Raw genomic sequence first — 286374 nt, forward strand, 5'->3', positions numbered from 1 at the left:
AAGGATCTCAGGAGGAGGCCACCCTACGTTCAGGGTGGACCCCAAATCCGATGACTGGTGTCCTCCTAAGAGAAAACAGAGAGAGATTTGACACACGGACCCAGCGGGGAGGCCACGTGACGATGGAGGCAGAGATTGCATCTGAAGCCAAGGGACCAAGGACAGCCCGCAGCCCTGGGGAGCTAGAAGAGTGTTATGGGAAGGACCCTCAGAGCCTCCGGAACGGACCCACCTGCTGACACCTTGACTTAGACTCCTGGCCTCCGGCACGGAGAGGATAACTTCCGCTGTTTTAAGCCACCGCGTTTGTGGTGACTGCGGCCCTAGGAAATTAACGTGTGTGTGTACCTATCTGTGTATGTACATATTTTTAAAATTCTTATTGATATATCTCTTCATCAATGTATTTCTTAGCGTAGATAGTGAATCAATACTGTTCTTTTTCCATGTTTTTCCAAAGTAAGGCAAACCTGAGTGCGGATGCACAGGCCTTCGAGGTCTCCTGGTCCCCATCTTTGAGACAGCAGCCCTCCCCAGGCCACTGGTGGCCTGGGACTTGCTGCCGGGAGGGAGGTGCAGGGCACAAAGGAAGGATCCTCTCAATGTGACTGCTTCGATGACAGCAAGTGTCTTCAGCGGCGGCAAGCAGCACAGAAGGCAGCGCGGCTGCATGTGGTTGGGGGATTCAGCTGTGGCTCCTGGGGTCCACTGCAGTTCAAGGTGTCACGATTTAATGATCAGACATTATGCGGCATTAGAAGGCTTCGGCACGTGCTGATAAGTGATCCGTTTTTGATACAGCTGGTTTATTACTGTCTGTGGCAGGTCTTGCACGAATCAGTGTCAGTGAACTAAGCAATGGTGGTAAATTATGCACTAAATTATGCACGAGAAGAGGGTCAATGGTAGGAGTCAGAAGGAAGCGATTACTTTGAGTCATCGAAACCTCCTGGGCTCAGTCTGCGGAAAAATGGAACTCTGGCTTGTTTTCTGTCGGTTTTCTCCAGGCACTTAGGGGCTGAAGGTAGGATTCACTGTGCTGTCTTCCGGATGGTGTATCTGGTGCCACATGAGATAAACACATCTTCCTAGTTAGGTGCGGCATCCTAAATCCTGTCCCTCCGCCAGCCCTCTCCTCCGGGGCCTGCCTTTTCCTGGTAATTTGCTTCTTTAGAGGAAAGAGCCCCGACCGCACCCCCCTGGGCCTTGTTTGCAAGACCTGATACTAACTGGTCCCATCAGTCCCTGGTCTCTGACACCATCTGGGCCCATTCCTTCCATCTCCTCCTGGACGTTCGTTCACTCAGTTCACCTCCTCCCACAGGTGAATCAATTCTCCTCTATCCTCCCCTCTCTGTCTGCTCCTCCCCCAGGCTGCCAGATTATCTGTCCAAAACCCAGATAACTGCGATGGAGTTCGTCCTGGCCGTGGATCCTTCAGGGCCTCCTGCACCAACCTTGGGGTGTGGCTATGTGACATAATAAGAAATATGTACTATATTTGGTTTCTTCCCCAGGTCCTGACACAAAGCTCCTGAATGCTTTGGAATCTCCTGGGTGATAGGTGTGTCTTTTGTTCTAGCGAGGTGACTCTGGTGGCTCCTGGTTGGGGGCTGGTCACCAGAAAGCTTTCAGACCCCCCCCCCAACTGCCCCTCCCCGCTGCGCTTCATGGAGGGGAGGGGATTGGAGATGAGTTAATAATCAATTACGCCTACATGATGAAGCCTCCAGAAAAATCCCTAAACTACAGGGTCTGGAGAGATTCTGGGCTGGTGAGCACACCTGCATGCACCTCATCGGCCGGCTGTTCATCTGTATCACAATAGACTGCTAAACGTCTTTCCCTGAGCTCTGCGAGCCATTTTAGCAAAAGATCAGACCTGAGGAGGGGTCTCGGGAGCCCGATGTGGAGCCACGTCAGACAAGCGTGGGCAACCTGGCACCCAGCACCTGCAACGGCATCTGCAGTGGGGACAGTCTGGCAGGCCTGAGCCCTCCCCCTGTGGGGTCCCCGCTAACCCCGCACGGTTAGTACCAGACTGAATTGAACTGAGGGACGCTGAGTCGCCTGCAGAGAACTGAAGAATTGCTCGGTGCGGATAACACACACATTTGGTATTAGATGTGTGGTGAGCAGAGAAACCGTTTTTCCTTTGAGGCTACAAGACTGTTCCTATTTGGGCCCAACCTTACGCCCCACGGCTCTGCTTTATGCAGGGTGGGGGCACACACAGCTGCTCTGCTTCCGTCATCAGCCGCGGACGAGGAAGCCTCTGAGCCTTTGTGCCCACGGATCCCACTGGCGGGAATACCCTTTGCCCGGTCTCCGCCTGGGGACTCCTCCTGGCCCAGCGTAAAATGCCAGCTGCTCTGGGCACAGACCCCAGACTGAAAACAGGGACTCGAACGGATATTTGCACACACGTGTGCACATCAGCATCATTCACAGCAGCCAAAGGAGGACACAGCTCCAGTGTCCATGGATGGGTGGATGGATAAGCAAAACGTGGTGTATCCATACCAGGGAATACTGTTCAGCCTTAAAAGGGAAGGAAATTTTGATATATGCTACAACTCGGACGGACCCTAGAAACATTCTGCCTCACGAAATAAACCAGACACAGAAGGACAAATACTGTATGATTCCACTTGTAAGAAGCACCTAGAATAGACAAATTCATAGCGACAGAACGAATGGAGTTTGCCAGGGGCTGGGAAGAGGGGAATTATGAGGAGTTAGTGTCTAATGGGAACAGAGTTTTATTGGGGACGATGAAAAAGTTTGGGGTATAGACAGTGGTGATGGTTACACAACATCGTGAATGTATTTAATGCCACCAAATTGTGTCCTTGCAAATGATTAAAATGATAACTATTATGCTATGTACATTTTACCACAGTTTAAGGAAACTCTAAAAAGGAAATGCCATGGCTTTCACATCTGAATTAATTAAAATAAACAAGAAAAGAGTCAAAAAATATCAAATTAAAAAATTTTTAGATTGAAACAAACAACAAGAAAAGAAATGCCAGCTGCTCCGAGCCTCTCGCCTTTATGTTTCCCGGTGCGATTAGTTCCTCTCTTCTCCGTCATGTTTTCGGAGTCATTCTGCGATGCTTGCAGAACCGAATCGTAGGTGTCCGCTCACGAGTCTGTCCCCTGCCAGACGGGGGCAACTGAGGAGGCCCCCCAGCAAAATGTCTGGCACAGAATAGCTCTCAGGAAATGTTTATTGGGTGGAAAATATACAAACACAGCAAACAGGTGGGAATGGACGTCATGCTCATAGACGCCTACTGGACCGTCCGGCCATTTGGCAGCCCATAATGTCACTGCGACAGCCACCGTGGGCAGCTGGAAGCAAAGGGTTTCTAGAGAGGCTTCCTGATCGCTCAGAACTTACATATTCCAGAGTCTCACGGCCTTGTTGTTGGAAGTTCTTTCTGAGATCTAACCTCAATCCACCCCCCTCGTCCTCCTCTTCTTGCCCATAACATAACTTTCAGCCTTTTCAGAAAAGAGTCCATTTAAAGGCCCAAGACCCACCATGCAAGAACCAAGCTCAAATCTTTCCCACACCGGGCCCGAAACGTTGGTTTCCCTTCCCAGGATCTTTGAGCCCTCGACCGGCCGTCCTCTTTGTCACAACGGCTGCGCCCAGCAGGTCGGACGTGCAAAGCCCAGGAGCCCCATCAGCCTCCTGCACCCGCCCCGCCCGGCCCTGACGTCAGGCCTGAAACAAGGACCACCCCGTTCCCAGAGCAGCAGCCCTCACGCTCCACGCGGCCCAGTGTGTCACCACCACCAGCCTTTTGGGGAGAAGTGGCAACAATGATGAAAAGTGCCCGTGTGACGGCTGCGTCCGTAACTGCAGCTTAGGTTTTGCAAATGATAACTACACGGCTGAGCCGGGCCAACCCCAAAGTGCTAGATGCTGCTGTAACCGCGGCCAGCCACACAGGATTTAGAAACGAGAAAGGAATGTTTTCCTCTCTGCAGAGTGGAAACGCTCTTATCCCGCGGCCCATCTTGACAATTTGATCGTTGCTCTTCTCAACCCAGCCTAGATAATTGCGCAATTAATTGTGCGCAGGTAATTCAGCCAGAGGAGGTGGTTATGCGGAGCGGGGAGCCCCCTCCCACTGCCCTGGACGGATGCCAGGTCACCTCGTCCCAGAGCCCACCCGGTCGCCCGCCCAGCGGAGTGCACACATCGCATGACAGGAGCAGCTCGCTGGGAGCCCGGTGGCCCTTGCCGCTGCCGGTTTGCTCTGTTGGGTCAGGTCAGAGGCTGTTCCTGGGCGCTGGGCTCTGCCGAGGCAGGGAGTGAAGAAGCTCCTCACCTCGAGGCTGGGAAGAGACACAGCTTTCCCTTGCGGCTTCAGCCATTCCCTCTTTTGGTTTCCCGAGATGCTTCTGGAAAGTCAGCGTCCAGTTCCTTCCCCGACACCCCTGATTCATAAAGCCGCACATTGGCTCAGGGGACTGAGGTGCCTGTGGCCCGCCGGTTCCGGATCCCCAGGCTTGGTCACAACTCCGGGAACCCTTGCGGCCCCACCCAGCGGGGGTGGGGGGGCGGGCAGTGCTCTCAGCCTTCAGGGAAACAGGCGTTGCTCAAAGGCCTGTCACGGGCCCTGGCACTGCCGGACAAAGTGCTGGGGTCAGGGAATGGTCCCCAAAAGTCAGACTTGATTCTTCAAACTACACCTCCCCGGCACCACCGTCCTCAGCCTCTGTCGCCTCCTCTGCCAGGCTCGGATTCCCACGGGCCCTCTCGCTCCGCCACGCACGGTCCCGCAGGTGCAGCGGCCGCAGGGATGTGGGGAGAGGCCGGCCCAGGGTTGCTGTCTGGCAGGTGGGACAGCTACATCATGCCCTGAACCGGCAGACTTCCATCTTCCTCCCTCTGACTTTCTCTCTCCCTCTGCAGAAAATTCGGGGACAGAGCGCACGGTCTCTGCTTACGGACGGCTCTCTGGCACTTGCCTGCATGCCTGGGAGAACCTCAGCGTGTGGCGCAGCCGTCCCAGCTGCAGGGAAGCGTGGAGCCTCCCGCCATCGCCCCGCACACCCTGCGTGGACACAGTCTGGCCCCGGCCCTGGCTCTGGGAGCACTGGAGAAGAGGGACAGGCAGGAGTGGGAGGTGGTGGAGAGGGGTCAGGGAGCGGGGAAGACAGGGTGCCCCTCGTGGACCTGAAAGGCGGGGAGTGGCAGGGGCACGAGGTCCAGGAACTGGGCCGAGGAAGAAGGGGTCTCCTGGAGAGCGGACCCAGAAGCTATTGGAATGTCACAGAGCAGAAATGGCCATCTAATGCCACTGCTAAAGTCCTCTGTGGGGTAGCGACCAAGTTCCAACATCCTAAATGGGAAATCTAACCAGTTACTAGAGTCAACTGTGACAGTAACGTCAGCCAACAGCTTTGAACCTGACATTTCACTGTCACATGGGACCTCCCTCTCAGCGCCCAGTCCCATGCCCCAGCCACCTTGCCGTGGGTCCTTTAAGGGTGAGTTACTCAAGTCAGTCTGTTGAGTAGCCAGTGACTCCGGCTCACTCCTAGGGAGGGGAAGCCTATTCCGCATTTCTCCACGGCAAAGTCAGGCAGATCTCAGAACTCTTCGGATTCCCGAGAAAGTGTTCTCTTGGACGTCCTCTCTTCTCTGCCCAATCCACTGCTGTGCACGCAGCAGGTGCTTAATTCTTGCTCCGGAGAGCAAAGCCCACCTGCCCCAGTGTGAAGAGTTTGGTTTTGCAAAAGGAAACTATTTCTACGTTGTCTCCCTGGATTAGAGAGGTCCCTGGTTGCAATCGCTTCTCTTGGGCCTTTACTGTTCGGAACTAATAAATCCCTTCCCGAAGCATCGCCCTGGAAACCTGAGCACACGGAACCCGGATCACAGCGGAGAAGTCTCCGGCATCAGGACCGCACGCTAATGGCACTGAGGTCGAGGAAAAGCCGCTCTGGCCTGTGCTGCTGGGGCCTCGCTGCTGAGAGTGTTAGTGCTCTTGGTGAGCGAGGAGGGATCTACTCCGGCATAATCAACCCAGCTGGGATTTAGGAGGACTGGGCACTTTCCACATTCCGGACTTCTTTGGTTCCATGGGGGAAAGAGGGGGCTTTTTCCCCTTTCCGTGCCACAAAAATTTGGCAGCGATTACTAACCTAGGGTAACATGAGAAAGCTCATTAGGTCGGTCTGTGGCTTTCCTGCCAACTCTTCTGTTTACTGTACGACAGTGAGACCAACGCCAGCTCATCAGGGCACGGAGAGCTTCGGCTGATCGCTGCAGCTGGAGGTCAGGCTCGGCTTGGTGGGTTAACCCCTGGGGAGTGGGTACCTCGGGTGTTGGGGGGCACCGTGGGGGTGGGGGTGCGGGTGTGAGAGCTCAGAGATGGGAGCTGTCTAGCGTGCAGCAGAGTCTGTTTCTCACCGAGATTAAAAAGGAAAAGACATTTCCAACTGGACAAGGATGACCTTCTTTAAAGAAACACCAGCAAGGTGGCCTCGCCACCCAAACAGCACCGCAGGATTAATACCATTGCTACCATTTTGCAGAGGACAAACATGAGCCGCAGACATGAAGGGGCTCCTGCAGAGTAGCACACACCCAGGTTTTTCTCGCCCTGGGACCCCCCCTCCCCCCGCAAGACACAAGGCAGAGTCTGCCTTCCGTCTGAGCTCTGGCTAAACTTTGGCACCCTGGAACCCCTCCTTCCTCTCTGCAGACAACACTCAGTTCAACTCGGTGAACATTTATTGTGTGCAAATCCCTGTATACAAATATGCTTGAAATAAAAACAACAGCCCAGTAATCACCCAGCCAACAGGCATGGACAGAGGCCTAGGACGGGCCCCGCCTTGGCAGGAGCACACGAAACGCCTCAGCCAGTGAGGCTGCTCCCGGGATTCTAGGGGGCGAGTCTGGCATGAAATCACCGGGAAAGAGCCCTTTTCCCCGCTACCCCCTGGTAGGACCAAACCCAGTGTCTAGCATTTTTCTCCAACTCTTTCAAGAGCCTCCCGAAGAGTTTTCCTGATCGGTATCAGTTTTCCCATCTGAAAAATGGGCCTAATAATTACTACCTTGTAGGGCTTTTGCAAGAATGAAGCGAGACGCTGACTGTAAAACACGAGCACAGTGCCTGGCCTGGAAGAGGAGTTCAGAAAACATTTGTTCCAGGTCTTCTTTTCCTTCCCTGGGGACTTGTTTTTTGGTTCTCAGTAAATATCACTTCATTCTCCTTTTTTTTTTTTTTTGCATGTCTCCTATCACCCAGGTCAGGGGCCAGCCCCAGAGATACAATGCTGAGTGAGACACGGTGGCTGCCCTTAGGGCGTGGGGTCTGCACACCCAGTAGAAGTCGGTTTCTTTGCCTGTTGCAAACTTACTGAACTAAGTTTTGTTTTCATCACTTTTATTTTCTTAGTTTTCTGTCTATGTACTAAGCTGTTTAAAACAAAACTCATTTCAATGTCACAAGAGAAATAAGTTGTAGAAGCAGGATTCAGTGAAGTTGGTCATAATTTAACTCGATTAACTTTAAAAATATATATTTTTTGGAGACAGGGTCTTGCTCTGTTGACCAGTTAGAGTGCCATGGTGTCATCATAGCTCACAGCAACCTCAAACTCCTGGGGTCAAGCGATCCTCCTGCCTCAGCCTCCCAAGTAGCTGGGACTATAGGTGTGTGCCAACATGCCTGGTTAATTTTTCTGTGGCTAATTTTTCTATTTTTTTGTAGAGACAGGGTCTTGCCATGTTGCTCAGGCTGGTATTGAATTCCTGACCTCAAGCAATCCTCTCACCTTGGCTTCTCAAAGTGCTAGGATTACAGGTGTGAGCCCCAGTGCCTAGCCTTGACTAACTTTAATAAAGCACCACCCTATGCTTTCAGAATCCTAAGAATCAAAGTATCCCTTTTTACTTTGGCTTCTGGGAAGCTCAAATCTAAATTTAATATCCAATTGAGTAATACTCTGACATTTAAATTTAATTTTACCTCCCACTTTGTTTCTGATCTCTATTTTCTGACTCTATATTATTCTAAGGCATATTTTTAAAGGGAAGTCATCTGATACCCTTTTGTAAAGTGAGGCATAAGTTATATTTACTTTTGAAAAAGATAAAGAGGGCATCATAATAGAAATCACCTGATGCAATAGCCCAAAGTGGAAACGACCCAAGTGTCCACTGATGGAGGACTGGATCAACAAAACGTGGTGCTTACAAACGCTGGAATAGTGATTCAGCCTTAAAAAGGAAGGAAATTCTGCCACATGCTACTACGTGGATGAGCCTTGAGGATATTACACTAAGTGACATAAGCCAGTCACAAAAAGGCAAACATTGTACAATTTCACTCACAAGAGGTCCCTAAAGGAGTCAAGTTCGTAGAGGCAGAAAGCAGAAGGCAGCTGCCAGGGGCGTGGGGAAGGGCAGTGGAGAGTTAGTGTTTTAGGGGTGCTGAGTTTCAGTTTGGGAAGATGCAAAAAGTTCTGGAAGTGGATGATGGTGATGGTCGCGCAGCAACGTGAATATACTCAGTGTCCCTGAATTGTACACTTGAAAATGATTAACATGTTAAATTCTGTGTCATGTGTATTTTATCACAATTAAAAAATGGTTAATTAAAGAAACAAATCACCTGAAAATGAACATTGTAAAACTTTTGTGTCACAGAGAGTTGGCTGCTGGGCCAATTCCTGCAATTTCTTTTTCCTAACGGAGGGATGACGGACGTAGCGGCTTCCCCTTTCCGCTTTATCTGCTCTCCGGCCAAGGCCAACCGTGCTGGGGCCTCTCCCAGGAGGCGTCCGGAGCGGACATGCTGACTCCGCGCAGCCGCAGCTGACACAGTCCCGCCGCAGTCTGACGAGTGAGCAAACCCCTGTCCCCAGGCAGAGCCGCGGTTTGGGAAGCAGTGGCCCCGCGGGGCTGGCCGCAGGCCTGGCCGGGAGAAGCACCGCGAATGCAGTGGTGCAGCTGCTGTGGCACCGTTTTATTCTATCTGCGGCCTCCGGGCATTCACAGTGCTCCCCCGTCACTGGTCATGTCACACCACCGTCCACAGTTTTGCCTGTCAACCGCTTGGGGAGGTCCCATTAGACTACAGGGACACTGAAGGGAGGAAAAAGAACACCCTTGTCGGGGAAAGACGGGAGAGTGGCTGCCGCGTGGGGCCGTGTGGTGCTTAGCTGTGGCTGGTGACACATGGGGCATAGGGGAAGGCGTCACGTGCCAGGACCTCGTGGGCACTTGCTGTTGTCCTTCCCTGGGGTTAAGGGGCCCGCGGAGGCAGAAGCAGCACAGTTTTACTAAAAGGCAAACAGAGGCCAGGCTGGTGCCTGACTCGGTGGGTCTGTGGACTGCTTCCCGAGTCAGAGGTGACTGTGGCCAACCTGAGGCAGGGAAGGGACATCGTTTCCTTGGCAACACACCCTAAAAACAGTGATGCACATGTCTAGCCAAAGCACAGTGGTGAGAAGAACTCAGATTGTGGAGCAGAATGGCCTGGATTTGAGTCCTGGCTCTCTTGCTGACAGGCTGTGTGATGTGGGCAAGTTGCTCAACCTCTCTGAGACTGATGGGGGCCACTGACGCTAGCCCCTAGCAGGGCACCTGCTACCTGGTAAGGGGACTAAGCATCACTATGCTCAGTGATGCTCCAGACACCTTCCTGCCTGCTCAGCTGGCCCCTGCACTTCCCTCCGTCGATGCAGACGGCAGCCGCTAAGGGCCGAGGACCACCGTGCTCCTCCCGCGTCCTGCCGAGCCGGAAGGGCTCGTTCCTGCGGGCTGGGCTGGATGTTCTGCCCGTCCAGTCCGTGCCAGACAGCCCGCTGCACCCAAAAATCATCAGCGAGGATAAGGATGCCAACAAAGTATTTTGGAAACGAGAAAGTGATGGTGGTCCAAAATAACTAAAGGCAAGCCTGCGACAGGTAAATGTCGTCACAGGTATACGCAAGGCGCAGTGTCCGGCACACAGCACACAGTAAACGCCGGCTCCCTGGCTTAGTTTCTCCTTTTCTTCTGGACTATGGATGGGTCACTCCCTGTCCGTGAGAAGTGTCAAGTGCAGGGCAAGATGAGGCCAAATCTCCACAGGACCAGCAGGAAAGACGCGATGAGCTGTCTCTGGACTTGGTGCATTGCTCACACTGACGGCGAAGGGACTGCAGGTGCCAGCTCCGCAGGGCCCTTGTGCAGGGCAACCGCAGGAACCACGGGGCGTTCCGCTGCTTAGGAGCCGCCTCTAGCCAAGCTAAGAGGTCTCATAGCCCTAAGCGAGAGCGGGGAGAGGGGGAAGGAGGCAGAAACCCTCCCATCTCCTCTGAATCGGGAGAAACCGGATCTCCGGGGTCTGGTGACAGCCTCCTTGGTAGGTGGGGAAGCAAGTGAGAAGTGGTTTTGCAGCAGCTCCTCACAAGCCTCCACGTTCTCATGGCCCGGGAGGACCCCAAGGCAACCAGCTCAGACTCGGACCCGCTGCGTGTCAAGCCTTGCCCGTGTAACCTAGGTTGCACGCACGCCCCGGCCAGGACAGCGCTGTTCCCCCGCAGGAGGACGAGCAATATTGCTAATGAAATACTCCAGCAGGCTCCTAGAGGTCTTTTTTAATAAGCCACAATAATTTCTTTAAAAGGTGATTTCTGGCCCAGTGTGGTGGCTCACTCCTGTAATCCCAGTGCTTTGGGAGGCCGAGGCAGGAGGATTGCTTGAGCCCAGGAGTTTGAGAAGCTGAGTTAGGAGCACATCACACACTCCAGCCTCGGTGACAGAGGGAGACTCTGTCTCAAAAAAATAAATAAATAAAAGGTGACTTCTCTAGTTGGGTCTTAGCTGCTTTTTCAAGTGAGGTTTAACATTCATACAGGGCGTAAATCTTTTACGCGTACAGCCTAAGGGATGTTTGTATTCATACACCCCTGTGTACTCACAACCCAGACATAGGACACTTCCCACGGCCCTTCTCTGTCAGTGCCCAGCCCCACAGAGCTCCCCTAACTCCGGTCACTGTTTTGCTTACTCTTGAGCTTCATATAAAAACAATTACATAGTATGTATTCTTCAGTGTCTGGCTTCAACATTATGTCTGTGAGATTCACCCACGTCACTGGGTATTTCAGGAGTTCGTTAACAGGAGGGTTTTTCATATACACTTTTTTAAAACAGATTAAGGGAGTTCCTTTATAATGTATTTTTAATTGGCAGAGGGTTTTTATGATGAGTAAGTGTTGAATTTGATCAAATGTTTTTCTGCATCAATGGGCATGATCATACGATTTTTCCTCTTTATTCTGTTATTAGGGCAAATTATACTGATTGATTTTCAAATGTTAAACCAACCTTGTATTTCTGGAATAAACTTTACTTGGTCAGGAGCTTTTATCCATTTACTATATGTCCGGATTTGATTTACTAATGTTCTATTTTGGATTTTTCATCTACATTCATGAGAGATGTAAGCCTGTAAACTTCTGTTATTGTAAGGTTCTTGCCCAGCTGTAATATCAGCGTTTTGCTGGCCTCATAGAACGAGTTGGGAGGTTCTCTCTTTTTCTCTGTGCTCTGTATGAGTTCGCATAAGATTGGTATTATTTCTTAAATGTTTAGAAAATTACCTGTGAATCCGTCTGAGTCTGGACTTTTCTTTGAGACAGGGTTTTTTGTTTGTTTGTTTGTTTGTTTTTGAGACAGAGTCTTGCTTTGTTGGCTGGGTTAGAGTGAGTGCCGTGGCGTCAGCCTAGCTCACAGCAATCTCAAACTCCTGGGCTTAAGCAATCCTACTGCCTCAGCTTCCCGAGTAGCTGGGACTACAGGCATGTGCCACCATGCCGACTAATGTTTTCTATGTATATTTTAGTTGACCAGATAATTTCTTTCTATTTTTTAGTAGAGACAGGGTCTCACTCGTGCTCAGGCTGGTCTCGAACTCCTGACCTGGAGTGATACACCCGCCTCGGCCTCCCAGAGTGCTAGGATTACAGGCGTGAGCCACCGTGCCCGGCCAAGACAGGGTTTTAAATTACAGATTTAATAGTTTTTAACAGTATAGATTCTTTGAATTTTCTATTTAATCTTGTATTAGTTTTCCTGAAGTGTTGTTTTTAAAGAATGTGTTCATTGCACCTGGGTTATCACTTTTATTGGCATAAAGTTGTTTGTAATACCCTTTAGGTACTTTTTTTTGAGACAAGGTCTTGCTCTGTTACTCACAGCAACCTCAAACTCCTGGGCTCAAGAGATCCTCCCACCTCAGCCTCCTGAGTAGCTGAGACTACAGGTGCACACCACCTCGCCCAGCTAATTTTTCTATTTTTAGTAGAGGGTCTCGCTCTTGCTCAGGCTGGTCTTGAACTCCTGACCTCAAGCGATCCTCACGCCTTGGACTCCCAGCATGCTAGGATTACAGGTGTGAGCTACCATGCCTGGCCCACTAGTTATATTTAAAATGTCATTAGGATCTGTAGTGATAAGCCCTTTTTATTTTTGATATTGGGATGAAAAAATGTGGGTTTTTTTGTTCCCCTACCCCTGGTTGGTATTGATGGAATTGTCAATTTTATTAATCTTTTCAAACACCTAATTGGCTTCGTTCATTTTCTCTGTAGCACATCCATTCTCTTGTTCACCGATTTCTACTACTGTCTTGAGTTCATTCTTTCCACTTTCTTCAGGTTTAATTAACTGGGATTTTTTTCCCCCTCTAGTTTTATGAGGCAGGAGCTCAGATCATTGCTTTTCAGTCTTCTTATTTTCTAACACATGCACCTGAAGCTAAAAATTTCCACTTACGCACATCTTTAGCTGCTCCCCACAAGTTTCAATACATTTACTATCACTGTCATTCGGTTCAGAGATTTTCTAATTTCCATTGTGATTTCTTCTCTGACCCACGGGTTATTCAGAAGAGTGTTGCTTAATTTCCAAACACTTGGGGATTTTCCAATGATCTTTCTGTTATTAATTTCTTGTTTAATTGCACTGTGGTCAGAGAACACCTGTGCGATTTCAGCCCTTTGAAATCTGCCAGGACTTGCTCTGGGCCGGCAGATGGTCTAGCTGGTAAACGCTCCACAGCTCCATCACCCTCTTCTGCCCCGGCGCCATTGATACCATGCGTTTTAGCACGCACTCCTTTATTATTGCATTAAGTAGTCGATCTGCTTGTATGTTTACCTAATATTCTCGCTTTTCTCTGTTCTTCGTTGCTTGCTGCCGTCTGGTGCGTCCGCCGGCTCCCTCACCTCCAGCCGGGAGAACTTGCTCCGGGCTTGCTTGGAGTGTGGATCCACCGGTGACGAATTCTCTCCGCTTTTATTTGAAGACATATTTGCTTAGTCTTCATTTCTGAAGAATATCTCTTCCAAAAGGTTGGCAGGGTTTGTTTGGCTTTTTTCTTTCAGCAATTTAAAGATGTTGTTCCATTGTCTCCTGGATTCCAAAAATGTGAAATGCTTCACCAATTTGCATGTCACCCCTGGGGGCCGTGCCGTCTTCCAGGTGTCATTCCAACTGTGGCGTATGTGCTGTCCAAACAAGCACATACCATAGTTTTAAAAACATTTGTACCTGTCCTTTAAAACAACCTTTCCTCCCAGCTTCTCGGTTAGGTTGCTCCCCTAAGTGAGGAGCAGCTAGGGAGAGGCCACGCGCCCTCTGGGTGTTTTCTTGGTGGGGTCTCCAAAGGGGTCCAAGTAAATTATACCCTCCCTCCTCCCCCAGGTTCTGGGCAAGCTAAGAAGAAAAGCAAGGGAGAGACACACGTAGCGCTAGATACGCCCTTTCATTCTGGACATGGGGTCCCAAGTCGAGGGGAGGGGTGGATATTTGGAACAAGGACCTTTCTCACTCAACTCAGAGCCCTGTCCTCTGAGGCAAGTGTCATTAGCGCCACCTGACAGGAGGCCAAAGTTCGTAGCAGGCAGGTCAGGATTCAAATCCAAGCTGGCCTCAAGTAAACAATGTGTTTTGGTGTTTTAGTTATTGTTTTTGTTGTTTAAAGAGACAGGGTCTTGCTATATTGCCCAGGCTAGTCTTGAACTCCCGGGTTCCAGTGATCCTCCCACGTCAGCCTCCAAGTCTCTGGGACTGTGGACAGGTGCCACTGCACCTGGATTCAACTAAATAAGGTATTTAGTTCCTAAAATTGTACTCCCCACATGGCGGGTTTGTTAAACGGAGTAGAACATATCTATTTATTGTAAATGAAATAATAGCATCAAGCCACCCTCCCCCTTGCTCATAATACTTCAGCCATGTCAGCTCTAAATGTTTTAGCTTCTAAAACATTCCAAACTCTTTCCCACCGTGGAGTCCTTCTAGATACTGTTCCCTCCGTTAATATGCTTGTTAGCATATTCCAGCCAACTCCCGCTCCTGCAGGTCTTTGTGGAAATGTTCCTTTTATAGTTGTCCATTTTAACCCCCCAATTTAAATCAGGTCCCCTTTATAACCTTTTATGATTCCTATTCATGTCTTTCTTTCTAGAACTGACTATACTTTGTGATAACAGGAGTCTCGTTATTTACGTGTGTTGCCGCCCTCAGACCGCAAGCTCCTTGAAGGCACGGGCATTTGGACTGTCCCCGGCCATTCTCTCAGCCCCAGCCGGGTACCTGGCCCCGTCTGTATTATCCCCGCCCACCCCGCCTCCTGTCCCTTCTGCACACGTTTCCCTTTCTCCTCCCAGGAGGGGCCGAGTCGGTTGCCGCTCTCCCTCTCTTCCAGCCCGAGTCCAGTGGAGACAAGCCGGGGAATTTTCTGGGAGCTGCACAGGTGAGTGGAGCCGGATGCCTGGCATGACCGTACTGGCTGGGTCATAGCAGCGTGGTAACGTGTTTACCTGAGTCGTCTTTGGCAAAGGCTCCGGGAGGGAACGTGCATGCGAGCAATGCCCGTTCTGCGACACGCCCACCGCTCTCTCAAGCCAGACAGTACAGGTGAAGGGGTCTGGAGGGTCCCAGAGTTGGGGGATTTGTGTGCCAGATATGGGCTGGGTCTCATTTCATTTTTAAGAAGCTTAGACAACCCTGCTCGTGTTAGAATATTTTTGCCACATTCTGTCCTGTTGTGTTTGTACAACTGGTTTCCGCCCTCCCGGTGTAAGGATTCTGTTATCTTTTTCTTATTCCACAAAACACCCAGCCCGATGCTGGGCCCAGCGACTGCTCTGTCGAGCAGGCCCCTTTCGGTGCTGGTGCTGACGGGAGCAACGGAAGCCACTCTGAGACGGGCCTTGCGGACGTCCGCACACATCGGCCCTCGCCCGCGTGGCAGAGCCTGTGTCCATCTGACGAATGAAGACGCTGGGGCCCGGGTTGGCTGTGTTCTCACCTCTGGGTGGAAGAGGTCTGGGCACAGCTCAGGCCTCTTGACTCGGGATGGAAGTATAAACAGGGGAAAAATAAAACAAAACCGAAAGAGCCAACAATCTCTAACGGCGTTGAAAACAATTCCCTAAGACAGTGAACTATAAAGTTGAGGAGTTCTGGTCCCCTCTCTGCGCCCCGGGCTTGCTGGTGGGACAAGGTCAGGCTGTGCTGCGGGGTGTCCTCCGCGCTGGGGCTCCCCTGGCACGACTCTTACCTGCAGCGCGGGCCCCGCGCATTTCGACGCCAGGGAGTGGCACGGAGCTTGGACTGGCAGGTCTCGCCCTGGAATTCCTTCCCCGGGACTGTGTGAGACAAAACAAACAACCCCCCAAACCTCTAACAAGATGGGCTATAACAAATCAATGAAAATACAGCAGAAAGGCATGCTCGCTTCAGTGAAATATCTCCAGAAACCCAGGCACTCCTGATCTACATGATGGGAACGCTGCCACGGGTGCCTGACCCACCCCGCCACGCCAGAGCTAACCTTCAAGTGCCCTGGAACCACTCAAGAAAGATTAGAGGGTAAACTAACTCACTTCAGCAAAACACATCTGTGGCAGTCATCTTGTGGCTGCTTCAAGTTCGGTCATCACGCTTGATGGCAGGAGTAATGCATTTAGCAGAAATAAATAAAAATATCCCGGCGGTTGGCTGGGCAGGTGGCTCACGCCTGTAATCCTAGCACTCTGGGAGGCCGAGGCGGGTGGATCGCTCGAGGTCAGGAGTTTGAGAGCGGCCTGAGCAAAGCGAGACCCCGTCTCTACTAAAAATAGAAAGAAAAATTAGCTGGACAACTAAAAAATATATAGAAAAAATTAGCCGGGCGTGGTGGGGCACGCCCATAGTCCCAGCTACTTGGGAGGCTGAGGCAGGAGGATCGCTTAAACCCAGGAGTTTGAGGTTGCTGTGAGCTAGGCTGACGGCACGGCACTCACTCTAGCCCGGGCAACAGAGCGAGACTCTGTCTCAAAAATAAATAAATAAATAAATAAAAACAGCCCGGCGGGCAGCAGCGCTGTGGATCCAGGGCTGTTCTGCAGCCGCCGGGCCACGCTCAGCACAGCCAGAGGTGGCCTTTGCATCCTTCAAGGAGTCCTTTTTTCCCTTTTTTGTGATGCTAGCATAGCTGTTAGGGGCACACTGAACGCAGTTCACGACATGTGTTTAGGGAGACACAGCATCTGTCGTTTGGAAGTGGCCGCAGGCAGGTAACTCACCAAAGTGGGAACCGGCTTCGGGACGACTCAAACCTGAGCCCAGGCAGCCACTCACTTGACGGCCACGTGGGCTGGGCAGGTCACTTCAACTCCCGGAGTCTGTGTCCTGGTGGCTAAAGCGGCAATAACGCCTGGCACTGTGGCTGCCGTGTGAATGAGAGCTAGCACACGGCGGGACCCAGCCGACACCACGCAGGGCGTCGCGAACGCAAGCGGCTGTCTCTGCATGCGATCACAACCGTCGCTCCAGTTCACCACACGCTCTCTCCATTTCAACCGTGGCTGTGGGTCTGAACCATCGTTTCTGTGAGGGCCTCCTAGATCCTGAGAGGTGACAAAATGACGTCTGGGGGCAACACGGTGGGGGGTGCAGGTACTTGACCAAGGTCCCAAAGCTGGTACGAAGCTGAGCTGGAATTAAAAGACAGAGTTTCCTTTTTCTGCGTTTCCTCCCGTCCTCCTTCCCTTCCTTCCTTCTTGTTTAAATTCCCTCCTAAAGTGTTGAGTTCAGCTTTTTGAAGTATGACCCTTCAGGGAGGCAGCAGTCATTTGAGTAGGTCCTCAATATGTCACTTGAATTGTTACTGTAAGGACCTTCCTTCCCACCGGTCCCCTGCCCCTGCACCCTTCCTGCCTGGAAGTTGGGGGCCAGGCAGATATCGGGGGTGTGCGAGGCCACACGTCACCCGGCCAGCCCAGCCCAGTGAGCTGGCACGCGCACAACTGACCTCCAGTCACTCCCTCATGAATCATCTCCTCTCTGTCCACACTGTTAATCTCATCGCGTGTTCACACTTCCTCTGAGGGGTCTGCGAGGAAAATGCATCCACTTGGGCCACTTACTAACCACGGGGGAAAGCGTGGGACTTGCAGCTCAAAATGGCGCGAGGGTTGCTTATAAGTCACTACCAAGTTTTGTCCTGGCCGGTCCTCACCGGTCAGCCCTCTCCGGCTGTGACCCGAGCTGCAGGGTGTGTGGGCTGTGAGCGCCTGCGTTCACGGGTTCACCCAGCAGAGCGAGTCAGGAGCCCAGGGTTGCGGTGAGGCCATGGCTGGATCCGATACACCTGAGGCTCCCATGTGAAACTGTTTTACGGAGAGGAAGCAGCAGGTGAAGGGGGAGAAAGCGCTGGCGTCCTGGGAGGCAGCGGGAGAAGGGAAGGATGACCCGACGCCAGCGGGAGGTGGAATCAACAAAGCCCAGTGAGTCTCAAATGCCTTTCACACGTCCACTGAGTCCCTCGAGTGCCCCAGCGACCTGCTGGACAATGAGCACAGGTAACAGTCGTGACCATTACTGAGGATTAACAGATACGCGCACCCGAGGTGGCCCAGCCAAGGGCAGTGGGGATGAGAACGGGCTTCACTGTGTCAGAGGAGGGATACACAGCCCGAGTCAGCCACCAAGACCTCAGGGGCAGTTGGGGGGACAGACAAAATGAGCAGGGGAAACTGTAGTATTTGCCTTCTGGGGGCAAGAAATGCCATGTCTCCCTGACAGGGAGGAAGAGAGGAAGGGGGCTGGGGGCTTGGCTCTCCTTGCTCAGCTCTCGTTGCCCTGGCAACGCAGCCTGCCTTGCTTCAGGGAATTAGAATGAAAAAGCCACATGCAAATGAGGTCCATTGCAATTAAGGGAGAACAGCAAAACACTTGGTCTGCCTTGAAGGCCCTTCAAGAAGGAGTCTGGGAGGGATTTGTGTGGCAGTCAAAGACTGAAACCAGGAAGGAAGAACTGGGCATTGTGTAAAAGCCCACGCCGGGCCTGGGGTGCCCGGGGGTCCCATGGGTCCTGGCGGATCCCCCTTCACTTTGGTGGTGGTCAGGCGAGTAGCGCTCGGGCCAGTGCAAGGTCGCTGCCACACAGACCAGAGGGAACAGGGCCAGCCATCGGCACCTGCTAGAATCCTCTCCTTTTTACAGATCAGAAAACAGAGGCTCAGAAAGATTTTGTGACTTACCCAAGCTCACACGCGATACGTGTCGGTTTCCAGATCAGTCAGCCATTCGCTCATGGAGACGCCCAGGTGGTGAGGCATCTGCCCCACACCAAAACCAAAAAATTCTTCTTAAAGATGAACTTTCTGTATTCTGACATTTAGGGAGCTGCTATCCACCTGGTTGCTCCAAACTGGAACCCACCAACACAGCCCTGCCCGCCTGTATCATTAATGACTCGTTATAAATGTTAGAGACAACTTAGGCGTGTCAGACTTTGAGGAAACCCTCTGACATTTAAGATCAAAGTAAATAAACAGGGCCAGGGGTGCCAGTGGCTCATGCCTATAATCCTAGCACTTTTGGGGGCTGAGGATGGCTTAAGGCGAGGAGTTCAAGACCAGCTGGGCAACATAGAGACCCCGTCTCTACAAAAAAATTTTAAAAATTAGCTGAGCATCCTGGTGCATGCCTGTAGTCCCAGCTACTTAGGAGGCTGAGGTAGGAGGATGCTGAAGCCCAGGAGTTAGAGATTACAGTGAGCTATGATCCTGTCACTGCACTCCAGCCTGGGCAACAAAGCAAGACCCTGTCTCTTAAAAAAAAAAAAAAAAAGGCAAACAGAAAAAAGAGTCTTGAAGTAACAGAATTAAGGGAATGGGTGAGAATTTCAAAAACAATAACCACAACCCCAAAAACTTTTAATCAGCATACTTAGAGAGATTAGAGAAGATGCTGCATTTGTAAAACAAGAACAGGTACTCTGAGAAAGGAACAGTCTGAAGGCAGGAGAAAGATAATGCCTACGGTGATTAGCAGAGCAGGAAATAAAGGAATAAGTATACTGTCAAAAGAAGGAGGCAACGGGAGAGATGTGTGGGGAGCGGGAACTCCACGTGGAAGCAGGAGCAGGAGCGGGGTTTCCGGGCCCTGCCTCCAGGTCCCCAGTGACTGGTAACTGTCGGCCCGTCCTGCAGCAGCAGCTCGCCCCCTCCACCACTGGCGGAGTGCCCAATCTGTCCTTTCCCTGTGGGTCAAGAGGCAAGTTGTCTACTTTTCCTCTAGCTCAGCCCCCTTGAGGTGATTCCTACCCCCAGAGCCGCAATGGAAAAAGAGCCGCACTGTGCTCTGGTCCGCAGCCGGCATTCCCGCCCGCAGGGGTGGCGAGGGGCCGGGAGGGGGTGCCGGTGTTTATTTTCCTAGCCGATAGGTAGCCTGGGATTATGACCTAACTTCAAACCACCCAAGCAGGAATGTGCTCCTATTGTTTTGTCTGAAGAAGCGACCTTGGTGTATAGTTCAGGGTCCACCCTGGAAAATACAAGTCATAGAAACCAAGACATGAGGGACTGGGCTGATAAATACCCTGGAGACAGAGGAGCCAGCTAATCACTGCTCCAGAGAGCGACAAGCTCCGATTCACGCAAGCCAGCTGCGTCTCAAGGTGTTACTAGTGTCATTTGTCCTTGGCCAAAAGCATCTCTGGGGAGGCTGGGTATTTGAAGAAGCAGTCAGATTTAAAGTTTTTACGTTTATGTTCGTTGTCCTTCCATAGTAGAGCATTCACTGAGCTGAAAGTGAAAAAATAGTCATGCATGCTTTGAAGTCACAGAGATGTGGGTAAAATTCCTGTTTCTGCCACGTGCCGGCTGTGTGTTCCGGGACAAATCCCTGGGGCTTGGTGAACTTTGGTTTCCTCGTCTGCATATAGGGTAGGATAATCTTTACCCCATAAACCCGAGGTGAGGATTAAGTGGGTCCCCCTGCTCTAGGGGAGTCTGTGTCCTTGAGGGGTCCTTGTTCTTATTGCCTTAACGCCTGCAGGAAGCACTCCTTCAAGACACAACTCAGTCCTCTTAACAACCCACTGCTAATGCCCTTGTGGGGTACGTACCACGGGCAGGAGCACTTCTATGTGCTATAAAGGCAACACTCATTCAATACTGACGCGACCCTCTGGGCTAGGGTTTCTTTTCATCACCTTTTGCCAGTGGGGAAACTGAGGCACAGAGTGGTTGTATAATGGAGCTGAGGTCACATGTCAGTAGCAGCAGCAGAAGAAGAAATTGCCAGCAGGGGACCATGGCCTTCCACGCCTGTGCTCTAGGGCCTGGGAATACTTTAAAAAATATATCTTCTGGCTGGGCACAGTGGCTCACACCTGTAATCCTAGCACGTTGGGAGGCCAAGGTGGGAGGATCATTTGAGATCAGGAGTTTGAGACCAGTCTGAGCAATGGTGAGAACTCATCTCTACAAAAAATAGAAAAATTAGCCGGGTGTGGTGGCGTGAGCCTGCAGTCTCAGCTACTCGGGAGGCTGAGGCAGGAGGATCGCTTGAGGTTGGAGGTTGCAGTGAGCTACAATGATGCCACTGAACTCTAGCTCGGGCGACAGATTGAGACCCTGTCTCAAAATATATATCTCCTCAGGTGGGTTTCCATCAGGGTACTATATTCTAAAACCATCCGCTTTGTTTCCATTGGGCTTTTCCTTTCTTAAAAGTCCATTCAACGTTAGCATAACTGGGTCTTTAAGAAAAAAAGAAAAGCTCCCTGAAGAAAAACACCACAGGTAACTTGTCCTTGGTGACTCTGGGACTCAACTGGGTGCAGGGGCTGAGCCAAGAGCTCCAGCCAGATCCCGCTGCACGCGTGGTTGGGGCTCAGGTAGGTGCTGGTGGAAGCGCCCACGACGATCAGCCCTGAGCGGCCTCTGCTGGGTGAAGAGCGCCAGGGGTCTCCACGCCCGCGTCACTGAGCTACATGTCATAGAATGTTTCAGGTCCCTTCTGTGCGTGAATTTAACCCCGTCAGATGGACAGCGGCAAGGCCAGCACGGTTCCATTTACTCGGGGATTTTAAGCTTTCTACTCTTCTTCCTAAGTCCCTTAGCGTGCGTTCAAATGAACCCGGCACTGGAGTCGTTCAGGGATGACACAGAGACGGGAGGTGAGTCGTGCAGAGTCACATGTAGCTTAGAAACTGCTGCAGGGGTCGCGTCCGGGAGCGGAGGTCGGCGGGTCAGGTGGGCAGAGGGCTGGGCAGGGTTTTCTAAGGAGAAGTGACGGCTGTGCGCTCGCTCCTCCCGTCTCCGGCCAACTGCCATTCCCTGCTTGCTCGCCCGGCACCGGGCTGCGGGGAGGCTGCCCTGTCAGGGGAAAGGTTTTAAAAAGAGCCAGTCAGATTTTTGCTGGAAACCTTGAGGTACAGGAGATAGGACTGGGTGGTCTCAGTTCCCCTATGGACACTCCAGGCAAGCTGGGCTCACAAAAGGGTCAGGTTTAGACAAGCAAGGCCAAGTTTGGTTAAAAACAGTGGAAAATTTTGGTGCTTTCTCGTGGTTTTGGCTCTGGACCAACTCAGTTCTACTCCAGAGAGTCGAATGTTCCCAGCCTAAAACGTCAGATTTACAGTTAGTTTCAGAAAGACAGGACACAGCGAAATGGATCTATCGTAGCATCCCATCGCACCAGACCAGGGACCTCCTGAGGCCAGGGCTGTGTCTTGCCCTGTGGGGACAGCCTCCTGGGAGAATGAAAAGATGTTCACTGATATGAGGGAAACCCTGTCTCACCCCTTCGTTTTCTGCTTGTTGGAAAACATGCTAGCTTCCCTCGGCAAGTGGATTTCCCTTCCCAGGCCTCCTATTTTTTTTATAGGTTTGTCCCCCAAAAGGAAAATGGCAAAATTCTCCTAAAAGAATGTTCTCCGCAGCCGGGGTGGATCAAAGAAAATGTAACTGAGTTGGACGCGAGTCTTAATCTCTGTCCGTTCCGTTCTTGGCCACCTGATTGTCTGTCGGCCCAGATTCCTTCTTAAGAATTTGCGCTGAGGAAACTGGGTTTGCTGCCCTTTGAGCTATTGTGGACAAATGGGCTTTTTAGTTGGCAAATCCAGAAGCTTCCATCCTCATCGGCCAACACTTTGTGAGCTCTTATTGAGTCTACAGCGGGGTCCCATGCATGAGCGAGGAGATTACCAAAGTTTTTAAAGTCAACTCGGAAAATAAATCAACATTTTTGTTTGTCAGTAAGAGCTGATGGCATATATATTTACATATGCGCGTGTGTGCACATACACGTCTGTAAATAAATGACACGCCTTGGTGAAAGCAATGTTATTTGGTTAAGACCGAAGGCATTGTTGGGAAGGAAGGGGGTGGAATTAGATGTTGACACAGAAGGTGTTTCAAATGTCAGATCTCAGTGGTAATGGGAAGGAAAAGAAAAATGGCTCCTTTAGAGCGTATCAATTCATCATTTTCCCGTTCGCAAACACTGGCAAAAGCGAGAGAGGCTGTGTGCCTTTCCTTGAGAGCTGCCCTTTAGTTCCCAGAGCGATGAAGTCTGGGCTGATGTCAAGGTTGCTAAGGAAACAATGTCTGCTTATGAATAGCAAAGCAAATAGACATATAAACCGTGAGTAAATCATTAATTGATTAATATTATTATTGATGGGATCTGGAGAGACTTACATATTCCTTCTTTATTCCAAGTTCTCAAAAGTTTTCTTTCATCACAAAGCAAACACTCGGACGGCCACTTCACGGACAATTATTCCCTCTGTGCCCCACGCTCCGGCGAGGACGAAGGGCTCGCTCTCAGATTTTAATGGATCAAAGAAAATGGTAGACCAGGCAAAAGCAGTGTGCTTCGTGTTTGGAGTTTTTTTTTTAATTGATGGCTGTGGTTTTTGCAGAGAATGGAAAATGCATTAAGGATAGTTTGACTTCAACAGAAAGCACATTTTGGTTTGACAAACAGATTCGAGGAGAGGCTGAGCCACATCTTCTGACCACGATTTTGTCTGTGTCGATGGCTCCTCTTTCAGTGGTCAGATTTCACGGCAGAGGGGCAGGGCCGGAGGCGTGCTGAGCAGTGCCAGCTGCAGGGAGGTGTGGGGTGCAGGGAAGGCCAAAGGTGCAGGCCGCCAGCAGGTCTGCACGCAAAGCTGGGAGGGACTCAGGCCGGCTGGCAAGGCCAGGGCACCACAGGGAGGCTGCTCTTGGGGCAGGAGGGGGTCTCTTGGCTTCCTATTAGCCCAGGCCAGCCGAGTGAGTCAGCGTTTTCTCCTCCGGGCCCACCAGCCCTGGGGGTCACCTCGGAGGTTGGTGAGAGGAGAACTAGCCCGGTTGGGTTTTTCCTTTTTGCCTCTGGCCCCGTCATCGATCCAACCCCCTCCACAGAAACCCTCCCTTCCCCATGGCCTCCCTCTCTCAAGACTGCAGGTCTGCAATGTGGCCATGACCACTGCCACCCAGGGGGTGTGAGGCTGGAGACAGGCCGTCTCCTGCGAGGCCACACCTGTGGTGGCAGAGAGGCCTGGCTCACAGCATGCCACCCATCCTGCAAGCCTCCTGGAGCTGCACCTGCCTGGCTGTGTGACCCGAGACATTTGCTTAACCTCTCTGTGCCCTGATGTCCTCCTCCACATCCTGAGGATGGGCACAGCCCCTACCTGGAAGGGCTGTTGAGAGCATGGCTTTGCAGGCGTCGCCAGTGGTCCCAGGAGGGAAGCGGAGACCAGTGAGACTCGGCTTGGTTGGCCGTGTGCCCACTTCCTGGCCCCTGCTCTAGATACCGCGGGTGCCCTTAGAGCCGCCACAGGACTTTAAACGAGGCAGGGCCTCAGGCCTCACCCATCCATCCTTCCCTTAGACTGAGGAGGACAAACTGTGTCCGGCGTCACCCACACTGCGGCTCCTCTCTGCCGGGGGCTTGCCTGGAGTTTGGGAGACTGAGATGCAGGGATGCCGGGGCAGACGCCCAGCGCGATGCTGACCTGGGAGGGACGTAACGAAAGGTTGTTGACTGAATAAGCTCGGTCCCCGCAGGGAGGTGCTAGCGGGAGGGAAGGCGGGTAGAGCCACAGCCCGCGGAGGCGTGAGCCCGTGGGGCCTGGGCACAGGTAGGCATGAGGCGGGGACAGGGCCTGGGAGAGCCTCCTGGAGGAGGTGGCTTTTGAGGGGGTCTTGAGGAGTGAAAAGAAGCCTGGCGAAGGCTCTGGAAGCCAAAGGGGCAAAGCCGTGGAGGTGTGGGGACTCGGGGCGCCATTTGTCCCGGGACAGCAGCAAGGAGAGTTTCTACTCCTTCCTCCTCCTGGTGAATAACCTCGTGCTCATCCTCCAGGTTCCCAGCAGGTGGGCGGGGGGAAGCTTCATTACCTGAGCCCAGGGCCTCCGCAGGCAGACCCCACCCAGCCTCCTTCCACCCGGAGCTGGTGTGGGGCTTTGGGAGAGTCCCTGTGTCCCAGGAGGAAGGGGCCGTGGAGCTGTGGTTGGCCGGCAGCACCTGGATGACCCTCCTCATCGCCGGGCTCCTGCTCTGAGTCACACACACGCAACAGCCCATTGGAAGGAACAGGTCTTGCAGCTTGCGGGGTCCCAGAATGGCGGGCTACAGGTGGCCTATGGAGTCAGCTGGGCACTTTGTGTTTGTGGCAGCCACACTCAGCTTTGAGGACAGCCAAGTATTCACACCGAGAACTTGGGACTGAATACTGGAATGCCCGTCTACACTCTTCCAGGGCTAAAATGGGAGCATGGGCATTTTAGCAAGAGGAGAGAGGGTCACCGGTCACCTGCACTCTCCCCTTCCACCCCAGAAGAGGCAGAGGGGCACTCCCTTGCCCGAGTTCTGTACATCAGGCAGTCAAGTTTCAGAGAGGTTGCTTGATGTACCTGAAGAAACACAGCTAGGAAGAAGCTGCAGTGGCCCAGCCCAGGATCCTCCAAAGCCCTGTGCATCTCCACCAGGCACAGCGGCCCTGGGGTCCTGGCTCCCACAGTGGGAGCTTTGACGCAGCCTTCCGGGGTGTCCATGGGGTTTATCAGGCTGGCGTTTGAAGAGCATCACAGGCAGGGGCAGAGGGGGCGGACAGTCATATGTGAAACTCCGTGAGCACGTGGCTGGGGCTGGGGGCCATGGGAACGTCCACCCCTAGACAAAGCAGAGGCGTGGAAGGCACAGCTGGGCCTCCCACCACTGCTTGCTCTGTGGCTCTCAAGTCACCCAAGAAGATGCCTCAGACCCTCGGGCTCGTACCCCAGAGACTCTGGGAAGGTCTGGAGTGGGGCCCCAGAAGATGCGTGTTTGGCCAGCGTGGCCGTCATGGGGTTCTGAAGCAGGGGGTCTGCAGACTGCAGGGCTGGTGCTGGTTCCCACGGCAGCCGCACTGTGACCGTCGCTGGGCCCGGGGAGGACGGGGCCGAAGGGGCTGGTTTTGGGTGTGGAAGCCTCCCGCCTGGGCAACGAGGGAGCACGGGTGTTTGCAGCAGTGGGCCTCGTGGGTGCACACTTCGCTCCCCAAGGTCCCCTTTTGTTTGCTGTCTACCAGGCCCCTCGGTCAACCTACCCGCGAGCACGTTCTCAGAGCTGGAGACATTTCAGAATCGTCGAATAACAGGGTTCAAAATCAAAATCCGCCCCTTCCTCCCATCCCAGAAAGGCCTGTCTGGGCCCAAACGTGGACACAAATGGATGTGCCTTGACCCTCTCCTTTCAATGAAACGCTTTCTCTTTGGCTTATGATTTTAGATTAGACGCTTCCATTATCTGGCTCATAAAAGCAGCAGGCTCCAGTCTGTGTTATGATTCTGCGTACAGAAAACCCCCCTGCATGGAGCCCTGGGTTTTCAGGCTGATCACCCTGCCCGGGGGGCTCCGCAGAAGGCCCCGCACGGGTGACTTAGGGGCAGGCGGGAGACTGAGCAAGTGCCACGAAGCTCTCTGTGCAGGGACCCCACATTCCGCCCTCCGTTCCCACCATCCTCCCCGGTGTTGACAGCTCCATAGCAGATTCCTTCCACGGGGAATCGGCCCTCGCACAACATGAACGGGCTCGTTTTATACCAGAAGCCTGAATTTTAACTGACAAATTGGACAGGTTCCCTAAGGCAAGGGTTACCAAGCTTTGTCATTCTCGCTAAAATGTGATTTATAATATATTCCTATGTGCTAGACACTCCTTTTCCCAGGAATGAAGACCTAGCATGGGAACAGGAGGTCTCCTGATATCTGGACCCCGCATAAAAATACGCTCCTCAAAAGTTTTCATTAGCATATAAACAGAGGTGCAGAAGTCCGTGTGTAGCACGGCCAGCTGGGCTTCCTTTCAGCATGTTTTAATGGTATTTTAAGCAGTCAGACACTTAAAATTCAGGGCAGGGCAAGAATAACCCACAACTTACTTTAGAATTTTATGTTCTGAAGGAAAGACCTAAGGGTTTGATGAAAGAAATTGTATTTCCTAGCACCTCTTCTTCCAGTTTATAAAGTAAAAACAGTATTTGTTGTCCTAAATACTCTGATATTTGTGAATGCAGAACGTCAGATATTCGAGGTCAATCCACGCCTGCAGCCGACCTTCCTCAGAGATCCTTTGTGAAACCACACACAGAAAAGCAGGTGAAGCCGTCTGACTGCTGAGACGGGAGAGTTAAAGTTGCAAACTCATTTCGCCCGAGATAACCGGGAATGCTCCGAGCCGTCCAAGTGGGCAGAAGCAGATTTGATCTCCACGTCTGATTGCTTAGCAGAAGTCAAGCAGCCGATTTTTCAACAATGTCTCCGTATCATGAAACTTCCTAAAAATCTTCAAGGGGGTAACTTGAGCTTGTGAAAAACGATCCCCAATGTCAATAGGACAAAGCTGCCCTTCCAAGATATGATTGGGGGGCTTGAAGCAGGCCTTTCACATCCGACTTGACAGGCAGCTTTTCTCTTTGTTCCGCCCGCTCCGGAGGGCTTGAGTGGGGCTTTGCCATTTCTTTGTTAAGAGGAAAGGTTAAAAAAAAGTATATAAGAGTACTAATTTAGAATTGAATTTATCCATAGGAATGTTCATTTTACCCAGTATTTTTTTGCTTGAAAACAATACTAGTTTTTCTAGGTAATATATGTCTTTTACTTAATTGTATGCATATCTGAGCGTCTCAGTTCTTTGTTCAGAGCACTGGCAAAGGCCATACTGACCGCACGAGCAAAGGACTGTTGAGAGGGCTGATATAATCTTCAGGCTCCCCCAAGCGACACCTGGTGTCTAGAATCCGTGACGTCCAGGCTGTTGAGGGCTGGTCTGGAGTTTCGCGCCACATGGTGACAGAAACACCGACAAATAAAGAGTAGCCCCAGAAGGGACCAGAATCCTGATTATTTTCAACCGAGGACAACTTTGAAAAGCACTGCTGTAAGGAATGAAGGAAATTGGGCTCAAAATGACAATCTTTGGAGGGAATATGAAAGCTGTTTGTAGGCATCACATGAAAAACAAAAATTATTCTGAATTGCTTCAGAAGGCTGAACAAGAACAAATGTGGCAAAATTGCATTTTTTTTTTTTTTTTTTGAGACAGGATCTTGCTCTGTCACCAGGGCTACAGTGCAGTGATGTCATCACAGCTCACTGCAACCTCATCCTCCCGGGTTCAAGCGATCCTCCTGCCTTAGCCTCTCAAGTAGTTGGGACTACAGGCACGTGCCACCAAGCTGGGCTAATTTTTCTATCTTTTATAGAGACGAATCTTGCTCCTGTTCCTGCTCAGGCTGGTCTCAAATTCCTGGCCTCAAGCAATCCTCACACCTGGACCTCCTAAAGTGCTAGAATTACAGGTGTGAGCCACTGCACCCGGCCCCAAGCTGCATTTTGACTGAGGACCAGGGAGACCTTTCTAGAACTACTCAGTTCCCAAGTCCCCAAGGTGTTTATGTTCAGACTAGGCTAGAGTACTGACTCACAAGCCAGTGCTCTTCCCTCCGAGAGGGGAGTGAGGTGAGCTCTGGGAGAGAGGCGCCTGCTCAGGGTCTCCTTGTACCCAGCATCCCCAGCTCTGGGAGCCCACCTGGGCCTGCCTGGTGGTCCTCTCATCGGCCGGAGGCACTTCCCCAAGTGCCCACCAGGTGGCACTCCGTGGTCTCAAATGGCTGCTCGCGGGTGCTGAACAGTGAGCGGCTTTCTTCACTCAGGTGCGTTTTTCTCCTCTCCGCCTCCAGCACAAACATTCCACAATTCTCCGTGGCAGATATTTTTGCTTTCCTGCTAAACGGCCTTCCCTCTTATCTCCCTGCCCCTGTCTCCTTAACACACTTCCCCCCCTTTTATGGCCCCTTTTGCTGGCCATGTCCCACCAATGTCTCATAACACAACGGTGTGACTTCTGGGGCTGAGGACACCCTAGAACTCCATGGGAATGACCCCTGGGAGTGCTCCAGAGAGCAGGCCGGCGGTGGCTCTCGTGTCCTCCTGGGCATCCCCGACCCGGGAATGAGTGTCTCCAGTCCCGGCCCCCTCCCCCCGGCCTGGCGGATCTGACTTCTCAAGGCCCCCGCGTGCCTGGGGACACCTCCCTCCCCTTCCCGACTGTGAGCCCGGGTAGCGCCCACCTGTCTATTCCTTGTGCCATGTCGCGAAGCACACGGTAGAGTGTAGAGTGTTTGGGGTTGTTGTCGCTGATGGGAAAAAGAAAAAGAAACATTTTAAAGGTAGGTCACTGAGACAAGGAAATACATTCAGAAACAGTAATAGCTCTAATCGTGGAAGTAAAGAAAGCAAGAAGGTGTGGTGTCCACACAGAGGATAAATTTGGGCGGAGTGTGGGGTCCTGGCTTGGAGAGGCTCTGGGGACGGCAATATCGACTTGCATTGTGATGGAGGTCTTGGCAGGTCACACGGAGGGGCTGGAGCCGCCCGGTGCAGGGCAAGGTGAGTGCCGTCCTTGGGGGCAGAGAGAGCTCTGGGCTGCAGCAGGGCGGCCGGGAGCGCCTGCGCCCTGTGGGCTGGGAGACCCCTCCAGCCCTGGCTTCCCGACATCGCAGGTCCTGCACAGACGTCTCCTCTCCCGGAAGCCTGGACTTAAAAAATGGCCAAACCGCCAATTACTTAACACTGTTTCCTGGGCGGTACTGTCTGTGGTGGTGGGGTTTGTGTGTGGCATGAGAATAACGGAAATAACAGAAAACAAAGTTGGGAAGCCCGGCCGAGGGAGGCGGGGTCACCCTGGGATGACCGTTCGCCCTTGCGAGTGTACAGTCCAGGCCGTCGAGTTGTGTGACCGTCCAGGGAGAGCAGACGACATACGAGGTCGTGCGTTTTCGGGGTGTGGACACTTCTGGGTAGTGGGTGAGCTCGTAAAAGGTGTGATCACAACAGCGACCAGGTGTGGAGCACTTACCAGGCGCCAGGCACTGCTCTGGGAGCATCCCACGCCCTGTCTGAACGCTCACAGCGACCCAGTGAGATTTCAGATTTGGAAACTGAGTCACACCAAGGTGACATAACATGCCAGGTCACATGGCTGGTGACATTTGAGGCAGGGGTTTGGACACAGGCAGCTGGGCGCTGGCGCTCCTCTCTCAACCACAGGTCTGTGTTGACAAGCACCCACCACGGAGCTTCTGAAAGATATGACTAAACTAGCATTTAAGAAAGCGTATCCTCCTTGGACCCAGACCGAGGGGTCCATGTTGGCAGCAGGTATGCATTCAGAAGCCGGGACCATCCTTCACCAGCTTCCTTGAGGCCAAGACGTTACCATGTGCAAAGTATCCCCATAGACTTCACATACCCACACGGTGGCCCGGAGCCCACAGCTGCCGGCCTACTGAGCTGGGTTATTCCTGCCCTCTCAGGGCGTCTTCCCGGCCTGTGTCCCCTGCATGCCCCCCACTGTGGACGCAGCCCACTTCTCAGATCCGTGACGCCAGTTCCTGGGGAGGATTTTGGCTCTGAAAATTGAAAGTAGGGCACTTAGCTTAGAAATGTTATGGACAAAATAATTCATGAGGATTCATAATAGTCTAGATGAGGGGGGGCCAAACCAGCAAAGGAGAGGAGGAAGTGAATGACATAAAAATTGGGGGCTTGGGAAGACAATGATAGGGTGGTTAAAAAAGGGAAGGATTTGGTATAAAGAAAATAAGTTCTGTTTGAGCAACGTTTAGTGGTGGCGAGAGTCACTCCTGTGGCAGAGCGGCGGAAGTGAGGGTGAGAGGTGAGGGCTGGGGAGCACATCTGTGAGTCATCTGGAGCCGGACAGAGCTCGGGAGCACGCGAGGCCTCCCCACACCTCCCGGCGGCGGTGGCCTTCACCTCGCCCTGCTGCGGCCGCCCACGCCCGGGCCTCGTCCTCACTCGGAGGTTCCAACTGCGCCCGGGATCCCACTCCCTGACCACAGCTTCCGCGGCGCCCGGCCTCTCACGCCTCCGTGCCGCCACACCCTGACCTCGTCCTGATCTCGGCTCCCTGCGCTTCCCCGTGGGCACCGGCCGCCCCGCTCGTCTCCAGGCCTCCTGACCGCACAGGACATCATCTCCGCCACGCAGCGCCATTGCCAGCGCCCTCAGCTCCTTGGCCCCTGCGTCCTTCCGCCCTGCTCATCCGGCAGAGCCAGCCGGGCTTTGCACAGCACCTGTCTCCTCCACCCCTGCACCAGCCTCCGAGCTGGGACGGCAGAAAGCCCACACCAAGGATGTTTGGTGCCTGGAGTCAGCTGCTTGCTCTGCCCCCCACCGGCCGCCTCCTCGTCTCCCCGGCATGTGTGCCAAAGCTGCGGCATCTCCCAGCGGAGGACTCTGCCTTCCCCACAAGGGAAACCAGGAGCACAGGCCCCCAGCCCTGTCCTCCTCTGCCTAGAAGTGCATTTTCCATGCCTCTGCGCTGTGCCAAGTGCTGCATGACCGTGTCATCTTGTTCATCCTCGTGCCATCCTCGTTTTGCAGACAGGGCACCTGAGACTCAGTGAGGTGGGGTGACCTGCCTGAGATCCCACAGCCGGCAAGTGGCGAGAGGAGGCCGCGGGCTTCACACTTGTGCCCCAAGGCCACGGAGTGGGCACTGGGCTGGGAGCCAAGGGTAGAACGGTAACCTAGATAGACGAGGTTCCTCCCCTCAGGAAGCATACGTTTTAGGACCGACAGACAACAAACAAATGAATGACTCCGTTAAACAATTACAGACTGTGTAGCTGCTGGCAAAGGAAGACGAGGAGTTAGTTCAATGATGGAGAAGGCAGGGCGGACCGGCTTAGCTAGGGGCCAGCGGGGAAGGGAAGCTAACAGCCTCCCGTCCCTCCTTGCCGCGCCCCAGTCCCAGAGGAGACACCTCCACGTGTTCAGGGGCCACGCAGCCACCCGTGCGTGTGCAGGATGCAGCGTCAGCAAAGCAGTCACACCCTCACTGTGAGCAGGTGTCTCTGGTACAGACGCTGTGCTTCGGGGACTGAATTAACGAGGCCCAACGGTGGGGAGGTGGTGGGGGTATTGCTGGGATTACTCAGCCATCCAGGAAAGAAATGGGTCCTTTGAGAGGAAGCCAGGGTTTGGACCGTTAGCCTCTGCTGGTTCCTCCGCCGTAGGTAGAAGGACGGCCTTGACCACCACGGAGGCGGGTCAGTTCAAAGCACCTGTCCCAGGCTGGGCTCCCCAGGGAGTGGGGTGGGGATTTGGGTGCAGGAAGGGTACTGGGAAGTGCTCTCGGGATCACTGTGGGGAGTGAAGGACGCAGGGTGGGGCAGAGGGGGAAGTGGAACGTTTGGGGGTGGCCGTGGGGGGCGAGGCTGTAGTGAGGGGCTGTGCGTGCGTTGGGCCCATGCCCGGCCTCAATCCCTGCCGCCGTGGCCAGTCGATTCAGGAGACCGTTGTGTCAGTTCCAGGGGGGCTGGTGACGAAGCTGCTGGCTGAAGTCGCTCTGTCTACTTGGTTGTTTAATGCCTCTTCTGTGTCGGGTACTCTCTGGTGGGTGCTAACAAATGATATAAAGGATCTTTTTTCTCGTTCCCATTCTCTTGGTTCATTGACATCTTCTGCACATCTTGCTCCCAGTGCTTGTCCTTCCAGGCCTCTGACCAAGCTGCTGAGTCCAGATATGCTCCAGCCTTGGGCCACTTCTCTTTCCACGTGAAATAGAGGACCAGGCCCCCCACTCTAAGCTCGCCCGAGATTTCCATTCACTGCAGTCTCTCAAAGCCACCCCTGAAGGAGGCTGCAGTGTGGCCACACTGCACTTTTGGTTGCACCCACAAATCAAATGTGATGGGCAGAATGGTCCCCCAAGGAGGTCCCCATCCTAATCGCTGGATCTATGAATATGTTAAATTACACTGTAGGGGCAGTCAAGATTGCAGATAGAATTACGGTTGCTAATCAGCTGATCACAAGAGGAGATTATCCTAAAGCACCCAGGTGGGCCCAGTGTAATCACAGGGTCCCTGGAAGCAGAAGAGGGAGGGGAGGAGAGTCAGTGTTGGAGTTGGGGGTGACGATGGAAGCAGGGACCAGAGGACGCCAGAGGGAGAAGGAGTCGACCCTTCAACCCGCGGGGCCGGCTTGGAACAGAGGAGGAGGGTCTGTGAAGCCGGGAGAGGCGAGGAAACAGTCTCCCCAGCATCTCCGGAAGGAGCGCGGCCCTGTGGACGCCTTGGTTTTAGCCCAGTGAGGCCCGTTTCAGTCTTCTGACCTCCAGAACCGTAAGATACCAAATTTGTGCTGTTAAATTTGTGATGATTTGTTACAGCAACCATCAGAATCTAATACACCAAGCAAGCCCATCTATGACCCCATCCTGCTCTTCCTCCTCCTTCCTGTGACTGTAGCTGTTCCCGCCTGTGTGGCTGTAGGCAGTGTGAGCTTAGGACATGTCCCAGTGTGACGGACTCGGAGGTGGATGACATGACTTTGGGCCACCAGCTTGTGCTGCTTCATTCTGCCGGCTGGCCTTGCTGGTGCCCAGCGAGATGTGCTGTTTCCGTCTCACGATGAATTGTGGCTGCGCCCTGGAGGGTCTGGTGGAATCCAGCCCCCGGCGGGCAGTACCTGCCACACGGTCAGTTGCCACATGGTCATGATCGGGGCTCGGTATCTACCAGGAGCTTGTTTTCTTTCAAAGTTTGATGACTTTTGGTAAATGTATTCAGGTGTGTGATCAACACAGTACTCTGGTTTAGATCACGTCCATTGCCCTTGTGTTTCCACTGTGGTCCGTTTGCAGCCTGCCTTTTTTTTTTTTTTTTTTTTTTTTTTTTTGAGACAGAGTCTTGCTTTGTTGCCCGGGCTAGAGTGAGTGCCGTGGTGTCAGCCTAGCTCACAGCAACCTCAAACTCCTGGGCTTAAGCGATCCTACTGCCTCAGCCTCCCAAGTAGCTGAGACTACAGGCATGCGCCACCATGCCTGGGTGATTTTTTGTATATATATATTTTAGTTGTCCATATAATTTCTTTCTATTTTTAGTAGAGATGGGGTCTCGCTCTTGCTCAGGCTGGTCTCGAACTCCTGACCTCGAGTGATCCACCCGCCTCGGCCTCCCAGAGTGCTAGGATTACAGGCGTGAGCCACCGCGCCCGGCCTTGCAGCCTGCCTTGTGTCCTTGCAGTCTGTCCCTGTCCCCACCCCAGGCCCAGGCAAACACAGATCTGCCTTCTGTCTATAGTTCTTGCCTTTTCTAGAAATTTCATATAGATGTATTTATATAATACGTAGTCTTTTTTTTTTTTTTGTCTGATTTCTTCCCCTTATCATGACGTTTTTAGGTTTATCCATGTTGTATGTATCTCTCCACTCCGAATGGTCAGAACTCGAACATCTCCCAGTCCCGTGTGAGCTCTGGGGATTGCTAAGGTCAGAGCTCCCTGACAGCCCCGGGGACTCTCCGCCGGGGCACACACAGTTTAATATTTAGTCTGAGACTCGGCCAGATGCCTATCTGATTTCTAGAGTTCATGCTCTGTGAAGCTCCCACCTCCGGAAATTCCAGTCACCTCGGTTTGCAACCTGTGATCTCTGTCCCCTTAACTCAATGAGACCATGTTGCTGTCCTGGACGCCTGCCTTCTGCCCTGTCAGGTAGGAAATGAGTCCGGGCAGAAAGACTGGGGGTCAGAAAGATCACTCCGAATATTTATGTTCTCTCAGGGATCCTAGTCCTATCTTGATGACTATAGTTTTATGGTAAGTCTTGAAATCAAATAGTTTCAACTTTATTCTTCTTTTTCAAAATTGTTTTGGATATTCTGGATCCTTTGCCTTTTCATATAAATTTATAAGCAGCTTTTCAAAATCTTTTACAGAGTCTGTTAAAATTTTAATTGAAATTACATTGAATCACAATAGATCAACTGACATCTTAACCATACTGAGTATTCCAATCCACAGACACGGCATGTCTTTCCATGGACTTAGGTCTCTTTCAACTTCCTTTTGTGATGTTTTGTGGTTTTCATTATACAGGTCTTGCATATCTTTCATTAGATTTATTCCTAGGTATTTTTTGGTATTACAATAAGTGAAGTTGTTTTTTAAATTGAATTTGTAATTGTTCCTTGCTGGTCTATAGGCATACCTATACAATTAATTTTCATATATTAACCCTTTATCCTACAACCTTGCTACTGTGTTGACTTATTAGGTCTAGTATTGTTTTTATAGATTCATTAGAACTGTCTACACACACTTCTACTTTTTTGCTAATTTGTATGTCTTTTATTTCGTTTTCTAGCCTTGGCCAGGACCTTAAAAATACTAATTCATTTGGCTTTCAGCAGTGTGATGTGTCTTGGCATAGGCTTCTTTATACTTATTTTGCTTGGTGTTAGTTTAGCATCTTATATTTGCAAGTTTCTACCTTTCACCAAATACAGAAAAAATTTTGACCATTATTTCTTCAAACACTTTTTAAAAAAGTCCTGTTTTCTCTTGCCTATCCTTCTGGTATTGTAATTAATATTTGGACATATGCTATCCACTAATATCCCTGGGATTCTTTCTGTTCATTGTTTTTCAGTGCTTTCTTTTTTTTTCTCTTATCTTTGGAAATGTTCTATCTATCCATCTATGCAGTAGTTCAGTTTCACTTATTCTTCCTTCTTTCATGTCCTTCTGGCTGAGTCCCGCCAGTGAACTTTTAAGTTCAGAAATTGTATTTTTGAGGTTTACGATTTCTATTTGGTTCTTTTGTATAGTTTCTACGTTTCTGCTGAGATTTATCATTTCTCTCTTGAGTTTTTAATTCATTGAAGTCATTTTTTGCTTTACTTCATTGAGTTTAGTTGTAAAAGTTGCTTTAAAATCTGCCAGCTCTTAACGTCTGGCTCATCTCATGGATGGATTCGATGGATTTTCTTTTTCCTTGAGGATGCGTCCCACTTCCTTGTTTCCCTGTATTTCAGGTAACGTTTGGGTTGTAGCTTGATGCTATGAATAGTAAGCTGTAGAGATTCTGGATTCTGCTTCTTTCCTCTGCTGAGCATTGTTTCTCTTGTTTTCACAGGCGGTTTTCTTGTGTCGGCTTAGGCTGAAAACTCTGCTGCTTCAGGGGTACTTCCAGTCTCGCTTCAGATCTTTCGTCTTTAGTTGTGCGCTTTGGGTCCATCCCACATGTGTGCACTGTAGTGGCAGTCAGAGACACGGATGCAATTAACGTGGGGATTCTCTCTGTCTTACTCTGTTTTCTGTTGCTTATAGCAGAGTACCTGAAACTGGGTGATTTATAAAGAAAAGCAGTTTATCTCTTACAGTCATGGAGGCTGAGAAGTCCAAGGTCAAGGGGCCGCATCTAGTGAGGGCCTTCTTGCTGGCGGGACTCTGCAGAGCAGGGGCAGTGCAGGCGTCACATGGCGAGAGGGCTGAGTGTGCCAGCTCAGGTCTCTCTTCCTCTTCTTATAAAGCCAGCAGTCTCACTCCCAAGATAACCCATTAATCCATTCAACTATTAATCTATTAATCCATGAATGGATCATTCATGAGCACAGAACCCTCATGACCCCATCACCTCTTAAAGGCCCCACCTCTCAACACTGCCACATTGGGGGTTAAATTTCAACACGAGTTCTGGAGGGGACAAATATTCAAACCATAGCACCTTCTCTTTTGGGGTTTGCCCACTCTTTTCAGTGTTCATATTTTCATACACTGACTGTTCCGTTCCCCCAGGCCAGACAGAACATAGGGTTTTGCACATGTGCCCCCCACTGCTGCTGTGCACACCCACACACTACAGTCAATCCGTCCCCGGACAGAGCTACGGAGCTGCGAGCTTACCTGTACTCCCTGTCTCCTCGCTCCAAGTGAACGTGTCTGTCTGCTTCTCTTCGCTCGCAGACACCTTCGGGTGGTTGCGTTTTTGTGGTATGTATAGGTGTTATATTGTTTACTGTGGGGCGTGTGTGTTATGGGTCCTCCAGTAGGGCCTTTGTCCATCTTACCCAGGCGTGGCAAGCTGTCATGAACGGGTCCACAAAGCACTTTGAACAGTGCTGGTCTGAACCATTGTTTCAGTGACCGTCCCATTCAGGATGCCACTTGCAAGTTTCTCTTCTCTTCCACAGTTTTCTGCCAGATGTTTATAATGGAGGTTCCCTGCCAGATAATGTCAATCCTAATAGCGGAATTCCAAGTTCAGGCCAAGAGGGGATGAGGAGTGTTAATAATATCCGAATAGTGTTTGGTACTGATGGACTTGACAAAGCCCATTTCATAAAAAGCAGTTCTGGCTTTTGCAGACGGCTCTCAGTGGATTTCCCTTCTTTTCTGTCAATGGATTTTCTTTCTTTTCTGCCCTTCGACCTTCTGAGGTCTTGGCTGCAGGGAAGTGTGAGGCAGAGGAAGTCCTCAGGCAGGAGCCGCACCTGGGCGGGGCCCTGTGGGAGGCCTGGGGCACTAGCGGGCAGCAGAGGGCAGAAGTCCCCAGGTGGTGTCAGGTTGGTCCGGAGCAGAGCCGTGTCATGAATGTTTTCTTTCTTGTTTATTCTAAACCCCATGAGCCGCGGTTGCTTTATTGCTGTTTTATGCTTTGGGTGTTCCCCGGGGTGAAGCGGATTCTCTCCCAATCCCACTGCCCCTCGTTGCTTCCTGTGTCTCTCATCTTCCACCTGGGACTGTTTTCGTCTCTAACTCACACTCTTTAGTGCTTCGCCAGCGTCGCTCTGTGGCACGTCCTTCAGCCCACCGAACACAGGCTGCCACTGTTTTGGTTTCCAGTGTTTCTGCCGAAAATGCAGCTCACTCCAATTCTCATTCCTTTGAAACTAAACTGTCTTTTTTTCCCGGTGGCTTCTTATCAGATTTTGCCTTTGTCTTTTCTGCAATTCCACTATGATGTGTCTACATACAGATTTCTCTTCATTTATTCTGCTTTGTATTCATCGAACTTTTGGAATCTGTGGTTTGGAATCCTTCATCAGTTTTGGCAAATTCTCAGCTGTCGTCTTAAGTACGGCTTCTGTCCTCTTTCTCTCTCCTTTTGAGACTCCAGTTACATGTGTTAGACTTTCTCAACCTATTCTCTGCGTCTCTTAGCTCTTCTGTATTTTTTATATTTTTATTTCTTCACGCTGGATAATTTCTTCTGATCCATCTTCCAGTTTATTTATTCTCTCTTTAGGTCTCTCTAGCCTGTTGTTAATTCCATCTATTGAGTTCTTAACTATGCTCTTTTCATTTCAGTTTCAGAACTTCCACTTATTCCTTTTACAAATATACTATTTCACTTTTTATATTTCAGTTCTTTGCTTGGACTTTTGAATTGTGTTTTATTTCTTTGACTATAGTAAACATGTTGTTTCATTGCCTATGTCTGATAATTCCAATATCTTAAGTCTTTGTGGGTCAGTTTCTGTTGTACGTTGCTTTTGCTGGTTCTCCTTATAATGTCTTATTTCCTTGTTGACCTGGTTATTTTTGTGTTGTTCGCTATATTTGAGAATGATTTATAGGAATACTTTGATGCCCAGCATGCCACCTTCCTCCAAAGATGATTTTCATTTGCTCCTGCCGTGTGTCCAAGTGTGCCACCATTCTGGGTCTGTCTAAATCCCAGTTTAATTGTTTGGGTTCCTTGGATCAACTGGGTGAAAAAGAGGTTTTTGAAATATTTCACTCAGGTTTTTTTTTTTGTTTTAATTTTTCTCATTCAGGGGATAGCTTTAAATAACCTATCCTGAGATTACCAGAAGACTAGATTCTAATATACTCCATGATACATGCTCAAAAAATGTTCGCTAAATTGAAATATGAAAAATAAAATTTTAAATAGATCGGTGGCAATCATAAGGAATTAGGGTAATAACTTTACAAATTATATAAAAACCATTGATCCCTATGATGCAACTATTACTAGTAACATCAGAATAATTGTGTCAAATACCAGTAAACTATTGTCGGTCACTTACTACCAATTTTATCTTGAGCCTACACCCAATTTCCTACCTATTTCCTGCTGTTTCTAATTTGCCAACCACCTGATGGCTTTCAACCTCCTTGCCCGGCATGCCTCCCACTCACTCACTTTTATACCACGCATGGCCAACGTTCACACTTACTGAGCTAAGCTAGCTAAGACACATCCTGGACTGAAATAAACTATCTCATCAAATCCCCCCAACAACCCAATTAGCAGGTACTATTACTATTCCATTTCTCACACACACACACACACACACACACACACAAAAGTCTTAAAGTGATGGTCGCTTGTCCAAATTCAGGTGATAAGAGATAAAAGTGGGATTCACATCATCCAGGCTTGTCTGGCTCCAGAGCTCATGTCCTCTACGAGGTTGGCAAACCTTTCCTATAAAGGACTAAATAGTTGACCTTTTAGGCTTTGTACGCTATACAGTTTCCATCACAACTGCTCGGTTCTGCCCCTGTCGTGCCAAAGTAGCCACAGACAATATGTAAATGAATGACTGTGACAGTTTCCAATAAAATTTTATTTCTGAAAATAGGTGGCGGGAAAGATTTGGCTCACAGGTTGTAGTTTGCCGATCCTTGCTCTGAACGACAACACTATTCTGTTATTTTTTTCCTCCTTTTTCTCAATCCCCAAAGTTTTCAGGTCAACAAATATTTATAGCATTGTTTTTAAGCGCAGGCCTGGATGGGGAAGACAAAATGCCAGCCTTGAGGGCCCTCAGCTGTGGAAGACGGGTATCTAGCACATGTCTGGCACAGGCTGATGGAAAGTCAGTGCCAAGAGAGGCACACACGGACCAGGGCTTCTCCTGATGGACACACGCGGGCTGGTGGCGTTGGTGGTATATGATACAAATTTTCTACCGAGGGAATCATATGCAGGGATGCTAAGGAGAAAGTTTCAGGTGGAAGAGCCGGCACAGCAAGAATTTTCTTATCTGTCACTCACCTTGCCTTCTCTTCTCCAGTATTCACTTACTTCCTCTTTCTTTTCCTTGCCAAAACCATATGCACTTTGGTCCAAGTCTGGTTTTGCCTGCACCTCACCTCTTTCTCCTCTGATTTTCCATTTTTGCTTCCTTCTTTCCTTCCCTCCTCCTCCCTCCCTTCTTTCTTCCCTCCCTCTCCCTCCCTTCCTTCCTTCCTCCCTTCCCTTTCTTTCTTCCTTTATGTCTTTCTACTTATTTACTTTTATTGACTATTCTCTTGATTACTGAGTCATTGCTGATTCAGTTCTTCTGCAGTGGGCTCGGGTCAAAAATTCATATCAGAAATTTCATCTGAAGTTTTATTCATGTACATTAACATGGTGACATGTTCATCTGGTTCACCCAAGTCAAACAGTTATACAATGTTTAAAAATGTCACTTAGCCCAAGTGAAAAATTAACCTGGTTCTGTCAATTGAGTCAAGGTTGAAATCCTCTATTCCGGGCGGTCAATAACACCTACTGTTTGACCAATTTAGTTTCCTTGTGTTTCTCTTACCTATACTTCTATACTTTTCGTCTGAGCTGTTAATCTCTCTCTTTTAAAATCTTCACCCTTGTACATTTTTCTTCCTCTTTTTCCATCCTCACTCTTTCCTGCACTCTTTGGATTGTTGTACTTCTCCTGGAGGCATGCTATTTCCTTTCTCCTTTCTGAAAATGTATTTAAAATATTCTTTGTTCATTAATTCCATTAATATTTATTGAGCAATTACCACATAGTAGGTCTTTTTCTAGCTGTTGGACTAGAGATACAAAAATAAAAGAGATAAAATCTCTACCCTTGTGGAGCTTACATTCTAGTAGTAGACAAAACAGATAAGTACCAATAAACAAAATAATACAAAAAGTGTTAAGTGCTACGGAGAAAAATTCCTGGGGATCGGGAGTTAGGTAGTATGTTACAATTTTTTTTTTTTTTTTTTTTTTTTTTTTTTTGAGACAGAGTCTCACTCTGTTGCCCAGGCTAGAGTGAGTGCCGTGGCGTCAGCCTAGCTCACAGCAACCTCAAACTCCTGAGCTCAAGCGATCCTCCTGTCTCAGCCTCCCGAGTAGCTGGGACTACAGACATGCGCCACCATGCCCGGCTAATTTTTTCTATATATATTTTTAGCTGTCCATATAGTTTCTTTCTATTTTTAGTAGAGGTGGGGTCTCACTCTTGCTCAGGCTGGTCTCGAACTCCTGAGCTCAAACGATCCGCCCACCTCGGCCTCCCAGAGTGCTAGGATTACAGGCGTGAGCCACCGCGCCCGGCCAGTATGTTACAATTTTAAATAGCTTGATCAGGAAGGTCACTAAGAGATCAGCTGAAGGCAGTAAGGAAGCAGGTCACGTATGTATCTGCCAGGAGTGTTCTGTGCCTGTGCAAAGTCTCGAGGCAGGAAGGTACTTCCCCTGGTGGAGTGGGGGCGGGTGGTGGGGAGGAAGAAGAAAAGAAACTTGTATCTGAGGAACACGAGCCCCTTTAAATTGTCAGACCCAGACAGGCATTGGAATGAAACGGCAGTCACATCACTGCCCTCGCGCTGACGCCAAGCAGCCGTGAAACGCCACACGCTCTGTAGTTCAACAGCACGTGGCTAGTCGCTATGCAGTGGTATCTCTGTTAACCAGTGAGAATTCCTGATGAACAACTGTTACAATCGCCCCTCTCCTTTTTTGTCTTAGTCACCATTTGATTGTGTAGATAGATTCTCAGGTTAGGAACGTGCCAGGACTAGGCCTGGTTGGGAGCCCCTTCCTAAGCGACTTCCACCCTCACAGGAACCCCACACCTGTGGGCCCCACGAGAAAGGGCAGGTTAAAGCCGGTGGCGGCGCTGCGCTGGTGCCCACCCTCCACGCAGGCAACCACGGGCTGCCCAGCACCCCGCTCCCATCCGGCTGACTTCATCTCCCGGCTGCATCTCCACCCTGCCCCACCCCAGGTCCCAGAGCCTGTCTGGGGGGCAGGTCCAGACATGTCCACACAGGAGGGTCTTTGTACTGGGCTTTCCCCAAGCCCCTCACTCTGGCCAGGACTCCAGCAGGACCCCAACATGTTCCTCTGCCACCAACCCCCCAGCTACTTTGGAGGGCACTCCCCCGTCAGTGCTGCCTTGTCCCTCTCCCCTGCCAGGCCCGGGCCCTCCTCACTGCTCTGCTCTTTTGGGCCCAGGCTCAGGGCTCCAGGGGCTTTTCTCCCACCCACACAGTGATGTCCATCACCTGCCTGGCAGCTAGGATTCCCCTGCCACCCCTCCGGGCCAATCTATTGTTTTATTCATGGCTAAAAATGGGCCCAGGATGGGGCAAGGCAGGGGAGTAGAAGGCCTCTTGCCGCAAGGGGGTCCATGCTGCACCCCACTGTGCTGTCTGCTCCTCTGACGGTGCCAGCATTCTCTTTCCTAGCCCTTCTAAACTGGCCTGGGTTCTCCCTTTGCAGAACCAGCTGCTCCCTGTCTGCCCTGTACCCTCGGGACCGGAACTGGTGTCAGTGCCACACAATACATCTTCTGGGAAAGGGGAGAGAGGGCATACTTGATCAAAGAAGGTGAGAACAGAATTTGGAAAGTCATAGCTTGAGGGGTCTTCATGACCCTCTGGTCCAACTATCTCATTGTGTTGAGGGAAGACGGGCTTTGCCCAAGGTTCCGCCGCCAAGCCCAGGGCTGTTCCTCTTCCCTCTAACAGCTCTGTGCACGGGGGATGGAGGATTTTCTCTCTGTTACTGAAGGTTAATTCTGGGCCCCAAGTCAAATAACTTGCTTAGAGTGACACAGTAGCACCGTGACCTGGTTACACCAGGGCAGGAACCCACCAAGGATACTGAAGTTAAGTTCATGGGATGCTGGATGTCCGTCTCGTGCTGGAAACCCACTTTCCGACTCCCAGCACACCACGGGATCTTATCTGTCAGGCAGTGGGTTTCTTTTCACTGTGCCTCAGTTTTCCTTTCAGGAAAATGGACACGAAGACGTGCATCACTCACGGCGGGGGAGACGTTCTGGATGGTGTCCCAAGGCCCAGAAGTTCCAAGGGGGAAAAGAGCAGAGCTGTCCTCAGGAGACGGGATGCCATGGTCACCGAAGCCTTGACAACTGGGCATGGGGATGAGGCTGGGTGCGAAGGTGCCCTCAAGCAGAGTCCCGAGGGAATGAGTGGAGGGAGGACCCAGCGAGGCTCAGCCTCCTCAGCCCTTCTGGCTGTCAAGAGATCCACTCCCCAGTCTATTCATAGAGGGCGGGCCCCAAACCACAGGACCTCCTGGCTCACGCCTGGGGACCTCCCCCCACACACTGGCCTGTTCTACTTCTCTTGCTGAGAACCGCAACTGGCAGATGGGGCACTGGACCCAGGAATGGGTGGTGAGCTCTGGGGAGACACCCACCGTCTAGACTGGGATGAAGTCGGAGATGAAGGGAGAAGCTGGGTGAGGTGGGCAGGAATCACAACACTGAAGGAGCCTGTGCAGGTGGGGCGCTGTCTACTATCCCAGCCACCACCGCTTTGAGCCTGAGGTTGGTGTCGTTCTCCTTGCCCTGCCCTTGCTGCCGGCCTCCTGTTTGGCTGGGAGTCAGAGCCCAATAGAGGCCTTCGCTCCAGCACTTTCTGTCTTTTCATCCTGCCCACATCATTGCTGGAGTTTTGCTCCTCTGTTCTGGGCTCTGCACTGTCAGATGACTGGGACCTGGTCCTCCACAGTTATTCTCTGGGCTTGCCACACTGGCTGGAGGTGCCCTGTGGGCAGCGGAAAACACCTTGTGGGCTGAACTCCCCAGATACCCCGGCTGCAGCTGCGCTGAAATTTCCTCGGTGTTTGTCTGGGGATCTGGGAAGAATGTCCTCTGGATGGAAGGATTAGCCAGCAGGGACTGCGACCAGATCCAGGGCTCAGCCCAGAGCTCACAGGGCCTGGGATCCCTCCCAGGGTCATCTAAGGGGTCCAGAGACGAATGCACCCACAGAAAGGCCGGGCCAGGGGACTGCTGATGTGTGAAGGGCTGGGAGCAGGTCAGGCGAAATCAATCCCATGACTCTCCTGAGGCTGGAGCCAGGAAATCTTCACCTTTAAACATGTGGACCCCTGAGCGGTTCTTTCCCTGCTTTGACTCAGTTAGGGACGTTAACATGGTTGCAGGGAGCAGGGTGACGAGAGGTCTGTCCAAGGACCAGGAAGAACGGCCCACATCAATTTGTAGGAGGAGCACAGCCACAGTTACCCACGTGGATGTAGCCGAAGGGCACTGCCCTCTGTAGTCCACTGCAGTCCACTTTCAGCTGCCCACTCTTGTCCCGAGGGCAGCTGGGCCCAGGTCTCCTCTGATTGCCTGGGTTCAGCAAGTTCTCTAGCGGATACTTAAGACCCTGAGGGGCAAATGAGACCACGTGGCAGATTTTCACAGGAGCCAGGTGGGCCCAGCCGCTGTCCCAAGTAAAAGGCAAAATGCCTTCTCCCAAGATTTCTTCTGTCACCACTTTGTGGCACTGCCTGTTTTGGTCCTGTCAGCTTCCAGAAGAGAAAGAGTCCTCACATTACTCTGGGACCATGGACCTGGAAGAGCCACCATTGCTTCAGACTGTGGACCACAAACCCATTCTCCTGCCAGTCTTGATCCTTTTTTTTTTTTTTTTAAACAAACAAACAAACAAACACAAAAAAAAGAAACAAAATAAACTTGAGCCTCTCTTTTGTTCTCCAGAGCACTCTCTAAGGCAACTTGGAAGTGTGTCCCAGGCCTCAACCTGGGCCCAAATAAACTCTCTATATTAATTGTGCCTCAGCTTCCTTGTGGGCCAACAGAGTACAAGGAAGCCAGTGTGGTGGGAGCACAATGGGGAGGAGGTGACTAGTACAGAATCAAAGCCGGGTGGGGGGAGGAGGCAGACCATTAGGGTCTTTTCCATGGAAGAACTGTGGCTTTTACTCTGAGTGAAATGGAAATCCACTAGAGGGTTTTGGGCAAAGTGAAATGTTGACTTATATTTGTAAAGGCTCTAGAATGTAGGGAAGTAAAAGCATAGGCCAGAGAGACAATTAAAATATTGTCTCTCGCAAAATATTGCAATAGGAGTATATTGCAATATTACAGGCAAGAAATTTGAATATTATGGGGAATGTTTTCTGGAAGATTCAGAGTAATTACTTTTGTTTTACAACTGAGGATAAGAAAACTATATTTTACCACCCCCTGCTCCAGAAAAAACTTGGGATATTTTGCCTTGCTAGCGTAAAGATTGTTAAACTTTTTGAACTGTCTGGAGCATCGCTAGGTGATCTAATGCCTGGCACATAGTCAGCACACAGAAAGTTTGTGGAATGAATATGTAGTCAATTACATGGGTAAAATGAATGACAACATCAAGTAACTTGCTTGTGCAGCGTTCATTTCTCCTGCGTACTTTGGAGGTGCTTATTGTATCTTTAAATATTAGTTAGCAAAAAATGTCAAAAGTGCCACATTATAAACACACTCCTACTTTTCAATAGGAATGTAGAGGGTGCGTGTGCAAGCACATATTTTAAGTGGTACCAAGGCAATTTGTACAGTCCTCTATCACAGCAGTTAACAACTGTACTCAACTGTTTGCCTCTCTCTTTCCCTTTCTGTAGTCTTAGAGTTCCTTCAGGTGTGGAGGAACCTTATTGATCTATCTCCAGCACCTAGCACGAGGCTTGGCCACAATTCTTGGTGAAAGGCATATACAAGATAATAAAGGGCGGTGGAAAGAAAATATGTGAGTTATTAACACCAGCCACAGAAGCCTTGTCTGATTCATTTCTTTTAGGAAAAAACACTTTTTACCCTATTGCTGTAGAATTTAGCTTCTCCGAATTGTATTCTCACCCTAAGCTGAGCGCCTGGTAAGTGATCCGGTACTGATCAGTGCACGACCAGTAGGGTCTGCGGACTGAGCTCGCAGGGTCTGAGACTCCGGCTGCCCGTGGTCCGGGGGTGGGCGCTGATCAACCCACTTGAACCGGCCCGTCCCCTCCGCGGGTGTCCCCTCCGCGGGTGTCCCCTCCGCGGGTGTCCCCTCCGCGGGTGTCCCCTCCGCGGGTGTCCCCTCCGCGGGTAACTCCTTCGGCGGCGGAAGGGAAGTGTCCCTCCGCCCGGCACGTCCTGGGGCGGAGACCCTCTGTCCGCGAGCCCCTTCCCATAAGGGACCCCTTCTCAGTTGAACCCCGTTTCCCCTCCCAAAACGAAGACCCTGTTTGTTGCGCCCCCCACCCCCCACGCCCGGCAACCTCTCCCCTCGGAGGGGAGCCCCGGTCCCCGACGCCTCTCGCACACCCCCCTCACACACCCCCAGCATCTCCCCTCCCGTCCCCTGCACACAGAACTTCCGCCCGGCGCCCCCTCCTCTCAGGCGGGACTTCCGCTGGCGCCCCCTCCTCCGCGGCGCCGTCCCCTCCTCCCGCCTGAGGCGAGCCCGGGCTCTGCCTAGCGCTCTCGGCCCGGCCGCGGCGCAGCCTCGGGGCAGTGCGGGCGGCGGCGGCGGCAGTCGGGGCGGTGCGGAGCGCGCTCTCCTCCTGCTTTTCCTCGTCTTCCTCCTCTTCCCTCCGCCTCCGCCTCCTCCTCCTCGCCCGGCTCGGCGGCGCTGCGAGCGGCAAGATGGCGGCGCCCAGGCCGCCTCCCACCCGGCTGTCGGGCGTCATGGTGCCGGCGCCCATCCAGGACCTGGAGGCCCTCCGCGCGCTCACGGCGCTCTTCAAAGAGCAGCGGAATCGGTAATGGGCCCGAGCGGGGGGCTTCCCCGGGCGGGGGAGGGAGGCCCGGACCCCCACACTGGCGCCCGGCCCGGGCCCAATTGCGCCGCCCCCTCTCGCTGGACGCGCGGAGGCCGAGGCCTGAGTTGGCGTCCCGAGTGCCACCCGGGCGGCGCGCCCTCCAGGCCCCGCCTCGTCCCTGCGGGGACGCTTGCTCCCCACCCGCCCTTCCAGGTGCGAAGCCGTGACCCGGGGAGCCCTTTGCCACGCGTGCCGGTTTTGTTAACTCGGCACACGCTCGAGCCCCTGTCGTGTGCGGTGCTGTTGCAGGCCCCGGCTGGGAGCGGCACCGACGTGGAGCCTGGCGGGAGGCGCACGTTACGGGCGTGGGAGTTGGGAGGGTGCCGGCATAGCAGTTCCCAGGCACGGGGCTGGGTTGGCACTCCACTCTGCCTGGCCGGGGAGCCCAGGCTTCGCCGCCCCCCACGGCGCAGCGTTGTGTGCAGTGTGGAAGAGCACTGTCGGGAGAGGCCAGATTCTGAGCCTGCCACTGAGGGGCAAGGTAGCCGGGTAAAAGAGAAGGTGCCCAGAACTCTTGACAGACCTGGATTTGGTTCCTGGACTTAAAAGCTGCATGTTATTGTGCACTGTATCGACGCCTTAGATTTCCTGCCCAAAATGGGAATGTAAAACATAACTTCATTGCTGGGTTGTACAGAGGAATAAATGAAATAAAACATGTGAGAATGTAAAATACGTGAAGCCCTCACTCAATGCTTGTTTGATTTTGTTCTCTTCTCTGGGCCTCAGTTTGCTCATCTGTTTAATGCAGATAATGTTGAATATTCATAGTACGTCCTTGGTGACACTGTTATGAGGATTAAATGAGATAATGCATCTAGATCCTTAGGGCATACCTGATACATAGTAAATAAATATTAGCTGATACTGCTATCACTTTACACATTGATTGGTGGTCCCTCATGTATTGGGTGTTGTGCTAGGTGATGAGGTAGGAAAATGAAAGGTCCTTGCTCTGTCCTGTACTAGGGACCCCAGGTAACATAAATCATGGGGTTATGTAGAAAGAGTAGAGGGAGCATAGAAAAAAGGAACACCTAGATTTGGGTTGGTCCAGATGATCACCAGAGGCCATCTTTTTAAACTAGACACCTGGTCTGAGCACGCCCTGCACCTCAAATCATGGTAGGAAGTGTGGAGCTGCTGAAAGGATGCTAAAAGCCCCAGGCACTTGGGCCTTTGGGGAAATATATTGTTTAATTTAATGCTTAGGCATATTTGTACCATAATGGACCCTCCTTATAGTGAGTATCCAGTCATCAACCATTTATTGAGCACCTACTATGAAACAGGTTCTTGGTTCTTTGCTAGAGGCTGAGGGTACAAAGATGAATGGCGTGATCCTTTTTATCAAGCATGGCAGGGAATTTGCTGTGTAAACACATACTAATGGAGGTCTATACAAGAAGAAGTGTCGGCCCAGAGGGAACACATGGATCTGTTGGATGGATTGGTGACCCAAGAAAGGCTTTGAGATTGCTTCAGGTGCTTGGGTTTCAGAAGAGAGGACTAACTAGAAAGAATAGCATCTGCAAAGGGGCTATATGTTGATTTTGCCGAGCAACTGAGAGGATTAAATGAAATAGGTAAAGTTTCTGGTACCTTTCTGTTATAACATGTAGGAGAAAATCCAAGACCCTGAGCTAGTTTACGAGGCCCTTCTTGGTCTCTTGTGAGAGGAGTTATGGGGAGCCATTGAAAGTTTTTATCAAGGAAGTGGCATGATAAGATCTGCATATTAGAAAGATCTCTCTGGCTGCCATTGTGGGGAATAAATGAGAGAAGGTGAAGCTAGAGGCAGGGGAACCTCAAGGAGCTGTTGCAGAAGCTCAAGTGAAAGAGAAACATGCCTGAATTAGGACGTTGTCCATGGGGATGAGTAGAATAAATACTGAGAGACTTACAAGGTTGAATGGAAAGGACTTGGGGACCAGTTGGATTGTTGCGGGAGAATGAGGATGAGGTTGTTTCCTAGGTTTGGTCTGAGCTCTTTTGGGGCAGTGTCCTTGTTCCAGGCAGTTTGGAGACCAGGAAGATGAACTAATGTGCAGGTCCTGCGATGATGAGACACACAATTGTGTGGTGGTGCAGAGAGCTCTCGATGAGGGTTTATATGGACAGACCTCTGGTCTTGGTTCTGTCACTGCTTCTCCGTGTCTTTGGGCAAATCACTAGGGATCTTGTGAGGTTTGGTCCAGACTCCAGCTGCTCTGGGAGGATTCCTCCAGCTCTGACACTCAGGGATCCAGTGTTTGTCCTGGGGAAGGAGGGCATCTCCTCTTAAGAGAGGGCCTAGTGCGGTTGTCTGGCATGAAGGGGAATGCACATGGACCTGGGGGAGGATGGGCTGACGTGCTAGGAGGTGGATGAGACATAAAGCAGAATAAAATGAGTCCTCAGAGTAGCAGATAGAAAACACCAAAGCAAAAACAGAGTGAGGAAAGTGGAACATTCCCCCAAAAGATAAGAAGAATGTTAGAAATAATCTATTTTGTAATTCTTCTGAGATCTTCAATGCTATAAAACAAACTTCTGGCTGTGGTAGCCTGAGTAATAGGAGCGTCATGCAGTGGAACGGGAACATGGGACCTGGGTATGAATCCTGCTTAGTCTCTGTGGACTTCTTGTCTCTCATCTTGAAAATGGGATTGATAATAGCTACTTTGTGGGATTGCTGGGAGGTTCTGTAATTTTATATGTATAGTGCAGTGCTGTATGCATAGTAGATGCCATTTATTTAGGACCTGCTATTAAAAAATAACTGGGCTGTAAGTGACTGAGAACCATTTATGTTTAATGTCCTGCCTTGTGGAAGACATTGGAAGCTATTTCAAGAAGACAATGATTTATTCTAATTTGGGGGTTTCCAGAGAAAGGGATCCCAGGATTTCATTACAATTTTTAGCAACCCCCAGGTGAGAGGAAATTCTTACATCCCATGGTAGTGATTTTAGATATGCCTACAAATTCTTTGGTACTCTGTCCTTTAAGAGGAGGAGGTTAATTCTTTCCTACTTGACTGTGGGCTGAACTTAGTGACTTATTTCTGAAGACAAGAATATGGCAGAAGTGATAGTGTGTAACTTTTCAGATTAGGTCTGAGCGGCAGTTTCCTCTTTGCGCTCTCTCGTGGCTCACTCATTCTGACAAAGCCAGCTGCCATGTCATGAGGACACTCAAGCATCCATATGCAGAGAGCTGTGTGGTGAGGAACTGAGGCCTCCTGCCGACCACGTGAAGAACCACCTTGGGAGCAGATTCCCTGGGTCCCAGTGTGTGCAACCTCAGCCGTGTGTACAGCCACGAGACCCTGAGCCACTCAGATTTCTCATCTTCAGACCTGTGTGAGGTCATAAATGTTACTGTTTTAGATGCCAAAGTTTGAGGTAATTTGCTATATAGCAATAAATCGTTAATACACCAAAATTCTCTATGCTCTGTATTAAACATATTCTGTAAACCACTTGAACAGTCTCTTAGTCGCTAAAATTCTTTAGACAATTGCTTATGGTCATAAAATGTCAGTATTAAAATACTCCTCACTATTTCTTCTCTGTGGAAGGTAATTCTTTTTTCTCACTTATTTTACATTTGTTTTATACCTTTGTTTGATATAGATATCTATATATTTCATGTTTGTTTAACAATGATTTATGTTGCTGTTAGTCTTTGCAAGTCATGTTAAATTCTTTCTGGAACAAAGTAAGATACAAAGACATTAAAAATTCTATTTTGGTCTTCTGGAGGTTTCATTTTCCAACCCATTAGTTACCTTCATGAAGTATCCCTAAGCCTATCCAGGCCCCACAAGTAAAGTGGAGAGCCAAGTGAGATGAGTTGTCATACTCTATACCTGTGCTGTTCATTAAGTAGCTACCAGTCAAATGTGGCTACTTAAATTTAAATTAATTGAAAATAAGTAAAATTAACAAATCAGTTCCTTAGTTGGATTAGCCATATTTTTAGTGCTTAGTGGCCACATGTGATTGTGACAGCACAGATACAGAACATTTCCATCAGGCAGAAAGTTCTGTTGGGTAGTGCTGCTCCGGAATTTATTGTTTTCTATAGGGAGGATTGTGTTCTGCCTCTTGAATATTCTTAAAATAATGTAACATCTGGATACTACCTTCTATAAATTCATCTCAAACTGATAGCTCATTGCTCCTCCATCTGATAAGCTTCTTGCATAAAGTGAGCATATCACATTCACTGGATCCCTAGCATCTATCATAGAGTTGAAAATAGTAGACACTTTCTTGTAGAATTGCTGCTGTTTGTATGGCTTATTATTCATTGTATTTGCTTGGTCTTTTTCTTACTCATATAGACAGTAACTTTTTATTTTTTTAGCTTTTCTCAGTATGGCTTATTTTTCCTCTTTAATCTGTGTGTAGTCAAAATTGGTTTTTTTTTGTTTACCTCAAGTTTTTGTACATCTTGTGTAATAGTGCAGTACACACTTCCCTCCATACCTCCAAACTCCTTTACTTTATAAGCTCTATTTTCGTTTTTTTATAAGGTATTTGTTATATTCTAACATACTGTATAATTTATTTATAGTGGTTTTTAGTTTATTCTCACTCTCCTGGAATGGAAGTCCTATGAGAACAGATATGTTTGGCTTTTTTGTAATTATCCTGTTTGGATAATGCTTCTTGAATTTGACGTTTTTGAGCAGTTTGAGAAATTGTCAGCTTCTGTTTCTTCAAATATTGCTTCTCTCCATTCTCTCCTTTCATTCTGGGACTCCAATTACACGTATGTTAAACCTTTCCCTATATTCATTGTCTCATAGACACTTTTCTGTATTTTCCATCCTTTTTTCTCTCCAAGCTTCTGGTTGAAAATTTTCTACTACCCTGCCTTCCAGTTTGCTATTCCCTCCTCTTCTTTGTCTAATCTGCTGTCATCTGTTGTGTTCTTAGTTTCAGGTATTTGCTTTTTGAGTTATTGTATTATAGAATTTCTGTTTGATTTTTTTTAGAAATAGATTTCCGTATCCTGTCGAAATTCATATTATCTTCTATGGTGAGCATATTAATTATAGTTATTTTGAAGAATGTACCTAATAACTCTTTCGTTAGTCAATTTTTGTCTTTTTATGTTTTGTCATTTGATCCTATCTTTTTTACTGAATGCTGAATATTGTGCATGGAAAATTGAGGCCATTGCCAGATATCTTCCCCTTGCAAAGTATTTACAAACTCAAAACCAAAATCAACCTAAAAAATTTATTTCTTTCAACAAATGGTGATGGAATAACTACATATTTAATTGGAGTAAGATGAACCTTGAGCCACACCTCACATGTATTTCCACATGGATTATAGACCTAAACGTAAAAGCTAAAATTATAAAGTGCTGAGAAGAAAACATGAGAGAATATCTTTGTGACCTTGGGTGTAGGCAAACGCTTGTTATCTAGAACACAGACAACACTAACCATGTAAGGAAAATAGTGACTTTATAAAATTAGACCATCAAAATGAAACACTTCTCATCAAAAGACACCATTAAGAAAATGAAATGGCAAGCCTCAGGCTTAGAGAAAGTATTTGCAATGAATGTATATATCTGACAAAGGTCTTGTTTCAGTATATATAAAGTACTCCTACAACTCAATTGAAAAATTGGGCAAAAAACTTCTGTGTTTCATAAAGAAAGATATATAAAGACCAATAAACATATGATAAAGTGCTCAGCATCATTAGTCACTAAGGAAATGCAGTTAAAACCACAATGAGATACTTTAGGAGGCGATTATCAAAAAAATGGAAAGAACAAGTACTGGCGGGGATGTGGACAAAGTGGAACCCCCATCCATTGCTGCTGGGAATGTAAAATGCTGTGGTCATTAGAGAGGTTTGGTGGTTCCTCCAAGAGCTAACAGAATATGCCCAAGGAATTACACTCTTAGGTATATACCCAAAGGAAACGAAAAAGGACAAATATTGTATGATTCCACTTTTATGAAGTACCTAGAGTAGACAAATTCATAGAGATGGAAAGTAGATTAGAGATTACTAGGGTTTGGGGAAAGGGGAGATGAGGAATTACTGCTTGATGGTTACGGAGTTTCTATTTCGGTATTTAAAAAGTTTTGGAAATAGTGGTGATAGTTGTACAACATTGTGGATGTAATTAAAGCCACTGAATTGTATACTTCACAGTGGTTAAAATGGCATGTTTTATGTTATATATACTTTCTGACAAAATAATGTAATATGTGAAAATCCATTTAGTTGTATACTTTAAATGGATGAACGGTATGCTATGGGACTGCCGTTACACTAATAACTCAAAAACCTATATGTCAATAGAGCTGTTATAAACAAAGCCATATAAGATACTTCAGCATACCCGTTAGAATGGCTAAAATTAAAATGACTGCGCCAAATTTTGGTGAGGTTGTGAAGCATACATTTATAATTAACCCCCCCCCCATATTATTGCTTTGTTTGGAATGGAGGAGAGGTGTTTAAAGTGTGAACTTTCTTCCCTAACTGCTCTTTTCATTTCATAATGAAATATCCTTTTATATGTCTTTTAACATACTTGATAGTTCTGTCTTGAGGGCAGGGGCTGTCTTCTCTATGGTGTCTTCTTAGCAGGGTGCCTGGCCCGTTTTGGGTACTTGGTGAATGTTGAACTGAATAGAGCAGTGAGGAACCAGTGGCTCCAATGAGGTCGTCACTTCTTTGTGCTGACAGAGAGCCACTCAATAATAGTTGTTACTCAGATTACGGAAAACCTATTAATTCAGTTTACCATGCTATTTGTTCATTTCATCACTCCACATATGATATGTGCCAAGCTCTGTGTTTAGTGTTGCACCTATAGCATATAGTTGATACAGTAAAATGAACTATATTTAGCTTACTTTGAACTGGTAACAGGACTAGCTCAAATGCTGTAATATTAAATTTGGAAATATAAATGTCTTATGCCTTCATACATATACTCCTGATTTTCCCTCAAGATCTAATTACAATTTCGCCTCCTATTAAAAGCCATTTCTGACCTCTCGGTGCCTCTGCCCCATGTTCCCTTGGCACTGTGTGCGCATCTCTTTCAAAGAATTTCACACAAAGTATTGCCTTCATTACCTGCCAGCCCACTAGCAGGAGAGCTTATTTATATGTGTGTTCCCAGTATCTGCTTTCAGACTAGCACATAATGAACACTCCATAGTGTTTTTATTTCCTTGAATATTTAATTTTCTTGAGTCATTAGCTATAAAGTGAGAGCATAGAAGAAAGACTAGGAGGGTATAGGAAACATCAAAAGACAGATGACTGATTTCAAAGGGTAAAAAAAAGACTTGGTATTGTTAATTGCTTGTATAAATATGTTGACTAACTTTCTTAAAGAAAGTGAATAGATTAAGCGCTTTAGAGGTCAACATACCGCAGAAGTAAAAAAATAAACCTATCCATCTGTGTATACACACACATGAGTTTTCCCCAAACATTACTGAGCCTCCAGCCAGCAAGCATCTTTGCACCAACAACACACCCAAAAACCCCAAAAACAAAAAACCCCACACGAGTCATCAGCTTAGCTAAGGATGCCATATGGTGTTTTGACTCAACCATGATTCAGCTCAACTTTGTTGAGAGAGAACATCAATTAAGTTACACTATAAAAAGAACTTTTTAGAGTGTGTTGGCAATTTCCTTTATTTTTACCTATGCCATGAGCTGGAATGCCACATGGAACCGTTTGGTAAGGTGTTCTGACTCAACTTCAAAATACAGAAGTGGTCAGTGTGAGCCACCTCTCACATTCAATTATCTTAAGTGCGTGAAGTAGACAGGAAAGAGTTTGAGCCAGCCAGTCAAAATAAATAAGGCTGGGATCGTGACCACCAGTATCCTCAGAGCAGAGTTTCTCAGCTCTTTCATTCTTCCAGTCTTTTGTAGTGGTCACTTGACCTGAGGGCTTGCACTGGACTGTGGGCAAGGACTCTCAAAAGCAAAGGAACCCTGGGACTATCACCAAGCTGAGCTGGGCTCTCTGGTGGCCACAAGCTTAGAGCGGTTATATTAGAATTAAAACGATGATTTGCAAGTGAGTGATACTCTCATTATAGCCATTAAAGAGTTTGTAGTGCTTAGAACAGTACCTGGCATATAACGGGCACAGTTTCAGTGTTAGCTGCAATCATTGTTATCATCATCATTGTCATCATATTATAAAGCCTTATTAAAAAACATGTAAGAAGACCTAAATGGTAAGATATACTATTACATTATAGGAAACCTCAATAACAGAGATATCAGTTCTTCCCAACTTGACCTGTGGATTCAATGCCGTTCAAAACAAAATCTCAACAGGGTTTTTGCTAGAAGTTCACGAGCTCATTTTCTGATTTATATGGGAAGCTCCTAGGTTTTCTCTTGTTCCCTGGACTCTCATTCTCCCAAGTCTTTACACGAATCCTTTCCTGATTCCCCAGCTCTTAAAACCTTCCCGTGTGCCTTCAGCAAAATTCCCTGGATTCTCGACTTCCCTGAACATTCCTTTCATCTTCCTAATCTAAGCGAATGTGGCTCACTTCTGAGGACATGCCTTTCCGGAAGTTCTTAGAAGTGGGGGGCTGTTTTCTCTCCTGCATTGTGTGTACTGCTGGCTCAGAGTGAAAGATGTTTTCCTGGATTGTCGTTGCCCTCCCAGACCTTTCCCCTCCATACACCCCTCCAGCTTTCACACTCGTGCCATCAGAGTGCCACCCATTTAATCACTTTTGCAGTTAAAAGAGATCTGTGGGTCATTCTACTACATTCTTTGAAGAGTTTAGCCCTAGTTCACTGTTAACTCTGTTACTTTTTCTGTCTTAAAGCTTGGTTATTTCGGTGTTTACATAGATTATCCTTTCATTACCCTGACCTCTGATTTCCTTGATGTTCTTTCCTTCAGTGAGCTTGACCCACACATTGCTGAACCTTCCGAGACCTTGATATTCGCTGTGGCTGCATTCCCTCCACAGTCTGAACTTCACGGGTCCCACTCTCTGCCTACCTGTTTTGTCCGTTCTTTAGGGCCCCTACTGCAGTAAGTCTTAAGCCCCACAGGACCTGTGGCCTGTTGATCCTGCTGTTGTCCCTTTGTCCTTCATTCCTCTACTTAATGTTCACTTTCCCTTAATCCAGCTTAGATCTGTGGATCAGTGATAAAAGCATTTCCTTGTGTACATCCTTCCTTGCCTCCTCTCTTCACTGGTTAAATACAACTTGCTGTTTCCTTTGTGCTGCACCAAGTGGCCGAACAAGGCTGGAGAAAAACGCACAGCCATGCCAGCTGGTCTCACTTTACACTGGTGATCACTGGCCTCGGTAGGCATTTTGAATCTGCTGCTCTCCTGGCCAGCTCTCTCATGCCTTTTACTCTTTTAAAGTTTCCATTGCCTCTCCCTCATCTTCACTCTCAGCTTTCTATTTTACTGAGAAAAGAACTAGAGGATAATTTCCAGGAACTCTCATCACCCTCTCTACCTGCCTCCTTGTATCTGTGCCCACGATGTCTTCCCTTCTCTTACTGTCTTGCTGTGAATGCTGGTTCCCCTCATGTCTCCACTAAATTCTCCCTTTCGTATGCATTTCTCCAGCAAACCCCCCCCCCTTTTCAAATCATCAGTTTTACCCTTTCTATTGGATTATTCTCATCAGTTTATAGATTTGCTTTAATCTAATTTCCATCCTAAGAAAAATCTCTCCTTCCATTTCCCTAAGCGATGATCCCAGAACTCTCTCCTCAGATCTCTTCTCTTTTCTATCTGTATCTACTGCCACGCTATTCTTTCAGTCTTGTGGCTTAACTGCCTTTCATTTGCTGTAGCATTTTTCTCTAGCTGGACTTTTCTCCTGGACTCTAGACTTAAATATTTATCTACCTACTCCACATTTCCACTTGCATTTCTGATAGGTATCTCAAATTTAACAAATTCCAAACCAAACTCCTAATCCTCTCATCCCCCAAACACCCTCATGGTAGTCTTCTCCATTTCTGCTAAAGATAAACCTGTCTTTCTATTTATTGTTGAGGCCAAAGTTCTGGAGTCATCCTTGACTCCTCTTTCTTACATACCCCTCATAACAATTCATCATCAAATCCTATTGGCTCTGTCTTTAGAGCATCTGATCTCAGCTTTCCACATCTGCTTCCACTCGGTTCTAAGGAGAGCCTCCTAACTGGTCTCCTGGTGTCTTGCCTCCCCCCCCCCCCCCCCCGCGATCAGCTCCTTACACAGCAGCCAAAGGGATCCTTTGAAAACGTAAGTAACATGATGTCCCCCCGCTGCTCAGAACCTGCCATGGCTTCACATCAGGATAAAAGCTGACGTCCTCCGTGGCCTGTGGTGCCTGTGCAGCATGGCCCCTCTTCCCTTTCTGACTCTAGTTCCTCTTCTGTTTGCTCACTGGGCTTCATCCAGGCCAGCCCTGACTTCCTGTGACATGCCACAACGCCTTTGCCTCCTGTCCTAACTCTTCTTGCAGGAAGGTGCGTAGTTGGCTCCCTCACCTTCGGTCTGTGCTCAATTACCACTTTTTAAATAAGGTTTTTAATAATGTGTTATGTGCAAACTCTCTACCTAAGACTATAAAGACATTCTCCATATATTTTCTTCTAAAGTTTTGTAGTTTTGTCTTCCATGTATTCCTAAATCCATTTGGAGTTACTTTTTGGGTGTGGTTATAAGTAAGGGTCCATTTCAGTTTTTTTCCATGTGGGTAACAGTCGTTACAGCACAGGCCATCCTTCTCTCCAGGTCTTCCGTGCCAGTACTGTCATTTATCAAGTTTCCACGTACGCATAGTTCTGTTCCTGGGCTCTCTATTCTAATGGTTTATTTCCTATCTCTGCCAATTTCACCTTTTCTTAGCTGCTTTCATTTAACATAATGTATTTGAGATTCTGTTTGTTCTGATGACAGATGAATTTTTAATGTGGTGAGGACAATAAGAGAAATCGTGTGTGTGTGTGTGTGTGTGTGTGTGTGTGTGTTTGAGACAGGGTCTTGCTCTGTCACCCAGGCTAGAGTGCAGTGGAGTCATAATAGCTCACAGCAACCTCAAACTCTTGGGCTCCAGTGATCCTCTTGCCTTAGCCTCCCAACCAGCTGGGACTGCAGGCATGTGCTGTCATGCCTGGCTTCTTTTTCTTTGTTTTTTTTTGTAGAAATGGGGGTCTTGCTCGTGCTCTGGCTGGTCTCAAACTCCTGGCCTCAAGCAATCATCCCGCCTCAGCCTCTCAAAGTGCTAGGATTACAGGCATGGGCCACCACGACTGGCATGTAATTTGTGGGGATGAACTGGGATGTTTGGGACCCTTTAAAGCAGGGGTTGCAAAACCATGGCCAAATCTGGCCCAGTCCCTATTTTCTTAAGGCCCATGAGTTAAGAATGGTTTTTATGTTTTTAAATGGTTGGGGAAATAATAAAACTTCGTGACACTTGAAAATTATATGAACTTTAAGTTTTGGTGTCCATAACTGAGTTTCATTGCAACCTAGCCATGTTCACTCCTTGAGGTGTTGGCCGTGGCTGCTTTTGTGCTGGAAGGGCCGAGTGGAGAGGTGGGGCTTCAAGCACTCTCTGGCCCTTTACAGAAAAAGTTTGTGATCCTGCAAAATGGATCGGTCTGGGTTGTCAGGAACAGCTTCAGAGTCCTGGGTGTGACAGAAGAGGGGAGAAGAGTGTAACAAAGTCAGAGATTTGAGTTCTGCACAGATCCCAAAATTTTGCCCCGGGCTGTTTGTGGCAGGAGATACAAATGTTTTTATTTTCTGTTTTTGTTCAATCCTGCCCAGTCAAATCAGCAAGATTTATGGTTTTAAATAACAACCAGTGATTGTTATTTTAATCTCTGAACTGGTGTATATTTTAATAGTTTTTCTCAGCGACAGTGGTTAAACTAAACTACCCATGCCAGTTTTTAATTAAATGTAAAGTATTAGAATAAATCTTTTAACAAGTATGAAAATCTTAGTTGTGGCATTACAATGACTAGCATGTAGTTTTCTTTTCCCACCTGATGAATTAATTGTAAAATGTGTGTACATATAGTATATTAGATCTATCTAACCTGTTACATATAATCACAGGTAGTTTTCTTTAATTTCACTCAAACAAGACTTGCCAAGATTAAACCCTCCAGATCTGTTCAAACTTGAAGGAAATGAAATTCTACCTTTTGTATAATTCAAAGGATTTTTTTTTTCTGTAATGTAACATTTCATTTATATATTGTCTTCAGGGTATGCATTCCTTTCTAATAGGAATGTCTAACAGTTGAATTTTAATTGTCCTTGTAAGTACTTTGTGCCTTCTGTGAATGAAGCAGCTAAGCTTTTTAAAGTCTTTGTGAATATATTTTGTTAGTTTGGTTAAAGCAGAAATGACAGCAGTTATTATTAATAACGTTTGTAATATTAGAGTGATTGACTGATCTTTACTAGCTATTTCGTTGTCGTTAATCATTACACATTTTTAGCTGCGTTGTCTTGACAGTGAACATAGATTTTTGCGGACAGAGCTCACTAGACCTGCTTTGGATCTGTAATGCCAAATAGTTTTCTTTCAAGGCTGCAGAGAAGGTAAAGATGTATAGAAGAGTTAAATGCTCTCGTAGAATGTACTGTTACTGAATAGAAGCTTCTTTGTCCTCATCTGATGAAAATTGTTAATGTATTGTGTAAAACTATGGGGAATAGAATCTATAGCTATTTATTATATGGCTCTAGAGGAAGAGTTTTTTCTTTTTTTATTGCTGCCTTTTATAGAGGGAAGCAGACATCTAAAACATGTTCTCTGCTGTCAAGAAATTTAAAATACAGTTAATTAGGTTACAACTCCATCCCGTCCCACAAGCTTAACCATTGTATCATTTAATGGGGAAGGAAAAATTAGATGTTTGTTAAATAACAGTCACCAGATATGTACATTATATCCACATCTTAAAATATGACCATTTTCCAAGAAAATATGACCATTTTCTGAGTCTAGGATATGTGGATTTCTTAATGGTAAGGGGAGAGTTGATCTGAGGCCTCAGCATTTCCCTTTTTTCAGTTGCTGCCTGAAAGAGCTGATTTCACTGCTCACAGGAGGCCTGGTGCCCAGCTCTGCGCACAGGCTCAGTAAGTGCTGGAGTTACATAGCAGGGCAGTGATGCAGACGAGGGCCACTCAAGAGTGTGCAAACAGTCTCATCGCTGTTTTAAACTTGAACACATTCAATTAGTGGCAGTCCTGGGCCCTAGAGATATAGAAAACAAAAATATAGTCTCTATTTTTCAAGGGACTTAGAGTCTAGCTGGAGAGATAAGATAAGGAAATATCATCTGATGTGGACAAGTTATTCTAGTCTTACGAACAGAGTTCCAGGGCAGCATAGAGATGGGAGCTAGTTTGCCTGGAGTAGTGGAGAAGCTTCACCAGGGCTGTGAATTTTCAAAAGGTTTGAAAGGAGGGAGACACAATATTCTCCCAGGCAGAGAATTGGGTGGGGATGGTATGGGAAGGGCATTCTAGAGGTGCTGGGTGTTTTCAGGAATCCATGGGGAGAGCAATGACAGTGATCACAATCCCAAATTATTTTCTCTTTATATGGCAAACGTGAATTACTGTGTGCCAGATGTAGATATTGCTATGATTACTCTTTAGTAGCTATTAATAGTTATTTGGATTTTTGTTGGCTTTAGCTCAGTTAAACGTTTTTCATTTGGTTCAAAGTATAAAGGCATGGTGCACATATGACAAATTAACATGTAACATTGGGAATTATTCATAAAATAGCTCATGAATGTACTGTTCTATGTTTGGAATATCAGTTTTCCAGTTTTCCTAGGAACATTGCTTTTCTTCCATCTTGTTTGGTCTGCACCATAGTTTGATTCCAAAGATTTCCAGGGCTGACCTGAGGGAAGACCACTCACAGTGGGAAGTGTGCCCATGTGAGGGGCAGGTGGCAGAGGACCAGGTGAAAGCACGTTTCGTGATCCACACTTGGAGTGGGCCGGCCAGGGCAGATACCAGCAAATCCCTTTACATGTGGTTTAGTTGATTAATTTATATTCTGCCTCTTTCCAAAACCAAATTTGAGGTGCCTTAAAAAAGAAATACAATTAAAAAAAAAAAAAAAGATAAGGGAGGAAATTAGGAAGAAGGGAACAGCCAGAGAGAAAAAAATAAGGATTCATGTTGTTGTTAAACATGGGTCATAAATTTGACTCCAGATTTATTAAAGGCCCAGACAGAGAGGAAAACATAATGTGATTTCTGTTATCTATCCATAAGATAAGAAACACTCCACTTGGTGTCCAAGGACTCACGGTACTGAAGCTCAGGGAGGGAAAGGGGACGTCCATGGAGTGTCTCCGCAGCACCCGAGCGGCTCAGTCCCGGTAGGGCTGAGTCAACACGCAGCTCCCTGCTGGTCGGGCTTACTCCAAGGATGGAGGGCAGGAGGCTGTGACTCCACAGTCCCCTATGAGACTGGAGAAAATTGTGAGAGCAGAAGGAGAAAATTCATATGGGTCAGAATCATCTGTGAGAATCTCTTAAATTGTCCAACGTGGCAATTTTTCTTCTAACATTAAAACAGATTGCTATTTCTTCATGGGATTTATGGAATGAGGAATTTGGCTTGCATTTAGATGCCATGTTGCACAAAAAACTTATCTTCAGAGCTCTGGAATGATAGCCAGTGCAGGCAGTGCTCCTGGCATGAGAGGCATGTGGAGACAGAGATGCCCACAGGCGGCAGCCGCAGGTTTATCTTTCTCCCCAGGCGCACATTCTTGGTGGAAGAGCTGGCACACTTGACATTCTTCCTCCCTGCCTCCCTCCCTCTCATCTGTGTAGTTGAATATATAGAAGTTTGGTTCGAGTGTTGCGGCTTCACGGTATCTAGAGAGTGGGTCGTGTCCTTGTCCTCTAGCAGTCCTTTGTAAATATTGTTCCTCGTATTGAACTTAGGTACATAGTGGGTGGCAGAGGACCAGGTTATAGTCTGTCTAGAACATGAGGTACAGGTATTCTGTTCTGATTAAGGGCAGATCCACATGCATGAACAGTCACTGAAACTGGGATTTGGGTTGTCACGGGGAGCCGAAGTACTTGGGCCAGAGGGCTTCAGTTCGCATTGTGGCTCTGCCAGTGATGAGCTGAGTGATGCAGGAGAGTTACTTAACCTTGTCTCTAACTCACTCACCTGATATGTAGAATGGAGAGGCCAGCGTTGGCTTCATGAGGTTATTGAAGAGATTAAATGAGATAACACGCGAAAAGGGACACAAACAGTGCCTGGCACATACTAAGTAGTGCTCAATATATGTAGCTCTTTTATTTTGTGCTGTAAATTGAGCTGGAACAGACAAGGCTAGCCTACCTCCCCACAAAAGTAGGTAAAAGCAATTTTCTGAATAGGACATTTGGAAATCCGATTCTTTTTTCCTGGTCTGTAACAATTTTATCCTCTTTCAGAGAAACAGCACCCAGGACTATCTTCCAAAGAGTCCTGGATATCTTAAAGAAATCGTCTCTTACTGTTGAGCTGGCCTGCAGAGATCCATCCCAAGTGGAGAATCTGGCTTCCAGTCTGCAGTTAATAACGGAATGCTTCCGGTGTCTCCGAAACGCGTGTATAGAGTGTTCTGCAAACCAAAATTCAATCAGGTAGTATTCCTTGTAGTTACACACATACCTTTGATTGTATTTCCTTGTATATGTGCATGCTGGCTCTTTCATACCGGTTTATCTATTAGAAATTGTTTGTCATTGTAGTGTCACCTGCTGTTACTGCAAGATTGTCCTTTACATCCACAGGGGAGAAGTCCTCTGCAGGTCTTACCAGTGGAATCTCTTAGACCATACGTAATGGTACAACCTGGAGTAGAGTCTGTTTAACATTAGGGATTCCTTAGATTTCTTATTTGTATTTATAACATGTTTTGAGGTATTTGGTTCTGTATAGTGAGTTGCCCAGTGCTGTTCTTTGCTTTTACATGTTACTCTCTCCTCCCAGAATTGAGCATCTTTCCTCTTGGATTTTATGGAATCTGCTTTTTATTAAAAATTTTTGCTTGAAATGAAGTCAGAAGCCACAAACAGGATGCTCACCTTTCTTTCCTGGACTTAAATGTAGACAGACAGAGCCTCCAGGCCTCCCTGTCACTGCTGTGATGGGTGAAGTTGGGTTGATGCAGAAGCCACTGGAGGGACTCCCTTTGCCTAGACGCTGTTATACCTGAGGCTTTGATATGATTAATGAGATTTTTAAGATCAAAGGAGAGGGAGGAAAAAGCTAAAGTCCTTTAACCTCAATGCTAAACCAAACCTGCCATCCATTTGCAGATAAATGGATAGAAAAAATAATCTTGATAATAGTCAACATTTTAAAACATAACTAGTTATATGCTAGAAGCCTTAGGCCAGAGGCTTTTTTCCTTTGTCCTTTTCCAGGCTGTGAGGTGCTGTAGTGTGGGGGAAAGGAGAGCCTCAGAACAGACTGTTGACTGTGGCTGCGAATCGCTGGCCTAGGGGGGAGGGAGTGAGCATTTGATGAGCCTGCCCTCAGCACCGGTGCTTTGGCCCAGGTGCTTTACTTGAAGTATCTTGTTTAATCCTTAGAATAAACCCAAGAAATAGTGTGGTACTATTTTTCCATTTTTACAAAAGAGGAAACTGTGACTCGGAGAGGTTAAATAATTTGTCCAAAAGTCGCTCACTGAGTAAGTGAGAGAGCCTGGGAACATTCTTTCCGACCCTAAACATCTGACCCTAAAGCTGGGGCACCCCTGACTGTCCTGAGCCCTGTTTACTGGCCCTGTTGCAGACAACTGCTCCATCCCTTATGCAGCCATGTGACCTAGGACAACTGAACATGCAAACTATAAAAATTCAGACATTGCAAAGATAAATACTATGGCAAATAAAATTTCGGTGGTCTTTTGTCAGGGCTATCAAAGCAAGGGGTGTGCTGTGTGTGGTAATGATTGTGTTTTTATTGCATGCAACTTAGGGTTGGGCTGAAATGAAAATGAACAGTTAAGGCTGTTAGTTTATCTGCCTCTTACCTTCTACGATTATATTATTATTTACTGTTGGTTTTCAAAGGGAAATTCCAACCACTTAGGGCAACAGCATCCAGAAAAGAATTTTTTAGTCAGAAATACAACAAAGATTGTAGTAAGGACTTTGTGGCCAGCCTTTCTGAGCCAGTCAAGATTTGGATTACAACCAATACATACTTTTCTGGTGTTTTTTTTTAAATTTATTAAAGAGTTATTCAAAAGGTGTGATGCTATTAAGGCCTAAATCTTGTTACATCTTTTGTCCGAATGTTGCACTTTGCGTGGACTGGAATTGTTTTTGCCATGGATATATGGAATGAGGTATAATACAGCAAAGCAAGCAATCTGAGTCTTATGAAATGTCAGGAAGTGCCTAAAGAAAACTGTTCAAAGCAGTTAGCTCTGCATGTAAATGTGACCCCCATTGCAGGAGTTGCTATACTTTTTCTGTAAAGAGTCAGATAATAGTTTAGACTTTGTGAACTCTTGTTAGATTTCTCAACTCTCCCATTATAGTGCGAAAGCAGCCCTAGACAGTGTGTGAATGAACAAACGAACCTGGCTGGGTTCCACTAAAACTTCATTTATGAACATCGAGATTTGAATTTCATAAAGTTTTCACATGTCATAAAATTGTATTCTTCTTTTGTTTTTTTCTTTAACCATTTAAAAAAGTGAAAATCATTCTTAGCACAGTGGGCATATAGAAGCAGGCAGCAGGCCCATTGGCCTGGTTTATGTGGAAGCAAGAGCAGGAAGAGAGGTGGGATGGCCTCTTCTTTTCTGGGGGGCAGGTACTGAGCCCCTCTTCTCACCTGTCTCATGGGGGGGGGGCGGAGAAGGAGCAGTGCTCTCTGGGCACCTGGCCCAAGGGAAGGGAGAGACACCTGGCCGTGTGCACGCCAAACCTGGGCATTTGGAAACTCCTTCCAGTAAAACTGGGCCTCAACACAGGGTGCTGGGATTTGATCCATTCAGATCAGGTTCTTATTCTTTTTTTTTTTTTTCCTCTATACTCCCTGTCTCCACTTCTCCTTGTTTTTAAACTCACTTCGATCAATCTTTTAACTTAACACATCATCAAAATGGCTCCTGTTAGTATCACCAGTGACCTCTGAGTTGCCAAATCCTGTGGTCACTGTGGAGTGCTCATTTTACCAAAACTAACAGCAGCATTTTATGTGGTTGATAATTCCTTCCTGGAAGGACGTCCCCTCAATACTCTTGGTTCTCCTCCTGCCTCTCTGGGCTACTCTTTCTCAGTTTCCTTTGCTGGGTTTTCATCTACACATCTTCTAAATGTTAACATGACACAGGCCCCAGTCTTTGGACCCCCTCTTTATCTACCTTTTTTTCCTAGAAGGTTTCATCCATTTTTGTGGCTAAAAATATTAGGTACAGGCTGCATATTCCTAAATGTTATCTTAGCCCTGACTTTTGCCCTGAATTCCAGAATTGTATGTCATATAGCCAGCACTCTACTCAGACTTGACATTTGATCTGTTTTGTTCTCTGCTGTATCCCCAGAATCTCAAATGGTGCCTGGCACTGAATATGTGTTCAATAAATAAGTGTGGGATGAGTAAACTGTATTCCTCATGCTCAGTAGCATAACCTAGAGGAAATCATTCAACCTTTTCTAGGGGAGATTTCAGTTCCCTTGTTGCTCACAGGAGAAGGGAGCTAGCTAGCCTCAAAATACACATTAATTCAAAAAATACTTAATGCAACCTGTCATGGGCCTGGGACTGGGTAGGTGTTTCCATTACAATAAGGGAGCACAGTCCCTGGTCTCAAGTAGTTTGTTGCCCAGTGGGATAAGTAGCCGGATGGGAAATTACTGTGGGAGGACTTCCAGAGGAAGGTGATGGATAGGGGACAGCTGGGTGGAGGAGGGAGTGGGGGGCCTGTTCCCGGCTTCCCACCTGTGAGCCCTGTGGAGGCAGGGGCGTGTTTAACTTGCCTGTTTTCTCCCCAGATTTAGCTGCAGACTCTTAATTACATTGTCATCTTACCTGCTTACAGGTGCATTTCCTGAAGGGAGGGGCGGTGTAGGGGTGGAGGGTTGGGGAAGAGAATGTGTTCAATCCAGCTTTAAAACTGTAGGCCCTTTGTTAGAATCCATCTACTTCATACAGCGACCTGCACACTCCTTGACGCTGTTCCCAGGCGCCAGTGGTGCACATCACATCCCATTTAACCTTGGAGGCCCCCTGCCCAGGCTAAGGTCCTCAACGTTTGCTGTGGCCTACATTTCTGAGAGCTGCGGCGTGCTCCTATCAGTGTGCGCAGCGACTTCGCCACTGAGCAAGAACCGCTGAATGTCAGCAGCAACATCAACACTTGGGAAAGAGAATTGTCCCACTCTGGGAACTTCATAGTTGGCTCTTCGAAAGTTCTCGGGTGTCCTTACTAGTTGGCCCCCCGCAAACCCCTGTGCCAACCTGGGAAGACAGGATGCTTATTCTTTAGGAGAATCTTGGCATAGTTCTTGTTTGTGTTGAGAAGTGAAGAAGATAGGGAGCTGTATTAATTTCCTGTTGTTGCTTCGCTGTAACAAGTTACCACAAATTTAGTAGCTTAAAATAAGAGAAATGCTTGATCTTACAGTTCTAGAAGTCAGAAGTTCAAAATCAGTCTCACTGACTGAAAGTCACAGTGTCCGTAGGACTGGTTCCTTCTGGATGCTCTGGGGAGAATCCGTTTCCTTGCCTTTTTCTAGATGATGGAAGCTGCCTGCATTTATTGTTTCATGGCCATATCCTCCATATTTATTTATTAAAATAAATTTTTTTTATTTTTTAAGAGTCAGGATCTCGCTCTGTTGCCTAGAGTGGAGTGCAGTGGTGTGATTATAGCTCACTGCAGCCTCCAACTCCTGGGCTCAAGCGATCCTCCCACCTCAATCTCCAGAGTAGCTGGGACTACAGGCTCTACTAGTTAATTTTTTTAAAAATTTTCTGTAGAGACTGAGTCTTGCCATCTTGCCCAGGCTAGTCTTGAACTCCTGGCCTCAAGCTATCTTCCTACCTTGGCTTCCCAAAGTGCTGAGATTACAGGTGTGAGCCACTGTGCCTGGCCCCCATCCGAGTAGCATCTAACAGTCTGTGTTTCTGACTCTGACCCTCTTGTATCCCTTTCATGAGGACCCTTATGATTACATTGGGCCCACCCAGACAACCCAGGATAATCTCCTCATCTCAAAATTGCTAATTTAATCACTTAATCACATTAATTTACTCATTTAATTTAATTTTGGTTGGTACTTTGTGACACCAACCAAATCACAAAACAGAAACAGCCAAATGGAAGAGATGCGTAGGACAAGATATGGTGGGGGCGGGATGCCAACTTCCATGTCCTTTCTGGGTGTGCCATCCTCTGAGCACTTTGTGTTCACCAACCCGAGAGTTCTCCATACCCCACTGTTTAGGCATTTTATGCAGGTCTCATAGCAGGCATAATCAATTAAATCATTGGCCATTGGTAATTGAACTCAATCTTGGCCCCTCTGTCTTCCCCTGAGGTCAGGAGTAGGGCTGAAATTTCCAATCCTCTAATCACATGCTTGGTTCTTCTGGCAACCAGCCACCATCCTGAAGCTATCTAGAGACCCACCCTGAGTTAAATCATTAGAAGAAATCAGATATGATCAAATGGGGCTTGTTATGAATAGCAAAATATGCACCTATTGCTCGGGAACTTGTAAGGGTTTTAGGAACTCTGTGCCAGGAATCTGGGACAAAGACCAAATATGTGTTTCTTATACCACATCTTTTTTGGCATATAAGGTAATATTTCCATTGGTTCCAGGGTTTAGGATGTGGACATCTTCAGAGCACCATTCTGTTGCCTAGTGCAGTCCATCCTTTGGCCCCTAAACATTCATGTCTGTCCCACATGCAGAATACATTTACTCCGTCCCAACTTTCCCAGCTTCTCAACCCATTACAGCATCAACTCAAGCTCAGAATGTCTTCTAAGTCTCATCAGCTAAAAAGTCCCAAATCTCATCATCTAAATTGTCTAAATTACATATGTGTGAACCTCTGAGTATGATCTATCCTGGGGCAAAATTCCTCCTCATCTGTGTACCTGTGAATCTAGAAAACAAGTTATCTGCTCCCCAAATACAACAGACACAGGGTACAGTTGAGCAGGCATAGGATTACAGTTTTAGACATTCTTCTTGAGAAGCAGGGAAAATGAAAGGAAAAGGGGAGCCACTGGTCCCAAGCAGTTTCAAAATCTGCTCTGGAAAACTCAGTTAAGTTTCAAGGCCTGGGAAGAATCCTCTGTGGCTTGAGACTCTGCTTTCCGAGCCCTTGGCTCTACCCTCAGAGTCATACTTTCTTTTTATTGAAGGGTAGCACATGTTTGCAAGTCAGTGGTTTTATCGGCGTGTTTCCTGCCTGTAGAATTTTGGGAGACTGACAACCTTATTTCATTTCATCCTTTCTCTGCATTTCAGTCCAAGCTGGCAGTGTCTCTTCTAGTATAACATTCTTAAAACTTTGTGGGTCTCCCATGTATGTCATGGGGATTCGCACCATTAGACAAGAGGGTCTGCTATGGATCTTTCTTAGATAACCCCTGTCTGTGTTCCTGGCTTCTGCTGAGGGGAATTCATGAGTCACACACCTAATCTCTTCAAAGAGACCTCTGTGTGACTGAGTACTCTGACCTTTTTATCTCTCCCAGGCACTAGCAAAAGATGGTGCAGCCATCACCCTGGCTTTCTCTCCAAAACAGTTTTCCTGACAGTGAACCTCCTTGTTTAGCATCTTTTGCAGTCTTTCTGGACAGGCTGGGAATTTCCCAAATCATCAAGACCTGATTCCTTTTTAGTTAACAGTTCTTCCTTTAATTTATTTCTTCTCTTTCGCATTTTCCTGTAGGCAGTGAGAAGAAACCTGATCTCACTTTCAACATTTTGCTTAGAAATCTGCTCAGCTAAATATCCAAGTTCATTGTTTACAGGTTTTGCTTTCTGCATAACTGTAGGACACAATTCAGCTAATCTCTTGCCTCCGTGTAGCAAGAATCAGTCTCCTTTCCTCTAGTCTCTAGTAACATGTTCATTTCCTTCCAGGCCCTCAGCTGCCATGCTTTCAGTGTTCAAGGCAGTATAGGCTTTTTCTGTCATGCTCCTTGAAGTTCTTCCAGCTTCTGCTCATTGCCAAATTCCAAAGGCACTTCCACATTTTTAGGTATTTGTTACAGCAGCGCCCTGCTGCTGTATTAGTTTCCTATTGCTGTGGTGGAAAATTACCAAAAATTTAGTCGTTTAAAGGAACACACTTTTGTTATTCAGAATTCAGAAATCTGAATTCAGAAATCTAAAATGGGTCAATATGGCTGTGTTTTTTCTAGAGGCGCTAAGGGAGAATCAGTTTTCTTGTCTTTTCTAGCTTCTATGCCTGCATCCCTTGTCCTGTGGCCTCCTCCCCTGACCCTCTGTGTTTCTCTTATAAAGATCCTTGTGATTGCATTGGGCCCATCCATGTGATCTGGGATAATCTTCCTGTCTCAAGATCCTTAATTTAGTCTCTTCTGTAAAGTCCCTTTTGCCATACAAGGTAACGTATTCACAGAGCTTGGGCATTAGGGTGTGGACATCTGTGGAGGGCCTTATTCTGCCTTCCACAGGAACTGTTAACCGAGTCTCGGCACCATGCATTGAACCTTCATTTGAAGTGAACTTTTAAGGAAAACCTTTTGTCTTATTTTGTCTTTTTTAAAAACCTGATACAGGAACTTGGATACGATTGGAGTTGCTGTTGATTTGATTCTTCTGTTTCGAGAACTGCGAGTAGAACAGGAATCCCTGTTGACAGGTAACATGCAATATGATTCATGGATTATTTATGTCTTTGAAAGGGATTGAAGACCAATACTTTGAGTACTACATCATTCATTGAAGCACATGTTCTGTATTTCATGAGATAAGGAAACTTCAATATTGAAATATTAAAGAATTATCATAAAAGAAAGTTGTAGCAACTTCCTTTCCTATTGTGGGCTGAATTTCATTCCCCCAGATTTGTATGTTGAAGTTGATCTTAGTCTGTTCCAATTGCTATAATAGAATACCTTAGACGAATAATTTATAAGTAACAGAAATTTACTGCTCACAGTTCTAGAGGCTGAAAAGTCCAAGATTAAGGCACCAGCAGATTTGGTGTCTGGTGAGGGCTGCTCTGTGCTTCATAGATGGTGCCTCTTGTGTCCTTACATGGCAGAAGGCAGAAGGGGCACATAAACTCCCTGTGGCCCCTTTTATAAGGGCACTAATCCCACTCACATGGGCTCTACCCTTATGACCTTGTCACCTCCCAAAGGCCCCACCTCCTAATACCAACACACTGGGCATTAGATCTCAACATAAGAATTTTGGAGGGACACAAACATTCAGACCATAGCAAAGTCCTAACCCCCACTACCTAGAATGTGACCATATTTGGAGATAGGATCTTTAAAGAGGTGATTAAGGTAAATGAGGGTATATGACTGACATCCTTATAAGAAGATGAGATTAGGACACAGACACGCACAGCATAAAGACATGACACGGAGAAGATGGCATCTACTAGCCAAGGAGAGAGGCCTCAGAAGGAACCAGCCCTGCTCACACCTTGATCTTGGACTTCTGGTCTTCAGACTTGTGGGAAAATAAATGTCTGTTGTTTAAGCCACCCAGTGTGTGGTACTTTGTTGTGGGAGCCTGAACAGACCAATACACTGTCTTTCAATATTTATGGATGTGACAAGCCCTATTTTAGGTTTTGGGTGTGATTCGAAGAGTGACAAAAACAGACAAAAATCTCTGCCCTCAGGGAGCTCACATTCCAGTGAGGGGAGCCAGATGTTAAATCTGTTAAGTCACATATCTGGTGTGACCGAAAGGGAGGTTAGTGCTGATTGTTACGGCTGTTGATATGGGATTAAGAGAAAAACACCAGACTTCGTGTGAAGAGCTGGAAGCTTTTCTAGACTTATTTGAATGTTTTTGGTCTTTATACTACTAACCTCAATACTTCTGCCTTGGACAGGGCTTATTATCTTAATATAATGTTTTTCAAAAACTCATAGAATTTTATTATATGATCTTTTTGTTTAAGGAATTGAAATACTTCATGGGTAAACCTAAGTCCTTTAATGAGAAAATCTTAATGTAAATATCCAGGCTTATAAATTAGATGTACTAGATTTAAAATTTAAAATTAGATGTACTAGATTTAGATGTACTAGGTTTAAAAATTGTTGTGTAGTAAAGAATAAGATAATTTACCTTATAATTTACCTTATAAGATAATTTAATGGATACTTCCTTTAAATGAGATTTCTTCAGCTGTATTTAAAATATGATTTTTTTTTTTTTTTTTTTTTTTTTTTTTGTTGAGACAGAGTCTCACTTTGTTGCCCAGGCTAGAGTGAGTGCCGTGGCGTCAGCTTAGCTCACAGCAACCTCAAACTCCTGGGCTCAAGCGATCCTACTGCCTCAGCCTCCCGAGTAGCTGGGACTACAGGCATGCGCCACTATGCCCGGCTAATTTTTTCTATATAGATTTTTAGGTGTCCATATAATGTCTTTCTATTTTTAGTAGAGACGGGGTCTCGCTCAGGCTGGTCTCGAACTCCTGACCTTGAGCAATCCACCCGCCTCGGCCTCCCAGAGTGCTAGGATTACAGGCGTGAGCCACCGCGCCCGGCCTAAAATATGATTTAACTTATAAATTATTTTATATATAGTTCTTAATGCTTACACTTACTATGTAACACAAGCCTTACTTTCGTTAATGTTAATATGCATACTACTCTGACAGTCTTTTACAGACACAAAAACTGAAGCACAAAGGTGAAGTAGGCTAAATTAGTATGTTAGAGGTGCTGCCAGACTTAGTTTAATTCTGATTCAGTTCTGTGATTTCTTAGTGTTTTCATTTAAAACTCAACTTGCTAAAAATTCTTGGGTCTTTGTATTTGATTTAGAAATCTTCCTTTGGGAAATGGTAGTTTAAAAAAAATTATGTCATCTAAGAATTTACAAAGTATGTACTTTAAGTTTTTTTGAGCAGCAATAGGTTTTTAAAATATTCTCAAAAATTGATAGGATGTAGGATTCAGTTGTGAAGTGTTTTTAAGATGTTATATATTTAAAGATATTTTTTGTAGCTCCATTTTATAGTAAAATGGAAGCCTCAGGACTCAAAATTGTGGAAGACAAGACCCGCAGTAGAGTGCATGTTTCACTGCGCTACTCGATAAAGGCAGCTATTTTTGAAGTCTGTGTGTGGTTTGGTAGTTCAGTAAGAAAGTTCGGAATGTGCTCTTTTGTGTAACAGGTGATCCTGACGTGGAGGGCCAGGTGTCACGGCAGAGCTGATGCGCTGTGGCGTGCAAGGCAGGCATCTCTTTTAATGATGTGTTCCTAAAGAAAGACACACCGGGGAAGTGCTGCACGAATGGTGCGATTAAATGACCATTGGCGTGCAGCCACCCCCCACTCGCCCACTCAGCACTTTTCTCCTGAAATTACGCCCTTGCTCCCAGGCAGCCTGTTTTTCCTCTGGACTCAGTTTTCTGTCATTTTCATCTGCATAGATACAGTCTCCTATTTCAGTCTTAAGATATCTTCCCTGACTCCATGTTCCCTTAGTCTGTTATCCATTTTTTTTTCTGCTCTATTCCAGATTTACTAAGAAGAATTACTTAGTTTTTGTAATATGTGATGAAAGATTATTTTATCCTTTCTTCTCGGTATTAATTTTCACAGAAGCAGGTAGGTGACCTAAGGGAAAATTTATAGGAGCAGATATCTGAAGTTGCTTTTATGACCAATTTGTCACTGAAGTGTGAACTGGTCGTTTGGTGGCTTGGCTACTCACAGACAGCCACTAGTCAGAGAGAGTAGGTCCTTATAGGCTTACTTTATGTTAGCCGTGCTGAGTTCACAATTTAGATAATTGCAGTTGTATCAATTTACTTAAGTTTTTATTGATATGAGATTCACATAAAGTGAAGCATTTTAAAGCAAACAATTGAGTGGCATTTAGCACGTTCACGGTATTGTGAACCATGACCTCTACCTAATTAAAAATATTTTCATCACTCCACAAGAATACCCTGTTCTCGTTAAGCAGTTGCTATTTCCCCCTCCCTGTACCACCTGGCAACCAGTATTTTGTGTTTTGTCTGTATGGATTTACCTACTCTGGATATTTCATATCAATGGAATCATAGAACTATGTGACCTTCAGTGTCTGGCTGCTTTCACTTAGCATAATGTTTTTGAGGTTCATCTACATTGTAGCATTTTCCTTTTTGTGGCTGAATTATTCCACTGTATGGGTATGTCATAGTTTGTTTATCCATTCATCAATTGATGGACATTTGGATTGTTTCCACCTTTTGGCTATTAAGAATAACGCTGCTGTGAACACGTGGGTACATGTATTTGTTTGAATACCTGTTTTCTATTCTTTTGGGTATGTGCCTAGGAATGGAATCGCTGGGTCATACAATAACTCTGTACTTAACATGTGAGGAACGTCCAAACTTCTGTAACAGCTGAACCATTTTACTTTTTCATCAACAGCGTATGAATGTTCCAGTTTCTCCGCATCCGTGCTGACATTTTCTTTTTTGGATTATAGTCATCCTGGTGGGTGTGAAATGGTGGTCCTTCATTGTGGTTTTGATTTGCATTTCCTGAATGATGACGCGCTTACTGGCCATGTGTACATCTTCTTTGAGAAATGTCTATTCGAATCCTTTGCCCAGTTTTAAATTGGGCTGTTTGTCTTTTTGTTGTTGAGTTTTAAGAGTCATTTATATGTTATAGATACTAGGGATTATGTTGGATCCATAGATCAATTTGGGGAGAATTGCCATCTTAGCAATATTGAGTCTTCTAGTCTATGAAGATGGAACATCTCTCTGTTTAATAGGTCTTCCTTTTCAATTGTGTCAGTTTTAAGTAGATGACTCGTGTTTAGTGACAGAGTTGGAAAGATATTATTGAGGCAAGGGTAGGAAAATGGAAGTTAAGTCATCTTTCTCATCACCTTCTTCAAAAAGGCAGCTAGTGAAATTACTGAATTTTATTTGGAATTCAACAATGAAATTTGGATTCAACAGTGAAACTTAAAAAAAATTTTTTTTATAGTGTGTTAATTCAAACTTAATACAAATAATCTTTTAAGAAGTATTCTGGTTCCTAATAAAGTGCCTGTACTATCTTTTGACTCTTTCTCTGTGAGAATCTTATTCTAGGTAGATTTTTAATAGGGTATCTGTGCCAGTGTTTTGTTACCACTCTTGAGGTAAGAACTGTAATTACATTGTCAAAATAATATTTAGAGTATTATTTTCAGGGAATAATTACAGTGGTGTGACGAATATATTATGCTCTTCAAATTTTATGTAAACATAAGCATGAGTTATTTTAATTGCATTATTGGTGTTGTTTTTGGCCTTTATTCTTTCCTAATTTGTAAAAATAGTGTTGGGATTTTTGAGGGGCTTTGTAACATTTGCAATATTTACATAAAGATCAGTTGATAAGCTGTTTGGTAAAAGTAAATTGTCATTTGTCCTTGTCTGGAGTTTTCGTTTCCGGTGTCTAGGACATCTTTTAACCTTTTCCTTTCCACAATTGTGTTCTGTTTCAGAGCACTAATTTTTAGTTGCCTGATAAATTGTTGGGTAAGTTGGTTTCCAGACCAACTTCTGCCATTGGATTTTTTTACACGTAAAATTTAATTTACACGGATTTGAGTATTAGTATTGTAAACTATTCAGTAAAGATTTAAATGTCTTTTTAAATTATGACTTACCTGGAAAAAAAGATTAGTATTTTTGTATTATAAACATTTAATGTAAGTTCATTACAGACTAATTTTTATAAACTCAGAAGAATAGAAGGAAGAAAGATAATCATCACTGTATATACAGGATGCCTAAGACAAACATTGACTTTTGTTGTTGTTGTCATTTTTTGACAAAGAATGAATATGAATGTGTACTTGCAGTTTTGTATCTGGCTTCCTTATTTTAGATTATAATATTAACTTAATTCAATTTTGAGGTTCTTGGCTCTTTATTTTCTTGGGATACTTTTAAGGTTTCAGTGCTTTGATTTTTGGCCACGATTTTGCAACTCTGAACGACCGGTTGTTGAGCTGCTATGAATAAGTGAATAGCGCGGGCGCATCACATGCCTTATCCTTTTTAATCCTTATAACTACTCTGCCTCCAAGATGTCGGAGTGAGCAGCCTGACCTGGCAACAGGATTTGAAGGGAATGCTCAGATCCTAGGAAACTGCAAGGACGGAGGCTAGGGGCTCTGGGGCCACATCCTTGGGGTAGCCCTTCTCTTCCTGGAAAGCAGAGACCTGGGAAGTTTAAGGGACTTCAGTAGACTGTTTGCCCCTGAAAATGTCTCTCTGATTGCTTCCTGGTGGGAATTTCTTTAATCTGGGGCAAAAGTGTCCATTTCAACTCAAACTCTCCTGTTGCTTTTTACCTCCCTTGATTAGCCTTGACCCCTGTCCTGGGGCAACTGCCATCTCTTGTTTTTGCCAGTCCTATTCTACCACCTACAGGCTTTGCAACCTTGGGAAATATCTAACCTTTCTGAGCTTTGGTTTAGTCATTGTGAAATAGAGATAATAGTAATACCTGCCTCTTAAGGTTGTCATGGGGATTAGATGAATTAACACAGTTAGAACACAGTATCTAGCATGTAATATACCTCAGCAACTGTTAGTTGTCACTTTTATTATTACCTTATTACTGGCTAATATTCTGCAGTTTTCTTTGGTGATCTATTTTAAATATGTAAACTAAGTTATTAAATCTTACTTAATTCTTTAAATATATGGATATTTTTGTCTGTTCTGTAAGTTACTGAGAAAGGTGTATTTTGTTTATTTCGAGAAAAGTATATTTTAATTACCCTATTTAGTTGTAGGTTGTTCTCTTTCCTCTATACTGTTTTTTTTGGAGACACAGTCTCGCTCTGTTGCCCGGGTTAGAGTGCAGTGGCATCATCGTAGCTCACTGCAACCTCAAACTCCTGGGCTCAACTGATCCTCCTGCCTCAGCCTCCTGAGTAGCTGGGACTACAGGTGCATGCCACCAGGCCTGGCTAATTTTTCTATTTTTTATAGAGACGGCATCTCACTCTTGCTCAGGCTGGTCTTAAACTCTTGAGCTCAAGTGATCCTCCCGCCTCAGTCTCCCAGAGTGCCAGGATTATAGGCATGAGCCACTGCGCCTGCCTCTCCTCTATACTGTTATCAGTTTTTCTTACATACATATTTGAGGCCATGTTATTAGGTATATTCCATTTAATTGTTATAGCTTTCTGATGAATTAAATCATTCTGTAATGACTTTTAAAATCAGATTTCTACTAATGTTTTATGTGTTAAGGTTTATTGTGTCTGATTTTAAGTGGTCTGCGACTTCCTTTTTTTTTGGTATTTGCCTGGTATATCTTTTTACCATTCTTTAACTTCCATGATTTCATATTTCATTATAGAAATAACCTTATGTTTTAGGTATGTCTGTTTTAAATAGCATGTAGTTAGGTTTTTAAAAATTCATTCTAAGTGTCTTTTAATTAGAGCTCATATTCCAGTGATATTTAATGTAATTATATTTGTGTTTACATTTATAATCTTTTTTAAGTTGTTAATTAATTTTGTGTAGAGTATATTGTTTTGATAAGGCATATTAATGTTATTCCCAAAGATTTATGGAGAGAGAGAGAGACCTTTATATTTAAAAGAAGAAACCAGAAAATTCCTATTTAATAACATGGGGTATATTTCTTATTAAGATATATTTATTTATTCATTGTGTTTAATCATCTATATATTTCTTACTTTTATATATCCTCAGCTTTTCGTTGTGGACTGCAGTTTTTAGGCAACATTGCTTCACGGAATGAAGATTCCCAGTCTATTGTCTGGTTACATGCTTTCCCAGAACTCTTTCTGTGAGTATATTGATAAGAATTTTTCTAACCTCTGAGAAGATGTGGTTATATCGTTCCATTTATATGAAGTTCAAAAGCAGGAACAACTGACCTATGGATACAGAGTCCAGGACAGTGGTAGTTCTTGGTGGGTGGTGTTGAGTAGGTACTGCCTGGGAGAGGACACGAGGAAAACTCCTGGGTCCTGGGTTCTGGACGTGTTCTGTAGCTTGATCTGCGTTGCGGTACCAATGGGTATGTACACATTTAATATTCATTGAGCTATATGTACACTTAAGATTTGTACCTTGGATTGTATGTCAGTTTACTTTTAAGAAAATAAAAGTCATGGTTAAAGTAGGTAACATTGTTATGGATGTGGAAATTTATGAGAAAAAAATAAATCATCAAAGTATGGGCAATGAGTTAATCCTTTATTTATTTGCTGAATACTTCTTATATTGTCAGCACAATGCCACATGTTTTGGTAGATATGGAGAATTGTCAGAAGTGGATAACCAGCTGGTTTATCAGTGTAAAAAGTAGATAACCAATTCATTTATCAATGTGAGGTGTGAATAACCAATCCCTTTATCATGTACGAAGTGGATAACCAGTTGGTTTATGAGTGTAAGAGGCGGATAACCAGTCTGTTTTTCTGGATTGGATGCTGGTAGTTTTCTTGGTGATCTACTTTTTTTAAACCAGTTCTGTTAGCTCATAAGAAACTGAGCGTGGAGGTAGAAGGTGAGCAGCTAAGGAGGCAGGATAGGTAGTAGGAAAGGCACTGTCTGGCAGCAGGTGGTCTGGCTTCTAATCTAGGCTTTGGCGCCGGTGAATGAGGTGACTCCAGTGGTTCCAACAATATAAGCATCAAAGGTAGCAGCTGAGCTACCCTCAGTTGGGCATTTTCTGTGTGTTATCCCTGTTCTTACAAAAGCCCTGCAGGGTAAGTCGTACTGTCCCCATTTGGACAGATGAGGAACCTGAAGCTTATCACTGGTCAATAGCATAGCTGGAATGTAAACCCAGTGCTGCTGTACAGATCTAAAGCCTGTACTCGATGTTAAGTACCATACTGCCTAAATTCTATACTGCCTTCCCTGGTTATATAGGTTTTCTGGGCTCATCTGTAAAGTATGATGCTAATAGCAAATGAATTCTAATTCACTTCTGGCTCACTGAGTCTGTCTCTCAAATTCCTACAAACAATTGGAGTTGAAGGTATATATCCTTATATATCCTTGTGAATAGTGATAATTGAGCTTAGGTAGAAGAAAAGAATTATGAGATTCAAATGATAGAAATAGACATTACTTATTTTTGAGAATTTATGTCTTTAAAACATTTTGGGCATTTATTATCTATCAAGTTTTGAGCCAGATGATTGGAATATGTGGTAACTTAGATACGGTCATTATTCCTAAAGATTTTATGCTTTAGTAGGGGAAATAAAGGAACAGGCAAGTACATTTTAATAATTAGGGTAAATCTAGGGTATAGTAGAAAAACAGAGGAAAGGCCCAAGTGTAGACAGTCAAAGAAGTCTCAACAGGCTTACCATTGTGACTTTATATTATCTCATTTGAGCCTTACAAAAGCCCTGTGAGATAGTTAAAGAAGGTTTTGTTACTGTATTTCATTTTTTATATCAGAAAACGTATTGAAAGAGGTTATGTGACTTCACTCTTTATGTGTTTATGAAACAGATATAACCAAATTTGAAGTCCAGTTTTGTCAAGTATGACTTTGTGCTGTTAGGCAAGTGAAGTTAATGGATTATTTATCTATAATAGATGATGGATTATACCTCTTTCAGAAAATTACTATGAAGTTTAAATGAAAAAAACCTGTCATAGTGCGTACCCATGATATTATTGACAATGGATAAATTAGTGACCTTCCTAAGGTCACCTAGGTGATAGGTAGATAAGCCAGGAGTTATACTGAGGCTCTCAGCTCCAAATTCTGTTAATGTCTGTCCTGTAGACATCCTGTCCCTAATGACTGTTAAGGCAGTGCCTATAGTCATTGAATTGTCATTTTTTGCCTGTTGATTTTTCTTTCTTATAAGGATGAACATTTTCATGCTTTATAGATACAATCATGTTTATCTTTTTCTCTAATCAAGTGTTATTTGCTTTTTGCTTTTGGATCATAAGTCAACTGCAACTTTAACATTAGATACGTATAACTAATTTTATATTTGCTGTTTTTACAGTAAATAATGAACTTGTTTCAAAGTGTTATGATTCTTCATCAAATCCTTAAAAATATCATTGTGTACTGAATTTGCACATGGGATTATTGTATTTATGTATTACAATCATATTTTGTCATGTTGCTAAATTGGGCTAACAATCTCATTTCTTTATTTGGAAGGTCTTGCTTAAATCATCCAGACAAAAAAATTGTTGCCTACTCTTCAATGATTTTGTTTACATCTCTTAATCCTGAAAGAATTAAAGAACTGGAAGAAAACCTCAATATTGCAATTGATGTCATAGATGCTTACCAAAAGCATCCTGAATCAGAGTGGCCGTAAGTATCTTGTTAGAAATTTGATTGCTTAAGGACGTCCTGACAGATGACTTTCCTTGTAGAAGTTTTAAGTAAAAATTCAAATTATGATAATTAAACAATAAGTTAGAATTTAACATATGTTGACAAATTGGAAAAGGTTTTGCGCGGAACCTGGAGAACTTGTAAAAGATGAGGTGAGGTTTGAGTTGGGCCTTTAAGGAGAAAGAGAATTTTTTTTTTTTTTTTTTTTTTTTTTTGAGACAGAGTCTCACTTTGTTGCCCAGGCTAGAGTGAGTGCCGTGGCGTCAGCCTAGCTCACAGCAACCTCAAACTCCTGAGCTCAAGGGATCCTCCTGTCTCAGCCTCCCGAGTAGTTGGGACTACAGGCATGCACCACCATGCCCGGCTAATTTTTTCTATATATATTTTTAGCTGTCTATATAATTTCTTTCTATTTTTTTTTTTTTAATAGAGATGGGGTCTCGCTCTTGCTCAGGCTGGTCTTGAACTCCTGAGCTCAAACGATCCGCCCACCTCGGCCTCCCAGAGTGCTAGGATTACAGGCGTGAGCCACCGCGCCCGGCCGAGAAAGAGAATTTTTTAAGGTGGTGAGGAGGGGCAAGGACGTTCTTGGTATGTGAAAAACATAGCTTGAAATGCCCAGGACCTTTGTGGTGTAGGTCGTACCGTTGAGGCTGTGGTAGGTGGCTCGTGAGAGCTGAGGTTGGTGTGTGTTTTGTGGGCACCTGTTCGCTGCCATTCAGATTGTTGCCCTTCTACATCATTTGTCTCTGGTTGCTTGTAAGGTTTTTCTTTGCCTTTTCAGAAGTTAATTATGATATCTTGGCATAGATTTCTTTGGGTTTAGCCTTTTTGGATTTCCTTCAGCTTCTTGCATCTGTAGGTTTATATCTTTTGCCAAACTTCGGAAGTCTTTAGCTGTTACTTGTTTGAATACTTTTTCAAGCCCACACTCTTTCTCTGCTCCTCTGGGATTCCATGTCAGGTGCGCACAGTGCAAGGCACATCACAGCTGAAGCCTGAGTGATGTGACCTGTAAAGATACAAGGTATAACAAACCACTTTTAGGTTTAGACAGTTTGTTACTTACGTGGACAGAGAAGAGAAAAAGCCAAAGGGCCCAGCTCCTCATGTCCCTTGGCCCACACACCACAAGGGCAGGATGATTGGAGTGTGAACCGTGGGGTACCTTGTTGCTGAGGAGCTACTTCTTGACTGCTTGGAGTGGTTTTATATTCTGAGGAGGGCGGGGCAGAAAGCTCCATACCTCATTAGCACAGTACTTCATCTGAACCAGTGTCAGGACAGCCTCCCTTAGGAGATAGAAGGACCAGAAGGAGACAACCCTCCCATCCGCTTGGGTTCCAGGAACGTCACAAGGTGTGTAGCCAAGACTCACGTTCGCTGCTGTTCAAGCTGTGTCCTGCGTGGATACATGCAGGATGACCAGGGCACTGTGGTGGAACAGTTCCCTTCTACTCAGTCTACTCAGAAGGTCAGACGTGAGTCTTTGGTTGTTGTCCCACAGGTTCCTGAGGCTCCATTCGGTTTTTTTCAGTCCACTCTTTCCCATCCCTGGAAATTGGAGAAAAACCACTTTCTGCCCTTTCTCTCCCCTGTATCATGAAATAGCTGACAAAGAGTACAAAACAAACAAGGTCTTAGAATTCATGGGTATATTATCTTTTCTTCATCTGCTTTTTTCTTAGAAAAGGACAAATGTAAGATTCCAATAACTTTGGGTCCTTTTGTTTGAATATACTAGAGACACAGGAAAGTGTAGGCGAGAGTCTTTGGCACTGCTTGGTTTGAGTTATTGGGAAAATGTCTTTCTAAAAATGTTTGTTTCTTGTTTGTAGGTGTGAAAGATGTTTTCATGCTCTTAGATAACCCTAGATGAATCCAAGAGTTCTATTTTGAGTTCATCTAAATCTGAAAGTGCAGTAAATGTGCACTGGTCAGTTAGGTCAGTCAGTGCAGAATTATACAGTAGAGGAAAAGGTAGGACTACCCTGATGTGATGGGTGCTTTATGTGTATAGTCTCATTTTTATGTCCCGTAAATTGTATTTTGCCACCACGTTCAGATGAGAGTTAAACAGGGTACACCAGTCTGACCAAGGTCACACAAGTAGTATATAGCAGAGACAGGATTGTAAGTGATGCTGAACTTGAAGGCCTCTCTCTCTCTCTCTCTTTTTTTTTTACTGTGTTACATATTATAAAACTTATAAATTTTCAGGGGGAGGTCTACAAAAGTGAGGCATGAACTCTTTCAGGTTTGGCCTCTTTTGGCATAAACTTTTATTGATCTCTTAAACTTCTACCCAATTTCACTACAAAAATGAGGTTATAGCTGGGAGTAAAGCCTTATTTTTTGTTCGTATCTGAGTTACCTAGTTGATTTATTTTGCATGACAAAGTTTCCTTCCCAGACTAATATCCTCTTTTCTGTAAGGTTGTTTCTTGCTTTATGTATATATATTTTATTATCAGCTTATGTATGAAGATATTAGGAAGATAAACATAATTTTCCTTCCTCTTGCAGTCTGAATCTGTTGCCCCCTTTCTGTTCACTCACAACAGCTGTGCATTCCGCTTTCTTAGCTCTTTAGAGCATTTAAAAAATTTTTTTTCATTTTTTTTTTTTGGAGACAGAGTCTTGCTCTGTTGTCCCAGTTAGAGTGCAGTGGTATCATCATAGTTCACTACAACCTTTAGCCCCTTTGGGCTAAAGCGATCCTCCTGTCTCAGCCTCCTGAGTAGCTGGGACTACAGGCAGGTGCTACGATGCCTGGCTAATTTTTCTATTTTTAGTAGAGACGGGATCTCGCTCTGGCTCAGGCTGTTGTCGAACTCCTGAGCTGAAGTGATCCTCCTGCCTTAGCCTCCCAGAGTGCTGGGATTATAGGTGTGAGCCACTGTACCTGGTCTGTTTTTATAAAGTTTTATTGGAACACAGCCAAGCTTATTTATTTATGCATTGTCTGTGGCTGCTTTCATGCCTCAATGGCAGAGCTGAGTAGTGACAGAGACCCTTTGGCCTGCAAATCCTAAAATATTTATTGTCTGGTCCTTTATGGGAAAGTTTGCCACCCTCCTCCATAGAACAGTCCTTAGTAGGTAGCATTTGTTGAATGAGTCCAGGGATTGGTGGCATCGTAGGACTTCAGTCACCTCAGGCTTGTCTGGTTCTCAGTGCCTTTGGAGAGAGACCCCCGCAGAGGGTCCATATCACTGTTCTCTAGACCTCTACACAGACAGGCTTCTTCCCTTAACATCAGTAATCTATTCTTGAAAATCAGACATTCTGTGCCAAAATGTGACTTAAGGTATGTTTCCTTTTTCAAAACATGAACATTATAAAATGTTACATGTCCACCCGAAAGCCCAATTTCTTAAAATAGAACCCAAATTGGAATGCTACCCGGCAAAAAAAGGGAACAGACTATTGGTGTCAGCCGTACTTGGGAGAATCTCATAGTAATTATGCTGAGTAAAAAACCAATCCCAAAAGGTTAAATAATGTATTATTCCATTTATGTAACATTCTTAAAATGACAAAATAATGGAAATGGCAAACAGAGTAGTGGTTTCCAGGGATTGAGGCTGAGGCTCAAGCCCAGCTTTTTCAGAGATCAAAATTTGTGCTCTTAACCTGTACAACTACCACCTCTCTGAAAGTATGGCATTGAAGGAAGGGTGGCTAAGATGCACATGTGTCTAATGGCATTCTCCCAGTGCTTTGCACATGTGGCATTCAGGAAATCCTATTTTTTTTTCTGATTATAACTCTTTTCTAGTTAGAGGAAGCATTGCCATTGGCTCAGCAGACTGATATTTTAGTATCTATTTTTGTAATGCTACATTTAAGCCATTGAAAATGTCATTTAACTGTTAAACAGGAGAAAGAAGGTTATTTTCTATGGCAGCTTTGTAAGCTTTGTCCAAATTGCCATGTTAAGCAACTATGGGTTAGATTTTCCCAGACAAAGCAGGAGAGTCGTGTTTATTTTCTAGAGCACATTTAAATCGAATACTTTGTATAATCAGTTTTCTAGATTTTTGCAGTCAATGAGTTCTAATTTACTCATGTTATGTGTATAGCTTTGCTTTGTGTACCTGTATAGATGGCTTTCAATTTAAAAAAATTTCTCTGAATCCTTGACTTGAGGAGTATCTCTGTTTACCCATGTAAGTGTTCATCTTTCATCGTCTGTTTACATGTGCTCCTGGATGCATACGTAGATGGCTTTTACCACCTTTTATTTGGTGTATCAATATAATGCAAACACTGTTCACATGCTTTAAAATCAGTGATAAGTGAGAATGGAGAGAAAGAGATGAGAAGAGAAACTTTCATGCATTTTATGTTTTTAGCCAGTGTGGAAAATGTAAAAATATGGTCATTGCTTTGGCATCAACAATGTGATTTATGAACATTATCTTTTCTGTAATCACATTTAAATGAAGAATTTGAAGATTAAACTGGGGAATTCTGCCCCTGACATTGACTGGGGTGTGTCAGCTCTAACACCAGAGGCAGAAAGTAGTGACAGAAAAACCAGATCTCCTCTGGGAAGCCTGTTACCCCCTGTGCACACATGGTGCGAATTCAGCCTTTATGCATGTGAAATACAAGACTTAGGAAAGTATTACATTTCTAGTTTTTATTTTTATAAAATAAATATGTGTTTATCTGATGTGTTTACAAAACATCTCCTATAACCTCTTTCATTTTCTTGCCCCCTGTCCATTGTTCCCTCTCTACTCTCCCCACAACCTGCTGATTAAATCCAGTTGTTTCTATGATCCGTGGTGTGTGTCTGTTGCCCCTAACATGTTCCTCTGTAACTGTCTGTCTATGTATAGGTCTTTACTGTTTGGAGAATATCTTTAGAAGTATGGCTTGTAACTTGAGATATTGTATTTTTGAATGAATGTTCTTATAAGAAAGTGTTCTGAGTTCCAAGTAGCTGAGTTATTCCAAGTATCTTTAGGATCTCAATTTTGTTCGTATACCCAGCTTGAAATGTGTGCATTTCTATTATTGCAGCTTGATGACCTGCCTACGTTGATATGAATGTTGTTTGAGAATTTTGAATATTATCTATTATAATTAGAAATATTTTACGTCAAAGTGTTGATCTTCAATTTTAAATGTTGTAGAAGAAATAGAATATGTATTTAGATTTTGCTTTTATGTGAAGTGGCAATGTGTTATGGTAGTTAACATGCTTCATTTGGTTATCACATCGAAAGATATACTTTTATTGTATTATTTCATTAACAAATGATTAAATAAACTGTGTCAATATATTTAATGCTTATAGTCAACTCTTAATACTATAACCTGGTCATAAACAATATATTCCATAGTTCTTAAAACTTTCCCTCAGAAGCCCTCTGGTAGATATGATTCAGAATTAATTAATAATACTATTCAATCTTTTTAGTTGTCACAGTGGTACTTTGAAGAAATATGCCTATAATCTTTGCCTCAGGGTTTACACAAGTCTATCTCTGAGTTTAGATGAACGCATTACTTGACAACGAGGGTGTTTTCTTGGTAACTTGAGAACCTTAAAGAGCAGATAATCAAGCTAGTATTCATCCCTGTGTTCTTGGCATATGTTTAAATGAAAGTATGAGACTATAGTGAAGAATTTTCCTTTCTCACCTTAGGTAAAAGCTATAGTAGGCCTTTTCTTCCTGTTGAATCAGTTTAAATTATTTTAATAAATTTTTCATAAGTAAAATGGGAGAAAAATATTTTGAGTTTTTTCTTTTAGCTATGTTTAAAAGAAAGGTAGTATATGAACCTCTTAACATTTAAGATTACAACAAATCAAAATTTCACTAAAATGAAATGCTTTTGTGTATAACATATGCCTATAAAGTAGATAAAGTCTTGTCTGTTTTAATGTTTCTAGTAATGAGACTTTCCCCCTTTTTCTTCTTAGGTTCTTGATTATTACAGACCATTTTCTGAAAAACCCGGAGTTGGTACAAGTCATGTATGCCAAGCTGAGCAATCAAGAAAGGTAACCCCCAAGCCAGTGTGGTTTGGAGTATTTAGCATTCCATAGAGAGCATCCCGTGCACATGACTGAAACACTGTGTGGTTTCTTAGTTGGCACAGGATCTCTAAATACATGTTTCTGTGTCGGTAATGGTTTTAAATTGTTTGGTTAACATTACAGCTTGGCCACAACAGGCAGTGATTTATGTAGGGCTGCAGAAACCAGGTTGGTGCCATTATTTAGTACACGCATATTAAGGAAAATTAAGAACAAAATGTTATGCATGTGCCTAGATTTTAATGACAGTAATTTATGCAACTGTATATTACAGTTGTATATTTGAATGTGCTTGTTTGTTCATATCACTGCAGTGATTATTTGGGATATACTCTATTAGGTTCGTAGCTTTCTGATAGATAATTCAGAGTAAAAGAAAATGGATACCTGTCTGTTATCTCACAGTTATTATAGTAGGAAGAGCAATGACCTTGGAGTACTGAGACCTAATTCTTTATGTGGTGATAGCCAGGTCTTTTCACCTTGTTTGGATTCAGTTTCTTGATCTGTAAAATAAGAGGTTTGAATAAAATAATTTGCAGTACACTTCACATTGCAATAGCATGTATTTTTTCTAACCTTATTAAAAATCTTGCCTTAGGAAAATAGCAAAATTTATTCAGAAATTACAGATCTCATGATCAAAAACTTAAAAAAATGTTAATCTTTTGATTGTAGTCACAAGTTTTGTAATTGCAATGGTTTTGGAATTCGTGCTACATATTTAGGTTTCAACAGTTGAGCTTTATGTGTCCCTTCTTTGTAGTCTTTTAAGTAGTTTATTTTTCTTCTTTAACATCATTAACAAAAAGGAAAAGTTCATGCTTTTAGTCAGTTTAAATACCAGGTTTATAAATCCAATTTCAAGGCTCCCCCCATATGCATGCCTCCATTGCAGAAAAAGAATTATTTGTACTTTTTTGACCTACAAAAAGAAGATGAACAGTGCTAAAAATTAGTAATTGCTTTACAGTAAGGAACACCTGAATACAAGGAGAATGCACAGTTAAGTTGTATTTTAATATTCAAGTTTATATTTGCTATATTCCTACCAAATGATCTGTTTTAAACTGATCCATTACATTACTGTTATAAATGGGGATGATAGATTAAAAATTTCCCATTTTTATTTATTAAAAAGCTGTAGCAGGTGCTTCCTTACTCATGTAAGGTTCTGCTCAGTTGTCACCTCCATCTCTCGCCTCTGCATTATGTTTCTTCCAAAGAAGTGCTGTCGTTTCATCATATCATGTATCATCATACATGGGATTGTGTCACACACCTGCTTGTTACTGTAGCACGCTTCCAGTATATTGTCGGTGCCCTGAGGGCAAGGCTTTCATCCTTTTTGTTCTCCATTCCGCATTTCCAGTCAGTGCTTGGCATGCAGCAGGCACTCAAAATGAAAAAGAAAAAAAAAAAAGGGTTTTCAATGAAAGCATGAGTGAATTAATTAATTTTCTTACTCTTCAATAAAATGTTCATCTAGTAGACTGAAGGATATAATATCATCGACTGAGTTGGAAATCTCAAGTTTTCCTTCAGCTCCTCCCCCTCAACTTACCAGTTCCTACTGGTCAGTGAACGTTATCAGGCATACAATCCCAGTGTCTTATGAATTCATCTCTCTTTTGTCACAGCCCTAGTTTACCTTTATGGCATCTTTTTTTTTTTTTTTTTTTTGAGACAGTGTCTCGACTCTGTCACTGTGGCTGGAGTTCAGTGGCATCATCATAGCTCACTGCAGCTTTGAACTCCTAGGCTTAAGTAACCCTCCTGCCTCAGCCTCCGGGATAGCTGAGACTACAGGCGTGCACCACCACACCCAGCTAAGTTTTCTATTTTTTGTAGAGATGGAGTTTCGTTCTTGCTCAGGCTGATCTCAAACTCCTGACCTCAAGCGATCCTTCTGCCCCGGCCTCCCAGAGTGCTGGGATTCCTTATGGCATCTTTTACTAGACTTTGACAATAGCCTTCTTAAAAAAATTATGGTAAAACACATGTAATAAATACCATTGTAACCATTTTTAAGTGTACAGTTCACTAGTGTTACGTGTGTTCACATTGTCTTGCAGCTAATCAAAATTTAGTTTCAAGAACTTTTTCATCTCACAAATCTGAAACTCTGTACCCATTAAACAACAAACTACAATTAGATATCACCTCACACCCTTTAGGATGACAACTATCAAAGAACAGACAATAACAAGTTTTAACAAGAATGTGGAGAAATTGTAACCCATATGCACTGTTGGTGGAAGTATAAAATAGTGCAGCCAGTATCTTAGTCCATTTTCTGCTACAATAACAGAATACCTGAGACTGGGTAATTTATAAGGAAAATAAATTTATTTCTCACAATTCTAGAGGCTGCAAAGTCCCAGAGCATGGTGCCTGCGTCCGGTGAGGGCCCTCCTGCTATGTAATCCTGTGATAGCAGGTGAGAGAGCAAGGAGGTACTTGCAGTAGAAGAGAAAGCAGGGGCCAGGCTAACCTTATAACAACCCACTCCTGAGATAATGGAATTAATCCATTCATGTTGGAGACCCATGACCTAATCATTTCTTAAAGGCCCTACCTCTTAATACTTTTGCAATGGCAGTTAAATTTCAACCTGAGTTTCAGAGGGAGCAAACATTCAAACCATAGCAAAGTCCTCTGCCCAGTTTTGAATCAGGTTATTTATTTTAGTGTTGTTGAGTTTTAGGAGTTCTCTGTATATTCTGGATATCAATTCTTTATCAGATATATGGTTTACAAATATGTTCTCCTATGAGTTTTCTTTTAACTCTGCTGATATTGTCTTTTGATGCATGAAGTCTTTACATGTTCATAAAGTCTAATTTGTCTGTTTTTTCTTTTGTTGTCTGTGCCTTTAGTGTCATAACAAAGAAATCATTGCCAAATCCAATGTTTTGAGGCTTTTGTCCTGTTTTCTTCTATTATTTTTATTGTTTTAGGCCTTACATTTACATCTTTGGTCCGTTTTGAGTTTTGTATGTGGTGTTAGATAAGAGTTCAGCTTCATTTTCTTTCATGAAGATGTCTATTTTTGCTAGTGTCATTTTTTGAAAAGACTGTCCTTTCCCAGTTGAATGGTCTTGGCACCCTTGTAAGAATCATTTGACCATATATGTGAGGGTTTATTTCTGAGCTTTCTATTCTTTTGCATTGATCCATACGCCTGTGTTTATGCCGGTGCCACAGTTCTGATTACTGTAGCTTTTCAGTAAGTTTTGAAATCAGGAAATGGGAGTCTTCCAGCTTTGTTCTTTAATTTCAGGCCATTACTTCTTGATTGTAACCATCAGCTTGGCCATATTTAGCTCTGCTTCCTTGTTTCATTTGTGTTCCAGAGGAAAAGGTATCAAATAGTGGTATGGAAATCTCTGTACCATTGACACCCTGGAAATGTGCCTATGTAGAGAGCTGTCAGGGCAAGGGCAGGACTCGAAGAAATGTCCCCAGTCACTCTCATGAGTCTCTGCCCTTTGTGTGGTAAGCAGCATCATGTTACAGTTGTCCTCGAGAGTAACAGTCTCCATAGTGGGGTGTATGAGACAAGCTGCTGGGTATGGTAAGAAAATGTTAGAATATCTACTTCTATTTATTTGTTGCCTAAAAAAAAATCAGAAAGTAATTAAACTTTGTTGGTATTTACTATCTAGTTTGATAGTAGTAGGTTATCTATAAATCACATATTGAAGGTGTGTGATATAAATTTTTTTATTGATTAAAAGATCTTTGAGAATATTGAACTAAAGCATGCTGTTGATGGATTATTTGTTCCGGTAGAGCGTCATCCTTTAATTTTTAATTGAATTTACATTCATTGAGTTTCTATGATGTATTAAATACTGAGAACATCAGAGTTGCCCAATACACTAGAGTGTAAGAAAGCGATACTGCTTTTTTGTAGCATCATTTTGTCATGTAGATGATAGTACTGTTGTCATTTTGGAGTAATTGTGTACGTCAAAGACAATTTTACAGTCCCTACTATTTTGAGGGGCAGTGGAGAGATGCTTCTATCTGTGCATTCTGCTTGCACCCGAGTGCAAGCAGAAGATCAGAACTCCAAGGAGCCACAGCGGGGCCATTTTCAGGATAGAAAGTAGGGAGGGTCTGCCACCTCTAAATGTCACCAAATATTAAGTTATGGCCTTATAGGCATAATGAGATGTTAAGGTGGTATTCTAGGATAAGACCTTGCTCTTTTCAAAAATGCTTATTTTATGTGTGAGTATGTGGTAAGTCAGAAATTTGACATTTAATTGGCCATATTCTAAATCTAAAGAGTGTCACTTTAAGAACCAACTCCACCTTTATGGTACATTTTGTGCTGAGGGTATTACTTTTACTGTGAATACATTATCAGTGAAAACATTTACATTTTTTTCTTTAAGTAACTTGTACACAGCTCTTGTTATGTAAGTCCAGGACTTCTCTGAGCACTTTATTAGCTCAATCACCAGATCAACCCTAGAAGATCCACACTATTGTTCCTACGTTGTAGATACGTACAGTGAGGAAGAGAGGGTACATTGCTTGGCTGGGCTCACACAGCTAGTCGGTGGCAGAGCTAGGATTTATCTGACTGTTGTCGGGCTCCCAGCTTTGCCGGTAACTACAGCAGAGTGCCTCCTGCGGCCTAAGTGCATTACAGCAACATGATCTTCGTGGTGTGTGTAAAAACTTTGCAGTACCCAGCAGTATGCAATATGAGGACATACAAATCAATTACCTTTAAGAAGAGAGATGATCATTCTTTTTCATATGGTTGTCTATTTCTTGAGTGTCCATCAGTTAGTATGTTTCTCTAATATTGATATCATGTCAGGCATGTTTTGGATGTCATGATCAGCCGGTAAATGTTAGTTCAATAAGTGAATGAGGGCCGGGCGCGGTGGCTCACGCCTGTAATCCTAGCACTCTGGGAGGCCGAGGTGGGCGGATCGTTTGAGCTCAGGAGTTCGAGACCAGCCTGAGCAAGAGCGAGACCCCATCTCTACTAAAAATAGAAAGAAATTATATGGACAGCTAAAAATATATATAGAAAAAAATTAGCCGGGCATGGTGGTGCATGCCTGTAGTCCCAGCTACTCGGGAGGCTGAGACAGGAGGATCGCTTGAGCTCAGGAGTTTGAGGTTGCTGTGAGCTAGGCTGACGCCATGGCACTCACTCTAGCCTGGGCAACAGAGTGAGACTCTGTCTCAAAAAAAAAAAAAAAAAATAAGTGAATGAGGAGATGAATGATGACCTAATCCCTCAATTTCATAGGAGATAGATTTTACTGGAGAGGGGTCTTTGTAATTCTTATTTCACATGGTAATGTGGCCTCAGCCTGATTCCTGGCTGCACCATACTTTTTCAAAAAATGGCAACTAGAAATATTCTGGCTCAAGATTTGTCCTTTTGTTTCTTTTGTCCTCTGAATTGCACATATACACATGGAAGCAATTTGATTATACTAGCAAATCTTCTTTATATATTTGACCACTTAGAATTAAAGAAAATGGGGCCTAAGTGCAGACAGACATGGTGCTTTACACAGGGGAAAAGGAAAGGCTACAAACTCTTTTATCCCTCTGTGGTTTTAGTTTCTTTGCTTCATTTCAAAAGTAATTTCTCACTGCGTGCTATGAACAAGGCACTCTCCTGTGTTCTTCAGGGAGATGCCGAGGTTAATTGGACACGGTGCCGACCCTCAAGGACCTTACAGCCTTCCTGTGAACTTCACTAGAGAGCCCTGGTAGAGAGAGGTCAAATAAGCACATCTTAACTATGGTACGAGACACATTAGGTAGATGTCTCAGGAAGGGAACAAGTACAGTGCTTGAGGGACTTGAGATGGGAGGGAAGAGGGTCTTTGTAGTAAGAAAAGACTTTATGGAAGAGGTAGCATTTGATGACCCTGTAGGATAGATGGATTTTGCCAGGTGTATGTTAAGAAGAGAGTGTGGGTATTTTCTAATTGTAAGAATGATGCAAACAGGCACAGATGAAGGAATCTTTGGATGTGTTGGGGAACATCAAAAATTCCAGTTGGTGGCTGGGTGCAGTGGCTCACACCTGTAATCCTGGCACCCTGGGAGGCTGAGGTGGGAGGATTGCTTGAGCTCACGAGTTTGAGACCAGTCTTAGCAAAAGCAAGACCCCGTCTCTACTAAAAAAAAAAAAATAGAAAAAACATAAATTAGCTGGGCAACTAAAAATAGAAAAAATTTTCTGGGCGTGGTGGTATGCCTGTAGTCCCAGCTACTTGGGAGGCTGAGGAAGGAGGCTTGTCTGAGCCCAGGAGTTTGAGGTTGCTGTGAGCTAAGGTGACACCACGGCATTGTAGCCCAGGCAACAGAGCAAGACTCTGTCTCAAAAAAAAAAAAAAAAAAAAATTTCAGTTGGATTGGAATAAAAGATACTCAAAAGAGAGCAGTGGGAGAGAGCCCTGAGCAGGATGATCAGGGTTGGGCTTTGTTCCGGTAACAAAAGGGTTTTGGTTCATTCAACAGATATTTATTGAGTGCCTACTCAATACATCAGATGACAGTTCCTCCCCTCCTGCATATGTTCTAGTGGTGAGAGTGATACAAACAAAGAAGTAAGATATATAAACCACGCCAGCTGGTGAAGTTTGTCAAGCTGGGAGGGGACTCACCAGGTGGGGTCCCTCAGCGCCCACAGGGCTATGTGGGAGTTAGAGTCCTGGGTGGGGGCATAGCCTGGGAGCTCTGAGATCTTTGGTGACTGACCTCAGTGGTTGGATAAAGGTACTTTTGAGTTTAGTGCTGAAATGGAGGGTGTCAGGGAGGAGCAGGCTGGGGGTCTTGGCAGAAGCACTCAGTTCTGGGATGAAATAGCTCTTGGGGTCCCTGTTGACTCCCTGTGGGCACTAGCAAGTATACTCTATGTTCAGAGTCTTACTTTAGCAGATCAATAGCATTGAAAGGATTAGAGGTTTTGTCAACAAGGATATGTAATGAATAAACTTCTTTCTTATGCATCTAGAATCTTTGGGAGAACCAAGAAGACAGTAAGTCCCTGAAAACATTTGTCGTGTTCTGTGGTACAGGTGGGGGCTTTCACTAGAGAACCTTGGTGACACATTGTGATGTTTCTCAGTTGAGAACACACATTACCACCTGAGGAATTTAAAAGACATACAGGTGCCCAGGCTGTGGTTCCAACCTACTGAATTAAAATATCTGATTGGGTTAGGGGCTATTAGATTTAAAAATGTTTGAGGATCAGTCAGTATAACAAATACTGTAGTCATGAAGTACCTGCTGCTGGTCCCCTGGGGCATAATGGTGAACAGTGAGACAGCAGTCCCTGCCCTTAGCAAGGACAGGTAATAACCATGCATGGGTGTATACAAGAATAAAATTGCTATGTAAATTCTAAAGTTTTTTTCTTGTGCTAGTTCTTTTTTTAGAGATAGGGTCTTGCTACGTTGCTCAGGCTGGAGTGCAGTGGCATGATCACAGTTCACTGCAGCCTCCAACTCCTGGGCTCAAGCGATCCCCCTGCCTCAGCCTCCCCAGTAGCTGGAACTACAGGTGCGGGCCACCATGCCCGGCTAATTTTTTTTTTTTTTTTTTAAATCCAGTTCCTGCAAGGTACTGGTTAATTTGTTTTAAAAAGTTTTGTAGAAACGAAGTCTTTCTATGCTGCCCAGGCTGTTCTCAAACTCTTGGCCTCAAGCAATCCTCCTGCCTCGGCCTCCCACAGAGCTGGGATTACAGGTGTGAGCCACTGTGCCTGGCCAATTCCTTTAATTGTTGTCAAAATTAGTTGACTCCTTTACTCAGGGGCCGGTAGCCTATTTGGGCAGATTACTTGGTGAGGAAAATTGGATACAGACTCAAAATCAATTCCTGTTGTGTGATTCAGTAAAAATGAGAGCCTACATTTACATACTTTTCTGGTCACCCTTCCCAGGGAATCATATTGAACTAGCTGCTCTTGGTAAACAGCTTGCATTGTTTTCAGGTTTATGATCTGTATGTACAGCGTAAGTAGTTAAGTGCAGATGCTGGTTGTGCCACTCACTACTTTGGACAAGTTACCTAACCTTTCTGGAACTCTGTTTCATCTGTAGACTGGGGGTAATAGTGGTAGCTGCCCCATGAAATTGTGATAATTAATTGAAATATATAGAAAGCTCTCTGTGCCTGGCATGTAATTATCACTCGTAAAAGTGAGCTATTGCTATTTCTGCTTTCATACTGTTACTCTAACTACAGCTGTTGCTACTCTAATGACCTTGACTTTTTCCTCCAGGTAGCATCACTGTTATGTATGGAAGACAACATATCCCATTGTCAGTTAATCCTTACAAACCCTCTATGAAATAGGTATTCTTCTTGGCGTTTTCTAAATTGGGGATCTGAAGCTTTATGGGTTAAGGTAGTTGCTTTGGGTTACCAGGGTGCTGAGGTGGTATTTGAACTCAGTCTGTCTGATGTCAAAACCAATGATCTGACCGGGCGTGGTGGCTCACGCCTGTAATCCTAGCACTCTGGGAGGCTGAGGCAGGCCGATTGTTTGAGCTCAGGAGTTCGAGACCAGCCTGAGCAAGAGCGAGACGCCCATCTCTACTAAAAATAAAAAGAAATTATATGGACAGCTAAAAATATATATAGAAAAATTAGCCGGGCATGGTGGTGCATGCCTGTAGTCCCAGCTACTTGGGAGGCTGAGACAGGAGGATTGCTTGAGCCCAGGAGTTTGAGGTTGCTGTGAGCTAGGCTTACCCCATGGCACTCTAGCCTGGGCAACAGAGTGAGACTCTGTCTCAAAACAAAAAAAAAAACCCCAATGATCTTTTCCCCTGCAACTCGCTGACTTATGTAAGGGACTAATGAGATTGATTCTGCAGCAGCTGACTATCTGGATCTTGGGTAGATTGCCTTCCAGGCTTAATAAAATTTTTGGCCTTAGTGTCGTGCCATGCAACACATTATACATGTGAATTGATTAAAACATAAATTCAAAGTTTATTGGAGATACCAGTCCTTGAATTTGAATTACAGATATTTTATTTCTAGAATTACAAAATTTTATTTCCTGCTCTAGAATGCTTACAAAATTCACTTTCCCCCCCCACCTTTGTCCCTTATCCCTGTTGTTCTCATAAAACCATTTCAGGGTGGTACAGGTATGGCTTTTAAAACTGTAGCCCTCATCAGTTTAAGCCTAACTTTAAAATACAGACTTTGCTATAGAGTTTTCCCCTAAAATCCTCCATATGTATGTTAATTTTTTAAAAATGTATAAAATAGAAAGTGTAATTTTGAGGCAGAGTATGTACATACTGTATCTGCGGTGAATTAGGAATAGAATGCTAATGACAGTCAGTGGTTGAGAGGCAAAATTACAGAAGCTTGGCTCAGAATTGAGGGGTGGGGTGTGTCTCGGGAGCCTGAGACAGCCCCACATGGTGGTTTCTGGGTTAAGGGAAGCAATACTTTCACACCTACCTGTAATAATTCTAGACCTAGTCCCTAACCCCTCAGATGGGTCTTTCTTGCCTTTGCACCCTCCACACCTGAGTGAATACATCAGTGAGTAAAGAGCGTTTGTTAGACCACTTGTATTCTGTTGTTTTCAAGGAAGTGTTTAGTGTGGCAGTTGCCCCAACTGGGAGAAGCAGGACATTCCACGTTATATCCCAATTTCCCCGACTACGTAGGCTATTTCAGTACATACTTTCTGGCAACGAAGTGGGGATGGCAAATGGAATGCATAATTAAAATAAAGGATTTTGAAGAAAAGTTTCCTAGTTTCCTGGTTTAATTATTATGATGGTCTTTGGTGGTGGCTAGAGGTAGAGGGAGTTGGCAAGTTAGTTGAGGACTCTGGTTGGGAGAGCCCCATATACCAAAGAGCTTTTAGACCCACTCCTTAACAGAGGTAGCCATTGAAAGTTTTAATTGGCAGATAACTTAAGTAGGATCATTTAATGAAGTGCAGTCTATTCTCAGGTGATATTCAAACTTAGTTTGCATTTCATGTTTTAAAGATGTGTTTCTGTAATCCCAGCACTTTGGGAGGCTGAGATGGGAGAAACGCTTGGGTCCTGGAGTTTGTGATGCCATCTTTACAAAAACTAGAAAAATTAGCCAGGTGTGGTGGCACGTACCTGAGGTCCTAGCTACTTGGGAGGCTGAGGCAGGAGGATCACTTGAGTCTGAGAGTTGGAGGTTGCAATGAACTATGATCATGCCACTGTACTCTAGCCTGGGGCACGGAGTAAGGCCCTGTCTCTGTTTAAAAAAAAAAAAAAAAATCCATTACTGATTTTTTTCTCCTTTTTTCCTTTAAAATCACTCAGTCTTACGTCCTTAGATCTCTCACAATCATATAGCAAGGCACATAGGGACACATCTACTGAGCCAGGGAGAAGTCTGAGAGGAGGATTGCCTCTGTCAGTGTGTAAAGAACGTAAACTTTGCTTTTACCTTTCCTTTTAGCACTTGCAAATCTCCTTTCATGTTGTCTGCCTAGACCTCCAGGGGCTTCTTGTTACTGCCAGAAAACTTCACCACCACCGCGGGGCCTGCCCTTCCTGTCCCGCCCTCACATGACTGCCCATTCAGGACCTGCCCCCGATTGAAGATCTGCCCCATTGTTGGTCCTTTTCTCCAGTCAGAACCCATCTGTTTTCTTTCTCATTTCTGTACACCACTCTCTGTGGACAATTGTGATTTAATCTAATAAAATCATCTTCTTCTATTATATTGCCTATTAGTATTTGAGTGATAGCCAACTAGGTGCTAAATTCCCTGAAGCTAGGGTCACGACTTCTCATACCTGGCAATACTGCCACATTGTGCAGTCCAATTTAAAAGGAATATTTTTAAGACAGACATTTGGGCCATACAGAATAGGTGGCCTCGCTGCTAACATTCCTGGAGAGTCATATCATCCTGCTTGGGGAAAGTGGAAAACCTGGCTTTATGGCTGGAGAGAATGTCATTCATTTTTAAAGATTATATATGAATAAGGGAAGGCAGAAATATCCTAATACTGTGCTCAACTAAGAGGATTACTTATTTTAGTTTGGATTAATAATTGCCACAAGAAATCTGAGGTTTTAAGAGTTTTGAAAATTGCCAAGATCTATAGATGATTTTTCCAGACTGATGATCTTTCCTGTCATTTCACCACAATACAGGAAGCACTTGGTAAAATTTTATTTCTTAAACAACTCAGATTTTTTTTTCTTGGTGTGAAATGCTCCTTGCCTAATTTAAGTATATTTACTTCTATTTGCTAATAACATTTTAGATATTCATACCCTCATATAAAAATGAGAATTTTATATATAATCCCAAATCAAAATGTGATTTTGAGTAAATGTCCTACTTGATTTATGCTGGATAGATTGCCCTGTGTGATTCATTTTTCCTAGGAAAAGGAGATTGTTAAATAGAAATATTTACTTGATAATTGAAATGTTGGTATAAAAATGTCATAGGCTTGGTCTTCAGATTTGTGTTTTTGTAAACTAAAACAATTAAACAAAGAAAAAAGATGAGCTTCACAAGAAAGACAATAAAATAAATAAAGCACCTAGCCCTGAGACAGAGGTTGAGCCCTGGCTTAGAGTCTCAGTGGCTGTGTGACACTGGACAAGTCAGTTAACTACACTGAGCTTTATTTGCCTGTCTTAATGTGAGACTTATGATGGTGCCTGGCTCATGGAGTTTTTGTGAGGATTAAATGACATAATGTGTAAGATGCTTAGCTCAATAATAAGTAGTGAATAAATGTTAGCCCACTTCACTCTGCTATTGTTATTATTGTAGATATCTTTGTAAAACTTAAACTGATAGCATTTCTGGAATTATTTCAGTGCTGAAAGTGATGGCTATAAAAGGTGCATTAGATAATGCTTGTTTCTGTAGCTGAGTCATATCAAAGAAACCAAGATTTTAGAAAATAGGTAATTGATGAAAATTAGCTTTATTCATAAAATGTTTTCCTAGCTAGATATTATAAACAAGGTAAGGAATTTAAAATAAAAATATTGCCTCAAAGTTGTCTCCTTAAGTAATTTTAGCATGTACAATTTAAGTACTAGACATTCATGTAGTAATCTTTTGTTTTACAGGGTTACGTTGTTAGACGTTATAATAGCCAAGATAGTGGGTGATGAGCCACTGACCAAGGATGACATTCCTGTGTTTTTGTGCCACGCCGAGTTGATGGCGAGCGCCTTTGTGGATCAGTGCAAGATTGTGCTCAAGCTGACCTCTGAGCAGCATGCTGACGACGAGGTAAGGAGACATTGCCTGACTCCCCGTGAGAGAGAGTAGGCAGAGTTTTTAACTTGGCCAAGTCCTCTAGGAGAATTCCTTTTTAAAAGTATTACATAAGTAATGTAGCTTTATGTTAGAATAGTTAGAAAATTTAGATCAGGGAAAACAATGCCCTTATTCCTACTATCCAGAGTTAATGACTTCTTAAACAAATTCTGGTTAATATATTTTTTCAGGCAGATAGCATCAAATATGTGCTTGCATACGTAGACGTGTGCGTGTGTTACACATGCACGTTGCATGTGGTGTCAGCTCTGTGCCATCTAGTTGTAAGTTCCCATTTTTTCTTCTGAATGTGAGCTCCATGAAGGCTCAAGTTTTTTTTTTTTTTTTTTTGAGACAGAGTCTCACTCTGTTGCCCGGGCTAGAGTGAGTGCCGTGGCGTCAGCCTAGCTCACAGCAACCTCAAACTCCTGGGCTTAAGCAATCCTACTGCCTCAGCCTCCCGAGTGGCTGGGACTACAGGCATGCGCCACCATGCCCGGCTAATTTTTTGTATATATATATTTTAGTTGTCCATATAATTTCTTTCTATTTTTAGTAGAGACGGGGTCTCACTCTTGCTCAGGCTGGTCTCGAACTCCTGACCTCGAGCGATCCACCCGCCTCGGCCTCCCAGAGTGCTAGGATTACAGGCGTGAGCCACCGCGCCCGGCCTAAGGCTCAAGTTTTGACTGTTAAATGTTCATAGGCTATGTACATTGTAGGCACTTAGCAAACATTTACTGAATGAATAAATTATATATTATGAGTGTCTTTTAAAAATGCCAGTGTAACATTCCAAGTAAAGAATTTACCATTTATTTGTCCAAATCTCTATAGTTGGGACATTTAGGTTGTTGTTTTACTTACTATAAATAGTGCTATAATATATGTCTTTATAGTTACATCTTTATACATTTCCATAGTTGTTAGCCCAGGACATAATCTTAGAAGTGTATTGCTGGGTATAAGGATATCACATTTTTAAAGCTTTTGATGCACATTTCCAAATTGCCTTCTAGAAACTTTGTTTCTTCCATACATTATGGGAGATTCCTAGTCGTATACCATCCTGGTTAACTCCACTCCCTAAGCCTAGGTCATTCAGTCTTGCCCCTACTAAGGGTATGGAAGCTAGCTTGTAGTGATTTCATTGCCTTCCTCCTCACTTCAGAATTTCTCTCCATTTTTATCTATTCCTCCTTCTTTCCCTCTGTCTTAAAGTTAGAATTGTTCTTTCTCTGGATTACTACTCAGAAGTAAAAAGGAATGTACTTCTGATACAATTACAGGAATGAATCTCAGAAGTTCTGAGGGCAAGGAGTTAGACTAGCGAACATACTGTATGGGTCCGTTTCTGTGAGATTCTGTAGCAGGGCAAGCTTGCCGATAATGACAGAAAGCAGATCAGATGTCACCGGGGGCTAAAAGTGAAGGAGTGGAATTAATTGCAGAGGGACACAAGGGAACTTTCCAACAATAGAAATGTTATACATAGCTATATACCTCGACACCGCTCTGTACTGCACTCAAGGTGGATGTATTTTATTGTGTGCAAATTATGCCTCAATAAAGTCGATTTAACCACATTTTTAAAAAAGATAAGAGGGTCCTGTGTGTGCTGATAGGAATGACGAGGTGGGTGGGGAATAATGGATGCTGGAGTCGCGGTTGGCAAATAGGTGAGATGGAGTGAGGGGCTGGAATCCCAAGTGCAGACTCGTCCACTGTCTGTGAGGGGAAGCAGGGGACACAGTGCTGAGTGATGTGTGCTGTGTGACGTTGGTAACTAACTTCTGCTGTCAGTTCAGGTCATCATTGTGACTGCTCTAACATGAGAGGGTATTTCCTTTTTTGTGAATATATTTTTGTTCAAGCCCACTTCGCTATTGATTTTCTGTGCTGTGTCACATAGACTGTGGTGAGTGTCACTGATCACGCCAATGTTTCTGTTCTCATTTTCTGCATGGATAAGAGAAAGGCTTTGCCTTTGCTTCCAGCAGGAGGAGCAGTGAGTTGTGCTTACAAAAAGTTTTAAAAATTAATTATTTAGGAAACAGAGAAAAGCTTTAAACTTTTCATAGCTTTAAACTTTTTGAGGTACTTACGTTTAAACTATAGGTGATTTTAGTATTTTAATACGTTACCTGGTATAACTTTTCATTTTAGGAAAATTTACATTTTTCCTTCAAACTTTTTTTTCTAAATTGGGAGGAATTATTATATATTAATGGAATAGAAAATTGCAGGCAGTTTCTTTTGAAAAGCCAAATTAGTTCACTTTTGGAAATTTACTGTTCTGTGTACTCGTGATTTATGCATATTCATACATATATGTTACACTTTTTTTTAAAAAGAAGACCCCTTATATCAGTATTTAAATATCCCATGTACCCAGTGGTGTACTGGAACTGGCGTGTACCAACTTCTGAGAGTTGATAATTAAATATTTTGAAATTTGTGAGCTAATTGTTAAACTGTTGGTAGCTTCAAATCATCCATGGCGGAAGTAGGTACACCATGGAAATCAACAAGTGCTGCAAGTCAGGTCTTTCCACCCGCTCCCAGCCAGCTGACTATCAGGCCACTGTGTTTATTCATTTGTGATCTTTTTAGGACAAGATACATAACAAATTTCTCATAATGCTGTGAATGAAAAATGATAATTAAAACAGTCCTGTTTATAGCATTCATTTTTTAATTCATGTAATTGATTAGCTTTAAAATCCTGAGGTTCCATACATGCATTCCTTTATTAAATAGTCTTAGATTCTCATATTAATGTACTTATTCCTTTCTTTTGATATGTTTTGTGTATTTGTTTCCAGTTTTTGATATATTTTGTTAGTTCTAGTGTGTTTAAGAGTTAAGATTCAGTTTACTGCATCTTGTTCAGTTGTAGTGAGCTTTGCTTTTGCTCTGAAAAAGCTTTTTTTTTTTTTTTTTTTTTTTAGATAGAGTCGCACTCTATTGCCTGGCTAGAGTGCAGTGATGTCTCCATAGCTCACAGCAACCTCAAACTCCTGGGCTCAAGCGATCCTCCTGCCTCAGCTTCCTGAGTAGCTGGGACTACAGGCACACACCATTGTGCCTGGCTGATTTTTCTGTATTTAGTAGAGACGCGATCTTGCTTTTGCTCAGACTAGTCTCGAACTACTGAGTTCAGGCTATCCTCCCTCCTCGGCGTCCCAGAGTGCTAGGATTACAGGCATGAGCCACTGTGCCTGGCCCTTAAAAAGCATTTTTTTTAGGCTTTATATTTTCTGATACCCATATGAGAACTGTCCTCAGGTTGTGCGTTTTTCTTTCTGTTTTATTCCTTGCAACCCTACTGTAAGTCATACTGTAGTATCTATTATGCAGTTAAGAGCTGAATACATATTTGTAGAGTAAGTAAAAAGGTGTTTTTTCATTTCACTTGATAGGGGCTTAAATTTTTGTATTATACGAATAATATTTGCCTTGTTATAAGAAAAATTATTTAAGCTGATGTTAATGAAACATAAAGAAGTTTTCCCTTTTTTACTCAGCCCCCATCTTTTCTACACATCTATCTGCCTATACTTTTTTAGTTTTCTTTCCTTAAGTTTTTTAATATACATAGCTATATGTTTTTTGTTTCAGTTTTTATGATATTACATACACTTCAACTTTTTACTTATGATATAATTGGTACGTCTTTTTACTTTAGCACATCTATATTAATGCTTTTTAATAGTTGAATAGTATTTCACTATATAGATGCATCATAATTTTTTCATTTGTTTCCTATAGACATTTTAGTTGTTTCCGGGTTTTTTTTAAACCTTCACAAATAATGCTATAGTGAACATCCTTGGACAAATTTTGGACAGGTAAATCTGGGATTATAAATTGCTGAAAGTTGAATTGCTGGGTCAGAGAGTATGTGTGTTTAAGATTTTTGGGGGTATTTCTAAGCGGCATACCAGGGCAGCAAAAGAATCTATGGGTTGCCCTTTGCAAATCTTACTTAGTTATTATTTCTCTTTAATGTTTTTCGGTGACCAATATGTTCATTTATTTTGCAAGTTTTGCAACTTAGGTTACCTTTTTGGTTTTTTTTTTTGTTTTTTGTTTTTTTTTTGAGACAGGATCGCTCTCTGTTGCCCAGGCTAGAGTGCAATAGCGTCATCATAGCTCACTGCAGCCATGAACTCCTGGGCTTAAGCGATCCTCCCGCCTTAACCTCCTGAGTAGCTGGGACTACAGGTGTGCACCACCACACCTGGCTAATTTTTTCATTTTTTGTAGAGCCAGGGTCTCACTTTGGTGCTCAGTGTGTTCTCAAACTCCTGGCCCCAAGCGATCCTCCCTCTTTATCCTCCTAAAGTGCTGGGATTACAGGTGTGAGCCACCATGCCCGGCCTTAGGTTGCGTTTTTAATTGCATTTATTAGAAAACATTTTCAGAAAATTAATCTTTCTGTCAAATATCTAATAAACTTTTTTTAACATAGTTAATTTTTTATTAGAATTTATTTATGGTATTCTTAGCCTTTTAGAAGTTTTTGGTTTGTTTTTTATCTCATTAGACTTACCAATTTTATCCTTCTGGATCCTAAATTTTGTTGACATATTTAATAAACTTCTCCACTTAGATTGTGGAAATATGCACCCACATACTCTAGTTCTTTCAGTACTTAGTCTACCTTTTTGGTTAATCTAGAATTTATTTTCACATAAGGAGAGAGTTACGGATTCACATGAACTATTTATGTCTTGTGACTATTCAAGATTATGTAGTCTTTGGTGTGAGACTGACCAGGTTTGCATCTTGATTTCTTCTATTACTAGTGTATGATCTTGGAAAAGTTACTTATTGTCTCTGTGCCTGTTTTCTTGACCTGTAAAATGGGTTTTATTTTAGTATAAGCATTTGGTATGCTCACTGGTACATAGTTAATGTTCCCTAAATGTTAATTATTGTATCAGTACCATTTAGTGGATAATAATCATCTCGTCCTTTCTGCTAGTTTTAATGCCACCTATATCATATACTAAATTCTTACATATATTTGGATTTATTTCTGGACTTTCACCTTTTACAGAAGGAACCAACAAGATGTTAACCGGAGAAAAGAGAATTCAAAGAAGCATGTGTTTATATACAGTAGAGGAATGCTGAAATGAAAGGACAAATAAATGCCAAAACTGGTCTATGTACAAGGCAAAAATTAATTGTATTCTACCCAGATGCAACTAATTTTCATATTAATGGAAAAGAATCATTTGAATTCTTATCAGTTTTCTATAACTTATAAAATGGTAACATAGCTCAGAGACACTGAAGGGTGGAGTTAGCCAGAACAGGTGAGCTGAACAGGAGACTAATCCTTTTTTTTGGTTTTATGCCCACTTCAAAATCTTTCACAGTGTTCCTTTGATTTGCCTATGTCTTTTTTTCTTTTTTTTGCCCTAGGGCCTCATTTAATGAATATAGTTTTATAATACTTTTAAATATCTGAAAGGACATTTTACACATTACTCTTTATTTTTTAAGAGAGTAATTTTTCCTGGCTATTCTTTCATTACGAATTTCCAGATTCTCATTCGAAATACTTTATTAATAAAAGATTTTTAATGATTAAAATTAGAGATGTGTTAGGTGGGGATAGATTTTCTTTTGGGTTTATTTCAGTTAATATAATAGAATTTAGATGTTGGAAGGAAACTTCCAGATGATCTCTTTCAGCCCTCTGATTTTATTTCTGTATTTTTATTATGAAAAATTTCAAACACAGACTAAGAGAAGAAAGCATACTGAAACTCCGTATGCCGTCGCCTAGCGTCAGCAGTTACCAGCTCATTACTGTTCTTGTTTGATCTATAGCTCCGCTCATTCTCGTGCCAGTTGCCATGGCCTGAAACAAAGCTCAAATGTGTTTCATCAGTTACTCTAAAAGATAAGGAGTCTTCAGACACAAGTACAATACATTGAGCACACCTAAAGCACACCTAAAAAATCAACAATAAAATTTTAATATCAACTGAACAGTATTCAGATTTTCCCTCTTGTCTAATGATTTTTTTTTTCAAATTTATTTTGTTGAATCAGGATACAAATCAGGGCCAACTTTGCAATCAGCTGATATGTCTTCACTCTCCATTAATACACAGGTTTCCTTTTCTCCTCCTCCTCTCCTTTTTTCTGCCCTTTGGTAGTTATTTGTTGAAGAAACTGTTGTTTTTCCTGTAGAGCTTTCTACTGTCCGGATTTTGATGAGTGTGTCTCCATGGTGGCATTTAACATATTATTCTTTCTCGTGCATTTCTTCTGAATGATGATTAGTTCTAGAGGCATATTCAGATTTGAGTTAGTTTTTTTTGTTTGTTTGTTTTTTGAGTTTGTGTGTGTGTGCGCGTGTGCATGCAGTAATGTCTCCTTGGCGATACGTACTTTCATCGAGGCACATGGTACTTGCTTATCTCTTTGTGATGTTAGCAGTTGCTAATGCTTACCTAGACCCATTAGTTCTTTAGGGTTTGCAAAATGGTAGTCTTTTAACTCTATCATTCATTCTTCATTTATTAGCAGGACTCTTTTTAAGAGAATCTTTTCCCTAATCTAAACTATTAGGTTATAGAAGGTACATTTGGATTGAGAAAGGCAGGGTAAATGCGTGATTTTTTCCTCCCCTTCATTACCAATCTTCAAAGTAATGAGTTGATTTTGTGGCATGAGTTGTTTTATTTTGTTTTGGTTTTTTTAATTATCATTATGAAGTTGTAGCTTTAAAACCGTTTGACTTGTTTTCAATCTGTTATGGTTGTAATTCTTCCTAATGTGCCATTGCTGGCCAGCAGGAGCCTCCTCAAGTTGTTTCTGATTCCTTCTGACGTGCCCCTAGTAGTCTTTAATAGCTTGCTTGCTATCTGGTATGACAGAATGTGCAGGGTTACCCTGTGTAATACATTCTCTGCCCAGACCTAAAGTCAATCAGCCATTTCTTGAAGGAGAAATGGTATCTAGAGAGAACAATCTGGGCAATCTACCCCTTTCACAAACGATGCTGAAACTCTGTAAAATTAATGGATTTGCTCAAGACTCTTTTAAACATGGTACTAATTTCAGACTTCTAATCTAGATATTTTTTCCCCTCTTTAGCAGGTGAAGGCTATGATATAAAATTCAAGATACAAGGCATTGTGTATAGTTTCTTGCTATTTATTTTGAAATTTCAGAATGCTGTATTAATATATTATCCTTAAATCCCCTAATGAGAGCACAGTAAATACACATTTAGAATTAACATAAGGAAGTAATTTATCTTTCTTTTGAAAAATGTTGTCTTTATGACCTAAATTTATAGTCTTTACCACATTTTGCCGAATAATGGGTACTTTAAAAATGGTTCAAAAATCTATATAAAAATTGCATTTTAAAATTTTATGTAGACTACCTAATGCCATGCAGTTGGTGCTTGGTAATTTTTTGGTCATGCAGTCTATTTGGTAATAAATTACTTAGTAGCTAGTGAACTAACATTTTCAAGTTAACATTATCTTAACAGTCTACCAAGATATTGTATATAGGTTTATATTTACCCAGAAATAATACAAGTTCTTAAAGCCAGAGTTCTTTGAACCACAGCATTTCACAGGATTTCTGTGGACAAGAAATTAATGTATTTCATAGGATATTTGGATCTTTAAAGTGGAACTTGCATGCTGGGAATGCTTTAAAAAGAAAGTATTTGCATAAATGTTATGTATGTAGCTAGTAATTTTGAACATTTATTCCACTGTTGGAAGGTATTTTTGCTTGAATAAGAACTTTTCTGACTCTTTGCTCCAAGCAGAAACATAATGACACATAATCTTACATTCTTGATGGCAGATGTCTACTGTTAGTGAAAGTGATTATTCATGTAAATATTTAATACTTCTCTTTTTTTCTTCATAGTTTTGTTTCTCTCTTTAGACATAGTATAAGCACTGACTCTTTATATTTATTGAAATATTTTATTCTCTTACAGTTATTTGTAACAGTTAAATCATTTAACTTCAAATGTACTTAAAAACTGTGTTTTGTTTTCTTTTTAGGAGGTACTGGCTACAATTAGGCTTCTTGACGTCCTGTGTGAAATGACGGCTAATACCGAGCTGCTTGGCTATCTACAGGTTTTTCCTGGCTTGCTGGAAAGAGTGATTGGTGAGTGAAATATCACATATAGTATTTTTAGTTCAGAAATCTTTGGCTTGTCATACTGTAATGTAAATCCAAACACAAATCCCTAATTTTCAGTGTGTGATGTATTTTTGAGATTTTTTTGAGTATTTTTTTCTTGAGAGGAATCGTGGTGGTGTGGTTCAGGCTTTGGGGCCAGACAAACTTGAGTCCCTGTCATAGTTCTGCCGCCTCCCTTCTGTTGGACTCAGCATTCCCTCTCAGTGAGAGGAGGATAATCATGCCTGTTTTGCAGGGTGCACGTGCTAGATGTTTCATCAGTAGTGGTTGTGAGATGGTGGTGATGATTTTACATTTCTGTAGCTTTACAAAATGTGTCCGTAAATTTTTCCTGGTTACATTTATTGAGCACATAGAATAGTGCCTTACACATATCATGTATTCAATTCTTGTAAAAAAAACTGTTTTAAACAAGAAGCCATTGTTTAAAGTATCACCAACCTTGCAGAAAGCTGTTAGCAAAATGATTCGAGTAGAACCTGTTCCTTGTGGATAGCCTTGCTTAGTTGTTGCTATTCACTATTTATTATTTTTTTCTTTAAAAAGATTATACTTTGGAGACCCACATATTGAGGACGGTGACTTTGTATCTAGACATATATATGAACTAGTAGTGAGCTACAGAAGAAGATATTTAGAATTTCTTATCAGTGTTTTATTTTGAATACAGTGCTTTTAGTGATAATTAACAGAAAAATGCTTTGTGGAAAGAGCACGAGTTTGGAGCCAGGCCAGATGTGGGTTGCCATCCCAGCTCTGCCCAGTTTCCAACTTCTCTGAGCCTGATTTCTTCATTATAAAATTAGGAAAGTGATATCTTCCTGTAATAACGTTTGTTGAGAGAGTTAAATGAAATGATGTGGAAACACTAAAATACAGTTCCTGGAAGATCTTCTGATTTCATAGACTGCCTTGAGGTATTCATAGAAAATAACAATGGGAAGTTGTTTTGAATGTAGCTAAAATAGATCTTTGGAGAACACACACTGCCTTCTGATTATCTGACCAGGGGGGAAAATAAAAGCACTCTTCTTGGTTTCTGTCATATGAGTCATTGTAGGTAGGTATTGTGTTTTAGACTTAGGTGACTATAGTTATCAGAAGAATTCTTTCATGAAGAAATTGATATTGGAAACCTTTTTATAAGAAAGATACTAGAAAATTTTTAGCTAACTTTTCTTTGAGAATAAATAGAAATTCCAAGTCAGGGTTATTATTATGGCTTATCTCCCCCAAATTGGAGTCCAAAACATTTAAAGCAAAGGCAGAGGAGCCTTCTAATCATTATTTAAAGAAAGCTTTTGGTATTCTACCTTTATTTTGTTTTAATCTATTAAAATAAATTAGATTTGGCTGGGCGCGGTGGCTCACGCCTATAATCCTAGCACTCTGGGAGGCCGAGGCGGGTGGATCATTTGAGCTCAGGAGTTCGAGACCAGCCTGAGCAAGAGCGAGACCCCGTCTCTACTTAAAAAAAAGAAAGAAATTATCTGGACAACTAAAAATATATATAGAAAAAATTAGCTGGTCATGGTGGCGCGTGCCTGTAGTCCCAGCTACTCGGGAGGCTGAGGCAGAAGGATCACTTGAGCCCAGGAGTTTGAGGTTGCTGTGAGCTAGGCTGACACCACGGCACTCTAGCCCGGGCAAAAGAGCGAGACTCTGTCTCAAAAAAATAAAATAAAATAAAATAAATTAGATTTATTTATTGAAAACTAGTACAAAATACTAAAAAGTATTTTTCTGTAGAAAATGAAATGTACTCTTGTCGTTATAGACGTTTTACGATTGATTCATGTAGCTGGAAAAGATACCACAAACATCTTCAGTACCGCTGGCTGCATGAGAGCAGAAGGGGACGTCTCACATGTGGCCGAGGGGTTCAAGTCTCATCTCATTCGCCTGCTTGGAAATCTGTGTTACAAGAACAAAGATAACCAAGACAAGGTAAGTTTATTTCTTAGTATGTATCATACATACATGGCTGCATTTAGAATATAGTATTTAGAATACATTTATTTTTTTGAAGCGAAAGCTTGAGGTGCTTAGAAAATAACTTGAGGAAGATATATATGTATTACATATGTAATATATTTAGAAATATACATATGAAATATGTTATATATTTATTTTATATATTACATATGTATTTTCCCCACAGATAAACATAAAAATAATGTTATATTTATTTGTATAAGAGCTTGTATTTTTGTAGTTTTGTGTTGTCTTTGTCCTTAGTTGTGTTTGAGCCAGTCTGCTTTCTTGTAAATTGTCAGTGTTTGTACTAAGTCTGTGCATTTAAACATACTCCTATATCATGTAGAGAGCAGTCAGTAAAAACATGTATTTAGAGAGCCAAGAAAATTTTCTAGCACATAGTAGTTTAAAAAATGCTTCTTTTTAATAAATATGTTATATTGACCATTATCCTAAGAAGAAACAAACAAAAGGCTTTAACTTATATCTGTATCCTGCATTTATGGATGATAGCATCATAAGCCTTTTCTTATAGGTGTTTTGAAATGGCCATGCAATTTAAGTGTTAAGTGTTTGGCAAGTTGATAGGCTGCTTTTAGAAACTTCTTTGTGCTGAACAGCTTAGAGGTCGTTATGTTGAGAATGTGAGAGTGTGGTGTAAAAAGATGGCAGGAGAACTGGACCACGTGCCTCACACTGAAGTAGCCCTCCTGTGTCTTCTTGGAGTTTTACTTTGTGTGGTGTTCATTTTGCTTCATTAAATATTAAGTGTATAATATCTGTGGCAGATTATGTTTTCCTAAGATGACAACAAAAATATCTGTCACTGTACCAGTATTTCTGCAGTATGACTTTGGCACTCCCCCATCAAGTGTTGGTGTCTATTTCTCCATCCCTTGAATTTGGGCAGGCCCTGTGGCTGCTTTGAACAATAAAATTTGGCAGCAGTGATCCTGTACCATTTCTGGCATAGCCTTTAGCTGGTCTGGTAGATTCTCTTTCCAGCTCTTTAGAAGTCATTCACCATGTACCGAGTGCAGATTCCCTGAGATCACCTTGCTCTGAGTTGCTGAGTCCACATGGAGAAGCCCTGATGATGAGATACAGCAAGGGGAGAGGAAGAGACTAGTCAAGGAACACCAAGGCACCAAGTGTGCACAAGAAACTATCTCAGTAGTGGAACCAACCTCAGTTTCTTACTTGCCCAGCTGATGCCACATAGATCAGGGACATCCTGCCTAGCAAAATCCTTTCTGCATTCATGACCCATAGCATTTTGAGAAAAAGTGAAAAATTGAAAAAAAAAAAAAATTGTGTATGTCCTGCCTCTGTTAATAGCCTAGTAAGCTACTATTGGGCTGGTGTTCCTGCACATAACAGTTATAAACTCTGGACAAAAGACAGTTACGTGAAGACACTCAAATTGGACACAGATAGGCAGATTCTGCAGACAAATTGACACTTGGGAGAAAGGAATGGCATAGTGTGTGCCATGTAGGGCAACAAAAACCCTGATAGAAAATCTAAAGTCTTTCTATCTTGATGAATCAAAGAACAGTTTAGGGGCAACTATAGCCATTGGAAAGTGACCGGGGGAATCCCAGGAAGGAGAAAACAAGCCCCAAATTCTATGTCGCAACTACCTAAATCCCACTAATACCAGAGTCACACATATATGGGCCAAGCTCCAAGCAGCTAAGCTAAGGATGAAACAATTGTACTGAGATTTGAGCTGCCATCCTGGAGTTTGTAGTTCAAGTCCAACTAAGATAATTGCCTATGCCAAAATACTAATATCAATAGTCTTAGAGGAATGTAATAGAATCCAAAGTTTCCACAATCTTACCATTCACAATGTCCAGGACACAATCCAAAATTACTTGACATACAGGAAAATGTGACCTGGTCTCAAGAGAAAAGATAATCGATGGAGACTGACTTTGAGATGACACAGATGTTGGGTTTAGCAGACAAGGATTTTAAAGTAACAAATGTAGCTATACTCAAGGATGTATAGGAAAATATGCTTTATAAATGAAAAGATAGGATATCTCAGCAGAGAAATAGCAACTATTAAAAAGAACCAAATAGAAATTCTAGAACTGAAAAGTACAGTATCTAAAGTTAAAAAAAATTACTGAATGTACTTAACAAATCAAGAAAGATGACAGAGGAAAGAGCCAGTGTGTTTGAAGGTATATCAGTAGAAATCATCTAGTCTGAAAAACAGGGGGGGGAGAAGATTGAAAATAAAGTGGACATTTTAAGATGCTAAATTTGGGGGTAATTTGTTATGCAGCAGTTGATAACTGGAATAATTCCTATGAGACACGGCAAAGAACCAGACGCCAGACAACTTGCACTTTTATTGTATTTGTGCATCATTTTAGCACTGCTCCTCCTCTTCAAGCAGATATGAGTGTGAGACTACCAGTACCCCCTTGGAAAATTACTGAACTGATTTTTGTAAAAGAAAGTTGACAGAATAAAACACTTTATCTTTTTAATGACCAAGACTGCCTTTCTTGAGCACAAAAGAGGTGGTTTTTCTTATGTTTAACTATTCTTTTGTTGCTAATTTGGATTGGCCTCTTATAGGAACAAAATGTAGTAACCCTTAAAAGGCTTGTGAAATAGCTCACTGAAATCGGGATCAGATTGCACCGTAAGTAAATACGGAGCGTGCCCAAGTGCTGCTGTGTGGAGGTCACTGGGGCTCACAGGAAGTCGGGGGTATGCTCTGTCGCTTGGGCAGTTGCTAATAGCACTGCTGATTTCTGAACAAACACTCAAGAGGGTATGAAGGAGTTCATTCTTTGAGTATCAACTCAAATGCCTCTGTTTCTCCCAGTTTCTTACCTGTGTCAACAAAAGGCCTGAACCTGAAAGCATTACCTTAGGGATTTTTTTCTCCTACCAAAGACTCTGACACCACACCAAAATCTTATTCTAGATTTGCTAAAACCTTCTTTATTCTTGCAGCCAAATCCTTTGCCTTGCTCATTATTGCCTCAAAGGATGGAGTTCACTATCACTCAGATGACTTTGATTCTAGTTTTGGGGAAATGGATGCTTATGTGGCACGCCCTTATCATTGGACCATTAATTCTCATTGTGTTGTCTGGACGGGTTGTCCCACTTCTACTCAGACTGGGGCCTACTGGGATATGTGGCTTTGTCTCTGCTCCAAGACTGAAGATCTGAATTAGGGGGAATTTTGTATCATCTAGTTTAATTTGGTTCATCCTTCACCCAGAAGGAAAACGGGACTTAGGATTTATTTGTTTACTGTCTACTATGTCCCAGCATTGTACTTAGTGGATTACATGTCCTATCAACTTTAATCTTGCCATCGGCCTTGCAAAGCAGGTTCTGCTAACCACATTTTACGGAGAGGCCATCCAGATAGTGCCTCGCAGAGCCCAGAGGAGAATTTGGATTTGTTTGACTGTGAGTTCCCAGGCCTGTGCTTGCTCCCCTATACCACGGTGCCTCTCATTTGAGAGCTTTCCAAGAGTTTGAAGGAAAAGGTTTATAATAGGCTTCTTGAAGGATTTCAGGCCACAGATTCTGGAGGCTGGTGAATGTGGGTTTCCTAGGCTGGCCAGGCCCTGTAGACCCTCCTGGTTCAAGTCTGATGCTCTGGGGACTTCTTGTCTCATTTTCTGGTTATCCATTCATCCAGTGTGAGTGTTTCCAGCCTTGGGGATCGTTTGATGGATCAGAGAGGTGAGGTGTCTCCTCCTGAGATCCTTTGATTCTAGGAGTACCTGGTGACCATCCTCTCGTCTTTGAACCCAAATCTCCAAATTATTCATGACACAAATCTTCCTATTTTTGTGTGCTGCCTGATTCCTCTGAAGTTTGACCAGAGCCTTGTAAGCCCAACTGGGTCTCTGTGCTGTCTAAGTAACTTCATTCATTGCAGTGAGTATGGAGCCCAGCCGCTGGGTGGCACGCCTTGCACTTGGCCCTTTCCATTTTGTAGAGTTCTTTTCATCTGTGTTAGTTCATTGTAGCCTTTCTGACGCCTCTGTGAAAAAGGCTGAAAAGAATTATCATCATCATCATTTTCTAAATGAAGAATCCGAGGCCCAGAGAGACTAAGTGTGATTTAATTCAGCAGAGTGAAAACTTAAGACAGTCACTTTGGGAGGGGGGATGACACATGTGCCCGAGTAGCTCTGATGAAAGTCCGTTTGATGAGACCTGTCAGAGAAGAACAGGTGGGTGATGGGGTCCTCTGGGCTGGCTGTGCCAGGAGCACAGTATTGATAGGGAGGGCGATCATCTGCCTTTGGAGATTTGGTGTCTTTGGGCAAGATTTAAGAGAGTCAGGGTGCCTGACCTCAGAGTGAAAATCAGCTCAGACGTGTATGTTACCCAGTCTTCCCAAGAGGCTTGACAACTCTTAAGTCTGTACACGTGATGGGTTGTAGCATTTCCTGAATTGTAAAGGCATCACTAGACTTCCTTTCCTGAGTCATGGTAGAGAGGTGTTCTTAAATCTGTACTGACTTCTATTCTTACCTTGTTTTTGTGCTCAACTTGCATAGTATTTCCTTGCTACAGCTGTAGTGATTAGTTTACTTCTAAACCTTTATGGACTTAAATGTAGATCCTGTTTTGGTTTCTATTGTGGGAAGCACGGGGATCTTAATGCTGTAAACATGACGAAAGCATCTTTGGCTGCCTCTTTGTTAGAATAAGGAATGTGTGGTTTGCTTTTTTCTTCCCCATTCTTCTTTTCATTACTATTGTTATAACCTCCTTAAGTGAGTCTTTATTAGAAGAAAAACCAAACATGTTTTTTATTTCATAAAGCTAAGTGCGTTTTTCCAAACGGACAGGCATGTGATCTAGTTTATCCACCTTCTTTTCTCCCCTGAGAAATTGCATTGATCGAGATGGACCATGGCCTGTTTGGCCATTGAGTCCTTTCTGCCAAAGGTGTGTGGAAATGCCATTCAGTTTCTTCTTTCTCCACCTCATCCCCGAGGTAAAAGATTCCCGGCAGGCAGACATGCTCCATTGACCCCATGTGTTCAAATACCTGTGCAGATAAAGCTTTCATTACAAGCATAACTTCATTTTAAAAATTGGTCTTTATTGTATGGAAAAGTTCAACATGGAAAGACAATAAACTTCATTTGGCCCCTCTAATTCTCAATTCTCAGTTATGAAAGTAAGTTTCATTTAATACATAAAATATTTTGTAATACATTTTTTATTAAGTTTGTTTTGCTCGTTGTGTTATTCCAATATCTAAGTGTACCTGGCACATAGTAGGCATTTAATAAATTTTTCTTGAATGAGAAGTTATTTTTAAATTATTTGTTGAATGTCTGCTACATGCCAAACACAGTTTTAGGTTCTGCAGTTATTTATAAAGCAAGAAAGACACAGTCCTATTCAAGGAGTTTAAATTGTACTATGAAATTTCCTGACTATATTTGCAAACAAAGACTAGTAAAAATAAAATAAGTTTTCAGAGGAAAATTAATGTTTCTCTAAATTCTGGGTTCTGTAATTATTTTTGAAAGTATGTTTAAGATACATTTGAATATATTCTTACTGTTTGCCATATTTTTATTTGACTTATCCAAATTATGTATATTTTAGATTGTAAGAAAATCTGCGTTGTGTAATATTTGTCAGTAATTAAAAAAAAATTTTTTAAATCCCAGATGTAGGCTTTGTAAATCTGAATGAACCTTTTCCATTAATTTTAAATAAAATTTTATACTAAATTTACAATTGTTAAACATTCATAACTCGATCATCTTTTAGTGTTCTTGCTTTGATGGGGGAGGGCTGCCTTTCAGCTTTCACATCTAGACATGGAGAGTCAAGAGCCCGCAAACTGTTGGCTCCTTCTTTATGGTTTCCTTCTCTCCGATATTTTTTCAAGCAGCATATTTGTGTATTAAACCATGAAACTGAAAAAAAAAAAATCTGTGGCTATTTCCCAATTATTTCTTTAGGCTGTCGCTCTTAGCGAGCATTAGCTCCTGTTTGTACGTGAACGCTGACCGGCTTGTCAGTTGCGGGGATAGTCGATTGAGTGATTGCTCTGTGGAGAAACAAAGAAAGGTCTGGCTCGTGTGTTAGTGTTTTCCTCTGAGCCGTGTGAAGCAGGCGGGGGTGGCACGGCCCTTGTCCTCTCTCAGGGCCAGTTTCTACATTTTCAGCCTATGCTAGCGCTGTGTGGACTTCCCCAGCTGTCATTCCTTTCCCGAGAACCCTCAACCTGGCCTTCAGAACTCAAGGTTACAAGGTGTTTTCTCTACAGGCCTTCTCGGTCAATGCAGAAATACCTTCTACTCCATACTCCCCAGTCCCTCCCCGCCCCTCACCCTCACCAGTCTCTCTGTAAAGGAATAGATCTCGTTCATTTCAGTGTCTCCCCATTGTGTGTATTTAAATAGAAATTTGTAGATATTTCATAGGTATTTACCGAGTTTCAAGTAATCTTCAGATTCTGCATTCTGTGTACATTACTTTTCTAATAGGTGAAACTTTTTGGAGGGAGTAAAGTGAATGCAAATGTAAGATCTTTCTTTAGGATGAGAATAATTTGTTTTCTTGTCATTTTGACCACACATGTTTTCTGCATTGAATTTCCCTTTTGTTATTATCGAGTAAAGAGCTGAAGTGTTTTCTGTGTGGAGTCCAAAATCTGTTCTAGCTCAATTCTGAGAATGTGTTAAGGAACTTTTAGATTATGGATGTATGTCTTATCTCAGTTGGTCTGTGTGTTTTTCCTTTGTCAGAAGCAAGTTGCGTAGAATCTCAGCTTATTGATTTGAAGATTGAATGTATAGGCAAGATCTGGCTTGCTTAGAATTCCACTTCTTTGTAATGTAATCCCAGTTCAAGAAATATGTCAAAATTCATAAATCAAGCTGTCACCATTAGTTTCCTGAACTTACAGTTCCTGTTACAGTAAATGAAATTAAAATTCCTATCTAGAGGACACCTATCGTGGTGTAGTTTGTTGCAGCTGAGAATCTTTTTTTTTTTAAAGACATAAAGGATGTTCTACCATTTGCCATATTTAGAAAAACTCCTTTTCTATGTATGTCTTGTAATCAGCTTGTTCTTTTGCAGAAAATGCATGACATTATTTAAAAGGAAGAATTACACTAATATTATAAGTACAGCATAGCGATGTATCTTGTCTGTTACTATTGCTGTTGCAGACTAACCAGGCTCCAGGACCTCACCTGTGTTCCTTGAGGAATTCCCACCACCACTCCTCACTAGGCTGTAGGCACCTCGAAGGCAGACACAGCATGTCTGGCTTAACACCTGTCCTGACACCTGGTGCACAGTGTAATGACATTAATGGACAGTGGATGAGTATCCCCGTTTTACCGATGAATCAAGCGAAGTGGTTAAGTTACTTGCTTGGGGCAATAGCAGGTAGAATTCTGACTCCAGGGTCCAAACTTTTTCCACCATACTCCCCTGCTTCTACATCAAGAGATGTTTGAGACTTACCCTTTGAAACCTGTCACCAAATTTGTGTGAATCCTCAGGGTGAACACTTTATTGTACAACAGCACATGTGGCCTTAACAGTAGTTCTTGACAATGATTGTATTTCTCAATTCTTGCTGAACTTTTTTCATTGTGGTCTGAACTGTTTTAGAGAATATGGTTTCTTTGAGATTAGTGTAGAGGACTGTATTTCAGGGACATGGGTTTTTCTGAGAAGCATAATTTACCTCATACTGTAGATAGAGAAAGGAGGACATTGCTCTGATGACTCAGTAGTTTGTAGAAGCCTAGAATCCACTTTTCTTAACTGCTATCCATTTTCTTTACTATGCTATGTAGTAGGCATAGTTTCTAGACAACAGTGCCTTTAATGGATTTGTGTGTAGTAGGAAAACCATTATTTCACAGTATCTGTAACAAGAAATATTTGAGACTTAGATGAGGGGGAAGCCAGCCATATAAAATGAGAGATGTACCTTACTAGTAGATGGAAATGTGGAATATTTTAAAGGTATTAGTTTTTTTAAAATTCATTTTTATTACTAGGCCAATTAAAATCCCACTGAGGGGAAAAAAAAACCCAGAATTTTGACAACAAAATGAAAATAATTGAGGAAGTATCTTAATACTGAAATATACTTTAGAGCTAAAATAATCAAAACAATGTACAGAAGTGTATAGGTTAGTTGAAGAGAACACATACTTTGGAAACAGGCCCCCGAGAAGTTATAAAAAGTTACTGTGTGATAAGGATAACCTAATAACTTGGAGAGAAAAGGGAAGCTTATTTAAAAGGTGAACCATGAATAACCAGTTAATTACTGGGAATAAGCTAAGCTTGTTTTTGTAACAAAAATCAATTTGGGATTGATTAAAGAATAAAATGTTTAAAATGGGACCATGGAAAACTAGGATAATATTTAATTGATTTTTCAGAGTAAGCCAGAGTATTTTATGGATTAGAAACACTGCAGGTTATCACAGGTTTGACTACAGATCAACGAGGAACTCTGGCTCCAGAGCCGGCCTTTCTAGGGTTAAACCCGTGTTCTGCTAAACAATAGCAGGGTAACCTCGAGTAAGTTATTTAGCCTCTCTGTGACTCAGTTTACCCAACCAAATATGGAAAATGTTAGTATTTGTGCCATAAAATTGTGTGAGGAGTAAATTAGGTAACAAATGTAAGACATATAATAGGCACTTAGGATCAGACATCTTTACAGTTATGCTTATTTCAGCATTACTGATGGTAAGTAAGGAGAGTGTACTTTTCTATCAGTGGGAAATGTTGTAATAAATTATAGCAACGTGGTATGCATCCAGTACAAATTGTGTTTTCTGAGAGTATTTACCGTATTGTTACCGTGCTCATGATGTCATGGTAAGTGGGAACTGAAAGCAGAAGACAGCCCTATATCTGATTAGCCCCTGCTTTTATATATTTTATATCTATGTTATATGTATATTTAAGGCACACGAATATATATGTGCATGAAAAAATGATCTGGAAGAAATAGACTACAATATTAATAATAATCTCTGGCTGAGAGGACTAAGGATTGGTTTTTTTCTGTGTACTTTTTGTGATCGTTATAGTGGACGTGAATTTAACAGTAACAGTAAGACGCTACTTGAAAAGGAAAGGGTTCATGTTAGAGTCCCTGTTTTTCTCTGTAAGAGAGTTTGCGCAGTTCATCAGTGACTGCAGTAATTCTTTCTTTGCTCTACTTTCATAGTCTCTATACGTAACCGTTTCTTGGCCAAGAGGGGAGGCTTTAACAATGACAATTTCTACTATACTTTCAATTGAACAATTTTAAAAAATGGAACGTTAGCATATGATCTGGAGAATTTTGCTAACTGAAATAATTAGTAGCTGGGATGAGGGTAGTATGGGCATGTGGTAGAGAGAGAGAGAGAGAGAGAGAGACAGACAGACAGACAGACAAAAGAAAATATAAAGGTTTTTCTTTCACTGTGTTGAACATTCTTTTTTTTTCCTCTTCAGAGAAATGGGAATTTGAATTTACTTTCTATTGTCAGGTGTTCTGGTTTGGGTACATTAGCTTTTACTGAGTGCATGAGTATTTAAGACTTCTATTACATATCTCAGTCTAATGAAAATGAGTGCTTTTGACATTGTGAAATTTCTTTATTATCTCCCCAGGCTTCATTTCTTTGGTTAAATTAGAAAAGTGCTCTTATTTCAAATGTTGGAGAGTAGCTCTCTCTTTTTCTAAAAAAAAAGGAATGGAACTGTCTGTCCCACATCTAAAAGAGTTTTGATCTTTAGCATATTTAGTTTTTTTTTTTCTTCTCCTGGCAGCAACTGAAAATTAAGAGGATCAAAGTTATGTTCCTATAAAAGACTTTTTTTCAGCAGCAGCTGAAGTCATCGTCAGACCCCCCCCCCACCACCACCACCTTTTAAAAGCCAACTGCTTATCTTATTCTGGTAGAATTTAATTTCATACCTATCATATTCTAATGGAACAAAAATGATGTTTAGTCTCAAGCTGGGGGTTTTAGTTCACATTTAAACCTACTGCTATGTTATAGTTAAAGTCAGGAATATTTTTTACTCCAAATAGTAATGAACATGCTATTTTGGCATAGTGGTTAGAGCTTTTGATTCAGTTCAACAAGTATGTAATTTGCCATATGTTGTGTACCAGCCAGTATTCTAGACAGTGGGAACGCAGAAATGAATTTGGCCTAGTGCTCTCTCGAGGAATTCACAGTGTAGAGGGGGAGACAGATGCAAAAATATATCGTTTCAGTGTCACAGAGTAAGTGGTGTGTGAAGTATTGAGAGCCAGGGGTAGAAGTGCTCTCAGCACTTGGTGTAGACGGCTCCACTTGGAGCTTCAGGAAGAACCTCCTGGATTGAGGCATTGAAGGGTGAATGAGAAAGGGTTAGGCAGGTGGAGTAGTGGGCTAACCTTGCGGCAGGAGAGCACCTGTGAGCAGGTGTGGGGGGCAGCCTGCTGGCTGTGGGACTCACTGGGACTTGAGGGGTGAGGGTGGGGGAGCGCTGGGCAGGAGGGCGCGCTCACGGGACCCTGTGGGTTTGGCTCTCACCTGCAGGAACCCGAGGGCAGGCTTAACCTATGGATTCCTTATTGTAGCTTTCATTTCTGAAAATTATTTTGGGTTGTTTTTCAGGTCCACTTACTCTTTCATTGTGCTGTCTATACGTATTTGTCTTTAGTCATTTCAGACTTATTAATACTTATTTTCTCTTGGAGACTGTTTTTATTTCTAGTCCTTGGGGTACAGTTTTTCTCATTTGTTCTCTCTCTCTCTCTCTGGTTCCTTCTCCCAGTGATTTGTGTGATTTTAGCTCTGGCTCATCTTCTGTGAAAATAATGTTTTCTCTTGGAAGCCCTGATGGTCCCCAGTTGTGAACTTGTTCTCACAGAGTGGTTCGCTCTTGCTTCCGTGTCCTGGGGTCCTGGAGGGTCTACCTACCTCTTACCAGTTTCTTTGTTAATATTGTTTCTTTGCTTGGGAGTCTAGTGCCACGCTGACGGTGTTAATTTGGACCCAGTACCTGCTTGTGGGAATGGTCCTCCCTGGTGCCGCACTCAGGTGTCTGGGCAAACCAAAGCCGGATAAGTTCAATAAAACCAGTGGACGGAGTTTTTCCCAGTCACTGCCCTCGTGTGCGCTTCCTCGGTGCTGCTTGTGCCCAGTTCTTAGGATCCTGTCCTGGTTGGATCTTGGATACCGCCGCTCCTGTCTGCCTCTCTGGCTTTCTGTTTCTGGCCTGTCGGAACGATACAGATGCGCCCAGTGGCAGGATGAAACCCAGGTCCCCTGAGCCCTACAGGGGTGAAGCACACATGTGAGTCTGGCCAGCCAAGCAGGAGCTGCTGAGAGACAACCCTGTGGGAACCATTTCCCACTGCCTGTTTCTAGCATCTTTGCACTCCTACCTTCAGCATCATGCATGGGAAAAAGCCAGTGTAAATGCCAGGGTTTTTTGCTTACTGACTAGGCAGCTCTTTACACAGTGCTTAAGTGCTGAGCCTCACTTTCTTCATCTGTGAAAAGGAGATAATTTTACTTACCTCACATGTTTGTTGTGAGGATTAAATGATCAATGAGGATAACATTAACAGCTGCCTTTCATGAGTGCCTCCTGTGTGTACTGTAGATGTGTGGTTTGATCCCGTCCTGCTCCTCAGCCTGTGTGCCGCAGTCTCATCCTGCCTCTCTAAGTTCAGTGTGCAGGGAAGGCCCCCTCAGTGCCACTCGGCAGTCACGGTGCCCTCCCCATGGTCCTGTGAGCAGGGCCCAGCCCTCTGTGACAGGCTCTTGAGGAGGTGGCACCCATGAAGGGTGCCAAGAGTGTGAGAAGTGGTCCTTACCAGTTGCTCCTCTGCCCATGGGCTGCCAGACTGTTCCTCAACCCATAGGACTGACTGGCTGTGTCTCACAAGCCAGCATCCTGGTGCTCAGGAAAGCCAGGTGCCAGGGCACTAGAAAGAAATACCACCTGTGGTCCTTTGCGGGCCTTGTGTAGCCCTCAAAGCAGATCTCCTCCCACACCCCAGCTCCATTTCAGGACTTCGTGAACCTGCACGGTTCTTACAAAGCCTGCACAGAGCTGCCCATTCTAGTGGGCAAAGGTGTAGCCTCATTTCTCCACAACCCTCCATCTTCCTGATGTTTCCAGCATGCTGAGAATTCCACTATTAGCCTTTTATTTCCTTCCTGTATACCATGGAATATTACTCAGCTATAAGAAATAATGAAGATACGACATCTCTATGGTTCTCCTGGAGAGAGTTGGAACCCATTATATTAAGTGAAGTATCCCAAGAATGGAAAAACAAGCATCACATGTACTCACCAGAAAATTGGTTTCCCTGATCATCACCTAAATACACATCTGGGAACGACACCAATCGGATATCAGACTGAGGTGGGGGGTGGGGGAGGGGATGGGGGTATGGCTACACAATGAGTGCATTGCGCACCGCACCGTTGGGGGAATGGTAACGCTTGAAGGTGCTGACTCGGGAAGCGGGGGTGGGGAAGGGAGGGATATATACCTACATGATGGGTGCAACGCGCACTATCTGGGGAACAGACACGCCTGGAGCTTTGACTTGGGGGGAAAGGCGGTACATGGGCAACGTATGTAACCTGCAATTCTGTATCCCCCATAACAATAAGAAGAAATTAAAAAAAAAAAAAGCAAACACATCTTGGAGGGGAAATGTTTTAAGCCTTCACGATTCTTTTACATATTTGGGTGAATGTATTTCTGGTCTTTTCCTGAGTGCACACTCTGATCTGATGGGCAGAAGAGATCAAGATGGAATGGAGGACACGTCCACCTCCTTCCTCACTGCCTCCCAGGCTCTGCTTCCTCTGCCTCCAGCCATGCCTGAATTCTGGGGTCAATCACTCTAATCAATGCTTTACTTGTGCTCTTCATGCTACTAATAGTAATGATTGGTTACATTTGGAAGTACCTACCTGTCTTTTGGGGGAAAGGTATTATTAACTTTGGTCACTTATTTAGATTGGAAAAATTTTGAACCTTATTCAAGACCCTGCAAAGTAAATACTTTGAGAATGAATAACAACAGCAATCACAGTGGTGCAGGCAAGCACCGCATAGTGCCCGCGGTGTGTCAGGCTCTCTCTGAGCCCTCACATGATCAGTGCATTCATCATAATATTTTCTAGGGTGCGTAATAGTATTGCCATTTTACAAATTTGTGAACTGAGGCATATCGAGATTAAATAACTTGCCCACAGTCACACACAACCACTCAGTGATGGAGCCACATGAGAACCCAGGCACCCTGGCCCTAGACCCGCACGCTGAACCCTCTGCTCAGCTGCTCCTCCTTCCTCCTTGTGTGGCACAGACTTGGTGTGGCAGAGTCTCTGTTGGGAGTTGTCCACGGGGACATCGTTAGCTAAAGTCACAGTTTTTTTCAGTTTTCTGTGCTATGATCTCAGATTTGATTTGTATTTTGCAAATGCATACAGAATATCTAGTATCAATCTTCTAGATGTAGGAATAAAGATGATTTTTATAAATTAAGTTTAAAGTAGGATTCTCTTTGTTTATCTAGACTATTTTTAAGAAATTAATATTCTGTGTACAGTCTTGAAAGACTGACATTTCCAAAAAGAGATGTTTATTAAAGGAAGTTTTGTGAACTATCATGTGTATTTACATAAACAGAGTATAGGTGCTCTTTAATCATTTAAGAAAAACGAAATATTGCATGAAAGGAAAGTAGCAAAATGACTATTTCAAACTTCTTAAAGGATATTTCCAGTTTTTATTTGACTGAAATTTTCTGAGGAGGTCGTTAGGCAGGGTTTCAGGCCCTTCTGCTGAGAATTGCAGGAAACCTTGCCTCTGCCAGCTGAAGCGGCCTCTCCAGGTTTTCTTCTGTGCTTGGGTGTGGGTGTGTGGTGGGGGTGATGAGATTGTCCTTTTCAGGTTGAACTTTTTGTATTATTTGTATTATTGTACATCTTATGTTACAAATCCTTCTATAAGCTGCACTTAGCTCATGTTACTCTCAGACATTTGAATAATTGGTTTAATGTGAGACTAATTTCTGGGAATGATTCATCACCATTTACTTGATATGTTTTAGTGACAATGTTGTATTTATCCACTGGAAAAATCCAAGAGGACACTTTTAAATTGAATCACTGCCATGGTGGCATTGGGGTAGGAGGGGAATTGGTTTTCATCTTTTCAATCCCAGACGGTCACCGCATGGAAGGTTTTCTCAAGCGGGTTGTGGCCAGGAATGACTTTGGTCTGCACCTGCAGCTCCTGGGCAGCCAGCCTGGGGCAGGAGTGTGGGAGAGGCAGGGAGTCTAACAGGGGCGGGTGGGGGGCGTTGACAAGAAAAATCCCACTGCCTGGCTGCAGGGAGGGGAGGGGAGGGGAGGGGCAGTGGGGCCTGCTGGAATTTCACCTGCAGCCCCCCTCCCCCCCAAACCCCACACAAAACAAAACAGAAATGTCTCAGAGCTCCAGTGCAAAGAGCGGCAATACCAGGTGATTTTTAAAGTGTGGATGAGTGTCGGACCCTCTGCCCCCCTGGCCAAGGGCTGCCCGTGTTCTGCAGCTCCAGCCGCGGCTCAGGGGTGGGAGCCCTGGCCAGAATTCAGAGTTTTGCTGCTTCCCCTTGAGGCCCCCGGAGAGTGTGTTCCAAACAAAGGGAGCAGTGGATGTTTCATTCAGCACTTTCTATATTCTTTTTAAGATGGATTTGTTTTTAATCTTGAAAAATCATTTCTAGCAATTTTGGAAGAAAGGACATTATTAGCACAGTGTTAGTAAATATGGACAGGATTAAAAAAAATCACACATAGAATTCAAGGAATTTTTCATATGCTGACTTTATAAGTCAAATTGTTTTGAAATATAGTTACTAAATCAAAACTGAGATTAGAATTCTTATGTAAATTAATTGATGTTTTATTCTCTGTGACTCAACTTGGACTTATTAGAAAGATAAACTCTGATACACTTTCTCCAAACAACCATGCTCATTCAGCCTACATTTATTAAATTGGCATTTATCAGACTTCTGTGCATACTGTTTATTAATTTTTTGGAAATTTGTTAAAGAGAAGAGAACAAAGTTAGCCTTTGTGATGAGACACACAAATTCAAACTAAGGTTGAATACAAATACATACAGTAGAAACAATATAGCTATTTGTTACCAGAATAATGGTGTCACGAAGCCCTGCACAGTAGTGAGGGGACACCTGGTTCTGCGGTCCCGGCCTGCCCTGAGTCAGCCCCATGGTCCTGAACTCCTGGTGCTCTGTCTGACCTTGCGCTCAGAGCTGTCCGTCCTGCTCACCTCCAGCTGTGAAGGGGCGCCACAGTCTCCCTGGCAGGGTTGTGGGCGAGGGTTTCCTGAACCTCTGTGGAAAGCACAGGTAGGTACACAGCGACCACCTGTGTCTACAGGGAGCCCTGTCAGGGTTACTGCAGACTTTTTTTAGACTTAGAATTCGTGTAAAGACTCAGAAAACCCAGTTTTACTTTTAGGAAATTACACATTCATGGCTTTGAGATCTGCCACCTTTAGTGTTGTGCTTAGAACAAAATAAATACTCCATTATTTTTGGTTTAAAACATTAGATTCCAATTATTGATCTGCAAAAGCTGAAGTTTGCTGAGGCATATCACACTTAATTTCAAGGTTGCTTTTGATGTCTTGTTGTGCTAATCCACAACCTTGGAAGTTCCTGGTTAGTGCAGTGTTTCCTGCTCTGACAGTTACCTCCAAGATGTTGTTTTTAGGTTGCCAGGTGTTCATTCAGACACACTGGCCCACGTGCTTGCGCTTGCACCCGTGCATCTGCACAGTCCCAACAGAGTGCCAGGAGCTGAGATTTAAAGTGGAATCGATAGAGCAGTACGTCATGGTTTTATCTTCAGGGCAAGCTCCTGATGTACAGTTTCATGTGACATCTCGTTTTTTAAAAGCCTGAGGCATCAGTAATCTTTATAGCAAGAATTCTGGTGCTGTGTTATGCATTCCAGGCTTACTGTTTGTTCTGCCCAGTAAATATATGGCTTCTATGGACTTATAAATCATGACAGTAGGATTCATACATATCCAAAAAAGAAGAGATTTAAATCTTTAGAGTTACCAAGATTTAATGTAATTTAGACATTATTCTTACTTAGAAGTACCTTTTTTATTTAAAGGCAGTATATCTCATATCTTTGAAGATAACTTTAGAAACATGTTGCCAGAGCAACAGATACTTATTAAGAGCATACTGTGTGCCAAGCATTATGCAAGGTGCTGGAGAGCAGGCTGGGAGAGAAAAGGTCCTCACCCTTAAGCAACTCAAAGCCTAGAGGAAAATGCTAAAAAGTAAAAGATGGTAGAGCGATCCAACCCACTCTTCTTGAGGAAGGGCTTCCGAGGGAGCTGACCCTATACGGGGATGAGAAGTATTTGATAATGTCAGCAGAGGCCAGGTTCACCTGACTGTTCATCTGTTCCTCCTCCCACCCCCACGTTCCATAAGGCTCTAGTTTGGGGGCAGGGGGGATGTCACACCTCAGTTGTCATTATGAGCTAAAGAACCAAAAGGGACTCGTGACAGTCCGCAGTGTCCCTAGATTGCTTCTCTCTCTTTTTAATTTATATATAATAAAACAGAGATTTTAAATGAATGGCTCCATAAGGTTTGACAGATGTCTGCCCCTGTCTACCTGTCAACCCAGTGAAGATACAGAGAACCTGTCTATCCCTTCAGAAAGTTTCACCGTTCTGCGGCTGGCTTTTGGGTGCCGGGGCAGCGTGGGGCAGCGGAATAATGGCCCCAAGTGAGGAAGGAGGAACAGGGGAACCCTGAATTGCATTCCTTCCCATGTGGAGATAGATTTGTGCTAATTCCACAGTGTGGAATGTCTTCATTCCTTTGCTCAGACTTCCCTGGGAGCAGTAGCCCATGTCCTGGTGGTCCCAGCTAATATCATAGCTTGCTTCAGGAGCCTTAAATGTGTCCTCCCCATCTACAGATGACGTTCTCGACCTTCATTGTGTGCCCGCGGTCAGGTTTCCTGCAGGCCAGATGCATCTGTGAGTGTGTCCTCATTAACATAGCACTCCCTGTGTATGTCCAGCACATGTGAGGTTCATTCAAGCAACAGGAATTATTATTTAACATCGTTCCCTTTAGTTTAGCGAGCATTTACGGAGTGCCTGCTGTGAGCCAGACTCTCTATTAAGCTCTGTGATTCAAAAATTGAATCCATTGCAGTCCTTATTCTCATACAGCTCGTGATCTCCTATGGGAGACAGACGGTTAGATGACCTGGTGTAATCAGAGCTGGGAAGGGAAGTGAGCACTAAGGCTTCCGATCAAGGTTCGGGGGGTCAAGAGCAACAACAGCAGTAATGATTGAGTGCTTACTAAGTGCTTGGCTCCATCCTGAGTACTTATCTCTTACCTCATTTAATGATAATGTTATCTACCCATTTTGCAGATGAGGACACTGAGGGCCAGAGAGTTTAAGTAATGTGCCCAAGACCATATAACTGTTAAATGGTGCGATCAGGAAATAAACTGTTATTTTAAGCCACTTAGAATTTTGCAGCTTGTTTGTTGTTGCCGCATGAGCTCGCCTTTCCTAACTGACAGAGCGTGGTGAGTAATGGAGTGGAGACGAGCCCCCCAGGGGACAGGAGTGGAGAAGATCCCCCAGGGGACAGGAGCAGATGGCAGTCGCTGCAGGAGATGGAGGCCTGGTCAGGGTGTGGTGATAAATCAGCCCGGGAATAATGGGGCAGATTTGAGAGAACGAATTTGAGAAAGAACAGTGCAAGAGGAAGTTTTCTTCTGGTGGGCTTACTGTATTCCATTACTGTGATCCTTTCGGGTAAGCGGTTGGCTTTTCGTTGTTGCCTTACGTTTTTAGGACTGCCTCATATTTTAGAGCTTTATGCTGGCAACTTTGAGCAGAGCTTACGTCACCGGCTACGATGCTGCCGTCCAGCCCTTGTGCTCCACGTCTGTGTGCCCCGCACTCCCTCAGGGCCCGGCGGCGCCGAGCCTGTGGAAGATGTTCCAGTCACTGGATTCCGAAGGTCAAAACGTGGAAAAGTGCTCTCTAAATTTTTAGGGATAAACAAACATATTCTGAAATGTATTTATTGTTTTTACAGTTAAACTTTTCTAAGCTCTTATGTAATACTATATTTAGTTAATTTTCAGTTCGCACTAACCTTTATTAGAGAGTAGGCACAAAAGTGATAATTGATTACATTGTAATACAGTATAATAGGTATAAATTTCTTGAAAAAGGATAAAAATTAAATGTAATGTAGCTTATAATCCAGTTTGTGCTAGAAAATGTTTATCTATTTTCCATTTTGTTTAAAAATTAAGTACGTATTTTCCATTTTTGAACCCTCTGAATCCAGTGATGGAACATTTATACGAGCCTCTGCTCTTTCCTTTCTCATCACTCACCTCTTCCCAGTTTTTGCCTTGTCATTGTTAATAGTTACATAAAAATCCGTTTTAAGCTAAACACCAGGGAATAGCAAAAGTTGATTGCTTATCTAAATGGCTTTTAATTAAAGTTGCAAAAAATCAGGCTATTGTGGTAGAGATATCTTAAAAATGTTGGCTAAAACAGAAGAGGCTGATTTAAGTGCAGTCGGGCTGAAACTGTACTTAAATGGATTAAAGTATAATCTGGTTTTTAAAAAGCCCACATCTGTCTGGGTTGAAGAGGTGTTGTCCTGCCTGGAGCAGGTGAATGGGCCAGGTAAGCCTTTAAGAGTCTTCTGACTTCCAGATTTTTCTGATTTTTAAAAAATTTCCTGGCCGGGCGCGGTGGCTCACGCCTGTAATCCTAGCACTCTGGGAGGCCGAGGCGGGTGGATCGCTCGAGGTCAGGAGTTCGAGACCAGCCTGAGCAAGAGCGAGACCCCGTCTCTACTAAAAATAGAAACATTATATGAACAACTAAAAATTTATATAGAAAAAATTAGCCGGGCATAGTGGCGCATGCCTGTAGTCCCAGCTACTCGGGAGGCTGAGGCAGTAGGATCGCTTAAGCCGAGGAGTCTGAGGTTGCTGTGAGCTAAGCTGACGCCACGGCACTCACCCTAGCCTGGGCAACAAAGTGAGACTCTGTCTCAACAACAACAAAAAAAAATTTCCTAATTGGACCTGTTTTTATTTCACTTTATGGTTTAAGTGAGCTGAACAACAAAAATAAATCACAAAACATAATATTTTACTCATAACAGTTACAGAAAAAGTGAAGCTTGAAGTTACAGGTAACATGTAAATTAATTTCCTCCATCTCCGCTTTTGCCATGTCATTTCCGAGGCTGCTTTTGTGACTACTGCCCTTTGCAGGTCTCCTCCGCCTGGCCGGGTTGCTCTCTCTAGGCACAGGGACCTCGCCTTGTTTTCTTCTGAATCTGCGCTGCCTGATACAGGGCCTGGGCCAGAGGACACTCAAGCATTTAACGAACACATCCCCTGCTAGAGGGAAGGGATGACTCTTTTTAATTTCAAAGTATTAAGGAAATACAAATGTTTTTGTTATGGGGATACCTTGGATGCTGCTTAAGTTAGGGCTTTTAGTGTTTCTTATTTGTCTTTGTTATGGCAGACAATAGACAACGCAGATTATTTCAGTCAGAAGCACATGGAAGCAGTAGAGTCCTTTTGACTGTTGTATGCTGAGTGGCCCAAGCCCTTGCACTTGCTGGGCCTTCCTGGAGAACTCCCAGGCTTACTCCTCGTCTGGTCAGAGCTTGTCCTGCTTGCTCTCCAGTTTTTATTTTTAATTATTATGGGTAATGTAAAAGTCATATATCTTTATAGGGTACCTGTGATGTTTTAATGCAGGCATACAATGTGAATTAATCAAACCAGGGTAATTGAGATACCCATTACGTCAGGCATTTATCATTTCTTATGTTAGGAGCATTCCAATTCCACTCTTCTAGTTATTTTAAAGTATACCCTAACTTATTGTTGATTATAGTCACTTTGTTGTGCTATCAAATATTGTTCATTCTGCCTAGCTATCTAACTATATTTTTGTACCCATTTGCCACCCCCACTTTATCCCTCCTCCCCGACACCCTTCCCGGCCTCTGGTAACCATCATTCTACTCTGTCTCCATGAGATCAATTGTTTTTAATATTTAGTTCACACATGTGAATGAGAATGTGCAAGATTTGTCTTTCTGTGCTTGGCTTATTTCACTTGGCATAATGTTCTCCAGTTCTATCCATGTTGTTGCAAATGGCAGGATTTCATTCTTTTTTGTGGCTATATAATAATACTCCATTGTGTATATGTACCACAATTTCTTTCTTTCTTTTCTTTTCTTTTTTTTTTTTTTGAGACAGAGTCTCGCTCTGTTGCCCTACCTAGAGTGCTGTGGCGTCAGCCTAGCTCACAGCAACCTCAAACGCCTGGGCTTAAGCGATCCTTCTGCCTCAGCCTCCCGAGTAGCTGGGACAATAGGCATGCGCCACCATGCCTGGCTAATTTTTCTCTACATATATATTTTTAGCTGTCCATATAATTTCTTTCTATTTTTAGTAGAGATGGGGTCTTGCTCTTGCTCGGGCTGGTCTTGAACTCCTGACCTCGTGTGATCCTCCCGCCTCAGCCTCCCAGAGTGCTAGCTAGGATTACAGGCGTGAGCCACCACGCCCGGCCTATCACAATTTCTTTTTTTTTTTTTTTTGAGACAGAGTCTCACTCTGTTGCCCAGGCTAGAGTGAGTGCCGTGGCGTCAGCCTAGCTCACAGCAACCTCAAACTCCTGAACTCAAGCGATCCTCCTGTCTCAGCCTCCCGAGTAGCTGGGACTACAGGCATGTGCCATCATGCCCGGCTAATTTTTTCTATATATATTTTTAGCTGTCCATATAATTTCTTTCTATTTTTAGTAGAGATGGGGTCTCGCTCTTGCTCAGGCTGGTCTCGAACTCCTGAGCTCAAAGGATCCGCCCACCTCGGCCTCCCAGAGTGCTAGGATTACAGGCGTGAGCCACCACGCCCGGCCACAATTTCTTTTTAAAAATTGTTTTTATTTCAAAATATTATGAGGGTACAGATGTTTTTGATTATATGGATCACCTTTGTAATGCTTAAATCAGAGCTATAAAGGTGCCCATCACTCAGATAGTGTTCATTGTACCCATTAGGTAGGTTTTTGCCCATCCCCTCCTCCCGCATCCCTCTTGCTTTATTTGCACTGAGTTTTACTTCCCTCTGTGCACATGTGTGCTCATCGGTTAGTTCCAATTTAATGGTGAGTACATGTGGTGTTTGTTTTTCCATTCTTTAAATACTTCACTTAGGATATTGGTCTCCATTTCCATCCAAACTATTGTAAAAGGCATTAATTCATCCTTTCTTATGGCCGAGTAGTATTCCGTGGTATACATGTACCACATTTTGTTAATCCACCCATGGACTGATGAGCACTCATGTTGATTCCACACCTTTGCAATTGTGAATTGTACTGCAATAAACATTCGAGTGCAGGTGTCTTTGATAAAATGACTTCTTTTCCTTTGGGTAAATACCCAGGAGTGAGATTGCTGGGTTGAATAGTAGGTCTACTTTTAGTTCTTTGAGGAATCTCCATTCTGTTTTCCATAGAGGTTGTACTAATTTGCAGTCTCACCAACAATGTGTAAGTGTTCCTTTCTGTCTGCATCCATGCCAGCACCTATTGTTTTTGGACTTTTTAATAAAAGCAATTTTAACTGGGATAAGGTGATACATCATTATGGTTTTAATTTGCATTTCCCTGATGATTAGTGACATTGAGCATTTTTTCATATGTTTATCGGCCATTTGTCTATCTACTTTTGAAAACCTTCTGTTATTAGGACAAAAATAGAGACATAGACCAATAGAACAGAACAGAGAACCCAGATAGAAAACCCCCCACATACAGCCAACTGATCTTTGACAAAACAGACAATAATATACACTGGGGAAAAGAAGCCCTGTTCCATAAATGGTTCCGGGAAGATTGGATAGCCACATGCAGAAGAACGAAACAGGACCCGTATCTCTCACAACTCACAAAAATTAGTTCAAGATGGATAAAAGACTTAGTGTAAGGAGGAAACCTTAAGAATTCTAAAAGAAAATGTAGGAAAAACTCTTCTAGATAGTAGCCTAGGCAAAGAATTTATGAAAAAGATCCAATGGCAATGACAGCAACAACAAAAATAAATAAATGGGACATGATTAAATTTAAAAAGCTTCTGCACAGCTAAGGAAATAATGAACAGAGCAAATAGACAACCTACAGGATGGGAGAAAATATGCACAAGCTATGTGTCCGATAAAGGGCCAATAAAGAACTCAAGCAAATCAGCAAGGAAAAAACAACTCAATTAAAGAGTGGGCAGAAGACAGAGTGTGTATTTTAAGGCCACAGTGAGAACATGGACTCCCAGAGCAGAAACTGAAGGGCTTCCTGGGCCTCCGAGGCTGTCCCACGGTCCCTCAGAGGCCACTTGGCTTCTTCCTCTGCCTCCTGTCTCTTCAGGTTTACTTCTTATTCTGCTCATGGCCCTGCGTGGCCACCAGCTGGCTCGTCGTGCAGCCTTACCTCCCTGCTTTGGAGCCTGCCACTGCCAGATGTCTTCCCTTTGTGTCGTGGTTCCAAATGCTAAGTGAGAATAATTGCATGGCTTCCCCGGGGTCCGTTCCCATCCCTATTGTAGCCCCTCACTGCCCAGACTGTGGACCCTGAACCAACCACAGAGGCATCACCAGAGGGCTTGCCTGAATCCCAGGCCCCACTCCAGACCTCTGAATCAGACGACCCCCAGGGGATTTGAATGTACAAAAAAGTTTAAGAAGTGGTTTGTAGGCCATGGCCCCTCCTGCACTAAGAACAGCACTGTCCCTTTTCCTGGAACAGGAGACTGTGCCTCTAGCATTTTAGTCTGGAAGGAGGCCTAGGAAGGAGCCCTGCCTGTGGCCATCATCCCGCCCACCTCCCCTGTCCTGCACCCTGGTGACTCTCAGCTTGGGGGAGGTTGCCTTGGGCAGGTGTTCCAGGGCAGGAAGGCGGCGGAGGATTAGATTCACACTGGAGAGAGTGCAGTGGTGAGGATGGGCCTGGTGTTTTTGGAGGAGAAAAGGAGGGAACTGGCTGGAGATTGTTTGGAGAGCTCCCAGGGGATATGGCTGGGTGGGAATTAAGGTTGGTCAAGGTTATGGGGGAGTAAGAAGCTGAGGACTTGGGACCCCCCTCGCCCACCATGCTGCCCACCTCACGCTGGCCACTCTCGCTGTGGCCTCTGTGCTCACTCTTCTCTCTGCTGATTCTCTGAGTCGTGTGGCCCAGGCCCTTGTATTTTTCAGGTGTGTGCTGCCCTCTTCAGAGGCCTTTCCTGTCCCCACCCCTTAAAATCATAACCCCCACATTCCCGCCTCTCCCCTGTGCCTTCGGCCCTCCCTTTCCCCAGGCTCAGCTCCTGCCTCCTCTTCTCTGCAACCTACACTGCCCCTGCCCGACTGACTGCGTGTTTATGTGCATCTTGCGTATTTGTGGTAGGTTTTTTTCTGCTCCTCACATTCCTAGAATGTAAGTATAAGGAGGGTGGGCATGGACTGTTTTTGTCTTTGCTGTGCCAGTACCGGGAGCAGCGCCGGCGGTGGGTGGGCTTCCGTGCGCTGGGCAAGTGGGCAGGCGAGCAAGAGCTCTTGGAGGCTGCGTGGGGCCTGGGCCCTTTGCTCTCGCCTCCCCGTGCTCTCCAGGCCCCCCTGTCGCTTGTCCCTGGCTGCTGTGTGTACTGGAAAAGAGTGTAATGCCTGGCCCATGAGCTCCATCCCCAAACCTGCCATCCAGTTTCTCCTGGGCCGTCCGGTGCTGGGCTGCGGCCTTTTATCCTGGGTGCTTGCAGGAAATCCTCCTTGCTGTCCACAGCTGGGCCGCATCTCTCGCTTTCCTTAGAGCATCTGCTTCACTCCTGAAGCCATCTGGCCCTGACTTCAGGAGACTGCTTTCTTTCTAAATCCAAGTTCTCTGCAGGAGTCGTCTTCCCGTCCCCCCACATCCCACATCGGAGGGGTTCCTTCCCTACAGGGCCACGCCCCCACCCCAGGTCAGCGCCATCACCCAGTGCTTTCGGGTGTTTGACCGTCTCCTCTCACTCCACACTTCTGCTCAGCTGCTCGGGCACACCCAGGGCGCATGTAGGGGCTGGCGGAAGGGTTTCCCTCAGGAGGACTTCTCTCCTACCAAAGGTTTACGGCTTCCCTCCCCTTCCCATGTAACCTGCAGACTTTGAGTCTCAGCTCTCAGAAGACATCTACTGTGTATCTCACTAATCCAGGTTTGTTTGGCCCTGTCTCTTCAGACTTCAAAATCCACCTTGCTCTTTACAATCCTTTGTCTTTTGTCTTCTACCAGTGGCAGTTTTGTTGACTTTCCGGGTAGATTTAAGCTCAGATAGAGTCTTCCATTTTTTGGTATCAAACTCTTGCATGCTTTGGTGAAGAGGAGCTAAGCAAGCTTTAAGCAACCAAGGAATTTATTCAAAACTGTGAAGTGAGACTGTCTGGATGGGACAGACAGCACGATTCCTCAGCCACACAGACATTTAGTACGCTGTGTGGTCACTGGAAATCACGAGCACTTCTGCTCCGCACACATTCCGTTGAATTCTCATTCGAACAGCAAGGCTGTCAGCGCCGTCTCCTAGAGTCCTGGTGACCGTGGGGACCTCGTCTGTCTGAACTGCCTCACATCTTTAGTGTTTGCTGTTCATCTGTCAGTTAATTCCCAACAACCATTGTTGCCAGTAATCTTATTTTCTACAATTTAAAGGATCATGTGATAAACTTTCTATTTTGTAAATGATAAAAATCCCTTCAGGAATTCTGATGAATGTGTTTGGAGAAACAGGCTGGTGGGAAAGCAGTGTGAAGTACGCCCCCGTAGAAACAGTGCCGGGATCCAAGGAGATTACCCTCTCCTCGCCGGGCCAGTGCTGGAACGCACTTCTGCCCGGAGCAGTGGCAGGAGGAAATATTTGACTTAGTGCAGGGATGATAAAGAGCAGGAGGTTGTAACAGACCATCGGGGAAGATGCAGCAACGCAGCCAGCAGTAAGACAAGTCTGAAAGCTGACGGGAGGGAGACGAGTGCTGTGGAGACTTGGCAGGCTTTGTAATAAATCCAGACTTTGCCAGTAGTTAGGGAGAGAGGAATAATTCACCAGTACACAAGTTTATCTTCCAAGATTTGGGGAGCATTTTAACGCCTCTAAACTAATTCCTAGTTGCAAGAAATTGCTCTAGAGGATCACGCTGGGGTTGACTGTTGGAACGTGGTGGATTTGCTCTCCACCTCCACCTGCACCTTGGCATTACCTACGTTCTCTGATATCAGCTGCTCAAGCTTCAGTGCAAATGTTTTAAAAGCCCCTCCATGTCATAAATCACTCCTCAAGCATAAATTATTTTCTAACAAATTGCAAATCTTACTCTTGCTGTTCACAATATTGGCTGTTCTCATAAAGACACTACTGAAAGGGGACCAGCCTACATGAAAATTGTCCCTATTCACACATGAGCTTAGATAGAAAGAGTCAATTTCATGCAGATGGCATTCCTCCTCAACATTAATTTATAGATTTAAAATGATCTCAGTAATAATCTCAGGTTTGTGTGTGTCTGTGTGTGTGGTTTGGCGCGAGATAACTTGATTTTAAGTTTATTTAGATGAATAAATGAACAATAATAGCTAGAAAATTCCCCCAACAAGAAAAATGACAGCTAGTTTTACCAGATGTCAAAGCATGTTATATAGCTTCCACTGTTAAAGACAGCCTGCCATTGGTACATGAAGAGACAGAAGTCTAATGGGACATGATAGAAAAATCCAGAAAGAGATTTGAGTGTTTCTGGAAATTTAGTGTATGAGAAAGGTGGCATCTCAGATCACTGGGGGAAAAGGCAGATTATTTCATAATTAACATCATAGGAAGCTGCAAACCATTTTCCAGAGTGGCTGTACCATTTTGCATTTCTACCAGCAATGTATTAGAGTTCCAGTTGCCCCACATCATTGTCAGCGCTTAGTACTGTCAGTATTTTTTAGTTTAACGATTCTAAAAGGTATGTAGTAGTACCTCATTTTGTTAAGGTTTTTTTTTTTTTTTGAGACAGAGTCTTACTCTGTTGCCTGGGCTAGAGTGCCGTGGCGTCAGCCTAGCTCACAGCAACCTCAAACCTCAAGCAATCCTCCTGCCTTAGCCTCCTGAGTAGCTGGGACTACAGGCATGTGCCACCGCACCCAGCTAATTTTTTCTATATATTTTTAGTTGTCTGGCTAATTTCTTTCCATTTTTAGTAGAGACGGGGTCTTGCTCTTGCTCAGGCTGGTCTTGAACTCCTGACCTCAAGCGATCCTCTCGCCTCGGCCTCCCAGAGTGCTAGGATTACAGGCTTGAGCCACCATGCCTGGCCCATAGTAAGTCTTAAAATTAGGTAGTGCAATACCTCCAACTTTGTTTTAGCTATTCTATCTTCTTTGCTCTTACTTGCAAATTTTAGAATAACTTTTCCTTAACTATACAAAATCCTGCTATGATTGTGATCGTAATCTCATTAAATCTATAGCTCACTTGGGGATAGAATTGATATCTTTACTATGTTGAATATTTCAATCCATTAACAAGGAATGCCTTTTTATTTAGATATGTTTTTGATGTCTTTCATCAGTGTTTTATAGTTTTCAGCATATAGATCTTATATACCCTATATATCCATATATATACTTTGTTAGATTTATATCTAAGTACAGTCCTCCCTTGGTATCCACGGGGGACTGGTTCCAGGACCCCTGCAGCTACCAAAACCTGAGGACGTTCAAGTCTCTGATATAAAATGGTGTGCATATAACCCACACAGATCCTCCCATATACTTTAAATCATTTTTAGATTACTTATAATACTTAATACAATATAAATGCTCTATAAATAGTTATACTGTATTTTTAAATTTACATTATTTTTTGTTGTATTGCTCCCACCCCTCCTTTTGGTAGTTTATAAAACTTCAGTGTTATATCACCAGAAGCACTTATCGACCCTGCAGATCTTAGGACCCCACCATTGTCAGAGGTGGGAATTCTGGTTGGGGGCTTGCTTTGAGAAACACTGGCCCTAGGAAAGGAGGGGGTTGGGCGGGAGTGGGCCAGGGAAAGGTGTGTGCTCAAAGGAATGTAGGACTGCAGGAGGCCACCAGACCTGCAGTTCACTGGTCCTAAGCGTGGGGCCGTATGTCCCTGTCCATGTGCTCACGTTCTGGACCTCAGTGGAGCCTGTTAGCTGAGGCACTCCTTCTGTTCAGTGGCTCGATGGAGATTTTTTAAGAAATTAAGACTACAGTTGGAAAATACAAACATTGTGAAGGTTTGTAGAAGGGGCGTGTGCTTCCTGAAAGTTTATATTTGGTCCATTTTTAGCTGTCTTTATTCAAACATTTACTTATTTGCTTATTGAATCGTATTCAGAAGTAATTATTCTATAGTGTTTCCATTTTATTAAAATATAGTTAATGTTGGAAAATATGGTTAGAATTAGGTAACTGCTAAAGGTGGCTCTGGCAATTTTAGTCTGTTTAATAACACTGTTTTTTCCTTAGTGTGTCTATTTATAATAAAAATATGACTTGCACTATTGTTATTGAGGGAGGTTTAGTGAAACACAGCATTTGAGTAGTTTACATGCTTACGCTTAAAGATTTCGCTCCTCCTTTGTTTTTTTTTTAGAGATAGGGTCTCGATCTGTCACCCAGGCTGGAGTGCAGTGGCTCAGTAACAGCTCACTGTAACCCTGAACTCCTGGACTCAAGCAATCCTCCCACCTCAGCCTCCCAAAGTACTGGAATTACAGGTGTGAGCCCCACGTCAGGTCTTGTCTCCTCTTTAGTGCCTTATGTTGTGACCTGGATCTTCCATTTATTTAGCACAGTAGCACCAGCAATAAATCCTTCTACAGCCTTTAGTATGTTTTGTCATTTAGCCCCTCACAACAGGCAGCTCTAGGAGATGACATGGAGTCGCTGTGGGCGCCGACATCCAGGCCCTGCAGCAGCCGCGTGCCCTGGCCTGGGCTGACCCTCACCTGACCCGCCTGACTCAGAGAGCCAGACTGTGCACCACCCTTGAGCATGTTGCATGATCTTCCTGAACTTTAGTTTTCGTGTCCTTAAAGTCAGGAAGGCAATATACAAGCCCACGTGTAAACACAAAGGTAGTATTTTGCAAAAGAAAAAACACCTATTATAAGGCTGCAATGATTGTTTCCATTTTTTCTGTCTAAAACTTAATGTGGACCATGTTTTACAGTAATTTTAAATCACCCATTGATTTGTTTGTTAATAATAACTAATCTTTTTATAGCACTTTCCATTCTATGAAGTACTTTCATATGTACATTACTAAAGAAGGTATTTTTAGCAAAGATGATTATATTTTGCAGGTATGATGCGTGATGTGTGTATTTTGACTAACTTGCCTTCATTTTTTATCCCTTAAAATTTTCCCCTCTCAGAAAAGTACACATACTCACAGCCATACGTAGTTTTTCATACAATTTGCAGAGGTCCGTGAATTCCCTCAGACCTCTTCCCGTGAACTTCCCTTAAAGAATCCTGCTTTAAGGGAATTAAACTATGATATGGAAGGAAAGCTTGGACTTGATGGCCAGATAGACCTGGCCCTAAATCCTGCGTGGCTCAGGTGCCCACTAGCTGTGTGATTTGGGACAAGAGTAATCGAGCCCTAGTTTTCTCAATAAAGAAAATAGGGAAAAATAATTTGTGTGTTATATCTTGCAGGGTTGCCGTGAGCATTAAATATATGTAAAAGTACATCAAATGATGCTTAGTATATGACAATCACCTAAAAATACCAACTGCTGCTGCTACTGTTTTTTTTAAGCATTCATATTTTAATTAAATCAGGTTTTTGCCAGTGATTCTAAGACAAATGTGAATTTTTAAGTTTCTTGATGGGAGGAACTGTACTTTTCTCAGCTTTTTATTTCTACACATTGTTTTTGCACATAATTTCTTGGTAAATGTATTGAGTTGAACTCTTTGAGCCAAATATTTATGTCATTTGATAACGGGCGACCTTGAAACTGAATGACTTTATGTGTTTATGAGCAATAAGTTTAAATAAACCAGAAAGCTACTTTTATATTTTGAAAAATAATTGATTTGAGTTTTCCTATTTAAACTTTACCATATTAGTCCTAAGTGATAGCTTACTTACTGAGATAGATCAGCCTTAAAGAGAGGTTTGTCATACTTTGTTACTTACTGAATAGCCCATAATTATCAAGATTATCCAGTTAGCATAAAGTGCTGTTTAGTTTTTGTTATGTAGTTGTTACCATAGCTGGATTCGGGTGGGTGTTTAAACCTTTGTGAACCCAAAATTCTTTTATGATGATGGAATATTTCATGTGTCAGTACTCTTGATACTGAGTATGTGTTCAAATATTTTACCAGGTATGTGTTTTTTACAGGTTCATATAATATATAAAATGTATTTCTGTTCCAAGAAAAATACAAGTGGTAAACAGTTGGGAGAGACCTTGCATATTTTCCTTTATTGTCCTGTCTGATGATTAATGCATTCTGCTATGTTCAGCCTCACGTTTAACCAGGTTAGTGTTTAGTTTTGGTTAGGCTGTTTTCCTTAGGAGAACAGAAATGGCCAATCCTGTGCCCTGCCTGTCTTCCAAATGGAGTCTTTGCATTGTTTCCAGATCACGGTGCTTAATGTAAGGTCAGATTTTCTTGTGAAAACAGACTTTGGATTAACCATGTCTGTGCACTTGCACACACCCCTCCACACCTGCCTGTGCACTTAAGCTCTTGCAGCCGGCTGAAGTCAGGGCTGTGATTTCAAGGTGCAAAAGAGAATTGAGATTCTGCTTTATGGCATAAAAATGCAAAAGCAAATTATGTTTGCATAATAGATCTGCAAGTCTCCTTTCCATAGAGACCATGAGGTGTAATGAAAAGAGCTTGATTATTATGAGGATTTAATTCAAGGGCTGGCAGAATATGGCCTATAGGCCAGTTTTTGTAAAGTTTTATTGGGACACAGCCGTGTCCGTTCCCTTAGTATTGTCTGTGGCTGTTCTCATACTATAACTGCACAGTTGAATAGTCGCAACAGAGACCATATGGCATGCAAAGTATAAACTACTAATTTTCCAGCCCTTAACAGAAAAATTTGCTGGCCCCTGACTTAATGCAATAAAAAAACAGCAGCTTGAGTCCCAGCTCTGTTATGCAACATGACAGTGATCATGTTCTGTAACCTCTTTGTACCTTAATTTTTCCTCTATCAATGTCATTTATCTGTGTATTCAGTCAATACATGTTATGTGCTTACTGTGTGCCAGGCACTGTTCTAGGCTCCAGAAATACAGCAGTGAACAAAACAGACACAAATACTGGCCCTTATGAAGCTTGTATTCCAGTGAAACTTACATTCTGAGGATAATAATTGCATATACCTCGTAGGGAAGAGTAAATGAATTCGTACTTGTAAAAGCTTATTTAGAACATTCATTGGCATAGGCAATCATAAGTAGAATATGTGCTCAATGATGTTAGCTATTATTAATTAATACTGTGCTAAATATAGGATTGTTAATGTGTAAAACAAAGTAGAACCTCAGTTCAGAGTTGGAATCCTTATGGTTCCATGTTTATTACTCTTAAGGTTTTTATTGAAAGAATAAATAAATAGAAGTAATAGGAGTATACCTGGTATAATTAGCCTAATAAGGAGAGAGAGAGAGAGCTTGTATGAAGTTATGACTCTCCACTAAGTGAAGAAAATAGCGCCACTGAGGCCCTAGATGAGAGCAATGTGAAATTGACAGATTGTTCTTGGTACAGAGGATGGTTCAGATGGAGAAGATGAAAGTGGGAAAAGTAACAAATCTGATGCATCGCGAGGGTTGCCGTGCAGTGCTCAGCCACGGGGTGATTTCAGCCCTCAGTCGGCACCTCTGTCATCTTTCTGTGGTGTCAGTACAGGATCCTTGTTTCTCTAAAGCTCTCCCTTTGGCACGTAACCCTGTAGGGAAAGTTTAGATCTACAACCACAGATGCTGTGAAAGATGAATTCTCGATTGCCTTGTGTGATTACAGACAAGAAACCTAGGGTTAGAATCTGTAGTTTGTGGTTTGGGATCTAGCAGAGATGAATTCGTACACACTTTTTGCAAGTACAAAGAAAAAGTCATTTACACTTTGTTTGAAAACAAGCCATTCTTCTGGAACTTTCATTTTTAGGATATTTAGGAATTAGTAATATGTTTTTGAAAAATCACTGGTTGATAAAGAAGTAAAGTGGAAATATATAATATACCCCAATAATTTTACCAATCAGGAATCATTGCCCTTAAACATATAAGGTTAATATTATCTATGACTTTTAATATCTACAGTATTCCAAATTCATGAAATTCTAAATAAAAAGGCTTATATAGATAAAAAGGCAGGTGGTATCATTTTCAGCAGTGATTTTTGTCTCATGTTTTGAAGACCGAGAGCAGAGTATGAGTAAAAGCCTCCTCATTACCCCTTTCAGAGTGTGGCTCATGGTGAAAGGCAGTCACGCACTGCGGTGGTCGGGAGCTCGGGCTCTAGAGGCAGGCGCACACCTGCATCCAAGGCCCGCCTTGCTGTGGAGCAGGTGTGGCCCTGTGTGAACCCTTTTGCCCCTTGGTAAAATGGGACAACAGGAAGGCCTACCCCAGGGGCTCGTGGGGAGGATTAGGACGGATGGGACATGTAACATAAACAGTGCAGGACAAATGCTTCGTAAATATCAACTGCTGCTATTTTTATTTGTTTGCACAAATGCATACAGATCTTTCTTCTGAAATCCAAACCCAGATCATTAACTTTTTTCTTTATCTCCTAACGGAAGTTCTTTGGCACCTTAAAAATAATGTGTTGGGAATTGCACTGGTTCTGGATTGAGGTGGTAGAGATGCATTTCTCCATATCCCTCCTGCTGAGTACAGCCAGAAACCCTGGTCACCGTATGTGAGACAGTCAAGGAAAGATGTGAAAGGTAGAGAGAAGGTGACAGACTGACAAGGGGCCTCGGGACTCAGGAACGACACAGTGTGGAGTTCCCTGTGTTTTCTCAGACTGGATGTTAGAGAAGCTGTCAACCCCAAAACACCAATGGGTGCAGACCAATGAGTCACTGGGAAAGCTTGCTCTTTCTCCCTAAAGGACCTAGAAAGGCCAATTTACTAAGACAGAAAACTTTTAAACAATAACTACCCTATTTTGGCTAAACACCATGGAAAGAAACGTGGCCCCAGCCCATCAACACAGGCTGAGTGGGGAGCTTAGACCTAAACCTTCGCCTGGTTATAATAAGGCACCCCTTGCCCCTGCTAGGTGTTGTCACAGAAGACGGAGTGGGGTGCTAGGCTTGTATCCGCACTGGGCAGTAACCAGGCACCCTCTACACTGTCAGCAGAGGCTGGAGGCTGCCTGGGGATCCTGAGCGCCCACCTCTGCCCAGCAGTAGTGAGGCACCCACCTTGTCCTGGGTGTCAGAGGAGGCGAGTGAGGGATCTGGGTCTTCACCCCAGTGAAGGAGTGAGGTGCCCCCCAGCTGTCCTAGTGTTAGAGGAGTCCTGCCACAACAGCAGCATGATGTAAGGTCCACAGTTCCATACCAGCACACCCGAAGTGTTCAGAGTACAATGAAAAATCATGTGTTATATCAAGAACTAAGAAAATCTCAACTTGAATAAGAAAAGGCAATCAACATATGCCAGTGCCGAGATGACACAGATGCTGGAATAATCCGACAAGGATTTCAAAGCAGCCATCCTAAAAATGCTTCAGTGAGCAGTTATAATCACACTCTAAACAATGAAAAATTCTCAGCAAAGAAGTAGAAGATATAAAGAAAAGCCAAATGGAAATTTCAGGATAATACAAATATATTGACCTGAAATAAAAATACAGACCTCAGTGAGTGGGCTCAGTAATAGAATGGCGAGGACAGAAGGAAAAAAAAAAAAATCAGTGAACGTGAAGATAGAATAAAACTTACCTAGTCTGAACAATAGAAACAAAGTAGACTGGAAAAAAAAAAAATCAATTGAGCCTCAGGGACATGTGGGATGGGACTCTAATAAAAGGTCTGACATCCTGTCATCGGAGTCCCAGGAGAGGAGGAGAGTGGGGCTGAAAAAGTGCTCAGAGGGATGATTTCTCCAGTTTGGTAAAAACAAACCTAGAGATTCAGAAGGGCCAAGACTGGGTCACATTTCCTTGGTGTAGTTTATGAATAGTAAATGACTCAACTCTCTGGAAATTTCCATGATCCCATTAACCCATCCATCCTATTAAATCAGGAAAGGATCTCTTATTAGGCTTCTATTCTTAATGACTAAGACCTGTTTGCCTTCTCTTAGTCCAGCTTACATCAACCAGCATTTTCAGGAATAGTATAAAAATGATAGCGTTTTTGCTAAATATGTTATTTTATGTACACAAATAGTCATAGCAATCTTATTCCTAATAGCCCCAAATTGGAATGGATAAGAGCATTGTGGTATGTTCATACAGTGGAATAATACACAGCAGTGACACAGTGAGCTTCTGTGACACGCAGCAACATGTTTGAAGGAAACCAGGCACAAGAGAGTGCCTACTGCATGCCTCCATTTATCAGAACTCCAGAAGTGGCGAACGTAGTCTAAGGTGACAAAGGTTGGAAGACTAGTTACTGTGAGGGGTTATCAACTGGAAGGGGACAAATGGGAGCCTCTGGGTGCTGGAAAGTTCTGTCTTGATACGAGTGGTGGTTACACATGTGTATACGTACATGAAACTCATGCAAGCTGTACATTTAAGATTTGTGCACCTGACTATAGTAAGTTCAATTTTAAGGGAAAATGTATAGAGTAGCCCCCACTTATCCACAGGGCATACATTCCAAGACCCCTGGTGGATACCTGCAACCGAGGATAGGACCAAACCCGACATATACACTGTGTTTTTTCCTGTGCGAACACACCTATGATAAAGTTAATGTATAGATTAGGCACAGTAAGAGATTAACAGCAAGAATAAAGTAGAACAATTACGCTGCTCACAGCTGCACGAATGGAAGATTTGTTCTTACTCTGGATCTTAGCAACCTCAGAAAATGATGTTTTTTCTTTCCTTATTAAGTCAATAACTTTGACTTTTTCACTGAAAGGAAGCACTTTAAGGCTTCTCTCTGGAATATTCAAATTGCCAGCATCACTACTCTTGTGCTTTGAGACCATCACTACGTGACATAAGGGTTACTTGAACACTGGTACTGAGATACCCAGTCGATCTGGTGACGAGGATGGCTCCTGAGTGACTAACAGGCGGGGCACCCACAGCATGGATGTGCTGGACGAAGGGATGAGTTCATGTCCCAGGCAGGATGGCACGAGATTTCATCACGCTACTCAGAATGGCGCCTGACTTAAAACTTACGAATTGTTTGTTTCTGGAATTTTCTCTAATATTTTCTGATCACAGTTGACTGTGGGTTACTGAAACTACAGAATGTGAAACCTTGGATAAGGAGGTGATGCTTACTGCACCTGTTCTCTTCTGAGACACAAGTCTCTGTGAAATCTTTCTGTTGCCTTCAGGACAGAGTTGAAGCTTCGGGGCTTGGCCTTCAAGGCCCCTCACGATCGGCCCTCCCCGGGCCGGGTTAGGTGTTCCTTCTCCGTGCTCCCACGCGCTTCGTGTTTTCCTCCAGCGCTGGGTGTTGCTGGTGCTGTTTGCTCGTCTGCAGGGCTTTCTCTCTCTCTTGTCCCCCCCCACCCCACCCCCCGTCCTGATGCTGGTGAAGGGCCATACCTGGGTCTGATTTGCCCTGTGGTCCCCGGTACAAGTTCTGTCACAGAGAAGCTGCCTTTTAAGTGTTTGTCAAAGTAATAAACAGTAATAGATCGGTTTCCAGGTGTTAGCACGCAGAGAAATGGGTCTTGGAGAAAGGTGAAAATGCTGCTGTCATTTTGTGTCGTGCTGTTGGGGACATTCCTGAGGGCACAGAAGAAATGGCCAGACTTCTCTCGTACTGGGCAGGGTGGTAAGAGCTTGGCACTAAAGGTCTCATCCCGGCTCTGCCAAGGCTGGTGACACACTCGCCCTGTTGTCCCTGATGCTCCTGGCCAGGTCTGTCTCATTGGCCCTCCTTGCCCCTTCTTAATCCCGAACACTCTCAACTATACACTTTGAGGTTTTCCAACACATTTAATATTATTTCAGCCATTCTTTCTTTTCTGAAAACCAGAAATATTTGTCTGTAATTTGTGTGGTACAATTTTTTTAAATGCATAAATTTTTGCATTAAACAGACCTGGGCTTTGCCACTCACTAAGTTCTATTACTGTGAACAAGTTAACCCTTATAAATCTCATTTTCTTTATCTGTCAGATAGGAACACTGATTCCTACATTGCAAAAAACCATTATGAATACCAAATATTTGCATGTAAAATATTTGTCACATAAGAAAGTACTTGGTATATGTTTCCTTTCCCTCTCCTATTTCCCGTTTCCAAGCAGAGCTGAGGGTTTCTGAAATGCATCTTCTTGATTCACAGACCTAGTCCCCTTTTCACAGCCTGCCTCAGGTAACAGCGGGACTTCTGCACGTCTCCTCTGTGCTAGGCTGTCAAGATGTGCAGGTGGCAGGCAGGGGAGAAGGGAGAAGAGGTTGGTTTCCCCTCAGCTCACCTGTCGGCTTTATCCCTCCCTGTGCCCAGAGGACGCACGGCTTAGAGCAGGGCCCAAACAGACGTCATGGCTGTTCGTGCACATTCGAGATAGTCATTCCAAGGGCTGAGTGTGGCAGATTCCCAGCTCAGGCTGGAGACTCAAGCTCTCAGTGAGTCTTTTTATTTTTTTTACTTTCTAAACCACATGGGCAAGTTGATCAGTGGTTTCCAAGGCTTAATTTATTAATGACAACAAGCTCATCATAATACAATAAGCAGTTGAGATTCTGTCCATTGGTTAAAAATTAAAGACCAGATGTGTTCAGGACAGAATCCTGTTTGTTCAGGCACTGAAGTGTGACATTGTAGATGATGCATTATGGGTGGGAACTGCACTCCAAGTAGCAGAGGTGGAATGCATATTTTTAAAAACTTGCTGTCTGGGTTATTTTTGTTCTGAACGTAGCTGTGCATGTTAGCACAGATATGCCGAAACGGCTTTTCAGAACTGCTTTGTTTTCCCTGCGCTGCGATGGGTTCCCCATCCCTTCCTGGTGTTGCTGCTTTCGCAAGTCAAACCCGTGGTGCTTTAAGGAGGCTACTGAGTGGAGCGGAGTTTGATGTCCACTCAAGCACATTAGAGATAAAGTCACTTCTTGATTCATATTTTCTCCTGCTTCTGCTTAAAAGTGGAGGTCTTTCACCTAGCTCTTTAAATACTTCACTGGTCAGCTTTTGACGTCTTGCTTAATTAAACTGTCTTAAAGAAATGACAGTAATAGAAAACTAACACTGTGCGTATACTTTTTTCTTAATGATTCTGCTTATTTAATGTTCTTTAGAAAGAATGCAACAAAATGCCTTAAGTAGAAAAGTAAATAATAAAGATTATATTAATAATCTCCCATTTTATTGAGCACTTTCTAGAAGCCGGGTATTGTGCAAGACTGTTTTCTTACCGTTTACTAAAGTGACACCCTCTGATTGCAGTAGAGGTTTTTGGCCTGTTTTTCATGTGAGGCCAGGATGACTCACCAAAGTTCACATGGTGGAGCAAGTGGCAGTGCCAGGCTTGCCTTGGTGCTCCCGAGTCCTGCTCCTGCTTTCTTGCCATTGTCCCTTGTTCCATAGAAGTCTGAGGAAGCTCAGAGGCTAGGAGCCAGAGGTGGTGCTGTGCAGAGGGAATGCCCTGTCTTGCAGGAGGGTGTGGAGTGTGGGGTATGCTTGGCAGCCTCCAAACCGCACTCTCCCGGACTAAACATGGGAAGATGTTTTGCATTCCATATCAGTTGAAAATACCTTTCTGACAGTTTCTGGTTGTTTTGTAATTGGACAAAGCAGACAAATTTTGTAGCTATACAATGATTTAACATTCATTCACCAAATACTTTTAGTCTTAGGATCAGAAACACAGTTAGCTTCTTAAAAGCCAGCTAATTTCATTCATGATTTAAGCAAAGATTTTATCTCCTAGGTGAAGAATTCATGAAAAAAAATTGCATTAGATTCACATGCATGTGTTTGCTAAAGAAAGTTAGTTGTTAATCTTCCTGGAATTTGGTAGTTGAACTTAGAAAATATTTTTATTAATCGCATTGTTTTCTTTGTACTTATGGGTCCTTTAGGAGCCTCAACTATTACTATTCTTGAAAAGCATCTTTGTTTTGCCACAAAAGCTTTCAGAACACTACTACTTTACTCTGTTGACGTTTACTGTGGAATTGCAGAATCATTCTCCTCTCTGAATTCTTTTCTTTTTTGAGGTGTCTTGGGGAGCAAGGTGAGCTTATGGTGTGCAGTCTCTGGACGAGTCTGCGCAGCCTCCAAGGCTCTCTGCCGTGTCGCGGTTCTCCCGTGAGAAGCTGGGCACGGGCGTATCCCGCCGTTGACCATCTTTTCTGCCTGCACATCTCACATCTCTTCCTGGCTAGAAGGCCCGTGGGTTCCTCCTCACTCCGATTTCAGAACCCACTCCAGGTGTGATGCTGTGGTACATTTTAGCTGCTCAGTAAAACTTGGAATGTTAAAGGCCTTTATCTCCTTAAATCTTAATTTATAAAACTTAGGCAGATGGAAAATGCTCAGCCTTTTTAACAACAACAACAATAATAATAATAATAAAAAAGGCAAAGTAAAGCCCCCAAATAACATTTTTACCTATCAAAAAAGCAACTTAAAAAAAATCTGTACTTTCACTGTGGATACAGTGAAGTGGACAGTTATAGGGTGGTATAAATTGGGAGAACTCTTTTGGAGGACAGTTTCAAAATGTGTCTCTAAGAGATTTAAAGATGTTTATGTTTTTTTGTACAATAATTCTTCTTTTGGGAATTTCTCCAAAGGAAATAGTGATAAGGTAAAAAAAAAAATTATACTTGTTCATTACATTGTTGTGAAAATTTAGTAATGATCTTCAATAGGGGACTATTCAGTAAATTATGGTAGATGGTAGTAATAGAATAGTATACACCATGAAGATGTGAAAATTTCATTTTCAATGAATTTTTATTACGTGGAAAGATGTAAAGTACTGTATTTATAAAGATGATCTCCATTTTAAAAAAAATAAGTGTAAGTGTATAATATACATGCATTGAAAAAAACGACAAAAAATACTGAGACTGTATGTGGATGGGATTTGCCCCCAAGGATTAGAGCTTGGCCGCTGAAGGAAGGGGTCAGACCCTGGAGTGTCCCCACGCTGCCACGGCGTCCAGGCCTCCACAGTTTCCACAGCAGCTTTTCACAGGTCCTGGTGCCACTCTTGCTTCTTTATACTTGGTTCTTTAGCAACCAGGGGCGTCTCTCTAAAAATCCAAGTTGGATTATTTCATGCACCGGCATTAAATCTTCAGTGGCTCATTTTACATTTAGGAAAAAAAATCTAAATTATTTTCCTAATCTCCAAGACTTCACATTCTACCCTGCCGAACAACTGAATCACCTAGGGAGCTTCAAAGTGTACGTGTGTGCCAGGCCCATCACCCCAGAGTGCAGGTGAAGTCGGTGTGAGGTGGGCCCAGGGCATGGGTAGTTTAAAAAGTTCCCAGGAAATTCAGATTCACAGTTAGAATTAAGAACCACTGCTCTGTATCAGTACTTCTTAAAATTTAGGGTACATCATACTTACCTGGAAGGCTTGTTAAAACACTGTCTGCTAGGCCCTAACCCCCCAGAGTTTCTGATTCTGAAGGACTTGGAGGGGGTGCCCAAGAATTTTCATACCAAAAGAACAAGTTCCCAGCTTTTGCTTCTGGTCCCGAAAACTCTGCTCCAGAGGGCTGGGCTCTTTCCTCCCTCGCCAGGGCATCTCTTCCCATTCCATGTGGCTCCCGCACGCAGGGCATGCTGGTGTGCTTCCCCTAACTCTGATGCGCTCAGCTCTTCGCCATTCAGAGTCTTTATGCCTCTGGTTCCCTCCGTCTTAAATGCTCTGGAAGTGTGTGACCCATTTTCATGGTTTGGTCTTTCTCCTTGTTCAGGCCTCAGTTCACATGTCACCATTTTATAGAAAAGTCTCACCTGATGACCTGTCTAAAATAGAGCCTCTCTGGCCACTCTCTAGCAGATTATCCTTTTTAGTTCTTTCATGGGAATTATTATAATCTGTAAATGTATTTTTTGTTTATTTACTCACCCTGCAGCCCTCAACCCCACTAAATTTCATTCAGTACATATCTGTTGTTCAGTTGCTTAGTTGGAGCTTGTGTGGGTGGGAAGGCGGGGTGGATGTATGGGTGGGATCAGTCATGAGATGTTGGCCTCTATCACATACGTGTATTTTTTTCAGCAAATCATTGTTGAGCATCTAAGGTCAAGGCCAGGGATGCAGGGATGAAACATGGTTGTTTTAATTAAAAGCCCCAGAGTCTGATGACAGAGTTAGACAAGCAAACAAAAAACCACTCTATATACCATGATGTCATGCATGAGACCCACTGAGAGATCTGATTGTCACCACCCTGGGAAGGGGCCAGTGAAAGGCCTAGAGAAGCCAAAGGATCTTATGTTAATGCAGCTCTCTCCACAACATAAAGAAGAGAGGGAGAGTCTTCTAACTCATCCAGTATGCCTGGTGCTGGTGGTGGTAGTGGTCTCATGCATTGGGCTTTACCTTTGGTCATCCAAGGGTGTGGAAGAATGTTCCTCCTTTGGAGAGAAGCTCAGTTGGTCAGGACCGTCCTGCTCCCACCTGTGTGAGGCTACTCTGTCAGTGTCACTCACACTCCTTTTCTTTCTCCTGGACCACCTGTGGGGAGTGGAGATTTTACCCCCAGAAGACTCCTAAGTGGGTCAGAATAACACATGAATCTAATTAACTCCAAAATCACTTTGACCTCAAGGCAGAAAATTCATTCCATATTAAGATACTCCAGTGAAAGGCCTAATTCATTGAAATAATAAAATGCCCATAAGAGACACACCATATTTGAATATTAATTCTATCTCATTATCAAATTCCCAAGGAGATATTAAAATCCAAAGATTACGTATCATTTTAAATTAAAATTCGAAGACATTAAAGTCAAATTCTCTTGTCCATGTATATTCAAAGAAATTGAAGTTCAGAATGTATTCTCCCTGATTTCTTATTCTGCACAGTACTAGCTAGAGGGGCTCTTTCTTAATGTCTGTGTAGGGTCAGGATTCTTTTAACAGCTGCAGCATGGATTATCTCTTGCTGCAATGTGTGTGATTCTTTCAGGAACACTCATATATCAAATCTCTGATATGCCTCACTTCTTAAAATGAAAAAAGTCAGCAGGGCACAGGATTATCAAAACACCGGCCCCCACACACCAAAGTTAGAAAACAAGGCAGTTGCCAGTCTTCTAATAGTTACCCCAAGCTAAAGCATGTCCCCAGAAACCAGCACTTAGTATTTGCTGCCAAATAGTGGCCCATAGTAGAAAGTCTGTGCTGAGGAAAGAAGGGTGACAGAGAACGTCTTCAGGTCTGCTTCACTAGGATTTCAGTTCGTCTCTGACAGTTGGATCCTTCCTTTCCTTGATTTTGTAGGGCCAATCACAGTTCCTGTTCTAATAACCACTAAAACATCTACTGCTTTGCTAAAATTCGCTTTAAGGACAGTTAGAACTAGGTGCATTTTCATTTCCCTTTATATCTTTATCGAGACATTCTAGATCTTATTTCCCATTTATGTCTGTGTAGTCTGTCTCCCAAGATTTCACCTTTTGCTCCTAAAAAAATAGTTTTTTTTAAAGCTAAATCAGTCTTATTGCTTTCATTTGTTTTCATGCTTCCATTGTTTCTGACAGTAAGACTGAAATACTTTTTACATCACTCTAGTTCCTCTTTGATTTCCTGAGCATCTTTCATTTCTAGAAGCAGAATGTTCCAAACAAAGACCTTTTTAAAATTACAGTATTTCATTGAATTTATATTCTCTATCCAGTGCCAGGAGACAATATCTTTGTGTTTTTCCTGATGTTAGTATCCATCTAAACTTTTTGTTAACTATGATATTTCCTGTAGGTTTCTGACACATAGCCTTTTTCAAGTTAAGAAGTTCTGTAGTTTTCTAGAGAATTAAAAAAATATATAAATAGGGGCTAAACATGAACAGGTGCTTTTTCTGTGATTGTTGAGATAATCATTAGGTCATTAATGAGGATAATTTCATTGCAGATTTTCTGATCCACATTCATCTGTTCTTATATTTTTGAAAAAATTGTGCCTGATCATGATATATTTTTGTAGCATGTTTAATTTAGTTACTCTAATATTATTTCTAGGATTTTGTGGGGAGAGGGTTCTATGTTCATAAGTTAAAAAGGCCTATAATTTCCTTATACTGTCTTTTCCTAGTTTTGGAACAAAATTACATTGGCCTCATAAAATGACTTGGGAAGCTTTCCTTCCGTTTCTGTTGTTTTGGAATAACTTGTATACAAAAGAGAGATTCTTCTATTCCTTGAAAATCGGGTAGAACTCAGCTGTTTGGGTCTTTGACCATTTTTGTCAGTGAGTCTTGGTCATTTTATATCTTTAAACATTATTGTTCTTTTAAAAAATGTTCTTATTTTCTTTTCAGGCATAAGTTTATTTTGGAACTCAGATAAGAACTGACACATCATAAATCATTGTGTAAAATAACCTGGTCATTTCAATTGCAAATGCTAATAAACATTTTTTTTCTTTAAGACAGTTACTTCTTTTTAAGATTAATCTTCATACTATCCTCTGAAAAAACAAAATGTAAAAAATGTCTACACAGATTAAAATAAGAGAAGCCAACTATAGTTTTCTCAGTAGGAACTATTCCAAAACAATTATAAGGTTCAGTGATAGAATTCATATTAAAAGGAGGTAGACCTCAGTTTAGTACCTGAAATATAATTATATTTTCCAAAATAATGCCTTTATTCTTCTAAAGAGGTCCTCTAAGCTGGCTTTTATTCTGCTGTAGTTTTCTATATCTCACAAAGAGGGAGGGAAGCTCTCATCAGTTTTAGGTCTTCTTTACATGACTTAAAGTTCACCTTTTCCATTTGGTAACCACTTTTTTCCACATTATTCTCACAACTATTGTAATAGAGCCCCAGTTTTCTTTTCCTGAAGAAATGCTCACTTTTCTGATGTCATGGCCACGTACAGGCAATGGCGGCGTGGACCACTGCTGCCCTTCCTCTAGGGGGCAGTGTGCTCCTTGGTTCTTTAGCAGTTCACGGACAGGAGTGGTCTCTTCAGGTCCCCTGGAGTCTGTAGGAAAGTGTTGATGGGGTGTCAGTGGTTTTGAACGATATTGCTTTAATTAAATCTTTCCTATATTTAACTATAAATAACCTAAAGTTGTTATTCTCTTTAGAAATCTTTAACCTCAAATCTAATTTTGTGACATCATCCTGTACTTTGAATACTGAGGCCAGAAGAGTGAAAAACCTTCAACATTTGGTGAAAAGCCTTAACATTTTTATTGACTTTGTTAAGTTCTTCCAAACTTGCCTTAGCAGGTAAATCTATGTAAGTAACCACATCAAGATCGTAGATAAGGTGAATCAAATGATTTACCTGGTTACCAACAAGAATTGTTTTCAGTTCCACCCAAATCCTTTCTCTTGATATTCCAGCCAAGTCTTTTGCATTTTCTGCAATTGCTTATAAAGGATATTCTTTTCAACAAATAGTACTAGAACAATTTCATATCCTTATGGGGAGAAAAAGAACCTTGACTCTTATACCAAACAAAAATTGATTTAAAATGGAAATACAAAAGCCAGAGAACTGTAAAACTTATACAGGAAAACATTGTGGATTTGTTGGGACAGGCCAGAATCTGTTAGGATACAAAAAATACCACAAAAGGACTTTTTAATAAATTGTTCCTTATCTAAATTTAAAAACTATGCTCTTTGAAACACACTACTAAGAAAATGAAAAGGCAAACCACAGTCTAGGAGAAAATATTTGCAATATGTATTTCTGTCACAACACTTACTCATGCAGAGTATGTGAAGAACCCCTTACATAATAAGATGACGACAACCCAGTTAATAAAATGGGCAAAATATGTGAACAACACTTCACTAAAGATGATATAGAAATGGCCCATAAACACCTGAAAAGATGCTTCACGTCATTAGTCATCAGGGAAATAAAAATTAAGACCACAATGTGGTGCCACCTAAAAAGTCTGACAATATCAAGTGTTGGTACGGCTCTGGAGTGACTTAGGTACGTTGTTGGAGGAAATATGCAATGGTACAACCACTTGAGAAAATAGTTTGGCAATTCTTATAAAGTTGAAATACACTTAACATATGACCCAGCAATTCCACTCTTAGGTAGAAAAATGAAAACACGTGTTCATGAACAATTACTGATACATGTAACAACATGCTGAATCCCAAAAACATTAAAAAAGATGTTTTATATGATCCCATTTGTATTATAGAACAGACAAAATATGCGTATAGTGACAGAAAACAGTTTGCCTAAGGCTGAGGAGGATGATCTGCAGTGATTGCAGAGGTGCACAAGGAACTTTTGGGGGTGATGGAGATATTCTATATCTTGATTTGCCTGCGGCTATACAGGTGCAGTTGCAGCTTACTATCTGTAAATTGCATCTCAATGAAGTGCATGTTAGAAGTAAAGAAAACAAGCACCAAATGGGAACAGTGTGGAGGGAAGTGAGTTAGGTTTGAGGAGTTTCTTTTGGGGTTTGCAGCAGGTTGCAGGTGCTGGATCAGTGGGGTTCTTTGGTTTTGGGTAGATCAGCAGTTCTCACTTCAGCTGCATGTTAGAGTCACCTGGAGAGTGTGTCAAAGACACTAACACCCAGAGCCTCGGATTCTTTTGTTCTAGGGTAGGGACCACAGTGTTGGCACTTGTTAAAACCTCCCCCCAGTGTTTCTAACGTGCAGCCGAGGTTGAGAGGCACTGGCCTAGACTTTTGCTGTGAGTTCTAACTCTGGGAGTATCGACAGTGGGCAGCCACCTGCTTCCTTGCTGCTGCTTGAGTCAAAAGATTCATTGTTCCTCTGACACTGGGGCCAGAAGCAGCAGCTCAGTCATGAAATGCCTAGTGCTAAGCTGCACAAAACACCATGGAAATAAATGCCACACGAAGATCAATAGGACTATATTTTTGTGAGACTTAGAATTGCTGTGTAAGGCAAAAGCCAGCAGAAGAGTACGGATGGACGTCAGTAACGCAGGGGTACACCCAGCTCGTGAGATAGTTGGGAATAATGTGGCACCAATTTAGAGTAACCCATAATCTGCCAAATTTCTTATGATTATAGAAGTAAATCTTTCTATATTCGAACTTGGCTGAAGGACAACTAGTGGCTGGTAAAGGGTTACTATGTCCAGCTCTTTTCAAGTGTAGACAGTAAAGGAAACCTTTAGAATCTCAGAACCAAGTGGAAATAATATTACAGATTGCTACCATTTCTTATATTCTCATGATGTGCCGGGCACCGGGCCGAATGCTTTCTCAGGTAGTCCTCACCGTAGCCCTAGGAGGTGGGTATGGCCCCCTTGTTCCATGTATAAGAAAATCTAGACTTAAAGAAGTTCAGAAACCTCCCCAAGGTCACTCAGCGAAAAGGCTGAGCTGGAATTCTACTTCCCAAAGCACCATATTTTCTCTGCCTGGGAGGGATGATTGAGTCTTATCTGGAAGCAGGTGGTCTCTGCAGCTCCTGCAAGATGGTCAGTTTCATCCAGTAGCTGCCTCTGGGCTTCGAGCTTTCTGAGTTGGCTGTCAGCTTGCCCCAGGATGGTGACTTCCCTAGATGGAAACTGTTGGAGCATTGCCCCAGCCATGTTGGCCATTGATTCACTTCGGCATGAGGACTCTGGTGATCTTTGTATCTATGGTTTTGTTGGGTTTTTTTTGTTTTTTTTTTTAATTTTTGATAGAGATGGGATTTCACTATGTTGCCCAGGCTCATCTTGAACTCCCGGCCTCAAGCCATCCTCCCATGTCAGCCTCTCAAAGGGCTGGGATTAAAGGTGTGAGCCACTGTGCCTGGCCATTGCCTGTTTGTTGTGAGGAACTGTGTTATGAACACATTTTTACCAAATATCATGTTATGTATTTAAATAGGAGATTTGGGTCCACCTTTGTATTGTGCTCTTGCTTTTCTTTGGGTTTTTATATTTTTGTATTTATCATTCAATGTGAGAGCAGTCAGAATAATTGAAGCTCTATTTTCTGTCAGCCTAATATATTTTCTCAAAGGAGCTTAGATATTATTAGAGTTGGGCCTGCATACTTTGCAGAGTGTATTCTCTGACGTTATTGGCCAGCATGGAAAGAACAGTTAGCAAATCAGTTAGTTGTGCTCTGTTTACACTTTATTTCCAGAGGCTAAATGTTAGTTTGTTTAGACCAGGCTTATTGTCTGCACTACCCTGTGAAAGCATTGACTGAGCTTGGCTCCTCGGTACAACCACAACTTGTGACTCATTTATTATGGGTCTAGAATCAGTTCCCAACATGTCAGGAGAAACAAACAACTTCCTTGTTTTATGAAGTGCTAACAGAAGAAACTTGTTAATTTCTTAATTGTTCTCCCCTCCCTCAGACATTAGCTCGACACATGTAGCTGCAGCAATAAACTTGAACTTTGTAATAACGAGATTGTATTGTCAGTCACCCGTTGGGAAGGGGTTGCACTGGTGCCTGCTTTTCCCTGTGACCTTAACCTGTGTTCATTCTCAAGTATACCATTAATGTATTTGTCATAACGCCGCTGTTGTCCTTGTCTGGAATATGTCATTTATGTTATAAGCATTTAATGAATTTCTATAAAAGGTTCTTTTCTGCCATGCAGCTGTGTGAATGTGAAATATTTATCCAGGGACACATACCCTCAGTTCACCCGCAACTCCACTGTAACCACGATTTTTAGGAACTCTTTAATTCGCCCTCATTGTCTGCTTAAATTTCTATTTTTAGCATGTGATTTCATTTCCTTCAAAGAAAATCCTACCCATTTAGTGTAACTCAGAATTCAACTTTATTTTTTTAGAAAGTGAGATGTTTTCCTTGCATTGAATAATAAATCCTGAATACTTTTATTTTTCACTTATTAAAAAACTGGTTTTGAACACAAATTTATAGTTTTGCTAAATTCAGAGTGGAAGTATAAATTCAGCTCTGTGGAAGTTACCCTCCAGTTTCCTCACACCTAACCCCTGGCTCCAGCCACCTGAACTTCTTCCAGCCGACTGCACAAATGTCACCAACTACTGCCATCACTTCAGTGCTCTTTACTGAGCATTTCCTGTGTGCTGAGCACATGTAGTGATACAGCCTGTGCTCACAGTCACCCTTCGAGGTAGGCCCTATCGTCCCCATTTTACAGACAAGGAAACTAAGTCTTAGCGGTTCAGTGGTTCGCCCAAGGCCACAGGGCTCATAACAGGCTTCGACCCAGCGGTCTGGCTCCTCAGTGCTCGCTTAGTCCTTGGCTGCGCTGCTTCCAGTTCCTTGAACACTTCCGGTTCCCTCCTCTCCCAGCTCTCGTACACGCTCTCGCATGAATGGAAAAATAAAAAGTGGTCTGTCTGCACAATGGACTATTTATTATTTAGCCATAAAAAGGATTGAAGTACTGATACATGCTACAATGCAGATGATCCTCGAGAACATTAAGCTAAGTGAGACAAGCAAACACAAAAGGTCACACATATTATATGATTCCATTTATATGAAATGTCCAGAACAGGCAAATCCATAGAGACAGAAGTGGATTCGTAGTTGACAAAGACTAGGGATAGTGGAGAATGAGGAGTGACTGCTAATGGAGTTTGTTTTGGGGGTGTAGAAAATGTTGAAAAATTAGCTAGTGGTGGTGGTCACACAACTCTGTGAATGCACTAAAGACTACTGAATTGTATTCTTTAAAGGTGTGAATTTTATGGTATGTGAATTATATCTCAATAAAACAGTTATTAAAAAATAAAGTGTGCTGCAGTGAGTAACCTTGTGCCAAACGTAATCTCACGTGGTAGTTTGTTTTTGATCTGTAGTCCTAGAGATGGGATTACTGGATTCCCACGTGCCTTTGCTGCGGGCTGCCCAGTTCACTTCCACAGGGTTGTACCATATGTCATTAACTCGCAGTGGATGAAAGCACTTGTTTCTCTGTAGCCTCACCGATAGCTTTTGTTGTCGCACTTGGTTATTTGTTAGTCTGGCAGGTGAGAAATGCTGTGTGTAGTTAAAATTTGCCTTTCCATTATTGTGGGCACGGCTGAGCACATTCTCACGTCTTTACAGTTAGTCTGCATGTCTTCCTCTGTGCCATTTCCTGTTCACATATCTCGTCCATTTTTTATTGGATTGTTGGTGGTATTTTAGTTTTTACAGGTTCTTTTTGTATTAAAAATAAATAAAATACTCAGTAGGGACACAGTAAGTATTTGTTGACTGTCATCACTTCTTGGAGTCCTTCCTAAACCCCCAGATAAAATTGTGTTCTGTACCCCAACGCATCCAATTTCTGGGTTTTTTTGGAGACAGAGTCTCTCTCTGTTGCCCAGGCACAATCATAGTTCACTGTAACCTTGAACTCCTGGGCTCAAGCAATCCTGCCTAGGCCTCCCAAAGCGCTGAGATTACAGCTGTGAGGCTCCACGCCTGGCCAGAAAGCTTTTTTCCCCCCCCTATTCCCAGCTTAGAAAAAGAATTCATGTTTTCTATCACTGGGACTTTTTCATGCTTTACAATTAGGTCTCAGATCCAGTTGGAGTTTATCCTGGTGAATCATACTAGTTAGTTCTACTTTTATCCTTTTTTATGTGGCTACCCAGTTGCCCCAGCATTTTTGATGAAGGGTGAAAAGAAAATACCACTTTTTGTTTACATATTTCTGGGTTGATATAAGTATTTCAGGTAATTGTACAAACAATATTATAACAATAACATTGAATAAGAAAATAAAAAAGGAGAAACAAGTCATCTGTAATCTCTGACCCTAACCAGGCTGTTTTCAGTGTGTAAATTGATCTTCTTTCTCTCTAGGTAAATGAGCTGGACGGCATTCCTTTGATCCTGGACAGCTGCAACATCGATGACAGTAACCCCTGTATCCTTGCATGTGGACCACCACACATTAGTTCACAACCTGGGACCTTAGTTACCAAGTCCCTTCCCTGGTGTTCATTCAGTATGTAACTGGCTGCCTTGCTTGTTTGCTTGTTTCTAAAAGCCAGACCATTTTCTTGAAGTCATGGTGCTGGAGTAGCACTTCTGCAACCTTTGCAGTATAGTGAGCTCGAATTTTCAAGGTGAGTAGAACATTCCAAACCAGCATGCTACTTACTAAATAGTACTTCAGAACTCTGAGGCAGAGGTGGTGCATCCAAGGCCCCTGTGCTGCATGTCACCAGTGTCACCTTCCCAAAGTGTGTATGTGGTCCTTGGAGTAAACGTGAAAAATTTTATATTTTTTTGCTGTAAGATTCTGAATATCCAGTCCTTTAGAAAAACTGTTTTAATAATAGTTTGGCAACATAGAAACATGAGCACTCTGGCTCCCTAGCCATGGAGAGAAGCATTTCAGTGGCACTGAATTCTCATTTTTCACAGGTTCTGTCCTGCAGCTCCTGCGGCCCTCTGCTGCTGAAGCTGGGAGCTCTGGCTTTGCCCTTCCTTGGGCTGGCCATGCTCGCTGGAGGGTATTCTGCAAGGACCTTGCTTCTGTCCTGCTGCTTTACTAAGCAGTCATGCTGTACAAATCTGGCCTAGTACACTGCTGAGTAACCAGGGACCAGATAGAGCCTGGTTAGGTTTGAGATAAAACCCACTATTTAATTTCAAGAATTTCCTTGGTGAGAGCCAAACTAGGCCCTGTCCCTTGCTCTGGTAACTGCACGTCCCTGTGCCCATTGCCTGCAGAGGAGGGGTGGAACAGACCACCTTAAGGACTTGAGGAATATAGCCTGTAGGAGGCAGTGGGGAGCCCAGCCTGGGACAGAAGAGACTGGGAAGGGGCATTTTAAAAAATAAAATCTCTGTCTATGACTTCTGCCAAGAAGAGAAAAGGAGCTGATGAAAATCATACGTTTGAAAGTGAGTAGACTGAGAAATGCTTATTGTGCTAAAGATAATATTGTCTTCCTGATTAGCAATAGAAAAAAATCTTATTTTAAAGGTTACAGTAGCTTATAAGATCGGTCAGAAAAAGACCAAATAGACTCAGAAGACACTTCTTCCAGGTAAAACAAGTCACATCACTGCATTGCATCATCAGTCACTGCATACTGTGCTCACTCAAGAGGTGAGACAGTTTTTAGCCCCCCAAAAAGGAAGGAGAAAAGAAAAGCAGAGAGCTGCCAGTCACAGGAATGCAGTACAAGAATGTTCAGGTGCAGTTGCAGATCTTACATTTCCTGATTTAAAAAAATTAGTTATAAAAAAAGACATTCACCCACAGTTTACTTTTATGTTCCCTGAATTGACCTTCTAGTGAAGAAAGTTTTCATCTCTGGTCTTGGGCTTTTGGCAGACCAAAAAGCAGAACGCTGTAGCACACAAGCCCATTGTAGGGCTAAGCTAGGGGCTGTGGGTGCTGCCAGCATCTTCCATTCGGTATCCTCCTCGCCAGACTCTCATTCATTCATTCACTGCTTTCATGAAACATTCATTTGGTCCTTACTATGTGTTTATACCCATTGCCTCATTCAATCCTGACAACACCATGAAGCAGATACTATCATAATCCTCCCCATGTTGTAGACGAGGAAGTAAACTATGAGTCTCTGACTTGTCCAAGGTCAGAACCAGAATTTAAGCTTGTGAGTACCTGATTCTTAGCCATTTCCCTGTACGCCCTCCTTACGAGTCACTGAGAGGAGACAGCACATACAGAGAAACCATATAAACATATTCATGTAGTGGAGAAATTATTCAGAATTATAAATTTAAAAATTTATATAGATATCTGTATAAATAACTGGCCTCTATAATGACAGTTAGTGGGGCACTACAGGATCCCGGATCGCCTCTGAATCCTTAAGAAAAGATAAAATATTACAAATATGTTTAGTGTTACGTGTATTCAGTAATTCTTTGGAGTTTTATTTATTAAACCTACCAGATTGTAAAGACATATAAAATATGTATAATGAGATGTGAGATACATACTAAAATATCAGAGCAAAGGAAGGAATGATAGTTGAATGGTCAGAAATAAGGAAGCCTGACAGCCTGGAGAGACTCAGTGTTTACACGTGAGCCATAAATTAAAATCTGGCTATCCTAGCACCAAAGCAAATAGGGACATATTACAGATTATGGAATTTACCTTACTCCATAGATAAAACCACACCAACACTCCTTCCAGGCTGTTTTAGAACCCCTTAGTCAAATTTTACACATTTACATTCAGGTGCACACACATACATACATATACCTGTACATACACACTCATACACACAAAATTACCATCAACAAAAATAATTTAAAACCCCCTACATCCTGAGTTATTCATTGAAATTGCATTGATTAAAATGAATTTGATGAGGATTGACATACAATACTGAGTCTTCCACCCACGAACGTGGTGTTATATGTCTCCATTTATTTAGGATTATTAATTTTCACTTTTATTCTTTTCTATATACCTCTTTAGCTCTACTACATGGATTTTTAGATGTACTATTTTGTTACCATTCATTTAAAAGTGTTTTCTAATTTCTGTTATGGTTTCTTTTTTGACCCATGGATTATTTAGAAACGATTTTTTAAATTTCTAAACTAAAGAATTTTCTAATTATCTTTTGGAGACTGATTTTAAGCACAAATGCATTATGATCAGAGAACCCATGCTTGATATCCTCTGTCCTGTGAAATTTATTGAGACTTGCTCTATGATGCAGTATGTGGTCAGTATTTGCAAATGGTCTATGTGTGCATGAATAGTATGTCTATTCCCAGTAGTAGGGTGCACTAATTTATGTATGTACATTAGATCAAGTTTGTAAATGGTGGTATTTTAAAACTTTTATATTTTTACTGATATTTTTGTCTACTTTGATTTATCCATTACTGAAAGAGGTTTTAAAAAATGATATCCATAAATGATTATGGATTTGTCTAATTTTCCTTTGTTATTTAAATTTCCCCTTTATATGTATCAAGGCAATGTTTTTATGTAAAGGTATGTAACAGGTCCTGAGAAATAGCCCTTGTTATTAATACGAAGTGACCCTTTTTATCTCTAAAACTGCTTTTTTGCCTAATATTAATGTAGCTATCCTACCTTGCTTTGGGTTGGAATTTACATGGTATAACCTTTTCATTCCTTTTATTTTCATTCTTTCTGTATGAGATGTGTTTCTTGTAAACAGCATATACAGTCATGCGCCACATAGTGACATTTTAGTCAGTGACAGACCACACATACAACTGTGGTCCCTTAAGATTATGATACTGTATTTTTAGTGTACCTTTTATATGTTTAGATATATTTAGATACACAAATATGACATTTGTGTTACAGTTGCCCACAGTATTGAGTACAGTAATATGCTGTAGAGGTTCATAGTCTATGAACAATAGACTATGCCATATAGCATAGGTGTGTAGTTAGCTACATACTCTCTAGGTTTATGTAAGTATATTCTATGATGTCTGCACAGTGATGAAATTGCCCAGTGATGCATTTCTCAGAACATATCTCTATTCTTAAGCAATGCATGATTATAGTTATTTTTTATTAAATCTAGTTCAACAATCTTTGCATTTCAGCTATTGCATTTAGCCCATTTACATTTAATGTAATTGCTGGTATAATTATATTTAAGCTTCTTTATTTGTTCTTCCTATCTTCATTTCTTTTGGATTATTTTTAATAGTCCAATTTTTGCCCTTTTCTAATTTAAAAATTCTTCATTCTTTTTCTATTCTTTTAATGCTTCCCTGAGAAATTGCAACATGCATCCTTAACTAGGCAAAGCCTCATACGTTGCAAAGTTTTACTCTTCTTTCCAGATAATACAGGACCATTTAACATTTCCAAATTTATATGCTCTTGTTGTATATTTTAATTCTATTTTTTAAACCCTATAAAACATTATTGTTCTTTGTAGGCAGTGTTCATTAAGCTCTATGCATATATTTATCACTTTCACTGCCCTTCAGTGTTTATATCTCTGTCCATCTATCTTGGATCATTTTTCTTCTGCCTGAAGTCCTTCTTTTAGAATTTCCTTTAATGTGGGTCCATCTGAATTTGTTTGAAAATGTTTTTCTTTGGCTTCCATTTTCCTAAGCTCCTCCTGAAGAACATATGCCTGATTGCCACCATTTTGTTGGGATAGCTACAAGATCTCAACATTTTAATATGTATTCTTTCACTTAATCTCACTATTTCCACCCTCAACCGTACCTGGTGTATCCTCCTTGCCAGAGAATCTGTGTTTTACCCTCTTCATCAAATTAATGAATTTTCCAATCTTCTGTTGAGATAAAGGAAAGGCACTGGGGTCCAGCTGCTGCTTAAACTCACAAACAGCTCTTCTGATTATCACCTTCATCTCCCATTAAAGAAGAGCAAGTGGTCACTGGCACCTGAGCTTTGGGAGGTCTCCACAAAGTGAATGCTTCTCCGTTCTTCTCACTGCGGGCTTACGCTCAGCTTTCTTGGGCTTGCTAACTTAGTTGCTAGAGGCCCTTTCACAACCGTAAGCCACAGCCCTGTCTGTTACTGCTTGTCTATCTGCCTTTTAGCTTCTGAAATTCTTTTTGCTCTTTAAGGTTTGTGCCTTTTAAAAGAATCTAGTGGGGCTTCAAAACAGAGTGGAGATAGAGAAGTGTGTTCATAAGCATCATTTGTTCATGGTCACCCATTACCGCCATATTGCCAAAATCAGTGCATACTTTACAGTTCTCATCTTGTTAAAACTGTAAGATTTTGTAAGATTAATCACTTCCTTCCTAACATACTCTTTTTTCCTTGGCTTTGATGATATTACCTTCTCTTGTTTTTTTTTTTTTTTAATATCTCTGGCTCCTCCTTTTCAGTCTCCTTTGTTGCTTTCTCTTCTGTCCAACTTCTAAGTATTGAAATGCTCCTGGGCTTTCCAGAGCTGGGAGCTCTCTTCTCACTCTACGTTTTCTCCCTAAGTAATCCCACCCATATTGCTTTACTCATTTAATGTTTATTGAGCCCCATTTATATCCCAGGCACTCTTCTGGGCTCGTGGAATGGCAAAGCACCTCTGGGAGGCTGTGGCAATCATCCAGGTGAGAGATGATGGTGGCCTGGCCCAGGCTGGTGGCAGTGGAGGTGGTGATGCAGAGTTCTGTTCCGAGTATTCTCATAGTTTTAAATACTGTCTGTTTACCTGTGGATTCCAAACTCGAGAATGAGCCTCTCTCTCCGAGTCTCAGACTTGGACATACCACACCTTACTTAATAATTTGTTTGGCTGTCTCACTGACTTTCCCAGTTTAGCATGTTCACAGTTAAACTGTTAATATCTTTCCTCAGAACTGTCCCCTCTTTCTCAGTCATTGAGGGGACATCTCTGTCCATTCAGTTGCTCGGGTCAGAAACCTGGAGTCACTCGTGATGTTCTTCCTTTTTCATTCTCCCAAATCTAAAGTGTTGCCGCATCTTGTTGATTCCTCCTCAGACCATATCCTGGGTCCTTCTACTTCCCTCCGTCCCCAGTGCCATCATCCAGTCCAGACTTCGTCATTTCTGGCCTGAACTTGGACAGTATCTTCCTGACTCATCTTTAATTTCTGTTCATGCTATGTCCAGGTGATTTTTGATTCCCCATGCCTTCGGTTTGATGATATTTTAAGCCAAAATGGGATCATTCCTCTCTGTCGTGACTCTACCCACTCCTCACACCACCTCTCATAAACACGCCCTGTTCACAACACCTCCAAGACTGTCCATTGTTCTTAGAATAAATCCAAAGTCGGTCACATCCTAAAAGCTCCTCTTCATTTGTGTCCTGTGCCATTGTCCTCCTCCTTTAGCAGTCCCTAGGTACACCTACTTTTTTGTTCTCAGGTGGATCTAAGTTCTCCCATCAGGGCAGTCATCTGTGGAAATCTCTGCCTGAACTCCTCTCCCTGGCTGAGTCGCCCTCGCGCTCAGCCCAGCGCCATGCGTCTTGTCTTCAGGGAGCCTTCCCTCAAGTCCAGCCTGGGTTAGGTTGTCCCTGCCGGTCCCCTGCTAGAACCTGCTCTGTTCCTTCATCTTAGCACAGTTTGTAAATATTTGTGTGTCTATGTCTTGATTACCCTCTAGACCAAGTTCCTTGAGTGCAGGGACCCATTTTTTCTGGCCTTTACCTCAATATAATATACCACTGTCTTGTACATAGTAAATATTTCTCAGATAGATAGCTGGCTAGACAAAGGGAAGAACAAATAGATGAACAAACAGCAGCTTGGTGAACTTTGTGCATATGCGTGTGTGTATTTATTTTTTGGTGGGGAGGGTTCTAAGCACAAGAGAAATTTCTCCCATGGATTCTTTGATTCTTTGGTGAATTAAGTATTCTTGATTTGGCAGTACAATGGATATTTTGGGTGTGCTAAGACTAGGAATCAGTGCTGATGTTGAATATCAGTTAATAACAGTACCACCATTCTCAACTCATTCTGGATAAACTGACCCTATCCATGAACATCCTCCGTGGCAGGGGCCTGTGGTACCTTCGGATAACAGCTCGTTCCCCGTGGGAAATCTGCAGACAGGACTGTGTGGAATACTTCCACTTTCTCGGCCACCCTGGGGATTAGGCACGTCAGGCAGGCCTATTAGAGCAGACCAGAGCTGGAAACTCCTGCGAGGTAGGGATGAGGCTGGGAGGCTTCCTATTCCAATTGCAGGGACAAGGTGCCGGCTCAGAGAGGAGCGAGCTCTTGAGGGACTTCCGTGGCTGTTGCTGCTTTGGAGACATGAGCCTAGCGAGCGCCCAGCTGTTCACTCCTTTCTGGGTCACCCACAGTAATGACACAGTAGCTGATGCCACTGGAAAATTCCAGCTCCACTACCACAGAGTCAATTTCTTATTTGTCAGTTTGTTGTGGCAAGTGGGATTTTTTGTTGTTGTTTCCAAATAGAAACAGCTGAACTTTATTTGAAGTGTTTTTCTTTCATTCTTTTTTGATCTATGTTTTGATCGGTTGTCCTTGATGTGGTTTTTTTTTTCATATTGTTTTTATTGGGGGGAGGGAGTGGAGACAGGGATAGAATAAGAGCCCAAATTTGATTGTTTTGATTTTGGGTTTTTTTTTTCTTTTTTCTTTCTTTTCTTTTTTTCTTCCTTCATTTCTTCTCACTCTCTATTTTTTTTTTTTTCTTTTTTTGGTATTGATAGACCTCATTTGTAAGAAAATCAAATTCCCTTGCATACAGAAATGTAAGAGTTTATAGAAATAATAACCAAACAGTATTTTTCCCAGTAGCCCTATGTTGAGGAAGCACAACACAGGGCAAGGGCGTCAGCCCTGGGGCCAAACAGACCTAAATCCAAGTTCTTCCACTTCTTGATTTCTGAGCACCTCACTTAACCTCTGTGAGTTTTAGCTGCCTTGTCTATCCATTGGGACCTGCCCCCAAATGTGAAATGTCATCATGTTTATAAGTGCCCAGCATATAGTTTCTCAACAAATAGGTGTTCTTGTACAAGTATCCTATTGTAGCTATTAATTCCTATGAAAAAGGTAAATTTTCTTATATGATTGTACTGTGGGTCAGTGGTCAAACTCAAATAATAATATCATAGACCAGCCAGGTGTGGTGGCTCATGTAATCCCAGCACTTTGGGAGACCAAGGAATGAGGATCGCTGGAGCTCAGAAGTTCAAGGTACAGTGAGCTATAATTGTGCTGCTGCACTCCAGCCTGGGTGACAGAGCAAGACCCTGTCTCTTAAAAAAAAAAAAAAAAATCCAGAATACAGAGTCCAGAAACAGATTCACACACAGACTTAACAAAGACCCCACTTTAGTTCAGTGAGAAAAGGGTGATCTTTCTCATAAATGGTGTTGGACCAATTTAACATCCATAATGTGAAGAAACTAACCTATATCCTCTACTTCACACCATTCAGAAATGTTAATTCAAGGTGAATTATAGACCTTAATGTGAATAGTGAAACAAAAGAGCTTCTAGAAGAATCACAGGATAATGTGGTTACTATCTTGGGCTGGGCTAAGATTTCCTAAATAAGACACAAAAAGCCTAACAAATGCACTAACTATAAGAGAAAGACTTTGAAAAGATACTTACATTAAATATAAATGATAAAAGACTCATGATATATTAAGGACTTCTACAAAACAAGGAAAAGATAAACAATTTAGTTTTTAAAAATTGGCTGGGCATGGTGGCTCACACCTGTAATCACAGCAGTTTAGGAAGCCAAGGCAGAAGGATCACTTGAGGCCAGGAGTTCAAGACCAGCCTGGGCAACATAGCGAGATCCTGTCTCTACAAAACATTTTTTTAAACTAGCTGGGTGTGCTGGTGTGCACCTGTAGTCCCAGCTACTCGGGAGGCAGAGGCAGGAAGATCCCTGAGCCCAGGAATTCGAGGTTGCAGTGAGCTATGATTATGCCACTGCACTCCAGCCTGGGTGACAGAGTGAGACCCTATCTCTAAAATAAATTAAAATGGACAAAAGACTTGCATGCCACTTCGCAAAAGAGGAAATCCAAATGGCCAGTAAACATAAGGAATGAGCTCAACATCATTAGTTATCAGGGAAATGCAAATTTAATCCACAATAAGTAACCACTAGATCCCATCAAAGTGGCCAGTTGAAGCACTGTCAATACCAAGTGATGTCAAGGATATGGGGCAGCCTGAACTTTAATACATTGCTGTGGGAATGCAGATTGGAATAACTGCTTGGAAAACTGGCAGTGTCTGCTGACCCTAAATGTACACCTACTCTGTGAGTTGGCAGTTCTGCCCTAGGTTTATCCCCAGGAGAACTGCATGCATGTGTCCATTAGAAGACGTGCACAAGAATGTTCATAGCATAATTATTCCCAAGAGCCTCAAAGTGAACATAGCCTGGATGTTCTTCCATAGTGGAAAAGATACTTAAATTGTGGTGCATTCATGCCATGGAATGCTATACAGCAGTAAGAAGAATGAACTGTGTGTAACAGGTGGATAAATCTCATTAGCATAATATCGAACAAAAGAAGCCAGATTCAAAAAGAGCATGTATTGTGTGATTCATTCACATGAAGCTCAGGGGCAGATAAAATTCATCTATGGTAATGGAAGTCAGAATAGTGTCACTTGGGGTAGGAGGGTGAATATTGACAGGGGAGGGAACGTGGGGTCCTTTTGGGGTGCTGAATGTGTTTTAAATCTTCATCTGGGTGGGGGTCATGCGGATGTATACCTATGAAAAATCTCATCAAGACTTACAGTGCAGGTGTGTGTATTCTGTTGCATCTCGTATTAAAACTTTTAAATCATTTATTGAGTGCTTTCTGTATTCCAAATCCTGTGCTAGACCCTTTACATACTTATCTTGCACAGTTTTAATAAGAGAGTTCTCTTTGTTGAGAATAACTGTTTTCCATTTTACAAACGAGCAAACTAAAGCTCTGAGAGTTAAAACGGCTGGTCCAAGCTCTCCCAGTTGATGTGTGCCAGGGCCAGGGTGCAAACCCAGTTTGTCTGACTCCAAGGCCTATGCTTTACCCTGATTCAAATGTCTGGACTTCCACGTGGGTCCTTCATCCATTTGCTCAGTGTTTCTTTCAAGTGTACTTTCTTGAGGGACAGGTGGTACATAGCTATGTTGGATACAAAGTCTTAGATTAATTCTGCTGAGCATCTAGCACATAATATCCACTTAATAAAATTCACTATCCTGTTTTGACCTTAGAAAATTATCAAAGTAGATCTCTGAGCACTAAGATGGGAGCCTTCTTGGGAAACATCTACCTCTCCCATTTCCTACTCTCTCTGCCTTTAAGACTGGAGTCACGTATGCCTTCTTTCTTGGAATTCTTCTGCGATCCCCCTTAAGTGATCTGAGTGCCTCAGTTTGGTCTTCTGTGTTTCACTTATGTTGCTCTGCCACTCCATGAACCTGTCACCCAGAAATACCTGGGTATGTAACCTTTCCCTCTAGGAAGGTGTGTCGCAGGTGGGATCTGTGTCATCTTGCTTCCGCACCCTAGGTGCATCCCACACATCGAACCCGTGGACCCAGGAGATTGTTACCAAAGTGTGTTCCAAAGCACATTTTTCTGTAGTATCTTAATAGGTAATAAATATATGAGAAAAGCCTTCTTTTTTAAAAATGTGGGCAAGCTTGTGTTAAGCAGGTGTCTTTCCTGCAGAACTTCACGGAGGCTTCTTTAGTTTCATGTGCATTTTGGAGCTCCATTTTGGGATATTCTGGACTATAGTGCCACATCTTTGGGAATGTGAGAATTTTAGAAAAAACATGGAAATGTATTCTATCCTGTGCTCTTCTTGATGGAGAGTCCAGCTTGTGACTGGGCCTGCCAAACTGCGGCCAGAGAGAGGCTGCTCAGGGAAGCGTCTTAAACATCTCAGGATGGCCCAGCTGGCTAGGTTTGGTGTGGTCTGTAAAAGATACCAACGAATTTCCGTACCAGAGAAGAGCTTACTCTGTACTCACAAAGTGATGCGTTTCTGCTTTACTGTTGCCCATCCCAATATTTGCTGTAGTACATGGCTAGGAAATCTTCCTGCTGAAGTCAGTCTTTCTTCCTCTGGAGGGGAAGGACTCTTTTCTGCTTATTTCTACCTTCTCAGTATTAAACAGCTGATAAACACTCAGTGATTGTTCAGTTGTTGAACTGACATTAATTAAAAACGAGAAAACCTATTAGTGCTGTTTTGGTGTGGCTTCCCATTGATTTCATTTGATTTTTCAAAGATTGATTGTCTCTCCCTCACGTGGGGGCGGGGACCAGGGCGTCGTGCAAGAAATGGTGTGAAAGTGGCAGTGGGGAGCTGCTTCCTTGGACTTACTGTCACTTCAGCTGCCCGGCTTTCAGATGACACGTTTACTTCTCAGTGGTTACTATTAAAGTTTTAAGGGCCGCTGTGTAAAATTTATTTGAAAACAAACAAAACTTTATGCATTTATTGCCTTGATTCCCATTCCTAAGGATCTGCTCCCGGTGCCCGAGTGCCGTAGCTGATGCTGTCTGACCTCTGTGCGTCGTGGCCCCGCCTCCTTTCGTTCCTAAAGATGGCATAGTCTGACTTGTAGGGGAAACGTATTGGAAATGCATGCCTGAATGCTCTCACCTTCATAGTCCTCCAGAGCAGCTGGAAGTTTTACTGGCCTAAGAAAGTATTTTTGGTTTAGAAACTGTAAGAAACTGCATGAAATACTTGTTTTTCAAAATCGTTTACTCAGTGCATTTCCAGAGCACTGTCCTGCACTCCTCCTGCTTCCTCTGTAGCATGAGAAGCATGGTGCGGAGAAAGAGAGCTTTTGTAATTTTTTAACTTTGTATTTCAGAAATGTTATATCTGACGCATAGGATTAAATCATAAAGGAGTAAACCTAAAATACCAGCCTAACATTGCCATGCACGGTGGTTTCCTTCAAACGCTGCCTGTTGGGGGCTGCACTCTGTCTGATTCCAGGGGGGCTGTGTCTGCACAGAGCATTGTGGACCCCTTTTAAAATTGCACTGAGCACAAAATTTACCAGTCACAGAGAAGCTCTTTCAGTGCTTGATAATTATATCTCACCTGTGTCCCCACATGGCTTTAGCAAGCTGTGTCACTGGCGTATCCATCACACGTGACTCGGTCACTTGGGCAGTTCGGTAGTCACAGCAGTGGCGAGGATGAAGATCTGCCTTCAGAAGAGCTGGGGACTGAGAAGGGAAGGAAGGGCGACTGCTGCACACAGCAGTGCGGGAGCAGCTCTGGGCACGTGGTCCGTGCTTGATAAGCATTGTTCTTATTGTCTATTTGCCAGTTTTTCTTTTGTATTAGCTTTCTTTATTGAAAGCAGCAGTGACTTTTGGATATGTTTAGGAAGTTAATGAATAACTTCTAAAAATTGCTGTACTTAAGTAGCATTACCATACACAATATATGTTTTGGAAGACACTTGAGAGACTGGGTACCTGAAGTTTTTCATAGAGAAACATGTCCCAGGTAACCCTGCTTAACTGTCAGGATTTTTGCCTAAGATGACCTTAGTCAAATTTAGCAGTGACCAAGTTGTCTGGCCAAACATTAGTCTGCCACAAACTTTCAGCATTGTTGAATAGTAACTCCTGGCTGTTTTATTTTGAGATCATCGTTCTTAGCAGGAGGCATTGCAGTCTCCATACCAGTTATTTTTTTAGGACCAATATGTTTTAAAAAATCTATTGGGCATATTTGATTGTGTGAAGGAGTCTGTGAAGGAAGGTCTCTGGGGCACTCGTTAGTTCCTCGGTGTGCTAAGCCCTGGAGCCACTGAGCTAAGGAAGATGCAACCCCTGATCACAGTCTAGTTGGAGAGAGAGATCACCACTAACTTTCAGACGTGCTCACCTTTTCAACTCTTACCATTCTTTGGTCCGGAAATCTTCTCTGAGGCAGAGACAGTCCACTCCCTGCCTCCCTGGCTGCTGGCGTTGCCAGTGTGGCTTGTGAGCCGCGGAGGTGGCTGAGAAATTGGCCCGCTCCCATCCCAACAATGGCAGCTGGGTTTTGTGAGCTGCCGGGAAAGACTGTTTGGGGAGTGGACAGACCTTTTCTTCAGTTAACTGAGGACAGCTGAAAGCAGGCCCCGTGCTGTGAGAGAGACTCGTTGGCGGGCGGAAGCCAGCAAAAGCAAAAATAGAAGGTGGATCGCGTTTATACCAGGATCCAGCCTTGCACTTGAGAGTTTTCTCACGGGTATGGTGAGCCTTACTTTTACGAGAGAGTCTTCATCTTTGGAAAGTGGCCTCATTTTACATTCTCACAGAAGCTCACAGAATGATGGCTTTGTCAAATTCACATGGAGATCTGTACTTTCTGGCTAAAGATAGGAGAAACCACAAAAAAGTCAAAACATTTTCCTAGTTTTTGAGAGAAACCAAAGTATTTCATAATGAAAACTACGGTCTTTGTGTTTCTCTCCTAAAGCACCTTTAGAAACTAGCGCAGGTCTCGTTCAGGTGTTTCCTCTAGACATAGTCAGGAAGCACCAGGAAATCCTGAGGGGTCTGCAAGAAGAAAATGATGGTGAAAGTCCCTGCCTCCTCCCCCCTTTTGAGTTTCTGGTGCAGCAGAAAGACCTCACAGCAAGTCAGGTGCGGAGCTGGGGAGGTGCTGCACATCTTGGGCGACACTTGTGAATCACTGTGACAGTGGAACCCACAGAATTAAGGAAAGTTTTGGAGGATGAGGGGCAGTATTTTATTTCTTGGGACTGTGTACCTGGTGGAACCTGTAAATGGCATTTGGCAAATTCCCCGCACATTTCAGATCCCGGTTCAGTCATCATCCTAATTTTTTACAACTTGTATTTATTTTGAAATACAGTGTGCATGCTGAAAAGTGAAGCCTATATATACACACACACACGCACACTTGGCAAATAATTAAAAAGCAAACATCCGTGTACCAACACCCAGGTCAAGAAGTAAAAACACTGCCAGCCTCCCCCGAGGAGTCTGTCCAGTCCTTCACGGCCTGACCGCACCAGGGCTTTCCTGCCCGTCCCCAGCATCAGCGCAGTGTGTGCCCACACAGTGGCTGTCAGCGTGGCCGTCTTTGAAGTTCAGACAACTGCGGTCATAGCTTGTATTCTTTTGCTTCCTGTCACTCAAATTCATGATTGTGAGACTCACCCAAATTGTTGTGTGTAGTCTGCTGTATAGTAGTTCATTGCAAGAAAATTTTACACTGTGTTTTCATTCTATTGGTAGACATTTGGCTTATTTCCACTTTGGGGCTATGACAGTTATTACTGCTGTGAACATTTTGGTACGGTGCTTTATCCTGGTACACACATGGTGAGTGTTTTTCTAGGCATGGGATTTCTAGGGTTTAGGGTGTATATATCTTCAGCTTTATTATAGATGAAACCAAACTCTTCGTAAGTGGTTGCACCCATTTTCCATCAGCAGTATATGAAAGTTCACGCTATGTTCTTGCCAACACTTGATGTGCTCAGACGTTTTAGCTTTTGCTGTTCTGATGAGTATATGTCATGTTTTATTTGAATTTCTCTATTAATAAACACATTTGTATGGTTTTTGACCATTTGGATTTCCTGTGTCATGAAGAATCTGTTCAGATTTTTCCCTATATTTATGTTGAGTTTTCTGTTTTTTAAGCTGGTTCTTAATAACTTTTTCTATATTCAGTATAAAAGTTGTTTGTTCGGTTATATGTGTGTTGAAACAGTCTCTTGCATCCTGTGGCTTGTTTTTACTTTCTTACAGTATTTCTTTTATCACAGGTTCTCTGATCCTTATGGTATCTTTTTATTATTATTACATTGAGTTATAACTTACATATAGTAAAGTGCAAAAATTTTAAGTATACATTTCAGCATATGCATACATCCATGAAACCATCACCCAGATTGAAAATACAGAACATTCCTGTCTCCCTAGAAGGTTCATTTGTGCCTCTTCTCCCTCCTGACATGATAAAACAGTTTTATATAGTGTTTTAATGAATAAAAGTTCTTAATTTTAACATCAGATTTATCAGTCGTTCCCTCTGTGGCTAGTGGGTTTTGTGTCTTAAGGAAGACCTTGAGGTCATAAAAAAGTATTCTTCTGTATTTCCATTTAAAAGCTCTGCAGGTTTGCCTTTCCCACTTAGATCTATAATCTATCAGAATTTACTTCTTATTTATAGTATACAGTAGGGGCTCAGGTGTTGTTTTTTTTTTTATTTCCCCCTGTGGTTATACAGTTGACCCAATATTTAAGAACCCTTCCTTCTACTCACGAATCCGCAGGGCCACCTTGTCATAAATCATTGTCCTGCAGGTGTGGTTCTCTTTCTGGCTCCCCGTTCCCTATTCAGTGTGCTGATCTGTTCTCTGTCCCTGCACTGATACTGTGCTATCTTAGTTACTGTGACTTTGCAGTCTGATTATCTGGTAGAGCGAATATCAAACATTAACCAACCTTTCAGCTATGACCCTTGTTCTGTGTTGCTGGACTCCACTTTCTGGGGTCTTTATTATTCCCTTCATTCATCCATTCAGGTATTTATTACCTGGTATGTCATGTGCTGTGTATGTTGTAGCTGCTGAGGATACAGTGGTGACCAAAAGAGACCCCATTTCTGCTCTCATGGAGGCTTCAGTGTGGTGGGGGTGGGCATACCATGTGCCAGGCTTGGGGGAAAGCTCTTGGCTTGCTTGGGGGGCTTTGTGCCCCCCAGCAGCTCATCACAGGGTCTGTCACTTGTACTTTTTTGTGAGCTTCCTGAGGCAAACCACGTCTAATTTGCCTCTTTTTTCTTTTTTTGGTAGTCGTTGGCACAGAGTGGGTATGCATTAAGTTTTCTTCCTTTGTCTTCCCCATGCTCTGTCTTGCTGAGTGTTAGCCCTTCCTGTTTTCCCTCCAGCGCACTGGCCCCCCTCTTCTCCAGGCTCCCATCCTGACCCCCAACTTGGACATACTCCTCTGACTGGAGTTCCCCCCCTTTCTACACATGGCCAGCTTCTGCTCGGCCTTTGAGTTTGATTTAAATGTTATTTAAGAGAAGTCTTCCATGATCCCAACTCAAGTAAGGCCCCCGTTTTATTGTTCCAGCTTATCTTGTAACACAGCGTTTGTAATCATGTGTTTATGTCTCTCTTTCAAATGTTCCATGAAGGTTGTGACCATGTCTACGTGGTTTGCTGTCACAACAGTCCTTTCACGCCAGGACACTGAATCGATACTGAGTGAACAGATGGATACTTACATGTACACCGTCCTGCTCCCTCCATGGTGATTGCCTTTCCTTTCTGTCCCTTAGCTGAAAATTGGTAAAAAGAAAATGAGGAAACGTTAAGAAATCATGTCATATTGAATGAGATCTGCAGTGGCATCAGATGCTAGTTGGGAACAGTGACTTACGTGATACATTAAACAAGTCACCTATCCGTAGGTGATAAGGGGGCAGCTACAGAACAAATTGGTGTTGATAAGGATTGGCAGATGGGGGGGGCGCTTAATCTATGGACAGAGGTGATATGATCTAGCCTTTTCTGAAACCCCAAATCTGTAGCCTATCTTTGTTGACCTCAAGGTAAATACTTTATAACAATAATAACAGATCTGTGTGGGAGAGGATTCAGGGAAGGTGGTAGAGGGAGAAGCACCAAGAATATGTCTTCTCACTAATAATAGTTGTACTAGATCTGTCTTGATATAACCATTTTGGAACTCTGGATGTTATTAAAGGATTGTAACTTTGAGGGGAAGCTTGAATGGTAAAGTGCAGTTAATTTAGTCAATTTTATTTCTTTGTACAGTAGCAGCTAACCATCCCCCATCCCCAGCCCTGTGGCAGACAGCTATACACGTCTTCCTAGAGCATCCCATAAATAGTCTGTGGGAGCCAGGTAGGGTGAGCACGAAGGACCCTGTCCTCCAAACGTGTAGGATCTGTGCCCTGATCACTGGTTCCAGCTTTTGATCACAGAGGTGCAGGCAAAGGGGTGGAGGCTGTGGTTGCTGCACTTGCCCCCACTGCTGCCCTCCTTGCACCTCTGGCTGAAGTGACCTCCTGGGAAGGCAAAGGGCCAGCATCCTGCCCATCCCCTTTATCTTTCTCTTTATCCCCGTTTGGGAGCCGGACATTAAAGACTAGGATATTCAGAAACAACTACATATAAAGGGAAAATTAGAAAGTGACCATGGATGCCCAGAGAAAGACACAGGCTCAGAAAAGACCTGAGAAGATCCAAAGTTTACACCTTATGTGGATCCTTGGTGCAACGATGGCACACAACAATCCAGGAAAAAATAAACAAAAACACCAAATAGGGGGGAAGGGCTTAGAATCTGAATTCCAGAGTTACCACATTATTAGGCTGAAGTTTCCAGTTTTTTACAAAAAAATCACAAGGCATTCAAAGAAACAGGAAAGCACAGCCCATTCAAAGGAAAAAATAAATAAACAGAAACTGTTTTTGGAAAAGACCTGATGGGATATCTACTATACTAAGACTTTAAAACAAGTATCTTTAAGATGCTCCAAGAATTAAGGGAACGTGTGTAGAAAATCAAGAAAACAATATATGGAAAAAATGAAGTATTACTAAAGAGACAGAAAATCTAAAAAGAAATCAAAGAGAAATTCTGGAGCAAAAAAGTATAGGACCCAAAATAAATTTACTAGAGAGATTCAAAGACAGATCTGAGCAGACAGAAGAAAGAATCAGTGAGCTTTAAGATAGGGCCATGGAAATTCTTGAGTCTGAGGAACAGAAAGAAAGAATATTGAAGAAAAGTGGACAGAGCCTAAGGGATATGTGAGATACCATCAAGCTGACCAACATATGCATCGCGGGAGACCAGATCAGGAAGAAAAGAGATAGAAAGTGGCAGGGTGAATGAAGAAATAACGGCTGAAAACTTCCCAAATTTGATGACAGACATGAGTACAAACATCCAGGAAGCTCAGTGAACTCCAAGTAAGATGAACTCAAAGAGGCCCACACCAAGACACATAATCAGAGGCTTGAAAGACAAAGAATTTTGAAAACAGCAAAAGACAAGCAACCCATCACATACAAAGGATCATCAATAAGATTATCAGCAGATTTCTCATCAGAAATTTTGGAGGCCAGAAGGCAGTGGGCTGATAATGTTCAAAGTGCTAAAAGAAAAAACTGTCAACTAAGAATGCTTTGTCCAAACTGCCCTTCAAACGTGAGGGACAAATTAAGGCATTCCCATATAAACAAAAGCTGATGGAGTTTGTTACTGCTAGACCTGCCCTCCCCTGTAAGAAATCCTCAATACTGCAAGGTGAAATGAGAGGACACTGCATAATAAATTGAAGCTATATGAAGAAATAAAGATATCAATAAATACAAATACATAATATAAATACCTGAGCAATTGTACAAGCTAGTTTGTAACTCCACATTTTGCATTTTATGTACTTTAAGAGACTAATGCATTTAAAAGAATTACTAGTTTATGTTTTAGGGACACTCAGTGTGTAAGAATATAATATTGTGACACTCACAGCCAAAAGGGATGGGGGACAGAACCGTAAAGAGTCAGAGTTTTTATATGTTATTGAAGTTAAACTGGTATAAATTTGAATTAGAGTGTTATAACTTTGGGATATTGAATGCAATCCCCATTATAACCACACACATGCAAAAAACTATAGCAGATACACAAAACTAATTTAAAACATTTTACTATAGAAAGTCAACACAGAAGATAGTAATGCAGGAAATGATGATCAAAAAAAACTATGAGGCATACAGAAAACAAATAACAAAATGACATAAGTAAATCCTTTCTTATCAGTAATTACTTTAAATGTAAATGGGCCCTCCCACCAGGTGCCTCACAATTGTAATCCTAGCACTTCCGGAAGGCTGAGACAGAAGGATAGCTTGAGGCAAGGAATATGAGACACCTAAGCAAGAGTGAGACCTGTCTCTACAAAAAAATGGGGGAGAAATTAGCCAAGAGTGGTGGTATGTGCCTGTAGTTCCAGCTACTCAGGAGGCTGAGGCAGGAGGATCGCTTGAGCCCAGGAGTTTGAGGTTGCTGTGAGCTATGGTGATGCCACTGCACTCTAGCCAAGCAACAGAATGAGAGCCTATCTCAAATAAATAAATAAATGTTTGTATGTATATGGATTAAACTCTGTAATAAGAGAGATTAGCACAGTGGATTAAAAACACATGATCCAATTACATCCTGTCTACAAGAAACTCGATTTAGATCCAAAGGCACAAATAGATTGAAAATGAAAGGATGGAAAAGATAGAACAAGCAAATAGTAAGCAAAAGAGAGCAGAGGTGGCTAAAATCTTACAAAATAGACTTTCTATCAAAAAAGGTTACAAGACACAAAGAAGGACATTATATATTAATAAAAGGTTCAGTACAGCAAGAAGATATAGCAAATATATTTACACAGACCAATAACAGACCAAAATATATTAAGCAAAAACTGAAGGAAGAAATAGCAGTTCTACAATAATAGTTGGAAACTTCAGTACTCTCCTCTCAATAATGGATAGAAAAGCCAGACAGAATATAAGGAAACAGAGGACTTAAACAACACAATGAACCTATTAGATCTAACAGGCATATATAAAACACTCTACCTAACAACAGCTTACACATTCTTCTCAAGTGCCCTTGGAACATTTGCTAGTATGGAATGTGTTAGGCCACAGATTAAGTCTCAGTAGATTTTGAAAGAGAGATGTCATACTAAGTGTCTTCTCTAACCACAATGGGATGAAGTTAGAAATCAGAAACAGAACTAAAACTGGAAAATTCACAAATTTGTGGAAATTAAAGATCATATTCTTAACTAATAGATTGAAGAAGAAATCATGAGGGAAATTTAAAAATACCTAGAGACTAATGAAAATGACAACATATCAAAACTTACGGAACACAGCAAAAGTAGTGCTAAGGGGGAAATTTATAGCTATAGATGCTTACATTAAATAAAACAAAAATCTCAAGGAACTGGAAAAAGAACAAACTAAACCCAAAGCTAGCAGAAGGAAGGTAATAAAGATTAGAGCAGAGACATAACAAAATAGGGAATAGAAAACAGTAGAGAAAATTATGGAACTAAAAGTTGGTTCTTTTAAAAGATCAACATAAATTGACCAGCTATTGGCTAGATGGGCTAATAAACAAGAAGATTCAAATTACTAAAGTCAGAGGGACATTAGTACTGATTCTACAGAAATAAAAAGGATTATAAGAGAGGATTATGAACAATTGTACACCAACATACTGGATAACCTAGATGAAGTGTACAAATTCCTAGAAACTCAAAAACTACCAAGACTAAATCGCAAAGAAATAGAAAATCTGAATAGACCTATAACTAGAAAGGAGATTGAATCACTAATCAAAATCTTCTAACAAAGAAAAGCCCTGAGCCTAATACCTTCACTGGTGAATTCTACCAGCCATTTAGAAGAGAACTAATACCAGTCCTTCTCAAACTTTTTCAAAAAATTGAAGAGTAAGGACCACTTGTTAACTCATTCTATGAGACCAGCATTACCCTGATAGGAAAGCCATACAAAAATACAACAAGAAAAGTAAACTACAGGCCATTGTTCATTATGAAGATTGATACAGAAATCCTCAAAAAAGTACTAGCAAAATGAATTCAGCAGCATATTAAATGCAGCAGCATTATACACCATGAGCAAGTAGGATTTATTCCTGGAATGCAAGGATGGTTCAACATACTAAAATTGATTTCTGTAATACACCACATTAATAGAATGAAGGAAAAAAATCAGTTGATGCAGAAAAAGCATTTGACAAAACTCAACACTTTTTATGATAAAAACGGCCAACAAACTAGAAATACAGTGAAATCACCTCAACATAATAAATGCCATATATGAAAAATCAACAGCAAAATCATACTCAATTGTGAAAGACTGAAAGCTTTTCCTCTAAGATAAGGAGCAAGGCAAGGATGCCAGGTTTCACCACTTCTATTCAATATAGTACTGGAAGTTCTAGCCAAACCAATTAGGCAAGAAAAAGAAAAGGCATCCAAATTGGAAAGTAAGGAGTAAAATTATCACTGTCACAGATGATATCTTATATGTAGAAAGCCTTAAAAATCCCACAATAACAAAAAAACTGCTGGAACTAATATTTCTTTTTCTTTTCTTTTTTTTTATTTCAGCTTATTATGTGGGTACAAAAGTTCAGGTTATATATATTGCCCATGCCCTCCCTTCCCCCCGAGTCTGAGCTTCAAGCGTGTCCATTCTCCAGACAGTGCATATCGCACTCATCACATAGGTATACGCCCATCCCCTCCCCGAGGAACTAATATTTCTAACAAATGAATTCAGCAACACACAAAAATCAGTTGCATTCCATATGCCAATAATGAACAATCTGAAATGGAAATCATAAAAACAATTCCATTTATGATAGTATCAAAAAGAATAAAATACTTAGTAATTAACTGACTTAAGAAAGTGAAAGACTTATAGAATGAAAACTACAAAATATTTCTGAAAGAAATTAAAGAAGACATAAATAAATGGAAATATAGTCCATGTTCATGGATAAGACAACATTAAGATGTCAATACTACCCAAAGTGATCTGTAGATGGTATGCAACCCATGTCAGCCTCCCAGTGTGGTTTTTGCAGACATAGAAAAACCCATTCTAAAATTCATATCAAGTCTTAAGGGACATCAAATGGCCAAAACAGACACAGGAAGACAAACTCTGCATGTTCTCACTTATAAGTGGGAGGTAAATAATGTGTACACATGGAAGCAGAGTGTAGAATGATGGACAGTGGAGACTCGGAGAGATGGGAGGGTTGGAGGGAGGAGGAGAGTGGGAGGTTGCTTGGTGTGTGTTGCTCCAGTGATGGATGCGCTGAAGGTTGTGACTTCACCACAGTGCAGTATGTCAATGGGGCAGAATTGCACTTTGTACCCCATGAGTATATACAAATAAAAAAATAAATTTAAAAAATAAACATTGAGCATTACAAAATAAAAAGAACAGAGCTGGAGAACTCATACTTATTGATTTCAAAACTAACTTCAAAGCTACAGTGATCAAAACACTGTGGTAATGGCATAAAGACAGACATACAGTCCAATGGAATAGAATAGAGAACCCAGAAATAAACTTCACGAACGTGGTGAAATGATTTTTTTCAAGGGTGCCAACATCATTCAATGGGAAAGGACCCTCTTCAACAGATGGTGCTAGAGAAGCTGGGTATCTACACACAGAAACTGGATCTAGACCCTTACCTTACGTCACATAGAAAAATCAACTCAAAAGACCAAATGTAGGCTCTCAGAAGAAAACAGGGCAGAAACTTCATGACATTGGATTTGTCAGAGATTTGAATGTGACACCAAAGGCACATGCAATAAAAGAAAAAAATAGACAAATTGGCTAAATGAAAATTCTTAAATTTTGTGCATCAAAAGACACTATCAATAGAGCAAAAAGATAATCCAAAGAATGGGAGAAAATATTTGCAAATCACTTATTTGATAAGGAATTAATATTCAGAATATATTGTGAATTCCTAAAACTCAACAATAAAGCAACCTGATTTTAAAATGGGCAAAGGACTAAACAGACATTTCTCCAAAGAAGATGTATAAATGGCTAATAAACATAGGAAAAGATGCTAAGCATCATTAATCATGAGGAAAATGCAAATCAAAACTACAATGAGGTACCATTTCACATCCATTAGGATGGCTACTATCAAAAAAACAGAAAGTAACAAGTCTTGGCTAGGATGTGGAGAAATTGAAACTCCTGTGCACTGCTAATGGGAAGGCAAAATTGTGCAGCCGTTGTGGGAAATGGTTTGGTAATTCTCAAGAAGTGAAAAATGGAATCACTGTATGATTTAGCAATTCCACTTCTGCATATATACCCCAAAGAATGGAAAGCAGGGTCTCAGGGAGATATTTGTCCACCCGTGTTCCTAGCAGCATTACTCACGGTAGTTAAGCTGTGGGAGGCACCCAAGTGTCCGTCAAAGGATGAATGGGTAGACAAATGTGGTCTTAACTGTACAATGAAATACTACTCAGCTCTAAAAAAGAAGAAAATTCTGACACATGCTACAACACGGATGAACATTACGCTTAGTGAAATAAGCCAGTCACAAAAAGACTTGCTACGTCAGCCTCCTTAGAAGAGCTACTTAGAGTGGTCAAAACTCTGACTGTGCTGGAGCTGGACCACACCCTGGCGCTCGGGTGCACCGGGTGTGCCGTATGCCTTGTGCCATGTCATCCTCACCTGTGACCTGTCTTGAGTTCACAAGTGGAATAACTGCCTTGGTGAAGTTGTGTAAGTGCCCAAAGCCATACAGCTTGTGAAATGGCAGAGCTGGAATTAAACCCACGTCTGTCTTATTCCAAAATCTTGTTCTTGCCATTATGGACTCCTGACTTTTCTATGTAAGCTCTTTCAGTGGGTTCTCGTAGTGTTAGAAACAATGCGAACTCATCCGTGTAGCCTAAAAGTCCCTGAAAGGTCTGGCCTCAACCCACCTCTGCCTCACTGCAGACCACTCTCCCTCACTCGTCTACCCCAGCCATACAGATTTTTTCTCATCCCTTTGCCCACCTCGAGGCCTTTGCGTGGTCTATTGTCCTGTCTGCAGTCATCGGCCCCAGCTCTCCAGGGACTGGTTTCTTTCTGTCCTTTGGGTTTCAGCCCCAGTGTAGTTCCCGGAAGAGGTCTTCTCTGACCACCCTTCTCCAAGGCATTGTTCTCTTGGACTTGGCTTTATCGTGTTGCCCTCAACAGGTTTTGCTTTTGGTTTGGGGCTGGCCTCCGCACTGGATTGCAAACGCCACAAGGGCAGGGACCTTGACTGTCCTGTTCATTGTTGTACCAGTATTGAGCATTAAATGAATGTGTAGATGTGATTAAATTCTTGAGAGACATTCAGATGTGTGATTAACAGTGTGAGTTTTTGTTTATATCTAAGTCCCTTGCTCTAATTCCAATATAAATATCAAGAGGCATGTTATTTATAGAGAAGAGAAAAACTGTTAAAGTATTTTTTGTAGTTGAATGAATTTTCCCCCAAAAGTGAAGTGAAGTATCCTTTACTTCAGAAATTTTAAAAAGAGAGACACATGTCAAGGAAGAGTTTTAGAACTTAATGTCACCACCATGACCAGCTTGACATTTAAATAGTCTATAAAGTATTACTGGTTTTTATTTCCAATTAATGTTGAAGTTATTTGCAGATTATAAATTTCTGCTGGAGGTTGTCCTGACTTTAAGATGGGTACATTAGTGCTCCTCCCCTGGCGAGGATAAGCTAGAATTATAGGTCTGTATGTTGAAAGAAATCAGTTACACACATTCCTTATAGAAGTGGAAGCAGACAGCGCCACGTGAGAAGTACCTCTCCTGTGTTTACTTTGTAGCATAGTGGAGAGTCCTGGGAAACACAGGTTACCTGCGTGTCTGAGCCGTTCAAACCTGCAGGCTTACCCCGCTCTTGATTACTGACTTCCTGGGAGCTGCTGGGAGAGGAAGGGGGTGGGGTGAAGAGGCAAGTCAGGATGGCCACTGTGACCCGTAGAGCAGAGTGACTTTTGGATCAAGGACAGTAGTGCCAGGTGCTCAGTCGCCTAGCATGTACAGTGAGAACGCTCCCCGACTCTCGGGTGCCTGCTGTGTCTTGTGTAGTCCAAAACCTGCCAGAACCTCCACACTATTCATGTTCTGCATTTAATCCTTTGTAGCTTAGAACTATTTTTGACCCTTGGCCATTTTTTATTAATTTTGGAATATCACTGGTGCTACGACTGCAGCTAGATGGGACTCAGCACGTGGTGCAGAGAAAGTATGCGGTGACGATGGAGAGGGCGAAGTGGCATGAGAAAGGTAGGGTCCCCTTCCCCCTCACTCCCAGGCTCCAGGGCAGTTATTTGTGCCCTGTTCGTTGGGCGCCGCCACTTGCCATGCACTCTGCCAACCATGGTACATGCAGCGGCTCCTCTAGAGAATCAGAAGTGACATTGGGGCGCTGCCCCAAGTACAAATGGAACTACTTCGTTGGTCAAACCCTTTCGTGTGGTTTGAGTTAGAAGTGGAATTGGTTTCTGACCCTGAAACCTGTGTGTGACAGGGATGCCAGACTGTGATGGCTTCGTGCCACGCTCTGCTTTGAAGTGGTAGCAGAATGATTCCAGAGCATGTCATGTACAAAATTAGTTCCAGTGCCACAGGATCCTTCCCCACCCAGCCCCGCGAATGTGAGGTACCTGCGAGCGCAGCCCTCGCTCGGCCGCAGAGGCTTTTGGAGTGGGCAGCGTGTGATGACCGTGTCTGGCGGCGAGCGAGGGAGTGTCATCTCACCATGGCTTCACTGCCAGGCGGATGGGCTCGCACGGCCTGCTCTGCCCGTCGTGGGTTCACATGCTTTGTACATCTGGGAGTGGTGATGGCCAGAGAGGACGTGCCCAGACGGGCGGGGGGCGTTGCCCAGGCCGCCGTGATACTGTGGAGGACGTGGGGGTTCTGTGCAGTGGAGAGAGGGAGGGTCAGGCTCAGAGAAGAGGCTCACGAAGCCAGGAGGATCTCCCCTCTCCCTGTGAAAGGTCAATTTATGGAAGGCACATCGTGCATACCAAGGCCAGTGACTGTGGCCTTCATTTCAAAATCTTTGAGGAACTGCTGGTTCGGGTTACGCACAGAGGTAAAATTGCTGTAGTCGACGGGTACGTGAAGTGGTTCTGTCAAAATCCAGCAGTGTCTTGTGGGGCCTTTGTACCACTTCCTCTAATGTTCTGTTCGCTGGCAGCGTGGAGGCCCGAGAAGCAGCCTCAGCCCTCAGCGCGGTGCGGGTCCTGAGTCGGTGTTTCCCTTGGTAAAGGCTGAAATGCTTCACCCCTTCTGGTAGCTTATGTTAAATGCCAGTGTCGTTCTGTATTCTTCAGTTTGTGACCTGTAATTTACAAACCTGGCAATTATTTGTTTCCCTATATTTTTCTATTAGTATTTTTTTACCACTTTCAATAATTAGCAATTAGCCATTAATTGGTAAATTAGAGGGTATACACACTCATGATTTTGGTTTATTTTTAAATGCTGTTAAGGCATAACAGGCTACAAAACCGAACAGTACACACAGCACTGTACAGAAACACTTGAAGCACAGATGTTCCCTCGTATTAAAATACAAACACGCGGAGGGAAATTAGATACCGGATAGACCAACAATTTGGAGAAGGAAGAGGGAGCCAAAGGGGCGGTTTGTGGTGGGTATTGCACACATGCTGGGCTCCAGCACCGTGCGGGGACAGCCCGTGTGGAATCCGCACTCCAGTTCTCTGCATGAGAAGAGTGTGTAGCAGAATCCAGGGACGTAAATGAGAGTTAAGAACAGAAGAAAATTATAATAGATGAAGGCAGAAGTCAAATGAACTTTACAGTGAAAGCAAGGAGAACTTATCTGTGCAGAAACCTGGTGGCACTTGGGAAGAGTAACAGTATTTTTCAGATACATTTCTCTGCCCAGGACTGCCACCTTGTCTGTGCGCATCCCCCTGTCCCGCCCTCTCCCTTGCCCTGCACGTGCGCCCCCTCCCCCCGCAGCCGGGACACAAACCCCGTGGGAGCCCTGGGCCCCCGCAGCACGTGGGACGTGCCTTTTTCCCATCTCAGTGCGAGAGTCCTGGAGAGCAGGGCCCCGGTCTGCCCGGTGGGGCATGTGCTGGGTGTGGCAGGGTCCCTCCGCAGCAGGGTCACCCTTTCAGGTGACCTGGTGACCAAACACTCTCGCTGTTTTTCTTCTTTGGCTGATAGAAATTGGCACCTTCGGATCTTCAGGTTTTTAGCAATGTAAAGCATTTTCAGAACAATTTAAAAACTGAACTGCTACTTTGCACTCTAAAAAATTCTGCAATTTTACTGTGGTCTGAGAAGATACTCGTTTAGATATGGCAAGGTATTTATTAAGCATCCTCATCTTTAGGAACATCTTTTTATAACATGGTGGATAAGTACACGGTATTATAAAAGCCTCATGGCGTAGGGTTGCCCCGTATAGACCATGCTGTTCTCAGAGGGTTTCTAGTGTGTGCTCCCTGCCCTCCTAAGATGGTGCGCTTTGGAGAGTCAGACAGGACACACATCTATTGCCTTCATGGGTTTGTTGTCCAAAAATTTTAAACATATCCTTGAAGCAAAAATAAAATGTAGTTATTATGTAGAAAGTATATGTATCTCCTGAAAAGTCAGTGTAAACCTTTTAACATATGTAAATTGTTTTAATATAAATAATATATCTTTTTTGGATGCTGGTAATTTTTTTAAAGTTTATTTATATATTCATCCAACAATTATTTGTTGGTGCCTTCCACGTTCTAGGCCAGAGGTTGGCCAGCCTTTTCTGTAAAGGGCCCCGTGGTAAACATTCCTGGCTTTGCGAGCCACACTGCCTGCAGGCAACTCCCCAGCCCTGCCGTGAGCCGAAAGCAGCCCAGACACGGTGAGCCATGGGCCTGGCTGTGTGCCAGCAGGACTCTCTTTACGGATACTGAAGTCTGCATTTAAAGTAATTTTCATGTGTCACAAATAAGTATTGTTCTTTGGATTTTCCCCCCAACCATTTAAATATATTAAAACTATTTTTAGTTTGCTGTCCTACAAAAACACAGGCCATAATTTGCCGACTCCTGTTCTCAGCAGTCTTCTAGACACATGGCGATGAGCAGAACAGAGTCCCTGCAGTCATGGCCTGTGTTTTAGCGTCCTGCAGGACTTGGAGTGCCACCGTTTGGAGGGCGGGGAGAGCATTGCCTTTAGTGAGATGGGCTCTCTCCCCAGACAGTTCCAGGTTCAGCGTGTCATCTCGTCTGACTGTATTTTATAGTTGAGTTTGGCATGTAATATCCGGTCAGTGATATCCTCGTCATGGATTTTTTCCCGTATCATGTCATTTCCTAGCCTACATTTTTCTCCCCTGCTAACATCTTGTCACCATGGGGGTACAAGGCCCTGTAATGAGCGGCTGAGCCCCAGTTTGTTGCTGACTCCGCAACTCAGCAGTTCAAGGTGCTTTATCGCCACTGTGGTCTTGGTGGCCTGGTCAGGACACCAGGGCCCTGCAGAAGAGCTGGCCAGCCCTACGGAGTCTGCACTCTAGTGCTCATGGAGTCTGCACTCTAGTGCTCATTGCAGGGTTCTTTCAAGGCAGTTTTGCAACAAACAAGCTCACGCCCTCTATTTGTAGTAGCCATGGAAACGTTAGAAGCTCTCTTTAAAGCTAAGCATACAATAAAGCACTTCAGTTGTTGGTGGGATTAGAGACTTCAGAAGATGTTTAATTTTCTCCCCCACTCTTTCTTTCTCTGTGTCTCTTTAGAGAGGGAACAACAGGGCAATGTGAATATTAACTCAGACTTGCTTTAATCTCTCTCGTGACACTTCAGACTGTCTCGGTCTGCGCAGCTGCACGCTAACAAGGAGCGTCGTGCATATTCATGACCCAGGGCTGCGGATTAGACACGGTTCTTCGGGCTGTATTTTACAATGTTTCTCTTTTCAATTCAAATTTTGTGAAAGGATCAACTATAAAAAATTGATTTTGTAATTATTCTTAAGTCCAAAATCCCAGATAGTAGTGCTAAAATGTTCTCGTTGGAAATAGGAACATATTACAGGAGGCTTGTGTGGTATTTGATTTATAGACAACACAAACCCCAAAATGTTGGTGCTCACTTAGGGAGTGGAGCAGACTTCTCACGTCCGCCCTACAAGAATGTGTGGCCGCAGTGGGGGCTCTAACTTCGCGAAGTCCTCCTTAGGAAAGAAAGGCGAATTTCCTTGTAACACTTGAGAGTGTTAAATAATACTTTTAAGCGAAGAGTTTTAGGGTTTGTGCTATTGTTCATTTGTTTGTTATTTCTGATTTTCAAGGCACTGGAAAGGAGTTGACTCCTAGTGGTCTTGTAGCCGCGCTTCCTCCCCGCACCCGACTTTCACATATTTCTGCACTTAGAATACCGGTTTTGGGAGAAGACAGAAATGCCTTTTCTGCTTTGAGCTTCAGCGCTGCTTCTGTCAGGTCTTTGGTTCGGTGGCTGTGCCAAGAGCGTGCTCCCTGTGGCATCCGATTGCCCTATTTTGTCCCGTGGCGGCATGTATGCCTGTGCCGGGGCTGGGCGGGACCACCCACAGCCGCGCCGCCCGCGTCCCTGGGCTCCTCTCCTCGGCAGCCTCGGCCTTCCCTGTGCCTGTTCCTTGCGTGTCGAGTGGGCATCGTGGACGGAAATTAGCCACCAAACATTTTAAGGGTGAATTGCTATTAAAATATCATGATAGCAATATTTTCACAAAATGTGATAGAAAAGTTGCCCCTCACCCCAAGGCGAACATGGCTAAAATCCACTCTTTCATTCCACCCATGTGGGACTTCTGGCGTTCTGTGGTTAAGGACCTTTCATTCATGCAGTGCGGCCTCCTTGCCTGGCTTGCATTTATATTGCTTTACTTTCGTCTAATCTCTCAAACCACACAAAGCCCGGCGTCAGGAAAGCGCAGCCTGTGCAGGTCGCTGCAGTGCCGCAGGCCCACCCGGGGGAGTGGGAGGCACGCTCGCCGCCGCGCTCCGAGCTCACAGCGCCTTGGGGCAGAGCGAAATGCCAACACACAGTCACGGCTCACACAGTGTCGGTAAATGCGTGTTAAACATCCACTTTGTGCCAGGGCCTAGACTGAGTGCTGGGGACACTTGAGTGCCCCTTGCCCTTGAGGAGCTCAGAGACGGGCAGACAGAGGAGTGCAGTGCAGCGTGGTGAGAACTGGAACAAAGGAGGGGGAGAGAGAATGCTTTGGAAACACACAGTGGGCCACCTAACATACGCTGGTGTCAGGAAGTAGCTAGGACGGTGAGGAAGGCCTTCCAGGAGGAGGTGACACTTAGCTGAGTCTTGAAGACTGAGGGTGCCCTGTGAGAAAGGCGGCAGCAGTGACGGAAACACGTCCCAGCTCAGGGGCTCACAGGCGTGTGGAGACAGGAGGCGAGGCCCAGCCAGCCTGCGCGGGGAGGTCACTGGCACAGGTTGGCAGGGGCTGTTTGGTGACGGTGCCTTCCTTCAGACAGTCTGCGTTTGCAACTGGCAGTGACGGTGCTGGCATCAATTCCTCCATGACTGAGCCAACCAGCCTCCCAATTTCAGCAGCCCCCAATGCAATCATGGGAATTTCAGTTTTCCTACTTTCAATTATATTTAAGTGAATACCCAGGAAGGTTCAGAAAGAAAAAAGTGTTTTGCCATTAGAGAGTTACTAGGCACACGAACTAAAATTCTCCAGTCTCTCCTCATAATCACTGCCTCCTGTTTTTCTATAAAAAGTGAGAAATGAATTTGTGTAGTGATAGTACCATCCTGGGTGTGAAATTAGTCGCAGCAAATAGTTCATTATTCAGAAATTCACTAATATGTTGGAAATGCTTGATACCTGGGACTGCTATTTTTATTTTCTGCACTGGCACAGAGTTGGGGTTCGGTGATTGTAGGAAAGAGGGGGGAACGCAGGTCTAGGTTGTATGCCTTTGAGTATTTGCACAGATTCTGGCTCCAGAAAAGAAACAGCCTTATGGGGGACCTTGACTTTAGCGTGAAAGGATGGTGGATCGGTGACAAAGTGAGAGAATTTTCCCCACCAGAGGTGGACGACTAATTACAGGCCTCGTTCCGTGCCATCCAGAAAAGGCCTGTCGCTTACACCCACAGGCGGTTTCGATGCTGAGCCTCCTGAAGCCAGCAGGTCGCCCACTCAGCAGACGTTGCTCGTGCCCTTCTTTGTGCCAGGTCTGTGTGTAGCCGCCCAGGGCCCCAGAGATACCAGACGCTCCTCCCTGACGTGGAGGAGCCGGGAGGGGCAGGCCAGGGGTTAACGCCGTGAGCAGGGAAGCAGAGCGCCTGGCCGGGGAGTCGGGGAGGGCCGTGAGGATCGCCCGCCCGCTGGGTGTGTATCGGAGGGACTGGGATGGAGCAGCCTTTGGAAGCCTGGAAAACACCTCCTGTGCTTCTGCGTTTCAGTCATTGGACCTTGGTGGACAGGTTCACTTTTTTCACTCTTTTATTTCTTCCTTTCTTTTTTTTTTTTTTTTTTTTTGAGACGTGCTGGAATGGGAAACACCTGCCGATCATCCTGGGCAAGGGCTTGTTCTTGGGGTCTCCATCTGCTCATGGCAGGGAGGCCTCTTTCTTTGGAAAAGTATTGACTCCACCCTAGGTTCTTTGTTGTTCTTTCTGGACCAGGGTGCCAGGCCAATAGGGACAAGGCCTCAGTGGTCTCTTACATGTCCCTGGACCCAACCACTAAAGACCTGTCCCTCCCGCAGTTTTTGTACAGTCCTTCATAGAACTGGATATGGTAGCAATGTAGTGCTTGCGTGAGGTGTACACAGCTCTGGTGACTAAGTCGCATGCTTCCGTCAGTAATGCAGTGACGCCAGCCCAGTCCTCGTGAGTTGTCTCAGTCTGGCGTACAGGACACTGAGTGTTGGCACGGCCAGGCAGGAGGGCCAGGTGCCTTCGAGAGCCCAAGTATTCAGAATAAACTCGGCAAGTCCTTCAGAGGCCTTCTCGCTTCATCTTCAGCCTGCTGAGAGGGGGACGTGCCGTGGTGACTCCTAGGAAACGATTCTTACTTACAACTGGGCTCTCATTAAACAGGATGATTTTCCTGTCAGGCTCCAGCCTGGCATCTCTGCGACGGATTCTTTTTTTTTTTTTTGAGACAGAGTCTCACTCTGTTGCCCGGGCTAGAGTGAGTGCCGTGGCGTCAGCCTAGCTCACAGCAACCTCAAACTCCTGAACTCAAGCGATCCTCCTGTCTCAGCCTCCCGAGTAGCTGGGACTACAGGCATGCGCCACCATGCCCGGCTAATTTTTTGTATATATATATATTTTAGTTGTCCATGTAATTTCTTTCTATTTTTAGTAGAGACGGGGTCTCGCTCTTGCTCAGGCTGGTCTCGAACTCCTGACCTCCAGCGATCCACCCGCCTCGGCCTCCCAGAGTGCTAGGATTACAGGCGTGAGCCACCGCGCCCGGCCTGCGACGGATTCTTTAGTGTTCCTCTTACGCTTTCCCCGGTGACTCGGTAGCACAATCATCCAACGAAGGAGTGTGTGCGTGCGTGTTTTGTGTTCATAAACTTCAGTTTAGCCACTCTAAAACTCACTCATTCATGCAACAGATGCTGAGTAAGTACCTCTGGGTGCCGGTGGCCAGACCTCACATACCCATGCCGACATCTGTGCACGTGCGCATATTACATCGTTTTAGTCTGTTGGCACTTTGGATGCGTAGTCATAGATACATCCTCAGGATTTTCAGTGTTTCCGTGCTCCTCTACTGCTTCTCACGTAGTGCTCCTGTGAAGTTATAAAACAGTATGTCAGCAGATTCCTTCACTCTGGCTCCAGTTCTGACCCAGTGGGTGGTGTATGCCGTCCGGAACCTCACGGAGGACAACAGCGAGAACCAAGATTTTATTGCAAACATGGAGGACCAGGGCCTGGCAGATGCGTCCCTACTTAAAAAAATAGGTTTTGAAGTTGAAAAGAGAGGTGAAAAGCTGATTCTGAAACCTACTAGTGACACAGCTCAGCCGGTAAGTACCCTCCAGTGAGCTGTCCTTCCCTGTCAGCCTGGGGAAAGCGGTGGCTACTTGCTCCTTCCCGTGGGCACGGTGAGGTTTATAAGAACATGGACGGGAGAATTTTGCCCTCGAAAATGGCTTACCAAAGACAGCTCTAAACATAGTTGCCAACAATGTTTTGTTCAGCCTTTATGTTGCCATTTCTTTTTTTAAAGAGAAAATTTCAAACTCATTCTGGGGGAGAAATATAAAAAACAAAATTTATTCATGGTCTAAAAGTAAGTTACTCACAGGAATTAGATTTTCTTTAAAAGATAGCTAATGTTCACTGGAATAAAAGAACAGAAAACTCCCTGAATAATAATCAATGAGTTCTTTCTGGTTTCTCCATGTTATTTGGGATGATTGACCAAAGCTTTGGGGTTTTCCTTTCCCCTTCATCTGATGATTCTTGTAAATACACTTGTTATATCTATGATTTTGTTTCTTTTTTCTTCTCAGTGAATGAACTCCGTCCACATGCCTGAATACTTGGCATCTGTTCCATGGATTTTTCATCTCTGCAGTATGTGAACTTGCAAGTGTTTAAGGATTTATAAGTACAAATTCAGGACCATATGGATCTTTTAGGTACTAGAGTTAAGTGTGTATAAGCTAAAAGTAAAAGCACCTCCGTTTTCTCTTGTTTCTTTGCTTTAAATGTAACTGTCTAGTTTGCCTTTGTTCCCCTTGGTAGAATGTGCGTTTAAGAAATAGATCGTACTCACTGTGACAGCAAATAATAAATCCTCTTTGAGGGCACATCCCTTCTTTGGCAAAGACTGGGCTGTTGGCTTGGATTCTGTTTGTCCCTCAGACGGCAAGTCAGCGTCGCTCCTTTTGTTTTCCTCTTCTAGCTGGGTTCTCTGAACTCTGGCAGGCTGTTGAAGTAGTTTCTCACTGTGATTAATTCTAGCAATCTCTTTTCATCCCTTCTGCCTTTCCAAAACATTGACAAGACTCATTTCCAGTTAATTAATTCGAGAACCCTCCCTCTTCATTTTGGGTACTGGGCTGTGTTGTCACTGAGCCCTGTCCCTTTGGAATGTAGCAGGGAGTGAGACCGGTGAGAGAACGTGGGGGTGGGTGTTTAACCCTTCTTGTTCCAAATCGTCCCAGAAGTAGACTTCTCAGCTCCATCCCACGCCAAGGCGAGTGCTGCGTCTTACTCACCTTCGCGCCTCGGTGTGCGGGAAGGGTTGTTTGTTTGTTTTAATTTTATTTCAGAATTTTTCAGCGGTACAAACGTTTTGGTAACATAAATTAGTTTTGTACTGTTTGAGTCAAAATTATAAGAGTGCGGGAAGGAATGTTTTATGTTCTCTCTGTGCAGCATTAAAGATACATTCATATCTTAAGAAGCACTGGTCTCATAAAGGCACCACAGTTTTAGCTGTGGCTTTACTGGAATTTCAGAAGTAGTTTTGGGGAACAGGAGTTTATTTGACATCCACCTGTCTCTGTTTCTTCTGTCTGTCTACGTGTATCAGAAGTAGGACGGTATTAAGAGCACTAACCTCTTTGTAGCCACCCAAATCATTAACATAACTAACAAAAACTCTAGTGAGAGATCATGTTGTGAATGCCTAAAACATACTATCTTCTTGAACAACCATGTTACTAAATTAATTTATCTACAGACTTTGCACAATGCATATTGAGCCTTCCAAAATAAAAACAATCAAAAGTTTCATAATAATACTGATTGCTGCAAACTAAAGTGCTTCTAAGTTTTTTGTACCGTACTTAAGTTGCTTTGTAAAAACAGCTAAAGCATGTTGAGAATGAAATAAAAGCTTTCCCCTATGCTATCTAATGTACTCTGTATAAGTCGGAAGGCACATCAGCTTCTAGGATTGTGGCAATCTAGGAATAACATTTTTTCTCATTTATGACATTTCGTCAGTAAAGAAGCCATTGCAAAATTTAAAATACACAAAAGAGTCATTCTCTGCTGGTGAATAAAGAGTTAAAGCTCTGCTCTCTAAATAGGAGCCTGGCCAAGGGAAAGGAACAGTGGGAGTCCCTTTTCCCTTCTAACAAGTTTGCAATAGACACTTCTTTTTCCTTTCTCAATAGATGTGTGCACACCAGTGGAATCACACAAACATGTCGGTATGAGCCATATAATAACAAACACAAATAAATAAAAGGGAGCCTTGTGGGAATACAGAATGGGTCATGGTTATATGTTTTCTAAATAGGAAGCGTGGGGCCTGCATAGTGAAAACACGCTGATGACCGCATTGTGCCTGCCTTTGATTCTCTCGCATAGATTAATTCTTGAGCACAACAGCTTCCCTGTGCTCTGCCAGTGGACTTGGAGCTCCTGAGAACCTTGTTTTACATGCTATAGCGGATTAGTCACCACCTCAATCAGTCATTTAGAAGGAAGAAAAGAAGCAGGCCAGCTTACGAAATTTGTAAAGGGACAGAATGGTCACAGCAAGTTTTGTGACCGTATTATTGCTTTCAAGAGCAGCCTGCCAAAGCCTTTAGCCTGCTCCATTTTAGCAGATAGAGGGGAACAGCTTCTCTGCTTGATACTGGGTCCAAGTATTTGCAGAATGATTATTTTTTAATACCTTGATGTGAAGATTTCAAAAATATTTATTTTCACAATTTTAATAGAGTTAGCCCACTTTATCCACAGGTTTCACATCCACAGATTGAACCAACCTGGGATCAAAAATATTTGGGAAAACAAAAAGCAATAAAAAATAACAATACAACAGCAAAAAGTAATACAAAAAAAAAAATACGGTATAACAACTATTTACATGGCATTTATATTGTGTTAAGTATTGTCAGTAAATGGAGATGATTTACATTATGAGAGGACATGCGTAGGTTATATGCAAAGACTACACTGTTTTATGTAAGGCACTTGCACATCTGTGGATTTGGATGTCTTCGGGGGGATCTTAGAGTCAATCCCCTGCAGATACCAAGGGACAGCTGTACAGCACTGTTAGGATTTGTCCATGTTAATATAGCTCATGGTTTTGTTTTTGTTTTAGAGGCTAACATTGAGATGCATCTTTTTGTTCAGTAACTTCAGAATCTAACCACAGGGCTTTCAAAACTACTAAAACATGTCCATTTTACAAAATGGGATATAGAAAATCATTGAGGTGATTTGGGCTACCAGTTAGTAAGTTTAAAAAAAAATTAATGTTTTATGTGTGTGTGTCTTATGTCCGTTCTCTTTTGAAGTCATTCATGTGGTTCTCTGATAACACCTGGCATTTAAATGTCATTTAAATGATGTTTATCCTTTAATTTCTATCCTTGAATGAACAAAAAAAAAGATGTTACAACAAAAATGCCAGTCTTTGCAAGAGGAAAACTTTTTAGAATATGTATCTTCTCTCATGAGCAAGTTGTACATATAAAGGAAACAGTTTTTACATGTGAAGCAGTAGAATTTAGCAGAATTTTAAAATGCAGAAACATTGAGGAAGAACCTTAACCTCTAAGATCTAACACAAAACCAGCCCTTTAGGGGAAAGGCCTCCTGTTGCTGTCCAAGGTTCTGATCATTTCAGCTACATAGGCCTGTGTACAGAAAGTCAATTAAAAACCTTGTTTTGAAAATCAGATTTTTTTCCATGTGTTTGTATGACACAATATTTGTTTTTCTCTTCACCACACATTTTTATATATTTACTTGGATTTTAAGGTCAAATATTACATATTTCACAATATGAATTTGATTTACCATCTGCAATATACATGAATTTTTAAGCTAAGCTTTTTCTGTAAACATAGTGGTTACAGTATTAACTTACTCTTCAGACTTTCCTCATCACAACTAGGGACATTTCTGTGAACGGAAGTGACTCTTTGATCCATAATTATTTATTCTTGCTTAATTAAAACCTTAAATTAGAAACACTATAGTAAATGTTTCTTTTTGCTTAAACAGTATTTTTTATAGCCCATTCTTCTTCAGAAAGAATAAACAACATAGTATTTAAACAACATTCTTCTTTTACTCACAAAATTCTGTTTTTATTTTACATCATTTAAACAAGTGCTTAGGTAATATTTTATAATATGGATATAATTTTTGCCAGCACTTTGTAAAGTATATTGGCCAAGAGCATGAACTCAGAGGGTCGAGTTCCTGGGTTCCAGCCCCTGCTCTCCACCTGCCTAACCTTTGGCAGATTCCGTAGCTCTCAGCACCTCCTTTTCCTCATCTTCAGGCCTCCTGAAAATGGGGCTCATTACGCCACCTGCCTCGTAGGAGTGTACGAGAGTCAAAACAATGGGCTATGTGTAAGGTACCCAGTTCTAATATCAATCTCATTATATGGATGAGGAAGTTGAGTCACAGCGAGATTAATGCCAAGGTCACACAGAGTAAATGCTTAGTGATTAATTGCTATAGTTAACTAGAAAGGGATGAATGAGGGAAAAAATATGACTGCTTTTCCCAGAAGCTTGAAAATAAACGTAGCAGAAATGCCTGGAGTGTGGCTCTAGACAGAGAGCAAGGGGAGCTGTAGGGGAAGAACATAGGCCTGCAGTTAGAAAAACCTGAGTTCAATCTCAGCTCCACTTCTTGCAAGCTGTGTGACCTTAAGCAAGCTGTGTGACCACTCTGAGCCTAAGTTTGCCCCTCGCACTGTGCCACGCACTGGGAATACAGCAGTGAGCAAGGCAGACGTGGGCTCTGCTCCTTGGAAGCTTAGCTTCTAATGGGGATTACAGAAAGTTCAGTAAACAAATACATAAAACAAGAGCATTGCACAGCGAAGTAAATGCCACGAAGAAAAACAAGTTGATGGTAACTAGGGTGTCCTTTCTGAGACAGCCACTTCTGAGCAGGGCCAGAAGGCTGGCAAGGTGCCAGCCATGCAGAGCACCGGGGAAGAGTTTTCAGGATGAGGGAGCAACAAATGCGGAGGCCCAGAAACTGGCCAAGCTTCATCTACCAGGAGGCGGTCAGTGGGCCAGAACCTGGTGGCCAGGGGGAGGATGGCGTGCTGCTGGGTCAGAGGTGCAGGAGTCAGGTCACGCAGGGTCTTCAGAGCCAAAACTTGAAATTCACATCACGTGCGTTGGAAAGCCATTGAGCCATTTTTAGCAGAGGAGTGAGAAGATTCAACTTACGGTTTTAAATGACTAGTCTTACTGGTGGGTGTAAAATGAATCGGAGAGAAGAAAGAGTGAAAGGAGGGAGATTGGAATCTGATGTGTGCGTTGCCGGCAGAACCCGTGGGATTTACCACCGGGGTCGGGGTGGGGCGGGAGCAGCTCCTAAGGTGGCGTTGAACCGCCAGGTGGTGGCTGTGTACTCACTGAGGTAGGAAAGCCTAGTGTGAAGAACAGTTCTTGTGTCCGTTTTGTTTGAGACACGAGGAATCCAGAATTCTATTTTGGGCAAATTAAGTTTGAGATGCTTTGGGGACGTCCATGTGGAGATGACTTTAATAAGCAATTGTGCATACAGGACTAGAGCTCAGCAGACAGGCAGTAGTGGAAATACAGATTTGGAGTCATTGATCTTACACGCAGGTGATCGGAAGCCATGGAAATAAATGAATCACCTAGGAGGGAGTGTAGACAAAGCCGCGAAAGAGGCCGACGCAAACCTGCGGCCCAAGTCCAAGTGAACACTTGACACGTTACAGCATAAGATTTTGCCATGTGTTTAAAAACCCCTCATAAAAATTTTTAATGATTTTTATCATCAAAATGTACCATAATGGACTTAACCATCCCCTTCTTACTAGACATTTTGCCTTCTGCTTCTCATCATTATCTTTTTTTCTTTAAGAGACAGAGTCTCGCTCTGTCACCCAGGCTGGAGTGCCACAGCGCGGTCGTAGCTCACTGCAGCCTCGAACTCCTGGGCTCAAGCGTCTCCTCGCCGTGAGTGCCGCAGCAGCCGTCCCGGTGCATAGGGCTTTGTCTGCATGCCAGGTTGCACGCTGTGGGGGTCAGGGAAGGACGATAAAGGGTTAAAGAATGCTTTCTCAGAGAAGTATTTATACTAGAAAAGAAACAGCACTTCCTAATCCAGTGATAGTTGGCTGGGTAGTTCTGACCAAACCTCCCTGAAGATAACTAAAAAGAGGCCAAAATTGTTTTTTGTTTTTTTGTTTTGTTTTGTTTTGTTTTGTTTTTTGTCGAGACAGAGTCTCACTTTGTTGCCCAGGCTAGAGTGAGTGCCGTGGCGTCAGCTTAGCTCACAGCAACCTCAGACTCCTCGGCTTAAGCGATCCTACTGCCTCAGCCTCCCGAGTAGCTGGGACTACAGGCATGCGCCACCATGCCCGGCTAATTTTTTCTATATAGATTTTTAGTTGTCCATATAATGTCTTTCTATTTTTAGTAGAGACGGGGTCTCGCTCTTGCTCAGGCTGGTCTCGAACTCCTGACCTCGAGCGATCCACCCGCCTCGGCCTCCCAGAGTGCTAGGATTACAGGCGTGAGCCACTGCACCCGGCCCCAAAATTGTTAAAAAAACAAACAAAAAAAAAAAAAAACTGTTTGAAGGTGCTGGGGAGCTAGCAAGACACAGTGAGGGCTGGGCACAGACAGAGGCCCGGGACGATGGACCGCAGAATGTCTAATAAGAAGGGGATGGTTAAGTCCATCGTGTTGGGGCTGCGGCTTCCTCTGGAGTACTTCTCATTTCAGAGAGGGAGGCAGAGACACTAAGAGGCTGGCTGGCGCTCACCAGAGTCCTGGGGAGCCACGGCGACGGGGGTGTTGGCTGGGAACCCCCACTTCTTCGGGTTGGCACCTGAAGTGCTGAATCAGAAGAACAATAGCGAACCCCTCCCAGGGACTGCACTGTGTGTCTCATCGTTTCAGTTGAATTGCGGTGACCCTGGTGTGCTGTGACATCTGATGCTGATGACACACCTGCATCCTGGAGCACTGCTGACCCTGGCAGCACAAACCCTGTCAGGAAAAGCTAACATAATCCTTAGTCTTAAATTATTTGTATAATTTTTCATATGTTTTCTAGCACTTGATCAAAAATATGAAGTGACAAGATGATACGAAAGTCAAAAAAAACCTTAAGTAGGCCAGGCGTGGTGGCTCATGCCTGGCTAGTGTAATCCTAGCACTCTGGGAGGCCGAGGCAGGAGGATCACTCGAGGTCAGGAGTTCGAGACCAGCCTGAGCAAGAGTGAGACCCCATCTCTACAAAAAATAGAAAAATTCGCCAGGCGTGGTGGCACCTGCCTATAGTCTCAGCTACTCGGGAGGCTGAGGCAGGAGGATCACTGAGCCCGGGAGTTTGAGGTTGCTGTGAGCTGTGATGATGCCACCGCACTCTAGGGTGACAGAGTGAGACTCTGTCTCAAAAAAAAAAAAAAAAAAAAAAAAACATAGCTAATAGAAACAAACACAGAGGGGCTCAAACTGGTAGAGTTATGGGGCAGAAATTTAAAATAACTTTGTTCAGTATGAAAATGTCAGATGTCAGCAAAAGAAGGGATCAAATGAAAATTTTTTTTTTTTTTTTTTTTTTTTCCTGAGACAGAGTCTCACTTTGTTGCCCAGGCTAGAGTGAGTGCCATGGCGTCAGCTCACAGCAACCTCAAACTCCTGAGCTCAAGGGATCCTCCTGTCTCAGCCTCCCGAGTAGCTGGGACTACAGGCATGCACCACCATGCCCGGCTAATTTTTTCTATATATATTTTTAGCTGTCCATATAATTTCTTTTTATTTTTAGTAGAGATGGGGTCTCGCTCTTGCTCAGGCTGGTCTCGAACTCCTGAGCTCAAACGATCCGCCCACCTCGGCCTCCCAGAGTGCTAGGATTACAGGCGTGAGCCACCACGCCCGGCCCAAATGAAAATTCTTGAACTGAAAAATGTGACCAAAATTAAGAAATCAATAGATAAGTTTAGCCACAAAAGAGATTAATAGTAAATGGAAGATAGGCTAATCGAAAATATCCAAAATGAACCATTTAGAGAAGAAATGATGGAAAGTATAGAAGATAGCGTAAGAGACATGGGACACAGTGGAAAGGTCTAATATCCCCGTTTAGAGTCTGAGAAGAGAGAAAAATGGGGGTCTTCGTTTTTAGTAACAATACCTGAAAGTCACAACTAATCCTTGGGTTTGGAATGTTACCAAGAAAGCAACATGGAAAGAAAATTCACACGCGCAGCCCTAAGCCCAGACAGGTGATTCTTTTATTTCCTGCACTAAGCCAAGCCCTCACTGAGGAGGCAGAGGGGAGGCTGCACTTCCAGGGGCGCGTCAGTCTCTCTCTCTGTGCCTTAGCCCGCAACTTGCAGATTTCTTGCCCCAGCCAGTGTGTCCAGTGACCACCACTTAAAAATGTCTTGCCCCAGTCTGCACAAGAGGTTGGAGTAACATGGTCGCATACAGTGCTCTTCAAGCTCGGCACGGCCTCAAGACACTCGAGCAGTCCCGATGCTCAGCTGACCCTCCCTGTGGTCCGACAGCCTGGGATGAGGCACTGGCCAGGTTTCGCGTTCTGTCAGCGCACGGTCGCATCGCTCTGGCTGGCCACACCCACGCCCGCCTCCTGCATTGCATCGTGGGCTAGGAAAGTTATCCCTGCTTAGGGGTACAGCAGGTATTTCTCTCTTTTGGGCGAAGTAACTGTGTGTTTATCTCAGCACATGCAACCTCTCACAAACAACATATGCTTATCACAACAGGGTAAACATGTTTACAATTTTGGCAGGCTTTGGGGTAAAAATATGATTTTCACCTCTTTTGGTGACAAACATTCTTTAGAGCAATTCAAGAAAAGCATGTTTACAAGCAAGAGAACATTTTGGTGGGTGTTATGGCTGAATTGTGTCCCCCTCAAATTCATGTGTTGAAGTCCTAACCCCCAGAACCTCCGAATGTGCCTGTATTTGGAGACAGGGTATTTAAAGAGGTCATTGACACACTGACTGCCACACTAGAAAAGAAACTTTTCCTTGGTGCCACAGTGTTTTATTACGAAAATAGAATAAAAACTTCAAAAACAAAATAAGCCTTTCTAGTTTAATGGAAAAGTTGTTATTTTTTATTGTTTTCTATGCATGAGTTATATGCAACTTGAAAAATAGTTCACACGGCTCCCAAGGTGAAGAGACGTGTGAGTTACATATGCTTCACAAGGCCCCAGGCTCAAAACTAGCATGAGTTAAATACAACTCACATGGCAGCTAATGTGTTAAGTTAAAAGAGAGTGGGCCCTAATCCAACAGAACTGATATTTTTATAAAAAGAGGAAATATAGCTGTGTGTGGTGGTGAGGCTGAGGTAAGAGGTTTGTTTGAGGCCAGACCAGCCTGGACAACATAGCAAGACCCTGTCTCTACAAAAACAGAAAAAATTAGCCGGCTGTGGTGGTGTGTGCCTATAGCCACAGCTACTTGAGAGGCTGAGGCAGAAGGATCACTCAGGCCCAAGAGTTTGTGGCTGCAGTGAGCTATAATTGTGCCACAGCCTGGGTGGCAAAACAAGACTCTATCTCAAAAAAAAGAAGGAAATGTGGACACAGGGAAGACCACGTGAAGGCACAGGGGAAAGGTGGCCATCTACAGGCTGAGGAGAGAGGCCTCTGAAGAAATCAAGTTTACTGACACCTGATCTTGGACTTCTGTCCTCTAGAACTATGAGGAAATAAATTGCTGTCATTTAAGCCATCCAGCCTGTGGTGCTTTGCACGGCGGCCCCAGCACACTGACACGGCAGGAAACTTGTCTGCCACCTGCAAACACGGCAGGTACACTTAGTGTCCTTTCGTGACACAGGGCATGGCGTGCTCCCCAGAGCTTTGTTTCACATGTCACCACGGGACAGAAGGGATTCTGAGGAGATGCTAGCTGAGGATTTTGCCATACTTGATGAGACAGACATCAAACCACAGATTTGAGAATCCCGATGAGCCCCAAGCAGGATAAATCAAAGAAAACAACGTCTTGCAAACCGACTGCAAATCAGTGGCCATCTGTAAAGCCGCTTGAAACATGGGGACGGCGGCTCCTGGCGTGGCTCGGTGGTGACCTTACCTCCTGGGACACGTGTGATCCTCTCCCCCTGGGAGGGTGGACATGCTTAACAGAAATGTCAAAAGTCAAGGGTGCCACTTACACGATTAGGTTAAAAAAGACTGGGACTTCTGCCTGACCGGCACTGGCTTGCCCTGCGGCTTGCTCACTCCAGTGAAGTGAGCTGCCCTGTGGCGAGAGGCTCACAACGGCACAGAGGTGAGGGAGGCCCCCGGCCGGCAGTTTGTCAGGAGCTGCCACCCGCGTGAGCCTGGGGCCAGGCCCTCCCCAGCCACGCCTTGAGATCACTGTGCTGTGTGCAAGGCCCTGAGCTAGAGGACCCAGCTGAGCTGCATGTGCCCTCCGGGGCCACAGAAACTGATCAGTGTTCCTGTCTTGAGCCCTTGAGTTTTGGGGTAAGTTGTTACACAGCAGTAGATGACTAATACAAGAAATAACACGGTTGACCCTCAACGGAGCAGATAGGAGACTGGCAGAAACGTAGAAGCCAGAAGACAGTAGGACGATGCCTTTGAAGGGCTGGAAGTAAATAATTGCCAGAGAATTCTGTATCCCTCCCCTGCCCCCCAAAATCCTTTAAGAAGGAAAAGGAAATAGAGACATTTTAGATAAGCAAATTTTAGAGAATTCATCACCAGCAGACGTTCATTGAAAGAAATACTAAAGGATATTCTTCAGACAGAAAAATAAAACATCAGGGGGGAAGTTTTAGTTTCAGGAAGAAGGAGCAAGATAAGGGTAATTATGCAATATATAGAATAGTGCTAAATACGTTGAGGCTGGGCGTCGTGGCTCATGCCTGTAATCCCAGCACTCTGAGAGGCCGAGGGGAGAGGATCACTTGAGGTCAGGAGTTCGAGACCAGCCTGAGCAAGAGCAAGACTATGTCTCTACAAAAAATAGAAAAAATTAGCCAAGCTCAGTAGCGTGCACCTGTAGTCCCAGCTACTCGGGAGGCTGAGGCAGGAGGATTGCTTGAGCCCAGGAGTTTGAGGTTGCTGTGAGCTGTGATGATGCCACTGCACGGTAACCTGGGCAACAGAGCAAGACCCTGTCTCAGAAAAACAACCTGCGACAAAGAGTGTAAAGCCAAGATTTGGTTCTCAGAAAAATGTTTAAAATTGATAAAGCTGTGGTGAGGTCAGTCAAGAAAAAAAGAACACCAGAAAAATCACTGTCTCAACAGACCTTGTGAAGAATAAAAGTCTACAAGAGAATACTGTGAGTATTTTATGCTAATAAATTTGAAGTTTTAGATGACATGGACAAATTCCTTTTTGTAAAACAAAAGCAAAACAGACAAAATGAAACCAAATAGCTAATAATTATTTTAAATGTTTAATGTTTAAAACTTCCACAGAGAAAACTCTAGGCCTAGATAGCATCAGCAACAAATTCTACCAACATTTAGGAAGAAATGTTGCTAATCACATACTATTCTAGAAAAAGAAGGAACATTAAACAATTCACTTTATGAGGCCAGCATAGCCTTGATATCAAAACCTGGAAAATTTGTTAGAAAAAAGGAAAAGTAAAGGTCAATCCCATATGTGAACATAGATCCATAGACCCTAAACACAGTACCAACAAACTATATATATTAGGGATATAAGTTTGACATAACATTTTAAAAAGTCAATTAGTAAACCACCATATTAACAAATTAAAATCGTGATCATCTCATGTAGGAATAAAGCATAATAAAATTCAACATCCAACTGTGCTATTTAAAAAAAAAAGTAAGAGACCAGGCACAGTGGCTCACACCTATAATCCCAGCATAAAAATACTATATTAGGGTAAAATTCTGAGTACTCGGGAGGCTGAGATGAGAGGATCACATGAGCCCAGGAGTTCAAGTCCCGTGTGGGCAGCATAGCAAGACTCCATCTCTTAAAGAAAAATACGGTGTTTGTGGGATGTGAAACCCGCATACACGGAAGGGAGGGCTGACTTTTTGTATACGCACGTTCCACAGGCAGACTGCCGGCCTCGGGTACGTGCAGGTCTGATACACTGGGCCGGGGCGTGGTGGTCCTGGAACCAGTGCCCCGGGTATGCCAAGGATGGCTGTAATTTCTTACTTTTTCTTCTAGCATCTGCAATTTCCTTTCTCTTCACTCAGAAGTTTACCCTAATATAGTATTTTTATGCTTGAAATAATATATGATTTCAAAGCAGAATTAAATTCCGACCGTAACAGGATTAAATTAAAATCTACAACAAAAAGATACCTGGAAAAATCTCAATATTTGGAAATTAAAAAGCACTGTTGACTGGATGTGGTGGCTCACGCCTGTAATCCTAGCACTCTGGGAGGCCCAGGCGGGAGGATTACTCGAGCTCAGGAATTCGAGATCAGCCTGAGTTAGAGCGAGACCCCGTCTATACTAGAAATAGAAAAATTAGCAGGGCACAGTGGCACACACCTGTAGTCCCAACTACTTGGTAGGCTGAGGCAGGAGGATCGCTTGAGCCCAAGAGTTTGAGGTTGTAGTAAGTTGTGGTCACACCTCTGCAGTCCAGCCTGGGCAACAGAGCAAAACTCTGTCTCCAGAAAACCGAAAAACCAAACAAAAAGCACTCTATAAGTATCCTCTGGGTCAAAGAAGACATTACCTAGCAAACTGGAAATATGTTAATCTGAATGATAAGGAAAACATCATGTGTGAAAATTTCTGAGATACAGCTAAGGCAGTGCTTAAAGGAAATTTAGAGCTTTAAAATGCTGTGTTAGAAAAGAAAAGAGATTTAAAACCAGTGATCTAAGTTTCCACCATAAGAAGCCAGAAAAAGGAGCAAATGAAATGCAAAGTAAGTAAAAGGAAGGAAACAATACCAATAAAAGCAGAAATCAACGAAATAGCAAATGAGCAAACAACAGAGGAAATCGATGAAACCAAAGCTGATTCTCTGCGAAGTTCACTAAGGTTATGACTCCCCAGCCAGACCGTTTGAGAAACAGCACACAGATGGTCCGTGCCAACAGCGAAAGACAGGACATCACTACGGATCCCACAAACATTAAAAGGAAAATAGGGGAACGTTATGAACAACTTTATGCCAAAACATTCGACAACTTAGATGAAACCGAGTTATTTCTGTGAATGACATGAATTATTAAAATGGATACAAGAAGAAATAGAAAATACAAATAGCCCTGTACCTATTAAAGAAATTGAAACTGTGATTAATCTTCCCACAAAGAAAATTCCAGGCCTCTGCCTTCAATCTCCTCTCTCTGAATCGTGACCCGCCGGCAGCGGGACCGACGCTCCTAGAGCACGGATCTGCCACGCACCACCCCACCCAACACGCTTCGGTGGTTCATCCCCGGGGTGGCACCCCGGGCAGTTTACGATCGGGCTGCTGCCTGCCTCGTGCCACCCTCTTCCTTGACACCACCCTTCCCCACCCTGCGCCCCTCACACGTGGACGTCACACGCGTCCCTCTTGGCCACCCCAGGCGCTCTGCCGGCAGTACTCCACACTCCCGCCAGGGGGCACTGGGGAACCTGTGGGAGTGGGAGTTGTCACCCTCGCTAGGGGTGTCACTGACGTTCAGAGGGCAGGGCCCCGCCGTGCAGAGCGCCGCTGGGACCCACCTCGCTGGTCCTCTCTGGGTTTCGCCCCTGAAGTTAGACGTGCTGTCGGCTGCGCCTGTCGCCGTCTCTCTTCGCCGCTAGTCTGACTCAGCTCTGGGCTCTGCTGAAACGGTTCTCGGGGACACTTCTGAACTGGCACCGACAAGGCACTGCCGCCCCCCCTTCCCTCCACCCCCGCCCCCACCTCTCATTACATAGAAGGCAAGTGAATTCCAGGAGCAGGGACTTTTAATTTGAATATACTCTGAAAACACGAGGAAGGGGAAGGAGAGTCCAATGGTTACTCTGTAACCATGGTAAAGCTGCCCCACTCGAGAGGGGCTCTTTCCCCGTCTCCAAGTGGCTTCCCTGGAGCCTCCGGCTCACCCTCTCCTCACCCCCCCACCCCCCACCCCCGCCTCGGCCCCACTCATCCTTGCCTGTCACTTTAGTTCATCTTTCTGTCCACGTTCCAGCACTCGCCCAGCCTCCCCACTCCCAGGCCAGAGCCTCTACCTGCGGCCCGGCCACACCCCGGGGCGGATGTCGGGGAGCGCAGGGCAATGGGTACCCGGGACAGAGGCAGGGCCAGAGCCGTCCCGCACCCCTTTCCGTGGAGCTGCCGGGACACGGGCAGGCAGAGGAGCCCGGCCTCAGTGGGGTGTCCTCCTTTTAAAATTTTGCTTTGGTAATTACGGTCGTGGCGTTATTGAAATCTGAAAAACTCAAGGAAGAAGAGAGGGGTCCCTGTGCTCTTGTCATTGATTCTTCACTGCTTTAAATATACAGCTGAGTCTGAAGGCTTGTCAGTCAAGGCAAGAGGATTAGCCTCACCCCTGAGAAGGGAAAAGTGGGAAGGGAAAAAAAAAAAAAAAAAAAACCTTGTCTGAACTTGAAAATAAAAATGCTGATGTGGTTTTTATTCCAGAAACATATCTTACTGATTAAGAGCATGGAGAGCCGCTGGCTCGTGGGTGGGCCGGCGGGAGCAGGCCTCCCGCTCCGCTGGGCCGGGCTGCCCGCCGGCCGTCGGGGGCAGGCGGCCGGCGCAGGTCCCTGCTGATGGTCACCGGCTGTGCACACACACGCACTGTGGGCACCCTCGGTCCTCGTGTTCAACCACAGGCGGGGACAGGGAGGCAGCGAGTCCCCGTGGAAGGAGCCTGCATTTGGAGTCATATGACGGGGCTTGGTTCTAACCCAGAGCTGCCACTTACTGAGAAGCCCTGAGCAAGTGACACATTCTTGAGCCTTAGTTACACCATCTGTAGAACAGGGATAGGGCAGCTGCTTTGCTGAGCATGCAGGTGCCCCGTGAGTGGTCGCTGTTCCAGGGGTTGGATGGCACTCGTGAGACCCGCCCCCCGCGCCCCCAGGCCTCCCGGCCCTCTGAGGCTCAGCTTCTCCCAGGCAGCCATTCTCCCCCCGGCTCCTGTGCCGTGGGTTTGGGCTGCAGGAGAGATCTTAGCCCTGGTGGGCCTCAGTTTCCACGACTGTGAAATGGGGCCGACGCCTCTGCAGGCATCGACCACACAGGGCTTGTGGCTTGGCATGGCCACAGAGGCCGCTGCCAGGCGGGCAGCCTTTGCCAAGAGCTGGCTTCCTCCCGGCCTGGCCCGGCCTGGCTGGCATTTTCTCCAGTTTCACTGGGTTGGGTTGGAGCGATGGCAGCGATTGATAATGCTGTAATTGGGGTGACTTGGGTATTTTCCGAGGTGCTGCCGCGGATGACTCACCCTTGGTAAGTCGACATTCCACTGCCACCCAGCACAGGAGACGGTTAAATGACCTCATCAGGCACGCGGGTTTCACAACCTGGCCGTCTGGATGTGAGGTCCCTGAGCGCCCGAGATTCCACACCTCGGGAGATGTTTCTGTGCAGTCTTTGTTCCGGCGTCCCGCGCGGATGGGGTTTTCTCGGAGGCATTCGGCTGGCACTGAAGGGTTTCCAGCTGCAGTCTGCTCCCGGCAATTAATAAGCTGTAAATAACAAACCCGCTCGCAGCGGGGCTGCGCCTCCCTGCTCAGCCCCATCCTCCCGCCTCGCCCTCCCTGCTCTCCCCCTCCCCGCCCCCCTTCTCCGTCCCTGCTTCTGCGTCACCCTCACCGAGGGGTCCTGGGTCTCTCTGAGCACACCCAGTTCCCACCTGAGGAGCGGGCGGGTTGTGGGGAGCGTGGGGACCACGCAGTCCCGAGTGACCCCCAGCCCCCTCCCATTCCTCTGTCAGGGCCCAGCTCCACGGAGCATGTGCTGTGGCTTGAAAGTGGGGGAGGACTCTGAGCTCCGACAGAGTCACCCAGGAACCTTGGGGCCGCGTGCCCACTCTCACCTCTCCCTGCTGACCCCATGACCTTAGCAGGTCAGCAGTCCGGGGCGTGGGCCCTGGGCCCGGCACAGTGGTTGCCGAGTGCCAGCCTGTGCCAGGCCAGCTGCCCACTCTGCTGGAGGAAGAAACAAGTGACAAGACTGCAGATTGCCACAGGGCCCTAAAGGAAGCGGGGGTGGGGGCGGGAGGATGGGGGACCCTGTTCACAAGCCAGGAGGCCGGGCTCCCCACGGCAGAGAGGGTCAGAGCCCCGCTTCGCGTCCTGGCTGCGTGGCCCTGGGCCAGGCCGCTGCCCTTTCAGGCTCCGGTTTCCTGCTCTGTAAAAGGGGTGATGGTCTGCACTGGGGGACTGCTGGGGGGGGTCCCTGAGAGCCTGGCGCAGGGCCGGGAGAGCAGGGCCGAGGCCGCAGGGTAGAGTGCCGTCCAGATGGAGGGCAGAGTGCCGTCCAGATGGGGCGGCTCGGCCGGGCGGGGAGGCTGGTGTGGCCGGAGGTGATCCTGCACTGCCCTCTGGGGGATGGCCCGGCGGGAGAGGGGATGCCCGCCTGTGCCGCGCTGCCTCCTCCCCCACACTCACCCCTGGAGGTCTCCCCACGGGTGTCCTGGCTGCCCCTCCCCGCGGACGGCAGTGCGAGCTGCCCAGTGCATCCTCTGCGCACATTCACCCCCGCAGCCTGGGAGGTTGGGCGAGTACTGTTTCCATTTACAGAGGGGGAAGCCGAGGCCCGGAGAGTGACCCTGAGATGCTGGTGCACGCAGCCTGGCCCAGCCTGGATTCCGTCACAGTCCCTCCACCCCCCACACGATCCGCCCCAGGGACCCAACCTGCACCTGTCCCACAGCTGCACCAGTGGGCTGGGCAGGACCACACCCCGATGCCCGCACCCCCCTTGATGGCCCTGCCCCACCCTTCCCGGGACACCCGAGGGCTGCTGCCACCCCTTTCAGCAGTCCCTGCTCAGACCCCTTCCTGACAGCTGCCGTCTCGTTTCCCTGCCGCTTTGGAAAGCAGGTCCCCGTTGTCCCCCTTCTCCCGCCCCACCACTGCCCCCATCCTCCAAGTGGCTCCCAGTCCCCGCCACACCCCTGCGGTGCTCCTGCTGCTGCTGCCCCTCTGCCAGCCGGGAAGCCGGGAGTTCTCCAGGGTGGAGTTGGCGATTCTCTGTCTACACCCACATGCACTCTATCCGATTCTGAACTTTAAACACCCACAGTCCTCCAGCGACCCCTGCGTATCCGCAGCCTGGGTGCTGCCTGAGCCCCGGACCCCTGTTTCCAGCCCCACGTGGCCCTGCGGCGCTGGCAGGCACCCGGCACCCGCTGAGTCTTCACGCTCCATCCTTCCAGTTGCTCACGCAAAATCTTCAGGGTCGTTCCTGACGCCCCTTTCTCTCAAACCCCACATTTCACCTGCCGGCAAATCCTGTGGCCCTGCCTTCCAGATATGTCCCAGATCTGGCCACTTCCTGCCACCTCCCTGGCTAAGCCACCACAAACTGCCTTCTGTCTTCGGGACTGTCACAGTTGTGCCTTCTCTGGGCTCCCTGCCTGCGGTGTGGCCACCACCAGTCTCCACCCACGATCCGCTTTCCTGATTGCCCTGTCAAATCATGTCCTTCACCTGCCGGAACCCTCCAGTGACTGTCCTCTGCCGCAGGCCACGGCCCGAGGTGCTCCTCACTCAGGCCAGGTTCTGTCCTGCCTCAGGCCCTTTGCACCCGATGCTCCCGCTGCCCAACACCTTCCCTCAGGTGCCCGCGGGCTCCCTCCCTCCCCTCTTCCAGTCTGTGCCTAAATGTCACCTTCTCAGTGAAGCTGCAGCTGCAGCCTCCTTCCGCAGTGGCCCTGTCCCCTCTTCCCTGCTTTATGCCATGTCGCACTTGCCACCATCCAGCTGGCCCGGTGTGTGTTTCGTGTGCTGTCCGGCTCGCGCGGGCAGGGATGTTGACCTCTGCTCGCAACCGCGTCCCGTGCCTAGGACAGCCTCGGCACGTGGCAGGGGCGCAGCAAACACCTGCTGGGCGAGCAGCACCCGGAAGGCCTGTGCCCCTCCCCGGCAGCAGGAGCCCCGACAGGGAGGTCCCAGGACCAAGTTCTCTCCAGTCCCAGAGTACTGTCCGGCGTCGACTCCCACTCGGCGGGTGGTCCTGACCCCAGCACCCGGGGCGGTCAGAGGTCAGCATCAAAGCCGGATCAGCTCCCCAGCTCAGCCCCGGCGGCCACATGCTCGTGACAGCTGTAGAGCCGGAGAGACCCGGCAGGCCGGGCTCAGCCTTGGACGCAGGCCTCTGGGAGTCCCGCGGCCACACACGCTCCCGCGCACACACGCACACACGCCGCATGCACTCACTCGCAGGTCCTGCCGCTGCCTGGGGAGCCAGGGCTCCTTGGCTTTGCTAGCGCCTCCCTGCAACCTGGCTTCAGACTGAGCCCAGGGGGCCCCTCCTGTCGGGAACATCGGCAGGAGGACCTGGCCCGGAGAGGTCATGACTTTGCTCTACCTGTTGCTGCTGGTCCCAGGAGCAGTGTTGGCACCACAGGGCCATGCTGGACAGGGTGGGGGTTGCTGCTGGTCCCAGGAGCAGTGTTGGCACCGCAGGGCCATGCTGGGACAGGGTGGGGGTTGCTGCTGGTCCCAAGAGCAGTGTTGGCACCGCAGGGCCATGCTGGACAGGGTGGGGGTTGCTGCTGGTCCCAGGAGCAGTGTTGGCACCGCAGGGCCATGCTGGGACAGGGTGGGGGTTGCTGCTGGTCCCAGGAGCAGTGTTGGCACCGCAGGGCCATGCTGGGACAGGGTGGGGGTTGCTGCTGGTCCCAAGAGCAGTGTTGGCACCGCAGGGCCATGCTGGATAGGGTGGGGGTTGCTGCTGGTCCCAGGAGCAGTGTTGGCACCGCAGGGCCATGCTGGGACAGGGTGGGGGAGACTCCACCTCCCCGGGCAAGTACTGGCCTCAGTAACTGCCTCCCCCAAATGGAAGGCTAAAAGTGACCCTACTGGTCACTGTGTGGACCAACAAGGCGACCAGTGGGACATGCTCTCAAAGACCAGGGTGGTAATGACCATGGCTGTAGTTAACACAATCCCAGGCTTGGCTTGACAAAGCCTGAGTCACAACAAACCCTCGACAGGCTGTTATTTTATTTTGCCCTTGCCTGAGTAAATTGGTTCTCAGCCTTCCTGACCTGTGGTACCTTGGACCTCTCTTACTGGGACACTTGTCTGTTTCTCCAGTTCAGGGGACAACTGCTCTCTGAACAGCCATCTGACTGTAACCGAGGGCTTCTCGGCTGTCTCCGCCTGGGCAGGACTGAGTAGTGAGCGCGGGCACTTTCTGTCTGCGTGAACAGAGCCCTGCGCGCCCTACAGGGAGCTGTTTCTGGCTCGCTTCACTCTGTCCACGTGCCCTGCCCTGGCCAGGCACCCCGTTCCCTGCGTCAAATCACGTTTCAGTCGCTCTCTCTGTCAAAACTGCTGTCTGCAGTCCCCCCCCACCCCCACCACCACTGGTCATCATCCCTCAGAGCTTGTGGGGGGAACTGGGGTCGGGAGAGGCTGGCGTTTTGTCTGACTTTGCAGGGGATCCCACACCCTGCAGACAGCAGATGGCCAACACCTGACTTAAAAAAGGCAGTCCCTGGGCGTGGTGGCCCGCACCTGTAGTCCCAGCTACTCAGGAGGCAGAGGCAGGAGGATCGCTTGAGCCCGGGAGTTGGAGACTGCAGTGAGCTATGATGACGCCACTGCACTCCAGCCTGGACGACAGAGCAAGAGCCTGTCTCAAAAAAAAAAAAAAAAAAAAAAAGAAAGGAAGGAAGAAAAGAAAAAAGAGGGAGTGCTTCTGCTTCTGGTGAAGACGGAGGAACAGGCTATTTTTACCCGCACCTGAACCAACCAAAAGAATCCGACAGAATATATGCAATAGTGGTTTTCAAGACACTGGACACCAGGCAGCAAAAGGCAATGATTCCTGGGAGACAGGAAACAAGCAAGCTGAGCCTCCAGTTGCCCCAGCTGCCTTGAGAGTTCCAGGCTCGGTGCAGGGAGCGGGGGCCGGGTGGATCCCAGAGGACTCCCGGGTTGCAGAGGTGGGGCTGAGAGTCCAGGAAGACCAAGGCCACTAGAGCTCATTGGACAGAGCAGCACAGAAAAGAAGCTACACAGAAAACCTACAGATGTGCAGAGGGTCCCCTCCAAGTGTCCCCCAGAGTGTAGGGGGGACACTTACTCTGCGTATGTGTGAGGAAGCTACTTGAGGCCTGTGCAGAGACTCATCCTAAAGGATTAAAGGGAACGATGTTGCCATAGGCCCAGGAATTAAGTCTGTTCCCACTAGCCAGACTGGAAAAGTTCATCATTCTGGTGGGACATTTGGTGTGTGAGTTGGTGGGGGAGGGTGTTAATTCGGAAAGATCTTGCCTCGGTAGGAGAGAATGATCAGCCCTAAACTGAGTCCTTAGACCTGCCTAATAGAGCATGAAAGCAAGACCCAGAAGAATGAAACTCATTCCAGGTAACTTCCCTGCATCCCAGGACAAACTTCAACAACACTTACTGGAATGCCAAAATATCCAGTATACAACAAGGTAAAATTTTACAAATGTCAAGTATCTTATCAGATAACAAAGCATACTAAGTAGCAGGAAGCACTATTAACATTTCTATAATGAGTAAATAATCAAAACTGACCCAGAATTAAAACGGATGTTAGAACTAACAAAGAAGGACATTAAAATAGTTATCATAACTGTATCCCACAAGTTCAAATAATAAACATGGAGAGACATGGAGGATTTAAAGAAAATACCCAAATCGAACTTCATTGAAAACTGTGATGCATGAAGTGAAAAATACGTTGGATGGAATAACAGAAAATTAGACATTGCAGAAAAAAAGATTAGTGAACTTGAAGACAGAGCCACAGAAACGATCCACGATGGAACACACAGGAAAAGGAATCCCACAAAATACGGAACAGCAATAGGCTGTCGGCCCGTTTGAGCGGCCAAAACTAGGAAGACCAACAAGCACCAGGTACTCACTGTCGAGGGTGGGGAGAAAGCGGAACTCAACCACTGCTGGTGGGAACGCGTGTGAAATGGTGCAACCACTCCGGAAAACAGTCGGGCAGTTTCTCTAAAAGTTGAACATACACCGGCTATCTGATCATAGTCCTTCCACCCCTGAATTCACCCAGAGAAATGAAAGCAGAAGTCTGCACAGGGACATGAACATTCACAGCAGCTTTATTCGTAGCTGAAGACAGACACAACCTAAGTCTCTGTCTTCCACGTGGGCAGAAAGACGCGCTGTGGTGCAGCCACACGCTGGGCGGTTAAAAGGGACTGCACCATGGAGACACCGCGCCCCGCCGGGTGAATCTTGAAATAGTTACTCTCAGTGTAAGCACCCGGACAATCCCATCCCATGTACATAAAATTCTAGGAAATGCAAACTAATTTGCAGTGGCAGAAAGCAGATCGGTGGTTGCCTTGAGAGGCCGGGGGCAGGAGGGAAGGAAGGAGGGATTATTTACCAAGAGGCACTTTTGGGGACAATGGATTTGTTCATTATCTTGATTTCGTGGCGGTGGTTTCACAGATGCATACATATGTCAAAACTTGTCAAACTGTGCGCTTTAAACATGTACAGTTAATGGTGCAGCGATTATACCTCAATAAAGCTGCCTTTTAAGAGCAAGAGCAAGTTCCAGCAGTGAGGCCCCTTCCTGCCCAGGCTGCGGCGCGGCTCCCGACACCTGGGAGGTGCCCGATAAACGACAGCTGACGGAGAATGGAGAATCGGAACCGAAACCCGAAACCCGAAGGTTCTGGCCGTTTTCTTCCGGTTCCAAATTGGCCTCAGCCAGGGATTTGCAGGGCGGAATCCTCCTCCCTGCCCCCGGGAGGGTGGGCCTGCGGCTGCTGAGGCCGGCCCCACCCACGCGCACACCGGGCAGAGAAGGATCTCAGGGCTGTGCTTCTGCCAGGCTGCGGCCCTGCTCCATGGGACCCAGCTCTGGGCGCGGGAGGGGTGCGTCTGCCTGTCACCTGCAGAGTACGAGGGGGGAGGCAGAGGGCCCCTATGGGTGAAGACCCCCGGGCAGAGGCTTGGAGTGACACCACGGCAAGAACGTCCTTGCAGTTTGCCTTGAGGAGCAAATTAGCTGGGGACCCCTCACCCCCAGCATGTTCTCATTCTCGGGTGACGCTCAAAGCCCTCGTGGTCCTTCTCCTGGGTGCTTGTCCACCACCGACTGCAACTAGTCCTGCTGGGAGGGCTGCAGGATTGGAGCTACTGGAAGATTCTGTATTTACTGGATGTTGAAGGATGGTCAGAGAGAGAAGAGAAGGATGGAGCCAGCTGTACCCGGGACCTCCCGCTCAGCAGGAGGGGGCAGGGGACACCGTCTACAGAGGGGTTTGCTCACAGTCACCTGGAGCCTCCCAGTGCGAGCAGCCCGGCCGGACTGTGTGGCCCGGTGGTCGGAGCAGTGCCCTGGTAGCTCTGGCCACCTCTCCCTCCCCCTTGGGCCCAGTTGTGACATTTATCACGAGGAAGAGCATGAGAAGTGACAGCTCCTTCTCCACACTGGACCTGCCGTGCGGGGGCTCCGTGCCCCCCTGGGCAGCAGACAGGAGCACCCAGGGGGGTGTTTCCCCGAACGAGGCCGAGCATGAACACGCGCCCGCCGAGAGGCAGCAAGGGGGAAAGGTGCCCCTCTGCGCTTTGGCCCCCGGTGAGTCCCCTCCCAGGCTGAGCCTCAGTGTCCCCCTGTGGAGTGGAGGCAGGAGCTGGACCTCGGTGCACCAAGAAATCCGGCCGCTGTGGAGGAGGCCGAGGACGGAGGGCACCGCTGGCCGTCCCCAGCGTGATTTGGGTATTGGCCTCTGGTCACCGTGTGCCCGACGCATCTCTGGGCTCTGGCCACGTGTGTGAGCCCCTCCCCTGGTTCGTCGTGAGCTCTGCCTCCGCCTGCCCGGGCACGTTTCTGCAACCTCAGCTTCCGTACCTGTCCAGTCGAGGTGACGGTGCTGACCTCCAGGGCGCGCTGAAGGCTGAACGGGACACACACGTCAGTCGCCCATTGCAGGGGCCGGCGCGCACCGGGGGTTCAGGACAAGGTGAGCAGAGCTAACGGCAGCGGCCGCTCAGCCAGGGCCCTGCCCGGCTGCCACCGCCTGCCGGAGACCAGCGCCCGCGGGCCCTGGGGGGTCCAGGCAGAAGCGGGGAGGGGCAAGGTGGGGAGGACCCAGGTGCCGCCTTCTGTCCTTCACACTCCGCCAGAGTCCCCTTCCAATCAGAAGGAGTTTCCATGGCAACCCTGCTGGGCCCGGTCCCCGCCTTTGCAGCCAAACCAGGCAGCAGTCGCTGGGCCGGCCGCGCTGTCCTTCCTCGCGTCTCTCAGAGGCGCGAATTCGTCTCTTCTCCCCTTGGAATATCGCGAACGCGTTTGAACAGAGACGCCTCTAACAGCCGCGTCCTCCAAGTCAGCACGTCGCACCCCGCCCCCAGCGGGACAGATTGCCTTGGCAAGGCGCTCAGATTATAATTAGCACTCATTAGCGCCTCGGCAGTCTGCGAAAGTCACCTGCGGCCAAGTCGTCTTCTGAGGAGTTGAAACGTTAGCTCAGAGCGTCACAGGGAGCGGAGCGGAGCCCAGGGTGCCCGTATCGGCAGGGGCCCCTGGTGTGGGCTTCCCGCCCTCTGGTTCCTCCAGCCCGGAAAGTTCTCTGCGGGACGGGTCTGGCCTCAGCCAGCAGCACCGGTGGGCCCAGGTGTGCTCACAGCCCCGGGTGACCCCTGCCCCTGCCCCAGCCCCTGCGCGTCCCGAGAGGATGCTGCCCACCTGCCCAGGTGCACGCCAGCGTCTCCCCGTTGGTGCCACGACAGAGGCACAGGGAGGGAGGCCAGGGGTCCCTGTGTGGGGATACTCTGCATCCGGCCCAGAACACGAGGCTGCTCTGGGGCGGGGGTGCCCATGGGGGTGCGGGCCGAGGAGCCGTCCTCGGAGCTCACAGCCTGGGGAGAGACGCAGGGGTGTGGGGGCACAGGCCCAGCACCTCTAGAGGGAGAGAGAGCAGGGGGGCCGGGCTGGGGGCTGGGGAGATGGGCCAGGACCCGGCCGCGGGAGGAAGAGCACGTGCACAGGCCCAGAGCAGATGGCAGCTGGGCCATCACTGCCACCAGCAGGTCAGACAGGGGCTGTGTCCCCACAGCTGGCACATTCCTTCCTTTCTCCCTTCCTTCCTGTCATCTGGTGGGTGACAAACAGACACTACTTTAGAGTCAAAGACACTTGGATCTCAAACGCCGCGGGTCCTGGGCCCAGCTGGCCCATTTCCCAGATGGGGAAACCCGGCGGCAGCGACTGGCACGAATCGCACGGAGCCCGGTGGGGCCGTGACCGGAGCCCGGTGGGGCCGTGACCGGAGCCCAGCGCCCTGGACGCCGCTCTGTGACCTTCCCACGACACGGAGCTGCCGTGGCATCTGCCTCCGCCCAGGCTCAGCCGGGCGCTCTTTTATTTTTTAGGCCTGATACATTTCTCTTCTGCGTTCACAGTGGTGTCCCGAGAGCAGCTGGCTCTGGGGGCAGTTAGTCTCTAAACGCAGACAGCGCAGCGTTTAGAGACGGGACATCTGACAAGTTCTCGGTCTTCCCAGGAAGACGCTCCGGGAGTCGGGGTGGGGGGTGGCCTAGCGGCCAGGACAGGCTCCGGGAAGGCTCCCAGTGGTTTCCGCGGGGTGGAGGCGGCCACGGAGAATCAGGGAACAGGTGCAGCTGCACAGGAGGGTGGGTTGGCAGCCTCCACTGCGGCTGCCTGCCCACCCTGCCGTGACTGCGTCGGAGTGACAGCTCCTCGGGACCCTGGGAACAGCCGGCAGGGGGCTGGTGATGGAGGCTGCGTGGGAGGCAGGCCCCACCATCCGCAGCCAGCCCTGCACCCAGGCACCTGCGGTGACCTCCCTGTGTCAGGCCCCAGGCCACCCAGGGGCTGCTCCTGGCAGCTCTGGGCAGCGGTCAGTCCCCGGGCAAGAGCAGAGGAGGCATCCGGCCAGGGCGCCAGGGCTGTGGGGGTGGAGCAGGGCCCGGTGACACCGCCTCACCCTGCCCAGGGTCCGAGCAGCAGCAGGGGCAGCGGAGTTGGCCTGGGTTGCTGGGCACCCGCCTCTCTGGGACACTCTGGCCTCCCCATCATGGCTTGTGGGGCAGGCAGCGGGTCAGGGGCTGGAGCAATCCCATTTGCATTCCCCAGAGTCCCCTGTCGCCCCGGCCCCCCTTTGGTGCGGGAGAGGACATCTGGCTGCACCCCACACGTCCGGGAGGACGGAAGAGAACGCTCGGGAACCACGGATCCCATCGATCTGCGCAGGATGTGGGAAGATGTTTCCCTCCTGCAGGACTTTTTTAAGCGCAAATTGGCTGGGCTTGGGTCTCTCTTTGCTAATTGAATTCCACTTGTGCAGGAGAGAACAGAAAAAATACTGTTCGGCTGGGCTGGGCCCCTCCCCCTGCAGCTCCGGGCGGCCGAGGAGGAGAGGGGCCACTGCCCAGATGGAAGGGACTCTTTCAGGCCCGTGTGAACAGCCGAGCAGTTGTGACCCCGTGTGCCTGTGGCCAGTGGCACAGGGCAGGTGTCCCCAGGACAATACCCCAAGGGCCCCTGGGCAGCCTCCGGGGCAGTGGCAGGCGCTGGGGAAGGGCGGGCTGGGGACCACCCTGGGGAGAGAATGCTGGGGCAGCCCGGGGCCTGGGGGCAGGGCCTGAGGGAAGCCCCCAGGGACGGGAGCCCTGATGAATGCAGACGGGGCATGAATGTCTATTCAGAGCACGGTCCTTGTTCTCGCGCTGTCCCCTGCCTGGGCGGCCGCAGATGTCCCGGAGCGGGAAGTCGGAAGATTCTGCAGACACAAAGGCACTTGTGGGAGGCTGCTGCTGTGTTTTGTTTGGGTTTTCGGTTTTTTGCGCCAAAGCCAGTGAAGCGAGGGAGGCCTCTGCTTAAACTTGACCGCCTGGTGGCTCTCAGCAGCCCGCAGAGTGAGCTGCTGGGCCCACCCAGCCAAGCGCTCCGCGGTGGCCGTGCCTCCTGGGTGCAGTGGGGACAGTGCCCTGCTCACAGCGGTCCTCATTTCCGTTTTGTGGATGAGGAAACTGAGGCTCGGGAGGTGAGCTGCACATGCGCACAGCCTCACGGAGCGCCCCTGCTTCCCGCTCCCAGAGCGCCTGCGGCTGTTTGCTGCAGGTGGGCCAGAGAGCAGGTTCTTCTCATTCGCCTTCTCTGCTCCTTGCAACAGCCCCACCCCCATTCACAGGGGAGAAACCGAGGCACAGCGAGGATAAGAAGCTCCCTCCTGGCCTCAGAGTGCCCTGAAGACCCTCCTCTGCCCTGGTGAGTGTCACGTGACAGCCCCCCTGCAGTGGCCCAGGTATGTGGCACCCTCGGACCTGTGCCCCCTGGGCAGAGTGGCCCAGCCGCGTCAGGCCCTTCCTCGCCGAGCCGTGGGCACAGGCCGCTCTGTAATTTCGATGCAGCTGGGCATGTGTGTGCTATCGGGCGACACTTAAATCCTAACCTTTTCAAAGCAAACCCAAGTAAGTACATATTTGAGAACCATAATTCCAAGCTTGGAGGCCTCGCTCGAGGCTGTGCAGAGTGCGGCGTCCTGACCGCTAACCCTCTCCCGCCACAGCCTGGGGTTTAAAAGCGTCTGCGTCCATTCGGGAGGCCACCTCCCGGTGCGAGTGCCCACCCAGCCCCGGGGCCGGCCGGGACCCCCACAGCGCAGCCTGGGCCCCACCCAAGACTGGGTCATGGGGCCGGATGCGGGACGCAGGTGAAGCAGGGCCTCTGTCCTGGGCGAGCGTGGGGAGAGAGAATCCGAGTGTCCACACCGCGGAGGGCGCGAACAAGTGCTGCTGCAGCCGGCGGCCCCGAGCTAAGCCTTAGAGAGAGCGCGGGGTCCCCATGGGGACGCGGTGGAAGGCACCCCCCGCTCCGGCCGCAGGGACAGCAGGGAAAGGCTCAGCCGTGCTGTGTTCAGGGACAGCGGGGGAAGCCACCCGGGCTCGGGTCAGCTGTGCCCGTGGGCGGCGCTGCCTGAGGAAAGCAGACGCGTTTTGCCCACAAGCCCCTTGCAGCTCACGGGGGGCTCCCGCCCTCGTCTCACTCGGGGCCCCGTGGTGTGGGTCGAGGGCACCCCTCATCTGGAGGACCTGGGCAAGGACCTGGGGCGAGTGCCAGCCCTCGAAGGTGTCACTCGTGTTCACTGTGTGACAGGCAACAGCGGCGCCATGAGGGTGTGGCAGCGAGGGGGGTGGGGAGAAGGGGCGTCCGGAGCGGGAGGACGGGGGGCCTGAGGAGGGGGCCCAGGACAGAGGACCCAGAGGACAGGGAGGCCCAAGGCCGAGCCTCCCCCAGTGCAGGGCTGTCCCCAAGAGGCCGCTAGGAGGTGGCCATATCCTCCCTGCCGGCCCAGGCAGTGAGCAGGGCAGTGGGGAGGAGAGGGCTGGGGCCGGGGGGAGGTGACAGGGACAGGGCCTGGCTCCTTCCGGCCTCCGGGCCCTCACTGGCTTCCATCATCGGTGCATGTTTTCTTTGATTAAGGGGTGATATGTTTGGACAGTAGAGATTTCAGCAATTTCTAGAAAGGTGATTTAGTGCCAAGAACCCAGCTGGGAGCCTGTTGGTGTGAGGGCCCCTCCCCAGCGCTGGCTCCCCTTCGGCCCCACTCCCACCACCTGCATGTGGCTGCCCCTCCCCCAAGCGACTTTGCCTCAGTTTCCCCATTCACCCCAATCCTGTGCTCCATTCAAGGTTGGTGTGAGCACCGTCCCCAAGCCTTGCTGGACCCAGCCACTGGCCTCCGCCCGCACAGCATCCTGCAGGGTGGTGGCCCCGAGGGAGCCGACAGAGCAGGGTGGGAGAGTCACCTGGGGGCCAGCGGCAGGTGGGGCTCCAGCTTGGGGCGAGCACCCCCAGCTACCCCTTCAGGGCCACAGACTTGGCCAAGATGCCCCCACCCTGCCCACAGGGACTGAGCAGGGTCCCCTTCCCCAGTGACAGGGACTTCTGGACCACGGAGGACACAGCCCAGGGACGTGCCTTCCCCTCCATGCATCCCCTCTGCTCCCCACACTCATCTTCAGGGTGTCCCCTCTGTCCAGACCGTCCCCACTGCCTCTCGGCCATAGCTGTCCCCATGCTCACCATTCCCACTGCCTGGAGGTGTCCCTGCCTGCGGCGAGCGGCCCGCCCCCTGTCCCCACGCTCAGGGCCTTCGGGGCTGGGAGACCGGGAGGGGCCGTGTCTGAACAGGAACACCCCCCGCCCAGTCTGAACCTGCCTCGACAGCAGAATGAGATTCCGCTGACTGGCATGACATCACGTGACGCCCAGACCCCAGCACCCAGAGGCCCGGGAAGAACAAAGGCCGCGGACCAGTGGTGACCAGCAGTGACCGAGCATTCTGGGGCCGCTCACTTGCTCTTGCCATACACATTAGAGGGCGCTTGGGAGATCTCTGCTCCCCTCTGCGCTCATTAGTTGCGACACAAATGCCATTCCCAGGTGGCTTCGGGCAGACAGGCTGGGCTGAATGCCTGCTGCAGTGGGTCCCAGCCCCAGACTTCTGCAGTCCCCACCCCCAGGAGCCCAGTGCTGCCACCTGCTTCATCTGCCAGGGGCAGAGAGGGCCCAGCACGCTGCCCGGCACGGGGCCCGGCTGACCCCCGTCCAGGGCACTCTGCTCCCTGACAAACCCCAACACGCAGGGACCAACAATCTGCCCGTGCCACCCTCAGAGGGGCCCCTGGTGGCCACATGCTGCCCAGACCCTCCACGTGAGGTGCTGGGGGAAGGGAGGACATGGAGGGACTCCAGAGCCCACCTGCCTCAGGTAGCCTGTGTCCTGGCTCAGGTGTGTCCCCTGGCCCTGCCCACCAGACCTCCACCTCCTTCCTGCCCCCTCCTAGCACAGGTCACTCCATCCCACACACAGTCACGATGTCCCTTTGCACGTGCTGGTCCTGCTTCCGGCAGCTCTTCCCTCTCTCTGCCAGCCAGGCCGATGTGTACTCGTTCTCCACGTTCCCCTCAGACACTCCCTCCTCCAGGAAGCCCTCCCTGACCGCACCCAGTCCAGCAAGCCTGCGGTGGCCATGCTTCAAGGCTGGGGTCCCACAGCCACCACACAGGGAAAGTTTCCATCTCTCCTGCTGGCCCGATCTCCCTAAGTGTAGGCACCATGATGTGGTCACCTTGGGATCCCTGGCCACAGCTGGCCCCAGGGCCTGTTGTCGGCCCTCTGGAGATGTCTGCTGAGTCCCTGTGGCCTATCTGGAGCCTGCAGTGATGCACTGAGGATTCTCTGCGATACCCACAGCCAGGTCCCTGGAGGTTCCAGACGTCAAAGGCCGAGTCACCGTTGCTGAGCAACTGCCCGAGAGCTGTGCTGGGGCTTTGCACAAATCGCCTGGTCTCCTCTCTTCGCAGCAGCATTGTGGGGTCTCGTTACCCCCCACCCCGAGCACGGGGAGGCGGGCTCGGAGAGGGCAGTTGCCGCGTGCCGCAGAGCCTGCAGGAGCAGAGACCTGAGCCCAAGCAGGCCTCACGGGCCAGCCCTGCAGTGCAGGTGGCAGGCTGGTGGCCAGTGCCCAAGCGTGGGGACACATGAACACGCACGCACACACGCACATGCTTGTGCACACTCCTGACCCTCCGAGTGCCCTCCAGGCAGCCCACAGACCTCGGCCGGGCCTTTAGTCACACCCTGGCGGGGCCTGGTGGCTGGGCCGGGTGGGGGCCTGGACAGCCTCCCCGGGACCCACCTCGTGGGGCTGGATCAGCCGCTTCTCCTCCGAATCCGCCCTCCTGCTGGGGTGACGCCAGGCCTGTCCCAGCGCGGCCCCTGTGGCAGCTCTCCCCACCCCACGGCTGCCACACGCTCCTGGCCGTGGGCGCAGCTGATGGGACCCAGATGGGGAGCTGGGCAGGCCTGGGGGGGCAGCAGGGCCGGGTGAGCCCGGGGGCTCCACCTTCTGGTTTGGGGGCCCTGCTTGCCTGAGGGAAGATGACGGCAGCCCTGGCCCCGGCCCAGGCGCTTCCTGGCAGGCGAAGCAGAGATGGCAAAGTGCTGTTGGCAGCCACAGGTCCCCACATGGGCTCCGGGTTGAGGGGACAATGCGAGAGTCCTCAGGACGGCATGGGGGTCTTGGGGTCAGCTACGGGCTGGGGTCAGTCGGGTCAGCCTCCTGGCACAGTGGGCAGAGCCCATCCTGGTCCTAGGTCTGGCTCCGGTACTCTGATCCCTTTGTGCCTCAGTTTCCCCGGATGTAAGTGACATAACACCACGGGCGGCGGTTTGGGGTTAGATGATGTAATCACGCTGTGTGAGGTTGTCCAGGCCCCACTTCCAGGCCTCCCTCTCCTGGGCTCTGGACGTGCCCCTCCCCCAACACAGTCCCCGTCCTCACCCCAGACCCGACCCTTCTTCCCCCTCACCCGGTGGTCCCCTGGCTGCCCACCGCCACCACCCTGCTCCCGCTGGGTAGATGCCACGTCTTAGAGCAGCCCCCACCCCCACAGGCCCACCCCGGTTGGGGCTCGAGTCCTGCCATTCCAGCACATTCCCTGTGCGGCTGCCAGAGTTTTCTAATCCAAGAAATGAGCCCCTCGGCCTCACCAAGCCCCGCGGGGCTCTCGGGGCCAGGACCCCGCCCCAGAGAGGCCATGGTATCTGGGACCTCCCCCCTTCCTTCTCTCTCTGCCCAGCCCCTCGACGCCCTGCGGCCTGGGGGGACTGTCTTCTCACACCCACGTCCTGTGTTGGCCCGAGGCCACCTGCGGCCCTACCCTGCCCAGGTTGTCCCTGTGGGCCGGGGAGCCACTGCTCGAAGCCTGGTCCAGGGCTCAGGTGGCCAGAGCAGAAGGTGGCCTGATGGGGGACTGGCTGGGCATTCGGCCTGTGTCCCCTGGGAACAGAGTGGAGAGGAGGAGGGTCCCAGCCCAGCCCTGTGGCCCGAGGACGGCGACTCCCTCCCTGCCGCACCTCACTGCTGTCCCTGCTTTGCCCCCAAAGCTCACACGCTCAGTTTTAAGACAGCGTTGGCACCTTGCCGGCCGGCCGCGGGGTGGGACAGCGTGGTGAGACCGGCCAGGGGTCTGGGGTCTGTCCGAGCAGCCACGCGCTGTGTGGGATGAGTGGTCGGTGCCGGCGGTGGTGGGAACCTAGGTGGCCGCTCGCTGTCCCTCTAGGCCTCCTCCGGGGGCAGGGAGGGGGCGCAGCATGAGGACAGAGAGGACCCTCCGCGAACTGGCTCCCCCACACTTTGTCCTGTCCTGCCGGGAGCTCTGGGGGCGCCCCTCGGCCTCCCGCCGGCCTCTGTGACTAAAGCCTGAGCCCCGCCCGCCGGTGGCCCCGCTTTGTGCGCCAGGCCAGGCCTTTCTCTGCCGGACCATGGAAAAGGCGGCGTCAGCGCCCGCTTTGTCTGCTCCACGCCGCCGCTGTTCTCAGGCCAGGACAAAGGCGGATGGGCCGGCTCACTGTTTGGATAATTCGACCACAGAAAGCATGTGGCCCTTTCGCTCCGTCAGCTGGACTGGCTCCCCGCCCCCTGCGGCCTTCCAGGCTTCTCGGAGGGAAGATTCCCACAGGCCCCAGAGGCAGCGAGAGCCCTGGAAAAACAGCGGCCTTGGCCTCAGACTCCCCCTGGCCGAATCCCGCGCTGCGGCCGGGCAGGTCCCGCCTGCCCATCTGGAAGGCAGGAGGAGAGGCCCCCGCCCCAGACGCGGGTCCTTGGGCGCGATGGGTCCCCCTTCCCCTCTCCCCCAGTAACCAGAGTGGGGCTCCGGGCAAGTCACTCGCTCCCTCTGGGCTCAGCTTGGGTCTAGATCTTGGAAAACTGGGGCTGTGTCATGTTGCATCTCAGGACAACACCAGACCCCGCGCCAGCACACGGTCAGAAACGGAGAGAAGTGGGCTCTCTCCCACGTCCAAGGGGGTTCCGCGCCCAGCGGGCCTCACCTGAGTGCTGGGCATGTGTGTGAGGCACAGAGGTGTGTTGGGGCGTGTGCAGTATTCAGGTGGCTAAAAGCCAGTGAAACAGCCCAGGTGTCTTTACAGGGGCGGGGCGGCCACCCTCAGCCTCTGGTCTCTGAGGCCAACTGCACCTGGGCAAGGCACCTGGCAAGGCAGGGCCACCCCAGGACAATCAGGGGACAGGGCCACACAGCCACCCTGGCCTGGGGCAGGCCGGAGACTGACCATCCCCAGCTTTGGGGCGTGGCCAGCAGATTGCAAGTTCCAACAGCACCCAATTGACTCAATCGAGGTAAAGCTTCTAGAAGTTGATTCTGTCCAGGCTGACTCACCCGACACGATGGTGGATGCCCTTGCAAACTCAGTCAGAAAGTTCAGCGCGAAGACAAAATTATTGGTTTTTGCAGTGATGATAGATGCAAACTGGTAAGAACAGTGTTTTTCTCTCCTAAACCAAGCAGAGTAGAGAGGAGCTTCGCTGAGATGCACACAGAATTCGTAAAGGCCGCCAAGCGGGCGCCGTGGCCATGCGCCGGTGCCACGGCTCCCTGCGCCCCGCCGGAGGAGCCGGACGGCCGTGTTTCTGAGGCGGCTCCAGGGCAAAGCGCCCGCTGCCTGCTGGCCTCTCACCTCCCAACCTCGGCAGCCCCCAGACTGATGCTTCCAGAATCGACCCAAGAGACCTGCAACATTCATGAATGTTTTTGGAAACAAGTTCTCCAAATTTTGGTTGTAATTTGTTAAAAAATCAGTTATAAATCTTTAATGAATATTTCAACAAATAGAGCACCGAAAACCTTCAGCTTTGGAAGCCTTGATAGCTTGGCGGTGACTGAACACACAGCTGCCAACCAGGACCCCTTACGATTCAGTCATCCCTACAGAAACGGGGGAGGAACTGATCGAATGCGCTGGCGAGAGCTCAGAAGGTGACAAGTTTCATTCTGGCGAGAGCTCAGAAGGTGACAAGTTTCATTTGGAAATTGTACCATTGTCCTCGGGAATGTCTTGACCCATGGGAAGCATCTGTCGATGGAGTGCCTGCTATGAATTGGGTAAATTTATATTTTAGATTGAAATGGAATGGGATCGAGTAGGCTCACAATTTTGCAGCATCTAAATTTGAAGAATCATTAAAAAGAATCAAAGAGACAATTATTTGGCAAGATTTTTCTTGTACAAATATTTGTTGAATATTTGCTCTCTGAATGGATGCCAAAAGACAGCCCCTGTGGGCACATGTGGGCTGAAATAGTCACACATTTCAATGCAAAACATCAGAACCGAGAACCCGCTCCGTGCACAGAGCTTGCAGGGTGCTGACCAGGTTCCCCAGCCCTGCAGAGAATGACGATTTTCTTAATTCAAAAGTTGCGATCTACCAAGAAGCATCAATTGAAGGTGCAAACCCATTCACGTTTTTGGGTCATTAAATGTAACTTTGGAGAAGATTGCAGGAAAATGTGTGGAAATGAACCTTAAAAATAATAAGACCGTGTTTAAAAAATACGCTGTTCAGAGAAATGCCAGGGACACAGAGACAGATGGGCTCAAAGATGAGTATGTCCAAGAATCCCTATTCTGCATGTGTTATTTTTTTAATGTTTAGATAGTCACTATCTGGGAGGGGCTTATTTTTTAAAGGTGCTTTAATGTGTAATGCCACAGTTTATTTAAATTATTTCAGAAATAATTGTATCATTTTTTAAAAGACTTTGAGTAGAACTATTTTACAGGTCCACCAATATAGTCGAACAATTTATTGGTCAATAAATAACCATTCAAACAACTAGATAGGTTAAATTATTTTTAGTGTTCCCCATTCTTTCATTCTCAAAAAGTGTCCTTGTTTGGATGACAAACTCTGTGTTCGCCTGCCTGGGGACAAGCCCCCACTTCCCACCTGGCCACAGCTGGCTCCCAGGCCCCCGTCCTGCGCCAGGCCTGTGCCGTCCTGGTCCTGCTCTCCTCTGGGCTGCCTGAGAGCCCCACCCCTCCCCCGGGGCGGCGCCTGGCGGGGGTGGAGCTTGTGTCCTGGGCTGGCATCGCCCCAGAACCGGCACCTGGGGTCTCGTCATCCCCTGGGCAGCACTGTCGTGGGGCCCACAGAGCCTCTCCCCTTACAAGTTCCCTGTGGTGTCCTCGTCAAACAGGCTGCTATCCCTGCTCTGCCTTAGAGCATTCACTGTGGCCACCCCGATCCCGGTGCTTCACCCGCCTTGTCCCTGTTAGCCCCCAGCCCTGGCTGACTGCCCGCCTTTTGCAGGGCACAGGGAGGCTGCGTGATGTGTCTGAGGGCACAGCGGGAGGAAGGGATGAAGCTGGAACCAGCGCCAGGCTCCAAACTCACTTTCCTGACCACTACACTGCCCTGCCCGTTACCCTAGAGCTGCGTGTGGAGTTCAGGCCCATCCTCCATGGGCCTCCCTGACCCTCCCCTCCTCATTTACTCACCCCTGCAACCAGCGCAGCCAGGCACCCACTTGGATGTCTGCTGGGCCCTTGGCGAAGATTCAGCCCCGGACCTGTCAGCATAAACCACCCCCACCCGGGGGACAAGGGACAGGCCTCCCCCAACCCTCTTTTCCCCAGCAACTCCCTCCTGCCTCCTCTTGACTTAAACTTGTGCTTCAGCATCACCTCCTCCAGGAAGCCATCCCAGGCTCTCAGGCAGGGTTTCTGGCCCCGGCCTCCCGTATCAAGGCCTTGCCCAAAGAGGAGGCAGGGAAGGCTTCCTGGAGTGGGCCTGCAGCTTTTTCTTGGAAGGTGAGCAGGCGTCTGTCTGGCAGGGAAGGTGGTCAAGGCCCCGGTGGGGCCTGAGGGCAGCCGGGCAGCCGGAGGGTGGGGGACTTGGCGGGGGTAGAGGGCTGTGGTCTGTGCGGCCCTGAGCTTGGTGGCCCTTCTCCCTTCCGAAGGCACTTGCCCGGTGGATGGCGGCTGACTTTGGACAATTGCCGAAGGCTTCTCTTTGCCATCTTGCTCCACCCCCGCCCCCGACAGCCCCTAGAGGCCTCCCTCCCTCCGGTCTCCACCTTTCCGTCCAGGATGCAGTTGTCTGTCCCCAGGGCCCAGGGGAGGGTTCCGAACTGCCGATCTGGGACCAGGAGGGCTGGGAGAAGACCCTTCCTGCGGTGCTAGACAAAGCTTAGCAGCCCAGGGAGGGCAGCGACAGGTGGAGCGAGGACTTGTCCTGGTGCCCCCGTCTTACACAGGGGACCACGGAGGCCACAGAGCATGGCTGGGGAGTGAGCACGGAGCTGGGGCCTGTCTGGGGGGGCCTGGCCCAGGCGCGAGGTGCAGAGGGAGGGAGGAGGCGAGGCCGGCACCCTAGGGAGGGGCGGGAGGCCTCGAGGGAGGAAGGCCCTGTCTGGCCAGCAGCGCCCAGCCCAGGCCTCCCACTACTGGGCCTCAGAGAGCCAGAGGCAGGAGAGAGCAACTTCTTGTAAAAACTGAAGAAAAGCTGCTGGGATTGGTAAACTCATCTGCAACCAACCGGTTTGGCCAGTTTTTAATGTCCTGTCTTGGAACCTGGGTTCAGGCTCACCAGACCTGCACAGCGATTCTCCAGGCCTACTGTGCACCGCTGGCCCTTGCAGAAGGGAGGGGCCCCACCACGCTGCAAAATGAGGACTGGTCCACTGGGCGCCCCTCTGGTCCTGACGCCCTGGATGGGGCCTGGCTGCAGGCCCTGGAGGAGGCGGCCAACGTGGATTCGTCACCTGCTGCATGTCCAGCACCTGTCTGGGGTCTTGTGTCCTTTGGCTTTGGTTGGGCCTCCCTCAGCCCCTGACAAGGGTAACTGTCTCCCAGTCAAGGTGACAGGTGTCCTGAGAGGGGCTTGTAAATTACCAGGAGCCAGAGCAGCCCACCAGAGTGTCCTTCCTCCAACTCTCCCCCAACCCCCACTCAGGAACCTTCCATGGCTTCCCGTGGCCCAGAGTGCACACTGGGAGCTCCAGGTGTCTCAGATAAAGCCCTTCCTCCTCCTGTCTTATCCCTGGAAACTTGCCTAATGGATCCCTGGATTCCAGCCTGCCCAGGGAGGGGCCCACTCCTGGGGGGTGGAGTGCCTAACTCTGGGGGTGTCCAGGCCAGGATGGGGGCAAAAGCCGCGGGTGTGTTGCTGAGAGTGGACGACTATCTAGAGATTGGGGTGGGGGGCTCAGAGGCTGATGGGAGCAGCACAGCCCCAGTGGGGACTCTGGGCCTGGGCAGAGGCCCAGTCAGCCCCCAACAGGGTGTCGGACAGAGCTCAGGCCCTGGGGGCAGGGCTCTGCGTTTGGCGCCCCACACCCCTTTCTGGCCCCAGAGACTTGGCCAGGCCACTGCTGCTCTCTGAGCCGCAGTCTCCTCATCCGGACACGGGGATATTGTCCCCACCTGCCCACGGGGCTGTTGTGAGGATGGCCGGACTCAAGGTCTCAGGCGGGGAGTGGGGGTGGCAGCCAGTTGGCACCTGCTCCAGCGAAGCCTCAGCCTCCTTGTCCCCACCTGCGCTGCGGTGACTCTGGAACCCTCCAGCAGGGCCTCGGGGGGCCTGGCGAGTCAGCGGCACACAGCAGGCAGGGCGGGACGGACAGTTTAGCACTGGCCAGTTTGAATCGTTTCTGTGGGCTCTAAACGGCAGGGTTGGGCCTGGCTGCCAGGTACCTGGCCCAGGTGGCTGAGGCGCAGGAATATTGCCTCCGGGAGGTGAAGGCTGGGGACAGTGGGTCAGGCTGCGGATGGCTGAGTTTACATATCAAAGGCCTGTTCAGGGCTGGGCCCTCAGCTGGCTCTGAGAATTGGCCAGCCCAGGGGGAGGCCCTCTCTCCACAGCCAGAAAGGTTTAAGACGACAAAACATCATAATATACAGAGAAAAATACACACAAACACACACACGCACACTCACTGCACCCTGTGTGCCTGGCAAGTTATGTCTCTGTCCCTTGGGATCTTTGCCTCCAAACTAAGGGCAGAGGTGCGTGGAAACCGCGCCCACCGTGGGCAGCCCCGCAGGCTCAGGCTCCAGCTGAGCTCAGCATGCTCGGGTTTGCCTGGCACTTTACAGTTTGCACAAGGCTTCTGCCCAGTGTCTGACCCGGCCTCACTCCCTGTCCAGGCAGCACCCGGGTCCCTGTCTCTCATTTGCAGGTGAGGAAATGGGCTCAGAGAAGAGGAGGGACTTGCCCGAAGTACCACCTGGACCCGGCTCCCCTGCCCTGTGCCTGGACTTTCTCTTGCTAGGGTGGCTCAGGGGGCTGGCAGTGGGAGATGCCACCCTGGCTGCCACCAGGGCTGGCCTGGCTGATGAATGGTTAATGTTTAAACCACAGCAAGGAATTCGCACCTTTCCAACCCCCCCCCCACCCCATGTACACTCACTCACCAAGCAGCCGAAAGACAAAGTCACCCAGAGGAGGGGAGGACGGTCCTCCCTGCTGGCTTGCCCTGCCACCCAGAGGCAGAGGCTTGCTGGGGCCTAGGAGGTATTTTCGGGACCACGGGGCTGGCAGAGGAGATGCCCCCAAGCCGCTGGCTACCACAGGCAGAGCCCTTCTAGCCATGGCATCTCTTAAATATAGCACTGGCCATTCTTCTTAATTAAAAAAGAGTAATATACACATGCACAAAAGAATAATCTAGACTTTCTAGAAAGCTACAGTAATCAAGACAGTGAAAGAACAGACAAATAGATCAATGGGACAGATTAGACAGCCCAGAAATCAGCAGACCCACATGCATGAAGTCAGCTGACCTTTGACAAAGGACAACAGGCAGCATGGCATCTTCTCCACCAATGGTGCCGGAACGACTGGACGTCCAGATGCAAAAAAACACATCTAGACACAGAGTCTACACCCTTCCCAAAAATGAACTCCGAATGGACCGTAGGTGTAAATGTAAAACACAAAGCTATAAAAATCCTAGAAGATAAAATAGGAAAAAATCTAGGTGACCTTGGGTTTGCAAATGACTTTTTAGAGACAACATCAAAGCATAAGCCATGAAAGGGAGAACTGGTAAGTTGCACTTCACTAGGGTTAAAGCTTCTGTGGAGGACGCTGGGAAGAGAAGGAGAGACAAGCTGCGGACGGGGAGGGGGTTTTGCCAAACACGCCTGACAAGGTGCCGGCATCCAACATCCACAAACAACTCTTAAAACTCAACAGTAAGAAAACAGACAACCCAATTTGAAACAATGGGCAAAAGATCTAAAAAGAAGTCTCCCCAAAGATGGTGAGTGGGCCTATTAAATGTCTTACGGGATGAGCCATTTGTGGGATATAAGCAGATGCAAAGATTCTTCACATCGCATGGAATCGGGGAGTTGCAAAAGCAAACAGCAAGGAGATACCACTGCATACCTACTGCAACGGCCCAAAGCCAGAGCACTGGTGACGCTGCGTGCTGGGCGGACACGGAGCGACAGCAACCGTCACCGATTGCGGTGGGGACGCCAAGTGGCACAGCCCCTTTGGAGGGCAGGTCGGCACTTTCTTACAGAGCTGAACACACTCCCACTGTGCGATCCGGCAGTCGCGCTCTTTGGTATTTACTTAAATGAATTGAGAACTTGGGTCCACGAAGAAACCTACACACGGATATTTATAGCAGCTTTATTCACAGCTGCCCCAAATTGGAAACAACCACGACATCCTTCCTAAGTGAACGCGTAAACTGTGCTGCACACAGACAATGAAATAGCCAGCACTAAACAGACAGGAGCTATAAGCCATGAACACGCGTGCAGGAAACTTAAATGCACGTTGCTAAGTGAAGGCAGCCGATCTGAAAAGGCTGCAGTTGATTCCTGCATGTGACATCCGGAAAAGGGAAATCGACAGAGACAGTGAAAAGACCTGCGGTTGCCCGGGGTCAGGGTGGGCAGCGGCTGGGGGACCAGCAGACAGAGCACAGAGGACTTTTCGGGCAGCGAAGCTACTCTGCATGGGACTACGACGGCGGGTCCCCGTCACCGCACATTTGTCCGAACCCGCAGACTGCCCCGCACCGAGAGGGAACCTCACGTAAGCTGTGGACGTGAGTTAACAGCAACGTATCAGCGTTAGCTCGTCAATTGTAACGAACGTGTCACACTCGGGCGTGACGTGAGTAACAGGGGAAACTGTAACCGCTCTAAAAAAAATAAAATCTATTTTTAAAAATAGAGTAATACATGAGTCACAAACACACAATGCTATGGGTGAATTTTACAAACACAATGTCGGAAAAAGAAGCCACAGCACAGTGTAGGCTGCGTGGTCCGTTCACACGAGGTGTGAGAACAGGCGACAGGCGCCCAGGGGTCAGGGTGAGGCCCCGGCGTGGGGCTGTGGGGGGACAGGGGGTTACGCGGAGGAGTTGGTTTCCAGAAATCTGTCCGGCTGTACACTTCTGCTGTGTCCACTCCCCTGTGGGTCAAACTTCATTAAAAAGTTCCAGAAAAAATAGTGTTCTCAGTAGAAAACCGGGAATCCCAGAGAGAGATGTCTACCGTCGTCTGCGTTCCCGCTGCTGAGAGGGTCCTGCGCGCCTCGGTGTGGAAAGGGGTGTCCAGCCACGGGTGACACTGGCCTCCTGGCACACCTCAGGTCCTGACCAGGGCTGGGGTCTCTGTCCTCACGGGTGACAGTTAAGCTCAGGGCCAGCCGGGGGAGGGTCAGTGGTCTCGGCAGAGCCTCCCAAAATGTGTGAATCAGCAGCATCTCAGGAGACTGTCCTCTGGGTTCAGGAAACACCTCCGTGATGCCACCACAGCCACTCCGAGAAGCCAGGGAGACCTGGCTCCTCCCTCTGAGGGGTTCCCAGGTTGGTGGCCCAGCGGATGGGGAGGCGTCGAGGGGCAGGGATACCAGGGCCCTCACTGGGGCAGGCACCTGAGTCCTCTCCGGGCAGCCCTGAGCAACCCCGGGGTAGCAGGCCGGGCCTGGGCCGGTGACATCATGAACGAGCTTTGCCAGTTCTTTCCCGACCTCGGAAACCCCAACATCCCGCTCCAGGAACTGGCCTGCGGCATTGGCTTTGGCTGGCCGCCCCAGGAGTGTGGCAGGGAGGCTCCGGGGCCCCACGCCCCCTGCAGCCCGTTCCCCAGGGCCCTTTCCTTCAGGAGCCTCTTGGGAGCCTGGCTGAGTGTGAGGGCCACCAGGGCCAGCTCCCTGACGCTGTCCCCACCCCCTACTTTACTGCAAGAAAAATAAACAGCTGTCCCGGCTCCCCGAGACCGGGAACACCCCTGCAGCTGCAGCCTCAGGCCGGGCTGTGGGGCTGACTCATGGCCGCCCGGCGGGCAGGGGCGGTGCGAAGGGCCCCGGGCTGCCCCAGCCCTGCAGCGACCTCCAGCCAGGCCCTCCCTCTCCGAGCCCCACACTCTCCACTGTGTCAGGAGGACGGGAGGACACATCCGTCCCAGGACGCCTGGGCTGGCCACATGCACCCTGCCCTCGCACTGGCTGCTGTGTGACCTGAGGCCAGACCCTGACCTCTCCTGGCCCCAGTGGCCTCATCGGCCCACACCAGTCGCAGGCCTGGAGCCTCCTGCTCTGCCCATGGTGTGTCCACGCTTGTGGACAGAGAGGAGGCTGGGCCGGGATTCCGGCGTGTGCCCAGGGTGTGTCCACGGCCAGGCCGCACATAGTAGGGCAGGAACACGGATGCATCTTGAGTGACTTTTAGCCAGGACAGAAATGAAAACAGGCCGCCCTGCGAGCCTTGGCCATTGGGGAATCTGACGTGCCCGCGGCGGCCAGAGTGCCGGCCTCAGTCTCCTGCGCCTCCCTCCCCTCCCGCTTCCCTCCTCTTCCACGGGGGACCTTCGAGGTCCCCAGCCTCCCCCCAGGGTGGCAGCGTGGGCAGGGAGGAGGCAGCCTGTTCTGTCCGCGACCCGCTTCCTGGCGGAAAGCGTGGCCGAGGCCTGACAGCCCCAAATTCGGTGCCTTGGGCTGGGCCTAGATGCCTTTGGAGATGACTCAAACTCTGCCTGGTCACGTGAGGGGACAGAGAGGGGCAGGGGCCCATTGTCACAGCCATAAGGGCTGGCGGGGAGGCTCCCTGGCAAAGGAGGGGCCTCCTCCTGGGGTGAGGGTGGGAGGGGAGCGGGGGGCACGCCGGGCACAGGGGCGCAGGTGCAGAGGTGCACCGGCTGGGACGCGGGCCCGGGAAAGGTGCCTTTGCGACCGCTCATCCCTGCTCTGGGGATGGCGAGGGAGGGGCCGGGGCTGAGCCGAGGCCCGGCGGGGCAGGGCGGATCAGAGGGCAAGCGGAGGCCTGCTGGGTTCCCACGCTGGACAGCAGGGCAGGTGTGGCCTCGGGGTCAGCGAGCGGCGGGAGGCGGGGAAGCCGTCTGGCCCAGGAGGGCAGCAGCGGCAGCCAATTAACCTGTAATCGCCCAGGGAGCTGCTAAGAGGATTTGCCTTTTGTCCGGCTAATTATTCTGCATGGACACTTTTCCTTTCCTCGGGAGCCCAGGCCCTCTGCAGAACTTTAATTAAAAGGAAGCCGCTTTCTCATTTACCCCAAGGGGAGAGCAACTGCTGGAAACCCCGGGGGCGCCCTCCAGGCCCAAGCCGATGGTCTGGGGCCTCCATCAACCGACCCCAGGGGCCGCAGGTGGGGACGGTCGCTGAGGCGGTGGGAGGAGAGAGCCCCGGGAGCGGAGCTGCCCCTTGCAGGGCTGCGGGGTCTCCAGGTAAGGTCCTCGGGGATCTTCGGGGGCCCCTGAGGACAGGGCCGTTCCCTGGGCCCCACTGGACCTCTGGGGGGCGGGGCAGACATCCCCTCGCAAGGACCTAGCGTCCAGCCTCCGGTGAGCCCACACCTGTCCTCAGCCCCACTGAGCTCCCAGAAGGGCCAGAAATGTTCACTGCTTCGAGGGGAATGACAGAGATCACAGAAGTCAGTCGCCTCCCTTACCAATGTCCTTGACACAGCCGCCACCCACGCGTGCTGGGCTCTCAGGACCTCGCTCAGCCCTCACGTCACCCCAGGGTGGGCACAAGCCCTGCTTTATCAATGAAGAAACGGAGGCTCCTCGGGCGGGGAAGGAGCTTGCCCAGGGTCAGGCCTGCGGGCACCATGTCACCAGTGGGTCCCCCCTTGGGTGTGCGAGGACCAGGCTGATGGGGGGCCCCTCAGGTGAGGCCCGCGGAGCAGGACGGCCCCGGGCAGACCTGCAGTGAGAGCCGAGAGCAGCGGGGTCGTCTAGTGACAAGGAAAGAGGGCTGGGGGCAGGTGCAGGCCAGAGGGTGTCGGGAAGGACTCAGGGCATCCCCGGAGGCTCTGGCCAGGCTGGTGACACGGTCTGGTGTGCATGTCCCTAAGGCCACCCCAGTGGCAGCCGGGAGACAGGGTGGGAGGAGGGCACAGAGTTGAGGGGGCAGATGATGGCCTTGGGCGGGGCAGGGGATGGGGTGGAGGTAGCGTCCAGGGGACAGCACTGGAGTCCGCACGTCATCACGGCCTCGTCTGACCCGAGAGGTCGTCAGCAGACCCTGGGCAGGTCGGAGGGGCAGGAGGGGCTGGGTGGGGCAGAGTGGCGCCGTGGGACTGATGGGCGCCACCGTCTGTCGACGCCCACTCTGCACCAACACCTCCCTGCTGAGAGCCCTCAGGGCGGGGGCCACGACGACCCCGCCAGGCTCGGGGCCAGGTGCTTTGCTGGTGCACAGCCCAGAGCGTGAGCGACACTCACGAGGCCTGCTCCACCCCGTGTGGCCTGATGTGCCCCCTGTCCCTCATCCGCCCCCAGCAACCATGCTGCATGGCGGCGCAGCCGGGAACACCGCGCTTCTCCCCACACCCTGGCTCTGGACGCAGCAATGCAGGTGGCTTTCACAGGCCGTCTCCTGCCCTCTGCCCCAAAGGTCCTGCCACTGGGTACTGCGCAGTCGCCCAGACCGTCTGTAGGAGGCTGAAGGATGGCTCTCAACCACGCGCGTGGTGCCTGGAGCCCGGTGCTGTTCCCTTACACGGCGGACCGGATTAAGCGGAGATTATCCGAGTGGCCCTGATGCAGTCACACGCCCCCGACACACGGGAGGCCGTGGGAGGAGGAGCAGAGGGTCGAGCACGCTGGCCTCCAAGACTGGAGTGACGCAGCCACAGCCAAGGATGCGGCAGCCACCAGACGCTGGAGGGTGCGAGGAAGGGTCCTCCCCCGGAGGCTCTGAGGGCGCGTGGCCATGCGGACACCTTGGTGTTGGCCCAGGGAGGATGATTTCTGACTTCTGGCCTCCTGCTCTGTGAGAGAAGGAAGGTCTGTTGTTTTAAGCCCCTTCGTGTCATTTGTCCCGGCAGCCCCAGGGTCCCCAGGTGGAAGCCACCTTGCTGTGCTCCTGAGCATCTCAGCTAAGCTTCCGATGCTGCCCCTGAGGCTGTGAGCTCCTCGGCAATACCTCGCTGCGCCTGTGTTTTGGGTGCACAGCTCAGACACTGAGGCTGAGCAATCAGAGTGGTGTCCCCAAACAGAGGACATGTGTCCCCATGGCTAAGGACTCCCGAGCAGTGGTGGGCATCTCGGAGGAGGGCTCCTGCTGGACCGTGCAGGACGGGGGCTCCGGTCGCTGCAGGAAGGGACGAGGGGAAGCTGTCCTGCAGGAGGCAGGGCCCGGCCAGGGCAGGAGCCGGAGCTGCCGGGCTGGTTCAGGGGAGGCCGAGAGGCTCAGGGTGGGTGGGGACCCGGGAGGCTCCCCGGGGCGGGAGCTGTGCCGGGTGGGGCCTGTGGGGACAGGCGAGGCTTCCTCTGGGCTGGCGTGACTCAGCCGAGCGTGTGCTTCAGGCCCCAAACCCGCCATTCGAGCCCTTTTAAGAATAAAAACAAATATTTGTGTTGCATGTTGTGTGTGTTGGGGTTTAGTTTTCCTCTTGGGGCTATATTAGGTGCATCTCAGGGCCCTGCGGGGGCTCCTCCCGCCCTGCCCGCGGGGCCTGGTCTGGGGCTCCGGTCTCTCGCCAAGTTTTGGCTTAGCCGCCTGCAGTGGCTGCAAGGGTTAAGCAGAGCGTGCTCGTGCTAGGGAGGCTCGACAGGGCTGGGCGGGCGTCCAGGGTGGAGGGCACCCGGGGAGGGGCCTTGACACTGTCCCTCAAGAAGTGATGTCCCTCTGAGGCCTGACGGGGACCAGGTGAACGGGTGTGTCTCAGCCGGGGAGCGGCAAAGCCTGGGACAGGACAGTCGGAGACAGAGCAGCCCAGGCAGCTGCGGGGTCCTGAGCGGGGAGGGGGCAGGCCGCAGACCACCCTGCAGGACAGAGCGTCTGCTGGGCCGTGCGGGGCGAGTGCAAGAAGGGAAATGGTGATCGGCCACTTCAAGGGGTCTGAGAAGGATGTCACGCTGCAGCCCCCAGGTGCCTGCAGAGCAGAGTGTGGGGGTGCAGCCTGGCACGGGCCTGGGGGTCTGCAGGGCCAGGGGTTCTGTGAGGGTGTGGGGGAGTGGTCCAGGGCAAATGGCCCCAGGGAGTCCCCAGATAGGAGGGGAAGGTCGGGCACGAGATGATGTGATGTGCTGGATGCCACTCAGGAGCTGGGGCCAGGGACGCGGGGAGGCCCCAGGGAGGAACCGAGGAGAGGTTGGAGGGACACCAGCTGGGGGGCCTCCAGGAGGAGCACAGAGGCTGGGACACGGGCTTGAGCCAGGCAGGGGTCACAGGGCAGCTTGTCCACCGTGCAGCGCGGCGAGCACCCCAGGGAGGGTTCTTTGTGGCTTCACCAGGAAGGGATCCGGCTGCCGCGAGAACCTCTCCCGGCCCCGATCTCCGGCAGCCCCATCCCGGTGCTGCCTGCCCAGGTCTGCAGACAGGCTCTCCAGGGACACGGTCCTGCCCTCCCCTACAGCACCCACACTACCCAGCACCCCTCCACGGATGAGTCTGCCCGGGCAGGGAGGGATGGAACCCCCTTGGGGCCCTGAGCAGGGTGGGTGGCCGAGGGGCCTCCCAGGGGTCCTGGCTTGGCTACCAGCTTGGGAGCACACCAGCTCTCTGCTCCTCAGTTGATGAGGAGTGGGAGGGTGGCTTCTGCTGAGTCCTCCTCATGGCCATCTCACTGGACCCTCCTCACCACCCCTAGACAGGTGCTCTTATCCCAGCTTATGGGGGAAACTGAGGCAGAGTGGGGCCAAAGTCACACAGGCAGATATTGGAGCCTGACATGGAGCCACCATCTGGCCCAGAGTCCCTGCTCTCAGGCTGTTCCCAGACATGGCCAGCCTGTCCCTCTACCCATAGGCCACAGCAGGCAAAGGTGGACGGGAGGTGGGCCCGCATCCTGGCTCCTCGCCCCCACCAGGGCGCCTTGGAGCAAGTCCCTGCGCACACTCCTGAGGGGCAGCTGGGGTGCCCACATGGGCCAGGCACATGGCTGGCCTCCTTGGGCCTTCCTGTCCGGGCCTGCCTGACCTCTGCTCGGGCAGTGCCGCCGCTCTGCCTGCAAATACATCCAGAAGCCCCTGCTTCTCCCATGGCCATGCCTCGCCCGGGCGGCCGCAGTAGCCTCCCTGCCCCTGCTCCTGCCCCTGCAGTCTCTTCCCTGCACAGCGGCTGAGGGACCTGTTAGAAATGACAGCAGGCCACGTCCTCACCTGCCACCCGCAGTGCCTGTCAAGTTGCCGGGCCACAAGCACTGCCCCTAAGGACCCTCCTCTCTGTCCAGCTGAGCCTTGCGTGCTCCCTAACCCCACTGCTCCAGCCACCTGGCCTCCTGCAGCCCCAGCCCCCTCCCTCCTCTTGGCTCTGCCGGGCTGGCCCTGCTGCCTGGGGCACCCTCCACGTCACACTTCCTGATCTCCAGTGTCTGCTCAGCCGTGTCACTGCGGCCCGCTCCACCCAGCCCTCCCCTAGCGCTGACCACCTCCTTCCACGCTGACTGCTTTGACGCTGTCAAGGTTCCTGCCTCCACAGTGACGCCGATTGTCTCTGCTCCTCCAGACACCAGCTCCCCGCAGGCAGGACCTCCGCACAGTCTTTGTGGCACGATGAGTGGGGCGGGCAAAGGGCTTCTCGCCTCCACAGGGAACTTCCGGTGTCGGGCACAGGAGCGGCCTCCCCAGAAGCTGCCTCCACTGCCTCCCCGGACCCCGCCCAGAACTGTGACCCCTTCCAAACACAGAACCAAGACTCCTGGTTCCTCTGTGTAAAAGCACAGCCACTCAGCATCTCAGAATTGTGGCATCAGGACACCAGGGGGCTGCCCAACTCCCTCTCCACCACACAGAGATCAAACCATGCTTGAATTCCTCTAGTGACAGAGAGCTCACTCCTTCCAGCAGCGTGGCCAGCCTGAAGAAGGCCTTCTAATGTGCCTTGAGGCTGGGCCTCCTGGGGCTGCCCCCAAAGTCCCTGAGATGAGAGGTGCTGGCAGGCCCAGATGGCAGCGGGCCCTGTCCACCATAGTGGGGGCCCTTTGAAATAGGGGAGTGCCCCTCCCTGCAGAGAGCACTCCCAGCTCCCCGAGACGATCCTGGTGACTCAGATCTGTCACCCCCTGCCTTCCCTGTTTGTGGTTGAGATTTCATCGATTCCTCTTCCCTGGGAACTCAGGCGGGGAAGCGAGTGTTAGTCACCCCGTCCGTGTCAGGACCCATGGGGGGACAGTGAGACCTCCTACCATGCACTAGAAACTGTGGGGCTTCTGGAGCAAGAGTCCCCTCTGTCCTTCCAGAACCTTCTGGGAAACTTGTCAGCTTAGGGCAGCTCTCCAAGCCCCACCCTCCCCTGCCCCAGCACCCCAGACTGCATGCTCCACTGGCCCCTTGGTTCACTCCGGGCTTTGCCTCTTTCCCTCCTCTCCCTCTGGCTCCCAGAAAGCCAGTGCCGAGGCTCCACACTGGGCTCGAGGCGGCTGCACCCCCAGCCCCGAATTCCCTCCAGCACAGCCTTGGCCACAGGGACTCCAAGGGACCTGTTAACTCATCATTCTGTGCCCCGTCCTGGCCTGGGGCTAACTGAGGGAGGACCCTGTCTCAAACCCAGCGCTGACCCCACAATGCCCAGCCAAGCTCCCGGCACCAGGGCGCTCAGCAGTGGCGGGCGACTGAAGGAACGAGCGTGTGAGTGGGTGGGCGCCATGTCCCGAGCTTGGTGGGAGCTGGGGTGAGGGTTGCAGCCAGAAGCCACACGCAGGGACCTTGGGCAGGGTCCCCGCCCGCTCTGGGACGGTGGGGCAGGCGCACAGGCCGAACCAGCAGTGTGGCCCCGGCTGAGGCCCAGCCCCGGCAGCAGGATGGGGGCCGACCTTACGCAGCCCGGCAGGGGTGTCCAGGGCTGCAGGTGCCAGAGAGGCGTCCCCAGGGGTCTGCCCAGTATGGCCAGCCAAGACCCTCCCTGGGCTCAGGTGGGAGCACTGGAGTCCTGGATGCCGCCCTTGGGCCTCGGAGCAGGTGGGCCACCCACCCAGGATCCAGCGAGGCCCCAGGTGGGACGCCTATTTCTGGCACCTGGAGGCCCCTGGCCTTCTGCCTGCAGGTGGGAAGGGACTCCTAATCCTCAGCCGGGTTTCCTCCACCTGCCGCTTCCTTGCAAGGCAGTGAGGGCTTCCCCTCTGCACTTGCGGGACGCCGGCTGTGTACAGAGAGGGGTATGGCCCAGACCACAAGAGGACGAGCCAGGCGGCCTGGCCTGCCTCCCCTGGCACACCCTCCATGTGACCCGCCGGGGTGGGGTCAGCAGGGCAATCTCGGAAAAGTGCTGGGTCTGCCAGCCCTGGCTGGGCCCTGCTCAGCCCTGGGGCCAGGGAGCAGCACCCGCCCGGGGCAGGCTGCGGGGCTCTGGGTCCTGCCCCTCCGGTGCACGCGGGCAGCCACCTCCCACTCGTCTGTCTGCCCACCTGGGGCCTCCACAGGGCACCGCGGTGGGTGTCGAACCTGCAACTCTCAGATCTCCAGGACTCACAGGTCCTGACTGCCAAGGGTTCTGGGGCACCCAGGCCAGCGGATCCGTGTCCCCAGGTCCTTCAAGCCCAAAGCCCTGATGGAGATGCAGGTAGACTCCCAGAGCAGGAAGTGGGCGCAAGCTCAGACCAAGAGGAAGGTAACGGGCCAGTGTAGGATCCACTGAACTTCCTGGCTCTGGTGGCAGCGAGCAGCCCCCAGCACCCTGTGCCCAGGGCTGCCCTGCTCAGGGGAGCCCACACTTTCCCGTTGGGGCACACGGTGACTCAACTTGTCTCCTCACCACCCACCTCTCTGCCCCTCGGCCCCCAGACCTCAGCCCACCTGCCCCAGGCCAGCCCAGCCTGGGACACGTCCTCTTCCTCCCTCCACCAGGGAGAAGGGGGTCCACGGCCCCTCCGTCTAACCCCCTCTCCCACCTCCCAGTTCTGGGAGTGATGAGGTTCACCCAGATGTCTAACTCAGGTCCTGCCTGCTGTTTTTCACCCAGTCTTTCTTGCTCTGTCTTTGGTAAGGATATGGCATTGCTTGTCACCTCCTCTCTGAGACCTGCCTTAGCTGTTCCCTCCCTACTCATCTCTGTGCAGCCTTGGACAATGTCCCTGGGCCTCAGTTTTCTCTTGTGGGAGGAGGCACAAGTCAAGTAGAAGGAAGACCCCAGAGGGCCTGAGTTCAAACCAGTTTTGCCTCTCCCTGGTTATGTGGCCTTGGACAGGTCCCCTTCTTCTCTGTGCCTCAGTTTCCCCATCTGTGAAGTGGAGTTAGCACTGATCCACTTTGGGAAGGGGAGTTGTTTAGGTTTGGGATGGCTGAGGACCAGGCCCAGTATTCCCTGGAGCACCTCAGCCTGCTGGGGGCCAGTCACAGGAACAAGACCGGCCCAGAAGCCGAGGGAGTGAGCGAGGCCCTCCCAGCGAGCTCGTTGGAGAAGGCAGGTGTGGGCGGGAGGGCGTGGGGGAGGGTGCAGGCATGTGCCCAGGGGGACGGCACGGCTAGAGCAAGCAGGACAGGTGGAGGTGTGTGGTGGGCGGTGGGCAGTGGGGCAGCGGGTCAGGAAGGTCTCTGGTGGCCACACTCATGAGACAGCCTCTGCCCACCAGGGCCACGGGGCGGCCATGCGCTCTGGCCACGAGACTGCAGCTGAGTGGGCAGGGCAGGCAGCACCAGGGGGCAGGGGTGGTGCGGAGACCCCAGTGCAAAAGCTCAGCGTGAGCAAGTGTGGGCAGGGGCGTCCTCCAAACACAGAAGGGGGCCCCAGGCAGTGCCGGGCCAGAGCCCTTGTGTCCGTTCTACCAAGGGGAAACTGAGGCTCAGCAGTGGGGGGGAACTAGTTCAAAGCCCCTTGCTCTCTCCTGGCTGCCGAGGTCAGCAGCTGCATCCCCCAGCATGGGCTGCCCACCAGCAGGCAGCTGTGGGCACGTGAGTGGGATGGGATGTGCCCCCAGGACTCCAGGCGCTCCCCGCCGGAGGGTCCTCAAATCCCATCCAGCGTGGGTCTGGGGATCCTACGCTCTCTCGGGCACAGCGGGCAGGCAAGGCTGGTACAGGAACCGCCTGGCAAATCAAAGGCCTCCAGTGGGGGCCATGGCTGGCAGAGTCCAGGGCTGGCCGGAGCCGAGGGCAGGGGCGTCACCCCAAGGGATGACGAGCCACTGAGTGGGCTCCGAGGGGCTGGCGTGGAGGAAATGCTCCCCAAATATTAGCTGTAGAGGCGGAGCCTGAGGCTGGGGCCAGGTGGGCCCCCGGGCCAGGCCGGCAGTATGGGCCCTTGGAGGATGTGCACGGCGGCCCTGGGGGGCCGGGCCGGGTTGAATCACGGCCAAGAAGTGAGTACAGTCTGGGCACCAGGGCTGTGGCCGTCTCAGAGCGCTTCCTCATTCCTGGCCCCGTGGGAGTAGCCGGCCCGGCATTCCGCTGCAGCCGCCACTGCGGACTTGCTTACCGTCTCACGGGGAACCGGGGCCTCCTGCCAAACTGCCCGGCTGGCCCCAGGGGCCCCGCCAGCCACTAAGTCCTGGCCCTGGGCCACCTCCTGCTCTCAGATGGGGAGACTGAGGCTGTACATCAGGGAGTCACCCCCAGAGGCTGCCTATGTGTCAGGAAAGGACAGGGCTCTGAGTCTAGAGATCTTTCCTGTCCTCCCTTCTCCACGCCCTGGGGGGGTGCGTGCCCCTTGAAAAGCCCACCAGGAGGCCTCGCCGCTGGGATCTGGGTCTGGAGCCAGGTTCCGTGGGTGCCCATGCTGGACATAGTGAGGATGGGGGCTGTTTGATCAGTGTCTCCACCCAATGCCAGGTTGCCGGGGACAGCGGGCAGTGGCCAAACCGGCTCCGCCGCATGCTTTCCGGCCCTCGGCAGGAATGCCATTCATCGCCCATGTATGCACGGCACGGCCACCGCAGCCTGCAGGCTAAGAGGCCTCTGGGGAGAAGCAGCAAGAACTGTGGCCGGCCAGGGGCTGCCAGGCTTCAAGGGGCCTCGGGCTGCCTTCCCAGGCCTGGTGAGAGCAAGGAGGGCCCCTGGGGCCACGTGAGCCAAAATCCACCAGACACTGCTGGACAGCCCCACAGGGCCCTGAGGCCAGACCCCACTTGGGTCAGAAGAGGCGCAGAGGCATAGTCACAGCGGCCCAGGCTCAGCCCCTCCAGAGAGCAGCTCCTGCCCCGCCCGGGGAGTCAGGTCCGGGCACCAGGCCCATGGCCCTCCTCTCCCCAAAGCCTGAGCCTGTGCTGTCCAGGGAGGCCTGGAGGCCATGTCCAGCCCCCACTAGTGAGCCTTGCTGGGCGGGGCTGGCCCAAAGGTGCCCGGAGGTTGCGACGTGGGCAGGGGTCTCAGGGCCGAGGGTGGGAGGGATGGCTACCCTGGGGTAGAGCCCTCGCGGCCCGTGGGGAGGGGCGAGGAAGTCACAGGGGCTGGGGGCACGTGAGGGCCCAGGGGCTCGTCCTTGGTGGGCAGCCCGTGTGTCCCCACGGTCGGGTGAGAGCCGCAGGGGCGTCGCGGGCAGGGAACGCCACACACACTCGCTTCTCTGATTCCAGCGTTTATTGGGGCCGAGCGCTCCCCTCCAGGGGAGGCTGGCGACACAGCCGTCCGACGTGGGCACTTCAAGGACATGCAGCACCTTGGCCACCACTGTGCGGGCACATGGCATGGGTGGCAGGGCTCCCTGGGCCCCCCGAGCCTCCCACCCAGGGAAGGGCCGGCTGCTGACAGACTCCAGGGAGGGTGGGGTCTTGGTGGGGTGCCTGGCGGCCAAGGGACAGTGCTAGTGACTCGGTGGCCTCAGGGCCCCCGAGGGTCCACGCAAGCAGGAGGAGCCTGGCTCGGGGGGTGGTGGCCGCAGCCACCCCCCACCTCCAGTACCCAGTGTAGGTCACAATAATTTAAAAGACACTATAGACATTTCAACGCTATATAACAATATAAGTTAACCAGGTTCCTTGGCAGAGGACAACGGGCCTGTGGACTTGGGGTGTTCCGGGACTCGGGGTGGGGGTGAAGAGACGGGGCCGGGGGTGGGGCATTCACAGTGGCCCAGAGGCTCAGAGTGTCCGGCGTGGCTGGGTGCCAAGGCCAGGGCCCAGACGGGGTTGCTTGCCCGGGCAGTGTCCAGGCGACGTGGCTTGTCCATGGCCCAGGAGCACCCCTCCACGGCGTCCATCAAGCACCCCCTGGGGTGCCGGGGCAGTGGAGGGTGGCCCAGAAGCCAGTCGCAAACCATCCTCTCTGGCCTTGGTCAAGTTCCTCCCCCGTGCCTCAGTTTCCTCAGAGAGAGGGGTCGGAGGGTCTGGAAAGGACACGTCCAGCCCTGGATTGGGTTTGCTCAGCATGAGGTTCAGGGTGAAAGGACCAGGACAGGGCCGGGGGGACCCTCCCAGGCACCGAGAGGGGGTGTGGGCCCCACGGAGCAGTTGGGTTTCTCGAGGCACAACCTGGGCCGGGCAGAGGCCAAGGCAGGAGCCTCCACTCGAACCCTCGGGGTCTCTGGCAAGTCCTTGTGCCACACTGGGCCTCAGTGTCCGCATCTGTCAACGGGGCAGACATCCCTGCCCGCTCCCCCGCCCCCACCGGCCCCGCCGCAGCACCCTCCTGGGGTCAGGCTGGCTCCAGGGCAGGAGGGGGCTCTGTAAACTGGAGGTGCCAGGCCAGGAGGGTGACAGGATTGAGGAGGGGACGAGGCACTCCTGGAACCCGACATGGGTGACATTTTGCTTTGCTTGATATGATTTTTAAAAGAAGGGCGGGCGGCTGGAGGACCCTGTCCGTGGCTCTCTTCCGAGGCACCCCCGGCACCCTGTGGGCCACTGAGCCCCTGCCCAGCTCACTTCTGGGACCGCAGGCGTGGTGTGGTCCCCACCAACGCGGGCGGCCTCGGACATGCAGGGAGAGTAGGCAGGGAGGCTGTGGGGGCCACACAGAGCGCAGCTAAGACTGGCGACGCGCTAGAGCTGAGAATCCTCCGCGCAGACTAGGGACACATAAATAATTCTCGTCACCATCTGTCCACACCACCCTGGGGCCAAGCTGCAGACAAGGCCTGGAAAACAGTCTCAAGTGACCGGCTGGCATGGCCGTGCTGTGTCCGTGCCACCAGGCAGGCAGGGGACCCTCAGAGTCTTGTCATCACTTTGCTTTCCACGATACAGGAGCGTCCTGGAGCTTCACTTTCCCAGAAGAAAGAAAGGGGTTTGCTGGGCCCTCGGGGGGCACCAGTGCCATCGGCCTCGTCCTCTCGATAGGTCTTAGGCGCTGTTCTGCCACGGGAGGTGACGGGAGGGGGTGGCAGGAGGGAGCCCCTGGGGGACAAGGAGAGGCTGTGGGCCCTGGCTGATGCCCTCCTGCACGGGGAGCTCCCACTTTCTGCGTCCACCTCTGCCCACAGCTGGCAGCGCCGCAGCAGGGAAGGCAAGGAGTGGATGTGCAAAACGCCGCCGGGTGGGGGCGCCCGTGGCCGCCGCCGTGGCCGCCCTCACTTGCAGGTGAAGACCTCGGTGCGCTCGCTGCAGGTGTTGCACCTGACGAAGCAGCACCAGTGGAACTTGCAGTTGCACTGCCAGACCTTGGTGTACTGGTGGGTGTTGTAGCCGCGGCCACAGCACATGGTGTCGCAGCCGTCTGCGCCGGGCGAGGTGCGGTTGCACAGGCGGCCCTGCGTGCCCACGCTGCCCGTGGCCGCGTCCTCCTCGCAGTAGTTGGGCGACTTCTCGATGTACACCAGGTCCGTCTCCATGGGCTTCTGGTAGCTGCGCAGCTGTTTGATGCGCAGGAAGGTGGGCTGCCGCAGGCGGCTGGCCCGCACCACCTCCACCTGCACGGCCGCGTTGTACTTCTCCTTGAGCAGGTGGCCCACCTCGCGGAACTTGGGCAGCGTGGTCCAGCAGGTCTTGGTGGTGCACGAGCCTGACACACCGTGGCACTTGCACTCCAGCTGCATCCGGTCTTCCAGAACCTGCAGGTGACAGAGCAGCTGCTCGACATGACGCAGCCCAAGCTGGGCGCCACCCAAGCCCCCGCCCCCACCTCCAGCCTGACCCCAGAGCCCACGCCTCCACTTCGCGCTGTGTGACCACAGGTGAGTGTCTCTCCCTCTCTGAGCCTCAGCCTCCTCGTGCATTAAATGAGGCTGCTAACAACAGGTCCCTACGGCACAGGACGGGTCCAGCGGGAATATTCAGGACTTGGCAGAGCTTGGTGTACGTTCATCCAATGTGTTTTGTTAGGTTCTCACAGCCCTGCAAGGCGTGGCTCTACCACCGTCAGTGTGCTGATGAGGAAACTGGGCTCAGGTGCAAGAGACTTGCTGCAGGGCATCGGGCAGTGAGGGGCCCAGCAACAGTAGGTGCTTAATGAGTGTGCGTCCCTCCCTCTTGCCACTCCCTGCCCTTGTGCCTGGGATAGGGGCTGGCATGCAGTTGGTGCTTAACCAGCGCTGTTCGTGAGAGCCTGGCATGCCCGTGGAGCTCAGTGCACGTCTGCCCAAGGACCTGCCAGGGACGGAGGGGTGAGTGTGCGGGTCGCCAGGCGGCCGTGCTGGGAAGCGGGTGGCCCCGGCCTGCCGATGTTGTTCTTTCTCCCCAGCTCCACGGGGCCCTCGATGGGCGCAGCCGTGTGTTTTCCTTGGGCCTCCCTCCGAGGCCCCGGAAGGCCCGTTCCCAGAGCCAGCCATGACCCCAGGTACTCATTTACCCGGATCGAAAGGGCCCTGCCAGCCAGGCCTGATTAAAGATGGGGAATCATTAGCTGCTGCTCCGCGGCGGCAGAAGGGCCATTTGTCAGCTGTCGGGGCTCCTCTGGCCCCACCTGGGCAGCCCAGCTCTGGCCTCTGGGCCAGAACTCATAGTCAAGGGGCACCTGCTGTCAGCCCCCGCTCTGGCCCACAGAAGTCCCGGCAGGTGAATGAACACATGGATGAACAAGCGAGTGGACGACAAAGAGGGCGGGAGTCATATCCCACAGTCACGACCACTACCCCAAGCACCTTCCCCTGGCCCAGCACGTGAGGCCCTGGATCTCAGAGGGGGCCTCTGGGGCTCACAGTCCAGTGAGGGAGGAGGAGGAGGACGTGCACGATCAGGTGCTGCAGGAGCCCACGAGAACCTAACCCTGCCAGGCGATGGTGCCTGGGCTGGGGCCTTCCTGGATGAGATGGCGCCCACACTGGGTATTGATGGATGAGTAGGAGCTCGTTAGACAAAGAGGAGGGTGTTCCAGGAGAGGTTCAACATGGGCAAAGGTGTGGAGACCACCAGGCCTGAAGGGAGAGACCAGGCCACACACATGTCAAGTGGGCGCAGGGTGGGCCCTGAGGCTGGGCCTGGAGTTGGGGGTGTCTTCTGCTCTGCATGAGTGGAGAGGACTGGAGAGGACTGGAGAGGCCAGGGAGGAGGACGAGGAGGGAGGCTGACAGCAGGTGCCAGGAGCTAATCCTCCCCAGAGGGACCTTGATGGCCCAAGGCCTGGCTGGGTGTCCGGACTAGGGGTTTTGTGTGCCAGATGGCCCTCTGGTGTCCCCACTGTGGCCTGTTGCACAGCTGCCTCCCCACTGCGCTCTGCTGCCCTCCCCCGACCCCTCGGCCCCCGTCTCCCCGTCCGCATCTAGGCCAGGTGGCTCGGCCTGCACCCTCCTGCCTGGGGACCTTCAGACCCTGCATGGCCAGGCCAGGGACCGGCAGCCGATGAAGCCGATTGGGCAGCTGTTTGCAGAGTGAGGGGCCACATCCTCGCTTGGCTGGGTCCCCTGGGCCAGAGCCTCTCCCGGGAGGTGATCACAGGATTCAAGAATGTGCTGTTTCCTTCTCCTGCGCCCTGGCCATGAGCGCGACAGCAATGGTGGCGCCAGCGGCAGCGGAAATGTTGGGGCAGAGACCGGGCCCCGCCCCAGAAGACCACAGGGCAGGGCGCGGAGCAGGCGCTGAGGGAGCTGAGGCAGGGGCCGCTGCCGCAGGCTGTGGTTCCTCTGCCCGCCAGGGCTGTGGGGGGTGAGTGGACTGGGGGCCCCTCTGGGAAAGAGGCAATTTCGTGTTCTTTGTAGAATAAAGGTGTGGCCCATGCTCTGGGAACAGTGCTCCGTTGTAGCCCAGGGGCTGGGGGAGCATGGGGGTGTGGACCAAAGTCCTTCCGGGGGAGCCTGGCGGCCGGATGCGCCAACAGAAGGCACCTCGCGCACCGCCCCAGCCACAGCCGGGGCCGGCGGGGGGGCCCTGCACACCCTTCGCCGGGGCAGCTCCCAGGCATGCCCATTGCCCAACCCTCGTGGCGTGGGCCTGACGTGCCAGCCCCCTGGGGACACGGCCCGTGCCGGCTTCACCCTCTGACCACAGGCCCACGTCGTGGACTGAACGTGGTCAGCAAGCGAAGCTATTTCATCAGCCACTGGGCTGAGATGGAGAGAGTGTGGCCATGAGGTCCTGCCAGGCTGGGGGGACAACTTCTCGGCTCTGGGCTTGGCATGAGTCTTGTGGCGCCTCGGTCAGGTAAGGGCTGTGCTGAGACATGGTACACGTCCAGCTAATAGGGCACCTGCCCTAGCTCCCGGAGCCAGGGGTGCTCCACAGCGATGACCCCCACCCTCACGTGACCTAGAGAGGAGCACAGAGGTGTCCCGATGACAGCCCCGGGCCTCCCAGGTGGACGATCTCTTGCCTTCACTGGGGTGGTGCAGACGGAAGACACCCGGCTTCCACTGGCCCAGGCATGGCCTCCGTCTGCCCCACGCAGCAGCGGGCCACGCACTGGCCAGCACTGGTCACTCACGCCTGCATAACCACAGGGGACACCCCAGGGCTCCTCCTGCACAGGCACCGCGTGGCTGCTCACGGGGGCCCACCCAACCCGTGCAGAACTTTCGGGGGCAGCCAGGGCCAGGGCTCGTGGAAGCAGGGCGAGAGTAGGCCTCCGGGCTCAGCCCCTCTGACCCCCACCCGCCAGGGCACCGGCCTGGGGTGAACAGCCAGTGTGGTGGGCTGAATAGCAGCCCTTCTCCAAGTTCACGTCTCCTTGGAGCCTCTGAAGGTCCCTCACTTGGAAATGGGGTGTTTGTAGCTGTAGTTAAGGAAAGGATGGGGATGAGAGAACGCTGGGCTATCCACTGGCACTAATCCAATGGCCAGTGTCCTCCTGAGAGACAGCAGAGGAGACAGGCTCCGGGGAGGAGGCCACGTGAACACAGGCCGGGGCTGGAGTGACGCGGCCACGAGCCGAGGAGCACCGGCCGCCATCGGAAGCTGGCAGAGGCAGGCAGGATCCTCCCCTGGGGCCTTGCAGGGATTGGGCCGGGCCGGCCAACACCTACTGGGCTCCTGGCCCCAGACTGCATGAGAACACACACGTGTGGCACGTAGCCGTGGCGGCTGCAACTTGCTTTCCACCTGACCTGCTGCACAACGTGCTCCTGAGGCAGTGGGGGTGGGGCAGGCCCAGAGCCCTGGGAGGGGCGAGAGCACCAGCACTAGGGGGCCGTGAAAGTCTAGATCCAGTTCTTCTGGAAACCCCAAAGTGTCCCACCCACCCCCACCCCTGCCACCATTAGCACTTTGCTGCTGGGAGAAGGAGCTTGCCACCGAGGGTCACTGTGAAGCCACTACCTTTTCCAAGGGCTCAGGCCACACCCGTGCCATGGCTGCACAGCCGGGGGCTGTTGGAGGGGTGGGGGAGGAAAAGTGCCTCTTGCCCACCATGCAGATGAGGAGACGGAGGCTCAGTAGAGGGACGGGCTCGGCCAGGGCCTCACAGAGAGTTGAGGACAGCGCCGTCTGGGAGTCCAGTAGCTGACCACTTTAGGCCCTTTCCTGTGGCTGCCCCGTCCCTGCCGAGCCTTCAGCCTGCCATCCATTCAACCATCCATCATCTATCCATCCATCCATGATCCATCCATCCATCCACCCATCCATTCATCCACCTATCCATCTATCCATCCAAACATCATCCATCCACCCATCCATAATCCATTCATCCACCCACTCATCTATTTATCTATCCACTCATCTATCCTTCTATCCAACCATCATCCATCCATCCAAACGTCAACCATCCATCATCCATCCACCCATCATCCCTCCATCCATTCATTTGATGATGATAACCACTGGCTGCATGAAAATCTCTACAAAAGAAAGTCAAACCCTTGGCATGATGTTCAAGATCTGTTCTGTGCTGGCCCCTGATTGCTTCTTCGGCCCCGTCTTATGCTCCCCCAGCCTGAACCATCTGCAGCCTCTTGGGGGCCAGCTCCTCTTGCCTTTGCTCTTCTCAGCTCTGACATGTCCTTTAAGGATCCACTCTGACGGCACCTCTTCCAGGAAGCTTCTCTCCCCTCCCCAACCCCCCAGGCTCTTGCTGTCCTGGGTGTGGTCCCTATATCCCTCATGTGGACCCAGCTCCCATAGCCAGGGCCATGTCTGGTTCCTCTCTACCCCTGTGCCCAGCCTAGCACCTGGCCCACAGAAAGGACAGGGAGCGTTTGTTGAATGAAGAAGTGAGTGACCAGTGGCCTGGGGCACAGAGATTCTTCAACTCCTCTTTGCCTGGGAGGCAAGTCTGCCTGTGCCTGAGGAGCCTCTCAGGCCCTGCTTCCCTAGGTGCAGCCCCCGGGGAGGGGAGCCGGGCAGGCCAGGCTTTCCACTTGGCTGGCCGCTCTATCTCGGGCCATCTTGCCGCCATGGCGGCTGCTCCTCCCAGCCAGTATCTGGGCCCTCATCTCCCTGCGGGTGGGGCCAGGCTCGCCCTGGCTTCTTCCCCAGTGTCCCTATCTGAATTTCCTCCACTAGCACCCCACACGCCATCCTATGCACGCGGGAAGCTGGCTGCTCTTCAAGAGCCCCCGACTCACAGCGTCCGCCTTGCTCAGGCTGCTCCCCGTCCTGGGAGCATCCCGTCCCCAGCCTCTCAAGGTGATCAGGCCAAAGGCTGCCTCCTCCAGGAAGTCTCTCCTGGCATGTTGGCATGGCCTCTGGGACCTGGGACCGGGAACACCAAGGGCAGGGACATAAGGCGGTGGCTGGGCACCCCTCACCCCGAGGTCCTCAGCCAGCCCAGCTGACACCCTGGATGGAAACAGGGTCCCTGTCCAGCCCTGCTACCCACCAGCTGGGGGCTGTGGGCACGTCATGTCGCCACCCAGGGCCCCAGTTTCCACACTTCGGGGATGGGAACAGCATGGCTGCTGCTTAGAGCTGTCCGGCGGCTCGAAGGGATGCATATGGAGGCCCCAGGGCGCCTGGCGCCACCCACCGCACACCTGCGGGGCTCAGGTCACCAACTGCCTCCACTAGAAGAGGCACCTGAGGCTCAGAGAGGTTGGGGACCCTCGGGTGGCACAGTGGTCACACTCGACCCAGCAACGGGCCGCGCCCTGCGTCCCGCCCTACCTTCCTGCCAGCCTCGTTGTTGTGCAGGTTCATGAGGCGCCGCGCGTTCTTCTTGATCTCCCGGGCGTCCACGAAGCGCCGGGAGAAGTCGATGCCGTAGCGCACGTCGGCGGAGCAGCCGCCCCACTTCCAGCCTTCGGCCTGGTTGTAGTAGCCCTGCTTCTCGCGGTCGCAGCCGCAGTTGCTCAGGTTGCCCTGGCTGCAGGCGGCCGTGACGGCGTGGGCCACGCCGGCCGCGGTGATGGCGTAGGTGAAGGCAGCCTCACGGCTCCCTGCGGGAGAGACGGCACGCACGGTGAGGCCACGCAGCTCGGAGCCCGGTGGGCTCGGGCGACTGAGGGTTGGGCCTTGGTCTACCTGCTACTGGCTGGCTGTGTGACCCTGGGCTCATCACTTCCCTCTCTGAGCTTCCGACTCACCAGAGTGGAGCTGAAAGTGCCCGCCTTGCAGGGCTGTGGTGAGGGCAGTGCCTGGTATACAGCAGGCACTCAGTGCACGCTGTGGCCCTCCCACCAGCATGTAACACCCCATTGTCAACTTCTCTCCCTGTTCCCAAGGGAGGGACAGGCCCAGTTTCTCCAGCCCTGGGAGTGAGCAGGGAGCAGTGGGGGGTCCGTGCCTCTGCCCCCTCCCCTCTGCCAGCCTCCCAGGAGCTGCTCCTCGAGGACAAGCCATTTGCACTGACCCCCGTGGGGACCGTGTGTGCGTGGAAGATGGAAGCCGGGGCCGTGGGGGGCACAGGGGCGCCCCAGCCCCACCCGCCAGCCAGGAGCCCAGGCGGATGCCGTGCAGTGAAGCCCACCCAGGCTCTCTGTTGCCGCCTCCCTTTCTGACCACCCCCCTTCACCCCATCACCAGGCCCTGGTCCCCTGAGTCTCCCCTCTCCTCCCAACACCCCTGCCTGGCTGAGGGCCCCTCAACTGCCCAGACTTGGGCACCAGTCCTCCCTGCCCCTCACTCCCCCAGCTGCCAGCTGGGTCCTTCCAAGTGCGGTCCGGGCTGAGCCCTCCCTCCTGCTGGCAGAGCCAAGCCCACGGCTGGGCTGGGAAGGGAAGGTGCCAGGCCAGTGCCCGCTGGCCTCCCTACGCCTCTCCCGTCTTCTGCCCAGAACAATGACTCCATCCTCCTGGGTGCTGCTCACATCCCCGGGGGGTTATGTGATCTCTGGTGAAATTCCCTTCCCTTCACGCCCAAATGTGAAGGACCTCCCAAGGCCTGGTTCCAACGCCTCCTCCTCCAGGCAGCCTCTCCAGACTTCCGGCCAGGAGGGCACCCTTGCTGCCGACCCTAGTCCCAGCCATGACCTGGATCCAGACACTCTCTCCCTCGTCAGCCCTACAGGTGGGGACTTCCGCATGAGTCCAAAGCCTCCTTGTCCACTTCTAACTAATTCTTTATCTCCCACAGCCCCAGGCCGGGTCCTGAGTGTCCTTCCGTCCCGGCCCTGCACTCTCGGGTCCCTCTCCGCTCGCCCATGCCCGGGGCTGTGTGGGCTCCAGGCCCGGCGCCTGGCGCCATGCAAGCTCAGCAACGCCGCCTGGAGAACCAAGAGCCAAACCCCACGAGCGGGGGTCTCACCGCCCGTCTCAGCAGCACCCGGAGAGGCCCAGCGCCCAGTCGCAGGACGGCAGCGGGAGACCCACTTTGCAGCCGCTGCACGAGTCCCGTGCCCAGCGCCCCACAAGCACCAGCCGGGCCCTCACTGTGCCGTCCTGTGACCAGGGCTGAGGTGACTGCCGCAGACGGAGAGAGGCTCCACGGCTGTCAGCTCTGTTCCATGAGCCACCGCTGAGCACCAACTGCATGCCCGGCCTCACGCTAGGGCTGTGTGCCCTGGGGGCCACCTCCTTAACCCCAACCAGCTGGGGGGCTCACCTAGGTGGGGCCCCTCTTCCCCTGGGATATTTTCCAAGGGGTGAGGACCAGGGCGGGGCCACTGTTCTTAGGGGCCCAGGACCGAGTGGACTTTGGTGGCCGTCCGCTGTCATGGAAGGGGCCCAGCGTCTTGGGAGCCTCTTTCCTCTGAGAAGAACTGCGGGGAGGGAGGTGACCAGCGTCCCCTCCTCCCCAGCAAGATGGGAGCTGCGAAGGGCCTCCTCCTTCCAGCTCAGGACGCTCAGCCCCTGCCTGCCGGGCTTTGCCCCGCCAGCCCCGCCTCTGCTCTTCTGCCCACTCCCTCCCTGGGACTGGGACGGGGACAGGGAGGACATGGGACTCCATCTCCCTGGGTCTCAGTGAGGTCAAGAGGATCTGAAGGGTTTGAAGTGGGTTATTGAACTCTTTGCATTGCCTGAGCCCAGCAAGCAGGGCCTGAAGGCCTCACCAGGGCCACACGGACAGAGGGAAGGAGAGGAAGTAGGTGGGGAAATGAGGAAAGAGCTGAGAGAATGGGCACGAGGGGGCATCGTGGCACCTCAAAGGATTCCCTGACCTGCCTCTGTGGAGTGGAGTCAGGGAAGGCTTCCTGGAGGAGTTGACATCCTAAGTAAGTACAGCAAGTCTTAGCAAGGACTATGAATTAACTCCCTGCGCGTGTGTGTGTGTGTGTGTGTGTGCTGGGTGTGACAGCCGAACGGGCGGACACTCTCAGAGGTGGGCCCGGCAGGGGTGACGGTGCCGAGGTGTGGAACAGTTTGCTGTGGTCAAGGGTAGTAACAGAAGAGGGTAGCGGTCGGGGGAGCCAGATGGAAGCAGGTGGCAGGTGTGGCGCCAGACGCGGTGGGACTTGGATGTCAGGTGCGCACCCCGGCTATGCGGGGACGAGGATTCTGGAAGCAGACGGGCAGAGCTGTGCTGGCCTGTCCCTCTCACAGCCAACACTCACATGGCTCTCACCTGCACCAGGCACGCTGCCAGCCCTTCACATGTGTCTCACGTAACTCTCACGCAAAGCAGGTGGAATCATTATTTCCATTTCACAGGTGAGGAGACTGAGGCCCAGAGGGTGTGAAACCAGGTGTTAGTGGCTGAGGCAGGGTGGGAGCCCGGGCCGTGGATTCAAAGCCCAGAAAGGCTGAGGGAGCGGCTCAGGCCTGGTGCGGGGGGCCCTTGGAAGCCATCGGCCCCCAGCGTGGCTGGTTTGTAGCTAAGGGACCCTCGGCCGGTGGAGACTGGGAAGGGGCTGAGCAGCCCCGGAGGAGGACGCCGCGTGGGGACCGGCTGCAGACCTCGGTGCGGGGCTGGCGCGGGCAGACTAGGGCTGGGGAGCTCTGGGGAGGCCGAGCTGGCTGCGGAGTGGGCACGTGTCACAAGCGAGGCCCCCAGTGGAGGAGGCTGGGAAGCCAGAGCGAAGGTGCAATGGCGTCAAGAGGCAGAAGTCCCTGCGCGAGGACGATGTGGCTCTCCTCCTCCTGCCAGGCGAGCGGGTCGGGGTGGACGTCCTGCTGCCCCGGAGCCCCCAGGCGGGCCGCAGGTGCCAAGGCTGGGTCTGCGAGCTCCGAGGATGGGCCGCGGTAGCCGCGCGCCCGTCCTTCCTGCAAGTTCCCGCCCTCACCTGGCCGTGCCCACCCCAGGCTCAGTTACTCATCAGTTACTCACCGCCGGCCACTCCCGCTAACTCCTTCTTTATTTGGTTTTAATGAGCCAAACCCTCTCGTCTCTCGCCATGGAGACGAGGGGGAGGTAAACTGCAGAGAGAAGTTGCAGTTTTGGGAGAATCAACAAGAACGGCGTTGGGTCCCGCGAGAGTCGCTGCCAGGGACCGTGGCTCCCGTGTGCCCAACAGGCCGCGTGTGTTGTCGCCTGTAATCCTCACAGCAGCCCCACGGGGAGGGCCGGTTGCCCCATTTGACAGACCGGACGCCAGCTCAGAGGGCCTCGTAACTCGCCCCAGGTCACGCCGTGCTGGGCGTGGAGCCGAGGGCAGAGCAGTTCCAGGCTTCCCCGTCTCCCTCCCGAAACCACTCCCGGGGCCCCGGCTGGGGCGCCTTGCCAGTCCAGCCGTGCGTGCTCCCTCCCGGGCAAGGGCGTGTGAGTGCTTAGATCTAGGAGACGCTGATCCCTGGTACCCGGTGCAGACAGCCCAGACCTGTGGGCCTTGCCCAGCAACATCGATGGCTCCCGGGGTCTCTGTGACGATGCCCAGTGCCTCGGCCCGGCCCCCAAGGCCTGAGCTCACCTGTCCTCACCCACCACTCTGAGCTCTGCAGCCGCTCCAGATATAATGGGGGATGTTGGACGAAGGTAGCCGGGATGCTCTGTGGGGCCAGCAGCTGTCCTGGGGGCCCCTCTCAGGACCCCGAGCCTGCCCAGCACAGGTCTGTACGCTCAGACACTGGAGCCGCGGCAGCGTCCGGCAGTACCCTTGAAATGCCAGTGACAGGTGGGCAGGCCCCGTGCTGGCCCCACCCCACAGGCCCTGTTGAGCCCCCACGTGGGTTTCTGAGTCCTAATGGTCCCCAAGGGCCCCAGCCTTGACACAGGGCCCCTGTCCCCAGTGCAGTCTGTCCTGGGTGCCTGGGCCAGTGACGGTGCACACCGTTAGCCCACGGCCCCACCGAGGTTCAGGATGGAGCAGGAGCTGCTGGGAGGGAGACTCAGGGCAGAGAGAGCCAGGAGCACTGGACCTGGAGTCTCACAGCTGCTGTGGCCCCAGGCAAGTCACAACCCCTCTCGGAGCCTGTGTTCCAATCTGCCGCAGCAGCCAGTGCAGAGAGCAAACAGGACTAACAGGCGGCCCGTGGGCCAGGCCAGCTGCGGGGCCACCACACGCAGCTAGGACTCCCAGGACAGGCCAGGGATCTCTCCCAAAGGCCCGGCCCAGCAACCTTGCCCGGGTGTCCATCCACTCACATTCTGGGTAAACCCAGAGCAGCAGACCCTCAGAGACCACCACGTGGGGACACTGAGGCCACACTGCCCTCTCTGCAAGTTACTTGAGCTCAAGCCCTCACTGAGCCTGCGGTGGCCCCGCCGCGAGGCCAGCAGACCCGGGAAAGGGGGCGAGGCTGGGCAGCGCTGTGTCCACCAGTCAGCCCCTCACTCTGACCCTGAGAAGGAGGAGGAGGAGGAGGGTGCTGGAGACCCTGGCAGACCCTGGTGAGCAACTTCTGGAAAGAACAAATGCACCTCCAGAGCAAAGCCAGGGATGTCCCCGGCTGTCCCCTCCTTCCGGGGGCAGAGCCAGGGGCTGAGCCCACCCTCCCCCAGCCCAGGTACGGCCTCTCCCCACCCCTCCATCATGACCTGCCACTTCCTAGCGTCCACAGGGGGCCACACACTATTTTTAGAAAGCCATAAAAAGCCGTAATTGAGCGCATAGTGACCCGATTAACTACTCTGGGGGGCAGGGCGGGAAGGCCCGGGGTTCCCTCTTAGAAGGGGGGGAATCCGGAACCTCAGCGCCTGCCTCCCTCCCCGGCCAGAAGCCCGAGGCCCAGGGAGGGGCAGCACGCTGCCCAAGGTGACCCGGCAGCTCAGGACAAGGGGAGCCGGGACCTGACACTATCGAGTGGCCGAGGTGAGACAAAAGTCCGGGGGCCACACACAGTCCCAGAGGACGAAGGGAGGCTCAGCGTCTGGCACCTCAAGTTCTAGTCCAGACCCCAAACTTGGCCAGTGAGGTGACCTCAGACCAGTCAGGGGCCTTTCTGTGTCCGTTTCCCCACTGACAAAATGAGGATAATTGCTCCCATGTGGCCAGAAGGGCACGGTCCAGGGGGCAGGCTGACCTGAGCTTCGTGTCCACGCACGTGACACACAGCACACCCGGGATCGTCACGGGCATCCACATTTGGGCGTTGCTGTGCGGCACGTGTGTACCTCTGCGTGTGCGCCCGGCGTACGCCTGGGCCTGTCCTCGCATGCGGGGTCCGGGACGACAGCCAGTGCTGTGCACGTGTGTCTGAGCCGTGGCCAGCACCGCTCCGCTCACCCTTCCGCTCTGCCAACCTGCGTTTGCCTCTCTTTAAAAAAAAAATGACGTTTTCTACAACTCAATAACAAAAAGGTTGACAACCCAATGAAGAACGGGCAAGGCTCACAGATGAGCAGGTAAAGAAAGCGTGGTTTGTAGACACAATGCCGCACTGTCCAGCGAAAAGAATGGGATCCTGCCATTCGCAGCAACACGGACGGGACTGCGACCCTTAGAAACAAGCCAGGCACAGAAAGACAAAAATCACACGTTCTTGCTCATACGCGGGAGCTAAAACGTGGCTGTCACGGGGGGAGAGTAGCTGGGGAGAGTGCGGGGGACGGAGAGAGGTGGGCAGAGGGGCACAGACACACAGTTCTCGTGAACGGTTGCACAGTAGGGTGACTATAACAACAACATCTTGTGTGTTTCAAAATAGTTGGAAAACCTGAGATGTTCCCAATACACAGAAATGACAAATACTCGGCAACACAGACCCTAAATCCTTTGACTTGATCACCACGCACCGTACCCACGTATCAAAATATCCCACGTACCCCACACATAGGTACAATGTTATGTATTAAGTTAAAAACTTTAAAAATTAAAGCCAAGAACTAACGGGCAAAGGCTGGGAGCAGGTGTGGCGTTTCTCCAAAGGTCTAACGGTGGCCGACAAGCGCGGGGAGGATGCGCCACGTCACCAGCTGCCGAAGACGCGCCAGTCGCACCCGCAAGGAGATGCGCTTGGCTCGCTGGGCTGCTGAAATAAAAAGGCCGACAATGGCGAGCGCGGCAAGGAGGTGGGGAGGTCGGGACCCTCACACCGCCGGGGGCATCGTGACGGTGCAGCCACCGTGGAAACTTTGGCGGTTTCTCAAGAACGTCACCGTAGAGCTATCACCTGACCAGCTACGCCACGCCGAGGCTCAAACGCAAGACAAATGAAGACACACATCCCCACAACCGTTCACTCGGTGTTATCTGTAACAGCCGGAAGAGGAACAGCCCCGATGTCCAGGGATGGGTACAGATGAACGACATACGGCCCGTCCACACGACAGGCGGGACACCCGTCACCTTAGACAAGAAGTGCAGCGCTGACCACGCTGCGGCGTGACAAAGCTCACAGACGTTGCGCTGAGTGGACGAAGCCGACACTCGAGGCCACGTACGCTGTGACTGCGTCTGTACGAACCGTCCAGACAGGGACCCCTGAGGCAGACGGTGTCACCAGGGCTGGGGCGTCGCGGATGGCAACTGAAAGTGCAGGGTTTCTTTGTGGGGTGATGAAAATGTTCTACGGTCGATCGTGGTGGTGTCCGCACAGCTCCGTGGATGCGCTACACACCTGACCCGCACGGCCCGAATGCACAGGTGCACAGCAGGTGCGTTCTGCCCCGAGAGCACTGCCATGGAAACAGCACCTGAGGGTCCCATGCACCTTGTCCTTCTTGGTTTAAACCCTCACAGGGTCCCCTCAGTATGAATTAAGGTCCCACCTCACAATTAGGACACTGGGCTCAGAGAGGCAGGGGACGGGCCCCAGGTCACACAGCAGGTGAGCCGTGGAGCTGGGATCTGACCTGGGACCCCAGAGTTCACTCACGCTCAGCCCACTCTGCACCCACCGGGGCAGGACGACCCTAGCGGTTCTGCCTCCCACCTCACTGACCTGGGCCCCTCGCTCACCTGTGTCGCCCCTGACGCCCGACCCTGCCTTTTACCACTCGCTCTGTCACCGTCCGTGTGCCCCACCCCGAGTGCAGCCCCCCTCCCAGCCAAACCCCCAGAGTCTCGGGGGTGAGGCCCTCGGCCCGCACCCATCCGTCGAGCCCTTGTCCGAGGCCAAGCACAGAGCAGGGCTGGGGGTGGGGGCAGACAGGCTGGGAGGGGTTCACGGATAGTGGAGGTCGCGGGCAGCCTAAGAGCCAGGCAGGGGTCATCAGGAGAGGGTGGCTGGACCAGGGCGCAGGGTGGCTAAAGAGGCCTCCTCTCAGCAAGGGATGCTGAAGGTAGGCCCTGAATGATGAGACAGTGAGGAAGGCAAAGGCACAGGGAACAGTGTTCCAGACAGAGGGAACAGCAATGCTAGGGCCCTAAGGTGGGAACAAGCTGAGCATGTGTGGTTTGTCCCAGCGGCCATCAGTAGAGATGAAGTGAATGACAGTCCTTGGGCTGCACCGTGTCGCCCTAGGGGAAGATCTTAGACTTTATTCTAAGACTGGGAGCCCCTAGAAAGGGTTGCTCTGACGTTTTAAAGGACCCTCTGGCCGACCCCATGGGGAGGCCGTTGCAAGGGTCTGGGTGAGAAATGCTGGTGGCCTGCCAGGTGGAGGAGGTGAGTGGCCAGGTTTGGGACGGTTTGAAGGTGGAGCCAATGGGACTGGCAGGTGGATTGGGCGAGGGGTTTAGGGAGAGTCCAGAAGGGATCCCACGTGGGCCGGAGCAATGTGTGGGGCGGTCACCAAGGCGGGGTGAGGAAGATCAGGTCTGGGGGCATCAAAAGCGTTGCCTTGGCCATGGGGGTGCAGGGTGCCGGGGGCAGCAGGGGGAGGCGAGGGGCAGACGGGCACTCGGCCTGGCACCAGGGAGACGTCCAGCCTCGCCAGCCCCCATACCTGGGGCCAACCCCACGTAGAACTGAGGCCCTGCTGGGTGAGTCTGGCCAGGTCCCCCACTCCCCGGGCCTCAGTTTCCCTGTGCACTGCGGGATGAGGCCCAGCGTAGTGAGTGGGTTTTCCTTAAACTCTCTCTAACAGGGCAGCTTCTGTCAGACGGATCTTCAAAAACACCAGGTTGAACAGGGATGCTGGGGCTGAAGCGGGGCAGGGATGCGGTATGGGGTGGGGTCTCTGTGGCCTGGGCATGGGGACACTGCTGGCTGGTGGCCCCCTCCGCCCCCCAGCCCCCAGGCTCCTCACGAGCCTAGAACTGGATGGGGAGCACTGCCCCAACACACCAGGTTTGTGGGTGGGAGACAGACCCAGCCACGCCGCAGGTCCCGGCTGAGCTGGTGCGGGGCCCGTGTCCAGGCTGGGGGCCTGGTCTGGACAGGACACTGAGGTGGCTGCTGGGCACAGAAGCTGGGAAGAGAAGCCCAGGGACCCAGGAAGGGGCCCAGAGTGTCCCCTGTGCCTGCCCACACCCCAGCCTGGGCCCAGTCACAGGGTACAGCTCCCTGCCCGAGCTGGTCTTAGATCTGCCCCCTGCACCCTGGGCCCAGGCTGGGGGCATTGGAGGGAGGCAGGGAGGCGGTAGGCAAGTCTGTGATGCCTCCAGGCCCCGGCTAGGCCCAAATCCCTCCTTATGCAGTTGCAGGATCGGAAGCCCAGAGCCCCAGCCCACCGGGCGCCCCCATAAGCCTGGCCTGGACCAGCTGGGCCCCATCTGGGTTCTGCCCAGGGCGGGCTGGGCAGGCTGCCCCCAGCCCCTGGGCCTGCTTCTGCACCTCACAAAGGGAGGTGACAATAGCCTGCACCGTGCAAGGTCCTGGTGAGAGTTAGCGCAGTGGAGGGCTCAGGCCAGGCAGGGACGTGGGGAGTGTGTGACGTGTGGCTGCTTTCGCCCTCGCTGTCGGGGCAGGCCTGCGGCCGGGCCCTCCCGTGCCGGGCCGAGCGGGCAGGTGGGGGTGAGGGCCTGCTTGGGGCCATGTGTGCGTGCGCGGTCTTTCCACGTGTCTCCGTCCTTCCTTCTGTTTCCTTCTCTCTCTGTCCCTCTGTCCCTCTCTGTCCCTCTGTCTCTCTCCGGCCCCGCCCGGCCCCCCACCCGCTCAGGCTGAGTCAGCGTCTCCACACCGAGCTCTTCCCTGCCATTGTCATAAACAGAGCACTGGAAAAGTCATGCCAGGTCCGAACACGCCGGCACACCCGTGTGCCCGAGGCCTTTGTTCCGACCCAGCAGAGGCCCTCACACGCCGAGCGGCAGCCCCCAGGTGGGGACACCAGGCGCAGGGAGGGCAGAGCCTACGTCCCCCCTGCCCCCGAGGCACTGGGGGCCTGCGAAGGCCCCTTCTGGAGCCCGGCAGCCTCCTCAGCCTGGCCTCGTGGGGGCTTCCGGCCAAACCGGCAGCCGCCTGCGAGCGGTGGCATGGGAGCCCGTCTCCGCAGGGCCTCCCAGCCCTGCCGGGGGCCGGGTGCTGGGGTGGCCGCCAAGCTCCTCTGGCTCTCACAGGCCGTGTGGCCTTGGGTGAGTCACACGGCCTCCTTGTGAGCCTTACTCTTCCTGTCTATGGTGTGTGGACAACGGGGTCTTAAGCCAGGGACGTCTGTGACAGGCCCAGCCCACAGCGGGGCCTCAGGAGGGGGCTGCAGTTATGGAAGAATTGAACCTGCTGAAACTGTAGCAGCAGGAGTCAGGCGCGGAGACCGCCGAGGGCCCCACCCTGTCCTGCCTCAGTGGACCGGAGCCCAGAGCTCCGGGCCTCCTGCTCAGGGACCCTGTGTGGACAGCTCTGGCTGACCAAGTGGAGGAATTTCCCGACCCCATCCTCAGGAGAGACCCCAAGTCCTGGCAGAGCCCCAGCACCAGCCTCAGCCCCTCCTGGCAAATAGGGGGTACACTGAGGCCCTGAGGGCACGGGGCTGTGCCCAAGGTCACATGGTGGGACCTGGCCCACTGGCCCAGCCAGGGTCTGTGTCCTTGGCAGTGCCCTCTCCCCTCCCAGACCCATCCCCACTCTACTCTAATCCTGTCTGTGGGGCCCCACAGGGGATGAGTTCTAGGTGGCCCTTGAGGGGCCGTGTGGAAGGATCTGGGCCTGGACCGTGGCCCAGCCCGCAGCACCCAGCTGGTCAAGGCCCACTGACCACCCACGGGTAGGCCCACAGCCCTGTCACTCTCTGAGGTCCCCTCGGGAGCCACACTCCCTGGTGCGAGCAGCAGCAGGTGGGGGTGGCTTTGCCTCCAGGAAAGTCTTTCTGACTCTGACCTTCAAGGATCCAATTGTCCCTAGAGTCCTGGCTGCCTGGCCCCTAAGCCTGGGACTCACCTGCTCTGATGCCCCAGGCTGGGCCCCCGGGATGAGGGTGGGGTGGGGGAGGGTGGGGTTGCAAGGACGAGGATGGGCGGTTCTCAGCCTAGGGCCTGCGGACCACTGGGCATGCCCAGTGCAAGGCACTGCCTCCCCGCCTGGCCCCACAGGCTGTGCCCACCCGGGTGTGGCGTCCAGCAAGTGCTCAATGCATTCAGGCTGAATTGCAACCAGGGCTGACGAGGGGAGCCACTCTCCACCCCTGCACCGACTGTCCCGGGAAGTGGCTGGTCGGTGGCCCTCTGCCCTCAGACTGCCCCACCTGTGCTGGAGGACACAGTCCTCAGAGGGATGGTGAGATCCAGGTTCAATGTCCCCCTGCCCTGACCAGGTGACTCGGGCCACTCTCTCTGTCCCCTCTGGTACAGCACCACTCAACAGAAGTCTCAGGTTAGCCGCAGGTGTCATCTGAAATTTTCGACTAGTCATAGCAAGTGAAAACAACCAGGTGAACTTAATTTTGACAACACGTATTTTATTTAGCCAATATAGCCAAAACCTTACTCCCATATGTTGTCAATGTAAGGATCATTAAAGGGACGTTTTACTTTTTTGGTGAGTCTTCAAAATCCCTCCTGCATCTTACGCTCACGGCACCTCTCGGTTTGCACACGCACCGGAGTGCTCAGTGTAGCCCTCAGGCCTCCGCCCCCTGGGGAAAACCGGCCCTGGCGTGCACACCCTCTGCGTGGCCGACCCTCTGCAGGGCCGTGGGTGCACGAGGCCCGGAGTCGCCCTCTCTCCCGCGGGCCCCTCACCTCTCAGATGCCCCAGGTGAGTCACTGCGCCCCCTCGGAGCACACTCCCCGTGCAGAGCTCACCCACACAGCAAAGGCAGGCAGGGGGCACCTGTGCCCCAGGCGCTCACCTGAGCCTGGTCATGATGGGGTGGGGCTGGGCCCCCCTCAAGGAACACAGCCCAGCCCTGTGCCAGGGGGTCCCAGGGGACTCTGGGCTGAGGCGGGGGTGGGCAATGGCTAGAGGGCACCAGCATGCAGAGGGAAGGCCCTGGTCTGCTTGGAACCTTCCAGAAGCCTGCCCCTGCCCCTCCGGCCTCCTCAGGCCTCCCCACTTCCCGTTAGCCCTAGAAGCTCCTATGGTTCCTGGAAAATCCCATCGGCTTTCTGGGCCCTGAGCTTTGGTGCGAATGGTTCCCTCCACCCAGAGCAGGCCCTGCGCCCACCGGCGGGCCTGGGCCACTCCCTCGGGGAAGCCCTCGCTGACAGCCCTGATTCGATGGTGGAGCCTGTTAGAAACTCCCTGCCTTGCTCAGGGGGCCTCAAGGGTTATGTTTCTAACACATTCCTGGAACACAGGGTTCTCCCGACCTCATGTGTCCCTGTCTCCCACCCCCATGGCAGAAGACTGCTGAGCTGGGCAACTCGCTCGCCCCCAAGCTCGCTTCCGGTCAATAGGAGAGGTGGCTTAGGAGGGGCCCGGGCCACAGGTCTCCCTCCGTGCATGAGGAAACAGGCCAGGGACAGGCTCGGGTGGCCAGAGAGTGGAGGCCACCAGGCATGAGGGACACCATGTCGATGGCCCTGACCCCGAGAAGCAGCAAAGCAACTGGCACCCGGAGGCCCGGGGCACAGCCAGCACAGGGTCCCCATACGCAACACCCACCTAACAGGGAGTAGTGAGTGCCCCATCGCTGGAGGCAGACAAGCGACCTGGCCAGGTGCTGGAAAAGGCATTGGAACTTTGCACGGGGCAGTCAATTTGCCCTTTTAAGGGGTTTCCTTTCAGCCCTCAAAATTTAGGCAGGGCCAAGGTCACAGGCAAGGCCTGGAGGGGCTGTCCCTCCCACTCAGGCCATCCCCCCCTCTTGGGCCAATCATTAATTGGCACCACTTGAGTGGCTGCTCCCACGAGTGCCCCCGGCTGCCTGCCAGTGCATGGCCCGCTCCCGTCCCGTCCCGTGCCCGGGGCACCCAGCACACCTGCCCGGCCCCACTTCCTGCTCGTGACTCCCTGCATCTGAGCCCGGGAGGAGCAAGGTGCCTTTCCAGACCACCATCGGAGCGCCCGCGGGATTCCTGTGCCCAGCTCGCCTGCGGCCTGAGCCCTGCTAGCTGGGAGCTAGGCCTTCATCCGAGGGCAGCGAGGAGCCCGCGGGCTGCAGGCGGGGCAGCGAGACGGAGACCGCAGGCCGGGCTCTAGAAAGCCCACCCACCAGGAGGCAGGGCACAGGGGGAGCCTGGAGGCAGGCCCAGGAGCACCAGGATGTGGCTGTGGCCTGGCTGTGGACAAGGGAGAGCTGAGGAAGGGGTGAAAACAGTGTCCCCCCCATGGGGACATCAGAAGTCAATAAGCAGAGGGGAGGAGCCTCCCAGGCTGAGAAACAGCAGGAGCAAAGTCCTGGAGGTGGAAGGGCCCTGGCGTGCTCAGGGAAGAGCGAGAAGCCAGATATGGAGGGAAGCAGGGGTGAGAGGTGGCTACTCAGATTCCAGACCACGGAGTTAACTTTATCCGAGGGCAATAGGGAGCTACTGCAGGTTTTGGAGGAAGGGAGTGACATGGCATGGCTTCTGTTTAACCCAGTAAGTGGGGCTGGTAGGGGGAGAAGGCAGTGAGAGCTGCCAAGGGGAGGGGAAGTAGACCCTCAGTGGACATGGAGCAGAGGGTGGACGAGGAAGTGACACCGGTTTCTGCCGTGACAACAGCATGGTCAGGCTGGGGGAAGCTGGGGACAGAGACTGGAGTAGCAAGGCGCCGAGTGTGTCAGGCCACAGGTTCCCAGGGGTCCCGTGAGAATCGAAGCGGTGGGGGCACAGTGAGCCCCTGCTGTTGGGGCAGGCAGGAGAGAGAGGGGCCCAGGCACACCCCCAGGAACCGACACCCCCCAGCTGGGCCCGGGCTGAGGATGAGCTGCCAGCCAGGGCCCTGAAGCCGAGGGAGGGGGACAGCCGGCAACACGAAGGCCATTGCTGGCCTGGACGAGGACCCGTGGAGGCGATCACGGGTGCCAGAGGGGTCAGCAGGCGTGGACAGCACTGCCGAAAATCTCACCTCCGGGATGCTCACGGGGGTCTGGGGGGCCTCTAGAAGCAGAGCCTGAGACGGATGCTGCGCTCTCAGGAGTGAGGGAACCACCACGTCCCTCACCCCAACTCTTGAGGTCCCAAATAAAGTCCCAGCTCCCACCCCTCTGTCCAGGCACAGGACGGCCTGCACAGCGAGGCAGGGAGGATGGCCAGCAGGGGCATCGGACGCCGGGGTCAGCTCACTGTGTCCAAACCAAGTGGCCGTGGGAGACCTCGCAACCCCTGGGGGCCGTGGAGCCCAGAGTCTCAGGCTGAGGGCCGGGCAGGCAGGTGGGCGCTTGGCACGAAGCCGGCACTGGTGCCCTGCCCACGGGGTGGATGGGGCGGCCCCGCCCGCCGAGGCTGGCACCTGGAGGGAGGGAGCTGCACTTGGGTGGTGGGCCCCAGGGAGGGGGCGGTGCCACCCACAGGCTGCTCACCACAAAGGGGCCCCCAGGGGCTTTCCCCTGCACCACCCCCGCCAGCGTTCCAAGCCCTGGCCCGGGTCCCGGCAGCTGCAGCCTGTTCAGCGGGCCCAGGCTCCTCGGCCCTCTGGATCACAAGGACAGGCTGTGCCCTCGGGCTGGGCACCCCTGCATGCCTGGCGCTGTGCCCAAGCTGTCACTCCCCCCCGACCCTCACGATGGCCCGGAGGGCAGGTCCCGTCACTATCCCCACCCTCGTGCATTCCGCAGCTGTTTGCTGAGCACCGCTGCACGCAGGCATGGCGGACCCAGATGAGGACCTGCTGGCTCAGAGTTCACGTCACAAATGAGGAGACTGAGGCCCTGTGCACCCCTGAAGGATGTGCCCAAGGTCACACGGCTGGATTCAAATCCAGGTCAGGCTCAAAAACTCACTTTTTGTGTTTTTAAGAGACAGAGCCTTGCTCTGTGGCCCAGGCTGAGAGCAGCGGTGCAACCACAGCTCACAGCAGCCTCAAACTCCTGGGCTCCAGCGATCCTCCCACCTCAGCCTCCCAAATAGCTGGGACCACAGGTGCACATTACTGTGCCCAGCTAATCTTTCTTATTTTTTGTAGAGACAGGGTCTCTCTATGTTGCCCAGGCTGGTCTCAAACTCCTGGGTTCAAGCGATCCTCTTGCCTTGGCCTCCCAAAGTGTTGAGATTACAAGGAGGAGCCATCGTGGCCTGCCCAAAATTCACATTTTTATTTAAGCTCTATTCTGGGCATTGGTCCCCTTATCTGTGAAATGGGCATAATGAGGCCCATCCCCAGGGCTGTGAGGACAGAGAGGGGGTGAGTGGCCCCCAGGACAGTGCACAGTCAGCAGGGATCCTGGCACCCCCCACACGACACGTTTTGGAGGCCATGGGGCGTCCATCAAAGCGGAGGCCCAGCCCTTCCCCAGCCGGACCCACAGCGGCGCCCACCCTGCCCTCCAGCCTCCAGCTCCAGGTGTCACGCTGTCCCCTGGGCCTGGAAGACGTCCCCCTCACGGAAGCATGCCAACCTTCGTATAGCACTTCCTGGGGGCCAGGCACCGTTCTCATCGATCCCCCACCACCTCGTGCAGGAAACACCACTTTCATTCCTACTTCCCAGGTGCGAAACGGAGGCGCAGAGACGAAGCAGCGTGCCTGAGTCTACACAGCTGCTGAGCAGAGTGGAGCGTGTCCCTCACCCCTGCGTGTTGCTGCCCCGCCTCCTGCAGGATCAGGTCCACGTCAGGCACGCCGGGCCCCGTGGCCCAGAGCAAGGACCCCTGTCGTGCATGCAGCTGCCCCCGCTGCCCCGGACACGCAGTGTCCCTGAGGGCTGGGCCGGTGTGCGAAGGGTAGGGGGACGGCTGCTGAGGGCAAAGAACTTGGCCATCGGGAGGCCGACAGTCGGCAGGTGGGTGTCTTGGCCCCGGCCCCGGCCCCAGTGGCCCAGAGGCGCCCTTACCTACTCGGAGCTCTTGCCCGAAGACGGTCCTCTCGCCGAGGGCGGAGCAGTTCCAGCGCCCGAAGCGGAACTGGTGCTGGCACTCGTTGATGCCCATCTGCGCCCCCTCCCCGACCACAATGATGGCATCGGGCCGGCTCTGGCAGATGGCGCGCTGCCGCGGGGCCAAGCCAGGGATCTTGTTGCAGATGATGTTGGCTCCCAGGGCCACCACGGACGACAGCGCTCTGCGGAGGCAGGGAGAGGAGACACAGGCCATGAGACCCGGCAGGCGGCACCCTCCCCCATCTCCCTCCCCCAACTCAGCCTCTCGGCCCCCAGCCCCCCCACCCACCTCAAACCGAGCTCTGCCCAGCAGGGAACACCCCGATCCCTGCCCTCAAGGGGCCACTTTCCATCAACCCACACTTGGGGTCCCAGAGGGAGACGGCACACACCCCGCCCCCTCAGCCTCGGATGCAAGAACCACAGAACCCCAAGTCCCACAGATGCAGGAACCATGGAACCCCAAGTCCCACGGATGCAGGAACCACGGAACCCCAAGTCCCACGGATGCAGGAACCCCGGAACCCCAAGTCCCACGGATGCAGGAACCACGGAACCCCAAGTCCCTCGGATGCAAGAACCACGGAACCCCAAGTCCCACGGATGCAGGAACCACGGAACCCCAAGTCCCACGGATGCAGGAACCATGGCTCCCAAGCCTCTGAGCCAGATACACAGATACACGCTTCAGGTCAGAGAGCGTCACCTGAGATCTGACAGCCATCGACCCTGACAGTCCACAGCTGTCTCCGAGCAGCAAACCCCGTCTCCCCAGCGACTGGGCCCTCCCATCACCTGCAGGTGACACCCCCTCCCTGCGGCACCCGGGCCCGGCAGGCTGGGAGCCAAGCCCACCGGTGCTGACTCCAGCTCCAGCCCCGTGTGACCTGGGGAAGGCAGTCTCCTGTGAGCCTCAGTTTCCACATCCATGAAATGGATATAAGACACCTGCTGTCCCCCCCACCACACAGGCTCAGGTGACCACGGGGAGGAAGGCTGCATGCTGAGGGATGGCTGTGTGGCTTTCACTCCTTTCGGGGTGACGGGGCGCACTCAGAGGATGAAACAGCATCCACAGTGCACTGGGCGCCATAGAGAACCGCCCGCCCCCCGAGGTCCCCTGAGGATGCCTCCTTCATAATCCTCTGGCAACTTCCAGCCAGGAAGCCACATGCCAAGCTCACCCTTGACTTAAGGTGTCACCAACGAGACTGTTTGTTTTTTTTAATGAGGTGAAATTCACGTAACATAAAACAACCATTTTACAGTGTGCAGTTCCACGGCATTCAGCATATTCAGCGTTGGGCAGCCTCCACCTCGGTCTAGTTCCAAGATATTGTCACCACCCCAACAGGAAACTCTGTCCCCACTAGAGCCACCCTCCGTTCTCCCCCTGCCCCAGCCCTGGCAACCACCAATCTGCTTCCTGTTCCTACGGATTTGCTTATTCTAGACACGTCACGTGGATGGACCCAGATCACGTGACCTTTCGAGTCTGGCTTCCTTCGTTCAGCAAAATGTTTTCAAGGGTCACCATGATGTGGCACATGTCAGTGCTTCATTCTTTTTTATGGCTGAGTAATATTCCATTGTGTGGAGGAACCATTTTGCTCAGCCATTCATCGCTCGCGGACATCTGGGCCATTGTGACTGCGGTGAGTCACGCTGCTATGAGCATGCAAGCACAAGTTTTTGTTTGGGGACCTGTTTTCCATCTTCTGGGCACAGACCTGGGCTGGAACTGCTGGGTCATACGGTGATTCTTTAACTTTTTGAGGGTTTGCCAACTGCTCTCCGAAGTAGCTGCACCAATTGTTTGGCTTTAAGCACCCAGGGAAGGGACAGCGAGCTGGAAGGAGGGGAGGGCCGCTCTCAGGCCAACCTCAGGCAGCATTTGGCTCCAAAGCAGCAGACCAGGCCTGGTGAGGGAGGGGCGAAGTGTGGCAGCAGGGCCAGCAGGGGCTCCCAGAAGCTGACGCGCAGGCTCTGGGCCCCTGGTGCGGTGCAGCCCTCCTTCTGCCCACGGCCCGCCGGCCCCCGAGAGAAACAAGTCAGTGCTTTTCCAGGGCAGCCGAGCACCCAAAGCCAGCTGGAAAGTCCCCGTGTGGCCTGAGCCCACAGCACGTGCTGCCGCCAGCGCCCCGGCCGACACTCAATCCCTGTGGCCCGCCCGGCCCGCCCGCTAATCTGGCTGAGACCTCCCTGGGTCTCCCACGGGCACAATGGGCAGAAACGCCTCGGGCCGGCGTGGAGGAAGAGCATCTGGACGGGTGGGGCTGGGAGCGGGCTGGAATCTGGGGAATTCAGCCCAAAGTAATTGTAGATCCTCGGAAAACCGAGCTGGGGAAATGAGATGGATGGGAACCCTGCAGGGCACCAGCCTCCACAGAGGGCAGAGCCGTGTGGGTCCTGGACCTAAAGGCCACTCCCCAGGCCCACGCTCTTCCACAGGCTCGGGGCTGCCCAGCCCCCACTGCCCGCAGTGGCCCCGCTGGGGGCAGGAGCCTAACACACTGGGCCTCACTGCAACTTAGGACAGATCCTGGGGGCAGGAGTAGATGGTGGCACTGGCCGCAGCCCTGGTTTCTCGCCTCCAGGCAGCCCCCCAACACCAACCCCACTGGCAGCCCAATCTGAGCCATAGTTCCCCACTGCCCGTGAGACGATCAAGCTCCTTTGCCTAGAATTAGAGGCCTCCTGGCCTCTGATGACTCCTCCCCTTCCTGTGCCCACAGGTCCCTCTGGGTGCTGCCCTCCCCCCTGTGGCTGGCATCCTCCACCTCCCCCCCAGGCCCAAGCGAAAGCCCACTGTGCTCAAACCCCTCGGCCCTGGCACAGAGGAGGCACGCGGTGGGCACTTGCTTTGCGAGGGCAGAACCCGTCCCAAGGTCCCGCAGTTGTTTCCACACCGGCTTCCCCCCCAGACAGCGCCAAGTCTGAGCTCAGTCGGGTCCCCGGGCTGCGTCGGTGGCCATCCCGAGTGTCTGTGGAAAGGACGATGGAAAAACGGAAGAGCCAACGCTCGAGAATCCAGCGTGAAAAAACTCCTGCAACTCAGCAACAAAAAGACAAACAACCCCATTTTAAAACGGGCAAAGGACTTTGTACAGACACTTCTTCGAAGAAGATACACAAATGGCCAACGAGCTCATGGAAAGACGCACAAGCTTGCTACTCATGAGGAGAACGCAGCTCAAAACCACAATGAGAGACCGCTTCGCACCCACCAGGACGGCTGTGATAAAACAACAGCAGCAACAGAAAGTAACAAGTGTCGAGGACGTGGAGAAACTGGAACCCTCGTCCACTGCTGGCAGGGACTTAACATGGTGCAGCCACCGTAGACAGCAGCCGGGCAGTTCTTCACTGGGTCAAACACAGAGCACCCAGCAGTTTCACCCCTTGGTGTATATCCAAAGCAATTGAAGAAGGTGTTGGAACAAGATCTCGCATGCACGTATTCACAGTAGCACTATTCATAATAACCCAGGGGTAGAAACAAACCCAAATGTCCATCAACGGATGAATGCACAAACCAAGTGCAGTCCAGCCACACAAGGGAATATTATTTGGCCATAAAAAGGGAGGAGGCGCTGATCCCCGCTGCCATGTGCAGGAGCCTCAAGAGCATCATGCTCAGTGAAAGACGCCAGACGCCATGACCACACAGCGCAAGATTCCATTTGCACGGACTCTCCAGAACAGGCAAATCCACAGAGACAGAAAACAGAACAGAGGTTGCAGGAGCTGGGGGGAGGGACAGGGAGTGAGCGCTCAGTAGGTATGGAATTTCCAGTGGGGGCGAGGACCAAGTCACGGAACCGGACAGAGGTGGCAGCCACACGTTGTGAATGGGCTAAATGCCACTGAATTGCACGCTGTAAAATGGTTAAAGTGGTAAATTTTATTTTATGTGTATTTTAACCACAATATAAAATAATTACATCTACACACAGGACTGTCCCCCCCCCCCCCCAGTGTAGCGTAGGACCTGGGGGAAGGGGACCAGAGGGTCCCATATGCGCACCAGGAAGTGTGTGGCTGATGGAGCAGGGACTGGCCCCGGCCACGCCCCCGAGCGCCCGTGCAGGGGTGGAGGTGAAGCAGAGGCAGCGGGGAGAAGGGTCACACTGATGCGCAAACATCCGGATGCGGTTGACAACTCAGAAATAATGTCACCATCGTCTCCCTTACTATGTGGGGGGTTCCACTAGCGACACCAGAGGGCCAACTTCGGGTAACGTGGACCTCTTCGGAGACTCGCTTCCTCCTCACCAGGTACGCTGCGCTGGCCCCATCTGCAGGTGCGGTGCGGGGCTGGGAGGCTGGGGGACTGCCCCGGGGCCGCACGGCCAGGCTCGGGCCAGTCTCTGCTTCCAGCACGCAGGTGGAGGCAGCATGTGGATCAGGGAGCCACACGCAGGTGGTGCCCGGCACAGCCCGGAACGGCCTGGGCAGGCACAGGGCCCCCTTCTTACTCGCCACACGGCCCAAGCCCTGCCCTCGCCAAGACCCTTCAGGCCGCACGTTAGTTCATTCCGGGTCCACAGGCCTCCCCCGCCCTCCTGTCACCGGCCAGGCTGACCACTGCCTCCCGCGCCGGCCCTTCCGCCGGGAGGGGAAGAGGCTGCGGACGGGCGGCGGGGGTGGCAGGGGTGAGGGGGGCGCGGCAGAGATGCAGAGTGACCAGACAAGGGGCGGCTCTGTGCGGGGCCAGGCGGGCGGCCAGGTGCTGGGAGTGAGGGCCCTGCGGGGTGGCCCCTGCTTTCACCCACAGTGGGAAACCCTCTGGGCCAGCGTCGTGGCCCTCAGCCACCTGCCTGGTGCCCCGAGCGGTTGGCCAGGGCGGCCCTGAGCGGCCGTGAGCACAGAGGAGCCGGGCAGGGGCGTTTCAGGTGCTGACTTCTCCGGTGGAAAATTCTGCTCCGATCGAGGCCTCAGGACACAGGCAAGACGCCAGGAGGGGTGGGCCAGGCTGCCAGGCCCGCATGGCGCTCGCAGGAGAAGGTTTGCTCCTCAGACAAGAAGCCCCTGCTTGTCGCCCAGGGACTGCGGACAAGGCCCTCTGGTCTCAGGCCAGTGGCCAGCAGAGGGCAGGGGGTGAGGGACTCCCGGCGAGGGGCCCTGGCTCTGTGTGAGGGGGCACGGGAGGAGGGGGAGGTCCTGCCAGCTGCTGAGCAGCCCGAGGGGAGGCGGCTGCCTCTAGGATGAGGGGCTCGAGTGGAGCCGAGCGGCAGGTGAGGACAGATGGGAGCAAGTCCTTTGCTGTGGCATTAGCCAGGCCCCCTGCAGCCTGGAGGCAGGGGCAGGACCCCGAGTCTGCCTCTTCTAGCTGTGAGACCTCAGACAAGTTTCTTACCCTCGCCATGCCTCAGTTTCCTCCTCTGTAAATGGGAGTGGTCATAGCCCTGATACGCCCCAGAGCCAACACTTAGTCGAGCAGTTCTGCAGCCAGTGGGTGTCCACGTCGGCCACCGCATCCACCACCGATGGGTCCCCTGCTGGGTCAGCTCCCCCTCTGACCCAGCAACCTCCCTGTGGCGTCTGTGCACCCAAGAGAAAGGAGCGCTCACAATCCGCTTACACGGGTCAACACGGATGAGCCTCACAGACAAGAGAACATGTGGATTCTGCCACTATACGAAGCTGTAGGACAAGTGACCTCATCTTTGAGCTGGAAATCGGAACAGAGGTACCTGGCGTGGGAGGCACTGACTGGGAGGACGGAGGGAGCCTGTGGACATGCTGGAATGTCCTGTGTCCCACGCCGGGTGCAGGTCACTCGGGTGCACAGCATGTAACACACATCGAGCTGTGCACTTGCCATTTTTGTTCTTTGTTACACCTCAGCACAAAGTAAAACACTACAACACACACCTGCATTGACAACGGGGCCGCCAAAATAGGCACGAATGAAAACTCCAAGCATCCTCACAATAACTAAAATAAAGAAAGCACACTTAAAACATGAAATGTCAGCATGAAGAATCATTCCTGTGTGCCCTATCTGTGTGTGCCTGGCCTGGGGTGGCGCTGACCCTCTGCGGCAGGTGCTCGCGGGGGCCGCTGGGTGCTGGCCTGAGCCGGAGCCTCTGCAGGGCCCCCCTGTCCCAGCTTGGACTCAGTCTGCAGATGCCACCAGCCTGTGCCCACCAGCCAGCCTCTGCCCACCTCAGCCTCTGCCCACTTCAGCCTCTGCCCACCTCAGCCTCTGCCCACCTCAGCCTCTGCGGAGCCCGAATGAGTGACGAGGTGGGGACAGAAGACCCTGGGGGCTGTGGGGTGGAGGGAGCTCACAGCCCTTGGTGAGATGCCCTCGTGCTCTCTGCCTGTGCCCCGCCTAGCACTCAGGGCCACCCATGCACCCTCCTTCCACCCAGAGAAGCTGGGCCCACCAGTAGGGCCAGGCAGGGACGGAGCTCTGGGCTGCAGCCCCTCTGGCTAAGACCCTCGTCAGTGCCAGGCCCCAGCCGTGCCAAGCCCCAGCCTGGGGCCTCCCCCTGTAGCATCTTCAGGAAGCATCGGGGTGACCTGTCATTGCACAGTCAGGAACCCTGAGCCCAGGTGGGGGCAGCATCTCACCTGTGCCCAGGATTGGAGCCACCCTGTCCTCTCCCTGTCTCTGTGTGGGACACCACTGCTTCATTCAGGGGGAACCCCCATCCAAAGCCTACTCAGCAGGTAGGAGTCTAACCTAAATCCCTCATGCCGTTGGGGTTTTCAGTGGCTGGAGGCAGAGTGAGCACTTACTGTGTGCTGGACTGGGCTTACAGTCCCTTCAGGGTTGCTATTTCCAAGCCCGGGGGACCAAGTGCTATAATAATCATTATTATTGTTTTTGTCTCAGGATAGGAATCAGAAGTCCAGAAAGGTTTGGCGCCTGCCCGGTAGGCAGGGAGGCGGGAGAGAGCAGCGGCTAGAGTCCATACCTCCTGCTCCTGGCCGGTCAGTGCCTTGTCATCAGCCCTTCCCTGTGACACAGCCTGTCCCTGACCCTCAGAGGGGCTGGGCAGGGTGTGGTCACTCGCCTACCTGGAGAGCCACCTCCCCTGTCAGTCCTTAGGGGCAGGAGGCTGCATTTGGGGCCGGGCTGTGCTGGGGGCGGGCCTGCCCTGAGGGGCTGTGGACAAGGAAGCCACCCCCGTGCACCAAGCTGGGAGGAGTCTCCCAGGCTACAGGCCGAGTCCCGGGCCCTCCCCAAACAGGCCCAAGCCCCCGTCCCTGGCTCCAGGATGGAGGAAGCCTGTCTCGTTCCCCACGATACACGGTGCCTGCAGCACGGCAGACCCCAGCCACACTTACGGGGGCCGGGGGTGAAGGAATGGACAGGCACCAAATGAGTGCTGGGCGGACGCGTGGAGTCGGCTCAGACGCACGTGGAGACACCCTTCCCAGGGCAGTGACGGACAGCAGGCCCTGCTCGCGCAGGCGGGGATGAGGAAGCTGGGACGCCCTCAGCAGGGTGGGGCTGAGGCTGGACGGGGCGTGGGCTGCTGGGGTGACTGTGGCGTGTCCCCTTGTCACTCGGACTGCGTGTCACAGGTCAGTCCAAACCAGCCTGCAACCCCATCTCACCTGTGGCTGAGAAATGTCAGCTGTCCATGTTGAGGCCTGGCACTTGAAATTGGGGCGGGGGTGAGGTGATGGGGGCTGTGGGGTGAAGCCACCCCAAAGTGTCCTCAATAGGGCACTGGCTCCCCACCAGAGACAGAGGAGCCATGTCTTCCCTGGGGCTGCCACACATGACGGAACGTCCTCTCTGACCCAGAGCAAGCCTCTGGCATCTTGAAGGCCACAGGGCTTAAGACGACAGCCATGGATGTCGTGTCCTGAGAAGGCCACAGGAACCAGGCACCTGCACCTCAGCACCCCGTTTCTCCTGTAAGTTCTCCAACAAACGGCCCCACAAACCACAGCCGAGGATGGAGACGCTCCAGCCGAGGGCAGACAGCCCACACAGCGGTGACCCCACCTGGCCGGGCCCCTGCTCTCCCCATCTCTCTGGACTGAGCCCCAGCTCCCAACACGGGGACCCAGGAAGTCCTGACGCAGCCCCCTCCACCCCCAGGTTTCCGGGCTGGAGCAGCCTCCGCCACTGAGAGAACCACAGAACGCTGGGCATGTTCCCAGGGCAAGGACCAGGGCAGGGCGGCACTCCACGGGGAAGACACAGGCTCCAAGTACTTCCCGGAAGCCAGAGTGAGCCTGCCCCCCAGCCTCAACACCCCCGATGCCCCAGAGCCACCGGAGCCAGGAGGGGGGACCCTGGAGATACCTGCCCCCAAGCCAGCATGCACACCCTGAAAAACTCATCGGAGAGTAGGAGGGGCTCCCACGGGCCCACCCCTCTCTGCCCCTGGGGCTGCTCACGCGGCAGCCTGGCCTGGCCCCGGCCTGCTCCTCAGCCCAACTCCACCGTGGCCCCGAGCCTGCCCGACCCCCTCCCAACCCCCAGCCAGGCTGCCGCTCCCTGGCCGCTTGGCCAGTGGCCCAGGCACACCCCTCATCCCTCACTCTTACCCTCCTGACCTGCCCTGCCCACAAAACTGCAATCCCTCCATGGCAGAGACCCCTCCTCAAGGAGGCCTCCCCACCCACTGGTCTCCTCTGGGAGCCCCGGGACGCTGTGCCTGACCCCTTGGGCTTGGGTCAGGGTCTGCCCACCTCACCAGCTGCAGACTCCCCAGGGCAGGGGTCCCCAACACTGCCCGGCACCTGGCCAGGCCTAAGCTGCCTCGGATGAGAGCTGTCTCCCAGCTGGGGAGCATGGGCACCCGCACCCCAGCTTCCTGGGAGGTGGGGACAGGCTGGCCAGCCTGGGCCAGATCTCCGCCTCCCTCCCAGCTGGGCCCCAGCCCCAGCCCTGGCCCCTGGCCCTGCTGCCCAGCTGCCCTGAGCGCCTCCAGCCCACGCTCCTGGCCCCGGGCACTTTGCGATTCTTCCTTCTCGGGCATCCTCCAGCAAAATATGTGAAGAATGTTCTAATTATCTGTGATCAGCCAGGGAGGCGGGCCTGGGTCCACTCGTCCAGGAAGTAACTCGACAGATACCCAGGAGGGCAGCGTCTGGCCCCCACGCCCACCCAGGCCGAGTCTCCGCCAGTCTCTCCCTCAGGTGGGCAGGGGTTGGCCCGGAACTTTCCAGCCACACATGGCTCTTCTCTGACCCCGGAGTCCAGCAGGGCTCTGTGGGGCAGAGTGCCAGGCCGGGGTTAGTGGTGGCCTCAGTGTTTCTGCCTGTCAAATGGGGTAAGAATGTCTGCCGGGTCTGGGGTCCTTCAGCAGCCCCCAGACCCCCACAGGCGGCAGATTGGCCAGAACAGAGCTCGGCCTCACCTGCCCACGATGTCTGACTCCCTCAGAGAAGCCGGAGGGGGCACGTCGCAGTGCCAGAGTGGGGCGCCGGCAGGGTCCCCAGAGCCCTCGTCCGTGGGATGGATAGGCGAGAATGGAGAAGGCTCAGAGCTCAACACAGCCGGTGCCCGGGGCCCGGTGGCACTGAGGCCGCCTGTCCTCCCCTGGTCTTCCTGGAATCTGCTCATCTTCCCTCTGCTGGCCCAGCTTGGTGGGGGGTGTGGGCTGGGGCCAGAGGCCTGGCCACTCCCACAGCCCTGGGCCTCTGGCAGGCCACCCAAGGCTGCTCTGAGCCTCAGTTTTCTCATCTGAAAATAAGGGCCAATCGGCCCTCCTTCGGCAAATGGCCCCGCCCCTCCCCCAGCATGAATGCCAAGGACCTGGGCGCAGGGGAGGCCCGGGAGGGGGTGTCAGAGGGCAGGTCCGATAGCAGCACCCCCGGCCACCTGGCCCATCCCTTCCCTTGCCCCTCCCCACAACACCTGTGGGTGAGCGGTGTTCCTGAGCGGTGGTCACTGTGTGCTGGCCCCCGGGACGCTTCCCGACCCTGTCCCACCCATCCCCACAGCGGCTCTGCAGGGTGGGCCTTGCAGATGAGGAAACTGAGGCCGAGAGTGCCCAGAGGGAGCTGTCGGCGGGCAGGGAGGAGGCTTCCCGAGAGGGGACTCGGAGAGCAGGGCCTGGAGGCAGAAAGCCTGGGAGCGCGGAGGGCTGATGCACCAGGGCCCAGCTGGGACATGAGGCCATCCCTCTCCCCTCCCTGCCGGGGCCTCAGTTTCCCATCTGCATAGTGAGGGACGGAGGCAATCTGGGTACCTGCAGCTGTACCCTAAAGAGGGTTGCTGGGGTTTGGAATCCTGTGTTCAAGTCCTGTCAGCTGCTGACTCTCTCTGGCCTCCCTGGGCCTCAGTTTGCCTGTCCGTCTGGGGGAGAAAGCCCTGCTCGTGGGTGGGGCCTCCTGCAGGCTGCCCCCCTGCCGCTGCCATGGGGAGCCCTCCCTGCCGAACTCTTTCCAGGCCACTGCCCCGCTCAGCTCGCTGCCCACAGTGTTCCCGGGGAAGAGAGCGCAGCGTCTGCTCGCTCGCTCGTACCCCGGCAGCCAGCTGCCCTCCCACCCTCCCCACATAGCTGGCATTCCTGGCCTGGCATCCTGGGACCCCACCCTGGAGAGAAACCAGGCTGCCTGGGAGAAAGCGGGCAGAGGGGCAGGGACCTGGGCAGGGCTGAGGCCACTGGAGGTGGGCAAGCTGCAGCCGGGGGGTCCCCTGCACCCCCCGCTGGCACAAGGAGCCCATGGCTAAGGAGACCAAGGGCACTGGAGCCCCCATATCTGCTAAATCTGTTAAATTGGAGCCTCATCAGTCATTGTAAGGGTGCTGACCTCTGACCTCAGAACCTTCCAGACCTCTACTGGCATGCAGGGCCCATCATGACATACCTGAGTTCTGGCCACACTGGACCAGCTCATCCCTCTCCAGGGGCACCCTGCCAGCAGCCAGGCACAATTGCAGACCCAGTTTGGTGCCTCCTCCTCCAAGAAGGCCCCCAGGTCTCTCAGTTCTCCCCTCCCTGCTCCCAGCTAGATCAATCTGTGCCTGCTCCTAAGGAGGCCACTGGGGGCCAGACGCAGCGACACCCTTCCCTGGGTCTCACCCCCACCCTTCTCTTTGCTTCCCGTGGTACACCAACACCCAGAGGTGCCATGGCACCAAGGCCGCACAGCGAGGTGAGGCCCAAGCAGGGATTGGCCCTGATGCCCCAGATCTGTCGGACGCGGGGGCGTCTTGCAGGTCTGGGTGACCAGGATGCCAACCTGAAACCTCAGGACAGATGGATGGGCGGATAGGCGGGAGGAACAGGTGGGAGGGAGCTGGCAGGTCCCGCTGGCCCACGGCCAGGCTGGGAGTCTGGACACTTCGTGGCTGGGCCAGCACCTCGGCCTTCCCGGCCACTCTGGACATGGTCTGAGTGGCAGGTTTGGGGGCCGAGCCCTCTCGGGTAGTGGACAGTGAGCCACCACCTCTGCAGCCTGCAAGGCAGGGCTGAGCTCCTGGCCTCAAGACCAAGCCTCAGGCCTTTACCTCCACTTCCGGCTCTGCCCCCTCCCACCCTCCCGTCCTCCGCTGCAGGAATCTCCACCTCCACCTCCTGGAGGGCAGCAGGGGGAAGCCAGGGCCCAGAGTGGACTGCCAGTCCTGGCTCTCCCCCACCCTGGGAGCAGCCCAGCCTCTGCACCACCTCGCTGCTGCTCAGGGCGGGGCCGAGGCCGCAGGAGGACGTCCCTGATGCAGAGTCATCACACGCACACCCCGCCTCGCCCCAGAGATGCTGGAAAGGAGGTAAAGGAGCGTGGGGCGGGGAGCCAGGTGCCCCGACAACTCTGGGAGCTGCAGCCGGAAGGGAGCCCTCCCAGCCACACAGCTGCAGAGCCAGGCTCTGAGGGAGGACAGGGGCCCGTGGCCCCAGCCCAGCACCAGCATCAAGCAATCTAACACTGACCAACAGCAGCCCCAGCCTGGCATTTCCAGGGGCTGTGTCTCTGTGGTCCCCATGCCCTGCGTCCCTGTGCCCTCGGAGCTACTGCAGGCGGAAAGAGACTGGAGCCCAGAGCTGCGGACTCCCTGCCACCCGCAGGCACACTCCTGAGCACCCTGCACGGGCTAGTCCCTGGCACCCCAGCCTATGTCATGGGTCTGGGGCTCAGGAAGGTCTCCCTGAGAGGCTGGGCATGCCCGACATGGTCTTTCACCCTGGGGCAGTGCCACCAAGGGAGGTGACAGCCCTGCTGGGGCAGTGATGACGGCCAAGCAGCACTTCAGCCTGCAGGAGTGTGGCATCCGGCCCAATGTGGGCAACGGGGCACACAGGATGAGGGCAGGAAGATGGAGAAGTAGGGTGACAGACCTGGCTCCCTCCAGAGGGTGTGTGTCGAAAGCACCTGGAAATTCCCAGCGCTCCCACCAGCAGTGAGGTCACCTGGGAAGTCCTGAGTCAGGGGAGCTGGGAAGTCATCCAGCCCCGCAGCCACCCCTCCCCGCCCTGTGCCCACCAGGGACCGAGCATACGTGGGGACACACAGGCCCTGCCACCCATGGGCAGTGGGCCCTGACCCAGGACCTTGCTGGGCCCCAGACCCAGAGCAGCCGTCAGACCGTCTGACATGGCTTTGCTGGGCGCTGGGCCGCATGCTGGGGAGGTGGCGGCCAGCCCCAAACCCCAGCCCGCGTCCTGGCACTCCCCTCACACACCCAGCGCCCAGTGGGTCCTGCAGATTCGGCTGTCCCCTCCCCCCAGCCCCCAGGTGGCCTGGGTCCTCCATCTGCATCCTCATCTCCCCATCCCCCGCTCCGTACCCTAAAGCGTCTTTCTAAAGCCCAGGTGGAGCCTGGGACAGCTGCCCTGGCATGGCCCCCACCTCACCTGCCCCGCCCCAGCCCACTCCAACCGCTGCCCACCCAGCCTCGTCCTTGTCACACAGCCAGGCCTTCCCCATGCGCGTCCCTTCCCCAGGAAAGCCGTTCTCCTTCCCTCCAACGTTTCCAGCGGTCACCTTGCTGGAAAGGTCTCCCCCGGTCCACCCACACTGCAGATGGCTGGGAGGCTCCTGCTGTGGGGACCGCAGGGCTTCGGGTGATGATGGTGGAAGGGGGGAGGGGGAGGGGTTCCTGCCCAGTCACACCCTCACACCTGGCTGCTGTGACATGGGAGGAGAAGAGCAGGTTTGGAGTGGAGGGAGGGCTAGCAGGATGGGGAAGCGTGGAAAGGAGGGCCCTGGCCCCAGAAGGGGAAACCGAGGCTCAGAGAAGGGGAAGGATGCTCCCAAGGTTGCCCCAAATCCATGGCTGAGCCAGGAGCAGGCTCCAGTCTCCCCTATATCAGACACACGCTGACCCAACAGAGGTGACAAGCTGGTCAGCCGGGGCTACCTTCTCTTCCTGCCCAGCTGGTCGCAGAGCCACGAGTTGGGGCCAGGGCAGGAAGGGGCCCAGAACAGGAGGCCTCTGGGCTCCCCACTCCCACTGGGACAGCTGCACCTCTGGGCCCGAAGCTCAACCTGGAGGCAGCCCTGAGAGCCCGAGGAAGCCTCGCTCAGGATCGTGATGGCTCTTGGTCAACAGACGATTCTAACCAGCTGGACTCGGTTTCTCAACCCACGTAAGAGCACGGGCAGCAGTTTGCTGGGGGCTAGAGACCCGCATCAGCAAGAGGCCCTGAGAGGCAGCATGGACCTCACAGCCAGCAGCCGGGTTCAAATCCGGACTCAGACACTTTGACCTGTGACGAGTGACTCACTCTGCCGCCTGCTGCAGCAGACGGCCCTTTCTTAGCTCCCCTTTTCTGGCAGCCAGGGAAGAAACAGACTCAAAAGCAGGTTGCTGTGCGCATGTCAGGTCCACAAGGGGGGGCCTTGCCGGGGGGCCCGAGTCCCCCAGAGGTGGGAATGCCCAGGTCCGTGTCCCCCAGTCAGGTGTCCACGCTTTTCCATTCAAAAGCGTTTTTGAAACTGTCTTACCACTCGGGACTGCTCGGGCCGAGTCTCAGCTCAGGACCCTCTGCACTCTGGCCACACCCACGGGCTCCTTCCCCCATTCACAGCTCCAGCTGGGCACCATGGTGGGACTTTTGAGCACAAGGCGCTTGGGAGCAGGGATCACCATGGGGGAGGGTTCCAGAAGGCGCTGGCAGCCTGCAGGTGCCATCGGATGGGACTCCCAGGGCAGGCTCACTCGGGCTCTTCTGGGTCATTGCTGATGCCAGGGAGCTGCCTGTTGGGTGGGGGGGCTTCCTCCTGGGCCCTGCCCTGCGTGGCCAGCAGGCGTCATGGTCTAAAGCTGCAGAATTGGAGTGTCTTCCGCACACAGCCTCAGACTGCATCCTCGAGGCATCCCAGCATCTCAGCAGCTACCTGCTCCAGCCTGGGGCTGGAGGGGGCATCGATGGCCAGGGTTCCGAGCCCACCCTGCGACTCTGCTTCGAGGATGCAGGACGGCCTCTACATCCTTATCTAAGGAAAGAGCCAACCACACCACCTGGCTGCCTGGCACAGAGGACCCACGAGCACTGGCTCCTCTGCCCAGACAGGGCCCCTCCCCAGCATCCCTGGCCCTCACATCTGCTTGTATGCCTCTAGGACCGGAGACCGGAGAGCTCACTGCCTCTCTGCCAACAGTGGAGCTGTCCGGAGCCTCAGGATCTACACTCAGGGTGAGGACACCCTGGCGGGGGGGGGGGGCAGAAAGGGGGCAGGGGCTTGGGCGGGCTGATCAGGAAGACAAGGAAGGGAGGAGGGAGCGCACCTGTACCCACCCCCACCCCACCGGCCAGCCAGAGGAGGCCCCCAGCCCCTCGCCAGGGAGGGAGGACAAACGGTGGTTTTGTCCTTGGCCAGCGGGCGGCCCGCGCCACACAATGACCCTTTCATCAGGCTGCAGGAGCCCTGGGCCGGGGTTTCATCTGACAAGGGAGGGCGCCCGGCCTCCTGTCCCCTTGGGAGGGGCACTGAGCCCTATCCGAGCTGGACCCAGGGCCATGAAAACTGGTAGCCTCAGGGGAGCCCACTACAGCCCCTTCAGCAGCCCGGAGGCGAGGAGAGCCTCGAGAGGGAGCAGAGTGGCCACCAGCCACACGGTGGCCCTGATCTGGGCATTGCCCACCTGACCCTGCGCTGACAGGTGGCCTGGGTCTCCAAATTTGAGCACTCTGCCCCCTACACCCCTGTGCTACTGCCCTCAGGGTCTGTCCAGGGTGGTCAGGTGACAGAGCGTTGGTCCAAACCCCGTAGGGGCTCTGGGCTCCCCACGGGCCCCCAGGCCTGTGCAGCCCTGGCCCACGTGCCCCTCAGGGCTGGTGTGAGGCTCCAGGGAACATGGCCGGGCAGAAGGGACAGAGCAGGAGTGTGACTTGCTGGGCCTGTGTCCACTGTACACCCAGAGGGGCCCAGGATAATGTGCGAATGAGGACACAACGTACAGGTGACCCCTCAAACCTCCCCTCCCTTCATGGCCGGCACCCACCCACCCACAGCACCTCCAACAGCTGGCAGGAGGCCCCGAGAGACCCCGGAACTCCACTCCCTGTGGGACCACCATAGGGGGAATGTCCCTTCGCAGGCAGTGGTGGAGCCAGGTGAGGAGCCTGGAGCTGGGAGGGCTGCATCCCTGGGCTCTGGGTGACCTTAGGAAATGGCCTCTTCTCTGGACCCTGGCATTCCATCTGCCACCTCAGCAAGAGGCAGCGAGGCTCCCTCAAGGGGGACCCCTGGGTGAACGTGTTTGACAGTCAGTGTTGTTTCCTCTTCCAGGAGTCTCTCTCATGCTCCTGTTTAGTCTGGCCAACTCCTATCCATCCTTCAAAACCCTGTCTGGGGAAGGACATGGTAGCTCACACCTGTAGTCCCAGCTACCCGAGAGGCTGAGGCAGGAGCATCGCTGGAGCCCAGGAGTTCCGGGTTGCAGTGAGCTGTGATGAAGCCACTGCACTCCAGCCTGGGTGACAGAGCAAAACCCTCTTTAAAAAAAAAAAAAAAAAAACCTGTCTGGGTGTCATCTCCTCCAGGAAGTCCTGTTAGACATCCTAGAGAGTTCATCACTGCCTCCTGAATGAACAAAGCCACCGAGCCTCCCTGTGTTGCCCGCAGCCAGCCTCCCTGCTCCCGGTCACTGAGGACGAGAATGACCTGTCTCCTGGGCACTTCCTGGATGTCAGGCGCTGAGCTGCGTTTCCTCACTGGGTTCTCCAGCCACCCTGAGGTTTGACCCCCCTGGTCCTTACTGTACAGAGGGACAGCGGAGGTCAGGGACACCCCAGGCAGAAAGAGGTGTAGGCAGGACGAGAACCTGTGTCTAGGTCTCCCTCGTGCCCTTGGCCTCCCACAGACTGAAGGGAAACGGGGTTAGAAGACAGCCCCCTCCCCTACAGACGCAGCACACAGCTGCTGGGCCCACCGCAGCCCAGGGGGAAGCACCGGGCCCCTCCCCGCCCCCACGCACAGATGGTCACAGGGGGTCATTTCCAGAACACGCCCTTCTCCACTTTGGCTCACAGTAGCCGAGTCTCACCCACACGGCAGTGAGTTTGGGGAGTTTTCTGTGATTAGAGCGGCTCCATTTGTCCACTCCTAGCTGGGGGTCCTGGGGGTTGAGAGTTTGTGGGGTTTCCCAGCTCTCACCTCCATGCGCACACCCCTCCGAGTGTCCCGTGATCTGAGCCTTCAGGGGAGGGCTCTCCAGCCCACACGACCAACGAGGAGACCCCAGGGAGGCCCATGGACCTGCTCGGGGCCACACGGCAGAGCCCCTCCCGTACTCGGACGGATGCAGACCCCCCAGGCTAGGAGCTGCTCCTCCCCAAGGGTGACCTGTCCACGCCTGGGCCGTGTGGCCCCATCCTGCCCCCACACGGGCTGTGATGCCATGGGATCGGGACTGATTCAGCACCCCCCACCGGGGTCATGCCCACAGGGCTTCTGGGACTGCGGTTGGCACCACCGACAAAGCCACAGCGGTGGAGCCGGGAAGAGGCCCGGCCTCGGCAGGGCAGTGGTGAGCACCCCCCCGCCCCACAGCCAGGTGGTCGGTGAGTAACCGCCCCGTCACCCATGACTCACTCGGCTCCCCAGAGCGGGCAGTCACCATGAGAGGCTTGTACCGGAAGACCTGGGGGGATCGTCACAGCCAACCCCCACATCTGGGAGAGGAGGGCCAGGACCGGAAGGGACCTGCCCAGGACAGTATCCCAGCCTGGGTCTGACTCAAGGCCTCGGCCAGGCCCCCATACCAGCTGACCCAGCACCGCAAGCCTTTCTCTTGGCCTGCAGCCCCCACCTGCCCTCCCTCGGGCCCTGGCTGACCCCCTGGCCCTGAGAGACCCTGATCTGACAACAGAGGCTCAGAAGCGAGGCCTGGCCAGGGCTGCCTAGCACGGCTGGGCCGAGCTCAGCGTCCGGCGGGGGCTCCGGGCCCTTCCAGGCCAACACACCCGTCCAACCCGATCAGTGCCAAGGGCCCAGGCATGCGTCTGGGATTCGGTGTGTGCGGACCACAGCCCAGGACAGGGAGCTGGGAGAGCAGCCCAGATGAAAGGGGCAGGATCAACTGTCGGCCAGTGTCTGTGATCCCAGCAATGAGATGCTTTCTGGAAAGTTCTCTGGAGCAGAACGAAGCCTCCACCCAGCACCCCTCCTAGCCCTGGCATCCTTCTCCAGCAGACTGAGGGTGGGCTACTGTGGAGTCCCACCACCTCGCACACCAGCTGCCTCACCTAAGTCGGCCATCTCCGCCAGGGTCTTCCCCCTATGTATGCTTTCATTTGACCCACACCGGCCCTGCTCCCACCAAACAGGGCAGGGGAAACCCCCAGAGACCCCCAGGGCCTCCCCTGTCCCTTCCGGGAACATATCTGAGTTAGTCTCTGCTTGGGAAAGCCCAGCGTCAGCGTTTTCTTCCCCCTGGGGCTGAAGATCAGGCTCCACCGGAGCTGGCCAGGGCTGCTGGAGGTGGGGCAGGGACACAGCCTGCCTTACTATCCCCCACCGCCCACGCTGGACCCCAGTGCTGGCCCAGGAACATCTGGAAAGTCTGTTCCCCGGAGAGAATTTCTGCCAGCAAAGCCGGCGGTGCACACTCAGGGAGCAAGCCTATAGGGGAATGGATGACAGTCACTGTAAGCCCGGATGCAGAGGCCACCCCAAAGGAGAACGTGGGTCCACTGAGGTCTACTGGCCACCACCTGCCCCAGCCTGTGCCTCAGCATCGACTCCCACCAGCACCAGCCCCTTGCACACCTCCTCTCACAGGCTGATTCCAAACAAGCCCGGAGGACTCCTGGTTTTCCACCCAGAACTCGCTGCATGAACACCAAACCTCAGCCAGCCAGCTCCAAAAATGGTTTCTCCAGCGGAGTGGCTGCCATTCCCTAGCAAGGCTTAAGATTGAGATGCCAGGATTCTGGGGAGAGGGAGGCTTCCCGAACTCCAAGAACCGAGGCTGGGATTCCAAGGCTCCCTTGGATGATCCCTTTCCTGGGAGGGACACCAAAAGCAGGACCCTCTGGGCCAGCACTACTTTAGCATGCGTCCCCGTGGATCAGGCGGTCCCCACCAGGCATGCGCCTTGCTACCCGCCCCCCCCATCCCCAAGGCGATGCCTCCACAGCCGGGGCTGCCCGCCGGGCCTGGAGCGCTCTCTGGGCCCGGACCTTGTAATTATGTCCCACAGCCCGGGAAACCGCGGGCCTCGCAGCATCTGGCTGCGGTTGCGAACTTTTGTTTCAAGATGCGCGACTATTTATAGAAGGAAAACTGGTAGGATAGTAATTTCCTAGGAGCTGGAGGAGAAATTGGCTGCGTCTTTATTAAATGGGGGTGGGGGCGCGGCGATTTATTAGGACTGCGACCGCATGAGGAGAGGGGGTGGCGCAGGGAGCTGGAAGGCAGCGGCTGCCCCCTCTGGCCGCGTTAGACGACTCCGGACGTGGCCCGCGTGTAAAGGAGGGGGAGGGGGAGGGGAGGCGAGAGGGAGGGAGAGCTGGCTCTGAGGTTTAATCAGTAGCATCCAGCTTAAATTCCCCCAAACGGCGGTTCCATAAATCAAACTTCTTTTTAAGTTGGAGGCCAGAGCATATGCGTCCCATTAGGAATCCGGCGAAGCCACCGCTACGCGGACGCGCCCCCTCTGCTCGCTGGGCCGGACTGGGCCCTGCCCGGAGCTTCTTCAAGCCCGGTGGGCGCTGCCCGGCCTTTCGCACACGCGCGCACACGCTACGCGCGCTCCCTCCGCTCGGACACCTGGGCGAAGCGCGGCCGCCCCCACGCAATGCGCGCTCTCCTCGCCCCCAGGTGTGGAGTCGGCGGGGCTTGGATCTGGCCGCGCAGCACGGCAGGAGGGCTCGAGAAGCTGCAGCGACTTCGGGGCGCAGCCTGGGCACTGTCTGGTGGAGCGCAGCATGCACGTGTGTGCCAGTGTTTGCGCGGGTGTGTGCGTGCGGCTCTCTCGAGTATGGCATTGCCATTCGTGCCACATGAGTTAATATGGGGAGGGAGTCCCCCGCTGGTCTAGGACTCAGCTGGGATGCGCAGGGAATCTCCGCGTCTCCGGAAAGCCCTCCAGCCCTCGCTCTCCGTGCGCACAGCCTGGTTTGCACGGGCGCTCCGGCCGCTCTTAGGTCACTCACTCTGACCCCAAAACCGGGACTTCTCACTGCTGCAGCTGTCCCCCAGGTGCTCCACCTTGGCTGATTAAGCCAGCGAGGCGACCTAAAGTACCCCAGCTCAGTGCGCGCCGGACAGCCGGCGCCACGCCCAGGGGCCTCGCTGCCGCGTTCCCTGCCCGCCAGGCTCCCTGGTCTGGGCCCCACCCGCCCACCCCGCGCGCCGCCCGCGGCACTCACAGGTAGCTGCCGCTGGACAGGAGGAGAAAGATCTGCGGGCAATAGACGGAGAGGAGCGCGCTGCGCGGCGACAGCAGGAGCATGGTGGGCCAGCGCGCCTGGCGGGGCTGGACAGGCCCCGCGGGCAGGGCGCCTGAGCCAGCTGAGGCCGGGGTCCCCGCGGCGCTCCCTGATGCAGGGCGACGACGCTGGGCGCTAGGGGCCGGGGCTCGCGGGCCCGGGCGCAGTAGTCACCCGTGCCCTGTCGCCTGAGCAGCGCATCGCGCTGGGTCTGGGCCGGAGGCGGGAGCTGGGGCTGGAGTGCCGGGCGGGGACCCGTCCAGGGGCAGCGGGCGCGCCTTAGCGGCCGTCTGGCCCTCCGTCCGTCTGTCGGTGCGAACTCGCTCTGTCGGCTCTGTCGCTAGCTCTGGCTCTCGTCTCCAAGTCTCCCGAGGCGCGCAGCTGCCATTGGACGGGCCGCCCCTACATCCGCCTCCTCCCCCGGGCGGGTTTTTTTAAAGGGGAGGCTGACCGGGAGCGTGCGGTGGGAGCCGCCTCCAGGGCTTGCCCAAGCTGCCTTGGTCGGGACATCGCCACCCCCACCTTCAGGGAGCCACACAGCTCTGGCCCGGCTCTGGAGGGTGCACCTAGGGGGAGGCACCGTGGGGTAACCGCACGGAGGCGTGTGCGCCTCTTAGGGGCTGTGCTCAGCAACGTGTGCTCCTGTGTGCATGCATGTGCCTGCATGCGCCTGTGTGGCCTGAGGGACAGAGGCGGTCTGTGAGGGCGCAGGTGTGTGTGCACAGATGCACAGATGCACCGTGACGCCGCTGCCTGTGTGCGCCCCTGGGTTTGTGAGGCTAGCTGTGGGTCGCAGGCACTCACTGCCACAGCCGACCAGGTCTGGCCCTGCGCTGGTGCTGTAGCCTAGTGTCTCTGCAGCACCCTGCCTGCGCGCCTCTTTGGAAAGGCAGCAGGTGTTGCTGTTCTCACACAGAGGACCCCAGCTCTGGTTTCCCTGGCCCCCTTCTTTTACTCTCCTTTGAGGGGCTGGTTGGGATGGGCGTGGGGAGGACACACAAGGACACACTTTTCTAAACAATCCTCCTGCTTCAAGTAAATTTTTATTTTTTAATCCCAGAAACACAGGTTCAGGGTCCCACCTCCTACTGTGTGCCGAGCCTGGCTACATATGAATGTCCCTCGAGAGGCAGTGTCAACCCTGTCAGCTGGGGCAAAGGCACAAAGCAGGGGAGACAGCAAGAAAAGGGAAGTCTGTTCAGCGTGGCCAGTGGTCCTGAGGAAATGCATTTCCTGGCTCCTTGACCTGGCAGGGGGGCTCATTCCCAGCACCCAGCGGGAAGGAACCGCCACCCTCACCTTCATGCCTCCTAGTCAGGGACTCTTGGGCCTCTCTGCTTCTTGCCCCAAAGGCAGGGGCAGGCATGGAGCAGGGCTGGTCCTGGAACTTCGGTGACTCTAGTTCCAGTGGGCAGAGGGTCCCCAGACTCCAGACTGGCTCCTCCAAGTCCTGCTTTGGCCTCCTCCAGGGCTGGAGCTGAAGGCTGCTCCATTCAAAAAGGAGCTACGACTTCCCAAAGCCTTTAGGTTTTCAAATTGCTCAAAATCCAAAGCACTTCTGTTCTTGGGGCCCCAGCCCCCAGGGGATTGGAAGGGCTGAGTTGTTCCTGCTGGTGTGGGAGCCCCCCACATATGTGGCTGTACATGTGAGATGCACCAGGCTTAGGGGTGCATGTGTGTGGTGGCTGCTTGAGCACAGGTCGGGGGTGAGGGAGGCTTCCCTGTGTACATTCAAAAACATGCAGCCTGCAGGTGTGGTTCAGGGCGCCGTGATCACAGACTACACCACCAGTGCACACAATCTCTGATTTTTGGTTGGGACTTTATGACCCTAAAATTCCAACTCCTGGGATTTAGAGGCCCTGGAATATACTATCTGGAGTCGTCCCCGAGGGTGCTGACCTGGGTGATATCTTGGTCATTAACACTAAGAAAGGCGTTACTGGTGTTCATAGGTGTTTATTGGGACCCACACCTCCACTGCCCTCAGGGCAAAGGCCCCCAGGACTAACCCTCAAAGGGCAGTGAGGGAGGTGCTGTCGTCCCAGTTTTTCAGAGGAAGGAAGGGAGGCTGAGAGGTTAAAGAGCTCACAAAAGGACATAGGGTAGGAGTGACAGAAGGACTGATGTCCAAGGTGGACGTTGGTCTCAGATTCCCAAACCTTGATCCACGGGGCTCCCGGGTCATTTAACTCCTTAGGACACATCTGGGCCCAGGTGTCCCCTCCTTCCCATCTTTTGCAGCCAAAATGGCTTGCAAAGAAAGCAGGGCCCTTCTCTCCAATGTGGGCTGGCAGGGGCTGAGCCTCTGGAGGTGGGGGTTGGCCGGGCCCCCTACTCCCCGTAGCAGATCCCAGGGTGCAGCTCCAGCTTTCCTGGCTGTCAATCCACAGGGTGCTTGGAGACCACAGTTTGGAAACCCAGGAATAGGGGAAATATGTGTTTTAGGGGGGGTACACCAGGAGGAGGAGCCTCCCCCTGCAGGGTTCCTGGGTGGGTCACCACCTCGCTTTCTTAGCCACTCCCAGAGAGTGGCTGACCCAGGTGCCTGGCACTCAGGCTGGACCACAGGGAGACCCAGTGGATCTTGCTCATCTGCTCTGTCCTCTCAGACACTGGCCACCCTCCTGCTCAGAATGGCCAGAGCTGCAGTCCCATTTACAGAAGGGAACAGGAGACTGAGGAAGATCACACGGACCTCCAAGCCCTGGAATCAGCCCCGGGAGCCCAGGCTGGGGTGGACTTCAGCTCCTTCTGCTGCCTGGGGTTCGGAGGTGAGTTTCAGAAAGCTCTTCCCATTAGCTTATGGGGGAAGGGGCTGCTTTGTGACAACTCCTGCTGAGGAACTGATGCTGGGAGGAGTGGTCAGTGGTGGAGGTCAGAGCTGACTCCAGTCCCAGCACTGCCGCTGTTCCCATGGACAGTGACTTAGCCTCCTGTGCTGTTTCCTCATCCTTAAAGCCTGGAGAGTACAAGCACCTAACTGTAGGTTTGCCGGAGGGGAAGGCCTGGGTGCTGAGAAGCGGGCAGCAGGCACACAGCCTCCCTTAGGGCTGGTGATCACCTTTGGGGGCCAGCGGGGAGTCGCTGCAGGGCCGCTGAAGAGCCTGGAGGACAGCAGCTACCACCCAACCCCCACTCCAGGAGGCTCAATGCCCTGCACCCCTCACCTCCATAGACAAACACCCAGGGACACAGTCTGCCCACAGACCTACAATAAACAGGGCCACCAGCAGCCGCAGACACACCTGCTCAGGCCTGCACAGCTGAGGCTAGAACGGGGCCTTCCAGCCCTGCCTCAGAAGCCAGCGACCGGCCTCAGGCGCTGCGGGCTCTGGGCCTCGTTTTCCCCACCTGTACAACGTTGGAGTGGATAAGGGGTGGAGGAGGGCGATGGACGAAATGATTCTCCGGTCGTGCTTCCACCTCTCAGCCGGTGAAGCCGCATCTCCCGCCAGCCATATCATGACCCGCCCCTCCCGCGGTCCTTTCCCCTCCTTGGCGGCGGCCGGTGGCGCACAGTAGGCGCGCAGGGTGCAGCCGGCGCGGGTGCCGCAGGTGCGAGGGGCGCGGGGCCCGCGCCAGGCGGTGGGCGCCCCCGGCGAGGAGCACCGCACCCCCTCTCGGTCACGCCGCCCCTCCACCCCCACTTCGAGAGAGGCCGAGACAGATTCTGTCTAAAGGAGATCGCGGCTCAACAG

General features: G+C 49.2%; 3 protein-coding genes across 5 annotated transcripts in view; 1 reads left to right on the plus strand and 2 right to left on the minus strand.

Moving 5' to 3' along the window:
- Positions 1-42255: 42255 nt before the first annotated feature.
- LOC138397353 (protein XNDC1N-like) lies at positions 42256-45078 on the minus strand. Its single transcript, XM_069491272.1, is given in 3 exon segments — positions 42256-43893; positions 43895-44191; positions 45064-45078. Coding segments are annotated over 3 exon segments (897 nt in total). The 3' UTR covers positions 42256-43308.
- Positions 45079-46100: 1022 nt separating this feature from the next.
- Positions 46101-189999, plus strand: ATXN10 (ataxin 10). Its single transcript, XM_069489523.1, has 12 exons — positions 46101-46421; positions 61969-62160; positions 69312-69394; positions 76467-76563; positions 78925-79083; positions 85049-85129; positions 97282-97447; positions 105535-105643; positions 107457-107626; positions 155988-156051; positions 188106-188293; positions 188783-189999. The coding sequence occupies exons 1-12, from the start codon at positions 46306-46308 to the stop codon at positions 188783-188785; spliced, it is 1428 nt and encodes a 475-aa protein (XP_069345624.1). The 5' UTR covers positions 46101-46305; the 3' UTR covers positions 188786-189999.
- Positions 190000-239530: 49531 nt separating this feature from the next.
- Positions 239531-286374, minus strand: part of WNT7B (Wnt family member 7B) — a 47780-nt gene continuing 936 nt past the window's right edge. Inside the window, exons 1-4 of one of the 3 annotated variants that reach the window (XM_069490241.1) lie at positions 282614-282696; positions 262830-263056; positions 247012-247283; positions 239531-241595 (exon numbers count right to left, since the gene is read on the minus strand). In XM_069490241.1, the coding sequence (XP_069346342.1) occupies positions 241116-241595; positions 247012-247283; positions 262830-263056; positions 282614-282696 (1062 nt within the window). In that variant the 3' untranslated portion in view covers positions 239531-241115. Of the gene's footprint in view, positions 241596-247011; positions 247284-262829; positions 263057-282613; positions 282697-286374 lie in introns of those variants that run through there. The other 2 variants (XM_069490239.1, XM_069490240.1) reach the window with 2 other exon arrangements.

This window comes from Eulemur rufifrons, chromosome 16 (assembly GCF_041146395.1).
Source record: "Eulemur rufifrons isolate Redbay chromosome 16, OSU_ERuf_1, whole genome shotgun sequence".
Lineage (NCBI taxonomy): Eukaryota > Metazoa > Chordata > Mammalia > Primates > Lemuridae > Eulemur > Eulemur rufifrons.

Bases quoted from the DNA above. Each gene is read 5' to 3' on its own strand.
- ATXN10 (XM_069489523.1), top strand. From the start codon at position 46,306: ATGGCGGCGCCCAGGCCGCCTCCCACCCGGCTGTCGGGCGTCATGGTG. The intron at 97,448-105,534 runs GTAAGGAGACAT...TTTTCTTTTTAG, and splicing joins AGCAGCATGCTGACGACGAG to GAGGTACTGGCTACAATTAG. The intron at 107,627-155,987 runs GTAAGTTTATTT...CTTTCTCTCTAG, and splicing joins ACAAAGATAACCAAGACAAG to GTAAATGAGCTGGACGGCAT.